The sequence below is a fragment of the Cryptomeria japonica genome, chromosome 1, assembly GCF_030272615.1.
Source record: "Cryptomeria japonica chromosome 1, Sugi_1.0, whole genome shotgun sequence".
NCBI lineage: Eukaryota > Viridiplantae > Streptophyta > Pinopsida > Cupressales > Cupressaceae > Cryptomeria > Cryptomeria japonica.
Window position 1 is genome coordinate 465,535,190 of NC_081405.1, and position 258,891 is coordinate 465,794,080.

General features: G+C 37.4%; 1 protein-coding gene across 2 annotated transcripts; it reads right to left on the bottom strand.

Annotated features, from left to right (window-relative positions):
* Positions 1-9,004: 9,004 nt before the first annotated feature.
* On the bottom strand, positions 9,005-209,710 carry LOC131071611 (proteasome activator subunit 4). Of its 2 annotated transcripts, XM_058007527.2 has the most exons (35): positions 209,278-209,708; positions 199,349-199,451; positions 199,118-199,230; positions 170,988-171,110; positions 170,303-170,404; positions 170,044-170,209; positions 168,352-168,474; positions 168,079-168,146; positions 167,855-167,956; positions 167,373-167,592; positions 166,925-167,146; positions 166,698-166,828; positions 129,330-129,447; positions 128,995-129,213; positions 128,747-128,896; positions 128,518-128,594; positions 128,226-128,434; positions 96,361-96,577; positions 95,984-96,063; positions 95,716-95,845; positions 95,448-95,618; positions 56,922-57,090; positions 56,797-56,840; positions 56,564-56,606; positions 56,293-56,438; positions 56,113-56,207; positions 53,547-54,439; positions 44,456-44,713; positions 44,250-44,345; positions 24,222-24,400; positions 23,218-23,299; positions 10,153-10,277; positions 9,934-10,026; positions 9,682-9,835; positions 9,005-9,565 (listed from the first exon to the last, which is right to left on the bottom strand). In XM_058007527.2, the coding sequence occupies exons 1-35, from the start codon at positions 209,436-209,438 to the stop codon at positions 9,524-9,526; spliced, it is 5,424 nt and encodes a 1,807-aa protein (XP_057863510.2). In that variant the 5' UTR covers positions 209,439-209,708; the 3' UTR covers positions 9,005-9,523. The 2 variants fall into 2 exon arrangements, with proteins under 2 accessions (XP_057863510.2, XP_057863518.2); XM_058007535.2 differs by lacking the exons at positions 23,218-23,299; positions 24,222-24,400 and having other exon boundaries at positions 209,278-209,710.
* Between the last annotated feature and the right edge of the window lie 49,181 nt (positions 209,711-258,891).

The following is a 258,891-nucleotide window of genomic DNA, read 5'->3' on the forward strand; positions in this document are numbered from 1 at the left end:
GAGAAAAAAGTGGGATAATTTCTACCAAGACTTGGTCCACAACTAACTATGACTTGTTCCAAATTACAATCCTATTGTCTTTCAACTTATAATTTGTGTAAAGAAACTTGCAACCAACTTTATGACAATTTCCACATAACCCAATTGAGATTTCAACAAAATAATCACATAGAATCCACATGCAAAGAATAGACAACATACTCAACAAAGTCGACACAAGATATATCTTGATAAAACACTCATGAGGGAAAAACCCAACCTCCAAAAGCATCCATCACCATGTATTATTCAACAATGCAACCATTACAATACAACTTTGAAAGCTTTTGAAACTCAGCCTTAAACAAGCACTCCATGTGAACAAGCATGTAACCACACATCCCATGCCATGCTTCCAACCTCCACAATTGCTAAACTTGGCTAACTAGCTCTAACCCAAACAACTACCCTTGTGGTTGTTTTTATAGACACAAGCTCTCACAAAACCACCAAGTGGTATGTGCTACACAACCATGTGCAAATACCATGGGCTAACTACCCCATTGACCACACATCTGGTATTGGGTACTTTAGTAAATTAATTTCCCCAATATTAATATATAATATACTATCCCAATGTTACAATACAACTCATCAAGTGGTCCCAAGAATATTCCCAAAGAATCTCTACATGTTGCACATCCATATGCAACATCAAATAAATAAATGTTACATTACATGTCCATAAGAAACACACATAATAAATATTACAATTATAAACATTATTATGCAAGGTGTACAACACCTATTTTTCCAACAATTTTACTACATGCAATTACAAGTTACAAGAATGCAAGTAAGGTGATTGTTTGCAATTAAAATTTTTGGCATTCATGTAATTTGTCAAAGGAAAATTATAAATGTGATTGAAACTAATCTAAGTGTCCAAGACATGACTCTATTTACATCATCCTTTGTCTCAAAGGTATTCATGCTTCTACAAGATGCTAGCACTTGAAGTATTCAAGATTGGTGAAGGTATTTGTCTCAGAACATCAACTTGCATTCTTGATAGTTCTTATGTCCTTTGCCAATGAACTCCAACCCCATCTTCTTGCTTGGGGTAATACAAATTCTTCAAGATAAGTTCCCTCTATGCATATGACATTGTACTCTTTTCAATTTACATCGCTATTGTCATCAACATATGACAACACTAGCTTTTGCTCACTACCTTTACATGCATAAAGACCCCGATTACAAGTGAAAGGAACTTGCAAGAAAGGAGACTAGTTTACATGTTTGCAATTGTATTTCTAAGACCCGATTGCAAGTAATAATGTAATGACAATAAAAAGGCTTGCAATCGGGTTTTAGAAACTCAATTGCAAGCATGTAACAACTTGCAAGAAAAGACAAAAACCTAAGTACTTGCAATCGGGGTTTTGAAACTCGATTGCAAGTGATCAAGGTGACTTTAGTTGATAGTCAAGATTTTGAAACCCGATTCCAAGTAATATAGGTTTGAACTTGCATTTCAGGTCTAGGACCCTATTTGCAAGTTATAGTGCAACACAACTTGTAATGGTGTTTCAGAGATCCGACTTTGCAAGTAACTTGTAATGGTGTTTCAAAGATCCGACTTTGCAAGTAACTTGTAATCGGGTTTCTAAGACCCGATTGCAAGTAAAGTTAACTTGCTAATTGAGTAAAAACTTCCTACTTGCAATGATAGCAAAAATATCCTACTTGTAATGACAACAAAAAATTACTACTTGCAATGATAGCTTGCAATGAGGAACTCAAAACCTGAAATTGCACAAAAAGCTAGGAAAATGAAAAAAAAAGCCAACCAAAAATTGGACAACGCTGACAAACACACCCACTGATGATTTGACATTAACAAATATGAGTTTTAAACCTCGAAAATGTGCCTCAAAGAAGAAAACTACAAATTTTTAGTAGGGGTTGTCAATTTTTTGAAAGTTCAAAAATTGAGACAACACACCCACCAATAGTGTGTTCCACAAATCAGACTTGAGTCATCCTTGTGCACGTTTCTTAGCTTGCATGTCAATTGCCTATCACTGATCTTTTAACCATCATTTCCATAGGGATTTATCATTCCCATGCTCCACATTTTTATCCAAATCCATGTCCTACCTCTTGGCAAGAGATGTGTTGGCCACAAGATTCATTTGCTTGTATGATCTTTCACTTTGATTTTATCTTGTCTCATTACCATACCTACTTGGGACTGCCCAAATCTTTCTACATCTTGGTGTATCTTGATTGGTGTATATTGGGCATGCTTTTTGTTGTATGACATGTTTGATGGTTTTCTTATGCATGATCCAACAAGTATAGATATAACATTGAGTATGATGGTATAATTATGCTAATTATTCTTTGCATATACCCATCAAGCCTTCGTCAAAGACTTGTGTGCACAAAGATAACCTCATATTCTCATACCTCATATGTCCCATCTTGGTTATATTTGAACTTGCATGTGTCAAGATAACCTATTGTTTGAGAGTCTAATCTAAGCAAAGGAAACAGTGTTGAAATGTGGCGACCAATTAGAAAAGTATTGTACACTCAGCACGTATCGTCCTCGAGAAAAGCGAGTATCGTGAGGCGGCAGCCCCTGAGAAAAAAAAAATTGGGGGTATTTTTTGTTGATGAAAACCGACATTGTAATAAAACCCTAAAAAGGCCGACTTTGATTGTTGCCCTAAAAATGCATGTTATAAGTGACTGGGATGCTTAAGGCATTGTAAGGTTGATGTACTATTTTTGCTGGATAATAAGAAAGATTGGCCGGCATGTGTATGGTGGACGCAACCCATTTGGGTGAACCACATTAAATCTCTGTGTTATCTGTGTCATGTTTTATTCCTTTATCTTTTGTATTTAAATCTGCATATAATTGTTAGTTCATATTTGCTTCGGATCTGCTTGAAACCCTAACAAACAGTATCATCTTGGCTTTTGTAACCATTCGTGCATAATCTCCTTTACAATACCAAAACGAGGATTGCTCTCCACATAAAAGCATAACACCCTATCCTATTGATTCTTAATCCTTCCATCCAGCCTATTCCATCATCTCCTTATCCACTTCCATGTTACCTAAGACTCAAATCTATTCACGTTCTCTTCCTATTTCTTCTACTCCTATGTATTATGGTTTACACACAAAAACATTCGATCGCTCACATATGCATCGTCATTCATATTGCATTCATTTTGAGTTAGATCATTTTAGATTGCATTGGAGCGTAATATGGGCTTCTTAATCTTAATATTTTCCCCAATTCATTAGGTTCATTATTAGGCAACCTTTATTTGTGTATCAAACTATCTCCAAATGGCCCACACCTTCCCTTGCATCCAATCTTGTAATCAAGTTTATCACATTAAGGAAGGTTGGTTTGAATTTAGGCCTTCCCCACACTGCATACATATTATGATCATGAAGTTCATTGTAGGGTCCCACTTCTTGTAGGTTGCCTCAGTCATTACATTTGCATTCTCGAGCCCTATCGTAGTGTATAATAAATGCAGTCAATTTGTTACAAGGTCCAAAATGCCTATCCATGCTATGCCATTTAGTTTAGATCTTACTTAACAATTTGATGACATCTGCACCTAAATGTCCATGCTTTCCTTTTCTCATTTTAATTATCACAGACCAAAGATTTGATAGTGATTGTGCCCTTAGTCCTACTAGTGCACTAATCCCCACCACCTAGGATCCCTCACCTAATGTCATCCATTCTTTTTAAGTACATTAATATCTCACGCGCTTTACTCACCCCCTTTAGTTTCATTTAGTCCATTTAAATTCATTATGTTCCATTTAAATTCATCAGTGTCATTTAGAATCATTTATCTTCATTTAGAATCTTTAGTTTCATTTAGTGCTTTATACATATCTTTAGGTTCATTTCTTTCTCTTTTGATTCATTATGCATGTTTTTAAGTTCATTTATATGCATTTATTTTATGTGCATTATTCATTCATTATAGTACATCCATCATATTATCACATGTCCTATGCATACATATACATCCATCTCATGTAAGCATTCATAACTATCCATATACTACATTCATACATAAATATCACACCATGCATACATACATACATAAAACCCATAGCCATATATAAGCATATCATCCATAAGCATCATATCATCTTGCATCACAATTTGTTAGCATCATATGCATCATTTCACATACATCATCACATATAGATACATATATGCATCCATCTTGCATTCACACACGTTAGGAATATCATAAACATAAACATCATAATGATAACCATCATAAATATCCACCATAAAGTCCATAACAAATATCCATGTACATAATACATAATCGTTGCCATAATCATGCCCATCTCATATATTTCAAAAAATGTGTCAAATCATTGTACAGTGGTATCCCTGTAGGGTCAAAAATGGCAGTTTCCATGATCCAACTTGCTACCCTGTGCTCCCATTGATAATTTCGAGCTTTCCCTTCCTAACCTTGGTGGTGGTCGTGGTGCTCTCATGCTAACTGAGCCCCCTGAGACCTCTAATCTGATCCTACCTAACTATGTACTCTGTACATAGCTATGAGCCCTTTGACTCACTAACACTACTTGATAATATAAGTCTCTTCAATACCGTGCCTTGCGGATAGTCTGGTTGGCATCTCTACGGCTTGCAAGTGTATTTGCTAAAATTTGTGTAAGACCTTGGGCTATCACCACCTGCCAAGCTAAATCCCTCTTCCCCCTCAGTTGTGTAGCCTCTGACTATGCCCTAGCCAACTGTGCTTGTACCCTATCTGACTGACCGCATGGCCTCTAACTCATGTACCATCTCCCCTCCCCCCATCTCCTACATCGCCTCCTATATTGCATCCCCCACTACCCTGTAGGCATCCCTGTTTGTTGTGGTCATGCCTACAGTTGTCCATAGACTATCCCTCTCTATCGAAAGGACATCTACCCATCCTCTCCCCATGTCCACCTTCACCTATAGACTCTTCACTTGGGCCCATCCTATATCTAGCTCTACTTGTAGACTCGCGACTCAAGCCCTCTCCTCATCCCTAACCTTGGATAGTGAACCTCTTGTCATTTGCAAGCAGTCATACAGCTCTAGTGTGATAACTGGTGCCCTCAACCTCTCCATAGGCCCCACCCTATCTCCTCCCTCCTCTTGAACCTACACCTGTACTGGAGAACCTACTTGCACTTATCTAGGTACCTGTGGTTGTGCATGTGCTTGTACCTATGGTGGTGCCTACCAGACCCTACCCCTATCTTTATGCCCTCACCTTCGCTACTCCAAATGCCTTTGCCATCGATATATCCCTTCCCACTCCCTCCCTCCATCTCCCCTTTCATGGCCTCCTCATCTCCATCTCCCCCTACAACTTGATCCACGCCATCTTCTCTCTCATCATCATCTAAAACCTCTAGAATTGTGAGCCATACTAGCCTATGTTGTGCCCACTATTCTGCATACGCCTATGTAACCCCGACATCTATAACATCTCCTCACAGATCTCAAGCTATTGGCTCCATCACTAAGGAGTTGGATCATTTTCGCACGGGGTCTATGTGTGTACCCAATTTACCTACCACCTAAGTGATTTATGCATAGATTATCTCCTTCCCCACTACATCATGTCATTCCCCGAACTGCCTCCTCACCTTGTGTGGAAGATACTGGTTGATGACATGGATGGCCTACCCAATCAACCAATAGGTCCTTCATGTATACGACATGCATCCCACAACTTGCATGCCTTATATGGCCTCCAAGTGAAGTCCAACATCTCATCTAGGCATCTCCTCTAGTACCCTACTGCTTCTAATTGTGTGTAGTGTAGAAATCCTTTGTACCAACATGCATAAGGATGCTCCACTATTCTCTATCCTACTCCCACTAGCTTGCATATTGCTATGTGCTCCCAAGCCCAGATGTGCAATTCTGTAACACCTATCTCGAGGCTCTCGTAACCCCAATATGCACACATATGGAGATCATGGTGTAACTGATCCAACTTGCAATAATCCCTTGTATATGTCACTGCATCCATCATAATCTGACATAGAACCCTTGCCCATCCAATAAAAAATCCATGCCTACTCAAATCAGGCGTCACCACTGATAAGCCCTATTACATATAATGTGATTCAACACATCCAGGTCCACATAGCACTCTCTAGTCTCATTGTGGTCTTGTCCATAAAAAATCTATTTGTCAACAATACGACTTGCATATTGTACTTCATCCCCTCTAGTCGACACTCTAAAATCACCCCTCGATTTGAAATCTGCAATATCCTTTAAAAATCCTCCAATGTGATACTAGCTTCCCTTCTTGGCAAGTGGAAGCTACTAATCTTGCTATGCAAATCACATTATGCGATCAAATATGTGGCCACCACTACACCCAATCTAGCTTGCTAGCAATCAACAACTCTTTGTTAGCATCATCGAGTTGGAGTTGCAATCACATTGTCAAAACCCAATGGTCCCTCAACTCAAGTGGTAGAAGCTACTCTTGCATCCATTCACACTCATGTCATTAATCATTCTTCACCTAATTCTCACTTTCCTTATCTTGTGGTAGTTAGGATTTCTCCCTCGCACCACCTTGTCCATTCCTACTCCCTTGTAATTCCCTTTCTTTATCCTTAGTGGAGATGCTAATTCCTAAGCTTAAGCACCAAACAACACAAATGATATTGTCGAGTCGCAAACACTGATTCAACAACACGTGCCAAACGACAGAATGTTCCATCTTACCCTACTACCCAATTCTCCTCGCCTCCCCACTCAACTTGGTGGACGTGCATTCCTACACGTAGACATTGGTCCCTAGTTCGACATATGTGCACCCGCCGCTATCCAGACACCTGTGTCGATCGTAGGGCACAGACGTCGAACCAACGATAAATGTCTCCACCCCCAAAAGTTGTTGTCCCCATAAACTAGCATTTATTGCACTATCTACTAAAAACACGAGGGCTAGGTGACTTACCAATGCTCCTCGCTCAAGTTGTAGTTGGAATTGGCTCTCGTTGTGCCTATGGTAGGGAATATTCACTATCTTTAAGCCTTTTCTCTTCTAGAGCTTCTCCAAATTCTAAATATGAGAGTGCACAAATGAGCCCTAATAGGCCCCCATAGCCTATATATATCCCTATTCTCCTCTCTATCAGTCATGATTCTCTTCACCTTCTTTCTTCCAATGTTCGTACATACTACCTCCTTTTTCCTCCATTTGTTCTTCAAACTAATCCTTCTTTCTCTCCTTCCCCTAATTTTCTTCAAATTTTTCAAAAACTTGCCCTTAAAGCCTTATTTTTTGGCTAAATTTTCAAGGGTACACAACCTTCCTATTTATTGCCACAATATCTGAGGAAGATACCTACATCCCCCTCTAATGTTGGGGCAAACTTTATCTTTGACCCAATGTCATTTCACAATACCGCATCAAAGAGAGGCAAAATGTACGCTTATAATTAATTACTTTTAGTTAATTAATTGTGCTCCCTTAACATGATTAATACCATTAATTATGATTCCCCCCTTATTCTTCTAAAATAATTAATAAAATTATATTTAATTTATTATTGACCCTTTTACATAATTTTTTAATTAATTATGTTCCTAATTTATTCTTCTAAGGTTTAATTTATTTTAATAAATCAAACTTCCACTTTAGACAATACTCAAATAATCCCCTAATCTAGATTAGTTAGTTAATTTTTTATTCGTTAACTAATCCCTTTGATTTCTAATCTCATTAACATTTCTTCCAATTTTTAATTCTTCACACCTACCCAAAGTTCACATGTGACTACCCCTCATAAATGACTTACACGTACAAGTCATTTTCCCACTTCCACATCACCTTTTGACCAAATATTTTATTTGGTGCTTACATATTTGTGAGAAGTGTTCTTCCCAACTTGCCTTTCCCTCCATTTGTCATCTCCCTCCTCTTACGCTTCCACCTTGTCATATTTGTGTCCACTTGTCATCTCCATGTCCTTCCCAAGATGTGCTCACACACCTTGCCCCCTTCTCCATGATAAGTGTTCCTCCCAATGCTTCCACCTTGTAACACATATCACAAGGTTATGAACTCAATCCAACTCACATGCTCTCCTTCAATCTCAACCCTCCATGACACTTTCAATCCTAACAGGCCATTTCTCTTCCAAATATCTATAAATTGGAGCCTCCTCTCTTCACAAATAATCCACTTCATATGCTATCCTCATGCTACTCATTTGATCACTAAACTATCCTTGTGTTATGCTATTTGAGAGATCAATCCACATATAATTCAATCAAGGAGCAAATCAAGTCAGCATGGGTGCATCTACTTCCGTTCAATCCAAGAAGTAATGAGGTAACATACTTACGTTTATATTTCATTTTCATTTTTGAACATTTAGTTAAGCATTTTATTTTCATCATCTTCAGAACTTCTATTTAAAACAACCCCCGTCACTAGTTATACTCTTCATCCTGAATAGTCATTTTGGATCTAGGTTAGGAGAATGATAGCACTAAGAATGTTGATAATCCTCTACTTCAAGGTGGTTGTAATACATGTCCCGCTATTCCAATATTGCACAAGATTAATTTTATGAGGATGGTGATTATATTATTGATGGGTTTTTTCAAATCCTAAGATTTCAATCCACACTTTTTAAGAATAGGTCAAGATTTATCGAACTAATGGAAACAATGTTGTTATATTACTTGAAATTTAAATAGTCACTCCAAAATGATTTATAGCATTGATGAGGTAACTACAAGTTTAATTGACTTTGACACTGTAAGCTGAATCAGAATTCTCAAGCTAAACCAGAATACATAAAAAACAAGTAAACACGCCATTCTCTAGTTATTTTTCATGATTGACATGATACTGGAAAGGTATATTATTTACAAACCAGAATTGCGTTCTATTCAACTAGATTGGTTCTTCCTCGTTACCAAAAAGTCCTGCATTCAAAACCATCAACGTAGTTGAGCCAAATATATCAAAATGATAAAATATGACTCTGAATCTGGTCCACTTGGCTCAATCAGGCAAAGCACCATCAGTCACAGGCAATTAGCTGAATGATGGTGTTGCTCATGTAAGCTTTATTAATCAACAATGTTTGGAATCAAACCAAAATCCATATCTAAAATCAGCATCACAAATTCGTACAGCCAAAAAATGCTGTAGGCTTAATAGCTGTGAGACAATCTTTTGTGCTGAAAATTTAATAAAAAATAATTGCAGATTATAAGAAATACTGCTTAAACATCCTACAGGCTTATTTGTGATCCAAAAACTAAAATCTTCAACAAGAAAATGGAAAACATAATTGTGTTAACTGTAGCTTCATTTCCACTGCTGGAATATGACTTGTATGCTACGCTTATTCTCATAATTATATATTTGTTGACAGTACTTTTGCTTGTTAATATAAATGGGAAGGTCAGTCTACATGCACTTTTCATTATGCAAAATATGACAATGATGATGACGAGTCAGCCAAAACCTGCAAGAAAAGTATAATAATCAATATGCTGTCATTGCTGATGTACAGAATTTGTATGACTGACATGAATGCTTAGACTCGGAAAACCTAATGTATTTTCAATAGACATTTGATACCTCAAGTTGCTCCTCAGTAAACGAATCCTTTTGGAGGGCCCAAGTATCTGCATGGGTTCGCCGGAACTCAGCAATCGTTTTCATAACAGTGGATCTTACTGGTGATGGCTCTCCATTGAAGTGCGCTAATATAGTTATAGTACCAGGAAGCCAACTGCATTTAGTGCAGGCAGGTCTTTCTTAGTCTTCAAATAACATAAAACATACTAATTTCAAGTCAAAGTATTCCATATCTTAAGTTTGAGGGGTCACCTTGGCATGTCATATGGCACTGATAATACCAAAGATGACAAAGCTAACACCATCCCATGCTTGCAAGCCAAAGATGAACCAGCTTTTGAAATCCTGAATAATATTAGCGACCTGATTAATTTTAGAAAACGAACAATGGAGAATATTTTGAACACCAATATGTTCAAAATCCTGATATCAGTGAAGCTTGATAAATTCAAGCATGTATAAAAATATAACCTTGTTTTGCTTCCCTTCTGCAGCAAAAGTGCTTCTTTGAGTGAATTCTCACGAAAAGCCTTGACCAATTTATCATTTCTTCCTCTCATTAACCCCGAAAGCACAGTGGCTGTCTGTTCTCTAACCTGACATTGCCACAAATTAAATTTTAGTTGGATTTACTTTGGGCAGATATTTTGGCATTATACTAGAAAATTCCAGCATTAATAATGCTACACCATCCCTATAGTAATTGACAGGAGTTTGGTCACTATGCTATTAAGATGCACAGGTGAACAACCAGGAAAATTCAGTTGGTAGAGCATAGGACAGGAAATCCTTGTATCATCAATTCAAATCTGGTTCATGGTGTATGCTTTTCATCACAGATAAGTACAAAAATGATTAGTAGACCTTATCTTTATATAAACTATATATAATAATCATCAGTGATTTTATGCATTTGAATCAATAGGGGGTTCATCCAGGTTATTTCAAAGGGTCCTGTAGAAAATCACTACTTTTTATAACTCCAACTAGAGACGAACTTTCTCTATTTTATTCTATTAATACTAACATCTCATAAAGAAAAGGATAAAACTATATCAGATCTGTTAACTTTGCAAGAATATTCGTTAGAAGTGAACCATGATATTTTATTCATATACCAAAACTTCTAACACGTTTTGTAAGATGTTCCATACCATACATATCTGGGGGTTCTGAGATTTTATGTATCTTCATTTCTGTACCTAAATTCACACATTTGAATAACTAAGGGGGCAATTAGTTTGACTATAAATAGCAGATTTGTTGAATATTTTTATCATCTAATATCAATCATTCATGATCATCGGAATCACACCTTATTAATTCCATATTTTGAAACCAGTCAACAAACTTCTTTCTACCATAGAAGCTTGCAACAAAATAAGATTCAAGTATGTGGTCTAGATCCAGTAAAAGTGAAATCTCGAAGGGCAACACATTAATTGTGGGATTGAAATGTACTTAATTAGAAATCAAAGCACATAGATAATATTATTGACTTCTAAATAACCAAGGGCAGAACAGATATTAAAAAAAGTGCACAAGAAAGAAGAAACATGACAAGTATTAAGATAAATATATCAACTATTATAGAATGTCAACTTTGTCCCATGAGTAGAGTATATGATGTTCAACTATTTATAAACAACAGTAGGCTATTTCAGCTGTGTAATGACAAAAAAATGTAAATGGAAAAAACAAATATAATGATATACTCTGAAACTGCCAATGGATGTATTAGAATTTGTGTACTCAAAAGCAGAGATTTTTCATCGTCCCTGGAAATGAGGACATTTTGTTGACTTAGAGATGGGGATGAAATGTCTCCACCCCATTGCCACCGAACATGAAAACCGCGGATGTCCTTAATTTTGGGGTTCTTCTGAGGACATCCTACCATTTAGGACTGCTGTGGGGATGCCCAGGCGTCCTTAGGGTCTATCCATTGTCCCAGTTACATCAGGACACCTTGCAGGCTGATGCCATTTTTAACAGCAAAACCAAAGGAAAAAACACAAAAAATACTGAAGAGGAACGAATGCATTTTGCAATGCTGCAGCATGTGTAATGCACTTTTGCTAGCTCTGCAAAACTGTACAGTTTTCTCTAATTGAGTGGCTTCATTGTGCTCGATTCCATGATGTATTTTTTAATGTATTCATTGTTATATAAATGTGAATCTTGATGGATCTGCATTAGGAGGCTTGTTGGAAATACAAACTCATTTGCAGTGGTTCCTGAATGGAATTGAAGACAGCACAGCACCATTGGGAAGATCAATGGGGTTCACACACCTCCTGAAATTTGCTGCCAGAAAAGGACTGGACAGTCTTTGACATAGCCCTTCCAGCCATTACAGTCAACATGGAAGTAGCAGTAATACCAGCTGCTGCTGCCTTCTCTTTCCAGAACAAAATCACATTGATACCAAATTCCTATAAGTGACTTTTTCTCACATTGTTTGGACAAAAAATTGACAGCAGGGATAAAATATAAAACTTCATTGCCTCTAATAGAACTAATGGCTTCTTGTATATGGACTTACTCTGAGAATATCGGAGATTTGTATCAGCTATATATTGTTAATTTCAGAAAGGATAGTTACATTGCCCCGCTCTTAGGATCGGCTACATAATCTGACACACAAGATCAATATGACAAATTTGTGAACATGAATGTCCAATATAGGAGAATTGACTTAAAACATTATGCATCATGATGAAGCTTGTGTTGGAGTAATTAGGACACTTCATCTAATTATTTATTAGTTAGGTCCTTTAATTACTTTTTCACTTAAGCTAAACTTCGATGCTTTTTCATCTAAAATTTGCTTTTCTATCTTTAGTTCAAGTTGTATTGAGCTTAATTTAGCTCCTCGTGTTTTTTCTTTAGTTCTCCTAGTTTTAGGATTAGGGCATCTCTTGCTTTCTATAAAAACTAGTAAGTTGTTCATTATAATTGTATATACAATAATTTGCCTGTGCAACAATATAGAATTCTCAGGTTGTTATAGAGCATATCATCTTTGCTTGGTCTCTTTTGTGTAACAGCCATTTTTCTTTTAAATGATTCTTGGCTCTTGTGGTTGTATCATCAACTTCTCCTTGGTATCAAATAAAAATTATAAAGTTCCTATCCACATGCTTGAGCGATGCAACCTTGGGTGATCTTTCTGTGCATATTGGGCTCAAATGGAGGTTGCCATCGCATTCGCAATGTCCCAAAACCCTAAGATCAAATGTCATTTCATAAAAATCCAAATACTTGGTCAATTTGGCGGATGGCACAAAAATGGAGCCAAAATCTAAGGGTAACTGAAAAATATGGGCACTTTGACACAAATTGGAGGTTACCATCACACTCAAAGGGCCCAAAAAGCCTAAAATCACTTGTCAATTCGCCAGAACACAAGTTGGGCAGATTTGAGGCAAAAAAAATTGGGTGCACGAAAATCTGTGTTGTATTGTACGGGTCCGTATGACCATACGAGTCCATACCCTAGCACAAATCTGCAAAAATTATTTCAAGCACTCAATTTTCTTTTCGTGTGTTGTCCTCATTTTTGTTTTCAAAAATGAAGGACCATTACATAAAAATTTTGTCAAAAAATGAAAATTTTACTCTATGGCATGCTTCCCGAGGCAAAATTTCGCCTAATCCTTGGACTGGCTTAATCCTCAGTCCATCCTCGAACCACGTTTCAAATTTCATCGCATTTTGGGTTCATTTGCTATGTCTTTCCTTGAATTGCACGTTTTAATGATTTTCTTTGTTTTAGTCTTTGTAGGGAAATTTTTGGCTAATTACAAGTGCACTTTATTGAAAAAAGAACTTGTAACTTACTTTTTATTTCCCCCTTGATGCTTTTTAGCTTTTTAAGTATAAATAGGGATTTTTTGGATAAGTTACAAGTTAATATAAAATTGCATATTTAAAAGTCACTTGTAATTCTTTTGTAAAACCCATATTTTAACATCTTTTGCTTGTAATGGGGATTTTATTCCCCTATTACATGTGTTGGGTTATTAAAACTTGTTGCAGGGATTTTATTTTCCCTTTACAAGTTATTTATAACTTGCATATCTCTCTCCAAAACCCGATTTTGCTTAGAAATGGAATAAAGTGACATTTTAAACTTGCAATTGGATTTGTAAAACCTGATTTTGCCTTGTTGAGAGAAAAGTAACATTTTAAACTTATAATATGGGAATTAAAACCCTATTTTCACCATTACATGTAAAATGAAACTTTTTGTTCTTTTTGAAAAACCTGACCAGCAATATTGGAGGATTTTGTTGAATATTTCCAACGATTTTTGTGGAGAAATTCAAGGAGGAGGAAGGCGTTTTGGATTCCTTTCTATTTTCATGCATTTTCCAACTCTCTTCACTCCATTTGGAAGACATTATCGCTGGTTTTATGGTGTTTTAACAACAAAAACGTTTTAATGCCACGATTTGCCTCATTCAAGTGCCACGAAACTTGTCTTTCCTAAATCGTTTTGGCTTGTCTTGCCTAGGTGTGGAGGTTGGGTGCTTTACTTGACCGATTATTTATGCTTTTAATGGGCATTTTGATACATATGGTGTTTTTTTCAAAAACGTGGCTAGGGTTTGAATCTTCTTCTTTCATCTATAAGAGATTCTTTCTCTTCATGATAGTTGTTAGTTTTGTTTTGCTCTTTCATAAAATCGGTTTTGTGAGAGATTATTTCACTTTCTTCCAAGTTTGTAAAGCAATTTGCAAATTGCATTGTCTTTCCCCATTTTCCCTCTTTACTTGCATTCGGGATTTAAAAACCCAATTGCATGTAAGATGAAAATAGTTGATCTACCCCTTTGGTTGAAAAATCTTAACCATCCTTTGGTGAAATTCCACTTTTCTTTCCAAAATCGGGTTTTTAAAACTTGATTACAAGTAAAAGTTCTTCCCATTTTTCATATGATCAACATGAAAAACTTCTTCAAAAATCCATTCATAACCATCCGCACTAGTTGTTTTTGGCATAAGCTTCATTTCCCTCGTATCAAGATCCCTATTCCCACCATTTCATCCACTCATTTCATACCTTCATTCATTTTTCCCATTTAAAGTCTTCACTTGCAGTCAACCATCCAAAACCCGAAATTGGTCCAAAATGCACTCAAAAAACACTTGTAAATGAGTTTTAAAGGTCCAATTACAAGTGCAAACTTGTAGTTACCCATTACACATATGAAGTTGCATGTTTATTCTCCACAATTGCAAGTTAATGCTCTTGTTTATCCCACACATGTAATGCAGCTTCCAAAACCCGAAATTCACTTGTGAGACCATTTTTAAATCAATTTATCTTTTCCCTTGTCAATCCGGTTTGCACACACGATCTACCAAATCAATGGATTAAGGCATGGGCCTTAGTTTGCAAGCAGATTTCAAGAATGAAGGATGATGCAAAGAAGAGATACAACAACAATTCATGGTTCAGAGCATAGAATGCTTTCAAGACAAAGATGGTCATGACATTAAAAGAGGAAGGCAGCCCTTTCCCTCTTGAAAAGCTAGTACTACCCCAAGCAAGAAGATAAGGATGCAAGTTCCCGTTCCGGTTCAAGATGTCTTTACCAATCCAAAATAATTCAAGTTCTAGCATCTTGGAGCGACATGAAGATCATCACAGACAAAGGATGATGTAGTTAGAGTCGCGTCTTTAGACACATGGAATAGTTTTAGTTATGCATTTGTAATTTTGTTTTGACAAGTTACATGTAAATAAATAACTTTGTAATTGCAAGTTAACTCATTATTTGCACTTTTGTAATTACATGTAAAGCAACTACAAGTTGTGTTCAATTAGGACTATAGTTGAAATAAGTCATAGTTAGTTATTGAATAAGTCTTGGTGGTTGAGAGAATTATGCATTTGTAATTTTGTTTTGACAAGTTACATGTAAAAAAATAACTTTGTAATTGCAAGTTAACTCATTACTTGCAGTTTTGTAATTACATGTAAAGCAACTACAAGTTGTATTCAATTAGTACTATAGTTGGAATAAGTCATAGTTAGTTATTGAATAAGTCTTGGTGGTTGAGAGAATTTCTCAAGTTAGTTGGGATCCTCCCACCTTTTTCTCATGACTCTGTTGACGTGTCTGAAATCGCATCGCTACAAACTCCATACGGCCAACGCAGAATAGAATAAACTCGCTGAATATCCTATCCTCTCTTGAGATAACGAAATCCCTAGTGCTATTTTCTACGTTTTGATCAAAGGGGATAACCTCAAGGTTTCTTTTGTCAGGTCTTGAATGCGGGACTACTCAGTGGTTTGATGTGTTTTGCTGGAAACACAAGGGGGACTTACGGTTTGCAACAAGCTGGTCTGCTGTGATTCTCGAATTACGAAATAAAATCAAAAGGGAAGGGTTCAGGAAGCCTAAGGACAAGGATGATAACAGCTGATGCAGTGGGTAGACAGATTTCGATAAACCAGTTCTTGTTTCGTCAGAGATACCGTCACAACTGGACAAAAATGGTGCAAGCTCCAAGGGATGAAGGATTTTCAGACCGGAGACACCCGTTTTAGGCACCCAATTCTGGCGCAGCCTAAGACGAACACTCGCAGTTGAACTAAGCACAGTTTGGGTTCAGACTAACCATGCACGGTCACCTACAATCAGCAGACCCCTAAAGGTATGAACCAGAAATGCATCAAATACCCCTCCACACTTCACCATTAAAATCCCTGCACTCTAAAATTAACCAGCTGAAAGAAACCATGCAAACAAACCAAAAAAAAGACAACAAACACCATATTTCAATGTTCATATATTTGCTTCAGCTGCCATTACAACAATTTCTACAGCATCTATATGCTATGCCTAAAATCTAACCTATTCTAACTCTAAAATCTAACTATCTAACTGAAATCTCTAACCCTCTAACAATCTCCAATTATCTAACCCTTTACAAAAGAAAAGCCTCTGCCTTTTATAGATATTACAATTTTGAATCGAAGGCTAGGATGGACTACATCCAAGAGTCCTGATCTGCCTTCCAGAAGCTAGCAGCCTTAACCCATGCCGAATTAATTCTCGGTTATCCAACCAGCAACTATCTCAACTACCTGCCACTATTTGGCTTTAATTCAGGTCTATCCAATCTTCTTGGTGGTTGGGAATAGTTATCCACAAAAATATCTTGTGCGGGACCCATAGGCAGTTTACAATAAAGTAGTTTCAGTTTTAAAACTGAATTTCTGGACTTAAATCCAGTTGTGCACTTTCTTGAGAATGCATAAACTTGCGGCATTCAGAGTGTTCTTTGGTCTTTGGTCCTGGTGGTAAACTTCATCTTTGTTCAGTGGCACGGTCCCCAATGTTTGGTTGCTCTCGCGCTCCTGCAGCGCATTCCCACATCTTTTTTCTTTTCCAGTCTTCAACGCCTGGCCTTGATTGAGATCCTTCTTCGATTTGTGTTTCAAGTGTTTCTCTTGGTTCTTTAATGACGTCCTGCGATCAATCAACCAATTTCACTTCATTAAATTAATTTGAAAAATTAATTAATTAATTTAACAAATATTAAATTTAATTACGATGTCTAGCTTGAGAAGCTCTTTGTGAGATGTATCTTGAAAATGCTTCTCCTTTCTATTCGAATGTGAAATCTGATCCTTGGTCGATTTACTTCTGCGTGGTTTTACCTTTGGAGTCTTGGGCGTTTTGAATGGGTTTACGATGTTTTGAAAACTTCTTATAGCGTGATTCTGGATATTTGAAGAGCTCTTGCAAATTTTAAAATCCTAACACTCATGCCTTTCTGGTGAATTTCGGAGAATGGGGGGGGGTGGTTTGCAGACTTTAAACTTCACATCTCCATTTTCTAAATTATGAACTCTACGTTTTAGCGTTTTGTCTAATAAACTTTATGTGTTGCGTTCTTCGGATGAATGGGGATCTATCAATTTCGCATTCCTTATATTTGGGCCTATGCGTCGCAATTCTAGGCACTATGGTAAATTTCAGACCTTGGAGGGGTTTTGGCGATTTTGCAAATTTTTAAACTCTTTAACTTAACTCCCCTGCAATACTCCCTTTTTTAGCGATTTTTGGCACTCACAAGGAAATTGCGAACTTCGGATGTTTCCTGTTTTTTGCCAATTTCAACAAGTTTTAATTTTGCCCTTAGGGTCCGGAATTTGGCCATCTGGGCAATTTCATGATTTTAAAGATAAATTCAGACCTTTCCACGCTTTTGGTAAATCAAGGCATTTTCGGACTTTTCAACGTTTTTGTGAACTTAAAGTGTTTTTGAAGTTTTAAACGCCTTTGGATTTTCAGAGCTTTTCACATTTTTGGCGAACTCTATCATTTTCAGAGCTAAACCACCTTTTTGCAAATTTCGGAGTGTTTGAATGAATTTTAACGCTTTTTGTGATTTCGGCTCCAAGGTCCGAAATTGAGGTTTTAAGTGAATTACGAATTTAAAAACTTCGGACCTCTTAACACCCTTTGCAAATTTGTCATATCTTGAAATTTCGGAGCTAGGGTCCGAAATTGGGGACTTAAGTGAATTTCGGACCTAAAGGCACTTTTTGCAACATTTTAAACTTTTCAACTTTTTGCCCCAGGGTCTGAAATTGGGGGTTTTAAGTGAAATTCGGACCTAAAGACACTTTTTGCAACATAAGTGATTTTCGGACCTTTTGCCAGTTTTTGCAATTTTTTCACTTTTGGCACTTTTTGCAACTTCGGAACTTTTGCAACTTTTTGCAACTTCGGAACTTTTGCAACTTCGGACCTTTTGCAACTTTTGGCAAGGATCATTTTATGGAATATAACATTTAAGTATAAGAATTATACTTTAAGTTATATTCCATATATACTTTCAGGATGTTTGAGAGTGGTTTCGGACCTCCAAAAGTTATATTGCAAATTCTAGTTTTTGGAGGATTCCTCAGTTTTCCAGACTTAGCCAAATTTCAGGATCAGGAAATTCCAGACTTAGCCAAATTTCAGGGTCAGGACATTCCAGACTTCATCCCTCACCAACTTGACCCTTCATATCCCCTTCCTCTTCCGCAAAGACAGAAAAGCACAAACTGGGGGGGTCCCTATCCAAGACGGAGATGGGTGTGCGATTCGCACAACAGACTCCTCTTCTATAAATACTTGGGGGGTCTATTGTAATCTTTATCTTTTGGAAAGCAAGCAAAAAACTCTGCCAAATTTGCAGCAAAAAAGTCTGAGCTTTTATGTGTAAATTGAAGAATTGAAAGGAATAGAAGAAAATTGCTCAAGCTTTGAGTCTTTGTGCAGCAAGTATTTGAGGTTGATATAAATTAGAATAAATATTCTTTTGAGAGGAGCTGTAAGTCTTTGTGCCTGCACTTATTCTTAAAAGAATTTAAGAGCAAATTTTGTGAGAAATAGCTGAGAGTCTTTGAGCTTATATTACTTCCCATTGTTTTATGTAGAAAAGAATATGATATTCCAGTCTTTGAGCTGTTATAATTTGTTCTTGATAGTGTTAGTATAGAAAAGGGTAGATAGAACTTCATATAATCAAGACTTTGAGCTTAATCTTGCTGTCCCGTCTCGAAGGAAGTGACGGAAGTCTTTGAGCTTTCAGGAAACTTCATTTCCTTTCTCTCATTTCATTTCAAAAAGTTGTTGTTTTATGATAAATTGCTATCACTTTTCTGTGAAGAGAAAAGGATATTGGCTTTCTTGAAAAAAGAAGAAAGATTGTTGTCCCATCCCATTTTATGTTTAAAGTTGTAGTTAAATAGGGGGAGCATTCCCTTAATTAGGAGAGTTTTACTCACACACTGTGGTTGAAACCACAATTTTGTATATTTCCCCAAGTGTACAAAATTTTCAACCAACATTGTGAACATTAATTTTTTGTGAAATTTTTCATAGAAAAGAGGCATTGATTTTGGTTTGAAAAAGGGTAAGAATTTTTAAATAAAAAATAGGTTAAATAAAAAAGGACAAAAGGTGTGTACCAAACTATCATGGTAACCTACATGAGCAAATTTGGTGGCTAGACCTAAATTTGGCGGCGTTCTAAAAATAGCAAAAACCATCTTAAGCCTAAAAGCTTGCTTGTGGTCTTTTTGTCATAACTTGAGCATATGAGGTCGAAATCACACAAACGAGATATCGCTAGAAAGCTGGTTCTGGTGCTAATTTGAATCTCTGGGTGTTTTTGCCAAATTCTGCACCAAATTTCTGTACCAAGCCTCCAAAGTCAGCCTTCAATTTTGTGCTTCCGAGGCCATATCTTGCACATCCAAACTTCGTTTTCTGAAAACCAAATATTGTTGGAAAGCTCTCAGTGTGCTCTTTCTTCTTCCAGATTTTGTCCTAGGTACATTTTATTCAGATTTTAATGTTTTCACTGTCTGCTCAACTACTTGGATGTTTTAGCACTTGGGATGGATCTTTTTGTTAGAGAGTGTTTTATTTGATGTACTTTTCATGTGCTGAGATTTTTGGGTCTGATTATTTCTGTTGAGGACATATCATAGGTTTTTTCGTTCATCCTTCAATTTTCTACCTAGTAAAGGGCAATTTTGAGTCTTGGCGATGTGGCATCCTAACACATCTCAGGTGGCTAGATATGTTGCCTTATTTGTATGGAATCAATACTTGAACCAATCACTTCAAGAGGTAAATCAACTTGGAGTAATATCATTGACTATGTTGTAGGTGTGATTTGTCTAGCGTTGATTCTAACACCATGTGTGCTCTATTGGACCTTGAGTGTCCTCGTTCACTTTGGACTCAACTTTGGGTGATGCGTGGAGACCCTCATATCTCTACATTCCTAGAAGATTCTGCATCAGATTGTCTTCTTCCTCTTGCACATGCAGATTTCATACTCTTTGATGATGATACTTTAGAGCTTGAGTATATCACATGTCTTGCATCTTGTAATGGATCAAAGGCCTATCTTCATATTCCTACTCACATTGAGATCCCATCTCAATCATCTTCATCTTCTATTGTTCCTAATGACCTTGGCATTGGCTTATGCATAGCCCCTATTGATTCAGTGCAGCAAGGCATTGTCCTTCCAGACACAACTACTCTGGATTCGTATCTTGCAAACATATCATCATTGTTTGTGGAGTCTCATACTATAGATTTGGAGGATTATCTTGAAGACAGTCATCTTCTCTTTGTAGATAGCCACATCAGTGTTGTCAACTTTTCTTCATCACCCATAAGGCTTGTTCTTCATCAGTTTTTGCAGAGCCCTGATTTGTCACCTCCTACATTGATTGGGCATGTACCTCATTGGTGTATGGCATCAACATCTTTCATGCACACAACAACATTTGAGCAGTTTCCAGAGGCACACAGTATTTGAATTTGGAATCCTAGATCTTCTTGTTTATGGGAGTGGCTTTTCATATCTTCGGTGGATTAGTTTCTTCCAAAGGGCAGAAATGTTGTTTGCATGCAATGGATCTTGTTTTTGTCTTCAAGCGTTCATAATTGTCACATGAGCTACTTCTTCATTAGGGAGATTCCTTTCCTCATTTTCTCTCTTATGGGGGGGATATTCATTGTAGTACTATGACAAAAGCAATCCTTGAGGGGTCACATTGAGTCCTCATTTCCTTCTTTCTCTAGTACATTTATTGTATTTTCTCTCTTTTGGAGAGGAGTTTTCAACCACTAGATTTTTCTCCTTTTCTCCATTTGTGAGAGTTGCATTGGTTTGTACATGAGTGCATGATCAAACCTAGTTGTCGAGGCTCATTCATGCATGCATTTTGCATTCATTATTAGCTCTTTAGCTTATCCCTAAGTTAATCTAAGGGAGCGTGTTGGAGTAATTAGGAGTTAGGACACTTTATCTAACTATTTATTAATTATGGGTAGATTGAAGAGGGTTTTGGTGTGTGGGAAACAAGGGTGAAACCCCAGTGCTGGGGTCGACAAGATTTGTGGAGGAGCACGTTCGGCCTCCTCCACCCAAGTAACCAACCTGCCTTTTTCTTAGTTTTCTCCGCATTTATTTCTCTTTCCTGTTTGGTGGGTTTTCTTTTGGTTCGCACAAGTGGGCGATTGGATAGTTAATGCGTTGTAGCTATTTGGTGGCCTCTGACCATTATGGATGGTGATCCGGCAAGTGAGGCCTTTAATTCGACAAGTGAAGCCAATAAGCATGATGGTGCCCTTGCAAAGGGTGCCAATTCTTTCAAATCCGCCCTCATAGAAAGGTTTCTATGAGTGACTCTGCTAAACTTGACTCCAATATTGTTGCCCTAACTAGAGTTAATGGAGAATCAAGAGGTAAGCAGCATGCCACTACTGTCTCTAGGCTTTGTATTGTTCCAAATCCTAAAATGGTTAACGTTTTGAATCATGAAAAATCTCATTTAAAAAATATTGTTGTTTTTCTTGCGGCCAAGGATGTTGCTAAGTGCTAGGCTCGCAAATTTTTTGATGAATAGCTTAAAATGTCTAGGCTAACAAACTAGGGTTTCAATTTTCTTTCTGTAGAAAGATACAAAAAGGTCTTTTATTATCTTTTTCAATGATGCTAAGACTCAGGCGACACTGGTTGAGAGACAATAGTAAACTATTGGGGGTTGCACGTTTAGGGCCCTCAAGTGGTCACTTGAAGTTGTTTGCGATGAGATTCTAGCACTATCCTATCCAAGATGGATTGTTGTTAAGAATCTATCTCCTCTGCTTTGGAATCTTATCCCTCATATGTTAGAATCTATCGGGAAGGATCTTAGGGTGGATAATACCCAATCCCTTGTTCCCCACATAGATACCAGGAATAATATCCCAATTTCCAACCCTTCCTGAGCATCACCTATTTTCTAGGGATTGGGCTATCAACAAGGTACCCTAGGCCAATAAGATGGATAAGGAACCCATCCAGGGGTTGCGAATTCACACAAGACATCTTCTAACTGCATTTCGGGAGTTTATCCGATGTTTCCAGGGGTCGGAGACAGTATCCTAAATTTTGGGAGGGGCTCCTGTTTTAAGGAGGGGACCTAATTTTGTGGAGGAGGATCTCCTGTTTTGAAGATGGTGAAGAACCCAACATAGCATGCCCACACCAAACCTATCAAGGTTCATTATCACTAAATTCAACAATTGGTTGATCATGAGAAAATCTTTCATTAGCATGCAACTAGGGAGAAAAAAATATAATTACACAACATAGTTTGTTTCAATTTCATTGTGTTATACTTGGGGAGAAACATTCTTTCTTCTAGTATTTAATTCTTTATTGTAAATCTAATGTATATTATCTTTTCTAGAAAAACATCAATGGTATGCTAGGAAATGAAGGCAGATACTTATATATCTGATATGATTCTGATAGTTCATTTTTATCCAGCATGACACTGCTTATTTCCCTTAAATTGTGTACACCGGAATTCATTTTGATAACACATAAAATATAGGCATGGAATCCTAGAACTCACAAAAGGTAAAGCCTGACAGTGGCTGCACTTCTGATTTGCAAAACCTCAATGAAAAAATATTAAATGAATTTTGTAAGATATGAACTCACCTCTACTTGCTCGTCTGTGAGAAGCTTTTGCAGCTGATCCCACACGTGCTCAGTTTCAGAGCTTGACAAAAGGAATATATGCCTGCTCAAAAATTCATTGCAGAACTCTTCTATTTAGATGAATGACATAAACTTATAAAAGGAAAAGTCTTCAAATTTAGTTTATAAGATTACTGTTTTCTCTCAGTTGCATATGAAACTCATAAAGGTGAATGTCAAGTGACACTTGTTTTTAGATCTTCAGAACCTGTTATTATTTTGAGGCCACCATAGTACATGTTTATTGGCATTAATATTGCAACTGAAGTATGATTGAAGATGTTTTTTGACCTTAAATATCTTCCTCCTTTTGCAACATGGTTTTCTTATGAATAAACCATCACTCCACATTCATAATAAAAATTGTCTTGCCATCCAAAATTAAATTTAGTATTCATTCACATCAATTATCATGCATCAAAGATATGTAGCATTGACATTTAAAACTTATTGTACATGACCAAAACTCCTACATTCTAGTAAGAAAGATCACAATAAACATGGATTCTTAAGGACGAAACAAAAATGGTCATGCTGTACAATGTAACTACAGGAGAACTAAACTACTAGTTTAGTTCTCCTGTAGTTACATTGTACAGCATGACCATTTTTGTTTCGTCCTTAAGAATCCATGTTTATTGTGATCTTTCTTACTAGAATGTAGGAGATTTGGTCATGTACAATAAGTTTTAAATGTCAAGACTCAATACTACATATCTTTGATGCATGATAATTGATGTGAATGAATACTAAATTTAATTTTGGATGGCAAGACAATTTTTATTCTGAATGGTGCAATATATACTCTGATGGTATTGGTCAATCTCTGCCAAAGATTCTTAGCTAACAGCTAACCCATCCTATCTATAGACACTTAACTGAGGAAATTCCCTAGTACTGCTTCTATGTAATAATTCAAACTTTTCTATATTTTGACATAGATAGGAAAGGAACAAGTTACAAACCTATACATGAAGGACTGCAGAAACGTTAATGCTGCAATTCTAGTATGCCAACTAGTGTCGTTAGTTGCAGATATAAGCACAGAGACAGCTGATGATACATATGGCTGGGGAACTATCTGCCATTTTAAAAGTTCCATAGCTACTTTTGCTAAATTGGATAGCTCCTTATGCAAAGTCTCCTGTTAATCATTGGAATGTAAAAACTCATAGAATTGTAGGAAATTAATGAAAATGATATTAAGAAGCTACATAATATAAAGAGTAATAAAATGTCAACAGAATGATCCAAATCCTGATAGTCACCACATAATCATCAGGACCAGCCGCTTAAAATATATGTAGCTCTATCATCCAACGATTCCAACCTATTAGTACTGATTATTGTATGCTTTCTTTAGACATTGAATAAAGCTACGGCGAATGGAAACAAATGAACACGCTTTGGGTTAAAGAGAAAACTTAAGGATATTATTTAAGTACAAAACTGAATAAGAAGATTCTATCCGATTGAACAATGCACTTTATAATCTAATCAATAACATTAAATTCTGTTCAGAAACATTTATTATGAACCACATCAAAGTGACATAATTTTTTCATTGAAAAACATCAGGAGACAACTAGGTTGTGTAAGTAACAACTTGGATTTCAAATCTTTGAGATCCAGCATCAAAATGAAAAGTATTACAAATAAAGAGCTTCTAAATATAAGAGACTCCATTAATATATACCAATGGCAAGCCCATACATATTTTAGATACATTAGTTTGCCACTGATTCTACATTGCCAGACTAGAGCAATGTAAATAATAACAGGAATAACACCGAACAAAATAAACACTGATAAATGGATCTTTTCTTAAAGGTGGGGTCTTATTTAATTTTTCAATACAGAGAGTGCCAAAATCAACATAATTTCCCTGACATAGAATTGTTTCCCAAAAGATGATACTTAAGGATATTGGTTACACAACCATAAACAACTGAGCACAGGAATCTACATCACTACCTAATGCTGATACAACCTAACCAGTTGGCTACAACAAAATATTATTAAACCTATCTTACTTCTGAGAAAAGTAGGACCATCTTCTAACAACACTAATAACAAAAGAATTAACTAGGCTAGAAGAAGTTGTACATGGGGGACTAGAAGATGTCCCTGGGGCTTCAAGAAGTGGTGAACCAGAAGACTCAACATAGTCAATCTTGAGCTTCTTTAGTTCTATAAGGAGGCATACACTTCAATTTCCCTCTTCAAAGTGCTTGGCTGCTACAAGTTCACATTGCTAGGAACACCTAACCATTTTGCTGGCTCGTAAACCTTGCCCTTGGCCTGCACCACTTCTCCATCAGCCATCCCCAATTTGTCTTGAACCTCAATAACCTACTTTGCCTATGCCAGGGGGAGTTGGGTCTGCAGGTGCAATTGCTCTTCAAAATGGGCCTGTTGATACTATAACACATGCTTCAAGGCCTCTAACCCCAAAAAGGCATTATCATTTTCCACCTCTACTTTGTGTTGCTTAACATCAATGACTACAGGAGATATTGGTATCAATAAAATGTGTTTGATAATTGCGAACATAATACCTTTTGCATTGGAGAAGTGACCTAAGGAACAGGGAGAGAAGGAAGCCAATGCTCACATGTTTATGAAAGATATTGTGCTGGCCATTTTCAACTGACAAAAGTTCTAGTGAATCCCACATGGCAGCCTTTCTTATACAAAACTCTCTGCACATGAAGCCTCAACAATAAATTGGTAGATATAAGATGGTCCACCCACAACATCTAAAGGACTTACAACCTCATAAATGCCTTATAAAGCTTGGACCATGGGCCCCATGATGTGCAAAAATTGAGTCAACATCCCATATGAATCATCCTAATCAAGGGGTAGAAAAGTCAAGGAGACCCCTTGTCCGGTGTGTAAACTCATAGGATGTACGATTCTTGGTTACAACCTCAATAGCAACCTCTTATATGGCCAATTGCTACTCTATTGGTATAGGTTCCATCTCTGTACTAATAAACACACCCAATTCCAAATCAACTAATTCACAGAGCTGGTTTACCTAGTTTTCAATGTGTTTCCCACCATCACCTATAATGTCATGTCCCCCTGATAAATGTACAAAATGTAAATATACATATTACAAATTTTTTGATCAGATTGCAGCTATTGTTTGAATCAGTTTCCTCTTCATTTTCTACCAATGAATATTATTTCAAATTACTACTGAACTAAATTGTTGGTAACAGAAACTACTATTATTAATTATTAATTTATTAGCAAACATTATTAATAATATTAATCATTAATTTAATGACAAATAATAATAATGTTAATATTAATAACAAGTAGTGATGGTTAATGGTGAAAGACGTGACTTTCAACAGTCTTGCTCCCTCCAAGAGTTGCGACTCACTAGTCATGACTCAGCCGGTAGTATTAATGGAACAATATTGGCATTCCGCACAAGAGAGAGGGATCACGAAAAGAAGTGTGTATACTGACGTGAAGACAAACCAAGATCATACTTCCTGGAACACACAAGCACTAATGCTTGGGCTCTACACAGGAGACCGATGACCCAGGTATGTACCATACACCTCAGTCCAATATGGAAATTAATCTAAAATGGCAGAATAAAGCACGAAATCTGAATCTTCAACACAATCAATAAAATACGATATGTATATGAACAGCCTCCTCTGTGCAGTAATCAACTAATATGAAATATTTTAAATACATTCCATGGTTATATACAGAAATAAGAAACAGAACGCTATATCGGTTGGGTCTGTAGTTTCCTAATATTATGCAATTTTTCGATCAGCTATAACCTCAGTTACCGGGTTCGCCTGTTTTGGGGCCCAAACGCGAACCGGGTCCACGTGGGTCCGTGTTCGCATTGGGTTCGCCCTGGGTCCGGCCAGGGTTCGCCATTTTGACTGTGGGTTCGTCTTGTGTTCGCCAAGGCAAACCCAGGACGAACCCACAATAAAAATGGGGAACCCTGGCCGAACCCAGGCGAACCCATAGGCTGGGCTAGTCAAGTCACCAAAAAGTGACATTTTTATATTAAAACTGTAAACACTATTTTTTTTTGCCTTTTTGGGGCCAAAAACCCTAATCCGCCCTTGCTAATTGGCATTTGGCATTGATCAATGATGAAGTAGCATACTGTTAAATGTATTTAGATTTATAATTTTGTATATTTCCCGATCCCAAACCCGAACCGGTAACTTAGGCTATAACTTTCACAATTCATAAGGAAAAGGGGCATTTATAAACTGAGAAATTAAGACAAGTTATTGTTAATATCGCTAGGTTACCATTACGGCTAGGTTTTCCTCCGTATCCGAGTACAGATTCGACTTGGAATCGGATTCAACCTGGAATCCCTGTGGAATCGAACAGGGTTCCTCTATTTTGTCCTGGAATCGTATCCATTATAGTTTTATGACAGATTCTCATTACAGTTTTATGACAGAGTTTCCGTGCATGTCGCCGTCACTAGGAGAATGATGGGCATTTATGATGGTGTCAGTTATATTCTAGGTATAATCAACATCATGGGGCACATTTAATGTGCTAGTGGGCACTATTTTAGGCTCTTTTAAATTAATTGTACATGGGCATAATGGGTTATTAATTGTCGATTCCCACCTTGTTGCACCTTGAGTGGGGAATCTTTAGGGCAAACCCTAATTAGGGTTTTGCATGTAATCATGGCTTGAGGCCTATATAAGGGGGTGACCCCTTCATTTGTAAATAGGAGAGACTATCGTTAGAGATTGTTGCTAAGAGTTTTTGACGCAAACACTTAATACATTGTTCCATTGTTGGTGTGTTCTTGTGTTGTTTTGCAGCTCGCATGGTCTCATTCTCTTCATAGATTAGATTTGCTTTCATGTTGTTAGATGAACTGGATCTGATAGGATCGCTTGTTGCAAAATTTGTGCTCATACTTTTGGTGTGCAGCTGATTGTTGCATACTCTGCAAAGTTAGCCTGAGCCCACATTATATGTGTATGTTTAACTTCGATTATCAGAAGAGATTGTTTGATTTGATGGTTTCTCTTGATGATTTGAAAATCTTTAACACACCCTCTAAAGATTGCACCGCCTTCATGTAGTTGTGCATTGTTGGCAAAGCGAAGCGTGGTTGGATTTTGCGCAAGTTATCCCGTCTCCTTGTTCATAGGATTAGATTACTTTTAGTCTAGTTTTTCTCTACCCTATTCCTATTTACTTTCTGCATATTTCAAATCCAAAGATCCAAAACTAGAGCTCTTATTGCAAATCATCCGTACAAAAAATCCTTGAGCTTGCATAAGTTTCTTCAACATACGTAAGGCCCCTTGGGTTATCAACAAACCCATCAAACAACTGAGTCACGTCCACGCACTGAAGGAACCTTGGAATTAGTCGTTTGAACTTTAAGCAATCCTAGCATACGGACTAATCTTGATCAAGAGAGGATAAGGTGACCGTTGGTGACTTTATTTTGTGTTAGACACGGTCATAAAAAACATGTCAACAATGCGTAGCACCTTACTAGCAAAGGAGGTAAAAAGCTTAGAAAATGTATTGGCTCCCATTAGAAATTCATGAAAACAAACAGGGGTGTCCATCATTTCTGATGGATGGAAGGATACCAAAAATCGACCATTAATTAATTTAATTGCAGTGTGCCCTAAAGGGGCAATGTTTCTGAAAGTTGTGGATTGTGAGGGACAAGTGAAGGATGCACAATTTATTGCTAACATCCTTATACAATGCATTCAAGATGTGGGACCTCAAAATGTTGTCCAAGTAATAACAGACAATGCAAAGAATTGTAGAGTTGCAGGTATGTTGATTGAGACACGGTTTGAACACATATATTGGACACTTTGTGCTGTCCACTCTCTCAACCTCATGCTACAAAAGATGGGCAGGAAAATAGATTGGATCAAACATATTTATGATGAGGCTGAAGAGATCCAAATCTTCATCACAAACCATAGCATGTCACGGGCCATTTTCAGATCATTTTCACAATTGGGGTTGCTAAAGGTAATTGAAACACTTCAATGTCTAAAATCTACATTTCACTTTAGTAATCCTTGATTTATTTTTTTAATTTGATCATGTCTTCTTTGTATTCTAGTTTTTATTTTTTATTTTTGAATAGGTTGTTGAGACTCGATTTGCATCCAACACAATCATTTTGAGGCGACTTGTGAAGGTGCGGGAGCCACTTGCTAGCATGGTAATTAGTCAAAGTTGGTCCCTACGGAGGCAATCCAATACTGAAAGGGCAAGAAATGTAAAACACATGATCCTAGATGACACTTGGTGGGATCGAATGGAATATCTTTTGAGTTTCACTGAGCCCATCATGAGTATGATCCGTTATACTGACACGGATCACCCATGTTTGGGAGAGGTATATGATGGCATTGACTCGATGATTGAGGAAATGAAAGTCATCATCAATGCAAAAGAGCAAGATCTCAAAGAAACTTTCTTCAAAGAGGTTCAATCTATTTGTGTTGAGTGGTGGAACAAAATGACCACCCCACTACATCTTCTTGCATTTGCATTGACTCCCAAATTTTATAGTGATGAAATGCTTGCTAAGCCATCAAGGGTACCACCATATAGAGATTCAGAAGTTAGTGAAGGGTGTAGGACAGCACTTACTAAACTCTTCCCCGATTCTGAAATGGAGGATTTGATGTCAACTGAGTTTGCTGATTTTGTAGCCTCCAATGGTCAAATTGTTTCCGCTCTCCCTGACAAGTATAAGAAGGATGCTCATGCTTGGTGGTACCTTAATGGCCATACATCACCAAACCTTCAAACTCTTGCAATCCAACTTTTATCACAAGTGAGTTTCTTAATTTTTATTGCTCTCTAAATTTGTATTTTTTACTATTGTCACCCTCTAACTTTGTGTCAATTGTTCAATAGGTTGCTAGTTCCTCTTCATTTGAGCGAAATTGGAGCACATACTCCTTTATCCACTCAGTGAAATGCAACCGATTGGCAGCAAGGAGGAAGAGCTAGTTTATGTGCATTCAAACTTGCGCCTTCTTACTCATAAACAAAAAGAGCACAAGGATGGGAGCACAAAGTTTTGGGATGTAGATCCAGAGCGAACTGATTTGGATTTTTCAGCTGCCACACAATCTTTACTTTCTGGGGAGTCCAATAGCCCATTTGCTGCTAGTGCAAGTGGCAGTGATGCTGCATGTGGTTCCACTACTCCACCTAGATCATCTAATGTCGATGATGTTGATCTTGATCTTCCTAGTGACCCATATGATGCTGATTATTAATTGTGTTATTTTATTGTTGAACCAATGAACAATGAATTCGATATATCTATCATAACTGATTCAAATTTTGACAAATGGAAATTAGATTAGACTTACTGTAAATTTGTTATATTTATAAAATTATATCATATATGATAGTTCCAAGTTTTGTTTAGCATATGGATGATATTTGGGATTCTAAATTTAATTTTGTTTCTACTTTTTAGGCTGCATATATGTATATATTTATGATTTTTAATTTTTTTTGTACAGACGTACCCAAACCCCCCAAACAAAAATTGCCATACCAGCGTATTGTACCCGTACCCGTACCGGCAACTTAGTAATATCGTGGAACACATAATAAGTAGTTCTCCATTAAATGAACTATAATAATTTTCAAAAGTCATAATGAACATTTTAGTAAACACTGATATCGATTGCCATTCCAGGGAGGCTATAGGATCTGCAGGGGGGAATACTGCCCACCCAAGTAAGTCACCTACTGAATTTTAATGAATTAGTACGCCAGGAGGGCAAGTGACTGCTCCTGGGCTTGGGTTTGGCAAAGTTAAACCACCTCTGCCATCCACTGGCTCTTTGGCTAAGATGGTGAATAACTAAGGAACAAGATTTAAACCAGAGGATAAGACCCATGCCATAGGGAGTAGGCCACCCTGGTATGTGAATGTTCTGCTGCCAGGGCCAGAAGGGCATTTTGACCGCTTTTGGGCTCTATATGGGTCAGTTGGGCAAACCTGGATATATTTTGAATTCTATCATCTTAAAATGAATCAACCTTACCATTTTAAACATATAAACATAAATATCCACATCATTTCTGCTGTGTATAAAGTAAATATGAACTTTCTGTTTTCCTGTTAAGTCTCTTTATGTTATACAAGTGTGTATATAAGTCATTCTGGTAAAGACATCTTTCTGTTTTCTGATTTATTTTTCTGTGGTTATCCCAGGCAAACATAACTGTATTTTTGTATTAAGGGACATTACATATAACCAAAGGGGTCCCTATAATAGACTAAGTGCCCATTGTAGAGGAAATAATAATCTAGACCTCCATGTGCTGTTCTTTATCTTCCTCATCCTCACTAGCAAGGTCTTCACCCTCTTCTTTATATATTGTTGCTAGCTTGACTGCAGGCTTCTAGTTTTTCCCTACTCCATGTTCTTCCTTGGTGTCTACCAATGGAACACCAAGATATAATCATTGTGACATGAATGGCCAACTAGAATCATAAGTGTTATCCAAACAAAATTCTCCTTCTATGGTTGCCCAAGAATATACAACATACAAGAACTCAATTACATGTCGCCTCATATAAAAGCTTTTATAAAACAATGAAAGAAACTCGTTGATTATTGTTGAGAGTTCACCCCAATGTAATGTCCCCTCTTTGCAAATGAGCAAATGTTTAGCAATTAGCTTATTTTCAAAAAAAAATCTCATAAACTAATTGGCATTGGAAAAGGGAGAATAATTTAAATAATTAAGTTGTCAAAAGTTATTTTTCAATATTTTAACTGATAGCTTACATTTAATTATTTAAAAGAGGTGTTTTAAGTGTGTACATAAAGTGTCACTAGGCTCAATGTGATGAAAAGTAGTTATTAGGAAAAATATTTTTTTGTTAAGCAAAAAAAGCTTTTTCAAAAAAAAAAAAAAAAAAACGTATTTTTTTCAAAATGAAAAAGAGGAAAGAGTTTTTTTCCAAAAAAGCTATAAAAGGAAGTTGGGTCTTGAGAAGAAGAATTACTGTGTTATTTAAATTTTCTAGTTTCTTTGATCAAGAACTTGTGTTCTTTATGTTTCTTGCAGAAGGAAACCCCCTTGGAATAGCAGTTTCAAGAACGAAAACCCTTCTTGCTGGATTTGATGATTTCACTTTAAAATCACATTTATGTTGCAAGTGAAGTTTGTCCCATTTGGTGCTGAAGATGGATATTTTTAACGTAATTTACCAAGGATTTGTTGCTCGTTTTTCTTGGTAATATTTACTTGAGTTTTCAGATGATTTTATAAATTCCATTGCATTAGTACCTATTGTACCTTCTGTAACAGTAACTAATTTGTTTTGTTTCAAAGCTTCAGTTATTAAGAATTCCTTTATAACCGATATCAATTAGTTTCATGTGTTTGAGATGCATTTTCAGTAATTGTTCAATGGTTAGGCTTGCTTGCTTTCACAATGGGTGGTTGTTCAGCATCTAAAAGTGATTACAAAGTATTTTAATATGCATCAGTTCTAATTTTAACTGTGTGAGAGCTGTACAAAGTTATATCAATACTATATCAGCCTCTTGCTTCAACTTTCAATGTATACTTCAGCTGGGTTGTGTTGGTGTCTATTTTATCATCCACCAAACATTAGGATAGGATACCCGAAGGTATTCTATCCTCTCCTGAAAAATCACTACTGATTCCAAGGTCTATATGTGCAAACAAGCGACTTTAGTGGAATAGCTTCTTGGGTAGTGTATGCTGAAATTTTCAAGGGGGACTTACGTTTGACAAGTATTCTTTTGAACTGCTGAACTTAGATGGATTTAGCAATTTAGGCTCTTCTTTTTGGGGGGGGGGATTTTCTGGGATTTAGACTTTCAAACGAAAAGAAAAAAGAGATAGGGTTTGAGAAGGCTAATCTAATCCTACGAATTCTGGAGACGGTATCAACTGGGTGCCCTCGAGAAACCAAACCTTGCTTCGCCACACTAGGGACAACTACACAAGGCCGGTGCAATCTTCAATGGGTTGTGCTTATGATCGAGATGTTGGGATGCACAGGGGATGGGCTCAGACTAACTTTGCACGGTGAGATGGAACTCATCCATACACAAAAAGTATGAGCGGAGATACACCATCAATCAACACTTATCAAATCCTTCAATCAAATTAACAACAATGAAAGCAAATCTAAATTATTTCTAACTAAGTGTTGAGGCAAATTGAAACCATGCAAATCATTCAAATAATAGAGATTACAAACCAGCGCACATGCAATATACTATCTGGAAATGACCTTAAGCAACAATACATCAAAAACCTCACACCCTTTTCAAATGAGAGGAGGCAACCTTGTATAGTTTCTCAAAAATAAACGAATGGTCGAGATCAAACAGTGATCAAGGGCCAAGATTGAAAGTCCTAAACCCTAATTAGGGTTTCCCGAAATACTATCTGTATATGGTGAAAATGGATAACAATAATAACGATATTGAAAGGCTAAATGAATTCAACCACAAAACCCTAGCCTAACAACAACAAAGATCCACCATAACATATGAAGATTACCTAAGACAATGCAAATCAAACGAAATCACAAAGATTATACCATCACATGTCCAATAGGGTTTGGATCTCCATTCTTCCTATCTCCATTGATCTTGTTTGATGTATTTGCTCTTAGATTTTATGAGCACAAGAGCTCAACAAAGAACCGAATGTGGTTGCAAGTAGGATCGCATATGCCAAGTAGTCAATTGATCAAGTAGTTAGGTCATTAGGATGATTGATTAGGGTCTCATAATGAAGGAAGCATCTCCTTATATAGAAGACACTATATGAAATGGAGGGATAAGATTGAGAGGTGTAAAAGGAGGCCGGCTATGATTAGAGGGTAGGCAAAAGAAATAATAAAATAATGAAAGGGGTGGGTAGTGTATGAATTAAGAGATGAATGACATGTGTCATAGGTAGAAAAGGTTAATGAATTAATTAAATAAATAAAGATTTATTTAATTAATAGAAGAAGTGGGATAATTAAATAAATAAGATATTTATTTAATTTAGGAAAAGGATAATTTAAATAAATAAATGAATTTATTTAAATGAGAAATAAGGCTAGAAGAGGATAAATGAATTAATTAAATAAATAAAGATTTATTTAATTAATAGAAGAATTAGCCTTAGCTAATTAAAAAAATAAATATTTATTTAATTAGACTGGACAATTTTGTTTGTCTACACTATCAGTTCAAGCAAACGAAAGAGTGACAAGTGGCGCAGCTGCTAATTTTACTGAGGTGAGTGGCCACTTTCCTCTTTCAAAGATTCAACGTATCTGGACACCACGAGCTTGACCTCCTCCATGGTGACACTTGGCAAACCGCCAATCTGGAAATCGATGAGATCCACATTGTCGGCACATGTAGCAAGGATGCCTTCCCAATCCACTGCCTGGGTGAGGAAGTTGTCATCGATGGAGAGGAAGTTTGCAATCCTAGAAAGATCGCCTTTGTCAATCATCCCTGAATCTCGGAAGAAGCTTGTCTGAATCCTGGCTCTCAAGTTCTCTACTTGTAAATGCTTCTCCCTTAGGCTTTCCTTCTGCCAGATCTCTGACACCACCCGGAATACCTTGCCCAGGATCTCTCTAACCCTTGCCTCTGTCTCAAAACACTTGGTCTCGGATTTCTTCAGGACCTCAATCCGAGTGACCAGAGCATAGTACTACGTGTCGAAGTCGTACCTGTCTTCTGTCTGTATGATGCCAGCATCCACTAAGCTCTTCTTTGACATGTCTCGGATAACCTTTAGGTGAGGGAGTATTTCATTCTGAATTTCATCCACTTCTTCCCAATTGGATGTTAGATCCTGGATACGATCAATCAACAAAGAAGTTGCCTCATGCGCTGATACTAAGTTTTCTACCAGGGTGTCAGCACGTATCACAACATCTGAAATCCACTCCTTTTCTTGAGTGTACGATCCCTTCATCTCATCATAGTCCTTCATTGATCCCTGCTGAAGAGGCTGTGGTGGAGTAGTTGGGACTTCATGGTTGAGCGGGCTGGTAAGATGGAGAACATACTTCCTCCACTACTGGTTCTTTTCTTCCACTTTCTTCCTCTTTTCTTTCTCATGAGCCAGCCTTGTCTTTAGAACATTACAGGAGTCGTCAAAATATTGGATCTCCTGGTCCTGGGTAGGCTTACCCATCTCTATGGTGGTGATCTTGTAGTCATCTGCGGTGACATTGTCCCTAGTCTTCCCTTCTTTGGGCACTGCTATCTGGACTGTCCTGAATCCAACACTGTCTCTCTGAATTAGGGAGAACTTCCTGGTTGGTTTGGGCGGTTTAGCTGCGGCGGGCTCATTCACCTTCTCCAAGAATGTTGCGGTAGCCTCCTCGGTTGAGTGGACCTCCTTGGGAACCTTGGCCTTTATCCTTGCTCTCAGCCAATCAGGAATGGTTGATTGTTCTAGAGTATTCCGATCAAACTCATCGTCTGCTTCTCTTGGGTTCGCTGGTATGCCATCCAAGAAAATTATAGGGGCTTCATCCTGCCCTCTGTCTAGAGTTCGGAAGACCTTCTCCACCACCTCCTCAACTAGCTGAGAAAGCACTCTTACTTCATCATCACTCACATAGATGTTCATCTCTTGTTCCCCAATTGTACTCTAATCAAGTGCAATGGAAGCAGCACTTAAGATGGAGTGACTTTCGTTGGATTCTCTTCTCTCAACCACAGCCCTTTTCCCTATGCACTATGTAGAGCTTCCACCCAACTCCTTTCTCTTTCGAGATCCAATGCTTTCTGGATTCCAAGCATCACCAACGGAGGTACAAGGGTGGACGGACAGAGTATCATCCACTCCCATTAATTCATAAGTTAGAACCATACCTTTGGCCTTCAACTGTTTTGTCTTTTCAGATGCCCACCACCCTGAGTATTCAACCACTGACCTCATGAGGTCTGCTAGATCTGATTTTTCTCCCTCTGTCCAATCTATCAAGACTAAAGGTTCATTCTTCATCTTCTCAAAACCTGGCTGCTGAAGTTCTAGGCTTTCTTCCACCTGATCGGCAACTTTGAACACTTCCGTTGCTCTCACCATACTTAGGAATTCTTGACCAGAACCTCTTCCGAATCTCGAAACTATCGGCTGCATTAGCCCAGTAGTCTTCCAGATCCAGTCTGAGCTCAAACGTTGTCCCTTCGATCTTCTTTATCCTATGGAATGGGTCGAAATCTTTTCTTGCCTTGTATTGGTAAAAGGGATACCAGGCCAGTTCTTTCTCAACGGTAGCTGCAGCTTGTGATGATGGACATGTTTCCAACCCATTACCAATTGTAAGTGAGGATGTCCTTGCTTTCTTCTGCTTATCCCTTTGAATCACTATATACTCCTCCAATTGTCTCACAACCTCGAGCAACACCACTAGGTTGGTAGGGTAAGCTGGAAGCTTGTATGGAGGACCAGAGAATCCCTGAATTCGGAGGTAAGTGAACTTTGGATATTGGATGTACCAACACCCGAACCGACCGATGAAGTCCATTGACTCTTGAGAGAGCCTCTGGTGCAGGCCACCTTGAAGGGTCCAGGCAATGTGCATCAGGAAGGCATCATTCACCCTTTTGAAATGGAACTTCTCCTCCATATGGAGCTGGGGATAGCAATCATATACCAGAAATTGGTTCTCCTTGTTCCCAACTTCTCCTCTACAAGTGAGACCTCTGTACCTGTAGGTCCTGGCTAAAGAATAGAACAAGTATGAACTCATGAAGAAAGTCCTATTTGCCTCCAAATTCCTTAGCTGGCTGTCTAAACTGTCGCTGATCATACGGGCCCAGTCTATCATTTTTACTCCATTGATTATTTCATTAATGAAATAATACATCCAGGGTTCAAATGGAGCTCCCTGAGGATTTCCTATTATTCTATTGAGCAAGACAATCATGTCCCCAATGTCCTCCTTGAAGTATGCTCACACTAGGCTCTTTCTCTGGAGTTTAGAGGCGCCCTTCCTTGGCTTGTCTAGCCAGGAATGATTAATTATGGCATCATATTCTTCCAGGTGATCATGGTACAAACTGTCAGCTTCATCCTTGGTCATATATACTGTGTTGTGGTACTCAGGGATCCTGAAGGCCTCTCTGATGGCCTCATCGCTGACATTCGCCAACACTCTTCCATCAGGTGCAACAATATCCTTACTGATGGGGTTGTAGTGTTTAGCACATTCAACTACTAGTTCATTGCACTGCATGGTGGGGAGGAAGCCGGCAGCGTGCACGATACCACTCTTCATCATTTCCGCGCAATGGTGGTAGGCACAAGGTTGTCCAGACCAACCATTCGCTTCTTATACTCCCTCAGATTGATGTGTCTGAGGTTGGTGTCGCTAATGTTCTTCCACTTGGAAGTCATCCTTGACTCTGGAGGAGCATCTTTATCTACCTGGAACTTCATGGTGCTTAAGACCTGCAAATGAATGATAAAAACTTTAAGTTAGAAAAAATTCTGCAGAATTTCGAAAAAAAATAGCAGGGCCGCGAAATGACTAAGTGTTGGAAAATTTTCCATTTTTTCACTTTCATTACTTAGCCACAAAAGTTGAATTTTCACCTCCAGACCCTCAGCCTTGAAGCTGGTTGAAGTCACCATCAAGTGTTAAAACTTTCGAAAATTTTCATACTTAGCCAAAAAAATTGAATTTTCACCTCCAGACCCTCAGCCTTGAAGTTGGTTGAAGTCACCATCAAGTGTTAAAACTTTCGAAAATTTTCATACTTAGCCAAAAAAAATTGAATTTTCACCTCCAGACCCTCAACCTTGAAGCTGGTTGAAGTCACCATCAAGTGTTAAAACTTTCAAAAATTTTCATACTTAGCCAAAAAAATTGAATTTTCTCAAGTTCTTGAAAATATTCAGAAAAATCCATTAAATCTGCATTTTGAATTGGATTTTACCTTTGAATGTGCAGAAACAGGGCTAGAAATCCTCTTGAAAATATTCAGAAAATTTTACGAAGGTTTTATAATCTTCTCGTGCTTGATTATTTTACAAAAATCCACAAAAAATCTGGTCTAAAGCAATTATCCAGCTTCCAAAAAATGTCAAAATCCTTGTCCAGATGCTCTTCGAACTGAACTTTCACCAAGCTTTCCTTAGTAATTTCGAACTCTTTGATGTAATAATGAAGTTAAAATGAAGTATTTGTAAGCAAGGTCAAATTCTCAAGTAGAAATCTTTAAGATAATACTTCTAATTTCATCTCTAGTTCTTTTAGAAAGTTTTTTCGCCATGTTTCCAATTTTGAAAATATCTTCCAAAAGTTTCTATTTTGGTTTATAAGTTCGAAATATTAATTAATCCTCCAATATTCTTCCCTGAAAACTTTCTATTTTGGTTGAGGTTGGAAAATATCTGACAATCCATGAATTTTCTTTTTTAGAAACTTTCTATTCTGGCTTTGGAGTTCGAAATCCTTATTAATCTTCCAATATTCCATTTTGAAAAACTTTCTATTTTGGTCTTCGAATTCGAAATTTTAGATAAGTTTTTTATGACATCATATTGATCATTTCTGACTTTTCAATGCCTTGGTGAAATTTTGAACTTTGAATTTCCAATTTACTTCAATTTTGGCGCACTTTTAGATATTTTCCTCCAAGGTATGGCAGACTTTGGCTAGAGCTCTTCCTTGGCCTCCATTATGGCGAAATTTTTGGCTAAGGCATTGGGGTGGACTTTGACCCTTGCTCCCATATGACCTCTTCACCTTGGCGGACTTTAGCCTTAGCACCTTCAAGGTCTCCTTCACCATGGCGGACTTTGGTGTTGAATCCTCCATGGTCTCTCTAGGTGGGGCGGACTTTGGTGGTGGCTTGTCTTGGGCGGACTTTGACCCCTGCTCCCACATGACCTCCATCAAGGTGGGGCGGACTTTAGGCAAGGCTCTCCACATTGACTCCTTCCTCCTTGGGCGGACTTCAACCTTACCCCCTTCATGGCTTCTTAGGCATTGGCGGACTTTGGCTTGGCCTCTTCATGGCCCCTTCAACCCATGGCGGATTTTAGCTTGGCCTCTCCTCAGGTATCTCCTAGCCTATGGCAAACTTTGGTGACCTCTCCTCATTGGGCGGACTTTGGAGAGTGCTCCATCATGACCTCCTTAACCCTTGGTGGACTTGGGCATCCTTCCCCTTGCTTGGGCGGACTTTGGTGTTAGCTGGCAATCATGGTCTCTTCAGCGCATGGCAGACTTCTGGCTGGGCACCCATGTGACCTCCATAGACTTGGGCGGACTTCAACCCTTGCTCCTCCATGGTCTCCTTAGGTGGGGCGGACTTTAGACAAGGCTACTCTTGCTTGACTTAGCATCTTGGGCGGACTTCTAGTGCTGCTCCTCCTTGGGCAAACTCTGATCACTCCTCCTCCTTAGCCTCCCAACCTTGGGCGGACTTTGGAGAGTGCTCCTTCATGGCCCCTTCAAACTTGGGCGGACTTTAGCATGGCCTCTTCATGGCCCCTTCATGGCATGGCGAACTTTAAGCCTTGCTCCCATGTGACCTCCTTTGATCTTGGGCGGACTTTGGAGTGGGCATCCATGGCCTCTTCAGCCTTCGTGATGGGGTTTGAACCTGCAGAAACACTTCAAAACCCTTGTTAGCCAGACTTAGAAGAATTTTCAAAGAAATTTCAAAATTTCACAGTTTAATCTAATTTAACCGGATTAACTTGAAATTTGAAATCCGTGCTTAGGTGGATCATCTGAAAAAGCAAAAAGCCTAAAATTTAGGGATTTAGCTTTTTTAGGTGAAAACTTGGAATTTTCGAGTTCCGGTCGAAGCTGGTCAGTGGTGCAAGTGTAAACCCTAGGTTTGCATCCCGGAAAAAGCAAAAAGCCTAAAATCTAGGGATTCAACTTTTTTAGGTCAAAACTTGGAATTTTCGAGATCTGGTCGGAGCTGGTCGATGGTGCAAGTGTAAACCCTAGGTTTGCATCCCGGAAAAAGCAAAAAGCCTAAAATCTAGGGATTCAACTTTTTTAGGTCAAAACTTGGAATTTTCGAGATCTGGTCGGAGCTGGTCGATGGTGCAAGTGTAAACCCTAGGTTTGCATCCCGGAAAAAGCAAAAAGCCTAAAATCTAGGGATTCAACTTTTTTAGGTCAAAACTTGGAATTTTCGAGTTCCGGTCGAGGCAAGTCAGTATTACAAGTGTAAACCCTAGGTTTGCATCCCGGAAAAAGCAAAAAGCCTAAAATCTAGGGATTCAGCTTTTTTAGGTCAAAACTTGGAATTTTTTAGATCTGGTCGGAGCTGGTCGATGGTGCAAGTGTAAACCCTAGGTTTGCATCCTGGAAAAAGCAAAAAGCCTAAAATCTAGGGATTCAACTTTTTTAGGTCAAAACTTGGAATTTTCGAGTTCCGGTCGAGGCAGGTCAGTATTACAAGTGTAAACCCTAGGTTCCCCTCTCGAAAAAGCAAAAAGCAAACATCCCTAAAAAATAGGACAAACTTTCTAAAAATAGCCATATCGGGGATCGGGTTGAAAATGCCAAAAAATGAAACTTCCTAAAAAATAGGAAAAAACAAACTTTCTAAAAATAGAAAGTTGTCCAAATTCGTCCAAATCAATTGCGATCTTCGTCCTTTGGCCTCTCTAAGCACTCTGGTGGCGTTCACACTTCGGAATCACATAACTTGCAAAAACTAACTTTCAATCGTCAGGGCCTGAAATGCTCTGAACTGGACAAGGCTTGGTGAAACTGCAGCAAAAGGTCACAGAATACTAACAAAATCTTAGAAAGCGGGAAAAGAGAGGGTCCCCATTTGCAATGGGGCAATGTGTGAAAAAGGTCACAACAAGTTGATTAACACGCATTTTGTGTATGATATTCCGTGCTCATTTTGAGTCTTTTAGACTAATTTTGTAATCAAAATATTATAGCAGACTTGTTCCAGCAGTATATCAATCATTTATGCTAATTTGTAGAGCATCCATGCATGTCATGTAGACCCCAGATGGTTGTACCGTTGGACGTATATATTAGTATGCATTTTATTTTGTAAACTAGATGGTTTACCACCAATTCATGATAGGTATTGGTTGGTTCACTGCTAGACCCAATGTATTTCATTAGCCCATTTTGGCATTGAATAAGCTGGTGTAGTCAACCATTTGGTTCAAACAAGCTTTGACATTTTGCTAGTGGCTTGCATTAATGCACATTGTCCACTGAAGTAGTGTTGATTGAGGTTGATTGTGCCATCTATGTGCTATGGTCAGCTTGCCCCCATTTCATTTTGTTTGCATACATTGTAATTAATAGTGTGGTCAAAGCACTATATGCTCTCACCTTACCCACTTCAGGATCTAGGTGATCAAAAAAGTGTGAGGCATTGCATGTGCATTTCATATCCCAAAATTTTGGAAAAAAAAAAGTAGGGTAGTTTGTTATACCCAATTATAAATCTCGTCCTTCCCTAGTCTTAGCTTATAGCCAATCATCCATACAACAATATTTGAGGCTCTAGTAGTAGCTACCAAGCGACATCTAATCGCATGCAAAATGCATGTCCACTCATTAGATGTTAAATACTCCTTGATGCCCCCAAGTCCCTTGGCCCACATCTATGTTAGTTCACACTAAGTCAAATCTGTCTAACATAGTCGTTTAGCTACCTAGTACCTTATATCTTGAGTACCATGAGCATTACCATTCAATTTGATCGCTAGAAATGCATGTTAAGGTCAACCAAATACTCTCACGAAGTCTTCAACCTTGTAAAAAATAATTATTTCTTTATCCATGTACCATATATGTGAACACTAACTTTTTGAATGGTAGCTAGATACCATACCAACTAGGTATGGTTCAAATTCACTAGCAATAAAGTATGGTATCTATAGGATTTTGTCAACTCTTGCTCTTCTAAATGTCAATTTGAGTCCATAATCTAGTTTGCCAGCCCACCATGTTTGAAATTTTGTTTCCAAAAGACTTTGGCAATTTAAAATCTTAAGTTTAGGCAACTCCACCTTCTTGGTTGCATGCTTGGCATAATTACATGGCATCCATGTTTGTGCCATCTTGGTTGGAGAAGTAAGACTTTCCTTTGGATCCATTCTACTTTCCCTATTAATGCCATATTTTTCAAAAGTTATCTCCAAGGCAATTTTCTCAATTTAAGGCTTAACATTTTTATTCTTCTCACATATTAGTGTTGCTTAAAACCTTGGATCCTCAAATATATAATATCTTTACTACTAAACCTTCCTAGTTTAAAAAGTTTCAACAAGGGTTTGGGCCCCTATATCTTGGAAGCTACACCAAAATGTTTTAGATATTCCTCATTGGTCAGCTCTGGAATAAAAGAATTCCACTCATCTAAAGGGGAATCTCCTCGTTTTAGTACTCTTCTGCATTCCATTCTCAGACTTCACTAGCTACCATTTGTTGAAATGGTCCTACAATGTCATCACATGGCAATGGTATTGCATGTAACTTTGCAGTATTATGTATGGTGTCTAGAAATTGATGTATGGCATCAACCCATATGACACCAATCAAGCATAAATTAGTACATGATCGAGAGTGTGAGAGAAGTACTAGAAAGTTTGAATCAAAACTCTCAACCAACCAGATTCCATGTACTAGGTTTGCATTAGAATAAAACCATGGCAAGCCTTGGTAAAGAAAAAAAAATTGCCCAAGTTTACAAGCAATGGATTAGAGGATCCCATTAGGCACTGTAAGGCTTGTGAAAGAATCTAGACAACAAATGGGCAAGATGATAAAGCAATTTGGCTACACAATCTTTCCTGGCCACCTTGTGAGGTGTAGCAATTGATTGGTATACAGAAATTAACCAAGCCTCCATAAATACATGGTAGAGATTACAGAAAGCCTTTAAAGAAGAGTTTAGATTGCTTCCTGATGATAATGAAATAGTTGGTTTGTGATGATAATTAAATAGTATTGGAAATGTACAATAAAAAACAAGTTAAGTACGAAAACGTGCAAGCTTATAATTGTAGACTTAAAGAATTGATGATAAAATTGGAAACAAAACCAGTGTTGACAGTCTTAAAAAAGCTTGGTAAGGTTGCCTTGCATCTTGCCATTTAAAAAATTCAATTGAAAACAGCATTATGGTATCTATATCACTTTGCAACTATTTCTTATCACCTAGATATCCACTAATAAATGATGTCCCCAGGAAAGATGGAGGATGTATGAAAACTTTAATTCAGCCTTGAATTGTCCCAAAAAAATCTGGCAGATGGATATTTCCATGTGTTCATTTTGCTGGTCTCTCAACGAAAATTAAGCCAAATGCATGATAATCAGATGTCATTATCTATACTAAAAAAAATGAATATAAAACGTGTACTGCTTATGAGAAAGAATTATATGCATTAGAAAAAAGAGCATTCTTACAACTGCTCGAATTAGGAACTTCCACAATATAGACTTACGCATTGGAGAAAAAGAGCATTCTTGCAACAGCTAAAATTAGGACCTTCAAAAATATAGACATCTAGTGAGCCTTCTATTCTTCACATGCTAGATTAGACTTTCGAGAACTATTTTGTCTTTAAAAACATGGAGACAAAACAAATGCCTTCTGATTCAAACAGGGTGATAAGAAAATACATAACTAACTATTATCTACAACTCAGTAAATTTCAACTCAGCCAATAATTTCTTAAGATGGAGATATTAATAAAAAAATCAAGAGAACATACAACTGATTCCACTTAGACAATTCCTTTCTAAATATATTATCAAGAATAAGAAAAAAAACAAAGTCATGAATACTTGAGCTTTCAGGAATAGGAAACCGTTTTCCTATCACTGTACAGAACAAAATATACATAAGGATGAACCAAATGAATGATTGGTATATGCCATATTCAAACAAGGGTCAGAAACATTATTAATACTTAATGGTCAATACCTGTAAGGAAATAACTGGATAGAGAAGACCAACAATTATGTCTGTCAAAACTGAAGCTCGTCCAGACTTTAAAGCTGATATAACAAAATAGAACACCTGCCAGCAACATAAAAAGAATTCAATTAATTTCAGCAATTCTAATGCAAATGCACTACAATCTAGTATTTCCCTTTTTTCTATGATATAAATTTTCCACTAATACTTACCGTTTCCATCCATTTTATATGCTCTTGTTCCTCAGTATCACCTTTATAATTCTTGTCATCAGAAGACGACAGCTGCTCATCAAGGACATTTGATTTACTGGCATTGTGAATCTTCGTTGCATATAAACCAGCTCTTTCCACAAGAAATGCACTCCAATTAAGTCTTTCCATCAGACTGGATGGCTGCTCTGCAAATGCTGAATCGAGACGAAGGTTTGAGCACAAAATGCTAAGAAGAGTGCCAATAGATTCTCGTACCTGATAAATCCAGAACAATATCAGAATTACTGTACAACCTATTTACTTTAGCAACAATAACAATCAGATACATATTGAACGGTCTGAAAAACAAATAAAAATATGACCCTTAAGTTGCATCCTCGAAAAATAAAAAACTGACTTAAATCTACTGTTCAAAAAATAAAATTGAGTCCATGCAGAAGTCATGCTATAACTCTCTCTGAATGAAGTCAGAGTTTTCCCTAAATTTTCAATAAGTTTTCCATAAAGCTTAAGGGTATATTAGAGCCATATACCATAATTCTAGTAGATTGGTTTGCTTGAGAAACCAAACACATCTACAGCAATATCAACTGCAATACCAACCACAAGATATGATTGTATACAGCATGTTAGAGCTAATGTAGAGAAGAAAACAGCTAGGGTTTATTTAAGACATCGAAGTAAATAGTGTACATTCATTCATATCAAATCACATTTGCACTATAACTACTTTTTAATGTACAACTATATCCCAAATTACGCACAGCATTTTCTTTTAAATGAACATTCACGTGTTGAGAAATATTTCTAAAACCATGGGCAGCTGCACTTTAATCCGTCATATATGGGTGCAAAATGCAAACAAAAATTAGAAAATATTAAAGCACCCACTATCCAATAGGACTCTTTTCCCCGGTCAATTCAGCCAACTCCAAGGCATACTTTTTCATCAAGATCGTGACAATCTACATTGCAGACTCTTATTGAGGTTTACCTTTCAGCATTGCACATTGTTGTGGTTCAAGGCGAATTGAAAAGGTCAGAAAAGACAACAAAATGAGCGTGCTCATCTAAACCAAAAAATTGATTCCTCCTCATTCGAATTGAGCATGAAGGCCAACTTCCTAAATACTGGAATAATACCACTTTGGTCCCCACTTTTGTGTTACCCAAAACACTCGTACTGAAGCAACCACCTCTTCAGTTGAATTCAACATAGAAACTCATCATTGATATATAGCATATACTAATGACACATAAGAAATATTTTTCAAAGGCTGATGCATCAGTGACTATGATAGAATACAAGAAATATAGCCTTCATGTTTGAAAGGTCATAACTAATTCTGACTGATCACTTATAACTCACTAATAAAAGTTGCAATTAAAGAAATATTCTATTTCCTTTACATCAAAATCCCGACTAACTATGACTTTGATAGTGAAAATATCAATGCATCTATATGCCTTAGATTGTTCATTACAGCCAACAAAAAAGTTTCTCAAGCTCTTATAATCTAATTTACTCATTTTTCTATCAAGAATCAAAACATGTACAGTTAAGCCAAAAACACAAAAACAAAATGTGTTACTTTTGAGCCCTAACTAGGATAATTAAGGTGCGACAACCTACAAAATCTTTCCTGAACTTATGTTCAAGAGATATAACACCATGTTTACTATTATACATTAGTATTTGTATGATAGGCCTCTATTGTGCATCATCCACCAAGCTATATCCATTATAGTTTTGTTTCCCCTCTCAACTTACCCCATTTTGCTAAGGGTTGTAGGGGGTTGTAAACTACCTCCAAAGATCTTCCTTCTCACTATAGTCCTAGAACTACCTAGATATAAACTCGCCCTTGTTACCTAACTTAAATGTCACAATCTGCCTTCCTTTCTAATTTTCAACCAATCCTTTAAACTTGACAAACACTCCAAAGAAATCAGATTTCTTCTTCAAAAACTATGTCCATATTTCTTGGAAAAATTATCAAGTAGTGATAGAAAGTAACTTGCACCAATGAATTTTGAGGAGTTCTAAGATGGCTCACATAGATCTATATAAATGATATCTAAAGCCCCCTCTTATGTGTAATGTTCTACCCTACTAGAATTGTAGTCAGCCCTTTTATTGTCAACAAGTCATCCCTAGAAGCATCCTAAAAAATATATATTTTAACAACCATGATACAAAGTTTACGACAGTTCTCCCTTCATTGAAAAAACCTCTCTTGTTTAGAGAAATCTGATAGTGAGCTAACAATCCTTTGACAACGATTCTCCTTCCTCCTTTCCCCTTCAATTTTCTCCTGTATCAAATTAGTTTAGTGTACTCTATCTTGGGGCTTCCTCACTCTAGATCAGCATACCCTTTCTAAGGGTTTCTTAGTACTCTATCTTGGGGCTTCCTCACTCTAGATCAGCATACCCTTTCTAAGGGTTTCTTACTCTGATACCAAATGGTGGAAGAAGAATTCATAGAATTTGAGAGGAGATGATGGTACACACTTCAATGTGTGATGGCTTGTATTTACATTGGTTGTTCTTACACTATTAGTTACATTTTAGACATGATTAATGAAGTGTAGTTGCATCATTAACATAAGCAGCAAATGCCTATATGTACAAAGGTTAGTCTAACATTATATTGTATCTAATTAATCATTACCCGAACAAAGACCTCTTCTCCCTTTACCATCTATCCCTCTCTTTAAATAGTGAACCCCTACAAGTTGTCAAATCACTATAAATTACACTCTTGTATATCCTCATTGCAAATCTATATGTAGAAGCCTTTAAATAGTGCACTTGGTACATGTTTTGTGTGATGGACAGGTTGATTGACTAAATTAGATGTTGTAGAATCCACTTTTCAGTGCTCACAGCCATTGGTGTGGGGTGGATCCCACCACTTAGTGTTCACGTACAATGATGAGGGGCTATTTTCAACCAAGCTTCTTGGACATTGACAACAAGGGATACTAGGATATGTTTTCTAGGATGGACCTTTGGGAGGCCATTTTTTAGGTGACAGCTATCAAAAAAATAGGAAAAATCTAAAAATATAGGAAATCTCAAATACTCATATGATAACATTGATAGGGTATTTATCATATGCAATATAGAACCTTAGTACATAACATTAGGATTGAGTTGATAAGGTATTTATCCTATACAATATAGAACCTTACTACATAACATTAGAGTTGAGTTGATAAGGTATTCATCAAATACAATATAGAACCTAAATACATAACATTAGAGTTGAGTTGATAAAGTATTGATCGTATACAATGTAGAACCTTAATACATAACATTAGAGTTGAATTGAGATTTCACATAAGAGTCCACAAAAAAATAACAAAATTTAATGGCTTTCATAGTCAATGTGTGTATATATTATATAAAAATTACAACAAAATACTCAAAGGCTGCAAGTTTCAACTACGAAATACCAAACCCATAGACAATTTGTTGCTACCCCTAATAAACATATAATAACACTACATTAAAATACAAGCCTAAGTCATTGCCACTGTGAAGGGTTGCCTCATCCAATTGAACCCCAACTAATCGCCTCATGCCTCCTCCTAATCAATCTATTTGGCATCTTCAAGGTCAACATCCCAATGTACAACAAGAGTCAATCAATCCTAAAGCCACAAGGCATTATGTATAGCCACCAACTTCTCCACGCATTGTGAAGTAAGCCTATTCCTCTTCAATGACTAATTGAAAATACATATGGACTAATTCCTCCTTGCAACAAAAGAATTTAACAACCTATGAAAGGAAGTGAGTGGAAAGCATAAACAACTTTGGTGCATTGCTGTCACGACATGTCCACCATGCACTTGGGTCAGTTTGAGCTAAAGTAGCTCTATGTCCTTGTTTGTATTTGTTGAATGTTTAACCATGACATTCACAAAGGCTACCCAATATGCTAAAAGTAAAATAGACTCCTTGTCGGCATACATCTTTCAAAAAGCCTTCATGAGCCCTTCTTTCACATCATTGTATAGAGGCATTATCCCAAGCCATGCTGCAACAAATCTAAATAGCCAAATGTTTAAAATAATGATAAAAATAATTTCCATTGTCCCTTTGCAACAGATCTAACTGCTATTCAATAATTGTCAGATGTTTGAAATAACAATAGCAATAATTGCTATTAAATAATGGCAACTAGAAATCTTAACAGCTACTTACACCATTCAAGGCATATAACCTGTTTATAAAAGTTCTATAATAGAGTTAAAAAAAATAAAAAATGCAGGTCTGATGCTTATATAGAACGAAAAAAATAATTTATTGTACTATTGGCAATGACATATCACCAATAAATATATCAAAACCCCTACCAAGAAAAGATATATCAGAATATATTGTGAAATTTTAAAGATATATGCTTCTATGGTAAGTAGAATCAAATATACGAGGGAAGGTCTACAAGGGTTATCAATGTTTACAAGCACTAATGTAATTGAGATAGAAAATGTGTTAGCCACAATACAACATGCATCAATTCTCATCATTGAAGCTATCTTGTAAACTCATTTCTCTTGTGGGGCTCTTGCCCTCTTCCATGGCTTGGATCTCATATTAATCCTCATAATCCAATGAATAAATGACAACTAACTTCTTGGGTAATCAATCAAACTTGATCAATGGAAGAGATTTGACCATCATCCTCATAGTCAATGAAGAATTTTCTAAAATGGAGGGTCAACCAATTGGGAGCTAAACAACAATTATTTGGCCAACTAATATCAAACTCTGATGCTTCAACATGGACAAAGGTGGCTTCATCTTGTAACAATTAGGTTCTATGACATATTCACCAATAAAATTGACCATGGTCATATAGGCCACCATACCAACTACATCGTTACCCATATCTTAATCCTTATGCATGTGGTACATGAATTCATGCAATTTTCCCACCACCACATCAACCAATGCAAACAAAATACCTTGGTCCAAGCCACCCATGTACCTAGCCAATCAAACAAGTGTGTCGGATTGTCTATTGGCCTCAACTACCAATGAATATATGATATCTAGCAATATCTTCTATTCATCTTTGAATTGATATCCATCGATTCACCTATTTCCATCCCCCATTAGGTTTCTTTTTCATTTGGGGGCAAGGGAGGAATGTAGTGCTTTCCTATCACCTATTCCATGGCTGTCCAATCAGCCATCTACTTCCCACAACACGTGACTCGGGCATTTACTTCCCATGGAATGCCAAAGAGGCTAATAAAATCCTTGGCCGAAGTACTGGCCTATATGATCATCACACCTAAATAGAATCATAACTTCCTACCATCTTTTGCACATTTGTCATAGAAGCCTTGCAAGGAAAATCAAGCATGGCCAATGCCTAGTCAACTTTGTCCTGCACCAAAGCTAACTCAATGGATCATTTGGACCATTGGCACACCACCAATGTTGGATAACTTTGCCAAGTATAGCATGCCCATTCAATTCTTCATGTGCAGAAATTTTAGTTGGCTTGTCCTCCTTGATTATTGCTTTGTTCATGGCCAATTTTATTTTTGAACTCAAGGGTTGAAATCTCAACCTACATGAAAATAAGTGACCATTGACTACACCAACTTCACTATGGCACCATTGCATTACTAAAGCCTGCAAGATTTTTGTGGGCTCTTCACCACAAACTTGTCAAAGAGCCCTATCTAAACCTTTGGCTTGTAATTCTCATGGTCTATTACATCCTTTAGCTCTACCATCAATATGAAAAATTTATGTTGAAGCTTCAGCCATTCCTTAGCTACTTCATTCTAAGTCTAGTACTACTTGTTACTAGTAGAGTTTCTCAATGTTTCTAGCCTAGGGGGCATGAGGATGCGGGAACACGTTTTCTAGGACAGCCAAAACTTTCTGGAACTTCCAGGATGGCTAGATTTTCCAAAATTTCAAGGATATCTACAAAACTAACTTAAGAAAACTGAAAGCAGCTGAAAATTTAACAGGTGAATAAAGTGTGCTGAATTTATAATGATAATCCTCCCCGTTTTAGCTTTTTGGAGGTTTTAAGCATTATTTTCTTTAAAAAGTTATATTTTATTTTGATGTACCAACTGCAGCAGGTTGTTCAATTTAAGGAAAAATAGGATGTCCCCTCTAAGTCCCCAAATTTCTTGAACATCTAGGTTGTCACCCAAACCCCTGAAGACGCGAAACTAGTGACAGCCTCCTACCTTGTCCAATGCCTAGCAACAATTGCCTAATATTTTTATCAAAGGAACTTTCTTTTCCTCTACCAATACTTGGTTGTTGATACAAGTTGGACCAATATGATAATTTGTGATACAAAATGTGCTCCAAATGTCCATGTCCTTTATATTCTTCTACTTTGAATCCTTAAAAAATATTATCATGTCCCTCTATGCAGTTGTTACAAAAAAAAGGTCATATCTCCTCCTGAGGTTCACTTTACACCTTTATTTGGCATTCAATTTGTTTTTTCTCTAACTAAAATAAAAAATGGCATTCTAGCTAATAGGTGGCAGTATTTTCATCCTAACATTGTATTCAATCAGAAAGCTTCAATAAACTCTCTTGTATAACCCAGTGTCAGTAAAGTTCTTTAATTTTATAGATACAAGGACTACTGACAACACTAATTTTATAGATAAGCATCTTGCTTTTCTACAGGAAGAATGTGAGGCTACAGTGGCCTTCACCCAGTTGTAATTACTTGGGTTCTTGTTTAGTATTGGCTGTTTTCTACAGCCTTTGTGTGGCTTTTTTGCTTGTCCTTAGGCCTGTTTCTCTGATGACAGTTTTGCAGTAATTTTGCTGCTGTCTTGTTGATGTTTCATTGTTACTCTTCTATTATTTTGTAAAATGGTTGGGGCCCTTTCAAAAACTCCTTTTACACCTAATCAAAAACAGAGTTCTTTAATTTAGAAATTAGTTCTTTTAATCACTTATTGTAAGTTATTATAGTCATTAGCAAGTTTGTATTCTTTATCAAAGACTTTTCTCAGATTCACTATGCATTACACAATTTTAATCTTATTCAATATACCAAACATTCACCAACCCTAGAAAGGTTGCTGGAAAATATTTTATCCAAGAGCTCATTGATTTCACCAATTGTAATTGAGAATGTTCCACATGTATTACAACGTCTAACATGACTGTCCTTGCCATTACTTCTAAACTGTGGCACTTTTAATATGTCACCTACTGCCGTTGATGATCCCCTCCAGTCAATTAGGCTCTTCCTATCTTTGATTCATTTTTCAATAAACAATCATCATATCCATTGGTAGAACAAGATGACTTGTGCTACATCTTACTAAGCACTCTCAATATTGGTCTTAATGCTTTGATATCTCAAGATTTGAACAATAATCATTGCTGCCACTAAATTGGTGCCTGGTGTCATACCTATATTGTCCTCAACCTTACATTGTGCCTCCTTGTTCAATTCCATTGTAGGACTAAACATTTTTCTCATCTTGACATGGATCAAGATCGTTTCAAAATGATCCTCCTTTTTTACGACCTCAGCCACAAACTGCATCTCATTTAGTACAATTTGGGTTGCTGCTATTGTTGTCTTCTATTATTTATTTTTTCATTGTCAGCAATATCTCCTACATCTTCAAAAAAAAACTCAATTTGATAATCAACTTCTGATATTATCATAATGCAACAAAAATTCAATTTGATAATCAACTTCTGATATTATCATAATGCAACAATATATATGCGCACTAATCAATATATTGAGCTCAAAAACAAAATCAACCATTTTCACTTTGGTGGCTTTCTTTAACTCTTGTTCTTTTTCAAATGACCTTCAAAGGGTTCATAATTTGTTGATTAGCTCTAAGGTCATTATAGCACAGTGGTTAATTACTATAGTTTTAAACAATAGAATATAGATAATCATTGCACACCAATAATCCATTCCACATCTATCAAATCAAATTCAACTTGAGAGTTAAATAGGGTTTAAGAGGAATAAAAACAGAAAAATGTCTAGAGATCTCAATTTAAAAAACACTTATATGCAATAACAATTTGCTTGGTTCTATAATTGAAATTTAGAAGTAATCCTTAATCAAACAATATGTAGAACAAAGTACAAACAGGCCTCCATTGGTTCATGCTAGAATTTATCATAAGTAAACTAAAACTGGTTAAAACTTATACATGTGCAATTGACTTTTATATGTCAGCAACATAATAATTTGCTAGAAATAGAAGACTCAAAACTTGATAATTACTTACTACTGTTCCAGAAACCAAGCAAATCTCTACAATATCCTCAATGCCTTCCCATTCAAGATTGAGGTATACAGTGACCAATTTTGATTGTCCAAACTCCAAAGCATTCACTTGGGTAAAGAGTACCTCAACTCATTAACAAACAAAATGTCACACTGACTAACAAATTCTCAACCTTAATAGAGCGAAAACCAATGTAAATTTTCTTTCTATTGGCACACACCCTTTGTGATTTTGGCAACCTCTGATATATTTTACATCTTAATTTTCTAAATTCTTAAAGATATTAATTACACAATCCAGTTAAAAACAAATTTTCTCATAGATTTTCCATTCTTGGCATGCAGCAATTACAAGTGATTATCTTGTCAAATGAAATGATGGAAAATGTCTTGTCAAGAGAAATTATTGGTTGGAGATGATTTATAGTAAATTGCTCAGTTACGCCATTTAAATCTTCCATGCAAATCAAAAAATATAAACCTATCAAGGCATTTTATCCATATTGTTGACCAAATATTTTAATCTTATGAGTTGCATGCCCATGTTAAAAGAAAGCTTTGAATTTATATGATATTGACCATTGGTACACTTTAAACCCTTGGTGCTAATATAAATTCAAAATCAATGTGATAAAAAGAAACAGTACAGGAAAAAAGTGAAAAATGGATCTCATGAAACAATGTAAAGCTGTCTGGAACAGAGAAATTTAAGACAATCAAAAAGTCAGAAACAATAATGGCATACCCAAATCATTTGCAAATACCATGATAAACAAAAACATTCTAACAAAATTCTAAGGTGATCTTACCTGGGCAGCAGAATGGCCCATGCAATTCAAAACTTCCTCTAATAAGTTTTCTTGCAAAGTTATCTCTGTAGGTGGCATGCAGGAAGGATAAGTCTCTATTAATGCAGCAGATAGGAGAGTAAACCGTTTGGCCACCATGTGAGTTGCAACTGTCGTAGATAAAGGTTCAGCAAGGCATTCTAAAATTTTCTGACGCATTAATGGTATAGCTTTTCCATCCCTTCCTTTCCCAGTTACTGCAAACCGTATGCAGGTAGCCCACTCTGTATTTGTTTCAACAGTTGGCTGGCGTACTACCTTGTGAACTGCAGTACACAGCCAACTTTCCCATGCTTCTAAAACTAAGCTTACATCAGAATGCAAAAGACCTGCCAAAACCTCAGAAGCTAGACACTGCTTATCGCGTTCTTCTGTAGCAATCAATAACTCTTCTAAAGGATTCTGCAAAGCCTGCAGTACAGTTTCACCACACTCTTGAACAAGGCGTTTAAATAGTTTAGCAAAGCTGGGTAGAAATGCACCTCCCCACAAGAGTGAGTTCCAGTTCCTTGAACGTGGCCATGGGTCATAAAATGCTTGAAACCATCCATTAATTGATTTATCTCTAATACTCTGTGTGATACGGTTTCCTCCACCAGATGTGTTATTTGAATCAGCGAAAAAGTGATCAAAGGACAAACCATTAAGCATGTCCTTGAAAAAACCTTCCCCTGTGAGAATAGGATTTAGAGCATCCTCAAGGGAAGATTCAATAGCTACATTTAAACAACTGGATTGCAAATTATCATTAATTGATTTCTTGTAGGGAGATGCTTGCAGAAGAAGAACAAGTGAAGCAGCTGCAAGAAACCTTACAGGAGGAAGATGGCTCTTGAGATGCACTGCGAAATGACCTACGAGAAAAACGAAAAATTTAATAATCTTGTATTGACATGCCTGACATATTAATGATAAAGATTATGTCCAGCTCAAAACAGTAAATTCCCAGAACACTGGATCTGAAATCACACATAAACAAAAATGGTGCATCTGAAATCAAACAAAAACAAATAATAAGTTGGAGAGTAATAAATTTTTAAAAACTCAAAAAGGAGCTGAATGAAGAGTATCTTTTCATAATCATTGTTGATAAGCCTAACCTTTATTATTTTGTCTAAACAACCAGTTATACAAGCAAGTGTTTTCTGAGCTCCAAGTGAGATAGTTACAAGTACAACATACAACCTTGTCACCATTCATAAGAGTTCTCTGATTTAACATAGCCAACAAAATTTCATTATGTACCTGTTACGCTGAAAGGGGAGATATATAACGTAATATGAGACAACCACATACTGATCCTATTGGAAGTCTCTCAAGAGTTGACTCCAAATAGATCTACAACATACTACTGAAAATAATTTTGGAGAAAGCCTTAAGTGGTATAAAACTTTAAAAAGGGTAACTGATTGATCCCAGAACAAGAAATGTATAGGTGATCACATACTCACACATGAGAACAAATGAGCAGATATTCTAGAAACCCTAAATCAAAGTTGCAATAAATTGCAGTCATTTTAATACTCCAATATTTAATCCCCATAGCAGTAAAAAGCTCAATAAGGAATGCTTAATAAAGAGAATGTACTTCCACACAAACGTGAAACATGCAAAACAAAAACACTGGATTATGACAGGTGAGACTTTAACCTAGCGATAATGTAGCACGATGGTGATTAAAAAACAAGCATTACCACAAGAAAACAGCATGAAACTCTAAATATATTTTCTCTAAAAAACTTGTCCAACCATCCTTACTATCATGCAAAACATGAATAGTTGCTGCATGGCATATCAACTCACAACCTATCAACTAAGGAGCACATTCAAATGACAGTTATATTGACAAAATATGTTCAGAACTTTCCTCACATTTGATTACAAGTTCAGCTTTGCAATACAGGTAGGTTTCTGACTATATCAAACCCCAAGGCTTGGCTTTAGGAACAAAAGTCAAAAAGGATTGAATTCCACAGTGAAGTATGATTCTTGAGTCTCAATGAAGTCCTGGTATACAGTCTTTAAATAAAAATATTTCAACTTTGTCATAAAAATTTCTCTGGATAGTCACAAAATAAGTGTTTCTGCAGCATGAAGATGATGTGAAAATCTTCTGTTGTGTGAAGGGTATAAGCTTTGTCAGTAACTTATAAGCCAAACTGATGTATAAAAATCAATATTTTATTTTCAGTACTCAATAAGTTCAAGCTAATCAAGAAATTCAGAAGACATTCATCCAGATATAAAAATATGCTCAACCGCCAGTATCAAACTTGGCTTCCAATGACTGCTTGAAGAAGCACTAAGTTAGTAATGACAATGAGATACTCTACTAAAGTTCCTTTACAATCAAATTGTACCTTTTCTCTGTTCTGATTAAATCCCTCCTTCTGTTTCTATAGCATAAGTTGTTTCCCTTGAAAATTAATTTAACTAAATCTTCAAAATGCAAGATATAATTGTGTACCAGAAAGAAATGACATCTATAACTTGCCAATATTACGATAGAACAAGTAAAGAAACTTACAAGCAACTTCTTCCCTTGCTTTTGATGAGAAATCAAAATTGTCATATGAAGGAAGTACCATTAGCAGAAGTATTCTATGTGCCATCAAGTTATATCTGATAAAAACAAAACAAGAAAGATTCATATAGAATTTTTGCATTTATGAAGCCTTGTACCAATTAATAAAAGAAAGAGACTTACCGCCAATGCACAATTTGAATATCAGAACTGAGAGATCTTATTTGAGTGATAACGCTCATATAGGCAGACTTTTCAGATGACTCTGCAGAAGATTGGGATTTGATCCGTGGCAACCCAGTATACTGGAGGTTAAACCCAATAAAAAGCTATAACATGCCAAGGACATTGGATTTAGCATCTTTCTGTTTAGAAAATGCAATTATATTTCTAAATACACAATTATCTAATGTCAAACATAAATTCTGAAACTTATTGCCAGGTTAGTATATACCTCACTAATGGCTTTTTGAGCTTTCAATGATTCATGATGAGAACTGCATTTGATGCAAATAATATCAGAGGGTTAAGAATTCTAATGGAATCTCATTTAAAAACGAACAAAAAAATTACATTAGGGCAAGATCCTCCAATCTGGTAAAAAAGTAACCAAACGAAAAGTTTTGGCAATGATGTATCTTGTTCCAATAAATATTTATCAATGCACTGCTCATTTAAGAATTATACCTCCCAAGTAAAGCTAAGACAAATGATGAGAAAGCACTCCAATCCTGAAATATTGACAATCAAACTCAGAAACATGTAGGAAGAGTGAGACAAACGAAATTTTCAGCTTCAGCACTTTTATAAACCTTCATTATGTGCCGCATGACAGTTCTGGATTGAAGTATTGCACATGCACCCAATGCAGCATGTTCAGGTGTTCCTGAGTTTTCTAAGCTCGCTGTGAGTTTTGGCATACAATATTTGATGAGAGACGGGAAACGCTTCAGCAATTTTATGAGAGACTTTCCAGCCATCCTGTAAATATCCGCTCCATTAGAGCAAAATAAGATGTATTAATCATTAGTAGTCTCTGGTGTCAACCCAACTGTTATGATTCATGAAGCTTTTAAATTGATTTGAAACTAACACTCTATTTAGGATGGATCTAGATCAACATAAAAAGTAATGCATTGAAGCTAAATTTTTGCAGGAGCAAAATGCAAATTATTCATCACACAAACAGTGACTGAAGAGATCATCAAAAAAATCAATTTAAGCAGAGACAACTAGTTTTCAATTTATCAAATCTAGTGAAACAAGTAAAATTCATCTTAGAACAACATAGCTGGTAGTGGTAAGATTGAGAAATATTGCTGCAAATATAGTGCGAGACAATAAATTGAACACAAATTCTACTGGAGTCATATGTGCTATTGTTTACACATGGAAGCTACACAACACATTTTCAACACAACCATCAAGATACAAATTTTGACCTCATATGTTCTACAGATATGAATACCAAAAGAGTGGACTGGGAATCTGTTCCTTTGGAAACATTACAGATACTTCAAACTTTAGTGATAACGAAAAGCAATCTTATAGGAAAAAGCAAAACTGGTGGTGTGTCAAGAAAAAGTTGCTGTACTCAATGGGATAGGTTATTCTTTACTTGGGTTGCAACCAATGGGATTTTGGGGTGCACTCAATTTTCTTTTCTAGGGCATTTGTGAAAAAGGATCAACTTTATGTCCAATTAGACCCACTACACCCTAATGTAGAACTAGAAGATGGCTAACAGACAACAAAATAACTAACCCACCTGGTGTGACCTAATCACACATCACCCATTTCAAATGGGGACCCCCTACATTTTTTGTCCACTTGGTCTTTTGGTTGCGAGTTTTTTGGGTAGTTTGGTAGAAATTTCCTCAATATCCTCAACTTCCCAAGTGTTTTGATGAATTTTGGCCAAGTCTGGAAGCGTTTTGATGAATTTTGACGAAGTCTGGAAATCCTCCTCGAAAGGACAAAGCATGAAGAAATCTATTCTTGGGCGCAATTCCCAAGAACGGGAGGAATTTTCCTCTTTTCCAAAAATCCTTCCCTGCCTCCAAAATGCACCCAGGATAGCTCGGTAAGCGCAATTCCCTAGGCAGGGAGGAATTGTCCAAAACTCACAAATTCCTTCCCCAAACTCCAAATATGCCCAGACAACCTCCTGGGGCACAAATCCCAAGGAGGGAAGGATTTTTCCATTTTTTTGTGAAAACCCTTCACCTCACTCAAAATGTGCTCAGTTTCCCTCTTTGGCCACATTTCCCAAGGCAAGGAGGAATTCTCCCTTCAATGCAAAATCCTTCTTTGGGCCTCAAGTACACCTAGACAACCTCCTTGGGTGTAGATTCCTAGACAAGGAGGATTATTCCTCGCATAAAAAATTCCTCCTTTAGGCACAAAATGCACCCTTGCATACAGACAGACTTGGAAACTTCGAAAAATGGCTAAGTATAAAAAATTCTTCCTTCACCTCTGGAATGTGCCCAAGTACTCTCATGGCATGGAAATGACAAAATTTCACCAAGTGAGGAAAATTCCTTCCCCATACTCCAAATGTGCCCATCTCCAAGAAGGGAAGAAATGATAAAAAATTTCTAGGTATTGACAAATCCTCCTCTAGGATTGATATGCACTCAAGGATTCCTCAAAAATGGAAACTCGAGATTTTTACTAAGGAATGGAAAAATCCTTCACAATATCTAATATGCACCCAAGAAAGAAAGAAACATGTGGAAAAAGAGATTAAAGCATGCAAAATGTAATATTTGTCATTAATGTGGCATAACTCAAGACATAATGGAAGTTCCTATTTTTGAAGTAAAGTATGATGAGCGAGGTCCACCAAAACGACAAGTCATCTCCCCCTCATTATGGAAACATGAAGTGTTATTGGAATGGAATTAATGTAGTTGCCAAATTTGTCTCAATGCCGACTTAGCAACTTGGAGGGAGAATTTATATGAGATTGTTGCTATAAACTATCAAGATAATAAGAGTAATACATTGGATTTTGAAGTTTACTTCTGTTAGTTTGAAGTTTGTATGGTATCTCTTCCTCAAGTAGTTGATTTGTTTTCAACCAATTAGATCAATGAGATAGATAGCTTTGTTTCATGGTGGGAGCATTCGCTCATACCTTTTGCAAATAGATGGTTTCTATTTGTAGTGCAAGGTTGGACTAAGCCTCTTAAATGTGTATGCTTAACTTCAATTATCAAATGAACATTGTTCTTTGATGGTGTTCATTGATGATATGAAAATCTTCTTCACAACCCTTGAAGATTGCACCTCTCTTTGCGTAGTTGTCTAGAGTTGGAAAAACAAAGTGTGGTCAAATTAACCTGAGCTTTTGTTGTCTCTTGAGTTCTTTAGATTTACATTAAGCCCTCTCAATCCCTTCCCTCTTTTACTTTCATATTTCATTGAGAAAACGTTCCAAAAACACTTCATTGCTAAATCATTCACTATACTTCCTTGAAGTCTAAATTTGTTAAGTCTCCTTAAGTATTGTTCCATTTTACGAAAGGTCCCCCTTGGATTACCAGCAAACATCAAGCCAAAGGAGCTCACATCCATCACAAAGTTGCAATTCGCAGTCGGAACCTTGGAATAGCTAGTATGATCTTCTACAATCTTAGCATACACAAAATTTTGCTCAAGAGAGGATACAGTGACCATTAAAAACTTTATTTTGTGTTGGTGTGGTCATAAAACATCCGTCAACACCACTCTCTCCTAATCTAAGTGAACAATTGTCACAAAAATTTGTCATTATAATGATCAGAAAGTATTATGGAGTTACATGCTATAAATGGATCCATCAACATAATATTCCATTACAAGGTAGTGTTGTGCATTGCACACGCTCCCTGTCGCCGATAGGGTCCCCCTTCCTGTTTTTGAGCCTTTCGTCCTCGCCCTGTTGAGTTTCGTGCAGAGTGTCTCGCGTCCTTTCGAGCGAGTTCGCGACTGGTCCGTAAAGTGATGATGTTAAAGAAAAGAGCTGATGAATCCACCCGGCTAGTCTAGCCCTCGAGCGCGAATGTCGAGAGCTTGTCCGAAATTTTGAAAATCGCCTTGGATAGGCGTAAGGTGATGGAAATTGGCGAAGCCCGCCAAGCAAGAGGAGTCTATCTAAAGGTCGCACGAGGACCAAAGTCGTCATTTTTTTTTGGCACGAAGAGCTATGAAGTAGATTGCATAAGGTTTGTCTCCGTGATGATTGTGGGATTTGAGTAAAAGATGATTTTCGCCTGCTGGTGAAGGAACGAATTTCCTGGCCAAAATGTCGAGGCTGCAAAACTTGCCCATATGCCTTGGAATTTTGAAGCCTCCGAAATCCAAATTTGTAGAATCTGGCAAGAACTGGTCTGGAGTCCGAAATTTTACTTAAATTCCCAAAATTGCCTTCTGGGACGAATTCCAAACCCAGAGGCCAAAAGATTAAAATTTCACAAGGTTGGGAATTTGCTAAAATCGCCCAGGGGGCCGAATTTCGGACCCTGGGGCGAAAATTTCGAATTTCAAAATATGTTATTTGGTCTGAAATTCACTTGAAATGCTCAAATTTGGACCCTAGGGCGAAAACAGGAGAATGTGAAATAGCGTGAAAAGTTGCAAAAAGCTCCTCCAGGTCCGAAATTCACTTTAAACCCCAAATTCGGACCTTAGCTCCGAAAATTAGAAAATATGAAGTGTGTTAAAATTTGCAAAAAGGATGGTCTAGGTCCGAAATCCACCTTAAATGTCCATTTTCGGACCTTGGGGGCGAAATGTGATGAAACGTGAAAAGTTGCCAAGAGACCCTTTAGGTCCGAAAAACACTTAAACGTCCATTTGCGGACCCTGCGGGGTAAATTGAAAATGTATCGAAGTGGGAAAAGTGGCGTTCAGGTCCAAAGTTTCTTTTAAAGTTCGCAAAATGTGTTATAAGCTCCGAAAAACACTTAAGCGTCCATTTTTAGACCCTGGGGTGAAAATGTGAAAAGTGTTAAAAGTTGCGAAAAGCTCCTCCAAGTCCAAAATTCACTTTAGGCCCCTAAATTCGGACCCTAGCTCCGAAATTTCAAAACATATCAAATTTGCCAAAAGCGCGTTGAGGTCCGAAGTTGGTGCGAATTTGCCAAAGTGCGTTTTAGTCCGAAGTTTTTTACGAATGGCGTAGGGTCCGAAGTTTTTTTTAAGTTGCAAACATCTAAATAGTCCGAAATTCTTTCAATTCACCAGAAGCCTGAAAATCGCGAAATGCTAAAGGCGATGCATGGTCCAAAGATCCCTCCAGTTTGCCAAAACGTAGAGAGGTGAAATTTGCAAAACATGCTAAATACTCCGAAGTTTCTTCAACTTGCAAGATTGGGCTTAGGGTCTGAAGTTTCCTATTGCAAAACATGTTAAATGCTCCGAAGTTCGCCAAAGTTAAAATCGCGAAATCGCAAGAGGCGATGAATGCTCCAAGGTATGCATAGCTCGCAAGAGGCATTATTGGGTCCGAAGTTTGCCCTTAGGATTGAATAAAAGCCAAGTTTAAATTTCAAAGGGCCTCCAAAACTCTCCAAGGTCCAAAAATAAGAAGATAAACGCCATTCAAGTCTGATAAACCCCCTCCACGCTGCTGCATTTCATATAAAGGAGACCACATCCGATTTTGAAAGGGAAAGAAAGCTAATTTCGCACAATCCAAGGTAATTCAAGGTAAAACGCTGCATAAGCTATTCCAAATCATTCAAATTCAGATTGTCGATTACCCGGGGTAAAAAACCATTTAAAATGATAAATTCTCTTTCATCCAACAACCACGAAAAATTTAAATCAAGGAGATAACCGTTGGAATTCGAAACTTTGCAGAAACATCCATTCGCCTTCGCGCAACAAGGCCAAGCAATTCTTTGCCATCCGTTTTCGTCAGGTAAGTACGCTTTGTCTTCCTTGATCATCTGAAATGCTTATAAATCAAACAGACGTATGTGCGAAATCTGATTAAAATGCTTCAATTTTTGAAATCTGCATCTCTTTCGCTTGTAAAACGCTGTTCAAAGCGGTCAAAATTTAGAATTCACTCCTAAGGTTTAGCCAAAAATTGCATTTTCAAACTTAGGAGAATTTTTCATGCTTTGTCTCTGTTGAAAATTAATCCAAAATCCAGAAAGCGTTAAGTATAAATTCGCAATCAAAAATCTTCATAAATACTTTGGTTTAAAGTCGATCAAGCCCTTTTAGCTAGAAATGTCGCTCCATGACCAATCTGAATTTTGAATTAATCCTAGCATGCTGGAATATTTTCTATCTAACCCGCCCTACTTCTTTTGTATCGCCTCGTAATTTGCATCCGGCTATGCAGGATAAATGCCTAAATTGGCGATAGAATCATGAAAAACATCCGCTGCAGCCGAGACATCGCGAGCATCCAAATCAGATATCCCACGCAAGGTTGAAAGGATGAAGTATCAATATCAGAGAGGAGGATTGAGGGAGTCCAAAGTGCAGAGCGCCTAGGACAATGTCGGTGATACCGACCTTGGCCATATTGACATTCAAGACTTTAGGAATCGGGTCTTCTCACCTAACGCATATGGCAAGCCTAGACAGATGGTGGAAAGTGGCATCGCCCAAGCGGCAGGATTTCCTCCAGCAGTACAGAACTATGAGCTAGTGGTAGAGGCTGCCTGACATTATCAGTTGAATTCCAGACTGGTGCTCCTTGAGAACATGACCATCGCCAACTTCACTCCAGAGGCCATTGGCGATGCATTTGACATCCCCTTTCCAAACAATCCCACAGCTACAACTATGGATGAAGCACAAGGGGCATATGATATGAATCCGGCCCGATGTAAAGCACTGATCAACGAAGAGTGGTACAAAGAGAAAAGGCCTCCAAGCGCCAGAATTGTGAAAAAGACCCCCAGAAGTGATTTTCATAATGAACATGGGGATATGGTCACATTGCTCAGCCGAGTTATGGGACTCCCTAAATCCAACTACTTTGAGGAGTGGATGTTCTATTTCACAGAGCAGGTCTTCATCGGGAAGTCTAAGTTTGACTGGGCTCAGATCATAAGCGACAACATCCACACTCAGCTGATTGAGCTTGAAATGAAGAAGTACTTCACCATGACCTCTTATTTGGTCTATATGTTCGCTAAGAACCAGCCACTGCCAGGGTTGATAATGAAAGGTGAAATCGGGAATGGGCCTGATCAGGTGAAGGTCTATGATTGTTACCCGCAACTGCACTACCAAGGTATAGCTCAGAGGGAAAAGAGCAGCCCAGCTTATGCAGTTGGCCAGTATGACCGCGTCAATGACGCCTTCACAATGCCCCTAATCAGGCTAATGCAGGGAGGATTACACATAAGGCTCTCAAAGCAAGCTACTATTCTAGTACAAAGGTATGGAGCCTGGTTCATTCAGTTCCCAAGATTCTCCTATATCCGAATAGCAAGCTTTGATGGTGCTCCTCTCCGACTTCTATGGTACCCAACCGACAAAGTAGTTCTTATGGAGGTCGCAAGGCAGTCACGCCCGGCCGACATCTTACTCTGAGAAAGCAAGCAGGCTGGATTCGCATTCCCCATGATCATAGGCAACCATGATGTCCACTTGAAGACCCCTACCCTAGCAGAGGAATCCCTTGCAGAGCTGGCCTCTTATGGCCTACAGGACCATTTTCCAAGAAAATATTTCGATCATGATAATTTGGCGAAGAGAGCCTATGGTAGGCGATACAGAGCAAAGCAATCAGTTGAAGACTATTATAAGAATTGCTCTGATGACTACGAGGTCAGGAGGCGGGAATATTCTAGACTAAGTGTGCAGCAAATGCGACTCTTTGAATACCGTCGGGTCCCAGATCAGCTCACAGATTCAGGGAATTGCCTCCAGGTCCGAGAATTTGAAGCAGTAAGGCATCTCTTGCCAGGCGTCGATTGGTCACAGGACCCAATCACTAATTTTGAGGCAGTCATGGCAGCCCCAGCAAGGTACACAGATCAATGGTTACATCAGCAGATTGAAAGGCTAATCCATGAGGGAGTCCAATTCACTTACCACTTAATGGGCAGCCTCGATTCTCAGTCTTCAGATGATGAAGGAACGTCTAGTGCACCCCGGGAAGAAACTGAGAAACCAGAGAAAAGAAAGAAGGCTAAGGCTTGCAGAGGGACTCGAACGTCCAAAAGAACAAGAAGAGATAAGATTCCTATAAAGAGACTAGAGGTCACTTCATCTTCAAAGGACCCCAGTTCGTCCGACGATGTAGTAGAATTGGATTGTATACCTGCTCCGCATTCCCAGAGAGACATGAATGCATTTGAAGCCAATGATCCTCCCGCGCCTGATGTGCTAGAAACTGAACTAAGAGCCCTCGAATCGACCGAACTGGGCAACCAAATAGAGGAAGGAGAGATTCCATCCACCCAGGGGGTCAAAGTGCATGAACCTACTCAACAGAGCCGCCACGAGTTGCTGCTCCACAATACAGCCAAAGATGACTCCACCGTCCAAGGAGAGCAAAGGATAGATGAGACTCATAAGCTCGAAAGAACTGAAGAACAACCATCACATCAAGATGTCAGGTAGTTGTTCAGCGAAATAGGGGAGAATTCAACTGCAAGCAAAGAGCTTCACACCTCTTTCACTCCTCTGGTAGCAGAGCAGCTACGAATCTGTGGTGAGTCGGCTGAGAACGTCAGAGAACAGAATGCAAACTTAACCTTATTATCAGCCCAAACAGTGCCTCAAGAATGGTTGATTGCCAGAGCCCAGTGTAAGGCCGCCACCAAACCACCTATTGATCTAGAGGATATCTTCTCGTGCATGGACCAAGCAAAAGCTAAGGGGAAGAAAAAGCCCAAGGCATATTCCAGAGTGACCAAAGACGAGCAAAGGAACCGCACTCTCCACATTGCCACCCCGCCCATAGACAAGCCAGCAGATCAGATTACACTGGCGAATTATAGCATCACAACTATCCCCATCGGACGAGCCACTAAAGAGCAAGAAAAAGAAGAATTTAAGGATTCAGTGCAGAATATACTCAGGCAGCTCGAAGAGATGGCAGCTGAAAAGGACATGTATCGGGCTCGTGTTGAGCAAGCCGAGGGATACATCGATCAACTCCTAAGGCCACTATGCAATGCCTCTAAATCCCATATTCCCCCGACAGCATTGGTGCAAAGGACCACAACAGAATTTGGAGGAGTACGGGACACCGCAAAGGCCGTCAGGGAATGGATACAAGACATCAAGAAAAGGGGAGAGCAAATCCTTAAGGAAGTAAAAGAAATGGCCCTCCATCGAGAGCTCACTCTAGTCAAGTTATTAGAGGTAAAGAGGGAATCCCTTCACATGCACGAAGTGGCTGCCACTACCCTTCCCCTCATGAGAGCTCTTTTCTGGACACACACACAGATTCCTACATTGTCCGCCATCCTAGATCCTCATAGCATCAGTGTTCTTAAGGAATGGTACTAGACTATCACCATGAAGAACGACACCAAAGAAATTATTGACAAAGAGAGTGACGCATGTGAAGTGATTCTGGGAAACATGCAAGAACTAGGTAAGACCATCCTCCGATCAATGGTTTCGGGATGGATAAACGACTTGTCCGATAATGCAATCTAGCCAGACTGGGAAGAAAGATTGGGAACGGATAGGATTACCTATTCCACTAAGGACTTGAGTTTTGCTGGTCAGTTCCATTCAGACATATTATGCTTTGAGCATAATCGCTCCAACTGGAAGGATGATTTAAAGCACGTGGACCAGTATCTCGAAGGCATGCAATACAAAATTCGCCATCCTCCCATGCCTCCATTCAGTCTGCTCTTCCAGTTATGCATCAGGTTCCAGGAATACGTTCGTGAGGAACAAGCGGCAGGTCATGATTTATGGCGAGAATATTTGCATGGCGAAGATCAATTTCTAGAAAAGGAGTGTGAGACTGAAATAGAGAAAGTAATTTCTCAAAAGTGCTTTTTTCCCTCTAAATCTTAAAAGTGCACTTTTGCACCAAAAGGTGACATTTGACTTCTAGTCAACAAAATGTAAAACTTTATTGATACACCTTTTTGTATTATTTCAAATTGATTTAATTATCCCTTTTTGGGTAGTTATTGCCCATTTTGGGGTGGTTGTTGATATTTGCCTCCCATTTATGGGTATGGGCATCCATGCTTTATGGATGAATCTGGGCCACTTGTTTAGATTAAATCTAGGCCATTCATCTTTTTTGAAGTCTATTTAAGGGACTGGTTTTCCTTCATTTTAGAAGTTCTTGGATTGTTGCAAAAGCTCTAGCAAAATTTTATAGGAATTAATGCAAAAGATTAAGACTGTTTTCAAGTTTCCTTGTGAGTGCATGGTCTCCTTCTTCACTTAATTTAGAAATCTTTCAGTTATGTTTATTTCTTTTAAATAGCATTTACAAGCAAGAATCTGATAGAATCCTCGCAGTCCACACCATTATGGAACGGCTGATTGCCTTTCTTTTTGCATGGTTAATCTAGACCTTTCATGCTTAGTTCGGTTATCAAACACATACTATGAATTGTAAAAGTTCTAACACTGTACTTGATAACATGAAAATCTTATTTCTCCTTTGAAGATTGCACTGGATTTATGCAAACATTGTGCTTAAGTAGCTGGTGATGTTTAATCTAGTTTCTTGGAGGTGTCTGTCTGCTTGACTGAATTTGCTATCTTAGTTAGAATTTTCATTTCATCTCTCTCTCTCTCTCTCTCTCTCTCTCTCTCTCTCTCTCTCTCTCCTTTTTCCCCTTCTTTTATCCAAGAAAAAAAATTTGCAGTCCCATTAAAACAGTATCAACTTAACCGAAATCATTTGATAGAAAGATTATGAAAGTTCCAAGGAACTTATCTATTAATTACCCATTCAACGTAAGTCCCCCTTGTGTTTCCAGCATAAACACATCAGACCACTGAGAGATCCCGCAGTCAAGACCTGACAAAAGAAACCTTGAGGTCGTCCCCTTTGATCCAATATAAAAAAGCAGCATTAGGGACTTCCTTATCTCAAGAGAGGATAGGATACTCAGTCGGTTATTCTATTCTGCGTTGGCCGTATGGAGTTTGCAGCAATGCGATTTCAGACACGTCAACAGGTAGCAATAATATTCTTCAATTTTGAGGGACCTCAATAAAATCATTCAGGGATAAAAAGTATCATCAAGAAAGGACATCAGTACTTGGAATCCTTTATTGAGCCTTATGAATGATGACAGACAATATGGAAATTAAAATAATTAATTAAAGGATCTATTTCAAAACTTTTGTATTGTATTATCTTTATGGTTGCGCTCTGGGAGATGATACGTCATCCCTTGGAGTTGGCATCTACATCATCGTACTTGATCTCTGGTTCTTTTGGACACGTTGGTTGTCTTGGTGTTATTGCCTTCTACGTTGTTCTTCCTTGTTTTTGTTGTCTTTGCTTTGGACTTTATTTTTCGCTTATGTGTTTATTTATTTCCCTTGTGTGTTTTTTCTCGTTCCTTGTTGTTTAGCTTGGTCGTGGTGCCTCGGGCCACATTTAATCCATGCGTGTGAGCTTTAATGGGTGAGAGTATTAACCCCACCAACGATGGGGTTTCAAATACTTTGCAAGATAATAATTTGCATGTAGAGAAAACTGCAGAGAATAAGCAACTGAAACCCTCTTACAAATCTATCCTTTTAGCGGAAGAAGATAAGTTTGTTTGCCCTTCATCTAGTGAATTCAATGGAGGAATCATGGCACTCGATAGAATGGGACCAAAAAGATTAATGGGGTCCAGCGAAGATGGAGATAGAAATGGAAGCATTGTCGACCATGGAAACGCCAAAGGGGGAGAGAATGGTAAGCATCCTTCTTCCAAGTCGAAAGTTCTTTCACTCACTCCCTGTTGGTTGAAAATTTTGTACACTTGGGGAAATATACAAAATTGGGGTTTCAACCACAGCATGTGAGTAAAACTCTCCTAATTAAGGGAAGGCTCCCCCTATCTAACTACAACTTTGAAAATAAAATAGGATGAGACAGCAATCTTTCTTCTTCTTTCAAGAAAGACAATATCTTTTTCTCTTTATAGAAAAGGATAGCGATTTGATATAAACAGCAGTAACCACTTTCAAAATGAAATGAGAGAAAAGAAATTAAGTTTCTTGAAAGCGCATAGACTTCTGTCACTTCCTTGAGGACAAGACAGCAATATCAAGCTCAAAGACTTGATTATGTCAAGTCCTATCTACCCTTTTCTATACTAATGCTATAAAGAACAAATTATAACAACTCAAAGACTGAAATATCTTATTCTTTTCTACTTAAAAGAATGGAAAGTAGTATAAGCTCAAAGACTTACAACTATTTCTCACAAAATCTACTCCTAAATTCTCCTAAGAACAAGTGAAAGCACAAAGACTTGCAGCTTCTTTGAACAAAATATTTATTTTAATCTATATTAACCTCAACTACTTGCAGCACAAAGACTGCAAATCAGGTGTGATTAAGCTCTTTAAGAAACACTCGCAAGAAAGATAGTATAGAACACAAACTCAAGTATGTAGCACAAAGACTCAAAGCTTGAGCAATTTCCTTCTATTCCTTTCAATTCTTGAATTCACACATGAAAGCTCAAAGACTTCTTTGCTGTAAATTTGGCAGAGTTTTTGCTTGCTTTCCAAAAGATAAAAATTACAATAGACCCCTCAAGTATTTATAGAAAAGGAGCCTTGAGAAAAAGGTGGGAGGATCCTAACTAACTTGAGAGATTCTCTCAACCACGAAAACTTATTCAATAACTAAATAAGACTTATTCCAACTACAGTCCTAATTGAACACAACTTGTAGTTGCCTTACATGTAATTACAAAAGTGCAAGTAATGAGTTAACTTGCGTTTTACAAAAAGACTTTTACATGTAACTTGTCAAAAGAAAAACTACAACTAAAGATTACAAATATGGAAAAATAGAAAAACACTTAAGCTGTAGCACGTGAAGACACAAATCCTTCAAACTTCTGGATGATCATTTGTAGTTCATCGGGATCCGGTTCATGGGTGTTCTTGGCAACAACCATGGTCTTCACAATAGTATCATGACATCGAAGGAGAGCAGAGTTGTTTTTAATCCAGGATGGACTGGAATTCATGCAAAAACATTTGGTGCTTCATCAACATTTGAATTGAAGCGGCCGAGAATTGTTCGCTCCTCCATTCATTATGTATCCTCATCTGTAAATCAGCAAGAACTTCTTCTAAAATCAGCTCTCCATCCTAACTTAGTATGTTGCAAAAGGCCTTTTCACAATGAGAGACAATATCTCGGAAAACTTCACCCCATAATCTCATCGTATCACCAATCTCCTCAATGAGGGATTTAAGAACAAGGGCCTTATTTTCCAGAATCTCTTCAAATTCCAAGTACATGACCCTGGAAGAGATGATGGCATGCTCCTGTAGAACGCTCAACTGTTGTTGGGGCATGGTACACCAGATTGTCAAACTATTTTCAACACTTTACAGATTCTTTTTGAAAGTATCGAAAGTCTGATCCAATTTCTCTTCAACGGTTTCCAACTTAGACATTGTTGACGTGTCTGAAATCGCATTGCTGCAAACTCCATACGGCCAATGCAGAATAGAATAACCAGTTGAGTATCCTATCCTCTCTTGAGATAAGGAAGTCCCTAATGTTGTTTTTGGTTTTATCAAAGGGGACGACCTCAAGGTTTTGATTGTCAGGTCTTGACTGCAGGACTACTCAGTGGTTTGATGTGTTTTTGCTAGAAACACAAGGGGACTTATGATTTACAACAAACTGGTCTGTTGTGATTCTCGAATTACGTAATAAAGAGCAAAAGGAAAGGGTTAGGAGATCTAAAACTAACAACACGGGTATGCGGGCAGACGGATTCAACATAACCAATTCCTGCTTGGCCAGAATAGCTCACAACCTTACAGGAACGATGCAATCTTCAGAGGGACTTGGAATATTTTCAGACTAGAGACGCACGGCTAAGCACCCAATTCTGGCGCAGCTTTGACAGACACTTGCAATTGAACTAAGAACAATTAAAGGCTCAGTTTAACCATACCAAAGGATACACAATCAGTATATCCTCAATGGTATGAGCCTGAAACTATCAAATACCTGCACACCCAAAATAGAAAGATCTATCTAAAATGCTGAGAGAAACCATGCAAACAAGATGAAAAAAAGACAATAAACAACAAATCAATGTTTATATATTGATTTCAACTGCCTATTACAACAATTTCTGCAGCATCTCTATGCTACTGCTTAAAATCTAACCTATTCTAACTCTAAAATCTAACTCTCACCAGAGTCTAACTATTTAACAAAAATCTCTAACCATCTAACCATCTAACCCTTTACAAAAGAAAGGCCTCTACCTTTTATAGATATTACAATTTTGAATCGAAGGCTAGGATGGACTGCATCCAAGGGTCCTGATCTGCCTTCCAGAAGCTGGCAGCTTTAACCCATGCCGAATTAATTCTCAGTTATCCAACCAGCAACTATCTCAACTACCTGCCACTATTTGGCTTTAATTCAGGTCTATCCAATCTTCTTGGTGGTTGGGAATAGTTATCCACAAAAATATCTTGTGCGGAACCCATAGGCAGTTTACAATAAAGCAGTTTCAGTTTTTTAGAAATTGAATTCCTGGAATTAAATCCAGTTATGTGCTTTCTTGAGAATGCATAGACTTGGAGCATTTAGTGTGTTCTTTGGTCTTTGGTCCCGGTGGTGGACTTCATCTTTGTTCAGTGGCACGGTTCCCAATGTTTGGTTTCTCTTGCACTCCTGCAGCGCGTTCCCACATCTTTTTTTCTTTTCCAGTCTTCAACGCCTGGCCTTGATTGCGATCCTTCTTCGATTTGCGTTTCAAGTTTTTCTACCGGTTCTCCAATGACGTCCTGCGATCAATCAACCAATTTCACTTCATTAAATCAATTTGAAAAATTAATTAATTAATTTAACAAATATTAAAATTTAATTATGACGCCTGGAGGGTTATTTGAAAATTTCCCAAGTTTTAACGCTTTTACACCTTTCGCGAATTTAGTTGTTCCTGGCAATTTCAGGCAAGAGGGGCGTTCGAAGAGTTTTAAAAACTTTGACATTTCACCCCTTAATGGTGAATTTCTGGATTTTGGGCACTTTTGCAAACTTCGGGATTTTGGAGTGTTTTGCCAACTTTCACTTTTTAACATTTTGGCTAAAAGGTCCGAATTTGGCCCTTTGGACACTTTTTGCAAACTTTTCACTTTTCAAATTTTCACTTAAAGGCCCAAATTCGGCCCTTTGGGCACTTTTTGCAAACTTTTCACTTTTTAGATTTTGGCCTAGAGGCCCAAATTCGGCCCTTTGGGCACTTTTTGCAACTTTTCACACTTCAAATTTTCACTTAAACGCCCAAATTCAGCTCTTTGGGCACTTTTTGCAACTTTTCACTTTTTAAATTTTCACTTAAAGGCCCAAATTCGGCCCTTTGGGCACTTTTTGCAACTTAAGTGAATTTCAGACCTTATGGCACTTTTTGCAACTTTAGTGAATTTCAGAACTTACGGGCATTTTTGCAACTTTTGTGAATTTCGGACCTTATGGCACTTTTTGCAACTTAAGTGAATTTCGGACCTTTTGGCACTTTTTGCAACTTTTTGCAATTTTCGGACCTTTTGGGCATTTTTGCAACTTAAGTGAATTTCGGACCTTTAGGCTCTTTTTGCAACTTAAGTGAATTTCGGACCTTATGGCACTTTTTGCAACTTTTTGCGATTTTTGGACCTTTTGGCACTTTTTGCAACTTTTTGCAATTTTCGGACCTTTTGGGCATTTTTGCAACTTAAGTGAATTTTGGACCTTATGGCACTTTTTGCAACTTTTTGCAATTTTCGCAGCTTTTAGCACTTTTTGCAACTTTTGGCAATTTCTCTCATTTTGGCCTGAAAGTCTAAAATTCACCCTTCTTGGATATTTTGGCGATTTTAAACTTTCTCCTCGAGAAGTGCAAGCTTGGGCACTTGGGCGAGTTTGTCAAGATCTCGCCGAAGGATCATTTTATGGAATATAACATTTAAGTATAAGTGTATTTTAAGTTATATTCCATATATACTTTCAGGATGTTTAAGAGTGGTTTCGGACCTCCAGGAGTTATATTGCAAATTCTAGTTTTTGGAGGATTCCTCAGTTTTCCAGACAGTCAAATTTCAGGATCAGGACTTTCCAGACAGCCAAATTTCAAGGCATTCGGAGATCAAGATGACATTCCAGACTCCATCACTCACCAACATGACCTAACTCAGACCTTCAAGGATGATATTCACTCACCAAGCAAGACACAATGAGCAACAAGAGCAAAACCAAGCCCTAAGGAAGACTCTCAAAGAAACCCTAATTCTGGGGCCCTATTGACTCACCCTGGCTCAAGCAGAGCCTGCCATCCCAGTGGCTCCCCTAACAGCGCTCATCATGCAAAGGCTAACAGACAAAACCTTAAAAAAAACTAGAAAAACAAACCCCAGAAAGCAAAAAGCAGGGGTCCCATTTACGGGGCGATGTGTGAATACGTCACAACAGCCCCCAGAGGCCGAATTTGGTTTTAACGACACTTGACCCTTCATATCCCCTTCCTCTTCCACAAAGACAGAAAGGCACAAACCGGGCGGTCCTTGTCCAAGATGGGGATGGGTGTGCGATTCGCACAACAGACATCATCTGAAAAATGTCCTTCATCACTTGTGCACATAGATCATGAAGTTGATCAACCCAGGAAACCAATGCTTGTACCTTCTGAGCAGCCCTTTCCACTCCACGAATTGATTCTTGGGAACCGGAAGAACCTATGGAGTTACTCCCTTCAGCAACAGGTTTTGTGATTTTATGAGCAGCTGCCATAAGTTGTCAGTTTTCCTCTTCTAGCTTATCTTTCTTTGCTAGAAATTCATCACACCGATGTACCAATGAGGCTACAGAAAACTGAGCATCATGTTTAATCACCTCATGCGTTTGCTTACCCAATTCTATCCTTGTAGCTTTGTAATCAGCAACTGACATTTCTTCAAGTGGCTTATCTGCAATGGGTTCAACAATTTCAGCCACCTTCATCTTGTTGTTGTCAACAGTTACTCTGGAGATAGTCTTGGCCTTTTTAGCAACCTTGGATCTGGACTGTTTTAGTTGCTGATAATCAAAGGCATCAAGTGAGATTTCTTGCTTCTTCCTCTTTGGAGTAAAAGAACTAAGCCATCAACTCTCCTTTTGTAGCAGTTGTAGGCAAAGGAGAAGCAGTTTTTGTTTGAATAACCATGGTCATCCTGGGAGGAATATTTGTTTGGACGGCGACCACGGTATGCTCAGTAGCCAATGGGCATGAAGATCGCCTCATGAATTCTTCAAAACCAGAAGTGGAGGTATCAATTTCTGACAGTTGGACACAAGCAGGAGTATCTTCAGGAACTTCCTGCGCATTCTCTTGTTGATGATCAGGAGGTGGCTTGTATGCCGAAATAGGAATGGCATTCTGAGGAGATTCATCAGCTAGCAAGTCAGGAGGAGAAAGGGGTGTCTCAATGGAAACTGGAGGAATCATCTCACGAGGCGAGTCGGATGCTGGAGACTTGGGAGCATCATCAAATTGCTGCCCTTCTTCTGGATTATCCAAATCGATCACCTGAACATGAAATCGTGACTTTTCCTTTCCACGAACTGTCGCCTCCTCAGAAGGAAGCACTACTGCCTAACTAACTCGCAATTTGATCCTTGCACCCCAAGATGATGCGCCTTCCTTGTTGTCAATCTAAATCTCTGACTTACGTCCAAGAGGCCCCGTAGAATCATCTTCTTTCCCAATCTTGATTTTTATGAGTCTAACAGCATCACTTTTCAGCCAAGCATTGGTGTTATCCAAGATAGGCTAAAATCTCTCAAGAATGGATATGCACTCCTTGTGTGACCATTGGATTAAAGGAAGTGGAGCTTCCTCAACCCTTCGTGAAATATATTCAGGATCAAGTACATGCCCATCATCAATCATCCCTTGTGGAATGTCCACCAAGTTCAAATCAACAACCTGCTTAACAGTGAGCCTGCAGTAATCCATCTTCAGAACCTCGACCTATGTGGAGATCTACCCAGATATCCTCAATGCGATGCACGTGCACAAAGGTTTTTTGATCTTCTCCTTCATACCTCGGTAATCAAAATCAGCTCTAGACTTAAACCTTTTGAGCTTAATTTCCTGCATTTCGGTCTCCATGGCCTTGGCTTTAACAGATGTGACAAGAGAATACCAGCCAATTTTCAGTGGGTTTGTTGTAGAGATCCCCATTCCACCTTGTGTCTGGCAAACTAATGAGTGTGGACAGCCATGATTGTCTTCCCAACTCCATAAGAATGATCTTATCAATTGGGTATCTAGGAAGCATGTATGGCTGCCCACTATAGCATTCGATTCTCATATAGGTGAAGGTTGGGAATTGTAGAAACAAGCATCCATACTCACTCACCCTTTCCCATGCCTCATCTGATACCCTTTTGTTCTTCAGAGTTTTGTCAAACTGACACATGAAGTAACCGAAGAATGCAATCTGTTGGGTCTCAAAGGCAACTGATCATAATATTCCCATACCGGTATGAGCAAGCGATCACCCTTGGTAGAAATACCTAGAAAATGTCTAAGTGATGCTGCCAAGTACACCAAATATGAATTCATATAGAAAGTCATGGTGGAAGGGACTGCTGCAAGTTGTTCGCACAAGGCATCGCTAATGACTTCCCCCCATGATATATGATGGGACTGCCTTATGAACATGATGAACTGGTACATCCAGGGCTCAAAAACATTAGAATGTTCAAGGCCTATTATCCTGCTAAGGAGGGTTATGATGTCTCCTATTTCCCATTTGAAGTCACATCAGTACAACTTAACCCACCTTGAGAAAGCGGCTCGTGGCTCTTGGATCCACCTGTTGATATGTCGTTTACAATCTTTTTCCCTTTTCACATAATACTCAGTTGCACTCTCTTTGGAGATTTCTATGTAAACAAGTGCGGGAGGTATTCTGAAGACCTTCTCAATTGTGTCCGCATCAAGGCGGATTATTGCTTCGCCATCATCATTTTTAATAATTCTTGTCTCGTTGTCAAAGTGATGGGTGCAAGCGAGAACAAATTCAGGTTCTAGGGCAGCCACCGGGAAAGAAGATGCGTGATGGATATGGCTGTCCAACAGCCGCTGCATATAGCTATCTTGTGGATCCTCAACCCTTTTGACAACTTCTGACATGTCTACATGCCCTATCTCTGTATCTCTGATACGATCCAAAGGAGAGGAAACTTGGGAAGGTGCAACTTCGTTTTGGTACTTGTCATATTTGTACATCTTTTTTGGAATTGGAGATGACAGCAAATCTGACATTGACGGACAACCTGGAATACTGTGATGAAGACTTAAAAAGCGTTAAGGCAGCATCATATTCAGCTGTAAATAGCATTTTTTCTTCTTCAAATGGGAAAAACTTCGACTCTTGAACTTCATGATTTTGTGAGAGAAAGAGGGGAAATAAATGGAAATGGGGGGAATCTTGACTTTGACCAATTTCGGACCTTGGGGAAATTTTTGCAAGTATACACGTTGGAAAGGGCATACATGCAATCGGATTTTTAAAACCCAAAAGCAAGTACACTTGTAAATTTGCAAATGGAGAAATGGATGGAAAATGAGAATTAGACTTGCGGAAAATGATGAAAATGGAAAGTACGGATATGGGTGACATGAATGGATAAAAATGGGAAAATCCGGGAATGTCATTTTCATGAAAATGGGAAGAACTTTTCAACATGTAATCGGGTTCTTAAAACCCGATTTTGAAAGTAAGGGTATTTCACACTTTTTCAACTTGGAATTTTAACCAAAAATGGTTAAATTCTTTAACTGTAAGGGAAGAACAAAGATTTCCAGCCAACTTGTAATCGGGATTTAAAATCCCGAATACAAGTAAAGAGGGAAAATGGTGAAGAACAATGCAATCCAAAAATTGCATATCAAGGGGAAAATCTTTCTCACAAAACCAATTTTTGGGGGAAGAACAACATATTTACAAAATTACAACTAGAAAGGAAAAACTAAGAAAACAAGAAAAAGAAAGAAGGAAAGAAAAGAAAACAACCTTGCATAAAACTGAAAATGCCTCTCCAAAAGATGCAACAATCTTAGAATGAAGAAGAAAATCCAATAAATAGAGAGATTCCACAATGCAAACCCTTTCCACGTTTTTGCAAAAACGCCTTTTGTAAAAAAAGTGGCAGCAAATGCAAAAGAAATGGCGTGAAAGGTGAATGAATCTTCTTCTAACCTCAATGCCTTAGCATAAGATGCAAAAACGACTTGGGAGATTGCTGATTCGTGGCACCCTTGGAGGAGAAAAACGTGTTTGCATTTTGACACCAAGAAACCAGCAATAAATCAAACTCCCAAACCCTAGAATGGCATGAAAGATGTTTGAAAATGCACAAGAATAGGGAAGAATCCCAAACGCCTTCTTCCTCCAAAAATTCCTCCACAAAATCTTGCTTGAAATCCTCAAAACCGTTTTTTCCTTGCAATCGGGTTTTTTGAAAAGAAGTGCAAGTTCAATTTTGCATGCACTATAAGGCGAAAATCGGGATTTTTAGACCAAATAGCAAGTTTAAAATGTCAAAAATGCACTTTATAGGCAAAATCGGGTTTTTTAGAACAAATAACAAGTTTAAAATGTCACTTTATTCATTCCAAGGCAATATCGGATTTTGGAGAGAGATGTGCAAGTTTAAAATCACTTGTAAAGGGAAAATAAAATCCCTACAACAAGTTATAATTCACTTGCACACATGTAATAGGGGTTTAAAATCCCTATTACATGTAAAAACCATTAAAGTAGGGGTTTTAGAAAAGAACTACAAGTTTACTTGTAACTTAACCAAAAAATCCCTATTTTAATTGAAAAAGCCAAAAAACAACAAAAACAACAAAGGGGAAATAAAAAGCAAATTACAAGTTTTTATTTTCCAATAAAGTGCACAGGTAATAAGCTAAAAATTTCCCTACAAAGACCAAAACAATGGAAATCATTAAAACTTGCAGTTCAAGGAAAATTCTCCACCTACGGTCAGGGAGAAAAAACCCGAAATTGAAGGAAAGACATAGCAAATGAATCCAGAATGCGACCAAATTCAAAATGTAGTTCGAAGATGGATTGAGGATTAAGCCAGTCCAAGGATTAGTCGAAATTATGCCTCGGGAAGCATGCCATGGATTAAATTTTCAGTTTTTTCACAAAAATTTTATGTAATGGTCCTTCATTTTTTAAAACAAAAATGAGAACAACACTCCCAATGATGTGTTGAAGGCTAGTTAGAGTGAACAAAATAGATTAAAGAATGTTGCAGTTTTTTTTGTTTGCATGGACTCGAATGTTTTACCTTCCAGAAAGTTTTTCGATGACTAGATAGCAAATGTGTGGGGTAAGAAACTTGGAATTTACATCAATTTCTGCAGAATGATGCATAAGGGTCTATTTGTTGTTGTTTTTAAAACCCGTGGTATGCAAGAAAGAGTGCTCAAAGAGGGTTTTTGGAACGTAGGGCAATCCTTATTTCGGTCTTTCCCATGGTTTCCTAAAGGAGATATGGACCAAGTTATTGCCAAGTCGACTCCTAATTGGTTGGAGGTTAAGAGTCTCCCAACAGAATTTTGGTCTTTCCTTCCACAAATTCTGAAACCCTTAGGCAATGTCTTGCAGATTGAAGAGTCTAGGGTCACTCTCCCGCATTTAAATGCTAGAGTATTGATTGCTCTTAACCCAAAAATTGATATTCCTGAAAATATTTCTCTGAAGTTTGAAGAAGATACACTATCCTGGGACATTGAGGTGTTGGGAAATTTAAATGCTTGCTTCCACTACAAGCGTAATGGTTATAATATAAGGGAATGCCTTATTTTAAAAAAACCAAATAATGAATCTTTCAATCTTGTCTCTGAAAAAGATGCTCAGACTAATAGGGATTTTGGTAACCCTAATTTTGTCATTAACACTGTTGAACATAAACCCTTGAAAGAAGTTGGTAGCCATGCTAATCCCTCAGAAGGAAAGATAGATTCTTGTCAGAATGTGGATATCCCTATTAATTATTCAATGTCTTTATATAATCCTCTCTTTGAAGATGAATTGGAAGTTATCCTAGCCGAACCCTCAGATAAGACTCAAAAGGTGGTTCATCATGATGACCCCCATGGAGATGATGAGCCAAAGTGGCGCAATGCTCAGCCGTTAGCACTGGCCACAATTAATGAACGGGCAGAGAAGTATAGGAAACCCAACGCATCACCTATGGTCGATAATGCAGGAAATGAAAATGGTGATGTTGTTGGTAAAGAAGTTACCATTGTTAATACAGAAATTGACATGTGATGCCCCTCCAAAAGATGACTCCCCCCCATTTACAGAAGTTAGTAAAAAGAAGAAGAGGAAAACATCTAATAGACCATCCATCTCTGGTGGTGGTGGTAAAACTACTCCCAAAAAAGATGGGGAAATCCCAGAATGCTTCAATAGGTTTTACAGAAACCAGAAAAACTCTTCCCAAAATAATAAATGACTTTACACCTAGCAAGCTGGAATGTGTGAGGCCTTGAAATGAGGGATAGAAAATTTACAGTGAGAGATTGGTGCAATAAGCTGATGCAGAAAGATGTTATCTGTTTACAAGAAGTTAAAGCCACTGGCTATCAAGCTATCACCACCCTAAAGTTTATATGGAATCAGCCAAGGACCTTTATATCCAATCATGAGAGAGGTAAAGGTGGGGTTGCTATCCTTGTTGGACCTTCTTGGTCTGACTTGGTGATTAGTTCTTATACATCCCCCTGCAACAGAGCATGCTGGATCACATTGAATTACCATTGGAAAACCAGTGGAATCTGCAATATATATGCCCCAAATGATTATAGAGAAAGAGCTATGTTGTGGGGATGGTTGGCCTCCTCTCTCCCTAAGGCTCAATGGATTCTAACTAGTGATTTTAACATGATTGAGCATCGTAAAGACAAGAAGGGAGGTGTTAGACATGATTGGAAGGGAAATGAACAGTTTTTCTAGGCAAAATATAAGAGATGCTTCAACCTACTTGATCCATTAGAGAACAAGAAGAATCTCTCCAAGGGAATATGGTTTACCTGGTGTAATAATCAGAGTAATAACCAAAGGATTTACTGTGGACTTGAGAGAGTTTATGTGGATTTGTCATTGTTTTCCTTTGATATGGCTAATGATATAAATCTTGTATTGGTGTCCCTTGCTACTATCTTTGACCATTCCCCGACATCTGCAAAAATCATCATTGATGGTCCCCCCCAAGCTGCAAAATGGAATAGGGGCAATAAGACGTTTAAGCTTAATACCTCTCTCTTGAAGAATGTTGACAACATTGCTGCTATTAAAATGGCTACATGTGTTGCCAAATTTTGTAATAAGGGTATGAAGTTTGTGGAAAATTGGGAGTCTCTCACTCCAGTATGGAGGAAAATGTTTCAATTTATTGGGGAGAAGGAGGCTAAGGACACAAATAAGCCGGAAGATGCTCTCCAGTCTAGACTTAATAATGCTGAAGGACTCCTCCAAGAAGAAAATCATAATGTTTGGCTAGAAGGGGAATTGATTAAAACTAAGGCCAAACTGAGGAAGATCTAGGACTATAAGTTTAAGGGGCAAAGTGTCAAAGCCAGGATGAACTAGGTTAAAGAGGGTGATAAAGCTACAAAATACTAGGTTAAAGAGGGTGATAAAGCTACAAAATACTTCTTCAATCTTATTAGACATAAGCAGAAAAGAGATAGGATTGATGATATCAATTTAAACAATGGTATTTCTACTAACCCTAAGGATATATGTAAAACCTTCTTTGACTTCTACTCTAATCTCTTCACTTCAGAGTTTTCAGCAGAAAATAGTAATGCATTGCAATAGTGCTTAAAGTTGTTCCCCAAGAAATTAGATAAGACAAACGCTAAGCAGTTATCTCAAGAGATCTCAGCCTCAAAAATTGAGACTACTATTGGGTCCCTAGCAAATGACAAATCTCCAGGACTAGACGGTCTACTTGCTGAATTTTACAAATCTAACATAAATTGGATTGCCATGGAACTTCTTGATCTTTATAATGAGGCATTTGCTGATGGCTCCTTGCGAGAACATATCAACAGAGGGGTGATCAAACTGATACCTAAAGATGGGGATAAGAAACAAGTCAAAAATTGGAGACCTATAACATTGCTAAACCTCTCTTACAAGATCATTGCTAAGATGTTGGCTAATAGGATCTCGGGTCTCCTTGGGAAGATTGTCTCAGTGACCCAAACAGGTTTCATTCAGGGGAGGTACATTCTTGAGAATCTTATTACAAGTTGGGAAGCTATGCATTGGGCTAAGGAAGATGGGCAGCACACGGCTATGATCCTTTTGGACTTTGAGAAGGCTTATGTTAGGGTAGAATGGCCATTTGTAATTGGTATGCTTAAAGCTTTTGGTTTTCCTCCATACTTTTGTAAATGGGTTAAGATTCTATTTAAGGATTCATCCACTGTCATTGATGTAAATGGCAAATTGTATGATCCTATTCTGCTACAGAGGTCAATCTGTCAGGGATGCACTATTGCCCCCTCATTGTTTGTCTTAGCAGCAGATGCTTTGTTTTATATATTGAGGGCTAGTAACCTTGGGCCACCTGTCAAAGGTATTAAACTTCCCAACAAAGAGGAGCTAGTGAATGCTCAGTTTGCTGATGATATTGCTTTATTTATTGAACTTGATGAGGAAAACTTTGATCATGCAGTTAGCAGACTTCAATTCTTTTGCAAAGCATTTGGTGCTAAGGTTGCTCCTTAGAAATCAATTATGATTGGACGGTTTGATTCACCCCCGACTTGGCTAGCCTCCAAACGTTGGGGCTGGGTTGGTCCCTATAAAATCAATAGATATTTGGGGATTCCTTTTTCTCTCAGCCCCTCTACTAAAGATATGTGGGATTGGATCTATGCCAAGATTGAAAATAAGCACCAGAAATGGCAAACCCACTTACTCTCTTTGGCTGGTAGGATTCAGGTTGTCCAGAAGGTTCTCTCTTCACATGCCATTTATTTTACATCTACCTGGCTCTTTTCCAATTACCAAGTCAATAAGCTGGAAAGGATGCTTAGAGATTCCCTATGGTTGGATGGTCAAGGACTGGTGCTGTGTTCCTAAACATATGGGTGGTCTTGGTTTGAGGGATTTAATAGCTCATGGAGTTGCATTGGCTCCTAAATGGATATATAAAGCATTGCATGGTGAAGAATCGTAGAAAGTGTTAATTAAAAACAATATTTGTCTATCGAGACCCAAGAAAGGTAATTTTTGGAAAGGCATCGGTATATGTGACAAGTTGATGGGCAATTTTGAGATTAAAATTTTTGGCTCCCCAATATTTGCTTCACTTTGGAAAGCCTGGACTAAGGTAAGACATCTCTTGGTACACAGGGAGGCCATTGGTCACTCTCCTACTTATTCAATTCTAGACAGATCAATCTGGTGGGGGGTGGTGCTGAATGATAAACCCCTTGCTCTTACTCAATGTTGTTCTGCTAAAGCATGGTACTCTTTGGGCATTGTCTCCATTGGGGATGTTATGATGAACAACCAGTTATGCTCTTGGGAGGAGTTATGCCTAAATTTTGACATTCCACTTTCTCACAAGAAGACCTATTCCTTGATTACCAAACCTACTGGTTCCTTCTTTCCTGGGAAAATCCTTAATACTATGCATTTTTTGGAGCAGTTGAAGTGGAAAGACGGGACATCTTTTCAAGAGGTTAAAGTGAAGCAGATTTATCAGATGCTTAGAGATGAGACTCAGATTCTTGCATGGATTAATGTGTCTTGGGGTTGTGTTGATGTGTCTTTTGTACACGACCAAACACAGAATAAAATACCAAGGTATCTTATCCTCTCTTGAACAAAGTTTCCCAACTACTGAAGATCTCGCTGAAGGATCAATCGGAGTAGCTCCAAGGTTCTTGTATGTAGGGTCTTGTTGACGTGTATTTTGTACACTATCAAACACAGAATAAAATACCTAAAGGTACCTTATCCTCTCTTGAGTAAAGCCTCTGAATGCTGAAGATGTCGCGAAAGGATCAATCGGGATGACTTCAAGGTTCTTGTATGTAGGGTCTCTACGTGTGGATAAGCTCTCTGTGGTATGATGTGATTTGCTGGAATCACAAGGGGACTTACATTTGATGATTGAACGTCTGATCTGCTTTGAATATTGCTGGAACACAGGCTCTTACTAGCTTTAACTTGAAAAAAAAGGAAAAAAGATGAGGGCGAGGAAAGAATCTAATCCTAATACTAAGGAATGTAGGAGCCATGATTGATCTTTGATGAAATTCTAACTAGGTCTTGTTTTGACATCACAGGACCATCTCCACAAGGCTAGTGCGATCTTCGAAGGAAAGCTTTATGATGTTCAAATCATCACTGCAGGCATAGACACCATCAGGTTGATGCATATCAATGAAGAAGCGACAATTGAAGTTAAGCTTAAGCTGAACGATTCCAGTTGACTACGCAAGGCAAGTCTGCAATCAACAAACTGCTAGTAGTATGGATGTACGAATTCCACCATCAATCAAGCACATTTCTTCCACTCATCTAATAACATGAAATCAAACATGAGAAGTATAAAGACCATGCAAATTGTCGAATCGACCCATAAATTTCACCATTTCTTCAATGAAGTTACAAGTCTTTTACAACAACATCTTGGCAACAATCTTTGCCTTCTCTCTACTGTACTCTAATTGCGATTCTATCAACTAGCTAATCACCTTCTAACTACTCTCTATCTATCTTCTAACTGCTTCCAACTATATCTCTTATCTATTACCCTTACAAAATGAAATGCCAGGGCTTATATAGTGCCCTCAATACAATTCGATGGCTTAGATCAATTTGAGATCAATGGCCAAGATTCAACAATGAAAACCCTAATTAGGGTTTGTTACAACCATTACATAACATTTAATACTTGACCAATGATAAAATTGTATTGCTTGGACACATGTCCTCTCTAGAAAATTCCACCAATGGATAGCTGGGGTAGGTACATCGGAGTTTGTGCCGCCTTCCATGAGTTAGGTACATTGAATCTGGAAATGCTGAGGTGGACCACACTGATTGGAGAAGTGATGACTGGGATGCCACCTCGTCTGACACTTGTAACTTGGTAGATATTCAACTTGATGTTGTTGAGAAGCTAGCTTTAATTAATTCATCTGGAACTATCTGCTTCTTCAACGAACCCTTGTTCTAACTTCTTGTGTCCTTGATGTGCAGGATTATTGATGTACCTCGCCTTGGAATACTGGATTGGAGAAGTCGCCCTTGATGACGTTAGTCCAAAGAAGGCCGTCCTTGTCGATGCTAGACTGGATCGAAGAAGGTCGTCCTTGTCCTTGCTTGATCGTCCTTGATCTGGCTTGATTTTCCTTGAGGAGAGTCTTCCGACTTGTAGATCTTTCGAGCTTGGAGTCGCCATCTTGATACCTACACAACATTTCAAAATTAGTAATATATCTTGAAATCTAAAAATTAAACTTTAAAAGGAAGATTCAAGATTTTAATTAGGAAACTTCATGATAAATCTTGAGTTTATCATTTCCTAATTTAGGATTTTCAAAGCAAAATTTAAATCTTCAAAAATGGTGCCAAGGTGATTACGCCATACCTCCACTTGGGAATTAACTCTAAGAAATGATGCAAAAATAGATGAATTTTGCTAGGCAAAGTGTAGATCAAAGCTCTCCCTTGCATAAAATGCACCTCCTTTAGCTTGGAAAAGAACTCCACCTTCCTCTTCAAAAATCTAGAAATTCGTCTTCAAATGTCTTCACAACATCTGGAATTTATCCTCCAATCTAGCAAGAAATACGCCTCTCCAATAGCCTTCAAGATGAATTTCGCCTTCCTTAGCCTCCACACTTGGTAGAAATTCGCTCCACACAAGCTAGATTTCGCACCTCCTTCCTTGCTTCTCCAAATCGCACTTGAAACAATGAGTGAATGATTTGAATAATGAAAAAAAAACACACCCCAAATATATAGAGCGCTCACCATTTCATTTCCCATGGGCCGACTTGGTGAAATAGGCCTCAAAATAGATAAAATTAATAAAAAGAAAGAGGCCGACTTTGCAAAAAATAATAGATAATACCCCAAGCGCCCTCTTTTTTGATTTTAAATTAATAATAATTAATTTCAAATGCCTTTATAATTAAAAATTTCGATTTTAAGGCTCAAAATTAATTATTAAATGCCATGTGCCATCATTAAATGTCAATTTAATTTCAAAATATTTCAAGGTTTTATTGAATTTGGCATTTAATGAAATTTGAAGGATATTGGCGCCCAAGCATGGGAAAATAATAGATATCAACAAGATCGCTCTGGTCCCTTGGAGAGGGACAGGAGCGCCTATACCTTTTGGACGTCACACTTCTTGTTTTTACGTCCAAGACCTCATTTTTGACGTCCAAGATGGCATTTTTACTGGGAACCTTGAGTTTAATTCCTGTGATCTTTGGAAGGAGCTTGCCTTAAAGTACTTTCACCCTAGTCCCTTGGTGAGGGACAGGAGCGATTTTTGCATTTGAGCTTAAGATTGTTGATTCTTGGGGTCAATTCTTCGTCCATCATCTTTCAAAAGACATTTCTTATCTTGTATCACCTTGTTTTGCGTTGGCTTTGGAGGAAAATGGTTGATTCCATGAAAATCGCCTTGGTCCTTGAGTGAAGGACAAGAGCGCCTTAGCCATTTTTATCAAGTCTTTGTGGTTTTTTGCAACCTCGTTCTTCTTAGAGGCATTCCAAATATCATTTTGACCTTGCGTCTTGACTTGGATTCGTCCAAATTTGAAGAGGAAGGTTAGCTAATGTGTTTTTCGCCCTGGTCCCTGGGAGAGGGACAGGAGCGATTTTGCATTTATAAGCTCACTTGTGTTTTGCTAGCTTCGAAAATTATCTTCAACGGATCGATTGCGTCTTCCTTCACCCACCTCAAACGCGAAACTTGCCTTCCTTTTGCCAAAAACTTGTCTCGAGGGAAAATCGCTCTGGTCCCTTGGAGAGGGACAGGAGCGCCCTGGCCTTTATGAGCTCATTTATGCCTTGTTAACTTTCAAAACTATCTTCAATGGGTTGATTACGCCCTCCTTCATGCCTTTGATGTCTCAATTTGTCCAAACAAGGTCAGGAATGACTCCACTAAGCTTTTTCGCTCTGGACCCTTGGTGAGGGACATGAGTGATTCACCTTGGACCCTTGGAGAGGGACAGGAGCGCTTTTCGCTCTGGATCCTCAGTGAAGGACAGGAGCGAAATTTGACTTTTTGAAGTCTCCATCAGGATAATTTTTATGGAATATAACATTTAAGTATAAGAACATTCTTATACTTTAAGTTATATTCCATATATACTTTCAGGATGTTTGAGAGTGGTTTCAGACCTCCAGGAGTTATATTGCAAAATCTAGTTTTTTGAGGTTTTTCAGTTTCCAGACTTAGTCAAATTTTAGGATCGGGACTTTCAGACTTAGCCAAATTTTCAGGATCAAAACATCACTCAAGCAGGACCTGCTATCCTATTGATCTCCCCGACAGCACTCAAAATGCAAAGGCTAACTAACAAAACCCTAAAAGACCTAGAAAACAAACCCTAAAAAGCAAAAAAACATGGGTCTCCATTTGCAATGGGGCGATGTGTGAAAACGTCACAACAGGTCTCTACGTGTGGATAAGCTTCTCGTGGTATGATGTGATTTTGCTAGAATCACAAGGGGACTTACATTCAATGACCTGAACGTCTGATTTGCTGGAATCACAAGTCCTATTTACTAACTGGAAGATAAAGAAATGGCAAAAGATACAAGGTTCAGGAAGTCTACTCTAAGACCTAGAATGCGAGAAGATGGTTGAATGACTAGGTAGAATCCTACTGGGCTGGGTCTCATCATCAGGTTGAACAATTCAACACCAACTCAGTGCAATCTTCTAAGGGATATTTCAAATATGTCCAAATCGTACACCATCAGATACTGATCACCATTCAAGATAATGCGTGAACAACAGAGGTGCTATGACTCGAAATTAAGCTCGTTCTATGCCAGTTGACCACGCAAGGCGCTCTTACAGGTAGCAAAAGGCTAGTGGTTTGGACTAGGTGGATTCCATGCGAGCGCATTCAATAACTTCTTTCATTCAATTTGATTATCTATCATCTAAAATGAAGATTCAACAAGAGACCATGCATATTGCAAAGAAACAACATACTTCACCATAACTTCAATGAAAATGGAGTTTATTTACAATCAATGGCAACAATTTCTTGCCTTGTCCTCCTAATCTACTCTAATTGCTATTCTATCAGCTGACTATTCACTATTTCTAACTATTGACTCCACTACTGACTATCGACTAACTATTAGCCTTTACAAATGGGGAGCCAGGGCTTATATAGTGCTCTCAATACAATTCAATGGCTCAGATCAATATGAGATCAATGGCCGAGATTTTACAATGAAAACCCTAATTAGGGTTTGTTACAACAAACTCAATTCTAGCCAATGAAATAATTGCATTATTTGGACACATGTCTTCTCTGGCATATTCGATCAATGGATAACCGGGGTAGGTACATCGAAGTTTGTGTCATCTTTGATGAGTCGGGTACATTGAATCTGGACATGCTAAGGTGGACCAATCCAACTGGAGGAATCATGACTGAGACGCCACCCTGTCTGACACTTGTAACTTGGTTGATGTTTCAATTTGATGATGTTGAGAAGATAACTTTAATTAACTCTTCTGAAACTATTGGCTCCTTCAACAGACCCTTGCTTTAACCTCTTTTGTCTTTGATGTGCAGGATGGATGGTGTACCTTTCCTTGAAATGCTGGACTGGAAGAGGTCGTCCTTGATGATGCTGGACTGGAAGAGGTCATCCCTGATGATGCTGGACTGGAGGAGGTCATCCTTGATCTGTCCTGGTCTTCTTTCATCTGCAAGACAAACCAAAAGATGATTAAGGTCATATAACGAATTCATTTCAACATAGCATATTCTACCTTAAATCATCAACAAGAAGATATCAAAATGAAGCTTGCTCAAGATTCTTTCCAGGGACAGGCTCTATAAGAATTTCGCCCTGGACCCTTTGGAAGGGTCAAGAGCGAATTTTGCATTCCTGGCTCATTTAGACCTCACTTTCTGACCGTACTTGCTTAGATGCATGCCTAAGGATCCCTATATTCTCAACCAATACCAAGTTTGATGTAAATTTGGGGCAAAAGAGAGGTTTTAAGAATTTCGCTCTGGACCCTTTGGAAGGGTCAGGAGCGAAATTCAAGTTTTAGGCTTGATTTGACACTTTATTTACCTCAATTCACCCTACAGGGCAAGAATACCTCACTCCATCTTCAACCATGACATAGGTATCAAATTTTAAGCTTCACTCAAGGGGAAAATGGTTGATTTGGAGAATTTCGCCCTGGACCCTTTGGAAGGGTCAGGAGCGAATTTCTCTCTTTGCTTGTTTTCCTTCACCAAGGTCCATCTTTTTCACTTTCTACACTTGGACTCTTATCCTTGGATCCTTCTCCCATGCTTGCAACATTTTGTTTGACCTCAAAATGACTAGAAAAGAGAATTTCGCTAGAAATCATGGCCAGGGACAGGACCTATAATGAATTTCGCCCTAGACCCTTTGGAAGGGTCAGGAGCGAATTTCATCCTCTAGCCCAAAATCATCATTTTTGGAGACAACAATCAATTCAAGGGCAATCTCAAGGGCTTCTACCATCTTGGCCTAGGCCTAGCTCGGCACAAATATGAAAGGAATAGGTGGATTTTTCAATTTCGCTCTGGACCCTTTGGAAGGGTCAGGAGCGAAAATCTTGTTTTAGGCTTATTCCTCCATCTTTCAACCTCAACCAACTTCAAAAGGGCAAGAACACCAATCCTCACACTCATGCAAGCTATAAAAAACCCAAGTTTGACTTGACTTTGTAAGGAAAATAAGTGATTTTAGGAATTTCGCTATGGACACTTTAGGAGGGTCAGGAGCGAAATTCATGATTTGGCTCAATTCCTTTAAATTTGATCATCTCTGGCAAGTCAAAGTCACACCTAAGGACACTCCCAATCCTAATTCACCTTGGACCACCCTAGAATTGGCATAAAATTGAGGGAAAAGATAGGTTTTGCACAATTTCGCCCTGGACCCTATGGAAGGGTCAGGAGCAAATTTCCATTTCTAGACTTGATTCTTCATCCTTTCAATCCCAATCTTCATTGCAAGGTAAAATTTCATCTCTTTTTGCCCAAGGAACGGGGTTTTAAGCCCAAGCAAGGTTCAAAATATAGGTTTGCAAGGAATTTCGCTCTGGACCCTCTGGAAGGGTCAGGAGCGAAATTCACCTCCCTGGACAAAATCCTCACTCTTCAATGCTTCAAACATTCTCAAAGGCAAAAAACATGTCCAATCTTCCTTTCATCATGCCTTGGGTGTCAAAATTTGGTCAAACAAGGAAGGGAATAAGGTCTAGAAGGATTTTCGCTCTGGACCCTTTTGAAGGGTCAGGAGCGAAAATCATGATTTGGGCTAGATTGTTCGTTTTTCAAACTTCAATCTTGTTTTGGGAGCAAACATAGATCATTTTCCACTTAAGGAACAAGGTTTTAAGCCCATTCAAGGTAGCAAATGAGGTTTATAGTGAATTTCACTCTGGACCCTTTGGAAGGGTCAGGAGCGAAATTCATCTCTTAGGCAAAATCTTGATCATCCAAAGCATCCAACTCCCTCTCAAAGCAAGAACGTACCCATTCATCCTCCATCATGCAACACCTAGCCAAAAAAAGGAAGAAAACAAGAGCTATAAGAATTTTCGCTCTGGACCCTTTGGAAGGGTCAGGAGCGAAAATCATGTTTTTGACCTTGATTCTTGATTTTTCCAACTTTAATCTTCTTTGGGAGGCAAACATAGGTCGCTCTTCTTGCAGCTCCATCTTGGTCCTGACTTTGGCTAAAGGGAAAATGAGTGTTTTCAAGAATTTCACTCTGGACCCTTTGGAAGGGTCAAGAGCGAAAATCTTGTTTTAGGCTAAAATCCTCCATTTCCTCCACCTCTAGTCATTTCCTTAGGCAAAAATATGTCTAACACTTCCACACATGCCTTAGAAACTAGGAAATTAGTCTTGACAAGTGAGAATTTGAGGTTTATAAGGATTTTCGCTCTAGACCCTTTGGAAGGGTCAGGAGCGAAAATCTTGATTTAGGCTAATTTCCATCATTTTGTAGTCTTAAACCTTCTCTCCAAGGCAAACATGTATCCAAGTCTCCTCAACTATGCCTCAAAAATCCAAAACTTTGGCCATATGAAAGAGCAAAATAGAGGAAAAGGTGAATTTTGATCTAGACCCTTTGGAAGGGTCAAGAGCAAAATTCATGTTTTGATCAAAATCCTCCATTCTTCCACATTCTATCACCTCAAAAGGTAAAGACATATCATTCTCCTTCCAACTACGCCCAAGGAACCAGGTTGGTAGTCTAAGCAAGGATGCAAATGAGGCTTATGAAGAATTTCGCTTTGGACCCTTTGGAAGGGTCTGGAGCGAAATTCCTATTTTAGGCCAAAATCCTTAACTTCACCTCTTTTAGTCACTCCCTAAGGCAAGAACATATCCGTCTACCCCCACTATGATCAAGGAACAAGACTTTCAGTGCAAACAAGGAAGAAAAAGGGGTCTTCTAAGAATTTCGCTTTGGACCCTCTAGAAGGGTCAGGAGCGAAATTCCTCTTTGAGCTCAAGTCCTGGCTTCATTTTCACATTTCTTCATTCAAACAAGTGCCTTTTCCTTCATTCAAACCTAGGAATGGGTTAGCTTATAGTTTGGGTCAAGGTGGAGTGTCTTGTAGAGGAATTCGCTCTAGACCCCTTTGGAAGGGTCAGGAGCGATTAGGCTCTAAGGAAGACTCTTAAAGAAACCCTAATTTTGGGGACCCGTGGACTCACCCTGGCTCAAGCAAACCCTGCTATCCAATGATCCCATTGACAGCACTCATCATGCAAAGGCTAACAGACAAAACCCTAAAAGACCCAGAAAACAAACCCTAGAAAGCAAAAAGCAAGGGTCCCCATTTGCAATGGGGCGATGTGTGAATACATCACAACAAGACCCGAGTCTAAATGGCATCTTGTCAACTAAACTATGTGGAAAGCACATCTAATAATTGCTAAAAATAGCTTCAATTAACTCTTTCAATCTTTACCTCAAGAAATAGTGTTGTCTATGAAGAAGAATGATGTAACCATGCCTTAGTGGATGGACCACAATGCCTAGAATACACCCATGAAAAACAATGCATATCCACTTCCTAAAACTGGTTATATTTGTCATAGCTTAAAGGGAGCATTTTATTTTCTAAAATTGATTTAAGGACTGTATAGTTTTAGGATTACATTATGTAGGAAAATGTGTACAACCACCTTTACCACCAGTCAAGTTCTTGTTCTACTTACAAAAACTCCGACCATTTTAATAGAAAAGGCAAATAATCTTTTCAATCCTTACTTTGTGGTGGTTCTCTAGATGACATTTTGACTTTTACAAAGAAAAGCATTATTATTAGCAGCATGTTCATCTAATATGATGCATCCATTATAACCAAATGCCTATCTGCATCCTCTATCACAAAATGCCTCCTAGAATACAGTCATGATAGAAGATGCATATCCACTTTCCCCAAATGATTATTTTTTCCATAGCTTAAAGGGGCATTGTATTTCCTGAAATCGATTAAGGACAAGATACTCTTAAAAGAATAGTATGAAGGAAGACATATATAACACAATCTTATATTTTGTCAAAGGGATTATGGTTAGGTTGTAAGGCCACTTGGTTCTCATGTTGGAGACTAGGGTTTGATTCTCCAAAAGGGCATCTTAGCACTAATGGGTGTGTTGGAGTGATGTTATTGCTTTGGTGGTGGTGTGCGGTAGGCTCACAGGCGATGAAGGGGTAGTGCAAGTAGGTAAAAGGAGTAGTTACCTTATAGAAGAAGATAGAAAGAGAAAGAATTCAAGCTCTGGGAGGAAAGGATGAAGAAGAAAAATGTGGATACCTTGCAGGAGGAGAAAGAAAGCAAAAAGTAAAAGAGGTTTTCAACTACAGGATCACATGAAGGAGAAATGTAAATCCAGCAGCAACTTTACCCGAGACCCACTACTTGTAAGGGGTTAAGACCCCATTAACAACCCTCACTAAATAATCTAAAAATATCCTGCACTTTTAAGCTATGCTACCCAAAGTTTCCATGGCAAGGACAGCGGTGGGCAGCAGGACGTATTTCCAAAAAGGCGATTTTTTTTAACAATTTTTAGGGGATGACAGTACAGCTATAAAAAAAATAGGGAATTTTTAAAAATATAAAGAGATTTCCAATATTCATATCATAACATTGATAAAGCATTAATCATAGACATTATAAAAGCATAATGCATAACATTGGACTTGAACTTAGATTTCACATGAGAATTAACAAACAAATTAACAAAATTTAAATTCTTTCATTGTCAATGAACATACATATTATCTATGAATTACAACAAAATACCCAAAGTCTGCAACTTTCAACTACAAAATGACAAAAACATAGAAAGTACATCACTGCCCCCAATCAGCAGATGCATCTGGTAGGTCTATATCAAAATTGGAGTTCGAGTCTAACTCACTGTCAGTATAAGGGGCTGCCTCAAGCAACAGAACCCCAACCAATCCCTCATCAATCTGTATAGCATCTTTGGGATCTACATTCCAACGTAAGACTGGAGTCTAGCAATATTGAGGAGTTTGTCAATCATGTAGCCGCAAGGCACTATGTATGGCCACCAACTTCTCCAATCGTCAAGAGATAAGGTTGCTCCTTTTGACTGACTAGATGAAGCTATATGTAGACCAATTCCTCTCTAAAATTGAGAAACTGGCAACCTATGAAAGAAGGCAAATCACAAGTATCCTCGACTTTGGTGCATCCTTGCCATGCCATGTCCACCATTCAACAGGGTCAGTTTGAGAAAATGTACCTATATCCATCCTCGCCTCTGGTTTGCTTCAGGTTGGACCATGGAGATTGATAAATGCAAGCCACTGTGTGAAGAAAAGCAGATTCCTCTTCAATATACATTTTTCAAAGGGGCCTTCATGAGCCCTTATTTCACCTCTTCATCATGAGACGGAAGCACTCTTCCAAGCTTAGCTACATAACATTTGCAATTTAGACCATAGGCTGATATAGGCTCTCGTCTTCACCACTAGTTATTCAAGAGTAAACCACCCAAGCACCAATTGACAAAAAAAATGATTCTTAACTTACAATCATTTTTTATGAGATATAATTATTGCTTACAAAATTTTGAAGGTGTTCTTTGCAGCTGCTTGGTGGTAAGATTAGGATAGGAATACCCCAAATCTTCGAAAGCTAACCCACCACATTTTGTCTCAACTTTGTAGCACTTCTAGATGTGAATGAAACTAGAGTTGGTTTGAGGCCATTCACATATAGCATCACATCAACCTAAAACATCTCAATGACCTCATCTTGTGCAATACAACCTTTGCCTTCATGCAAAAGGAGTGGACACAACTACTCAGAAGCCAATTGACACAGATGAGATTGATTCATATAGCATTTGGACTACAACAGATGAGGATGCCCCATGTTTATAGAAGACCAGATTGTTGATTTTAAGCAGCAAGCAAAGGATGATGTAGCAGAAGCAACAAACAATGGATCAGATGACATTATAGTGAATGGCAGTTTTACCTTCTAGTTATAGGGTGTCGCTGCAACCTTCTAGTATGAAAGGTGAGCTGCAACTAACTACAAAAAATAGGCCCCAAACCATCACTAAAATGCATACAAGGAAGAGAAAATTGTAGATTGTTGTGATTTGCATGGATTTCAATCATCATAATACATTGCATATTTATCAACCATTGTATTTGCACGATGATGCAATATTGTTCTCCTTTTGCATTTAAATCTAATAGAAAAAATTTCCCCAATATTTTATAAACTCATTTGCTACATCCTATGACTATACTTCACATTAAATTTATGTTTTGTGAAGGAATTTGACTGTTTTTTAAGTTGTCAAGTTTATGCTGAGACAGCAAGTCCAAATCAAAGTTGGGTCTATTGAGTTTGGAAAGTTGCACTTATTTGAACTCTAGGTGAATTCGTTGAGGGAGGTTGTATAAAGTCACCTTTCCATTTTATATACCATGTCAAGTTTAAGAGAAGCCAAAATCAAGTGGTAACATTGACTTCATGTCCCTTGAGTTATCACCTTGAGACATCCTCGGACAATACCATATTATGATTTATGTATTGGATGACCTTGTATTGGCATGTAAGTACAACCAAAATCCTGCCATGATATTTATTTAGATGCAGATCAACACCTAAAAATGATTCTTCTTTATTAAGAAGAATTACTATGATACATGAATACCTGATCTAAATCATGATTTTCTCTAATAATATGTGATTCTTTTCCTTTTCCAAGATTGAATAATAGTGTTTGCTTATTTATTTGGTGCAAAAATACAAGAAATATCTTTAGACATCCCCTAAACTTACTTCGTTATGGCGACAATTTCCATGTTAAAAATGCACAGATTCTATGTTTAAAATCAATGTTCACACTGAGGAAATATGAAATAAACCCAAAAGCATGCATTACTACATAATGATATCCTATCTCATAGAGTTCGCCAAACTTCATTGTAAAAAATTGAAATTTAGCCAATTCCATGAAGAAAAACAAAGAGATCATTCAAATTTGTCATTAGATTTGTTGGCAGCAAATTTTGGTGAATTTATTTTTAAAAGCCCAAAATCATTTATGCTATTGAATAAAATCATTATCAATTCCTTCCCTGTTTTTCTGTATCTTTCCTGTTCAATATGAGTAATTTGGAATTTGTCATGAGTGGTTTGATGATTTTTTGTGTAATTTAAAACTATCACATAACCCTCATTGAGACCTCTATATGGTTGCACAGATTCAAAGGTGCTAAGTTGGTTTAAAATGCCACAGATTTAATAGAAGGTTTGCAATCCCCCTCTCCATCAACTTAAAACTGCACACATGACATCTACTCAGACATATACCGCATCATCAATTTCTTCCCTTTATGCCCGTAGTGTAAGCTATCAATAAGATGACCACTCAAAACCTGTCTCTTAAGTCTCCGACATAAACCATAAACACATCCATCATCTTCGTCAGCAGCTTCCTCACCTAATTGTTAATCACAATTGAACCAATCTGCATCATCTACAGGTACAAAGAAAATTAAATTTCACAAAGAGAAACCTTGATACAATATGCTTAGAGACTCATTCAGCCACGATTGCCTTCTCCCAACTGTCAGGGGGTTTAACAAGATTGTATTCCATTATTGACATTCAGAGATAAAATGAAAGCCACTAAAAGGCAAAATCAAGACTATTTAAGGAATGTTAGGAATATTATTATAATGGTTGCCATTTACATTTTAGATTTTTTCGGATTTTGATCCTTTTAAACTTAGCTGTACATGACAAATAGTTATACAGATATTTATGTACAAATGTGAATATACCGAAAAATCTGTATGCATGTTAATTAATATGAAATAATAGCTCAAAGATAATAATAATTAAATTTAATTATTAAATTTTTTTCAATTTCCCAATTTTCATCAGCTAGCAAATTTAATTTGAACTTTATCCTTGCCAAACATAAACACAAACATTGTAACTTAGATGATGTCCATATAACTAAAGCTTCCAATCTCTATTAGCATGACAACTGGTAAATTCTATAGATATCGTTCTTAGATTTTTTCTTCAATAATAACGAATTTATCAAAATGATTAGCTCATTCATTCCAGCAAATGAGTAACATATTGGTTTACTGTTTTATTTTTTAATATAATATATGGATAGCCAGACAAGGACAAAAAATGCCAAAAGAATTTACTGACACTACTAGTGGATTGTTAAATCCAGATGTAAACAAAAACTAAACAAAATATGCATAACCAAAAAAGGCTAAATCCCAACCCCAAAGAAATTACTGAACTACAATATCTTGTGTAAAATATAGACTGTAAGAAGTACTAAACTTACTGACGGACTCCATCATATTCTTTCATTGTAAGATCTAGGAGATCATTTGTCAGAAGAATGACATGTTCTGGCAGAGAGATGCTGTCATCAAGGCGATACTTATGGTATCCTGATTGAGATGCCCGCCATGTATTATGCATGTCTGCTTTATCTATCAGTGCCCACCTGGGTCTAAATAAAACAAACAATGTATCAGTATAATCCAAACAACACATTCCTCTTAATGGAAGTCCATAAAATGTTACAATGAAATATGGAGATATGTTACCTCCGTTTTCCTTGAGTATGAAAACCAGTAATATAGTTTATGGAAGGTTCGTTTATCGCTGCAGGGTCCAATCTTCCAGCATGTATGTGAGCACGATAGTTGTTTGACCACTCTGCATATTCCAGGCTCCCTAAAAGAGTAGATTACATTGTATGTTAGAATATAAGGAAAAGTACAGGTTGACATATGAAGAAGCCAGTGAACTTAAAGTTATTAAATTATATAAATCAGCCCTACTACATGAAATAAATATGTAAAAATAGCATACCATAGTTTGCCAATGCATCCAGAATATCAACAAGAAGTTCCAGCAACATGCTATTGTCTGCACTATGCGTTAATATATATCTGTGGGATACAAGGAGCTCGAATAATTACCACTGATTCATAATATGTATACTTCAAAACCTGAAAATTTATGTTCCTAAAGTACACATAGTTTTGATTAGATAAGGCAGCAAGGGCCTGAACAAATTACATCACAGCTATAGAAGCAGAACAAAAAACCACTAAAAGTGAAACAGCCGAAAAAGGCAGACAAAACAAATCTCACAAGAAGTGAGACGGAGACCGGTGAACAGCAGCAAAACAATTTAAGTACACATAGTTAAAATGACCAATAGTTCGCAGTTTAAGTCCACTAACTTGCAGGTGATATCAATTGTCTCTGCAGTTTCTTGTCTCAATTCTACAGTACCGATGCTTACACCGGCTGCTCCCCAAATAAATGCAGTATTATGTTTCTCATTTTCATGTTTCCCATCTCTTGGCATTGGATTAAAATCAGGTAAGCAAGACCGAACACCTTGGAGGGATGCATCAATTTGCAGAAGAATTACCCTCAAATGTTGTTTATCATATCCTACACATAAAACTTGCTTTCAGTTTCAGAATTCCAATGGCATGCAATGGACCATTACATAAATATCCTCTACAAACAAGAGAAAATAACATTACTGTCAATAAGTTAACAATTGCAATTATAAAAACATCACCAAGAATGTGAAAGAAAAATAGCATTTAAGTTATCTCTTCAAAAAGAAAACAAACAATACAACTCTTCATTTCTAATCTGTACTACACTTTCATTAACTTAAGTTAAATCCTAAGTTGTAGGGTTCGCCGGGTTCAGGGCCTGGTACTGGACCGGTTCAATTTGGTTTCGTGTCCTAGTCCGGTTCGCCTTTGGGTTCGACCAGGGTTTGTACTTGGGCCAGCTGGTTCGTCCAGGGCTAACCACCTGGGTGCCCAAATTTACATTTTTTTTTTGCAAAATTTTATAAAATTTATAGCAACGAGTTGAAACTTGCAAATTTGTGTGATTGTTTTGCAAGTTATCATGCAGGTTTAAGACTTAAAATTATTAAGAACAAAAACAGACAATTGATAGATTTATTCATATTATTAATGTTTGAAGCAAGATAAAACAGAGCAGCAAACAATTGAGTTCTGACCTCTTACTTGTTAACCTTATACAATGTACTAGAGCAATGCTCAATCACAACAGCAAAACACCCATGCATTAGCTAATTCTGATTTACAATCCTCGGCTTATGAAAAGCAACATAAATATTCAGTTTCCTGAGCTCACTTTCTTGAAACCTCATTCTTCTTCTTCATCATCATCTTCAATGGCATTAGATGTTTCCGTGAAAGACTTTTGTTGTTATTCTTGACTGCTATTGCATTTATTCTTGACTTGCAATTAGTCTTTCATCTTCTTAGTGCTATTCTTGACTGCAATTGCATTTATTCTTGACTGCTATTGCAAGAAGAAGAAGAATCGATTAGATAATTTAAACTTAGTGTAAAGTTCCAATTGTTACAAGTTGAGTTTTGAAACAATGATACTTGAACTTGATATTATCATTTTAATATTTTGATGTTGAACTTGAAGTATATGATTGTATGAACTATGATCATGATGCTATGATTACAAGTTTATGGTGTTTTTGTTGTTTATATGATATTATGTTGCATTCTAATCTTAATTCATGCTTATATATATGTTTTTGTACAAACGAACCCAAACCCCATTTCAAAGTTTTGTCATACCGGCAAACCGGTTCTTCAAACCATAACCGGCAACTTAGGTTAAATCTTTGTATTGCTAAAGAGATAGCAGTCCTAAGTTACCAATTCAGATATGGATACAGATACGGAATCGACCAAAAAAAAAAAAAATTCCTAAGGGTACGGGTACAAGTACATCTGTACACACACACACACACACACACACACACACACACACACACATATTATATATATGTTCAAACATCAAAATTATAAAATATAATTATATAAACTATTACTACCATTATTGATTATTACAATGAAACAATCCATATAAATATGAAATATACAATGTAACTTTCCATACATAAATCATAAATCCATAATTGCCAATGCCAATAAATATTCATATATCGTAAATGTAATATCATATTCATAATTTGCAAAAAAGATATTCAAGTTTCAAAATGTGAAAATGTCATGACACAATAAAAATTCAAATTACAAGCCATCAATGGGATTTAAGCTTCATATTCATCTTCATCTGAAGCATTGAACCCAAGTCCAAGTTCATCAATTGGTTCTAATACAGCATCAATTGAACTACTATTGATTGGAATGCCACTCCCACTAGGCAGGACCCACAAAGGACCCAGCTGCCTGGGAGGAACCCAGGTGGAATCTATTAACATGGCTAAAGTCGAATTATCAACTCTCTCTGGTCAACACAGAATAGAATGCTGAGTATCCTATCCTCTCTTGAATAAGGAAATCCCTAATGTTGTTTTGGATGATCAAAGGGGACAACCTCAAGGTTCCAAATGTCAGGTCTTGACTGTGGGATAACTCAATGGTTTGATGTGTTTTGTTGCTAACACAAGGGGGCTTACGTATGCAACAAGTTGGCCTGCATTCGACAATGTTGCGATTCTCAAGCTGGGGGAATAAAAAGCAAAAGCATAGGGTTTAGGAGACCTAAGTACAGTGGTAGTAATGGTTGGTGCTACAGGTAGACAGATATCCATAAACTAAATACTTGTTTCGCCAGAGACACACTCACAACTCAACAAGAACAGTGCAAGCTCCAAAGGACAAATGGATTTTCAGACTATGGGGATTCATCCAGGCACCCAATTCTGGCGCAACCTAAAACAAATACCCACGGTAGAACTAAGCACAGTAGTAAGGTTCAGACTAACCATACACAGTGACCTACAATCAGCAGGGCCCCAACGGTATGAACCATAAATACATCAAATACCCTCACACTTCACTATTAAAATCACTAAACTCTAATTCTAACCAGCTGAAGGGAAACCATGCAAACAAAAGAAAACCAAAATAACCAACACCATACTTCAATTTTCATATATTGGTACCAACTACCATTACAACAATTTCTTACGGCACTCCTATTCTACTCCTAATCTATAAACAGCATCTAACTATTCTAACCTCTTAACTCCTAAAAATGTAACTAATTCTAACAAATTATAACCCTTTACAAAGAGAGGCACTGGCCTTCTATAGATTTTACATTTCAGATTAATGGCCAGGATTGACTACATCCAATGGCTGCAATCTACCTTCTAGAAGCATGGCAGCTTTAACCCATGCCTAGTAACTTGCAGTTGTCCTCCCAACCACCTTCTCAGCTACCTCCAACTATTTGGCATCAATCTGGTCAATTAGATGGCTGAGGAATGACTCACTTGTGTCCCCTTGTTTTAAATGCATTAAATGAGGCCCACAGGCAATCGTTTTACAATGAGGCAAAAATTCAGTTTTTATAAATAAACAGATTTTCTAGAATCCTCTATTGTGCGATTTTTGAGTGTATACTTCTGCAGCATTCTGAGTGTAATCACTAACCTTTAATCTCAAAAGAAGATTGCTTTTATATTTTTGCATTGCGGTTGTATTCTTTGTCTGGTTGAATTGATGATCACTATGCTTGTGCTTCACCTTAACTTTCCAGCTTGATCACGATCATATCTTCAATTTGCACTTTAGGTTTCCTCCTGATTCCTTTCAATGACATCGATCTCTAAAAGCGAATTCAAATTGAATCAATCACCTTGAAAAATTAAATTAATTTTGACAAATATTAAACGCTTTCAAGGCGACGTTGGGCTTCGCTCTGACAAGATGATCACGCCACTTAGCCTTTCGAGGGAAAAACTCGTCTTTGCAATCAAAATTGCGAGTTTGAACACCCTTTTATTTTACTTGATTTCGCCCCCTCAAATTTTTTTAAGAATACAACTTGTTGAGTTGGTGAGGGGAGAATTTCAGCTTTTTAAGGGAAATTGTGAAAAGTCGACTCCCTCTTTTCTTCTTTTTTAATTAGCCGAAATTCGGTCATTTGAGGCAAAATGGGAATGTGATTCCTTTTTTTTAAAACACCCTTTCCTTTATTTGCAAAATCACAATTTAGCCGATAAGGGAAGAAATTCGGCTTTTTGAGGAAAAGTGTCAAAAGGCACTTTAGCATTTTTGAAATGCCACCTTTAAATGCTTCGATTTTTTATTCATGTTGAGGCTCTATTTTTTCAGCATATTATCAGCTTTTAGAGGCAAAAAGAAAGGCGAAATGATTTTTGTTTGAAGAAATAAAGTTTGAACTTTATTTATTCTTTCCTTCAAAATTTACGTTTTGGGATATTTTCGGCCTTTAAGGGAAAAATACAAACTTTCCCTTTTCCTTTATTCTTTCAACTTTCATTTTGCATATAAGGGGAAATTTCGGCAATTTAAAGTGAATTGCAAGAGGGCAATAATAAAGGCTTCAAAAAAAAACGTAATTATACATATCTTTTTCCTCAACTCGGCAATATAAGTCATATTGGGTCCCTGTCGACCTTTGTAACTAAAATATCATTCAAATCTTTATCTCCCTTTCATCGACATTTAAAAAAAAAACACAAATTGCCGATATTTTGCCAACATTTTTGATGGGTTATGTAGGCTTAGGTTTTTTCTCAGCAATTTTAGAAGCTTTGAAAGAGCGAATTTAGGCGTATTTACCAAGTTCGAACTTACCCTATTTCAAATGTCCAACCATTCAGTATTTTGCCGGCAATTTAAAAGTCAAGGAAGACAAAGAACATGATTGATGCCACCAGGAAGAATGCACGAACTCTCTGTTTTGCATATGAAGGATTTAGTTCGGCGAATGCAAAGGGAAAGGCGAAAACGACTTTCATTTTTTTATTTTTTTTCGTCCATTGTTTACATCACTTGGTCTACGATTTGGGAGCCTTCAGCATATTTTTGGGCTTGGAAGGGTGGTTTTGACTGACGTGATGAAGGATCGATAGCAAAGAAAAAGAATCGATTTGTCTAAGAAAATCCAAACCCACTTCGTTGTCCTGGATCTACGCTCGAATCCTCATTTTGCTTGGACCGACACGATTTTATCAACACTAGAGGGCGAAAAGACAAAAGGCGATTTCACACATTAGTTTGCATTCACCAAACATTGGCACCAAAGAGACCTTTTGCATTCCTATCAGGATTTCTAACTGTCATGATATTCACCACAAAATTCTCTTTCTCTCTTTTCCACAAGAAGACTACAGGCATGGGCGTCCCCGTCAAGGTCGGGGTGTGCCATGCAGAGCACAACAAAATCAACGGGGACCAAGCTCAGACCAAGACTCGTAAGGAATTAGGACCCAATTCCAAGGCTGCCAAGGCGATCCCGGTAGCTTAGAGAGATACTCTTATTATAAATAAAAAGTAAATTGCCCCTTACAACGTTAATTTAGTACAAACTGGTTGTAAGTATAGATTAATGTTATCAAATTTCCATGATCCATGCTATAATTCTTTTGATGCTTTTGGATTCGATTGTGTGAAATTTTTTATCATCAATGTTTCGAATCACTCCACGATTCATCATCAGGATGAGAGTTACAAGGAGGTGAAAGATGGTAAGTTGCAGATCTAGGCTGAATATAAATTGAGAGAGAGGAGAGAGAGAGAGCACGCGGATTGAGGAAGGGAATAAAAATAGAAAGACTCACAACTAGAGACAACTAAGAAAAAAGCACACACAGAAAAAGAAAGAACACGGGAAAAAAACAACATGACGAAAAGAACATCCATATATATGTGTGTGCGTGTGCGCGCGCGTGTAATTAAATATTTTATAAAAAAATAATAACTATATATATATAAAATAAGGAAATATATGCATATATAATATTATAATATTTCATTACAAATATATGTAATGATATATATTGATATATATTTGTAATGAAATATTATAATATTATATATGCATATATATAAAAGAAAGAAATATATGCATATATAATATTATAATATTTCATTACAAATATATATCAATATATATGTGATGAAATATATTTATATATATATATATATATATATATATATATATATATATATATAACAGGCTATAAAAAATAACTAATAAAAGCAAGTTAAGTATAAAAAGCTAAAATAAAAAGACAATAACAAACAATGCAAGAGAACTAGAGGAAAAAGCAGACAAAGCACAAAAAAGGGGCCACAACAAAAAGGCAAAGGGAGCCAAGAAGGATTGAGGCACCAACCATTGTCACGATTGAGATTGGTCAGGTGATTATTGATGACAATGGCCTCCTTAAGTTTCCTTTTGAAGAAGTTTTCTTCCTTAAAAAGGATTTGAGTGTCCTCTAAACAAATAAAATGCTTGGTGGCTAAGGAGTGCTCTGCTAAGGCCGATTTGAGAACACGCTCGTGCTTAATGTCTGCTTCTCCGTTGTACAGCATGAATGTTCCAGAACCTACGTGGTGTGTACTTCTCCGCTACAACATGAATGTTCCAGAACCAACACGGTGCATGCAGACCAGCAACGGCTCTTCCCCTACTCAGCTAGGTACGTCTTCCTCTAACTGTGATTACCAATCGCTATCTTTTCCTTGCATTTATTAATCTGAGGTTCCTTGCATTTGTGACCGCGTATCTTTTAAGTTTAGCAGACCTTGAGCCCCTCTATTGACTTCCCTCTGCCCCTCTCCTTCCCTTTTGGCTTGTTCTGCTTCCTGCTTTTCTCTTCCCCTCCACATGTCCTCCTTGAAAGAGTCTACATCTTCCACCGATGCTAGTATTTCTAGCTCTATTTGTTAAGCCAATTCCCTCATTGGGATCTCAAGGTCCCCTACTCCCTCGCGTTCTCCTTCCATCTCGAGCCATACCTTGGCGCCCCCTTCCCCTCCTCTTGTCTTGGGCAGTGTGTTGCGTCCTAAGTCCTCTTTCAATCCCCTCTTGTCTAGCAATTGGGAGTCTAAGCTTGCCATCAACTTATCCCATGCCAACTTAGACCCCTTGCTTTTAATTTTCTTAAGCGAGGATTGGGCTTTGCCGTGACTCCGCATGCCATCCCTCTGGTGGACTTCCTCATTGCTATTGAGAATGCAGTCCACGCTCTTCCTACTGACGTTGCTCAGGAGGTGAGGCAACATTGCTTCGTAGCTCTACGGTGTGCCAAACCACCTAAATGTAGCATCCCCAAAGCGGAGATATGGGCCTTTAAGAGACTTATGAGCAATAATGACCTCATTATCTCCAAAGCGGACAAAGGCAATGGCACAATCATCATGGACAAGTCTGACTACCTCTCCAAAATGCATAACCTTCTTTCAGACTCCAACAGCTATAAAATTGTCTCCCGCAATCCTTGTTCCAAAATTATGAAGGTCGTCAAATCAGCTATTTCTAGCTCTTCTTTTGATAATGCTACCAAGCAGCATCTTCTTCCTTCAAAGGAAGTGACCCCGCGAATCTATGGGGTCCCTAAGATTCATAAAGAAGATGTTCCCTTGAGGACCATTGTTGACACAATTGGCTCTCCAACTTATAAATTGGCCTCCTTGCCAAAGTCATCTATCCTCTTGTGGGTAACTCTGATTCATTCGTCAAAGATTCTTCGCATTTTGTCCAAATTATCAAGGAGTCCAGTTTAGATAGTCACGATCTCCTTATTAGCTTTGATGTGATCTCTCTCTTTATCAAGGTCCCTGTCCCTGACTCCATTGAGATCATCAAATGCAAGGCTAATGCAGAGATCGCCTCCTTGGTTGAGTTATGCTTGAGGTAGACTTTCTTTGCTTTACAAAATGTCATCTATGAACAAGTGGACAGAGTGGCCATGGGTTCCCCCCTCTCTCCTGTCATAGCCAACTTATATATCGAGCAATTTGAGACCGTGGCCTTACATTCCTTTCCCTTGAAGCCGAAGTGGTGGAAACGTAACATGGATGACACCAATGTTTGTTGGCCTCATTGTCTTGACAAGTTGGAGGAATTTCATACTCACCTCAATAACATCGCTCCATCCATCTCCTTCATCAAGGAACTCGAATCTAATAGCCAGTTGCATTTCCTTGATGTCTTAATCTTCAAGAAATCGGACGGCTCTATTGGTCGTCCAATACCGACCTTTATCTCCATTCCTCTTCTCATCACCACCCTAGCCAAAAATTTGGGATCCTCAAAAACCTTGACTTAAGAGCCTACCGAATTTGGGAAACCGATAACTTGAACCAAGAGTTGTCCCACCTTCGGCAAGTCTTCAAGTGGAATGGGTACACGAATAGGCAAATCTCTAGAGCATTCCACCAAGCCGAATCTTTTCTCCATTCCTCCTGCAATCACTTGTCCTCTCAATCTTCTTTTTTCATGAGTGTGCCCTTCCTTTTGTGGAAGAAATTTCCCACAAGATTTCTAAAATTCTCACCAAGAAAGGTCTTCGTTGTGCATTCAAGCCATGTTTGACCTTGAAAAGGTGTATTCCCCCTCTCAAAGACCCTAGGGATATCTATTCAGAATCGGGGGTTTATAAGGTCAATTGCTCTTGTGTCACCCCATATATAGGGGAGACAGGTTGTTCTTTTAACACTAGAATCAAGGAGCACAGTGTAGACATTAAGCACGAGCGTGTTCTCAAATCGGCGTTAGCAGAGCACTCCTCAGCCACCAAGCATCATATTTGTTTAGAGGACACTCAAATCCTTTTTAAGGAGGAAAACTTATTCAAAAGGAAACTTAAGGAGGCCATTGTCATCGATAATCACTCGACCAATCTCAATCGTGACGATGGTTGGTGCCTCAATCCTTCTTGGCTCCCTTTGCTTGATGCTCTAAGAGGCCCCCAACATTAGCTTGTTTTTCCTCTCTGCTTTGTGTCCTCTCCCTTTGTTCCTTTTCTTCTTTCTCCCTTCTTTCTATGTGTTCCCTTAGCTCTACCAGCTTTTTGTTGTGGCCCCTTTTCTATGTTTTGTCCGTTTTTTTCTCTAGTTCTCTTGCATTGTTTGTTATTGTCTTTTTATTTTAGCTTTTTTATTCTTAACTTGCTTTTATTAGTTATTTTTTATAGCTTGTTATATATATATATATATATATATATATATATATATATATATATATATATATGTACATATATATATATATGTACTTATATATATGTACATATGTGTGTGCGTATACATATTTCATTACATATAATATATATTTGTAATGAAATATTATAATATATATCAATATATATGAAATATGTATAGATATACATATACATATATTTATGCATATATATATATATAGAGATTTATGCATATATATATATGTATATATATGTGTATATATATATACATATTTCATTACATATATATTGATATATATTTGTAATGAAATATTATTATATTATATATGCATATATTTCTTTCTTTTATAAAAGAAATATATGCATATATAACATTATAATATTTCTTATATGCATATATAATATTATAATATTTCTTATATGCATATATAATATTATAATATATATATATATATATGTAAATGTATAGATATACATATACATATATATATGCATATATATATATATATATAGATTTATGCATATATATATGTAGGTATGTATGTATGTATGTATGTATGAATATATGAATATATATATATACATATTTCATTACATATATATTGATATATATATGCATATATAATATAATAATATTTCATTACAAATATATATCAATATATATCATTACATATATTTGTAATGAAATATTATTATATTATATATGCATATATTTCCTTCTTTTATATATAGATATATTTGTCCCCTATTTATTCTTTGTTTGTTTTTATTACGTACTTTTTGTGTCCCCTATTTTATTCATTGTTTGTTTTTATTAGTTACTTTCTGTGTCCCATTTTTATAAATTTTGTTTCCCATATATATATATAGTTATTTATTTTTTTATAAAATACACGCGCACATATATATATATGGATGTTGTTCTTTTCGTTATGTTTTTTTTTCATGTGTTCTTTCTTTTTCTCTCTTTTTTTTTTGTGCTTTTTTCTTAGTTGTCTCTAGTTATGAGTCTTTCTTTTTTTATTCCATTCCTCAATCCGTGTGCTCTCTCTCTCTCATCTTTATATTCAGCCTAGATCTACAACTTACCATCTTTCACCTCCTTTGAACTCTCTGTAATGTCCCCTTTTCCACTCTAGTTTGTTTTGGGGTATGTTGGCCAATTCTGAGACCCGTTGGTCAGTCAGAGGCAGAATTAGGGTTTCCTATTTTCTAGGAGGATGTTTCGGCATTTTTGATGTCTTGCATGTTGGAGTTTTTCAGTTTGGGTTTTGGATTCCTTCTGTAGTACCTTTGTTGCAGACATGAAAATTATTGTAATGCTCAATAGTAATACTATCAACAAGTTATATTTGAAATTGCTCTTCGTTTCCCACTGAACAAGTGGAAGAGGCTAGCTTGCCACCTATATCTTATTTTGTATCACTGTCCTCCCGCTACATAAGCGGTAGAGTTGATTCTTAATTTCATTCCCAGTCCTCCCGCTGGATAAACGGTTGAGTGATTGTTATTTCAGTTACTTGGCTTGTCCTTGGTTGGTTTACCGTCAGGTGATTTCTTCAGTATTTTTGTCACTCGTTGTATAAGCGGCAGGGGTTGGCTTGTCACCCAAGCATTGTAATATTTCCAATTATTTAAAACTAATGATCCCCTCAACACTGTATGCTCTCACCTTCCCATATTGGGCACTTTGTGATCAGAAAGTGGATAGGTTACAATTTCAATATTATTGTATTTTCGATTTCCTAACCTTAACAAGTTCTTGTTGTGTTGTAACTAATCAAAAAACATTGTGGGGATAGTACAGTGGTATCAGAGCCGGTTTTCCTAGCAGCCTGTGTGTTCAATTGATCAGAGCACAAGTTCTTCTTGCCATCCTATTGGGTCGTGTTTTTTTGGTTGGTTGCATATCAGAGTTTGGAAGAATGTCTACCACAGATAAGTCTATGTGTGAGTTAATGCAAGGATTGATTAATTTGATGAAGGATCCAGATATTAAAAGGGGGTTTGTAAAGGCTCTTGCAAAATCCAAACACAAGGAAGAGTCTGAAAATAATATCTTTAACACAAAGACAAATGATGGAGTTGGTGCTTTGACACATAACTTTGAGACAGTACTTCATGAAGATTCTTTGGTGATGCATGCAACTACTGTTGATGAGGTTATCATTCATGAACAAGAAAAATCAGTAGCTGAGGTTGTGTATGATGTGTTCCTTAATGTTTCTTATGGAGCTAGTGACAGTGTTGAATGCACTCAAAATCAGTAGCTGAGGTTGTGCATGATGAGTTCCTTAATGTTTCTTATGGAGCTAGTGACAATGTTGAATGCACTCATGTGATTCAAGAGGAAGAGAAGATGAAGATTAAAGAAGGTACTATAGAACCAGCTACGATAGATCAGCCACAAGGAGGTGTGAATTCTTTTGGTTCCCCTCTAATTGAGTCTAGCGTTGTTTCAACACCTTCACCTCATCTTGGCAAGGAGTCAAACCATAGTTTGAGATTTGTTGATTATGATGATGTTCACCAATTAGCTAAAAATGATGATGAGACCAGCTTTGAAGAGGAGGAACATAAGACTTGGGGCACCCATGGAGTCACTCTTGAAAGGTATGACAAAGATTCTAATTTTGGTATTCATCATAGCAGCTTGGAAAATCAGTTTGTGGTTTCCAACGATAACCCATTGTTTGAGATGGGTATAGAGAAGACATATGACAATCTAGTTTTTGAGTGGGAAGATGGAACATCACTCGGTTCTAGCATTGCTCTTGGTGAGAATACCAATGTGTGGAAACCAAGAGAAGATTCAAGATCTAAGTTGGATGATGCTTGGAACTATGGTGAGCACTTTTTAACTAAACAAAGTAATCAGCCTTTTAGCATTTCGGATCCAGGTGTAAAAGAAACTAAGTTTGAAAAGGATCCAACATGGAATGAATTTACTTTTGATCCTAATATTGTATTGGTTTTAAAGAACAATGTTTACATAAAAAGATGGCATTGATGGTGTTGCTGACATAACTGATTTATCAATGCATGTTGCTGATCTTGAGCATAGACATAGTGGCCTTGTTGATCTAGATTCACAGTTCATTGTTGAGGTTGATAAAGAAGAGGCATAGGTGAATTGTGACAGCCTAGAAGACTTTGATGCCCAGTGTCATAGTTGTGATTTTGGCATTCATTATAACAGCAATACAATTGCCTTGCATGATTATGATTGGAAGAATGAAATGTTGGTCTCTTCTGAAAATGAAATACACACTTTATCTAGACAGGATGACATTAGAAGCCTAGTTGAAAAATTCATCTTCATGACACCAAGAAACCAATGTGAACAAATTGTTCCCCTTGCTGATTTGCACATGAACAAGAACACAATGGAAGGAATAAAATTGGTTTTCTTACACATGATGCATGATAGAGATGTTGCCACCAAGTTTGCAGATGAGACTTCGTCTTTGAATAAGCAATTGAGGGGAGAGGTTAGTCAGCTCACCATTAAACTTGATTCCACTAGACTTACTTTCAAAAGTGTCCAAGAGACACTTCTTGAAGCAAATGATCAGCTCTATGAGGCCAAACATTTAAGAGAGCAAGAGAATAGAGAAATGGCCAACGAGGTCAATCAGGTAATGGAGGAGCTTGATTGCATTCCGGAAGAGTATGATCTTTCTCTTTGTCCCCTAAGATCAGAAAAAGTGATTTTGGAGCAGCAGAATGTTTGGGTGGAGCATGCCTATAATAATAATCAGCAGGTTGATAATCCGTTGTTTGATACAGATACTGATTGGACATTTGTTAATCCACTTTTCAAGTTTGATGTGGAAATTCCTGTTGACTTCAGTGATGAGGGTGGGTCACATTGCAGAGTTTGGGACCTAGGTGCAATTTGCAACCATGAGATATTGTTTCAAAATTGGAGCATTGATCAAATGCATACTCTTGGGCATCTTCTTTGGAAAAGAATGGATGAAATTTTCAAATTTGGGCTTGTTGATTGGTTGCAGATTAGTTACTTCACTTTATGGTTTTCTCTCATTCAAGGGAGTTGGTTCAATTTCTTTGGTCATGCAAGTAATGGCTTTCAATTGCAGATTGCTTGGAGGTGTTTTCCTGTCACCTTTGATTTATTTTTGAGCATTGGAATGCTCAGCTTTCTTGCTTATACATGGAAAATTCATTGGTACTACTGTTGTCCTCTATGTAGAGCACTTCAATCAGATTGCACTTCATTGATTTCAATCATTTACAGCAATAGTTATTGTTTATTTCAGACCTTCCAAACTCAAGGAGTTCTCTTTAAAAAAGGTTTATGTTGTAAACTTTCCTGCAAAGTTGGTCCAAGAAAGTGAACTTTTTATGCTATGGCTCATATTTCAAAGAGCCTTGGAGTTGTGACAATGAGTGTTAGCACTACTGTCCACAATCTGATCATCTTACACATGAGTTCAGATTCTGATCAGCAGATGTAATTGATGGTTCCTTTTGCTCATCAACTAGTGGATTGGGAAGATATTCTGAGCAAAGGATGGTTCTATATGGAGTTGGAGTCACTAGAGAGGATATTTCCAGCCTTGGACGTAAGTAGATGTGTTGTTTTGGATGACGATTTCTTGTGTTGCAATAGTTGTTCATCTTCTTCGAAGCTGATTTTCCTAAGATCGGGTCTCAAGTCAATTCATTTCAGACTTGGTGGGCTGCTGGTGTACTCTTTTTCAAACTTCACAGTCTCCTAACAAGACGGGTTTATGGTCTCAGATGAGAGGTATGGCGAGTTGGGGCAATCAGTATCCGTGTATGGGAAGTGTTCAAGTTCTAACTAGTGGTTATCCTTATGCCCTCTCTTCTTATGTTTGGGAAAGTGAACCTTTGCTTTCTTTGGTTCACCATTCTGAGGTGTTTGGAGTGGGAACTGTAAGAGTTTTCAGAAGTCTCCATGGTTCTATCAAAATAATTCAATTGAGGCCTAGTAGATTCATGTGGAGTTATGGGAATGAGTTTGTTGAGCTCTTGCAAATGATTGTTTTCCTCCTTGTAGGGAGATTTGGAGAAGTCACATTTACAGTCATGGCTCTGCTTGACACCTTGGGGAGATATGTTGTGGAGTTTGATTGTGGGTTCAGTAGACTTAATTGTTGGACACAATGCACCACTGAGAGGGGGGTGAATCAGTGGTTCTCAAACTTTTCTCTTTAACTATACTTATGAGAGTATACCGATTAACAGATCTCAAGGAATGCAGACTTACCGATTAGTGAGGAGACTAAACACAAATGCATTCACACAAAGGGACATCACATAACACCAGTATGTACGAGGAAAACCCAAGATGGGAAAAACCTCGGTGAGCAATGTTGTTGGAGACTACTGCTCCAATCCAGCCTCACAATGAAACTCTGTTACAATGTTTAGGGCACCAACCCCTAATTTAGGGCACCAACCCAAGGAGCATCAACCCCTAACTGATTTATGGGCTACAACCCAAAGGAGCTACAACCCCTGCTAGTTTATGGGCACCAACCCAAAGGAGCTACAACTCAGTGATTACAATGATAACTTCAAATACAAGATTAGTCATACTGTTACAAGTGAATCTTGTAACCATTTCATATACCTCACTCTATCAAAGAGAGACCTCTGCTGCACCGGTTCACTCTTCTTCTACTCTCATTTGTTGTTGTATTGTCGGTAAACTCTACCGGTTCACCTCTACTCTTCTTTTGCTCTGTTGGATCTCCTCCTCACTGCTCTACTCTTCAGTCCTCTCAACTGTCTTCCCGCTGGTACAAGTTTCGGCCGGTTATCTCCTCAAATGCACTCTAGCTGCTAGACCGGTTGCTCGAACCATACCGGTTAACCCTTTGTTAAACCCTATTACCAGTTTAACCTTCACTCCCTCAGTCACTGCTATCCTTATCTATTTTCCCTCTTACTGATCTATCTCTCTCATGCAGCACTCAATCGCTTTGCAGCAGCTCTATCTTCTTTCCTTCAACAACAACCCTCAATGATTTTGGCTTCCTTATTTATAACCTAGTTTTCCCGCCAAAAGCCAATTCAAAAACATGGGCAATTAGGGTTTCCTCATCAACCTCGAGGCAAACCAAATCCAATCAAATCTTATCCGATCTGATCGCCCAGACAGTTGTTTGCTCATCACCGCCATTGTCGTGCCTTCTTGATAACACCTTCTATCTTTGGCAATCTGCTTTTTAACCCGTCAGCTGATTTCTTGGTCAATCACCAAGATTGGTCTTGTAGTTTCCTTCATCTACCTCGATCTCCTCAATCACTCTGAGCTGGCTCTCTGTTGTCCTCCAGACCTCGAGCCACAAACCTCTACAGCGGTTCTGCAACACATCCCATAATTTACGGGATCTACCATTAATGTCGACCAACTCTGTAACTACCTCGTCGGTGCACATTCCATCTACATTGCATGCAATTCCACCACCTTGACACCACGTGGCATCCATGTCGACAAACTGCCAGCTTGGATCGGTGTCGGTTCAGACAGGATCATCGACCAAACACTCAACCGGTTCTTCTTTTCTGTCGGTTTACTAACCCTGTCGGTATCTTACACTTTACTAGTTAACCTTCATGTCTGCACTTTGTTGAACTGTCGATGGAATACCTTAACCGGTCACCAGACATGCCTATCCATAGCATGCTCATTCTCATCAAGTGGGAAGTCTTTTGCATCTGCACCTTGTCCATATTACCGGTGGACTTACATACCGGTAAACACTCTTGATGACACCATGTCATCAACCTTCAACAAACTCCATCTTCAATCCGGCCATTTTCCTCTGTCTGAATCTGCTTAGCCTTGCCTTCTCCCTGATCAGCTCGGATCATATCTCAACCGATTTGTTAGAGTGACAAACCCATCACTCTTCATCTGCACCGGCATCCCAATCATGCCTTCTCTGTTGGTCCAGTGCATAACCCTAATTTCATGCACTCAGGGCATTCCTTTGTTTCACCGGGAGATCCGGTGTGAGCCTTAAGACACTTGCCTTTATCTCTTCTTCCTTATCTCACAGAACTATAATGCACATTATGCATAATAGGAGATAAGCTTCACTTACCAGTGGAGTGACACCTTGTTATCTACATCCTGCACTGCACTCATGTGACTTCCCTGCAGCACTTCTTCAAACAGGCACACGTGATCCAATGTGGGCACATTCATTGTCAGTCATCTCTTCACATGGTGACTGCATCTTCATCCGGTGGGAGTCTTGTTGTTCTGCAAACTCACAGCATATCGGTGACCTGTTCATTCTTCTCCTTTGGTGTTTCATGTGATTTAGGTAACATTCTGCATCTTCATCACAAACAACAGCTCAAGCACCTTGCCCATCCTGCTTGTACAATGGTCATGAGCTTGCCAGTTGGCAACTACACACTGTCAACACAACACTTATCAGTTGACATATTCTCCTTACTGGTGATACACTATACTGGTAACCTTACCCTTTCATCCATACAAGTCAGGCACTAACTTGTGTATTGGTGACTCCAGTGATCATTCTTCTGAATGACATTCTCTTCCTTACCTTACCGGTGTTCTGCAACACAAGGTGATATCAAAGATATCTCATTTTGTACTCCTTCATGACAGTGTTGCACATACATCTCTCATACCGGTAGTCATCCCATACCGGTTGACATCAATGACAACACAATGCCAACATTAATTTCCTATTGCCAAGGCTTGTGATAGACAGTGGCATTGTTGATAATGATTACTCAAAGCTTTATGGGCATGAGATTTTGCATGATATGGATTTCAATCATTCAAGATTTTTCAGTTTGAATATCATGTATGGTAACATTTTGGAGTTACAAGGGAGGTTAGTGTAGTTTTGGCGTGATGTTTCCACTTATGTGATTAGAGTGGCGTAGCATTGGCATGGTGGGTTCTTCCTAAGATGGACATGGGACCCTGGGATCCTACTTGCTTTGGTGAGGATCAATAAAAAAAAAAAATTGGAGTTGTGGTGGCATTGCTTGAGGACAAGCAATTTTGGGAAGGGCGGACTGTAATATCCTCTTTTCTACTCCAGTTTATTTTGGGGTCTGTTGGCCAATTCTAAGACTCGTTGGTTAGTCAGAGGCAGAATTAGGGTTTCCTATTTTCTAAGAGGATGTTTCGACATTTTTGATGGCTTGCGTGTTGGAGTTTTTCAGTTTGGGTTCTGGATTCCTTCTGAGTTTTCAGAAAGCTTCGCAATGGTGGTACATGAATAACAAGCAATGGAGTTTGGCGAACTTACTATTTTTAGTAAGTGAAGGCAAGGACCACTCAATTCTTTGGGTTTTTCTGGGTTTTCTAAGAGCTTCGTGATGGTATGACATACAAATCAATCTAAAAACATTTCCGGACTTACTATTTTTAATAAGTTGTGACGACAGCTCAAAATGTGGTTAAAATCACTTTGGAAACACTTACTATTTTTAGCAGTATGCTATTTATAGTAAGTACTATTTTTGGCAAGTTGTTGTGGTCTAGTTCCGAAACAAAGTCAAGCAGTGCGGTTTTCAGGATTTCAGCCTTCAGATTATATTGACCAGTATTCAATATATGACAAAGTATTTTTTAATACTTTGTTATTTTCCCCTTGGCCTAGGCGTAACTTGTGTATGACATAAAGGGGGCCGATTTGATATTTAAATTATCAACTTATAACCTAAGTCTGGACGCCCATGGAGGTATTTTTCATTAAAAAGGATTATGACTTTACATTATATATTTGATGATTGATTATTTGGGCGGCCACTTCAGGGAGAAGTACATTTGTTGCTAAATGAAATATTTTATTACTTGGGCGATTTGGTGAAGGAAGGAAATGAAATGTAAATTAAAGGAAATTTAAATGCCATTGTTTAATCCCATATTGGAGGAAGGAGAAGTTCGACTTGGGGAGAAAGTTATAAATAAGTGCCTTGGCCTTCATTTGAATCATCCATTATTGCTATGATAACAAAGTGCTGCCAAAATGTTGTCAGACTCTTACTTCGAGGAATGCATACCTCCTAGTGCCTCAGTTTCGTGCTTGAGAGATAGTGCCTAGCTGAATGTATGACTGTTTCTCATCCAAAGGAGCAGATTGGACTCAATGTGGTGAAGATTTGTGTGGATTTCTGAGTGTTCTTGTTGCTGGTCGCGGAGTGTGCTGAAGTAGATTCTTGGTTGCAGGTCTCAGTGTGTCATTCTTCTCGTTCTGGGTATTTCCTCTATCTCTCTATTTGGTTTAGGCGATACATTTTGTGAGTTTATAGAGCTTAATTTGGTGCTTGGATTTTATCTTTGCAAATCGCCCCCTTCTCTGGCCTTACCATGTGGCTGAGTGCTTTGGGATGCGTTTGTAATGTATTTGGGTCAGTTTGTTGTAGTTTTTTGTTCTAGGCTTGATCGCCTACCTCCTAGGAGCCATATGCTTTCAGTCTCATGTCATTCAGTTAAGATTTGAGGGAGTTGTGAGTGTTTTAGTGGGATTTGGTGTTGCTGGTATGTGTGTTTTAAGTGTGCTGGAAGTTTATCAGCTTTAGAATTTTCTGAATTTGGAGTAATTTTCTTGGGTGGAGAGTCCCTTGTACCTTGTGGAGCTGATTGAGCAATATGTGCAGCTGTGTTCAGTGATTTACCTTTGTTGCAAACATGAAAATTATTGTAATGTTGAATAGTAGTACTATCAGCAAGTTATATTTAAAATTGCTCTTCATTTCCCATTGAACAAGTGGAAGAGGTTGGCTTGCCACCTATATCTTATTTTGTATTACTGTCCTCCCGCTGCATAAGCAATAGAGTTGATTGTTAATTTCATTCCTAGTCCTCCCGCTGGATAAGCGGTTGAGTGATTGTTATTTCAGTTACTTGGCTTGTCCTTGGCTGGTTTACCGCCAGGTGATTTCTTCAGTATTTCTATCAACCGTTGTATAAGCGGAAGGGGCTGGCTTGCTGCGCAAGCATTGTAATATTTCCAGTTATTTAAAGCTAATGATCCCCTCAACACTGTATGCTCTCACCTTCCCATATTGGGCACTTGGTGATCACAAAGTGGAAGGGTTACAATTTCAGCATTATTGTATTTTCGATTTCCTAACCTTAACAGGTTCTTCTTGTGTTGTAAATGGAAATTAATCAAAAACATTCTAGGGATAGTACATTCTCATCCTGATGATGAATCACGGAGTGTGATTCGAAACGTTGATGATAAAAAATTTCACACAATCGAATCCAAAAGCATCAAAAGAATTGTAAGTATATAGTTCAGTGAGAGTAACAACTGGTTAACTATAGAAACTAGGAATCATAGTCATGACTCACAAAGAAGTTACCACTCTTTGTTAGCAATACTGATTATACTTTTGAATATTTGTTCTTAGCATCATGTAACAGATATTGAAAATGGCATATTATGCTTTTTAATCTACAATATAAAATGAGATACACATACAAAATCATCTTACCTGAGGCATTGTTGACTACAACATGAAATGAGACATACAAAATCATCTTACTTGAGGCACTGTTGACTACAACATGAAATGAGATACACATACAAAAGCTAATCTAAAACCATTTGTAAAGGCTATGAACGACATAGCTACATTAGAAAGAAAACATACTAACGTAAGATATCTTGTATTTTCATACTCATCATTTAATAAAGCCTCATTAACTGGGGCTACAATCATTTACATAATCTATGCATTGTAGGCTTCTTGAACTTCCAATTTCTTCTTCACAAGGTAGTGATATCAATTGAGGTTAATGTACAAATAAGTTACTATTCATATCTCAGAATAAAGCAAGCCAAGAAAACTTAACGCACATCTGGCCATTTCAGATTTCATAGATGTGCCTTACTGGTAAGATTAAGACTGAAATTTACTTGATACTGGAAACAACACAGCCCTTAGGCTGCATGGATCTTTTTTATTATAGATTGTTTAGTATAATGAATAGGCATACAAATGAAATAAGAAATTAGATATTTTCAATAAATATAATCCAGAAAATTAAGTAACAAAGCTGTAAATAGGATGGATATCAATGAAAGTTGATTTACCAATAAGTTCCTATTCATAGCTCAGTATAAAGCAAGACGAGTATTTAATGCAAATCTGGCCATTTCAAATTTTATAGATGTGCCCTTACTAATAAGATTAAAATTGTGAAATTCATTTGATGCTGGAAAGAATATGGTCCTTAGGCTGCGTGGATTTTTTTTACTATAGAGATTTTACTATAATGAATAGGTATGCAAATGAAATAAGGAATTAGATATTTTGAATATATATAGTCCAGAAAATAAAGTAGAAAAAGTCGTAAATAGGATGGATATGGGCTATGGTATTTTTGTTCTGCTCTGAAAATACTTTCGGTATATGAAAATCAATGGAAGGGTTCAAGTTTACAAAAAATAAGATACCAACTATAACCGAAGGAATGAATTTTGATAAAGTGTATCCTAGATAATAATGATAGTCTACATGATTGGGACCATTCTATGTTCTCAATAGTGACATATTTGTTGACAACATTTTTTGGATATTGAGGGACCATCTTTGAAATCATCTTGAGATAAACATGTGAGAATACTTTTCTGTCAAAATACCTAAGACTTGTAGAGGCCATAGCTTTTCATGCGGGTATAAAATACACTGTTGTTTTTTGGCATTTGTACAAAATTTCAAGAGGAATCTGATTGTAACATCAAAGGTGGCATTGAAGAGGTATCAAACAATGTGGTATCCCGACACTAATACCTTGTGGAGAGCAAAATTTTCTCTTATGGGCTCCAAGTCAAGTGCCATTGTTTTTTAAATTTTCAAGTCATAAATTTTTGAAAAAGAATTCAATGGTCTCATCTAAATCATCATTGGGTGATGTATCACCTAGGCAATCCCTTGATTGAACTAGACAGTGTGCTATCACATAAAAAATACCTTGCAAAGACCATAACTTCTTCATACAATCTTCAAATCGTGTTCATTTGGCTTTTTATATCATGTATTTTTTTGAGAATGATATAATGATGGATTCAAATTCCGCATATAAGGCAGTATGTAGGGAATAACTAAGCATCCACATAGCCCAGCAAGGCTAGATCCAAGTCATAATGTGCAAGGGTATGCCATCAACTCACAGAATCAGATAATCCCCTCCCAATTCTCATCAATTCTAAATTTATTTTATCAAGAGAGAGAAACATGCACCAAAAGGTCACTAATATGCTAAAACAGCCATACGAACCATAGTTACCTAAATTAGAAGCAAACTCAACACAAAAACCTAGAAGAGACTCAACAATTAGAAGAAAACACAATATAAAGAGCCTGTTAAAGGAGCAGTATTTTTTCTAAGCACTCTTCTCTAAATAACCTTTAAAGAACGAAAATTAATAACAATTACAAGCTACTTTGCTCACATGCACAAGTATACATCAAAAAGAAGAGCAAAAGCAGATTTGAGGTGAAGGAAACAAGATATTTAAATTTAGAAATATTTATAAGCATTTTCGGTGTACCAAGCTCATGGATTAGGATACTCATGGCATTAAAAACAAAAAGCGCCACATAGAATCATGACTAATAGACTAATGGATATGCAATGTGGTTGACTACCTATAATCAGTTCTCAACTCTATATAGCTCCTCCCCCAACAACCTACTATTACTATATAGATAGTTGGGATCAACAGCATGGCTCATTTATATATTATCAGATGGAGAGGCAAGTGTATATAATTGAGGATGGGCAGAGGGACTTATGCCAAAATCAAGGTTCCCATGTTATGTATAATGGATCAAGAAAGTGCTCAATAAATAGTAATGGGCCTTCTCCATTTCTATAGATAGGCTAAGTGGTATGAGGATCTTTTGTCAGCTGATCCAATGTCACTAGCTCTGTTATGGGTCTTGCAGTCACATCTCCAATAGATCATCGATACTACTACAACCATTACACTTGTGCATGTCTCAGCAACATACAAGCAATCTACTAGTGCTCTCTCCTCCACCACTACCATTGCCTCCACCTCAAACGCAATTGGCCAACCCACATATCGTCATCTACAATGAACACAAGGTCATTTGCATTGGGAATCCAATCTAATATTGTATCAACCTCCTCTAATGCAATGAGAAATAGATACAAGTCCAAGATTTGCTTCTGACTAAGAAAAATGTTGTAATAAGCATAGAGACAATGTCAATCAACATTTGAATAATCAGATTATTGCAAGCGTCCTCAAACATACTCCAATTGTGCTTGCATCCCAACATGCTACATTATTGGCTCAAGACATGTACAACAATCCTCAAAAGCTTTCACATCTTAGCACCCAACCTCTCCCAGCATGCATCTAAAATAAGAAAAAGAAAGTGAAAAAGAACTCAATCCCATTGTTCAGCATTAAAGCAAGACATGTTAAAGTACAACCAAAGTTCAAAATTCAGACTCAACAGAAATTTGATTGTAACAACCCTACCCAGAAATTTTGTTCCAAACTTGCAATATTTCTAATTTTAGCCCAAACTATTATGAAGAACTTCTGATTATGAACACTTAGAATAGTTGTATCTATAATTCTAAATCATTTAGTCATCATAAACTCATTCCAACATTCATAAAATATTTAAGGCATTTTGTCAAACAGTTGATAATCACTCTATCGAGCTGGAAATAATAGAAATAGAACAATACAATCTGCTGTTCCAGAAATCAGAATTACAAATATGCAAATGTTTATTTCTCTAAACTCCAAATGATGCCAAATAAAATTGCAATAATGAGTGGGATGCTAGACTGACTCCCAATTGAACAACACTCAAACTAGGCAGCCAAGACCTCCAAAACTTGTGTTATATCTGATGAAAAGCAGTAAATCCTTCTTATTGCAGATCTGAAGATGCTCACATATGTTGGCATCTCCCCTAAGATGATGAGCCAACCCTCTACAACAATTTATAGGCTCCTCTTTGACCCACAATTCTCCTAGATATGTCCGCAACCTCAAACAAATTCCCACGCCCTTTCACAAATGCCTGTTATCACCAATGAAGCATCACAAATCTTCCTTGCAGGTGGTGGCAGTATAAGCAAGGATTGGGACCTACAAGCAAAACGATGAGCAAGGGTGGCGTCTAATTTTATCAACCAGAGAGAGACCCTTTCACAGGTTAGGCAACTTCTATAGTGCTGGATGTCCCTACCAGCTGATGATACGCTTTCTTCCAGTACCAGTAATTCAGTACCAGACTTCAATATTCTTCTATAGATTGCAATTCCTCCAAGATGTCCTAAAATTTGCTGCAGCAATCTATATATATTCTATAATGGATTTCCTATGACCTGGATAATAGAATCTCCCAAACACCCTTTTTAACCAAATCGACCCTAACAATATGGATGCCATCCATGGTAGCTATTGCCAATTCTTGACTACTTAATTCTCTTCCAATATAAAATTTAAAATCGCCCCTTTACAATGGATGCCACTTTGCATGCACGCTTGAATAAGGGATTACATCCTCTCAAAACCCCTCATAATGTTGCACCTTGATTTCTTATAGATAACATTCAACATTTCATTAAATCTTTATTTTCTTACAAATCCCAAAGATTTCCTCATTCCTTGTGCCTACAACATTGATATCACTAAGGAAATATATCAATGTTTACACAAACTTCTCTCATGAGCTCACCTGTGAATCTTGTCTGAATCTATTGCTGTGATTGGCCAAGGAAGACCTCTCATTTTTTAAACCAATCTTCACCTTAGGGTTTTTGTTCTAAGGCAGTAGAAATCCGTTTACTCCACAATTGCCAGTTCAATAAAATATCAAATGCCAAGAACAAATGAAATGAGTCTCCTCAACCTTCTTTTATAAACCCCTATGGAACTTCCTAGAAATTATATTTAAAAATCACTCTTTAAATAATAACCCTTTTAGCTCCTTATAAGTGACTTTATGCTCCAATCAAATAATTAACAAAAGTTGTCTTTTAACTTTTGCTTTTTCAACAATTGAACATTTAATCATTTAATTATTACATTATTTTCTGCACATCAAGCCAAAGTTACAGAAAATATGAGAATGGGCCGAAAATGAATTCCGACAATGACAAAATACTCTTAAGTGCTCAAGATATTAAATCTTATGAAAATAAGTGCTTTATAAAAATAGCAACCCTCTACAAGAGGTGTGGAATTCTCCTAGAGTGTCCACACTACATTCAAAAAGTACTATGAAACTTGTTTTCTGCTCTCTCTGATCAAATAAATACATGAATTATGATAGAGATGACAATGCATACCAGATACGGGAGTAAAATATATCTTTATTTGCACATGAAATTATTACAAAAGAAGACCAGAGATGGTCAACCAAGGATCAGAGTTAATCCAACTAGATCATACTACTTTCCTTGACAATCTAGTACAGTATATTTAAAGAACCCGATGGTTTCGAAGAGGACCACAACCATCCACCAACCAATGCTTATAACTACCCAAATCTGAAAAATAATTAATACATAGTTGGATAACCAATATTATCAAAACATAATAATAGACATTGTATGCTAACTACAAAACTCACTTTGATTTCCAGAACTCACTACCATGGACGAAATTTCATCCTAAGAAGTTTGGCACTCTCTACAACATCTCTCTACAACCAATCACAGCACTTGTGGAAATTGTTTGAAGGTTTTGAATAATCGTTTGGGAATCAGCGATTTGTGCAGATGCACTTTAAAGGAAATTGCAGTAGGTAATAGTGGATTGTGGGCAAGTAGTGGAGGACACAACCTTTAAGGGAGGCATCGCTACAATCTAAGGAGACATTGCAGCCATTTACTATTAATTCGCAGCCTCTAGGAGTTAAAGCATGCACATTGGGAGCTATATTTGGAGTTACAACTGGGTCAGATTTGCAAGTAATTGCTTTACATTTTGGTATGTAGAAAGGCCTTGTTTATTATTGTATTTGTCTGATCATGAACAGCAAACATTTGAGTTAGATTTGGGCATGGTAGAGCATTGTCAATGTGAAGTTATTTCAGTTCAAACTTCAGACTTTCTGATTTTGTAAAAGCAGTCATTCTGACTTGTAACAACAATAATAATATCATGAAATCTGAGTTGTCAAACTATCTATTTGGTTGTTATATTGTATTACAAGTGTTTGATAAATTACCCTATCATTTCCTTTATGAGTTCATGCATTATTTGTACTAGTTCGGAACTAATAATTTTCTGTTCTGAAAACAAACACACTCAAAAACGAACAAGACAGCTTGCATACAAAGTGTTTGACGAAATGTCAATACACTAAAATCAGAAAATTCAGGGATATTAAGGATATACAAGATAGAGGTTCTTACAGCATGCACACAACATGGAATCCACCAAACATGTCTATAAGCTTCCTCAACAAATTTCCTAGCAAGCTTTGCACACATGTTGCATCTGTCACTACTTGAACCACATTTTGTCGCCCAATCTCCTCAATAGCATCCTTGAGGACCTGAAACTGAAAATCAGCATCTTTGTGACACCCTTAACAATCAACTGCCTTAAGAAAATATGGGCCCTTTGTACATGTAATTATGATGTTGATGAGTGGAGGACAGCTAATGTCCGTCCACCCATTCATGACTATTTTGCAATAACCCTTCACTCAACATTCCCTTATTTTATCCATCAACATAGTGATCTCGGAATATCTATTATCCAAGATCGTGGTCCTCAATTTTGTCACTTGGTGGCACATATGATGGTTCTCCCCTTGCTACTATTGACATCATCTCCTCATAATAAAAAGATCGAGCTATATGAAATGGGATGCCACTGGCAAAAAAGAACTTGCCAATGGCATCAACTATATCATCCTTCACTTCCACATTGAACAAATCAGGTATGGAGTTGCAATTTACATTTCCCCTTACCCTCTCTTGTATGGGCACTGGAAGAAGAACTTGGCATCACTCCTACTCTCGTCCATAAAGTATGACTAGAACTTTGTGGCTGTCTTTGTTGAACATGTGTCCTATGAGACAAAGTAGTAGGCATAGGTGTAGAAGCACTGTCATCGAGAACACCCCATAACTTGTTTATCTTAGCTCTATATTTGAGGTTTGCCGCTTTTGCCAAAAAAGAACATGTATCCACACCTTTTCCTCAAATAAAAAGGAGGTGTGCATTGACTCTAGGAATGTTGCCATACCATTCTAGATCACAAAAGTGGCACTTCCACTTCCTTGTGCCACTAGATGTCCCTGGCATGCTTGGTAATTTTGTTGCAAACTGCCTAAGAGGAAACTTACGATCAAAAGGACCCCTAGCATACTCCGCCAATTATGTAGAGGGGCACTCTATACTAGCTGCTACACTTGCCACGGAACTAATTTGGGCTTCCAATGCAGGCTCAATCTCATGATCACCCACCTTAGCCTGAGGTGCATACACCTTTCATGATGAACCTCTACCTCATCCTCACTCATGTCATAAGATCTCATTGTGACACTGTAATAAACAATATAAATTCCACAAGTGCCTAGTTTCAACCTAGTTTGACAATGTTGAAAACAAAAAATTTAAATTTTGATGGTGAAACTTGATGACAATATCAAAAATTAAAATTAAAAATGAACAATGAACGATAACATTGAATTTAATTATAATTCTATAAGTGCCCAGTTTCAGCCTCGTTTGACAATTTAAAAAAAAAAAGATTCGTGTTTAATCTTGATGACAACATGAAAATTTAAAAATGAACGACGAACATTGAAATGAATCAATGAACATTGAATATGAATTTGCAGACATAGAAACTTAGAAAATGAAATTTTAAAAATGAGACTAACAAAAAAAAATGAAAAAGTAGTCATAGAACCTTGTGCTTGAAATATCCCTCCAAGTTGATGTAGAATCCTCCTCTTCTTCTTCTTCTTGCTCGTTCTCACCCCTCTTGCACTTGCAGCACCTCAACCTCACTCCTTCACTCACTAGTGCTCTTGCTCCTCTTCAACCTAGCTGTTGGAAAACTTAAAAATGCAAATGTGAATAAGAATGAGGATTGTGAGTGTTCTATAGAGTTTGGAGAGCATGGAGGGAGCCCCACTTGCCTTTCGGGTTTGGCTCTAGGCGCAAAATTCAAAAAAAATATAGATTGTTTTTAAAATGCTTTTTGGAATGTCGAAGACAAGAAACGCCTAGACGTCCCGGCATCCCCAAGATGTCCCAGCATCCCCGGCACGTCCCGGCATCCTCAGTGTACCTATGTCATCCCCACATCTTGGAGACATCCCCATCCCGGAAATGAGGAATTTGGGGAGCGGGGGGAGAGAATGTCTCCCCATGGTACACTATGAATTCATTTTACTATTCACAAAAATATATTCTATTTACATTTTAATTACACTTTTCATGATCCATACAAACCAATCAAAGACACAAACCACAATATCAAAATTCTAGCATTGGTGCTCAAGTAACAATTACTGTATTTTTTCAGAGTTTTAAGTCTCAACACCATGTTGTATGGCATTGTGGAAAATACCATGTGAAAATTGTTTAGGTACCATTGAAGATGCCTAGGAAGATAATTTCAAGTTATCACAGCCATGACACCTCAATGCAGAAAATTATGTGGTATCTCACAGCAACAGCATGGACGCCACTTTATGGTCTAATAACAGAAATAATTTATAAGGCTCAAATTACGGCTCAACCTAGTAGACGTCACATGGTCAGCATATCCCAACAGTGCTAAAAATGTTAAATATCTGTTCGTGAGAGTCCACACATGTCAATATGATAATCACACCATGCATTTTTTCCTCAATGGACCCTTCATCGAAGTCATGTAATGAATATTTCAGAAAGTTAATTTCTGACAATAAAGGTATTTCATGTGTCACATGTTGATGCCCAGAAACAAGTTAGGATTGCCAAATTAGAAACATGGCTCTTTTCAATGTTTCATCTTGCATTGGTGTATTTTACAACATTTCCTTTTACCATATGTGATCTTGTAAGGGTTGGAAGTGGGATAATTTCATCTTACCCACCAGTTAATCTCTTTTGTAGCCAACAAGAAGTATAAAGATATATAAATCTAAATTAGAGATAGAAAATTATAGAATTTGGAAGAGTCAAAATAGAAAAGTGAGAAAAGCTTGCAAGGAAGTGTGATTGAGTGCAGCTTGTAAGAGGGATTCCTAAAAATTCTTAGGAATCAAGAAGTTCCCAAAAAATTTAAGAGTCAAGAAACGTGTAAAGCATGTATTTATGATTTGGGTTTGAAAATCAACTGTAGAAGGGTGAAATGCTTATGTATTTCTTCCACGCATATTATGTATCAAGTTCATTGAAAAGTTAAATGAAAACTTTTGTTTTCCCATTTAGAATATGTTCATGTTTAAGTGTTTGTCCACATATCTGATTGGCTGAGAAGTTGATGGTAATTCAATTGACCCTCAACCATGGAATCATGCGACTCTATCTACAAGCCAATAACGAGCCTAAGAACCACAACTTGGCAAAAAGGAATGCTAGGTTTAGAAAGTTAATATAACTACATGTGGAAACATATATGGTATAAAATAAAATAGCAAAGTTGTGAATAAGATAAAGAGCGGACAGGTTATATATAAATGTCCAAGTATGCATGATAGCCTATGTCCCTCTAAAGGTGATAGATTATGCCTCTCCCTAGGGAAACTTGGCCATTAAGGACTTAACTAGGCATATTAAAAAAGAACAGCATAAAAAGATTTTAATCAAAGCCCTGACTGTTTCTCCAAGCTTAATCTGCTTGTGTAACGTCCCCACAATTTTTTTTCAATTTATTTCCAGTTACAACACAACAAGAACCCATTGAGGTTAGGAAATCAAATACAATAATGCTGAAATTGTAACCCTTCCACTTTCTGATCACCAAGTGCTCAATATGGGAAGGTAAGAGCATATGGTGTTGAGGGGATCGTTAGCTTCAAATAACAGGAAATATTACAATGTTTGGGCAGCAAACCAGCCCCTTCCGCTTATACAGCAGGTGAGAGTAAAACTAAAGAAATCACCAAGCGGTAAACCAGCCAAGGACAAGCCAAGAAACTGAAATAACAATCACTCAACCACTTATCCAGTGGGAGGACTGGGAATGAAATTAACAATCAACTCTACCAATTATGCAACGGGAGGACAGTATTACAAATTTCAGATGTAGGTGGCAAGCTAGCCTCTTCCACTTATTCAGTAGGTGTCTCTTTTCCTTTTTACAATCCAGAAGTTGTTGTTAGCACTACCAAACAGCTTACAAATAAGAGCATGAGATTTTTTTAGATTAAAAAAAACACTGTCCAACTCTACAAACTGAAATTATGCATTCCCAAAGTCCACGAACAACCCTCACCAAAAAAACACACACCACACTAATGATTTTCAGATTTTAATATGCAACCCAATTGCTGGAAAACACAGACCAGCAACCATAAATCTCACCAAAATGCTCATATCTCTATGCACACTCAACGAAAAGACCCAAGAACAGATGCAAATGATTACTAGAAGCTAGGCGATGAAGCCAAAACTGAGAAAACACACCAAACAAACTCCAAACAATAATGCACGCTAGCCAAAGCACTTACAGCAGGGTATGGCCAGGCAGAAAGTTTGACTTGCATTTAAAAATTCAATACTCAGAGTTAGGCATTGAAAACTTACAAATATATTCGCCCATGGCCTAAAGGAAGAATAAGCCAATACCCAAAATGAACAAATGCACAGGCAGAGAGATATGAATGAAAACGTGCTACAGCCATACCCAAACCAGCAGCTTAAAAAACACACCTACAGCACTCACAAATCACAAACTAATACAAAAATCTGCAACATTGTCTTCAATCCACTTTCCTAAATGAAAAGCAATCTATGACTCAGCTAGTTGTTGTATTGCAAGCAAGAAATCGAGCTATGGCTAGGAGGTAAGCGTTCCCCAAAGCGTCATTCAAAATTTTGGCAGCACTACATTATATTTTTTCTCATAGATGTCTAACAAGAAGCCCAACACTCTTATTTATAGATTTTGAAGGCTCAAATTCAAATCCAAATGGCGCCCAAATTCCCCTTATTTCACTTCATTTCATTTCATGACACCACCTAGACTTGGCGTTGCATTTCATATTTTTTCCCTTAGCATATGGCATCCAACATGAACCGCCCCCCCCCCCCCCCCAAATCGAACTTTTGGAGATAACTTAAGGTGTATAAAATAATAATAATGCATTTGAACTTTGGCATCCAACAAGAGGGTGAAATAATCTGCCCAAATAGACTTAGGATAAAATTATTATTTCCTCCTTTCCTAAGTTGTCCATCCATAAAATAATCAAATATTAAAACCTTATGCCTAAGATATTAATATATTAAAAATACCTTCTCCTCAAATACTGATTATTGTCAAATTGAGCCAGAGACTGAAGTGCTGGAAATCACCAAAACTAACTGAGTTGGAGCTCTGAATTGAAATGCTAAAAATGGTACGGCCAAATATAGTACTTACTAAAAGTAGTAAGTCCTGAAAACATCACCAAAAAGATTGCTCTTCGAACCCCATGAGTGAACTCAGAAAATCTAGAAAAACCCTAAAATCTTGACAGCTACCTCCAACTTACAAAAAATTGTAAGTTCAGAAAACTTCTCTAAACTGAATGCATGTCACACCCTACGAAGCTCTCGGAAAACCCAGAAGGAATCCACAATCTAAATTATAGAATTTCAACTAGTCAATCATCAAACAGCTCCTGCAAACGTCCACAAAAGTTGGAAACCCTAATTTTTGCTTCCGGTTAGCCTACGGGTCTCCAGAATAGGCTAATGGCCAACTAAACTTCTCATCATTGAGAAGGGGACATTATAGCCTGCAACCCAAGACTTAGAAACTTTACATAATGTTCACTAACCCTATCTATATGTCGTTTCATGAAAGCTTATCAGTTTCAACTTTCAGCTACCTTTTACTAACTACATAATTTAGACCATCTTGACATTGCAAAGCAAAGGCAAATGATGAATTGGTATAACTCTCTCCAATGTTTTAAAATCTATTCCATTTAATATTACTGGAACTTAGAGCTGAATTAAAGCGTCAAAAAAAAGAGATCAGGTCATTCTAAGAATATAATCATCACATTCTAAGATCAACAACAATCATGTAAATGATCATGGACCTCAGTAGAAATGTTCCTTTAAGCCCTAGTTTTTTATATCTTCTACTTATCTATAGACTGAAAATATCTCAGTTAAACCTCAGATGCAGTATGCAAGCTGAGTTGACAGACTTTGAAAGTGTTGGTATGTGGTGATTGATCATGCTCTTGGGCTTAAATTTTGGTTACTTTTTTAGTCGCGTTTTCCTGCTAGATCAGTTAGCATTGATACATTAGGTGGGGGTTTGCAAGGGGTGGGTACCCCCCTTGCGGGCTCCAGTCCCCTGACTAGCTGGCTGTTCAAGGGGCAGCACACACCAGCGGGGATTTTGGGGGGCAGCACCCTTAAAACAAAATTTCATTTATAATTTATCATTGTGAATCATGATCGTTTATCATTAGGTCATAGATCTAACGGTGGATAATTTGTACGCTTTGTTTTCCCTAGAAGGTAACCCTATTTTATGAGGGCATTGTATTATGGCTATATATCATATTGTAATTTTCTCTTCACTGGATAATAGAAAAGAAGTGGACAGCTGTTTCTCTAGTGGATGTAGCCCACATTGGGTGAACCACGTTTAATCTTTGTGTTATTGTGATATGTTATTTTTGCCTCTATTTTCTGCATTATATTTAATATTATTTATTGCTCCAATCTTTCTTAAAACCCTAACAAAAAGGAAGTGAACTCTTTGCTCATTTGGGCATAGTCCTAGGTGCTCTCATTCCTTACCTAAAGAACAAGAGATTTTCCTTGATACTTAACCAGTGCAGATCATTTGTTCTCCGAAATAGTAAAAGATCCATTTCTTCAAAAGAATGCAAAATACATATGGAATTGAAATAACTACATTTACCTGACTCTTGTTGATTCTCAATTTGACAGATTTGCTTAAGCTTGACCAAAGCTGATATAAGATGCAAGTTCAAGAGCTCATTTGTGTATGCGATCTCATCATTATTAGGAATATGCCATTTAGGGCCAGCTAAAACCTCTTCGGTATTATTTTCCTTCTTGCTTATCCATTCTTCCAGTCCTTTGATGTGAGGATGACTCAAAATACACCTGATCAAAAAATAATTAACGACTAATAAATAGCCAAAATTCTTGCTAGAAAAATCAAGCACAAATATCCATAGCAGACATACTTGTACTGATCTAGTGGGTAGTAAAGAACCAGACTTCCAATAAGGGACCTCAAAAGATGGTTTCCTGCTTCATTCACCTAACCAACAGCCAATAAATCTAATGTTACGAACTTATATCAACCCTTAACAAAGAGTTTCCCCATATAAGAAAATAGAGTCACAAAGATACTGTTACAATTCTTATAGCTCTGCTAACGTTTTTATTTATATAGTTAAATCTTGAAATAACCTTCCAAGATGGAGCATCAAAAGCTGCTGAAATGGCATCTTTTAACTCTTCTCTGATCTGAAGAAGATGGGGGCCCCCAAAGTTGATGGCAACAGAAAGAACATTCAAACAGTATGCAACTGAGGCTTCCAAACCCGGAGATAATGATACCTACAAAACAGGATGTACAAGTAAATTCAATAGAAAAAACTTATTAATATATGCATATAATGAAGATAAAATTCAAACATTTTTACAGCTAGTTCAACCTTTTCTGCAGATGATGCAGACAATGTTTGATTGCTACTAATTCCAGTTGATGGAGAATCTTTTAGAGAAGATAAAACAGAATGTATCATCGGCTTAATCAACTGCACCACTGCCTCTGCAGGATTAGGGTACAATGTGGCAGAACAAAGCAGTCCCACTTCTGCAGCTGCCCCAGGTAGAATATGATCATGGACAAATTTGGAGATTCTTTTAAGTGCCTGCAGACAGTTACTCATATATTATGAACTTCAAAAACAGTAAAATTTAAAAAAACCACAATTAGAGTGATTTTTTATCACAAAAGCCAGTCAATTTATAGTATATAGTTTTATACCTGATTATAAAGAGGACTAGTCAGTTTACCCAGTAGAATCTCCAGCAAACAGAAATAGAAGGATCCATCTTCAACAAGGAACGTCCCTGAAGCCGGTGCTAAAAATAGTCCTTCATTTCTGTACAATTCATGTGAAAATCAAACAACAAAGGAAAACAAATCATCTTGCCTAATCATTTGTCAAGTAATGGACAATTTGATGAAAATGTAATGTAGAGACAATCATTTTATCAACTATGCTTGATCCTTCTTTTCTACTTCACAGAACCGTTCTCTGAATTTCAATATTGCATTAAACCATTGGGTTAAAAAAAAATCATACACAATGACCATTCCAGACAGGAAACCTAACCACCTTTGCTTCATGATGAAGTATTCGAAGCTTCAACCTAACTTTAGGAGATGCATAAATGGCTGCCAAGTGGCTAAAAGATATATAGGATGCTTTCTGATGCCCAAGAAGTAGAGTGTATAATTGGCATCCAATTTTGATTTGTTGATAGGGATTTAAATTTAAATGTTCTACAATCTTACCATGTTCTTGGTGAACAAAAGAACAGACCAGGTTCGTGCCCAGCACGGATACCCTTCGAGGTGAAGTCTGGGTTCACCCATAGTATTGCCAAGAATCTGCGGGTCTTCCCCAGATACATCTTGGACATACCTGGAGTACACCCACAGGCCCCAGACAAATACCCTGGGCAAATGTGGACTGAAACCAACCAAACCCAGCAGAACAAAAAGAAAAAACCAAAATAAAATCACATTTTTTAGTGAAAACACAAAAAAAAAAAAAAAAACCCAACTTTAATCTAACCTAGACTGAACATAATCTTTATCAAGCCTTTGAGCAGCAAATGTTTGTCTCTAATAACAATACTTCTTCTAGGAAGCTGATAGAGAGACTTGAGGTTACTCCTACTGATCATTTAAATTTTAAACAACATGAATATAATAAGAAGCTCTTGGATGCAAGTATTTAAATGCATTAGTAATAATAATACCTCTCAAATGCTACATGCCACTATGGAACATGAGACTACAAAAACCCGTCCAGTGGGTTATATAAAATGCTTCAAGAATCTTGCAAAATTAGAAAGGCTAGCAGTATTCGGTACACTGTTGCCACTCAATAAGATTGCACTCATGTCTTCTGCATCCAATATGAATTGTGGATCTCTAAAGGGAGCTACCAAAATTGGGAGCGGAAACGCGTAGCAACAGCAAGCTGCAATGTTTGAGGGAGAGAAAACAAGGAAGATACAGCAGAGCTTGAAGGAGCGTTTGGAGCATTGAGACCAATCTAGGTAATTCATTTGTTTCATTTTTGGTGGTTGTTTTTTTTCAAATTTTTTCAAAGTTTAAAGAAGAAATGTCCATCAAATGTCTGATTTTTTTTCCCTCATATTTCATTAATTTAAACTTGCATTACACTCATAAAAAATGAGCAGCAGTGGCAATGATAGTAGCGACAAAGAAGGCGAAGAAGTTGTAATGAAATAAATATAATTGAGGGTAGGAGTGAGGGTGTTGGGGGTAAAGCACAACATCCACAAAACCGATTTGAGTGCCCTTCCCATACCTTAAAAACCTATGCACAAGGCACTTTTAACCAAAAAAACCTCTTCTTTGCCTTGTTCATCCCATAGATATCAAAAAAAAAAAAAAAATCAGGAGAGAGTAGGGTGTGGTTATGTCACAGGCAAAACTGATTTTAGAGGAAGCTACACAAGGATGTGGTCTCATTTCTTGGGTGTTCTTGGCAAAGGAGTTAAATTTTGTAAAGATATAATGGAGGATGAGAAGATAGAGTGTTAAAGATTACATATGGAGGCAGAAAACAAGTCTAAAGGTGTGCCCATGCCAATGCAATTTCCTTCACAACCATCTATGCCTCATCCTATGTCATCCAATGTTGGTAGAGGTAGTGCTATTCATAGGGTGGATGCCAAAAAAGGAAAGAGGAAGGCTAGTGATACTGCGCAGCCAAGGTCAATTTCAAATATGTTCAATGTGTAGACTTGGGATATGATAGATTCTTCCATTGCTGATATATTTTATGCCCTTGCCATCCCACTTCATGTGGCCCATTCTTCTTACTTTAAAAAAATGGTTAGATATATGGATATTGTTGGTCCCTCTTTTGTACCCCCTAGAGATCATAAACTACGCACTACCCTCATTAACAAAGCATATTCTACGATGACTTTGGTGATGGAGGACATGAGGCGAACTTGGATGAGGATAGGTTGGTCTATTGTGATGGATAGGTGGACCAATATTAGACATCGGCCACTCATCAACATTATAGTCACAGGGACAGTTGGCTCTTCTTTTCTTAGAGCCATTGATTGTTCAAGGAAATGCAAGGATGCAGACTTTTAGTTTAACATTTTGAAAGAGGCCATAGAGGAGGTTGGGGCCTCAAATGTTGTTCAGGTGATCACTGATTCAACACGTGTGCAAATTGGTTGGCTTGATGGTGAAAGGTGCTTACAAGCACATATTTTGGACTCCATGTTCCGTTCATGCATTGAACAATGCATTGAAAGACATAGGTAAATTAGATTGGGAAAAGGAAGTGATGGCACAAGCTAGAAATATTCAAATGCTCATTTGCAACTACCACACCTCACTTGCTCTCTTCAAGATTTTTTCAAAAAAAGAATTTCTCAAACCTATGGAGACAAGATATGTCAGTTACTTCATTTTGTTAGAGAGGATGATTGAGGTGCATGATACTTTAGAGTTGCTGGTGGTGAATTCAGAGTGGAATAGATGGCCTAATGCAAGCACTACCAAAGGAAAATCCATCAAACAAAGGACCCTTGATGATAATTGGCGGTCCACTGTGAGTTAAGACATTGCCGATTGTCAGATTCTACTAAAAAAATTCTGATTTATTGTTGAATCTTCCAAAGTTTCTAAATTTCCAAGTTGTCAATTAAATTTGAGATTGATAATCTTTAATCTTATTCTTATTTGAAATTCTTTTTTGCACTTTGCAGATATGTTTGCTCCTTCATCTTGCCTATTATAGATATCAATAGATATGCTAATACGGACTCTCCTAATCTTGGAGAGAGATATGAAACCTTTAATAGCATGATTCAAAAGATCAAGGAAGTAAATTTGGCTGACAGTAATAATTTGGACTTATATGAGCAGCATATTAAGTCCATTGTCATGTGTAGGTGGAACACTATGAACACCCCACTTCATATGGCAACCTTTGCACAAAATCCAAAATGGTATGAGCCCAATCCTAGAAGGCCACCTCCTTGTGATGATGACTAAGTGAGATGTGGGTTAATGAAAGCCAAAGATGTATTCACTTGAGCAATCTGGTATACTTGGCAAACAATGGGTTGCCTTCTCAAATCTTGATGGTCCAAACTTCAACACACCAAAGGCGAGGATGGATAGAGCACTAATGGCACCCTAATGGATAATGGAAATGGCATGGATCGGATGCACCAGAGTTGAGGAAACTTGCCATTCATCTCCTTTCACAGGTTTCTAGTTCTTTTGCTACAAAGAGGAATTGGTCTACATATGTCTTTATCCACTCTATCAAGAAGAATAGGCTTACCTCTAGACAAACAGAGAAGTTAGAGGATGTGCATAGTGCTCTACAACTTAAGGATCATGAGACTCCAAAGTATCGACAAAGTCTAGCTTTACGGTGGGATATTGATCCTAAAGATGCCACCCAAATTGATGAGGACAAGGAACAGGAGGGATTGGTTGGGATTTCGTTGGATGATGCAACCTTCAAGGCTGAGGTTCAAAGACTGATTTTGATGAAGACTAGGGGCAGCAGCATACTTTCTTTGTTTTACTTTTGACTCTTTAAAGACTTTTGACATATATGATATTTTTGTTGAAACTTGCAGCCTTTGTGCATTTTGATATTCATTTACATGCATATTGGTAGTGATTCAATGAGTTAAATTTATGAATGTACGAAAGCAATTTGAAGAATTAACTATAGTTTTAAAGTCTCCTTTCTAGGCGTAGGTCAATCATATGGTTTGGGAACTCTTTCTGAGGGGCATAGAGCTTTGCAGGGACTATGTGAGCCATTTTGAGCGTTTACACGGTAATTCCTACTTTTTAGGGAAGTCTCCTATTTTTTAGGGAGAACTGGCAATTGACTAGATGACCACCCAGGGGACCACGAAGAAGAGCAGGAGCCTTTTGAACAGTTTCTGGAGTTTGGAGTGAAGTTCCTATTTTTAGGGCGAGTTCCTATTTTTTAGGAGGAACTACCAGTTAGCCTGCAGGATTTAGGTAGCATCGGTGACCGCAGTGCTTCAAACGAAATTCAGATCTGAGTCCCGGATTGCATTTTATGAATAAATAAGGAAATATTTAATATTTCCTAAGTTATGGATTTAAATAAATTATATTAATAGTAATCACTTTATAATAAAATAACTTATAATAAGTTGGCCCCCCTTTTCCTAGGCATTTGAGGCATAAAATGTTGTAATAAAAAGGGGAAAACATTATAATAAAAAAATATAATGCCTAAAAGGTCAATTTTTAAAGGAAGACTTGTATTTTATTAAAAATAATAAGTTGAAAATTTGTAAACCCTAAAAGTGACGACTTAGGGTTTGGAGCCTTTTAAAAAGGCATTTGGAGGTCATTCTTCATCATTTTATTGTTCATTTTTCATCTCTCTTTTAGGAAATTGCAGCTCTAAGATCAGATCAGCAGCATACAGGTGTTGGAGAACGAAAACTCTTCAATTCCATGCAAGCTTGGACGAAACCCTAGGCCATATAACAGAGGAATTCACTCAAAATTCCTAATTGAGCTTCAAAATTCAGTCTTAATCAGCATTTACAGTCCTGCTACAGAAAGGAGATCAGTTATTTGAGGTAGTAGAATGCAGCATTCATCATATTTCAGCCCCACGTGGTTCTCCTATGCTGGCCGTACCATCTTGAGGACATCAGCAGGGTTGAATAAATAGAATAGCAGCAATAAGGGTTTGAAAATTAAAGGAAAATCATTATTAGTGATAGTAACCAGCAAATAAATTGTTCTTTCAGACTTTCTCAGGCTTATAAGAGCAGTGTGAGCATTTCTTTGAGGATTACAGGGCAAATTCAGTGATCTTGCCTGGGAGACTAGAGGAATTGGTAGCAGAACTACTTGATTGTTCAATAATTGTTTTTATAATTCTAGTGGAAGCAAATAAACCTCATTGGAGGTATTGTCTCAACTTGATAGCTCCATATTGTCATTCCTAGTGAGATCCTTCAATAAAAAATGCACTTCCAGGCTAGGCGTTTGGAGTCCTGGTATGAAATTTGGCTCTTGTGGTGAAATAAGCACATATATTGAAATTATAGTTTGCTGTTGTAAATTTCAGAATTCTGGAATTAATTTTCAGTCAATTTATTTCCTTGTATTTTGCATTCATTATTCATTCCAAGCCAGAAAACACAAAAAAAATAAAAAAAACATTAAAAACAAAACAAAACAAAATCAACAAAATCCTTTCGCTGGCCAAAGACAAAAATTGGAAACAAAATCAGCAGATTGGAAAAGATTTCAGTTCGGGATCTTACAAAAGTATTAAGTTACATCATGTATATGAATTTCAACTGTCATTTCAATTCTCATTTCAATTCAATTGCTATGTTTATTGTATATGATGAATGACTTTAGAGTTATCAATGTTATGATATGAATACATTTGAAATTTCCTTATATACTTTAAATTTTCCCTATTTTTTATATGTCATCCTCTTCATCCCCAAAAATTGGAAAAGAAAAAAAAAATCTGCTCCGGAAACACGTCCCCTTGTCCCGGAAACTTAGGGTAACATAGGTATTACATAAGACACCAAATATAAAAAGTGATTGGAAAGAAGTTAGAAGAGAAATATAACAGAAAGAATAGTTGAATTACAATTTAACCCAATGTTATAATTAAGTGTGGTGACAAAAACAAAAAACAAAGTGAAAAGGAAAAGCAAATATTAATGCATGCAAGAACACCCCACTTTGTGATAATTGCAACAGCTTTTGATGGATCTACCATAGTTGGCTTCTCGGTTATTTAGACATTATTAGCGATAGGTTTGCCAATAGTTGATGTAACTATGAAAATCTCCTTGTTGGCTACCATGTCATCTGCAACAAGCTTTTCTTCCAGCATAGGGGCCTCTGCAGGCTACAAAAAGAATGTGGGTGCTAATAGGCCTTGAAATCTTTAGTGGGCTCAGTTAAATAATGCTCCACAATTGTTTGCTATGTTTGAGCTTCTAGGTTCATCCCAGGCATGGCCATTAGGAGCCCAGATTTGGCTGGGTATGCTAGCGTAGAATCCCTTGGCATACCCAGCCACACCTAAGGCCTAACGACTATAGTCAACGTACAATGTCTATTGTTATGTTCAATAATATTGGTTATACGACAATGTACTAATTGTTTGTGTTAATTTGTTTGTCACTCTCAACTAGTTATATGTATCGGTTGGCTGACAATTGTATTCCTCTTGGCAACTGTCGAGTCCTTTAAATATGTTGTGTACCATCAAAGAAGATAGAATGATAGAGTCAGATCACTTGTAATCCTTGGCTGACCATCTTTGGTCTTCTTCTCTATAATAATTTCATGCATGAATAAACATATTTTACTCTTGTATTTGGTATGCATTGTCATCTTTATTGTTATTTCCTCTATTTATTTTATCAGATATAGTAGTAAACATTTGGCACCGTTGCCTTAAATGAAATTGGGTCAAATTTGAGTGATTCATGCCCTTAGATCCCAATAAAGGTGAGAAGAGGCCATAGGGTGGTCAAGACCAAGAGATTAGATGATCTATAAGGATCATAGAACAAAGAGAACAAAGAAGAAGTTTACGAGAAACATTTAAGGAAAATCCAATCAGACGATCAAACAATCCGTTCATACAATCAACATCAGACAAGAAGTACGAAGAGGGAAATCCTAAACTCGTAGACATTTTTCATCATCTATCAATCTCAAGGGAAATAAGAATTGGAGGATCCAAACCACAAACTCCCAGACAAAGGGAGCACAAGAACGAATTAGAGCCTAGAAGTACCCAAAGTGTTGGGAATGTTGGAGATGGGCGTGTGGCTAAGAGTGTAGAGAAACCACCGGAACACAGCAGTCAAAAAAGTCCACCCAAGTTTGACACACAAGGTAGTAAGTAGGTGAGAAAGATAGTGACTCCTCCAGCAAGTCCAAATACGAATCGGCAGAAACTGCCAAAGTTCATGGGGAATGGATCAAAGGATCCTACGTGGCACTGCAAGATGTGCAAAACCATCTGGTTGGCAAGCAATCAATTAGATAAAGACTATTGGTTGAGGGTTTTTCCTGCATTGTTATGGGGAATCGCCATTGACTAGTTCTCAAAACTAGAAGATGAACAAAAAATCTTGGGAAAACTTAAACGTGCTCCAGGCAGAGTTTAATATCCTACAAGATGATGATGAAATTGTTGTTGAAAACTACAATACCAAACAAGGGAAGCATGTGAACGTGCGGGCATACAATCATAGGCTCAAGGAGTTGTTGAGTAAGATGGAGAACCAACCAGTTGATGGGTTGAAGAGGTGGTTCATCGAGGGATTGATCCTTTCGGCTGGGATAGAAAATGAGAGTGAATCCAAAATATCCTCTCAAGGAAAAAGGAAGACGGATGACGACAAGAGCATCGAAGGTAGCAGTGACGAAGAATCCAAAATGGTTCAAGCCCTATGACGCAATATGATGAGAATGATGAAAGAATTGAAGGCAGAGAAAGAAACCAGTAAAGAAACTAATGAACTATGGTGTACTAAGTGCAAAATTGAGGGGCACACGAAAGGTAATTGTCCTAGAAAGGTGTTTTGTGAGATTTGCCAAGTGATGGGTCATTCAATAAAGGAGTGTCCATACAATTTAAAGACTAGAAGTATGCAAGTACTCTTCACAGAGGGCGAGTCCACTCCATCAAAACCACAAAATGCATAGCCAGGCAGTTATGGAAATCAACAAGGAGGGCGAAATCAAATATAGTGCAACTCTAGAGGACGTCCTATTATAAAATGCCGACAATGTAGTGAATGGGGACACTTTGCGAGAGACTGTAAAAATAAGGAAAACAATGTGCAATTATTGTGTGTGCAAATGGTGTGGACCAAGTGACCATGAAGACACTGACTGCCCGAAGCAAAAGGGTATTAATATGCTAGATGTGGAGGAACAAGACGAGGCAAATCTAGGAATCACGAGAGCACAAACAAGAAAGGTGGTGTACTGGGACTCTTGTATGGAGAAGGAACGACTCCAAGAAGCCAGAGTAGAATTAGAACAAGTGTTGGCAAAGGAATGAATAACCTCCAACAAAACTGTAGGTACATCTTTGCAATCAAGTTCAAAGAAGAACATAGTTTGGCAAGTGCTACAAATAACCATAACCATCAAAGTGACAGGCCTTCTTAAAACTATACCGCAATTGAGAGTGGCAATTACCAATACCGTCAGTGACGACACAGTTAGCCAGAAACAATGTAAGCCACAAGAGGAACCGACGGGGAAACTACCACGTAAAGGGAATCGGGCCACTGATCCAATGTTGCTAACGGTGAGCATTAGCAAGAAGCCAGCCATCATCAAAATGGAAATTATGGGGAGGAAATTGATAACACCATCATCGATGGAGGCTCAAGAGTAAGCGTAGAGCCAAAAGATACTTGGAAATGCTCAGAAGACTAACACTCTGGCCGCTGACCTCCCACTTGGTAGGTGCCGACCAACATGACATCTAGTCATTGGGAACATTGATGGCACTAAAAGTAACGATCAGGACACAACAATTTATTTTGGACTTTGTAGTCATCCTATTGCAGAAGAAGGCATATAATGCACTCATTGGGAGAAGTCGGTTGATCATCGCTACGGCAAGTCACAATCGGAAGAAAAACACACTCTCAATCAAGAGTGATGGGAGGGAGTACGTCATCGATCTGAGGAATCAAGCAGTAAGGAAAGAACTGGCATCCTCTGAATCAAAATCTAAAGATGGAGAGTGGGGTATGGATGAAGGAAGGAAAACAATGGAACCAAACGATGAAGGGATGCTTGAGCTAGAAGATTATTCTAAACACGAGACGAGTTCCTTGAATAAACTATTTCACTGGCAAATAGAGGACTACGAGGTATTTCCATCAACATGTAATTTCTTTGAAGCTACAACTCTCGATGAAGAGCAACCAGTAAAAGTATGTAAAAAATATGAACAATACATTTAACAATACGAAGAGCAAAATATGTAATATGGAGCATATGAATAATCGTCAAGGGAAATCAACTTCACCAAAAATTTACACTAAAAGAAAGAGGGTACTGGAAGAGATGGAAAATGGAAAGAAAACGCAAAAAATAATAGAGTTGGAAGAAATTAAAAAAATTAAAGAGCCTACCAACAAGAATGAATCTAAAAAAGGAGGTATTAAAATACTACAACTGACAAATATTAAATTCAAAAGGAAAAATTTTGGGAAAAGGAGAAAAAAGAAAAAAATTATTGAAATAAATGAGTGAACAAGAAATATAAGGAAGTTCAAGGGTATTAAAAAATTAAAGGCAGAATAAGTAAAGAAGATTAAGAAAATATTAAAAGTTGCAACTATCAAAAAAGTGGCTTTTGAAAAGCATATAGTATGGCAAAATATGATGCCACATTATAAAGTAAACTTTATAAAGGAAATATTGACAAGATGTTATGAAGTCAGCAAATATAAAGGAAAATTGAGGAGACTTATCATGGTATGGCCAGTGAGGCGACAATCATATCTTTCTAAAACAACCTTGGCCATATAGCCACTAATGGCACAACCTCCATCGAACATACAAGTATAACTTCCAAGAGTACAACATCGGTTGGCAAGAGTATAGACTCTCAATAGAAGTGCATGGCACAACTTTCCACTCCTTGGCCTACAACTTCAATCCTTACAACATCAAATCACCATACAACATTTCTCAACTACAATTGTATGGCCTCTTGTGTGCTCATCTATCACCATACGATTCCCAGATTACAAAACCATACAAGCTCCTCAACACATCGTACAAACCTCCCCCTTGCACAGCGTACAAACTTCCTTATGCATCATACAGACCTCTAAGTGCTTGGTCGTATAGCTTCCCTTTTGTCTTGTGTGGCAAAAAGATTTCATCATACAACATATGGTATGGGATTCCCATACAACACAAAGTAATGTTTTTTTATTCTATTGTACAACAATATACTCTCATCATACGTCTTGAGAGATATATTAAAAGGCGACAACAAAACTATCCCATAAAACCATCACAGTGGTCACTAAGTAGCAACATATGGCAAGGTCAGCATTACTTCAAACAGCAACAACAGTTATTGAAGGCACCAGATCCTACCATCGTACGGCCTTCCTCTTCCATATGACCTTCCTCAATCATTGTATCGCTTCTAGCCCATAGCTATGTACGACTTACTACATTCATCATCCAAACACCTTCCCTCTTGAGAGTATTAATTCATTGCGTACAACATAGTGCATTCAGTGTGCAGCCCGTGAAGTCCCAAGTCATCATACGACCATTCCATCATTGCATAGTACAATGAAGTGGATTCTTCACGACATGTTGATGTGTTGATTAAACACTCCAAAATTGCTATTTTCTAGCTTTGCACCATGGATTTTTGTGTGGTTATGAAGTTCTTAAAGGAAGCGCACACTAGGCCCTGCCCCAGGACCCCCTGAGGGGTGCTACCCCGCAAAAGGCGCTGGACCTTGACTCTGTTGGGGGTGTTGCCCCCAAACCCCCATTTGTTTTCTCAAGTACACTACAAGTTGGGGTTGCCCAAAACAAGTCGTTGTCTACACTCTTCTCATTAGTCTTCCCGAATATTACTTCACGTTTACTTGTCATCTAGAAGACAACTTTTTCTTTTGAGGGGGATGATGGAGTCAGTGTACAATGCCTATTGTTATCTTCAATAATATTGGTTATCCAACAATGTACTAATTGTTTGTAGTAAGTTGTTTGTCACTCTTGAGTAGTTATATGTGTCAGTTGGTTGACGGTTGTGTTCCTCTTGCCAATCGTTAAGTCCTTTAAATATGTTATGTACCATCAAGGAAGGTAGGATGATAGTTGGATCAATTGTAATCCTTGGCTAACCATCTCTAGTCTTCTTCTTTGTAATACTTTCATGTGCAAATAACGATATATTTTACTCCTGTATCTGGTATGCATTGTCATCTTTATTGTTACTTCCTATATTTAATTATCAGATATGTTAGTAAACAATGACCACACCTTGTCTACTCCCACAACAGATTAGATCATAGATCACATACTTGGACTTAGAGAGTGCTTGGCAAGCCCAAATTTTTTGACTCTGCGAAAACTCAGCAACTTGAAAAGTACTCAAATTTCTTATAAAAACACTTTTTTTTGACAAAATTCAATTACAAAATGTATCAAATTAGTCTAAAAACCATGAGGAAGTGTTTTCTATTAAATTTGATTGTTCAATGCATATGGATTGCAAAAAAGCATCATCATACGAAGACGGATAATGGAATTGGATACAATAGCTAGCTACTAACTAATAACTATTCTGAATTTATGATGATTGTATTTGAAAATCATCATCATTACAATATAGGCAACTTGGACATTACTATTTTTTCTTGATCCTCTTCCCCACCCTAGAGAAATAATGGGAAGTAGAGGGTATGGTCCTCGCACTCGAATCTGGCTCCCTCCTTGGTGTAGAAATTGTGCTTGTGGCTCCACCATGCTGGTAGGTAGTAGTGGCTCCACCATGCTGGTAGGTGGCAATGGCTCATCCACCATATCATTGTCATCCAATTCAATCTCCCCTACTTCTACTGTAGCCACATCCTCCATAGTTTGCCTTTCAAAATCAGCAATCTCGTCCTCTATAAAAAAGGGGTCCTCATCATCCTGCATAATCCAATCACTGTAGGGATCAATGTCATCCAAATCAATGAGTTCGTCAAGCTGGTCCTGCAGCTTTCTTGTGTGAAACAGAAGGTTATATTGCACAAAAACAAGACCATTGAGGTGTTTTTGTGTCAACTTATTATGCTTCTTCGTGTAGATGGCATCAAACAAACTCCAGTTACACTCACAGCCAGGAGAACTACAAGGTTGAGACAGAATTCAGAGAGCTAGCTTTTGCAAATTTGAAGTATTTCCACCAAAATCTTTCCACCAAGAACCCTTGCAAATAAGATATTCATTATTTTGTAAATAAACAATATTGAGTATTCTATTAATAATTGTAATTCATGACTTGCAAAATATAAGGCTTCACTTTTTCTTACTTGGTGTTATAATTTTGTAACTCTAAAAGGATGAGGTCTCTTGTTCACTTCCAGGTGTCATCCTCTTAATACATGTGAATAGACCCTCCATAACCTCCCCATTAGCATCCATGAAGCTACTAGAGAAGTAGAACTTGGGGTTGAGGAAGTACCCCGCTGCATGAATGGGTTGGTGGAGTTGATTGTTCCACCTCCGATCAATGATGTCCCAAATAGGAGCTAATCTATTTGCATCCCTTGTAATAGTGTTGGATGGCCTCTTTGGCCCTATCCATTGCCTCATAAATATATCCCATCACATTTTTCTCACCATCCACCAAGCGCAAGACCCTCACCAACAACTCAGTCACCTACAAAGTACACAATAGAAACAAATTTAAATTACAACTTACAATGAAACAAAATGCTTCTAAAGTTTAAAATTAAAAATAAAGGATACAATTGGAAATTAAATTAAGTTGAAGTTACCTTGACAATCTCTAATGCTCTAGTTGCCAATTCACCATCAAAAATTATTTTGACAATCTTTTCTCCATCAGCCTTCTTCAAGTTGAGTCTACCCATGGTTGACTCACAAACATCTACTTCAAAGGAGTCATTAAACTAGTAATGCTTTACAACGTTAGGAAATTTGTTGAAAACCTTGTATCTCCTAATCGCACAAGTTCTTTGCCCTTGGTGTGCTCTCTCATCAATTGAAGAACCCGTCAGTGATTATATATATATATATATATATATATCTTGCGCCTTCTACAATTGGTTTCACCCATTCAATTTTGCCTATGTCCTCCAAAACAAGGTCAAGGCAATGAGCTGCACAAAGGATCCAAAAAAGTGTTGGATGCCTCTCTTAAAGTAACCTTCCAACTGCCACACATGCCGATGCATTGTCAGTAACAACTTGGACAGCATTGTCTATGCCCACCTCTAAAACAACCTCCTGCAACATCATGTTCAAATTTTCTGCATTCTTTATTCTATTGGAGTTATCAATTGAACTCAAAAAAACCATCACACCATTTGAAACCACTATAAAATTGATAAGAGTGCGGTTTCTTCAATTTGTCCAACCATCTGAAAGAATTGAGCAGCCATACTTTTGTCATTCCTTCTTTTCAACTTCCGCCATTTCTATTACATCTACAATTTCATCTTGAAGCAACTTGCCACTTAAACCTTTTGGACTAGTGGCCTTGAACCCTTTCCTTGCAACTATCACTATTGTTATCAAGCTCTCCCAATATGTACTCCTTGCCACATTGAAGGGAAGGTTGTTATAATACCAAAATATTGCACAAGCCTTCTCTGCTTGCTTGTGCACCTCTCTATTTCACCCAATAGCTTCCAATGAAGGTTGTGATCCTAGTTCATTTCTAGACACAAAACTGAATTCGCTTGTAGTGGAGGAGGAAGATTGGCCACATATACGTGGACCACGAGTAGAACCAACAATGTGTTGCACATCCATCTCAGTTGACAAATTAGGAGCAATGGCTTCTTGTATGGCTGCTTGTTGCCTTGCCCTCTCCAATTTATTTTCATCTAGTGCTGCAAGGAAGGCTATAATCTCTTGTTTGACATCTTCAAGACATGCTTTACATGGCTTGGCATCACGACAAGTAATACCTGCAAGATGGTGTTTGAGGCGATTGATGCCTCCACTATGCTTCTTTGTGTACCAAGTACAAATAACACTCCCTGGTACTGGTCCCACTATACCATATTTCCAAGTGGGGTCACGGCTACTAGGGGGTTTTCTTCCAACAAGTTGACTTGCACTTGCAGAGTTGGAAGTGGAGCCGGATGCCATTGTGATTATAAATAAACCTACTACATAGCAAAAAAATAACATAAGCATTAAACAACGAGCTAAAGCTGTAAAATTATAAATAATTTTCAATTTTTCGCTACATTTATTATGCTTATGAATAATTTATACCTGATAATGACTAAAATATAAATTTTAATCATATTATAAATTTTTTTATATACATTCAAAATTATAAATAATATTAAATATATATACATTTAAATATTTATATAATAATAAAAATCAAAACAAAATATAATTGATTTATATTGAAATTTAAAAAAAAAAATATCAATGCTGCTTAATAAATTGTGTAGATGATGACTAAAATTTAAAATACTATGTTCAAAACTAAAAGATTAAAAAATTTTAAAATGTGAAATCATTTCAGAATATTAAAAAAATGTGCAACCATTCCACTGATTTCAGACTTAGTAGTAAAGACAAAACATAGAGAATCATTATTGTAGGTGAATAAATTTTTCTTGCCCGAAAGTCTGAAGCCATCCCACCACATTGAAGGTGATTTATGTGTCGTCACGCTCACTGCTTCTCACTGTATCGTCCATGCTAAGTTGTCTTTGGCACGCTGCTACTGTGTGTCAATCGTTTGCTCCAACAGTAGGGTTTTATAGGGAACAAAATGGCAAAAACATGCAATTACCGAATTTTTTTTTTTTTTTGTATTTTACCTATGTGTTACCTGCGTTTTCCTGTGATGAGTTCTCTGCAAGTGAATTTTGCATGAGTTTTTAGGCGATCAAGGTGGCGATTTTACCCACAAGTTGCTCGCTGCCCTAATTTTTTGGTGAGTACTCGCCGAGTATGCAAACTATGGATTAGATCATGGGCCTAGACAAGGAACAAACCAGACCTTGATTTGGGGGATTTTCTGGTAGAACTAAAAATAGTGTATATGTATACCATCATATATATGTTGCTAGTATCGGTACGAGAATTGGGTACACCGGTGTGGGGATTCTTATTTTTCCCTTGGGTATGGTATATTTGGGTACATGTGTGTGTGTGTGTGTGTCTATAATTTAAAGAAATATACAAAATTGTAAAACTAAATACATTTGCAAGTATGATAATTCATCATTGATCAATGCCAAATTTCAAAATGGTAAGTGATAAAGATAAATATAAAATGCCAATTGTTAGTTAAATATTTAATATTTATCTTTATCAATTGGCATGTACTAGCAAAAATTTAAGTTATCTAAGTTCTTGATTCTAGTCTCCACACCAAGACCCTCACATTGTAATCAAATTTCATATATGACATGAGATCCCAATAACTAGGGGGGGGTTTGGGAGTGGAAACCCTCATGGGTTTGAGGGGCAGCAATGATAATCTGCACAAGGTGTTAGATGTGAAAAAAACCCAATGATAGAGAGGGTGCAAAACGTTCTTTGTGTTGGCCAAAATGATACTTTTAGGGGCATTTTAGGGTTTTTCGATGCAAAAAAGAAAACAAGACTGCCTTTTTATGTTACTTTTTGGCACTCAGAGCATTTGGGTACACTCAGTACATACCCTAGCCATACCTAGACACCTAGGTACGTACCCTAGGCGAACCCGTATTCAGTACGAGTGCGAGGGGGCTTAAGGGTGAAACATAAATATTATATATCTATATATATTTGTCATACTGCCATCCCCAAAAAATGGCCTCCCAGACCGACATAGCCAAAATGCATTCCCTCCTATCTGTTGTGACCATATCACACATCGCCCCATCAAAATGGGGACCCCTCTTTTTTGGTTTTTCTTTTTTGTCTAGTCTTGCCTCTCTCTGGTTTCAGGATGAAATGCATGAGTTTATGGAGTTAGCATAGAGTTAGCTCATGCTAAGTTAGAAGTCATCATTGCTCAGAAGTTTATCTTTTAGGTCCTATCCCTCCAAAGGTCCAAGAGCGAATTTCATGCCTTGTCCTTCCAAGGGTCTTGGAGCGCACTTTCTAGCCTTATCTTTGAAATTGTCTTAGAGCGAAATTCTACTCTAGGTCTCGTCCTTCCGAAGGTCTCAGAGCGACTTTCTTATAGAGGTGTTCTTAGAAGGCGAAATTGATGTTGCTTTCAAGTTGATGAAGTAGTAAGTTTCAAGTCATGTCTTGGTAAAGGTCATAAGGTAATTTGTCAAATCTTGTCATTTAGGTCCTGTCCCTAGAGAGGTCAGAGAGCGAATTTTGCCTATCTTGATTCTGTCCTCATCAAGGACATTGAGTGAACTATGTTTTGAAACTTGTCCTTGGGCTGGTTATGGAGCGATTTGAGCTCGTCTTTGGGGAGGTCGGTGAGAGAAGTTAATCTTTTGGTCTTGTCCTCACAAAGGACATAAAGCGAAATAGGATTTAGGTCCTGTCCGTCAAGAGGACGATGAGCGAGCTTGATTCATGTTCTTACCCTGATCTTTGAGCGAAAATGGTATATAGGTCATGTCCTTGGAAGGGACATTGAGCGAAATTATTCTCATTGAGGATAGTCGATCAAACCTAGGTGGTTTTGTGGGGCGAATTTGTCATGCCAAGTCTTACTTTTAGAGCGATTGAACTTGTTCTTGCAAGGATCTTAGAGCGAAGTTTGTTTTAGGCCATATCCCTAGGGGGGTCATAGAGCGAATTTCTCCTTGAGAATGATGAACAAGCTTCTTCATTAATCTTGCATCAGCATGAACTCGATTTATAAGAGCTTTGTCCGTAGAAGGGGCATAGAGCGAACCATCTTTAGAAGGTTGTCCTTCCAAAGGACATTGGGCGAGAAAGTTTATAGTCTTAACCTTGCCCTTGGGCTGGCTATTGAGCGAACTTGGAAAATAACATAGACCGAGTCTACATTTTGAATATTTTGAACCTATCCTTAGACCAATCACCAAGCAAATTTGATTATAGGTCTTGTCCTCATGAAGGACATACAGCGAAATACATCTTTTAGGTCTTGTCCTTCAGAAGGACACAGAGCGAAATGTGTTATTTGTCCTGTCCTTAAGGCGGTCATGGAGCGGATTCATTTGTTATAGGGCTTGTCCTTAGAAAGGACACAGAGCGAAATGTGTTATTTGTCCTGTCCTTAAGGTGGTCATGGAGCGGATTCATTTGTTATAGGGCTTGTCCTTAGAAAGGACACAGAGCGAATTATACCTTGTAGGGCCTGTCCTTAAGGTGGTCTACGAGCGAAAACCTCACATTGAACCTTGACCAAATTCCCGAGCGCAATCACATGAAACAAATGTTTGGCGCCCAAAAATCTATTCAAAATTTCGAATTACAATGAAGAAAGTTCAAGATGAGAAGTTGCCCATCATAGAAGTTGTTTGTTATTTATCATTTTATTTTTACAAAGTCGTCCTATTACTCCAAAGACATATCACATACATAAAGGCATTCACAAGATCATTTCAAAAACAAATCAAAACATTTGTCTTCTATCATCAGCGAATTTGATCAGCAGATTGAGCGAATTTCTCTAGCAGTCAGCAAACTTCAAATTCAAGAAAGTGAAATAAGTCATTAGCAAAGCGAAATTGTCAAGGAAGACACAGCAACAAAGTCGAAGATTAGCAAATTGAAGGAAGGAGTTCATCATTTATCCAGCATGGAGGACTGTCATATAGCGGATTCATACTTAATCAGTCCAGATTTGTCTTTAGCTATCAAGATTGCATTCATTAGTTAGTGTTAGTCCTTGGTTCAAATTCATCAAATCACAGGTAAGAACTGCATTTTAAAATCGGAATTAAGGTCTGATTAAGAGCAAGAATTCGGAATTCATTCAAAGATAGGGTGCATATCAGCAATTGATTCTATATTTTAGATGCAAGTTTCAATTCGTATTCAAGTAAGATAGGGTGCATATCAGCAACTACATTCTGTGTCCCCTTAAAATATGTAATGTCAAAGTCATAGGACTGTAACTTGCTCACCCACTTCTGCTGCCTATCATTGAGATCTCGCTGCCCCAAAAAGTATTTTAGGCTATTATGGTCGGTTTTGATACAAAATTTGCTACCTACCAAATATTGCCTAAATTTAGCCAAAGCATGCATAATAGCTAACATCTCCTTATCATATATGCTGAAGCTCCGCTCTGGCCCTCTCAATTTCCTGCTCTCATAAGCAATAGGGTGCTTCTCCTGCATAAGCACCGCTCCAATGCCCTCCCCAGAAGCATCACAGTGTAGCTCAAAAGGTTTGCTGAAATTTGGTAATGCTAACACTAGACAAGAAGTCATCAACTCCTTAAATTTCTCAAAACACTCCTGTGCCTCAGGAGTCCACAAGAAAGCTCCCTTTCTCATCAAATCTGTCAAGGGTGCTGCATGCCTAGAATATCCATCCACAAACCTCCTGTAGAAACCACATAATCCCCAAAAGCCCCTCAACTGTGTAAGGTTCACCGGTGAAGGCCACTCCACAATGGCACGAATCTTTTCAGGATCCATGCGTACGCCCTCTGCACTGATGATGTGACCCAAGTACAACAACTCTGTCATGCCCAAATCACACTTTGACTCCTTTGCATACAAGGACTCTCTGCCCAATATATCCAACACCGTGTCAAGGTGAACCAAGTGCTCCTCCCAAGATCTATTGTACACCAAGATATCATCGAAGAAGACAAGTACAAATTTCCTCAACTGAGGATGGAAAACCCGATTCATTGTTGCCTGAAAAGTAGCAGGTGCGTTAGTTAGCCCAAATGGCATAACTACAAACTCAAAATGGCCACAATGACATCTAAAGGCTGTCTTCTCAATGTCCTGCTCTCTAACTCTGATCTGGTGATAACCTGATCTCAAATCTATCTTTGAGAAGAAGCAAGCTCCATGAAGCTCATCTATCAACTCATCGATCCTAGGAATGGGGTACCTGTTTTTAATTGTCTTCCTATTAAGCACCCTGTAATCAATGCACATCCTCAATGTCCCATCCTTCTTCTTCACTAAGACCACTGAAGAAGCGAAAGGAGACTTACTTGGTCTAATGTGGCCCATAGCAAGTAACTCCTTTACGGTTTTCTCAATTTCATCCTTCAACCTCTTCGGATGCCTGTAAGGTGTAATCATGATGGGTTTAGCCCCCTCCTCTAACTCAATGATGTGCTCAATACCCCTGTCTGGTGGTCTACCTGGTGGAATGTCACTGAACACCTTAGAGTGTTTAACTCTAAGCTCCTGAATATCAGGAGGATATTCAATCTTTTGCTGTCCCTCCTGTGATGGCATCAACATGCACTCTGCTGCCCACTCTACCTGATCATGTCGAATCAATCTAGCCATCCTCCGGAAAGAAACCATCCTGAGATCACTGTCCCTGATTGCCTTAAGAATATGTGTCTTCCCATTCACTTTAAACCTCATCTCCATCTCCTTGAGGTTAAGAGTGAACTCCCCAATATCATGCAACCAACTCATCCCAAGGACTATATCTGTATCTCCCATAGGCACAACATAGAAATCTGCCTTAAAGTCATAATTATTAACTTTCATTGGGAGTCCAATGATCTTACGATCACATTTGAGGACATAGCCATCAGCTACCCTCACTCTAATTCCCCCAAACTCCTCTGTTTGTATGCCACGCTTCTCCACCATCCTAGCATCAATGAAATTATAAGTGGCACCTGTATCAACCAACGTTATAACTCGCTGTCCAGCAAGCACTCCTCTCATCCGGAATGACCCTTCCTGCCTAATACTTGTGAGACGAGCTTCCCTAAGTTGCCCATCTCCTTCCCCATCTTTGGACTCCATTTTAGACAAGTTTTCAGCCTTGTCTTCCTCTTTTTCACCATCTATTTCCTCTATATCAGACTGCTGGTCTGAATTATCTGATTCTGATTCCTCATAGTATGCCCACATAACTCTGTTAGCTTTGCCCTTTGGTCTAAGAGGACAATCATGGTTTGCATCATAGGGTCCTTTACAGTAGAAACATAATTTTTTCTTCCTCAAATCATTTAATGTTTCCCTGTCAAAAGGCGCTGGAGTTTTATCTTTAGAATCATTTTTAAAATCAGTCCTCTCTGGTTTTTTATAAAATGGTTTGTTATCCTTACTAGAAGATGCTCCTTTGGACTGAAATTTGTTTGTTGGGACTGCATGTTCCATACTTCTTGCCTTTTTCATAGCTTCCTATAAAGAAATAGGATCAAATGCCTTTATCCAACCTCTCAGTGGTTCGGATAGGCCCTCAATGAAAAGAACTATCAATCTACGCTCTGAAATGTTTGGCACCATGACTGCCAACCGCTGAAATTCACCAATGAAATACTCCAAGTTGCCTGTTTGTTTTAGCTGTGCTAAGTCCCGGAAGTAAACCTCTGGATCTTTCTTGTCAAATCTTTCAACCAACCTATCCACGAAGTCCTGGTACTCTGTCACCTGATTATGCTGAAGTGTTACCATACCATGGTACCACCAATCATGTGCTACTCCCTCCAAATGCAAAGTGGCGTATTTGATAGCTTCAATCTCTGTCATTGGCCTCAGTGCCAAAAATGTGTCAAGCTTATGAATCCAAGCTTGAGCTGTCATCTTACCACTCCCATCAAATGTAGGCATAGTAAGCTTGCCTGTAACCCTATTTAGCTCACTATTTTGACCTCTAGGCCTCCTATCCTGTCTGAGTGACCTGTAATGCTCTCTCCTCTGATTAACAAACCTCTCGAATGTCATCCTCTCTCGCACCTGTGGAGTTAATAAATCCCATTCGTCATTCGCAGCCATGAGGATATCTGCGAACATCTCCTCTCCTGGTTCTCCTGTAGGTGCTACCTCAGGCTCATCTCTAATGAAGGTAGGACGTGTAGGCCTGTCTGCTGTCCTGGAATGAGTCCTATGAGCTCTAGGTGACCCCACTGCACTCCTGTTATCCCCTTGCTCCTGATTCTGTCTGTCTTGTGGGTTCATGCGCTCAATCATGGTGGTGAGTGCCTGCAAGGCCTGAGCCATCTGCTGCTGTCCTGTAGCCATTGCTCTGAAAAATTCCCTTGTTTCTTGCTCCTCATTCCTATCGCCTCTGGGTGGGCTACCCCCTTGCCTGTCACCCATGGTGCCCGGCTGCCTGTCAAATTCTTGTTCCCTGTCAAACAAAGCTCGCCTACGAGTGTAATATCTGTGAGAGCCAACCTCAGGCGGCTGCATGTGATTGCTAAACCCTCAGGATGGCAAGATTTAGCTCTGATACCAATGTAAGAACCCAACTTGGCTCTCCTCTGCTGACTGTTTTATTTGAATGCAGTAGATTTGAATTTGTTTTGGTTTTTGAATGTTTATGGATTTTTTGTGTTTTTTTGGTAATAATGAGCAATGATACTATACTGAAATAAACTCCTATGCTTAAAATAATACTGAAACAATAATATTACTGCTGGAATTAATTTACGAGACTATCAAGGGAATGTTGTTCTGTTTTATGGCCAATATGCCTGGAAAACAAATTCATTACAATGTAAGATAAAAAACCTGATTTTTGCTGTCCCAGTAGTTGAAAAATCTGCAAACTGCAAATTTTAATTTTTAAAAAAAAAAAAAACTGTTCACACGGTACTGTAGCAGTCCGTACAGCAGCACTGTTCACTCGGTACTGTTCATGCGGCACTGTAGCAGTCCGTACGGTGGTACTGTAGCAATCCGTACCGTACTAGTTAATCACCAAAATTTCTTCAATAAATCTGCAATAATTTCTCGTGAATTTATTCTTCAATTCTGCGCAATTAGATGCAAATAAGACCTCTGAATGAAGTCTTCCTGAAACCAAATATCACTGAATATTTCATCAGCTCAGATGGTGAACATTGAAGCAACTACGTCCTCCAATGGTGGCTGAAAACCCTAGTCTCCAGAGCAAAACCCTTTCAATTTCACAATGTCAAAATAAAATAGCCATCCTCTTCTTTCCAAACTCAATGCTATATATCCTTTTTTGCAAGTCGTACCCTAATCCTCTTAATTACAATTTTGCTTGTAATTTCATTTAATTTCACTTTGGGTGTCAAAACGATTTTAATCATTAAATGGGCATTTAATTTTAATATTTCAATAGTCTGGCTCAGATAATTTAATTAAAAACATGGCCCCGTCTAATGATGAGTTGACCCTCAAGTTAAGTGATTATAATATAAAGTCACTTTATAACTTTATTATTAAATCACTTAATAATAAATGCTAAGTCATTCAAACTTGTCTAACTCCACGAATATTTTGAATTTAGCTATGCCGTCTGAAACTGGAGCTCACTAGTTGACCACCCATATGACCATGATGTCTGCTAAAAATAGCTGGGATCCATCTCCAACTGCTAAAAATAGCCTGGCCAAGCCAAACTCAAAGCAAAACTCATCATAAACAAACTCTGGCAACCCAGAAGTGTACTCTGCTCTGTCACCGGGAGATCTCCACGCCAAGGTGACCCTCTATCTAATCCTACTAGCCTACGAGGGTCTTTGATAGGCTAATCACAAGCTAGAGTGATGTCTCTAGCTAGAAGGGGACATCACACATTGGAGACACAAACCTTGGCAATTTCGACGTGAAGGAGTTTCGTGATGCACCATACATCAGCAAACCGTCACCTATAGCCAAGAGGATAATAGAGAGCAGCATCATCAAGGCAGCCAGTTTCCCTCTTGCAGTTCGATGTCATGAATTGATGATCGAGTGTGCCAAGCATTATGATTCACACTCAAGGACAATCGTGGCAGAGGATGGAAATGTTCTTGCCTACCTAGCAGAGAGAGCCACAAGTAAAGCCTTCCATCTACCAGAGCATAGAGACATGATCTATAGGAGTCTAGACGGAGCCAAGTCAATTTATGAAGATGATCCTAACACATGCCTATCAATCATCAATAGGGATTGGTTGCAAAAGAGTAGACCTCGCCTTGACAAGATTCCCAATGGGCCATATCGCATGGATTTTCAAGAAGAATTCAAAGATTTGATCACTTTGCTTGGTCGAGTTGTAGGAGCTCCTCAAGCCTTTTGCTTTGACAAGTGGATGTTCTTTTTCATTCAAATCATCATTCAAGGGAAGGGAATGATTAATTGGGCAAGGATCATTAGTAATTGCCTACATGTGCATTTGAGAAGGTTGATTCCAAGTTCCAACTAAGTCATTTCACATCAGCTCATATATCATATATTCTTTAGCAAGGAGCTATGAATATGCGGGGTTACCACATAGAGGTTGAGTTGGAAGAGGGCCCGAAGAGATAAGGGTTAGTGATTCTTATGAGATATTGCATCATCCACCTAAACAACATTATAGATTGGTCAATGATATTTTCATGATGCATATCACCAGGACCTTACAAGGAGGAATTCATCAAAGGTTGTCTCAAGATGCACAAGACCTAATCAAGCAATATGGGGCGTGGTTTATTCAATTTTCCAAGTTCACATATATAAGGATCCAAGGATGTCCTTCTCCTCCCCTTATGTTGCCACAATATCCTATGGATAGAATAGTTTTCTTGAGGTGACAAGCCAATTGTTAGCATGTACTAAATCCTTCAGGTACAAACATGGAGCTGTCATCACTAATTCCATCACACTTGGGAATTCAATAGAAATTTGTCCTTCACTTCAAGCAACTGAAGGTGCCAAGCCAGAACTATCTCTCTATTTATCTACACCATTTGCTTCTAGAGAAAATTTTGATCCTCATGGTAATGTAGAAGAGATGGCTGGAAGGAAGTACAAGCATGTGTCTCAAGTTGAAGACTTTTGGATGAATGCACAAGATGATTCTGAGATAAGAAAGAAGATGCACTCTCGGATGCCTCTTGACCTAATCAGAAGATGCAAGATATATAGAGTGGCCGACCAAGCACAAGATAGTGGTCAATACATCCAATCTACCTATGAGAAAGCCGACAAAGGAATAAAGATCAAGTGGGATGAAAAGGAAGTCACGGATTTGAGGGAATTGATGGATCCTGTTTTAGCTTGCACATGAAGATGGGTAGATATTCAACATCAAAAGCTGAAGGAGCAAGATGTGACCATGACTTTCAACTTAGAGACAAGGATGGAAGAAAAGCAAAGGGTAAGTGTGAGTGAAAATACTTCACACTCAAAAGGATCAAAGAGAAAGAATGAACAAGGAAAGAAGGAAACTTCCAAGAAGAAGCAAAAGACAAATCTTGATCAAACTCCCTGCGTTTCTTCTAGACATGAGAAAGAAGATCAAGGTGAAGATCAAAGAAGAAATGAAGATGTAGTCCACGAAGTAGATGAATCAATAGTCGACAATACAGAATGACAAGAATGACAAGCGAGAACAAGGAAGAATGTCTTAAGATTCATCACATCCAGCCTTTCATATTCAGATTTGTGATGATGAAGAACAAGAGGATAATAATGAAGTAACCTCTCCTCCTAGAAATGAACCTCCGCCTGAAGAAGTACAAGTAAGAGAAGGAAGATCCTCCATTCCTGAATGGCTTAAGGAAAGGCTTACCAAAGAAGTGATAGAAGAAGAAGAACAACAAGCATTTGATTTAGATAGTCTTTTAAATGGATCTCAAGAGGTCATTGAGAAAAGGAAAGCTCCAAAGATGTCTAAGATAATAAGGGATGATGCAGGTTCTAGAAGGATAGAGATTGCCACTCCCGCCGTAGATAAGTATGAAGATGAGATCTTGGCAGAGGAATATGATTTGGAGACATTCGACTTGGGTCGACTCACTTCCGAGCAAGCCATGGAGGAAGCCACTGAATCCGTAAAAGCAGTAAATGAGAAGCTAAAAGCCAAAATAGAAGAGAACAAAAGATTGGAGAAAGAGATACGTGTATGGAGGAGCTATATTCAGCAGTTTCAGCAGCCTTTGAGACATCAAAGTCTGGCAACCACACCACCTTCTTTGTTTTCTATCAAATCAGTTGATCACATGGAGAAAATGAGAAATTCAGCACAACTTCTAGAGGCTTGGATCAACAAATCTTTCACAAAGGCTAATGAGTTTGTAAGAAATATGATGAAAATACTTGGAAGAGCCATTCGAGTTCTTGAGATAGTTCATAACCTCATAATGACAGTTGATGCCTTCGTCCATACTATGGACGTCACCATTCCTGTTTTGCAAACAATAAGGAAGGCACCTAGACAGATGCTAGCACAAGAAGGGATAATTAAGAAGGAATCAACTCCTAATCTTTTGCAGTGGTCAACCTTGCTTCAAATAAAGAAACTCCTTTTTGAAGATGTGAGTGATAGATGTAACCAAGTGGAAGATATCGTCCATCCTATTCATGATAAGATTATTGAGGTAATGTGTATCATTCTTGACAAAAGAATGGAAATTGAAGCAGATGTGGACATTCAAGAATTAGAAAAAAGGATAAACGTTATCTTTCAAGGAGCAGATGGACCGATCACAGAAAAAGAGTTGGATCTTATGCATACCACTATGTTTCATATTGATAAAACAAAAGAACTTGAGCATGGATGGGAGGTCCCACTTCTTACAGCCTTTGATGAGGTGATTCACCTAGAGGAGCGTATGAAGAATCTACCTGAGATTCCTATTTCTGAAATTGAGAGCATGACGTCCAGATTCATCGAATATGCTAGGAAGGAGAAAGAGAAAGGAAATAAAATTCTTGAAGAAAGTTTGTTATGATCTCATTTGGCATGTCACGTTCCTATTGGAGGATGCTTCCTCGATTTCCGTGTCAGCATGTGTTATTCTCTCATTGGTTGATTCATGGTGATGATTATCCAAATAGGGTTTTCATTTATGTTTAACCCTAATTAGGGTTTAGGTGGCAAAATCTTGGCCCTTGATCTCCATTCGATCTCGGCCTTTCATTGTATTTGGAAGCTCTATATAAGCTCCACTCATTTCATTTGTAAAGGTTAATAAGGAGAATAGGAATAAGAGCAGTTAATAGTTAACAATTCATAAGTAATAGTGAATAGTGAGAGAGCAATAATAGCAAGAGTTGGACTTGAAGAATTGTTGTTATTTGGCCAATGGATTATGAAAAATTGAAGTTATGGTGTTTTTACTCAATCCTTGAAGCTCATTACATGGTTCTTCTATCTTCTTGAGCTAAACTTTTGATGATAGTTTTAGTATTAGGATTCACGATGGAATGTTGTATTTGATATTTTGTGAAGCTCGTTATCCATACCACTAGCTTCCTTGCTGATTGTAAGCAAGCCTTGTGTGGTCAACTGGAGCATTTTAAAGTGTTTAAGTTCGATTATTGTTTAACCCTTGATATGCATTCAATTGATGGTGTCTATGGTTGACAGTGATTTGAAAACCTTAAAACATCCCTAGAAGATTGCATTAGTTCTAGCAAAGTTGTTCATGTATGGCGATGCTATAACTAGTTGAGTTTCACTTATATCGTTTCTTCATCCATTCATGCTAGAGTAGTTTAGAATTCCCTCTAAACCCTCACCTTTTGCCTTTTTTTGAAAATCATTTAGTAATATTAGGGAAAATCCTTACTGCATACCATCTGCTAATCAATTGTTTAGTCTTTACGAATCATAAATGCCCTTTGATGAAACGGTAATTACAATGACCAACTAGGCTTATCCACACGTAGAGATCCTACATTTGGAACCTTGGAGTCTTTCTTGGATAAACCTATTGTGACCATTTCACACATCGCCCCATTATCACACATCGCCCCATTAGAATGGGGACCCCCTCTTTTTCTTAGGTTTTGCTTTCCCTTAGTTAGGTTTTCTCTGCTCGCTAGAGGTTTTGAGTGAGTGAGTGGTCGCCTGGGCTGGGTAGATTAGGGTTTCTCTCCAAGAGCTCGTCCTGGGGTTTCTTTCAAAGCTGAGTAAAGTCTGGATTTGGGAAGTCAGATATTGTCTACCTTGAACCCTAGGGTTGTCGCAGAGGAGTTTTACCTTTCAGGGGAATGAAGATGGATAGATTGGGTGAAAGAAATGGTAGGTCTCAGGTCAAGGTAGGTCTGGAATGTTGGTTTTCTTTTCAGAGTCTTGTTTTCCTCCAGGTCAGAGCCTATTAAGCAGAGTCAGTGGCCAAGGGGAGATTCAGAAGGCGATTTCAAGAATTGATGAGCAAATTCACTTGATGATGATTGAAGAAGTCTTGGAAAGTTATATCCAAGGCAAGGAAAAGAGTTTTAAGGTATAAAATAAGTCAAAACCATGGATTTCGCTCCTGACCCTTCCAAAGGGTCCAAGGCGAAATTCATATTTCTCTGCTCTATCCCTTTGTCTTGACCAAATTTGAGATTTCTACTACATGGTGTCAGAGACTGGAATGCATTTTTACCTTAGGAAGAATGTTTGAAGCATGGAAGTTAGCCTGGAAGAGGAAATTCGCTCCTGAACCTTCCAAAGGGTCCAGAGCGAAAATTCTCATTTGACCCTCAATTTTGGCATAAGACATGGAAAGTGAGGATTTTTGAGTCAAGTGGATGGCAAGTAGACATGATGGTACTAGGGAGAGATGAAGTTGATCAAGTCTGGAATGAAAAGGAATGGAATAGAGGTGTGAATTTAACCTAAAAAGATGAATTTCGCTCCTGAACCTTCCAAAGGGTCCAGAGCGAGATTCCAAGTCGACACCTTCTTTTCTCCTGGTTCGCTCAAGAAGTCTTGTGGTCAAGGTTTTTTCTTACCTAAGAAGTGATTGAAAGCATTAAATGATGAAGATTTTGACCTAAGGCATGGATTTTGCTCCTGACCCTTCCAAAGAGTCCAGAGCGAAATCTACCTTTTTCTCCACTTTGCTCAAGGATATGACCAAAATTGTAGACTTTTGAGGCATAATTGAGAAGGTTTGATGCACATTTGCCTTAGAGAGGAGGTTTAAGACATTGAGATGATCAAAACCAACCAGGGAAGTGATTTTCGCTCCCGACACTTCCAAAGGGTCCAGAGCGAAAATCCTTGAAGACATCAATTTCTTCCTTGTCTAGGCCAAATTCTTAGTTTCTAAGGCATGTTTGGAGGTGTTTTTGAATGTTTTAGCCTTAGAAAGTGAGTAAAGGTGGAAAAGATGAAGGATTCTACCCAAAAGGTGAATTTCGCTCCTGACCCTTCCAAAGGGTCCAGAGCGAAATTCTTAAAAACACTCATTTCTCCCTTAGCCAAAGTCAGGATCTTGGTGGAGATGCAAGAAGAACGATCTATGCTTGCCTCCCAAAGAGGATTGGAGTTGGAAAAATCAAGAATCAAGCTCAAAACATGATTTTCACTCCTGACCCTTCCAAAGGGTCCAGAGTGAAAATCCTTATAGCTCTTATTTTCGTCCTTGTTTTGGCTAGGCGTTGGCATATTGGAGAGTGAATTGGTATGTTCTTACCTTGAGAGGGAGTTCGACGCTTTGAAAGATGAAGATTTTTCCCAAAGTATGAATTTCGCTCCTGACCCTTCCAAAGGGTCCAGAGCGAAATTCATTATAAACCTTATTTGCTCCCTTGTTTAGGCTTCAAACCTTGTTCCTTAGGTGGAGAATGATCGATGTTTGCCTCCTAGAGAATATTGAAGTTGGAAAAATGAACAATCAAACCTAGAACATGATTTTCGCTCCAGACCCTTCCAAAGGGTCTAGAGCGAAAATCTACCTAGAACTCATTTCCTTCTTTGTTTGACCAAATTTTGATATCCAAGGCATGTTGAAAGGAAGAATGGACATGTTGTTGCCTATGGGAATGTTTGAAAGCGATGAAAGGTAGAGATTTTGTCCTAGAAATGGAAATTCGCTCCTGACCCTTTCAAAGGGTCCAGAGCGAAATTTCACTAAAACCACCTTTTTTCCCAATTTTATGCCAAGGCAATTGAAGACTAAAGTGAATTGAGATGGGAGGGATCCTTAGGAGTGACTTCAAGTTGCTAGTGATCCATGAATTTGAAGGAATTGAGCAAAACCAAGATTTTCGCTCCTGAGCCTTCCAAAGGGTCCAGAGCGAAAATTCTACAATCACCTATTTTCCTTGCAAAATCAAGTCAAACTTGGGTTTTTATAGCTTGGATGAGTGAGTAGGAGTGTTTTCTTGCCTTTTGAGGTTGATTCAAGTTGAAAAAGATGGAGGAAGAAGCCTAAAACAAGATTTTCGCTCCTGACCCTTCTAAAGGGTCCAGAGCGAAAACCCTAAAAAACCATCTTTTTCTCCAAAATTTGAGTGAAGTCAGGCCTAGACCTAGGTGAGAAAAGCTCTTTAGATTGCCTTGGAAAGATTTTGGCTATAAAAAATGCAAATTTTGAGTTTAAACATGAATTTCGCTCCTGACCCTTCCAAAGGGTCCAGAGCGAAATTCTGGATAGGTCCTCTCCGTGGCTAGGTTTTTGAGCAAATTTTCCTTTTTAGGCCTTGTGAGGATCAAGCAAATGTTGTCAAGTTGAGAAGTGGATTCAAGATTAGGGAGTCTAGATAAGTTGAAGTGAAAGAGATTGAAAATTAAGCCTAAAAGGTGAATTTCACTCCTGACCCTTCCAAAGGGTCCAGAGCAAAATTCTTATAATCACCTAATTTGCCCTTGGTGGAAGCTAGAGAATTGAATCCCTAGGCTTCGTTGAGTTAAAGCTAGCATGTTCTCACCTTTAAGAGGATTTTGGAGTGAAAAAATGAGGCAATTGAGACAAAATCAAGAAAATCGCTCCTGACCCTTCCAAAGGGTCTAGGGCGAAATCCTTGGAGATACCTATTTTTCACCTTGTTTGCGCTAGGCAAAGACAAGATGACAAGAGCATGAAGGGGTGAAAAGTCAAGGTCATGAAGATGTTGATTAATGGAGTAAATATAACTAAGTGAGATAGTCAAACGAGCCTCCTTGGGGTGATCTAAACCTCTCATACCATGGACATTCTAGTGTCTAAGAAAAACATCTTCTAGATTTACCTTGTCTCTTCAAATAATTCACATGCGAATCTCTTCAAGGCACATTTTTCCTATTTCAAATCATTCGCTAAGCCTTATCTTTGAATATACCTTGATTAAGCAATTCCTAAGATTGGCAAAATCAAAAAAATCAGCCTTTAGGCTTTGAAATTATCTTAAAAAATCAAAAAAATCAACCTTTAGGCTTTGAAATTATCTTAAAAAATCAAAAAAAAACACACTTTGGCGCTCAAAACATTTTATTTTTGCTTTATAACCCAGTCGGCCAGCTTGTGCAAGGTTTTATTTTTATTTTATTCACTCACTAATCAAGTCGGCCTATTGGCAAAATGAGGTGAGCGCCCTATAAACGAGAGGTGTGTTTTGAAATCATTAATCAATTATTCATTTTCTCCTATGCGAATTTGGAAGAGTAGAGCTAAAGGTGTGAATTCCAGCAGACTTGGCCGAATTTTTTTGATTGAAGAAAACTGGTTAAGGCGAATTTCTTGCTTGAAGGCTGATTGGAGGCTGGCTGGAAGCTGATTGGATGTTAAGTCATCAAAGGGAAGGACCTGAAATTCAGATCAAAGACCTCTTATCCAGCAAATTTCCATTTTCCTTTATCCATTTATTCAAGGTTGATAGCTAAAAATCAAGGAAAAGGGTATGTATAATCAGATTTTTGAAAGCTTATATTGAAGATTTAATTTAATTTTCCATATCAATCCTTTGTAAGATTAAGTCTTTCACAATCTGATTTAATTTATAAGTAATATCAATTTGGAAATTCATAATTCTAAGGATTTCTCACATTATTTTTAAATTATAATCTTTTTATTTCCTTGAAAGGTCTCAAATCTCCTATCTTAAGATATCCTGCTCAAACCTAACTTAAGTGTTACTTGTAGGTATCAAATGACGACCCCCAAGGCCAGTGGATCCACTACCCGGCAAGCTCTCATCAAGGAGGATCAGAAGAACGATGAATTGGAGACCAGGATCGTGTCCAAGTGGAGCAATATCGGAGATACCAATCTAGGGAACTTCAATGTGAAGAAGTTTCGGGAAGCGCCCTATATCGGCAAGCCGCCGCCTGTTGCCAAGAGGATAATTGAGAGTGGTATCATCAAGGCCGCAAGTTTCCCTCCTGCAGTCAAGTGTCACGAGTTGATGATTGAATGTGCCCGGCACTATGATTCACATTCAAGGACGATCGTACCTGAGGATGGAACTGTCTTAGCCTACCTTTCAGAGGAAGCTATAAGTGAAGCTTTTCATCTCCCGGAGCAGAGAGACGTGATCTACAAAAGTTTAGAAGGAGCTAGGTCTATCTACGAGGATGATCCTGATTCCTGTCTGAACTTCATCAACAAGAATTGGTTACTCAAGAGTAGACCTCGCTTGAACAAGATTCCCAATACGCCGCACAAAATTGATTTCCAAGAGGAATTCAAGGACTTGATAACCTTGCTCAATTGGGTTACCGGTGCCTCTCAAGCCTTCTTCTTCGACAAATGGATGTTCTTCTTCATACAAGTGATTGTCCAAGGAAAAGGAAAGCTCAATTGGGCTAGAATCATTAGTAATAACCTAGACGTGCAGTTGAGGAGGCTAGCCCCTACCAAATCATTTCACATGAGTTCATATGTTATATATTCCTTAGTCAGAAGTTTTGAGTATGCAGGGCTACCACATAGAGGAGTTGTTGGGAGAGGACCCAAAGAAATAAGAGTTTGTGATTCTTATGTTCAACTACATCATCCGCCAAGGAATGACTACGCGCTAATCAATGACACCTTCACAATGTATATCACTAGAACATTGCAAGGAGGGATTCATCACCGATTGTCTCCGGAGGCACAAGAACTCGTGAAGAAGCATGGTGCATGGTTCATTCAGTTTCCAAAATTCACCTATATCAGGGTCCATGGATGCCCTTCACCTCCCTATATGTTGCCAAGGTATCCTACAGATAGGATAATATTACTTGAGGTGACCAGACAGTTGGCAACCTATGCTAGAGCATTAAGACATAAGCATGGAAATGGAATCCTTGTACCCATTCTACTAGGGAATTCAATTGAAGTATGTCCTAATTCTCAAGCCGCGGAAGATGCAGAGAAGGATTTATCTCTATATTCGTTCACATCCTTTGCCTCAAGGGAGAATTTTGACCCTCATGGTCACATGGAAGAGACATTTGGGAAGAAATACAAGCATGAGTTTCAAGTAGAGGACTTCTGGATGAATATTCAGGATGATATAGAAGTGAAAAGAAAGATGCATTCTAGATTATCCTTGGATCTCATCAGGAAATGTAAGGTTTATAGAGTAGCCGATGAAGCCCAGGACAATGGTAGATATCTCCAATCTTCCTATAAGGAGGATAAAGAGGTGAAGATAGATTCGAACGAGCCCGAAGTTGCAGACTTAAGAGCATTGATGGATCCCGTTTTAACTTGCATTTGCAGATGGGTGGACGTACATCATCAAAAGTTGAAAGAGCAGAATGTATCTATGACATTCACCCTGGAAACAAGAACAGAGGAAGGAGAAGCAAGTGTGATTGAGAATGATTCTCATTCTAAGGGATCAAAGAGAAAGGAAGGACCTGAGAAGAGAGAACCTTCCAAGAAGAAGCAAAAAGTAAATCCTGATCGTCCACCGAGTACATCTTCTAGGCATGAAAAAGAAACAAGTCAAAGAGTGGATCAAAGACAGATAGTGTATGAGATTGATGAGTCTATGGAATCCATGGTGCAGAATGATAAACAAGGTAAAAAACAAACACCTCAGCATTCATCAAGTCAATCTCTCCAGGTTGGGGCTAATGAACAACAAGAAGGAAGGAATGATGATGAAGCAACATCTCCCTTCAGAGAAGATAGACATCTGCCTAAGGAAATACAAGTGAGGGAAAGGAAGTCTTCTATTCCAGATTGGCTAAAAGAAAGACTGACAAGGGTAGTTGTGGTCGAAGAGGAAGAACAAGTGTTCGACTTGGAAAGTCTCATAGGAAGTTCTCATGAAGAGATCGAAAAGAGGAAGGCCACAAAGATGTCAAAGCTAATTAGAGATGAAGCAGGATTCAGAAAGGTACATATAGCTACACCAGTGGTGGACAAGTATGAGGATGAGATTCTAGTAGAGGAATATAATCTAGAGACATTTGATCTTGGTCCACTTACCTCCGAGCAAGCCATGGAAGAAGCAATTGATTCAGTGAGAGCACTTAATGACAAACTCAAGGAAGAAATGGAAAAGAATAAGAAGCTAGAAAGAGAGGTTAATGCTTGGAGAAATTACTTAAGTCATCTTAGTCAACCATTAAGACGACAAGATCCAGCACTATCACCTTTGCATGCACTTCCTCCCGAATCAGTAAATGAGGCAGAAAGGATGAAGAACTTAACCCAAATCATGAGTTCTTGGATTGATGAATCTTACAAGGTAGCCATTGAATTTGCAACAAGGATGATGAAGACAATCCATCGAGCTATCCAGGTTCTTGAGATCATTCATAATCTATTGGTAACTGTGGATGCATTCGCTCACACTAGAGATGTTGTCATCCTGGTCTTGCAAGTGATAAGGACACCGAGACAGATTCTAGCACAAGAGAAGATAATAGATGGAGAAGCCCATAACCTTCTGCAGTGGTCAACTTTGCTCCAGATGAAAGAAGTTCTTTTCGAAGATATCAATACCAAATGCAGCCGAGTTGAAAACACCATCCACCCTATTCAAGACAAGATGTTTGATGTATTGCGTACAATCCTTGACAGAAGGATTGAGATTGAGACAAATGTGGATGTCCAAGAGTTGGAAGATAGGATCAAGATCATTTTTTGCAAGGAAGAGAACTTGGTCACAGAGGAGCGGCGAGGTCGGATGCATGCTACTATGTTCCTGATTGAGAAAACAAAAGAGCTAGAGCCTGGATGGGAGACGACTCTTCTCGCTGCTTTTGATCAAGTCCTCCACTTGGAAGAATGAATGAAGAATCTTCATGAGATTCCCATTGCTGAGATAGAGGGGATTACGTCCAGATTCATTGAATATGCTAGAAAAGAGCATAGGAAAGGGAACAAAGTTCTAGATGAAAAGTTGTTATAAAATGATGTGGCAACTTTATTCCCATTGGGCTATGTTTCCTCGTTATTTGTGCCAATTCCTATTGGCTATGGATTGATAATGTTTATCTAAATGGGGACTTTTTTTGTAGCAAACCCTAATTAGGGTTTAGGTGTCAAAATCTCAGCCTTTGATCTTCTTTTGATCTAGGTCGTTCATTGTATTTGAGAGTGCTATATAAGCCCTCACTCATTTCATTTCAAGGAGAGAGAGAGAGAGAGTTAGAATTTAAATAGAGAAATAAGTTTAATATTGTCAGCAGCAGAGAAATAAGTAGTGAAGAGAGAAAGTTGAACAATTATTGTTTTATTTGGCTATGAGATCAATGAAATATTGAAGTTATAGTGTTTTATTGCAATCGTTGTGGCTATTTTCATGGTTGTTTATCTTCTTGAATCACTCTTAGTAGAGATAGCATTTAAGTTTTAAGATTGAAGGACGAATGTTGTGCTTGATCTTTGGTAAAACTCAGAATCCAAACCACTAACTCCTTACTGATTGTAAGTAAGCCCTGTGTGGTCAACTGGAGGCATTAAGATTGTTTGAAAGTTCAATCATTGTTGTGGTATTCATATGTATATTACTGATAGTATCTATCCCATTGATGATTTGAAAACCATTGAATTCCCTTAGAAGATCCAACCAATTCCAGTGGAGTTTTAATCCTTTGGCAATACTGAAATTGGTAGAGTTTTATCGAGACCAGTCCTCATTGAGTCGTTCTTTAGGATTAGTTTAAGTATCACCTCCTTAAAACCTTTATCTTTTTTATATTTTTTGAAACATCAGTTAGCATTAAGAGAATCTTGTTTCCTCATTAGAAAAGTAATTGCACAAACAAGCTTTCCTTGAAAGTACGTAAGGCCCCTTGTAAAACAGCAAACACAACGACCACTGGTGCTTATCCACGAGTAGAGATCCTACATAACAGAACCTTGAAGTTTCTCCGATTGATCCTTCTGCGATATCTTCAGCATTCAGGAACTTTATTCAAGAGAGGATAAGATACCTCTGGGTATTTTATTCTGGGTTTGGTCGCGTACAAAAGACACATCAACAGAACCTTAAGCAAATCTTCAGCATCCAAAAGATTTTGTTCAAGAGAGGGTAAGATACTTTGGTATATTATTCTGAGTTTGCATGTGCCTAGTGAACACATCAACACTATCCCCATCCCTTTCCCCAAAATGCTGTGGAACATAGTTTCCTTGTTCTCCCTTGCTGTTTCTACATCTTTCTTCTGACATGCATGTTACATGCCACAGACGTAAAGAGATCTATTTACTTTTCTTACTTGTGGGTGCACTACTGTTTTACATTCAAACTGGTCTAGCTGCACATTTTTTTGAGTACGCTGATTTGTTTTTATTTCTTGCATACTAGTAATGTTTCCCATTCCTGTAAAAGTTTCTAGGTTAAAGGATTCAAAAGAATTGGGGGACGCTGATCAGTAAAGCCTGAAGATATTTTACATTTCCTTTTCATGTATTTGTTCCTTAAAATTTATCTTCTCAATGGCCTGCATTATTATACAAACAGATTCTGTTTTAAGTACTGCTAGATTTATTCTATGTTTCTGGCCCCTTTCAATGTTTTCTTACAGGTTTTCTTCTTCAGCCTAACTTCAGATATTTACTACTCTAGAGGTGTAAAATAGATAATAGCCGGATGGCCATACTCATATTATATCCATCATCAGGACAGGATTTTTTCATAGTCAATGCCTTGTTACCATTCTATTCCTCCCATTTATAGGAGGATTCTATAGGGCCACAATTTTTCTGGATCTTTATTCAAAGAAATTCTTGCATAGCTAAGAACTCCAGGTTCCTGAATGAACTCAAAAGCAGTAACATATTCTATTAATTTCCAAACTTTTGCAAAGAAAATTATTGCCAGTATTTGCCAACAAAAAAAGGTAGTATTACCCATACTGGCAGAGTGCTCAAAAGGCCTTATACTGGGTTGAAAGCTAGCAACCATGGTTTCATGAAAAGTTATGACTGCTTCATTACTCAAGGTCCTTCCTGAAAGACTTGGTTCTTTTCTCGTATGGAAGTGAAAACTGACATGAAACAGTTTTTCAGCATTACCATGAGATCCGATCCAAATGGTTTCATTTCTCATGGACCTAGGCTTTCAAGGTTCTAGACCCAGATAGATCCCATCAACTAACAGATGAGGTCCTTTTCCTTTGAAACCCAAAGCCCTTGTCCCATTTCATCTATTGAGAGCTGTAGCAACCCAACAATTGTAGCTTTCATGGTGCCTACATCCACTGGTAGCAACCATTCTCATTTTTATGTGAAAGATGGCCTAATAATTGTATTTTGAATTTGCTGATGCACAAATATGTGCAGCTGATCCCTCCAGATTTGAGTATTTTCTTTGTGGACAGTGGATTTGAATGTGGAAAAATTCTGATGATGGATAGAGACCATGGCCTTCTAAGGAGGGAAGTAATCCATGCACAGCAGATATGATTTTGGCTGATCTATCTTTAAATAATGGGACTTATATCCAAAGGTTTTGAAAGGGTTGACAGGTTCAATCATGGGCTCAAAGGAGGTCTAAAGCAGTTTTATAAAAAAATCAGTACTGATATGCTGCTGTATTTATAGCTCGAACTCTTGAGTAAACATGCTTTTGGGGATAAAACATCCAGTATGTATCTATACAAAGTAGCACTCCAGAATTTGTATGGATACCACGTCTTTCACCTGCTGTGAATGTCAGTTAATCTGAATCTCCAACTTAATCTGACCCTACTAGCAAAAAATTTTATAGGTCAATTTTGTGAAGTTATCAACTCTATTATGAACTGTCTGATTAGAAGGTCCCACACAGCATCCAAAGTAGACTATTATTAACTAAGAAGGTATTGAAGCCAAACCTTCTAGCCACAAATGTTTGATTTATGGTAGGAAGTTCCAAATTGAGACGACTTTCAAAGCATATTTTTTCTAATAAATGTTATCCAGATCCATCATAGGTTGCATGAGCTATGGATTATAAGAAAGGATCTATCCACCTTTTCTCTTTTAATAAAGCAAGTCGTTCTTCCTATATGATGATGCAATACACTCTTCAGTGCACAAAATTTGTATATTCAGCTAATTGGCCTATTTGTCACAAACCAAAATTCAATTTGAAAAATATAAAAAATCATGACAATTATAATAAAAACATATCCTTTGGGTAGACAGTTACTTACGATTGACTGTTTGGTTCCAAATGTAAAAGAAGTGAGAAAAGACGGCTAAGGAATTCATCCAGCCATTCAGAAAAATTGATATCAAGCATCATCATCATGCTGCCATCTTCTTTATCATCAATCTTGGCTATCTGCCATAAGAATCATAAGAAAAATGAAAAATTCAAAAACATGAGTCACAATCACATAAATATTGTTTATGGCTCGGCTACAAAACAGATACCTACACTAGAGAATATGGATCCATAGAGTTGCATGGTTGCCAAGGTTTTAGGAGGATCATTCACATCCATACCAAGCAAAGTATTGTACATGGAAACCATTAAAGCATGTTTGTAATCTGTGGGCAAAGAAACATTTTCAGAAGCTTCCGAAGAAGATAAAAGTAAAGCACGGCCAGCAAGTGCCACTGCAGCAATTGCAGACTTAAATTGATGTGGAGCTGTCATCTGCAAAAGTGAGAAAGTACAGAAAACTCTCTTTAGGTGCAAAGTAATAGGAAAAATGGACTAAATTATCAACTCATTTAAAATCAAAACATTCTTCCTAGCTTACTAACAAACTGTCACTCCATTCAGCTAAAGGTGCCAAAAAGAGAAAAAAAGAATTAGTATGGAATAATAAAAATTCAAAAAGGTAAATTTTTCAACTTCAGCTAACAAAGGAAATATTTACAGTATCAAGTGCAATATGGAAACGCGACACAACAAAAGGAAGCACAAGAGAAGGCTCCACATAAGATAATACTGAAGCTGCATAGACAGCTGTTTCTGCAAGTGTATCACTCTTGCTATATTGTCCACGTTCAATCAACTTCAAAACTACTCTCACAAATGCTGCCCTTTCTAGTTTTCCAAGGATGTTGTGATCCACTCTTGATTCAACCTCTGCATTTCTGCAAAGAATATAAATAATAAGATTAAATTCTCTGTTTTTTGGAAAGCAAATATTCTAAGATTTTGAAAATAAAATTTAAGTAGTACTGATCTAAATTTACATTGCTATGCACATTTCTGTTTTAATTCTACTACAATCAATCTTGTTAAAGATGTTAATATTTTCAACATAAAATAGCAAGAATGGTAATAAGTTAAGGTAATAACATATAATTAAAAACATTCAAATCCACATTCACATCGGTGTCATAATGGTTTTACCGTTCCTCTTGTGAGAGGCGTTTTTGGAAGTAGTAGACTAGATATCGCAGAAAGCGTTCTAAAGAGTAAGTCCACCAACCTCCATTGGATGGATGATAATATCTGACAATGAGAAGAAAAGTTACATTGGAGGGAGTTTTCTCATTCAAATGCTTTTAACAAAACCAAACAAAACTATCTTCAATCAGACCTAGAGAATCCAGTGAGGTTTCAAGAGGCTTAACTGTTCTAAAAGGCTAACCATATTTTCAAAGTAAACTTGAGCTGAACCACCAGGTTTCAGCAGAAATACCTGCAAGAGTAGATTATATGGCTAAGATACACATCAAGTGTAAAATATTTCGGGGGAAATTCAAACAAGAAAAATGAGCAAAAGCAAATTCCACTCACATGGAAGATAATTACTAAACCTCATTTAAACCAGAAAATCAAAATGTACAATAATTGAGCATATAATTTATTCAAGCATAGGTACAAAAGGAAATAAGATTTGTTACAATTGATTTTGCAATTTCTCTCGTGATTGTGCCTAGCTTTCTTGAACAAAACACAGATATGGTGCTTCCTGGAACATCAGCTCTTGAAAAAGGATATGATCCATTGTTATTTGCCACTGGTACCTGTTTTATAAATAGGATGTCACCAATTATAAAAAATTATTGACTATATTTACATAAACATAATTTTACAATAGCAATAATGCCTATCAAAACTCATATAGCAAAACAGAACCACAAAAGAGTTTCATAAAAATCAATTATTTCCTTCTAAATAGCAGTTAACAGTGTTGCAATTGTTTTAGAAATAATTTCTAACTCTTCTATGGTTGTATGAAAATAAGACAATATCCTGGCTTTTAAGTTGCAAAGTTTGCCGAATTTTTACCATGGCATAAATTTCAGTCTGCTGAGTCCAAGTATGTGAAATATGTTTTAGTGTTCTCCCTCCATGGCAATAAAGTTAATCTTAGAAGATCATGCCAAAGCAAGAGAGTTTGCTCTTCATTAAAACGTTAAACCTCAAGGTCAACCAAGAGGAATAATAATATGCATAAATATTTGTTTTGATGTGAATTTACATGATTGAATCAAATAAAGCATAATGATAAAAGAAAAATGGATGTATGAATAAATGATGAAAGCTGTTAGCTTTTATTTTGGCTAACTTTCTAGCAATGGAATATCATTGCTGCCAAAGAATGGACATCACCTTTTGTGCAGAAAAAGAAGATAGTTAAATTTGGGTTTTAGAAATTCATGTCATATTTTTATTTTTCCAATTTGGTGATGACACCAATTGGGAGATTGATTTGTTGAATAAATAAGGAGACAAATTGCAAAATCCATGGGGCTCACAAAACCATGGTAAGTTAAAAGAAAAAAAATTCAAACCTTTGATTTTTCTGTTAGATTTCTTATTTTGTTTTAGTTTGTATCCATTTCAATTCAAAGCTAGTTCACCTTTATTTATGAACAAAATATTATAGTTGCCAAAAAAGAAACTCGTGTCAAAATAAGCTGCAAAGTCCATCAAATTAATTTGAACCCTGAAATTTATTGGAATTGTTTAAAAACAATTTGATAGAAAACATTACTAGCAATACACTACATACGATTTACAATCAATTCAAGTGTTTCCTCCACTTTCCCCACGATTCCGACACAAGGGGATACCAATGGGTTTTGAACTTGAGACCTCATCGTCAATCTGGAAGCATGTTACCACTGAATCACAGGCTCGAAAAAGGGTCCATAACATTACAGTAAATGATTAGACTTTTGTTTTACTATTATATGTTGCACACATAAACCTTCTCCTTATTCAGATTGTTTGGTGCATAACTTATAGCAGCTCCCTACCACATATGTTCCAATTTCTCTTATGGTTCAGATTTTCATCAGTTACTATATGAAATAAGTTAATAACATCATATTCTCCTGTACACATCCTCAGTGAAAAATTCTAAACATTAATTGAGATTATGCAAGAAAATGACAGCACTTTCACTGATGCTAAAAGTTGGTAAATAAATCAGATTTCATTAAGGAATAACAATTAAAATTTGTTTCTGAAATCCTTTCATCTCAAGAACAAGCTCAATCCATGGTTGTATCCATTAAATATGAAAATGAAGATTTCTTTAACCTACATACTGATTAGAGCAGAAAAGATCTACACTGATAGCATACCTCAAAAATATTCAAGTACTGTGTGAAAAGAACTGGAAGGAAACATTCCCAGTCGATTGTAGGGCAGTTTTTTATGACACGACACATGATGGAACCCCACTGAAAATCCCAGAATTGACATTTGGGCATTCCAGCCCATAGATCCAAGACATCCTTTATCCAGTTGCTAGCAGATAAAAGAATATAAAATTACAATTAGGAATGATATCAAATGGTAGAAAAGCTGAGGAAGATAAAAGCAAAATTAGTATTTACTTGCCTATTATAAAAACCACAGTTGACTGGATTTGTTGGCAAAAACAACTGGAGAAAACCAACACCTTCCAACGATGAGTTATGCCATAAATTGTCCATAAGGGATCTGCACAGAAGAATCCCAAATTATACAAACCTGGAAGCCTGTCACTATATTCCAGCAAAAAGTTAGGCCAGAACTAGTAGCAGCACGAATACCATTATAGTAGAAGAATTGACAGAGTTTAGAAAATAGAGGTATGAAAGATAGGGAGAAAATGAATTGTTTCTCTTGTCTATACAAAAAAAATATATAAAATAAGTACTTCAATGAATGAGAATCTCTAAAACCTTTCTATGATGATTCACAAAGCTACTTTATCAGCTTCCTTGGACAGTAAAGCAAAAAAAAAAAATTCAAGACTAGTATATTATTATTTCATTTGGTCCAAATATTGACAATATAGCACATATAGCCCTTTCCTAGTCTTCACCTTCCCCACCCCCAAGCACTAACCTGAATAAACAGATGTTTAATAAACATACCAAAAAAAATCCTTTCCTCAGCTAGTAACAAAACAGGAGTTGAAATCAGTGTCTTTATATATTTATCATTTATGTAAAAGTTTTGATTCGAGGATCCAAACCTTGCTCAAAAAGTTACTGGATGTAATTTTTAAAAGCGTAAATGTCTGGTATAAGTAATCTACCTGAACTCGAGCCATATTTCTTCTGCAGACCCTGATGGAAAAAATTTCCGACTGTAATGAATTAGAGATTTCAATGCATCCAAATGATTGCGTTTTAAGCTCAAACCCTCTGCACTTTGACACCTGTACACATGAAGAAAAAAGAATATTACAATTTCTCTCAAAAGAATGTGTAGATAATTTCAGTTCTATCAAATTAAAATAGGCATTAAATAAATTTTAAACTACATTTTATTGCAATTATACAATCTCAATTAAACAACCATTTAGTGCCAGTCATGCACAAAAAATTAAAAAAGAAAATTAAAATTTAAGTGAGCCAATTTTCTGCAAGAAAACTAGGGCCATAATCACAACAAGAGGCCAGAATGAAACCACTGCATGACTAAAATTGGAAAATTATCTGTAGGGGCCATTCTAATCATAATCCTGTTCATGTGTATTTATGTCTATACCTGAGGATTAAAATTACTGTGTAAATTCTAAGCTTTTATGATGGTACAGCCCCACTCCCATGTATATCAACTCTATCATATTAAAAATGTTGTATCAGTCAACACACCACATGGATTGACTAACAAGACGATGAATGGAAATCGAAGAGAGAAAACATTAAACATGATCAAGAAAACTAGGACCTTCCTATGATCGTCTAACAGATGTTTCGGAGAAGAGCAAAATAACAACAGCCTGATGAAGAAGTCCTAAAGTAGAAGGTTCAGAATTATTGGTATCCTGGACTGCCAGTATATCAATTGGCTCTATTGAATGAAACAATGTGGTGTTAGTCAACAGACTACATGGATTGGCTTACAAAAGTATGATTGGAAATCAAAGTGATAAAGACAACTTGATAAGGAAAGAATTGTGTTGGACTAATTAGGTAATCACCTTAGTAATTAATTAATCAATCATCAATTACTTAGATCCCCTATTACTTTATTACGCTTAGCTAAACTTAATGTTAGAGTCACCAATGGACTCGATCCTCTTGGATCACTTGCAAAACCAAAAAGATGCCTTACACAAGAGAGTAGCAAGAGAAATATACTGCTTGATTAGGGACACAATGGATTGGATTGATATTGGACACACTACATCAAATATGTACATATGATGCCTTGCTTATAAAGGCAAGATCGATAGATAAGATTAGACAAGATTGCGACATGTGCCTTAATTCTATACAATGAGATAGCTAACATGATAAATATTAAATGACCTAGGACAAGAAGTAAATTCCAAGATAAGATCATATGACAACTAGGACTTCTAGAAAGATTCCTAGAACCTAAGTTAGCTTAAACGTGTGAATAGGACCTACTAGCAATATAGTTAGGTAAAATACCTTATTCACACCAACATGCCCCCTTAAGTGCAACTTAGGGAATAGTAGACATATGCAAATGATGCAAAAGATAAAGATTATGATTGTGGTCTCGGCTACTAGGGGCCATGTCAAGTACCCAATTACAAATGCAATCTCTCACAAATGGAGACAAAGGAGAAAATCCAATGAGACAAAAGTCCTGTACAAAAGAGAGAACAGATACAAACACAAACAAGTGATGAAAGAGTGATGAATGGAAGACTCAATGATAACCCTCAAGGACTACATACATCACAAATATATAATCAATTACCCCTCCATAGGAAGGAAAGAGAAACTATGTAGCCCTCCCACAATGTATAATCTCTTGCAAAAGTGGAAAATGGTTGAAGACAAAACATTATCCAGTGCCTACAAACAACATTTTCCCCTTTTGGAAGAAGATAGGCCAAGTACAAATGCAAGCATGCTTCCCATTCCAAACAGGAATTGGTAGGAAGAATAGCCCAAATGTATGAAGATTGTGTCTCTAGAATCTACTCGTCTTTCCAAGTCCATGGTAAATGATGATGTCACAATCCAATCAGGTACATGCCTAATCAAAATAGAAGATGACAAACCAAGATCAAGTGCTAACCAATATTGAACCAGATCCACACAAAAACATAATGTGACAATAATTGTGCTATGATTGTAAAAATCAAAGAAGAGAGATAACCCCTCAAATTGCTCCTCTGGATTTGAAATGTGAGACTCCACAAACAAGTTTGAAATGCATATCAAGTAATCATCCCTCAAAGGTATATTTGAAAGGCTATGCTTTACATACTACAAAGAATCATTGGAAGCTTTCGATGAAGCATCTATGGAATTCGATGGAGCAACAAAAGATGCATGTGTGATCTCAATTGGAGAAGTGGGAGTTGCAAGAGAGGTTCTCTTGATCATCAAGATGCTCAAGTGTTGCACATATTCAAGCTCCTTTGAGGTATCATCATCAAAGGGTAGATTATCAACATCGTCAAGTGGAATGAAGCAATCTCATGTAGAATCATTTGGGAATGGAGGATTATGTGGATCTCTATGGATCTCCCAAATCTTGGTCCAAACTGTATGTGGACACTATATGTCTCCCTGAATATGCCTTCACTAATAGTTGTACCAATCAATCCTATGATGTGGTCATTTTAATTACCCCACACAAATTTCTTCCATTTTTTCTTTGGCTCAAGGATGAACCCATAAAGATGAGGCAAAATATTGAGCCATCTACAATGTGTTAGGATACCTTTTTGCCCAGACTCATAAATGTCCTTAGAAAGATTATGGAAGGATGAGTTGCATAACGCATGATTACTACAATGATGCACTGCTCAAATGAATAAATGACAGATCAATACAAGAAATATGGCTCAAATGAAGTGATTTGTTCAAAACAACACCTTCCCAAGTGCCAACATGTCCACATATCCTCCAGAATGCAAATATAGCAAAAACTGAATAAAATGTACTTGGGACTGAAACTAGAAAAAGTGAATCAATGGCTTGAAAAATCCCTTGAATGCCTTTCCAATGCCGCAAGAATAGCAAAAATCAAAGATTGTAGCAAGAATTTATGAGCTCAGGGGCAAAAAATGAAGATTGACTTAAAAGAGCAATAACCTTCATCTACAATCAAATCTGATAATGAAACCTACACCATTGGAAAGTAAATAGAATCAGCTTTCCAACATCTTGTTTGCAGGAATCTAAAAACGGGATCAAAAGTTACGAATTTTTTAACAAAAGGCTCAATTTGACCTGTAGTGACAACCCTCTTGGCAAAATTAAAAAGTCAAAACACAAATTCATCCAATATGGACAAAATTTATATTAAAATAGAGATTTGTGGACCTTTAGAATGCAATGGCAACATCCATTTTGGCTAAAACTGCTTCAGTAATAAGGTTATTCACCAGATTTGAGCTTCAAACCCCTAGTTTCCAACCATATCATGAAATGGCCAAATTGAGTGAAATAAAAGTCAAATATGACTTATTTGGACACTCTAAACTCAAACGTGAGCTTATATTTGCACCAACGTGCTCCAAAATAAACTTGCAATACATAACCACAAAAATAGTTTCCCCAAGATCTTAAATGGTGAGGTCCAATTTGCATCAAAGTGGACTAAGCAAAAGCTCAAGCTTGATTATATCCTAGATTGGAGAAGGTGCTTGTAGACCTCAAGCTTTGATACCATGTTAAAGTCACCAATAGACTCGAGCCTCCAGGATCACCTGCAAAACTAAAAAGATGCCTTCCACAAGGGAGCAGCAAAAGAAAAATATTACCTAATTATGGGCACAATGGATTATATTGAAATTGGAAATACTACATCACAATATGTACATTTGATGCCTTACATATAAAGGCAAGGTTGATAAATAGGATTAGACAAGATTGTGACATGTCTTAATCCCCTATGCAATGAGACAGCTGATGAGCACACAACTATACTATGAGGGGTGGTGAATCAATATAATACAATCTTTTACTTTTTCAAATTAACAATCACAATAACATCAATTGCACAATATCAATAACACAAGAAGAACACATGAGGTATCTCTTACTGAGTTGTTGCTTATATGAATGCTTCCCTAACAAACTTCAAGCACCAATCCATTGCAAACACCAATCCCCACAACTGAGCACCAACTCAGTAAGAGACACCTATCACTTTATAAGGCACATACCTCTCCCATATGAGGCATCGAGCTCTAACAAGACAAAATATCACCTTTAAAATGTTGCTTCTTCAAAAAATGATGAACATAGTTTACTCACAAATCTGCAATTCCTTCACAAATCTGAATATATTTCCTTTACAAATCTGCATACATTCCTTTCACGATTCTGCATAAATTCCTTTTCAAATCTGTGTATAATCCTTTCAAAATTGTATATACTTCCCTTTCAAAATTGTATATACTTCCCCTTCAAATCTGCATAAACTATCCTTTCAAATTTCATTATAGCATATTCATATATCTGCTGTTATACTCAGAAATCTGCTCTTAATTGGACTGATCTATCATGTATCCACTTTCACTATTCAGTTCATATAGACTTCTTCACAAAATCTGCCTTCTATTTTTCTCCTCTTGTGTTTGAATAATAAAGCTTTAATTCCTCACATCTTCATCTACAAGTCTGCTTATTTTGGACAGATGTCACATTTTTCTTGCATACTGTTGGTTGAAAATTTTGTACACCTGGGAAGGCGTGCAAAATTATGATTTCAGCCACGGGGTGTGGGATAAAAACTCTCCTAATTCTAACGGAAGGCTCCCCCTTTCCTACTTCTAACTATTACAAATTAACTATAACTTATTGTTGTGATGTTTTCACACATCGCCCCATTGCAAATGGGGACCCCCACTTTTTTCTGCCTTCTAGGTTAGTTGTTAAGTCTTTTAGCTATTAGCCTTGCATTTGGAAGAAGTGTAGCATCCCAGGTGGCTAAGATGTAATCTGGATAGGGCTTTCTCTTTAGGATAAAGTCAAGCACAACACTTCCTTTGCTCTCGTAAGCTTCTGACCTGCATCTCCCAACACTGCCAGTGGTTGCCCAAGCCCGATCACTCCTTTTCATCTTCTCTTTTATCCATCCTCACTAACCCCATTCTCCCTCGCCTGTTTCCTTCCATCCTTACTTCCTTCCATTTCCACTCCCCACACCTTTCTACCTTACATCCTTACTTCCTACGTTTACCCTTCACCTTTCACCACATTCTCCTATCCTCCACCCTCTATCTCCCATCCCCTTATCCCTCCATCTTCTTTCACTTCCTACCACCTCATATACTTTCCATTTCCTACATTTTCTAACCTTCATCTCATACCCTTTATTCCCCTTTATCTCCCTTAACATACCCTTTCATTACATCTCCATCTTTCATTTTCTCACTCTCTAAATTCCCTTCCCACCTTTCACCTCATAAACTTTGGTTCCTCCTCCCACTACCATGCCACACATGCTTGCGCCCACCACAAACTTTAAAACATGGAGATTTTAAAAGTTTTTTTTTTAAAAAAGCATTGTAATTTCCTTTGACTCCCTTTTTACCATGGCATTGCTTGGGCCCCACCATTTTTAATAGAAATCAGAAATTTGTCTTTGATGTTTCTAAGGCACAAATTAAAGCCTTTCGATTTTCTCTTGACTGTTCAAAGCACTGACATATCTTTTGCCTAGTCAGATCAGCAACAAAAACAAACACACCTGTCCTATGGCATTTAATATGAGTTGCTCGGCCTCACAAACTGATTACAAGGCATTCAATACAGGTTACTGCACTTATGGAAGACATTTAATTTGGATAGGTGCAGGAGATGCATTTGAGACACTATTGCTTGAACCCATTCCACAATGCAAATTAAGTATAAGACATCCAATGCAATGAAGTAAATCACGCCCTCCTTTAAAATCGGACCCCGCCATTACACAAGGTGGATGTTTCATCTTGGAGTTAGTCGCATGATGTTTAATGCAAAGTCGCTTATGAGTTATCATAAAGCATTCGATTAGGAGCAAATTCGATTGGATCAAGACAAAAGATATTTCAAATTGTATCTTCCAACAACGCAGTAAACTTTCATTTCAATCCTCTTGCTTTGAATGCTGATCATTAAATGAAATTGGTTTCTTCTTAAGAAGAAATTGTACCTCATCACGCTGGAGTTTAAAGATATGTTTGATCCTTTCAGTTGATCAAACACATGTAATCAATTTTAAGGGCTAAGTGAGAATAGCGATTCCATGGCAAAACAATCAAGTTCGAATCATTATCATAGGCCACGATTTTCATGTTTCATGACGACGGATTCACAACCAGCAAAGCGTTGATAATGCCCAGCAAGTTAGTTTACAGCGAATTTCCCCTTTCGATTATGAGGACTTGAATTAGAATCAAGGCGAAGTTGTCGGGTATTGAATTCAATCAACATCTACAGCTGGCGATTCTGATTTGAGGGCAAGCGATTTGGGATCATCATCCAACAGCAGATTCATTTTCAGGTGCAGCGAATTTGCAATCCAAGGTGGTGACTTCAACAAACCTTCATTTACAAGGCAGCGATCCTCTTTATATACTGTGAAACGACTTTCTGATAGTTTGATGTCAGTAAACCAGTAGTACCAGTCTCAGTTTGAAATCCTTTCAACGAATCTACTTTGGGGTGGGATTTTGATCTCACAACGCCAATCACAGCAAACCTGATTTATTCCAAGCAATTGCAACTCGATTACAGCCCACGATTAGATTTGATCAGTATTGATTTCATTCCCCACCATTCAATTACAGCGAATTGCTATCAAGAGGCCATGTGGACATAAGATTATCAAATTTACATCAGAATTGGACAAGACTCAGCAGTCAAGAAAGGGGTGATTGCACTTAAGAGACATACAATTTCATTGAAAGAATTGTCAAATTAACATATCCTGTCATCTTGAAAGAGATCGCCTGTTTGAGATGGGCTCATTTAATCATTTTTGACAGACAAACAGACTATGTTTCATGCTGATACAGCTTCTTGTCTATCATTCCTATGCGATTTTTATTATTGAATATCCCCTCTACTACATTTTGATCATCTTAGAACTTATTTTTGGACTTGATGTTAGCCTAGATGATCATATTTCATGTTAATGGTTAGAAAGGTCACCCTAGGGTTATGAACTCTAGGCTTAGATCATTAAGTTTTGTTCGCAAATCAAATATCATTTACAAAACTAACTTAAACAACTCTCACAGGTAGAGCATGGTAGGAGCACGGTTGACCCTCATCAGGAATTCAAGGGATGAAGATCAGCTCCAAGATGAAGGAACATCAAGTCACATACAATATCAAGATTTCATTTCCTAAGCAAAGACAAGGACCAAGGAAGACATCGTTGAATATCCGGGCAACTAAGAGGGGGGATGAATCAGTTGACAATAAAATTTTCTTTTAGACTTAATTAACAAATCCGGAACGATTAACAGAATTAATCAAAACAAATAAAGCATGCACATAACAGATCAAACACAAGAAACACCAGAATTTACGTGGAAAACCCAAGAAGGGAAAAACCACGGAGAATGCTAATTCTCAATATGAAAACACCGGTTAAGGTGATTTTTACAGAGGATGGCTCAGTGCCAAGGTGCTCATTGCAAATGGGCTCACTGCCCAGAAAGGCTCACAGTTGGAGGGCTCACTGCCTAGTAAGGCTCACTGCTGAAGAAGAAAGAAAGATAAAGAGAATCCACCACTGAAACATAGTTTGCACAGCTGAAACTGTTTCCGGTAACAATCCACAACACAACTCTAACACTTCAACTGGATTCTTTCAATCTCGCATGTCTTCAACACAAAAAGCCATACATCAACTCATCAAATCATACACCTACATATGTTGTCTCCAGAAAAACATAATCCTTAATGTCGGCTGAGACAGAGATCTAAGATAGGTCTCCACTAATCATTCTAATGGTGGAAAGGAATAAGTAGACCTCATCACAACATTCCTCTTCGAACATATCAACACACTACACACTTCGCCGAAGGCGGACCCAAAATATCATCCACACGCTACACAATTGCCATAGCACAGGCTCCATTTCCAAACCAAGATCTTGACTTCCGAGTTAAACCGGACCCAAGAATAGCACTGAATAAGATTAGCAATACATCTTCCGAAAAGCCAAGTCATCCGGGAATTCCGGGAAACCTCCAAATGCACAACACCATCTCATACATACGTTGTTGCTTAACATACCACATCCGGACCTGATCCGAACCGCAGGATTTGACATCAATGACAACACATAACATAATGCTAACAGACATTCCATCACATCAAGTCGCAAGCTCATACAAGGCAACTGATAGGATCATCATCAAGGCATTATAAGGCAAGAATAGGAGTCATATATATCAAGAAGAGCACAAGAAGACTCCAAGGGCACAAGTAAGATCAAATGCATTCAAGGCAAAAAGGAAGGATTAAAGGCAGGACAAGGTCTACATCAAATGCAACACTAGGGCGAAATTCACAAACAAGGGAAGTCACGAATCCTTGGTCAAAGGACATCAAAATTGGAAATTAAAAATTTAGCTAAGGCATGAAAATGATCTAGGCTATTATTGCTTTCGACACCCCCTATCATTGCTTCGAACACACTGTCTTTGACCAAGACACCTTGTCTTTGACTTTAATGATCTACAAACAAGAATGTGTCTTTTATGATCAACCCTAGTTCAATTTTGAAAAAAGGGAGAGCAATGCCTTGAACTCTAAAGAATGCAAGTCATTCAATGAATACAAGGCAATGACAAGGTCTAATGCAAGCAATCAGCATGAGAAATAATGGAAAAGCAATTAGTGTAAGGAGCAACTCTCAGCATCAAGCACTCGAGGTGGAAATTTTCAAAATCTTAAATTTACTTTGGAAATCCAAGAATCATTGTCAGATTAGCTAGACGGAAGCTCCAAAATGCAAATGATCAAGACGAGATAGTTTTAGAAGAATTAATCAAAGTTAGAAATTCAACTTAAGCAAAGTCATCATCACATCAGGAGCCTGGAAATGTTGTGTATCAAGAGATATGTCTCATTCATCTACAACTTGTGATGAGTTACAAAGATCGAGCAGGCTGAGATGGCGCCCAATCATCACTTATCCAATCATATCATTTCAAGATAAGCCATCCAAATTCAATGAACCTGACTCATCCTACAAAGATGATCACCACTACATGGGCACAAAGTTCGATGCACCTACCATAATCATCTATTGGTTGAATTTTCTAAGAAGGAAATGTGTCCCATCAATTATAATTGTATCATTGGTCAAGCATTAAATGCTTTGCAATGGGTGCAACAAACCCTAATTAGGGTTTCTATCTTTCGATCTTGGCCATTGATTGTGAATCAATCTTAGTCACTGAATTGTAATGAGAGCACTATATAAGGCTCCACTTCTTCATTTGTAAAGGTTAATAGTAGTAGTTCAAGAATAGTGAATAGCAAGCAGATAGTAAATAGTTAGAGTAGAAAAAGAAGGCAAAGATTGTTGCCAAGACATTGTTGCAAGAAGCATGTAAACTTCATTGAAGATATGGTGAAATTGATATGTTGATTCAACAATTTGCATGGTCTCTACTTCTCATTGGATTTTCATGTTATTTAGTTGAATGGAAGAACTTTGTGTATGATCAATGGTGAAATTCATATATCCATACTACTAACACCTTACTGATGGTAAACTTCCCTACGTAGTCAACTGGAATCATTCAACCAAGCTTAACTTCAATTATCACTACTTCATTGATGTGCATCAACTTGATGATGTCTATGCTTGTGGTGGTGATATGAAAATCACAAATCTATCCTTAGGAGATTGCACTAGCCTTGTGGAGATGTTCATAGCATGTCGAAGCAAGACTTAGTTGAATTCCACCAAAGATTGTCCATTGCTCTTACATTCCTAGAGATAGGTTCAAAGAAATGGGACTCAGACTTGACAAGGCCGACTCGGACTCGAACTCAGACTCGGCTGGACTCGAGAAAGTGAAAAACTCAAGAAATTTAGAGATTTTTAAAGATTTTGGACCCTAGTCTATGTCTATCCGAGTTCGGTCGAGTCTAGCCGAGTTTGGCCGAGTCTGCCGAGTTTGGCCGAGTTTGGTCCCTAAACTCGATCAAGTCCGAGTCCGAGTCCGAGCCCACTGGACTTGGCTAGCATGACTCGACTCGGAAATCGCCCAAACTCGGCGATTTTGGGCAATTCCCGTTTCTCTAGTTAGATTAGCTTCCTAAACCCTTATCTTTTTTCCCTTTTTTTAAAAAAAATCAAGTGAAATCCTACGTTCCAACAACATTCAAAGCATTCAAGCAATTCAAACACATTCAGCCATTCAACGTAAGTCCACCTTGTGAAACCAACAATATCACATCATAAACGACTGAGTCTATCCAAGAGCACATCAAGACCTGACATTCGAGAACCTTGGAGTCATCCCTGTTAATGCATTAGTAGCTTCTGCAAGATAAGACTCTCCTAACTCTCTACTCTGTTATTAGTTTACTTATTCATGCTTTATGTTTATCAGACTATAACATTGATCATAATTATGCTATTGATATTGGATAATGACGGATTAGATTGACGATCTACTTAACTATGTTAAGCGTCAATCTAAAAGGCTATCGGGCTACTAACCCGATAGCATATTAATGTTGATTCATATATGAATCGGCATTAATATGCTATCTGGGTATTAACCCGATAGCATATAATGCTAACCGTAATTGTTACTGTTTACTTTATATTATATTATATGCTTTGATACCGATTCATTATCGGGCATGTTTTATCTGAAACAATTAGCAAATACCGATTCATGATCGGATGTGTTTATAAGTGTTGTTATCATTAACAGAGATACCGATTCACCATCGGGTATGTTCATAAGCATTAAACGATTCATTTTCGGGTATAAGCACTGTATCATTATACCGATACATTAATGTTTGAAGCACCGATTAGTTATGGATCAGTTAATGTTAAGTAAGGGTCACGACCAAGTGACATCTTGGTCGGACATGTCTAAAAGACATGTCCGATCAAGGTGCCACTTGATCGTGGCATTCCTACTACTTATACATCATTCAAACCAAAGGAGATGACATTGAAATCGATACATGTTCATCCTCCTAACCTGCAGTAAAAGAAAGATAGCAATATTAGTGTCATAGCCATAAGATCAAAATTAAATACACCATCCTACATATAACCTGTTCATTAAATTGGAATTTACAATACTTTTACATGGTATCAGAGCCAAGTTGACCGAACTTGAGGCTATTTAATTTCGTGAAACAAATTTAAGAACAAGTTTATATACTACATCACATTTCTTCAAATGGCCAGTGCTATCAGATTCGAAGACAAACTCAGAGGTGGCGATGATTTTTCAGCCTGGAATTCAGAATTCAAATGATCTTAAAGGAGAACAAAGTGGATTCGTTTGTTCAAACCAAAAATGATCAACCCGAAAATGAACCTGACAAATCAGCATGGATTGAGGGAAATGAAAAGGCAATAAAAATAATAGTTGATGGGGTGAGAAACAACATAATGCCCATCATAAGAAAACATCAGATAGCCTATAAAATGTTCAAAGCTCTTGAAAGCACATTTGAGATATCGAATGCAAGTCGAACTCTAGCATTAAAACGAGAAATAAATCACATCACCATGAACAAAGGGGAGACAATCAACGCCTACTTTATGCGGATATCAATTCTAAAAGATGAACTTGCAACTCTGGACTATGAGATCCAAAGCAAAGAGTTAACACTCATTGCTTTAGATGGGTTGCCTAGTGGATGGAGCACATTCATCCAAGGCATCAATGCAAGGTCCAAATATCCCAAGTTTGAAAGATTAAGGGATGACTGTCTCCAAGAAAAATCAAGATTGAACAAGATGGGAATGAAACACAAGAATATAGATGAAGATCTACAAGTTCTAAACACCAACTCCACCAAGCATAACAAGAAAAGGCAGTTTAGAAAGAGAAAAGGTCATCAAGGCAAGAATACTTCAAAGAAGGACTTATCTCACATTCAATGTTACAGATGTGATCAGTTCGGACACTTCGTTGCAAAATGCTCAGAAAGAACAAAGAAACATGCTACATTTGTTAAAGCAGGAAAGACTAAAGGGGAAGATGACTCCGGGAAATATGTATTCTACTCAGCACTCACAAATCAAATTTCTAACAAAATCAACTCATGGGTGATTGACAGTGGTTCATCCAAGCACATCACTGGGTTTAGAGAAGTACTTGATTCCATGACAGAGGAGAGTGATGAGGACATAACCATCGGAGATGACTCCACACATCCAGTCAAAGGAGTAGGAACCTGCACCATCAAATTGAAGACAAGCATAACCCTGCGGCTTGAAGGAGTACTATATGTCCCTGGCATCAAAAGAAATCTAGTCTCTATATCGGCACTAGAAGATAACGGATATAGAGTGACATTCATGGACAACAAAATATTGGCTTGGCCAAAGAACTCCTCCATCAAGAAGGCAAAGACCATTAGACAGAGACGGGGCTATTTGTATGAATTGTGCACGGAACCTGATCTAGCCCTAATCCATGAAGCCACTAATGCAAATGAAGTTTGGCATAGAAGATTAGGTCATCTAAATTTTAGGGCTTTATCTTCGATGGGAAACCTTGTCATAGGTCTACCCAAGTTAAAGCAAGATCATTCAGGGGCATGCAAAGGATGTGCCCTAGGTAAGAATACCAAAGGTGCATTCCAAAATAGTACTAGGAAAACTAGCAAAATTCTAGAATTAGTTCATTCTGATGTATGCGGACCTATGTCCGTATCCTCTCTAGGGGGATTCTTGTATTATGTAATATTTGTTGATGACTACTCTAGGAAAACTTGGATCTACTTTCTGAAAAGTAAAGAATCAGAAGAGATCCTCTCTAGATTTAAAGAATTCAAATCACTAACTGAAAACCACTCAGGAAACAAAGTTAAAACCCTAAGAACCGACAATGGGGGAGAATACACATCAGATTCATTTAAAGAATTTTGTAGAGATAATGGGATTAAGAGGGAGCTTACTATACCTTATAACCCTCAACAAAATGGGGTAGCGAAAAGGAAAAATAGGACCATAGTTGAAGCTGCCAAAGCCATGATCCTAGATCAAAACCTTAACACAAATCTCTGGGCTGAAGCATCCAGCACCACTGTATATATACAGAACAAGTGCCCTCACTCCCATCTTGAGGACAAAACTCCTGAAGAAGTAATCACTAAGATTAAGCCTGATATTAGCCACCTTAGGATATTTGGATGCCCTGTCTATATCCATATACCTAAAGAAAAGAGACTAAAACTAGAGCCTTCTGGAAAAAGAGAATTACTTGTAGGATATAGTGAAACCTCCAAAGCCTACAGAATCTATGTACCTGGTCAAAGAAATATTGAACTAAGTAGGGATGTAATATTTGAAGAAGATCTAACTTTCAAAAGAGCTCAGAACTTCATAGAACTTGAAATCTATGTACCCACCTCTAACTTAGATGAAAATCCTGCTCCTGAGTTTCAGAGGGAGAATCTAGATGAAACTGAAAATGAAAATGAAAACTCACCTAGAAATCTCAAGAAAAGACCACTATGGGCCACCAAAACAGTAGAAGAAGCTCAGAGGTTTGCTGCTCCTTCTGGAACCTTCAGAGAAAGCAAAAGACCTAATAAATTTACTAGCTATGTTGCTCTTATGAATGATCTATCTGAAAACGAACCTGACAATGTGACAGATGCCCTTAAACATAAAGTATGGAAGGATGCTATGTCTGAAGAGTATCAATCCATAATGAAAAATGATGTATGGGAAATTGTTCCTAGGCCAACTAAGAAGTCTATTGTTTCTTCTAAATGGCTTTTCAAGATCAAACATGCAGCAGATGGCAGCATTGAAAAATATATGGCAAGATTTGTAGCCAGAGGATTCTCTCAAAAGGAAGGAATAGACTATGAAAAAGCATTTGCTCCTGTAGCCAGATATACCTCAGTCAGGGCTGTACTAGCCATTGCAGCAGCTAAGGGATGGAAGGTACATCAGATGGATGTAAAGACAACTTTTCTTAATGGAGAGATATCTGAAGAAGTATACCTAGAGCAACCTGAGGGGTTTGAGATCCATCATGCAGAATCTCATGTGTGCAGACTCAAGAAAGCTCTATATGGGCTCAAACAGGCTCCCAGGGTCTAGTATGAAAGAATTGACACATATCTATCAAAACTAGGCTTCTCTAAAAATGATGCAAATCCTAATCTCTACTACAAACAGAATAAAGGTGATATGCTAATAATAATTTTATATGTTGATGACTTATTAATCTCTGGAGAAGATCACCTTATAGATCAATGCAAGAAAGAGCTATCCAAAGAATTTGATATTAAGGACTTGAGATTCCTTCATTATTTCCTAGGGTTGGAAGTATGGCAGAATCCTGATAACATTGTTCTAAACCAAGGCAAGTATACATTAGACATTCTGAAGAGATTTGGAATGCTCAACTGCAGACCTATGACCTCTCCAATGGAGACCAATCTTCATAAACTCAAAGAAGCAACAGCAGAATCACCTTCTACTGACCCCACTCTATACAGGCAAATGATTGGGTCTCTTATGTATCTGGTAAATACAAGACCAGATATATGCTATGCAGTAAATGCCTTGAGTCAGTTTATGTGTGAGCCAAAGGAGATACACCTGGTAGTAGTAAAACACATTATGAGATATCTACAAGGCACCTTAAACCTTGGTCTCAAGTATAAGAAAATTGATCTTAATCTACACGGATTCTCAGATTCAGATTGGGCTGGACGTGTGACTGATCGGAAAAGCACCTCTGGGTGCTGCTTCAATTTGGGATCAGCCATGATATCCTGGATCAGCAAAAAGCAGTCTTCTGTAGTGCAAAGTTCCACCGAGGCCGAATACATTGCGGCCTCCATGGCCGCCCGAGAAGCAGTGTGGCTTAGAAAGTTGCTTGTGGGATTGTTTGGTAATCCGATGAAACCTACAATCATCCATTGCGACAATCAGAGTTGCATCAAACTTTCAATGAATCCAGTATTCCATGATAGATCCAAACATATTGAGATCCCATACCATTATGTACGAGACATGGTAGACAAAAATGTGATCAAATTAGAATATGTTAGTATGGGAGATCAAACTGCAGATATTCTGACGAAACCACTTTCCAAAGTGAAGGTTGATCACTTCAGAAAAGGTTTAGGTATGATAGAAAGGTAATCTGCTTTCTAAATAAGATGTTGAAAATGTAAACTTCTTTTGTCATGTTGAGACATTATGGGTTTTACCCCCTGTGTTCATATCTAAGAGGTGACGATTTCTCAGATTATGAACACTTGTATGCAGACATCATAAGGTGACGATCTTATGATTCTCAAACCAGTTATCATGTTGGATCTTTGGTATGTCATGGATGTGCCATGATGGTGTTGTGATAAAACATTTGAATAAAATGTTTGTGCACATATCACAATATGGATAAGATGAGAATTTAACCATCCTCATATGTTTATCCTCAGTGTTGCGTGTTTTGGCAATACTAATATCACGTGTCTAGGTGATATTTTGTTATAATAAAATGATGAATCCTTTATATCACATGATTGGGTGATACATACTTAGAGTAAAATCTTATATTTGTATCCTATGTCCTGATGATACTTCATATCATATGTATAGATGATATATATTCTTAGAGACTGACATTATGAAAAAGAAATGTGATGCAGGTTACTTTATCTATCTTCCAAAAGCTAAGAGGGAGTGTTAATGCATTAGTAGCTTCTACAAATAAGACTCTCCTAACTCTCTACTATGTTATTAGTTTACTTATTCATGCTTTATGTTTATCAGACTATAACATTGATCATAATTATGCTATTGATATTGGATAATGACGGATTAGATTGACGATCTACTTAACTATGTTAAGCATCAATCTAAAGGGCTATCGGGCTACTAACCCGATAGCATATTAATGTCGATTCATATATGAATCGGCATTAATATGCTATCGGGGTGAATCGGCATTAATATGCTATCGGGGTATTAACCTGATAGCATATAATGCTAACCATAATTGTTACTGTTTACTTTATATTATATTATATGCTTTGATACCGATTCATTATCGGGCATGTTTTACCTGAAACAATTAGCAAATACTGATTCATGATCGGATGGCATATAATGCTAACCGTAATTGTTACTGTTTACTTTATATTATATTATATGCTTTGATACCGATTCATTATCGGGCATGTTTTATCTGAAACAATTAGCAAATACCGATTCATGATCGAATGTGTTTATAAGTGCTGTTATCATTAACAGAGATACTGATTCACCATCGGGTATGTTCATAAGCATTAAACGATTCATTATCGGGTATAAGCACTGTTATCATTATACCGATACATTAATGTTTGAAGCACCAATTAGTTATGGATCGGTTAATGTTAAGTAAGGGTCACGACCAAGTGACATCTTGGTCGGACATGTCTAAAAGACATGTCCGATCACGGTGCCACTTGATCGTGGCATTCCTACTACTTATACATCATTCAAACCAAAGGAGATGACATTGAAATCGATACATGTTCATCCTCCTAACCTGCAGTAAAAGAAAGATAGCAATATTAGTGCCATAGCCATAATATCAAAATTAAATACACCATCCTACATATAACCTGATCATTAAATTGGAAATTACAATACTTTTACAATCCCACTTGATCACGCAGCTTAGCATTTGGGAGTCTTTGTTCAAGAGAGGATAGAATACTTAGTATTTTATTTTGTGTTGCATCGTGCATAAAAACACCATCAACACTTATAAACACTATTTTAACTTGGCTGAGACAGGATGTTACTGCCTGTAACTTAATAACAGTTCTGATCTGAACTGATCGATGGTATGTCACTGAAGGCTTTTGATTCCTTTCCTTTCTATCTCTCAATGTGAGGGAGAGGTCACACCTCTTCATCGTGTATGTCCTTTGGCAAGAGACACACCCTTTCACCATTAACACCCTTTGAAAGAGTGCAATTCTTCACTATTACAGCCCTTTGAAAGGGACACAACCATTCACAATCAGATCTGCACTTCTGATTCCCAAATTATCCCCCTTCAAATGAATTCTCTTCTTCCTTTTACAACTCATATTTGGGGGAGTCACAACTTATCATTTCATGCCTTTTGACCATTCATTAACTTTGATCAAATTTTAATTATATTCCTTTATATTTTAATCTAATTTTTATTTTTTATTCTTTTGTATTTTAAATTTTATTATTAAATTATATTTCAAAGTGGGGACATTACACAAATACAATATAAATTGCAACAAGATTAGCATCCAAAAATGTCTTCATATCTTAAAAAAACTATTTACTTGAACATCAAGCATAAGAAAAGTACAAGATTGTTTCAAAAGAAACCACTCCAACTTGACCTCTTTGTTAGCAATCATTATCATTGATGTCAAACATTGATATAGGTTTATACTGCATCTCAAAACAGGGTCTCAGAACCGACACAAGTTTTATCAGCATCAAATTGTTCTCTACTCAATGGTGTATTTGGTTGCACATGATGGACCATGACAGCACTGCATTGTTTGATCAGAAGTCGGTATAACATGAATTAATGTGACAGCACTGCATTGTTTGATTAGGCATTGGTATTCTAAATTAATGTTCAAAGTTCCCTCAAGAAAATGTACAAGTTTTCAAGATAAACTTCAGCATATGCGATAAATTTGTTTTGTAGTTATATTTGATGGTTCAACTATTGATGTAACTATCTATTATTAACCTGTTGTAACTGCTTCATGAACTAACCAATATTCCTTCACTATTGGCGAACTATATGACTAGATATTGAGTTGGCTAAGTCTAGTCATCGTAGTTTTTGTATGATTACAAACTTTATTATTTGTTTAAACTTTAAACTGGTTAAGGTTAGTTGAAGGCGGTTCTAACTGAGAGACAGTTATGCGAAGTTCTAACTTCTTCTTGAAAAATTGATTGAACAAAATAATCAGATAAATTAATTGAACGATATACAAACGTATACATAGAGGTTACCAGACGATGTTCTATAAAAAGAACAGATCGTTAAAATATAAGACTAAAAAGCTAAACGCTAAATAAAACTTAAAAGTAAATTAAATAAAAGCTAACTATTCGTCTTTAATAAAGAAGAAATAGTTTACACTTAACGAGCTAAAAACTAAAAAGCTAAATAAGTCGACTAAAAAGCTAAATAGCTAAATAAGTCCACAACTAAGATGACCGCTAAAAATAGAAGATGACCATTATAGAATAGATACTAATATTATTTTAACACCCTCCTTAATGGTCATCGTATTCAATACCCTACAGAAGACACTGCAGATGTTATTATCACAGATGCAAAGAACACTCTGCTGCTACGAAGACCCTCCTAGGATCTGCAGAATGTAAATGACCAAGAGTACCAAAAGCCATCCAAGCTAATGTAGCCCTCACACATGAATTAGAGATCTGAAAGACACGAATTACTGAAGCCTAAACCATGATTTTGAGGAAAAAATCAATAAACCCTTTTGCAGAAGACTACTGAGCACTATTTGATCCAGCAACTCCTAAACAGACTGCAAGATACCACGGTTGCAAATGTTCGCCCTGACAGTGCGACCCAAAACTGACTGCAGCAGTAGAGGAAATCGTGGGTAGGAATAACATTGTCACGCAAAGGAAAAATCGCGAAAAAGAAACAAACTTTCGCGCGGAGTAAAGACACGAACTCGGCCCACGATTTGCAGAAAGCTAATGAAAATCCCCGCGATTTTCAGAGGTTGCAAGAAAAAAAACGTGAATCTGTAGACACAAACCTGAGCACGCGTGAGCAAAAAAACAACCCACAACTTTTCACTCAAACCCTCAAACATGCAGGAATAGAAGCCCTCGAAACACCAATGATTTTATTTTTTTTAAATCGATTAAAAAAAATCTGGAAAAAAGTTCTAGAAAGAGTTCTACGAATTTTTAAAAAATTTGCCAAACTCTAAAATATCCCATCGACCCCCTCTGATACCATGAAAAATTGATTGAACAAATTAATCAGATAAATTAATTAAACAATATACAAACGTATATGTAGAGGTTACATGATGATGTTCTATAAAAAGAACAGATCATTAAAGTAAAAGACTAAAAAGCTACACGCTAAATAAAGCTTTAAAGTAAATTAAATAAAAGCTAACTATGCGTCTTTAATAAAGAAGCAATAGTTTACACTCAACAAGCTAAAAACTAAAAAGCTAAATAGCTAAATAAGTCGACAACTAAGATGACCACTAAAAATAGAAGATGACCATTATAGAATAGATACTAATATTATTTTAACATTCTTCAGCATTCTACTTTATATAAGGCAGAGACATGAGTATGAAATTATGAATAATGTGATGAAACTGAGGATATTGAATTGAGTGGTGAAGAAAAGTCTGTGATATGTAAAAAGCAGAATTATTTTCAATTAATATGAACTGTTTCTGTGCATTAATGGTCATGATGTGCATTTGTGATAAAGAAGATTGAGTAGTAATGTTGGGAGAATCTCGAAGACAAGTCTGAGTACATTGACATTGAAGACAAATCAGAAAGTGCTGTAAGTGTTTGTTGATTAATCCATTCAGAGTGCAGAAAAATCTATTTATCTGTTTTGATAAAGTTTCTTCAAACCATTGATAACCGAATTATTCGAGTTTACGGGTTGATGGTACACAGTTCATGAGGCATCTTTGCAGGTTACTGTTTTGAAGTATTTAAAGCAGAACAATACACCTGAAAGGTGGTGATAATTGTTTTGTAATTGGCTTTTATCATTCTGTTCAGACATGAAAGGCTTTGAATTGTATATCTGTTAGGTTAAAATTATAGAAGTATAAGGTCAATTATAACAAACATTTGAAATATGCATTTGGTTGGTGCCAAAAGAATTCTGAGTTGGTGCTCAGATTGGTAAAATTTTGCTTGTAAGGGTTGGTGCTCTTAGCAGGTTTGATGGGTTGGTGCCCTTGAAAATATTGTAATTAAGATTCATTGTGAGGCTGGATTAGGACAGTAGATCCGAGCAGCATTTCTCACCATGGTTTTCCCGTCCTGGGTTTCCACGTAAAATCTTGTGCTTTGTTTCTTTTGTGGTTGCATTGCTTTCTTGTTTCAGTTACACTTTCTTTCAGATTTCAGTTTGAAGATTTAAAAGTTTTAATTGTACTCAAGTTAAGCACTAAAGTTAAAAGCATTGTATCTACTACTGATTCACCCCCCACCCTCACCCCAACCCTCTCAGTAGGACTGAGTTCTACACTCTTCATATTTGAAGCATGTGAACATAAGACCAACTCTCGGCTAGGATTATATCAGATTAAAACTTTACAAGAATCTATCAAGCATTGCATAATCGTAAGTCACTACTTGTTGTCCAGTCACTTGTATTGCTTGGGACATGTGTGTGTACCACATAGAGCAAAACATCAAAAGTTAAAATAGGAGACTTGCATCAACATGTTTGAAAAAGTGTTTCTTTTTACCACATCTCAGGTCGGTCATCTGTTGCCAAATGCATCAGATCATGTACCTCATTTGATATAGTGAACAAGAAGTAAGGAACATATAATCCTTTGCAATGTTGGATAGACTGGGAGTCATATTCCGTTAATTTTCTTCTAGATTTACCAACTACCAAACAGGGCAATGGTTGAGTATATGTAGGAGCTGATATATTCTCAATAATAGCAATTCCTGCACCATGTAAAAAGACTAGCTCACCTTTGGAAATCACCCAACTGTTATGTCAAAATGTATTGATTCATTTGGAATATCTTCCACCATCATATTTAATTGAGATACTAAATTGAGCAATTTCTAGAAAGTAATTTTTTATCAATGATAGACACAAAACTGGCTAAGTCTAGTACATTCAACCTCAAACTAATGAACATAAAAAGTGATTAACAAGATGATCATGCATCTCCTTGAAATAATTCCAAGGGGCATCACACTTGGGATGAAAGTCTACACTTCCTTCAATATAGCTACAACAGAGCTCTGTAGTGTCTATACAGCTCTATTGAATACAACTTCAAGTTTTTTTGTAATTTCAACCAATGTTGCCCATTGATTAAGATTATCCCATGCCACAGCAATTACAGAAACTTCTTCAGCTAGTAATGATGTTGACAACACAACCGAGGGCATTGAGTACATATAATACATCCATCACCAAGTGCAAACCATTCTGCAAGGGACTAATGCTAGATACCAGCAATGTTGTAATCAGCATTGAGTACCACACTGCTTCAAAGTTTGTGACCAGGTATGGCTTCATTTGTAAAAGGGAAGAGTCATAGGATCTTACTACAAGATCCATCCTCTTCAGCTAAGAAAGTTGGAGCTAACACTTTTGAGTTCAATCTTCCAACTTATTTTGATCTTCATCCACTCTTCAATGTGAACTCTTGCACAGTTGCACCATTATTTCCCACCTTTGTTGGACACAACAAATGTCACAGAAAAACTTCATCCAGCAGACATCAATCTTAATTCCAACATACCAAAAGAAGTGAATCAAACCATTTATGCCAGGGTTAAATGCATATAGGATCGGAAATCTTCAAACTAATGGATCATAATAGAAGGTATATACTAAAGTTCCTTACCTTGTGAAGAGGTACACTAGATCTCAATTTGTAGAACACCTCTCACATTTGAACGACTGCTTCTCAAAGAGGGATGACTGACCAAACAGAATTTGGCATTTTGATCAGCTCACTGTAAAACTGAAAAAAGCTTCTTGTCACATGACACCTTCACCACCAACTTCAAAACCATCCCAAGCTCACTAGGCATACCATGAACTCCTAACTCTCAATAATACATGCCATAGTTTGAGGACTCAGACTCAGGAATTGGCCAAAAAATCGGCTAGGACTAGCAGAAACAAAAATCATAGTTTTACAACAAAAACAAAAAAAAATTAATGCATTTAGAGAACATAAAAGCCTAATTTGACTATCAATTTGTCATAATTCAAACATCACACATGTCATATGATCTATAAACACTTAATTCATACTCAATAACTAGTGGGGGTTTAGGAGTGGAGACCCTAATGGGTTTGAGGGGTAGCAATGATAAGCTGCACAAGGTGTTAGATATGAGAAAAAACCAACGACAGAAGGGGTGCAGTGACAAAAAAAATTTGGATGATCAAAAATGTACGAATTTGAACCAAAATATGAAGAAATGGACACCTGCAGACCTGTTTTGGGCAGCAGAATGAAAAGAAAAAAAAAAATCTTTTTTAGCCAGCTGGGTGTTTCCAGGCAAGTGCGAGAGTCCTAGGTCAGGACACGCAAGTTCGGTCAGGACACGCAAGTTCGATCCTAGGACTCCCACAAGTCCTCTGCAAAAAAAACTCAGGTGTTTCTTGGGGCAACACGGCAGGATAAGGCTCGCAAGTCCGTGGCGAGTCGACTCGGCGAGCCAACAGACACACGAGTCTTGTGAATCCTGGCGAGTCCTAGCTGAGCCTTCAAACACTGATACATGCCACAGAAATCCAGTAGCAACAGTGCCGCTCAGTGAACCTATTATGCACTACATGAAAAAATTGACAAAACATAGAATATAAACTCAAAAGCTATTGCATTTCTTGTAACTTTCATTTCTATCTCTTTCATTTATGCACCACATGCAAAAAAAAAAAAAACAGAGAATATAAAATCACAAGCTATTGTATTTCTTGTAAATTTCATGTCCCCCTCTTTCATGTTAATATAGCATAGATATTCTTTGAATGGACACAAATAAGACCTTATGCAAGAATCCTTTGGCTAACACATTCAATCTCTCAAATGATTGCACAAATTTTTGCATGACAAAATCTTGCAATTACATTCCTAGCGTGTTGTGTTATTTTCTTTGTATTCTCTTTATTGCATCACTGTGATCATAATTGTTATTGCACTCTTATCACTCCTAATTCCTTTCTGCAAATTTTGGATTCGTTTTAGTATGTGGTTCCCCAAACACTTGGGCCTCAGATCACTTTGATTATCTATTCAGTTAATAAATCAATGCCCACATAAATATTGCCAAAGGCATGGTTCTAATGCCACTCTTATGTGGCCAACTATATATGTAATAAAAGTTGTAAAAACCGAAGGCAGAAACACTGGATCAAGAAGAATAAACGTCTAGCATTTTAATTTTTAGCCTATATGATAGAAAAACTAAAGTTCAGAAGCAAAGCTCTACCATACACAAACTGAGATATGAACTGAAATAATCCCTAGAACTGAAAACATAATAGGCTCTAAAAAAACAACTGAAAATAAAAATTCTGATACTGAGGTAAACATTAAAATCTGGAAACTTCTAAACACTAAAAAAATGATAAAATCTGAATTGCCAAAAGTAAAAATCTAAAATTGCATAACCCTGGAATCTAAATTCTATCTTTTATGTATTCAAAAACACATGGAGGAAACTGATGCATTGAATTGCTCGAAAAATAGTAAAATACTAAAAAGAAAAATTTTCCTAAGAATGTGTAGATGCAGACTCATACTGAATCAAGGACAGGAATAATGATGTCTTGACAAATGCAGTCAACAGACTTTTGCTTAAGGGCTTCTGTCCATTAAAGAGATGCTTCTCTAACACCTAAGTGAAAGTATTTTACTCATAGAAGCAATAGTCTGCAAAAAATTGCGATTATACCTGATTAATCCTGAATCCTAGAGCTAGCCGCGATTTATTCCCCGAAAAAAATAAAAATCCCGATTCATGAAAAAAATCATTGACCCAATTTTCAATTATTTTTTGCATTTAAATCATGTTAAAAACCCCCAAAAAATGGTGAAAAAAGTGAAAAAAATCATTGTAAAAACCCACATAATCCTAGAAAATCTCATGAAATTACTGAATTGCTCATAAATAGGGTTATTTTTTGCTTAAACAAAGACATACAATTCATTATGTGAGCAATATATCCAAAGTGCTCCACGAAATAAATCTGAATGACAAAAATCAAGCTTACATACTTACTTGTAAGAAAACAGCCTCCAACACATAATCATTAAAATTTGTCTCTACCTAAAATAGTAGTTGCAAGCTGTTGATGTTATAGCAGCAGGAGATATCTTTCCCCTGACTGCTGTATTAGTTGTTATAATTACTTTATATTACAACTTGTGTTTATTCTAGTTAAACTTTCGGATTAATAGCGCACCCCTTGGTTTTGACTTTGACCTTCCCGATAAGAGTCATGTCTATTCGTTGCCTTGTGTGGTGGTGTCGTAAAAGGATATGTTGTGGTTGCATATGCGATACCTGTTGATAAATAACATGGTATCAGAGCAAAAATCGATTGTGCAAGAAAAAATATTAATGATTACGTGAAAGGTCATAGATCGTGCCACTAGATCAGAAAAGGATTTTTCTTGCCCATAATTTCTTTTGTAAAATTTAACGTGATGAGTTCCGTAAAACTCTTCTACGAAGTAATAATTTCTGATAGAGGCGTTGGCATTGAACATTGACTGTTGTTATTTTGTTTGTCGTATTTTTAAGTCTTTGTAGATCAGGCATTTCGTTGAGCCCGAAGTGCTACGACCAGTGCATCATAGGCATGGTTTGGTGATTTGTGTACAAGCTCTAGAGCATCGAAGTTGGCTATAGGCCGTATTCATGGGATCGGCTCCACTTCCTTATCATTGTTGGCAGTGAGCTTCAACTCTGCAATCTTCTTGAGTCGACTTGTTGAGGCTCGTATGCACTATAATTGGCATGTGATATCTTGCAATTATATGGTTTGATGATCGTCCTTCAATGCCATCTATTGGAGATCTGTGCAAGAGGCGATAGTGCTTCATGGCGAATTCTCTATTGGCTTTCCTGTTTAGCCTAAACCTGCCGAAGTTATTGGAGGCTCGCATACACATAGATCTATTGATGGTGGTCGTGTTCTTTGTCGTTTCAAGTCGTTATTGATTTTACACTCTATGATATTGCCCAATTTGTCTATTATTTCCGACATCATGTTGGCTTCTTCGTCGTTGGTGAACATTGGTGATTTCACTGGTGAACGTGGCTATCTTTGTTCCGTTATGTTCAGGCTCATTAATTCATGAGTGATCTTTGGACCCCTTCCTTTTGGGGCGATAATTGGTAGTCCACCGGTGTCGTGTCGTATAGATGTCGTTGTCACATCTAGTGCCCTTGTAGACAATGACAAGCATAACAGAAAAAGTGCAGAAGTCACAGTTGCAAAGGATGGAAATTGAAATCGACAGAATATTATCCTATCAGGAATGGATTTGAAGACTATTTCCAATTCAAATAAAGGAGAAACTGTGAATGTAGCCGATTCAAATGCAACTGACAGTAATGATGCATTAGCTTTTGTTGCTGGTTCTGAGCACAAGGCCAATGAAAAGGAATCAAGTTCTGTGAATGTCCTTGCATCAGCTGCAACTATCGTGGACTACAAGGCCACTGTAAATATGATACCAACAAAGGCAACCTTGGATGAGGAGGTCAAAAGGTTGATGCAAGTTCTTGGAGATTCAGAGAGAGTCTGACAAACCAATAGAGGCAACCTTGGATAAGGAGGTCAGGAGGTTGATGCAAGTACTTGGAGCTTTAGAGGGAGTCACATCATCATGAAGATTTCTTATAGCGTATGTTTCTCTGAGACGGAGAAACATGAGGTGAAAGTCCTTGTTAATGCATTTTTCTCCGAGGCGGAGAAATTTGAGGTGACAGCCCTTGTTAATGCATTTTTTCTCTGAGACGGTGAAATTCGAGGTGAAAGCCCTTGTCCATCTTTGAGACAGAGATGTGGTTCTTTCCACCCTCTGGAAGTAGCCATGGTGGACGTCATGTTGAGTGACTCCATGACAATGTGTTTCTTTCCACTAATGGGAGTAGCCATTGTGGACATCACGTTGAGAGACTCCGTGATGATACTCTTGTACTTGTGTTTATCCACCCTCTGGGAGTAGCCATGGTGGACGTCATGTTGAGAGACTCCATGACGACATCACATTGAGTGACTCCGTGATGGGCACTTGTTCACTTGTTCCTTTCCACATATGGGAGTAGCCATGGTGGACGTCATGTTGAGAGACTCCATGACATGGATATTTGGAAAGATACCTCCCTAGCTAACTCTTTCCCCTGACTGCTGTATTAGTTGTTATAATTACTTTATATTACAACTTGTGTTTATTCTAATTAAACTTTCAGATTAATATCGCACCCCTTGGATTTGACTTTGACCCTCCCGAGAAGAGTCATGTATGTTTGTTGCCTTGCCTTAGCCAAGTATATAGTTCCTTTGATCGGGAGTCTTGTGTGGTGGTGTCGTAAAAGGATATGTTGTGGTTGCATATGCGATACCTGTGGATAAACAACACAAGCTAGGTATTGCCAAAACCAGTGGCTTGCTAATCTTTTACTTCAGCTAAACAAATGCCTTTTGTTGAATTCTACCCCATATAAAAGACTTACCAATTGCCATCACGTAATATAAAGCATTGCAACTGTGGAATCTGATTTGATAAGCTTTCTCAAATATTTAACTACCCCTAGAAAACTCCTTGCCACAATCACATGAAAGTCTTGGATCACTTCAAAATGGCTTCCACTTTTACTAAATTCTTAACAATAGCTGGATTGTTGTCTAATAAATTTTGATCTCAGCTACTTTATAGACTGAGCTAATCTTTGATCTCAGACTTAGACAACTATTTGGTGTGTTTGGTGACTGCCTTTTTAAAAAGTTAACTGAATATTAGCCTATGTAATCAGCAATATGAATACAAACAACAAAAATCTATTTTCTACAATTCATGGGCTAAACTCTATTTTATTTACTCTCTATATCTCTATGCAATGGAAATGCCCTTAAGTTTTTTTTTTTAAAAGTAGTTTCTGTCTATTTTTCTACAATTTTTTACAATTTTTGCTGCTATGATATAAAGCATTGCAATTGTGTTGTATGATTTAATAAGATTTCTAAAACATTGAATTAACCCTACAAAACTCCTTGCCTCAATCACAATGAAATTCTTGGATCACTTCAAAATGACTTCCACTTTTACTAAATTTCTAACAGTAGCTGGATTGTTGTCTGTTAAGTTTTGATCTCAGTTACTTCATAGACTTAGTTAATATTTGATCCGAGACTTAGACAACTATTTTGTGTATTTGGTGACTGCCCTCTTAAAAAGTTAACTAAATATTTCCCCATGTAATCAGCAATATGAATATAAACATCAAAAAATTATTTTCTACAATTCATGGGTTAAACTCTATTTAAATTGCTCTCTATATCTCTATGCTACGGAAATGCCCTTGAGTTTTTTTTAAAAATAGTTTTTGTTCTTTTTCTAAAACATTTTATATTTTTTCTCCATATCAGATTTTTGCCGATTTTTTCCCGATTTTTCCAAAAAATCTTATACTTTTTTGGTTTGCCAATTTTTTCCCCAAACAATTTTTGCTGCTATGGCCATCACTATTACTAGCTCTTCTTTTTATTGCATGTGAGCCAATTAGTTTTATAAAAGAAGTACATATAATGAACTAAAACACAAATGAACCCACATTATTAGGCCCCACACGCCAACAAAAGCATTTTTTTCTAGTGAACCCATACAATGGTAGCATTGAACCCATACAAGGTTATAGTCATTGGGCATTGTAACAATCTTTTTTTGTTTCTTTCACCTTGCAGGCTCTATTCTCATTATGCAATGAACTTGCCTACAGTTCACATATGCTCTTAATTAGTTTTGTCATCAATTATCTATGGCATTTCTTTATCCCTTCAGCCTTGTGGGCTCTTTCCCAACATATACAGAGTACATGCTTCCAGTCTCAGTCCATAGAATGGACCTCTATCCTTCAGATGGTTTTTCCTTGTTATGTTTCCAGGAATATAATAGACTTCACTTTAATAAAAAATCTAAGCATAGCCATCCCTAGAAAATTATAACCTAATTTCTTTAAGACAATCACAATATTTCAACTTCATATCTTATTCAAAGAGAATACTAGGTCACCTTGTGAAGTGTCTTTGTACCAAAAGATTATAAAATGGTCGCCAGAGAATTTTTAAATCAAGTTTCTTTCCATGTTTCTTCAACAGCCTCGCCAAGAGATTGCCCCACCTCACCTAGTTGCATACAAATAAATTTCAATAAAGTCGCAAGTATACCTTTCACAATAAAGCAAACAAAATACAACAGACAGTAGAATAAAATAATAAGAAATACAAGAATATTTTTAAGTACCTGGACAATAAGGTTATGTTGTGACTGGAAAAATAACTCCAGCCCTGTCTCAATGAGCACTTTCACATCTTCTAGAGCAATTTCGCTTTTTGCTTTCAGAAAACTGTACATTCACAAACAAGCCCAATGTTTTAATTATCTCATGAATAATGGTTTACTACTGCTGCAAGGTGTTCATATAATTATTACAAATTATTGAATAAAATTTTTTTGTTTGCAACCTTCTGAGATGAACACAAATATAAATGGCTTCCTTTGGAATAAAAAAATTCATGTACTGCATGTAATACGAACCAGGAATATCTTCTTTTCGGGGAGAAATACATCTTATTACATCATTCTAACACAAGTTAGATATCTCCCTTAGAGAGCTAGGGAACCTACCATATCTTAACAAATAAATAAATATGTGTGCATTCCATATGAAGATCATGATGCATCATGTAAGAGGATAAAATGCCATTTAACTATGAGAATCCCTTCAACTTTCATTCCTACCACCAAGGTTAACCATTTCCAACGATATTAGTAAATGCTTCCTCAGTAGATAGATGTAAAATGACGTAATGGAAGCCAAGCTTTTGAATAGAAACCATAGCATTTTTTGTTTTTCAGAAATGCATTAAGAGTTAGTTCACATGGAAATAAATCGGTTGATAATGACAGGTTGAGTGCATGTCAAAACCATCCAAATGTGAATTTGATGATGGCCTGGCTTTAATTGTCCAAACAGAAATTATAGGAGTTGGGTGCAAGCCCCAGGCAATTTTGATGGCATAATTTATCTTCCATTCACAACAGCAGCAAATGTCAAATGGGCATCCAAGCTTGGCTGGCACTCTAATGACTCTTGATATGAAAAAAAAGCTCTAAGAAGTCATCAACAAAAATGCTTTAGAGTGTTTCCACAGGAAAGTAACTGGAGTTTCCCCATCTTACTAAGAAGAGTCAGCATTTCCACTCTGGCAAATTTCCAACACAGTACTTTTAAGTAGTGCAATCAAAGATTCAAATTCAGATATTAATCAGTGTAAAAATTTGTATTGCTGACTTGTCCACTGATATACCCAAGGCAATTACAAATCATATTGGTATGAAATCTACTATTCCTGGTATTTGTATGAAGCTAATCAGTTAATTGTTACAAAGAAATCTGTTTGCCAATAACTAAGTCTCTTATCTTTTACTTGCACATTCTCTTTGTTGTTTGCAAACTTTTGCACTGCTACACTTTTGGTCTTAGCAATAAAATCAAGAGAAAGGTAGAGATGAAGGAGAACCTATGCAAAAAGATACATGCACAAGGAGGTGAAATAAGGAAGAGCGAGCAAGCATGGAGCACCAAGGGGTGTAGGATTGGCAGGAAGAAATATATCTCAAGCTTGAGCCTAAAGTGGCAAATCACTTTGAATCTACAAATCCGATAGGATAGAAACCCTAAGTCGCAAATTAGAAGTTCCACTAAATTTCCATAAGCTGTGTCAGAAGAAAAAAGAAGAGCACCCTTAAAATACAGTTGAAGGCCAACCAACACCCCACAACATTCAAGGAAGAGGCCAAGGTGGAGATTAAATTCTAAAAATGCCAACTGGATGTGGAAAGGCTCAACAATTGAATCCAGCAGATCGAAGTAATACTTCAGCATTCAACACAATAAGTGAGAAGAAAAAGCTAGCATTTTTTGATCTTAAGTTGACTAGAAATGTTCCCCTTGGTGAGAAAGTTATGTCAATGAATTAGCCGCTAAGAATTTACATCGATAGCTGAATGGGAGGAATTCTTTCAATCGATTAGGTATTGATTTTATCCAATAGGTTACAAAGATTAAAGACTAAACAACTAACAATACAAACCCTAATTAGGGTTTCTATCTTTTGATCTTGAATCAATATAAGCCATTTATTGTAATGAGACTTCTGTAAAAGGGCTCAGCGCTCTCTTTTGAAAAGGTAAATAGAAGAATGTTAGAAGAGTAGAAGAATAGTTGCTAAGGCATTTAGGAATTAGAAGTTAGAGTAGAGTAGGTAGGAGAAGAAGAAATTGTTGCTAAGACTTGTGATGAATATACTCTTTTCATTGAAGATATGGAGAAAAGTGTTGTTTCAACAAGTTGCATGGTTTCTACTTCTCATTTGTTTTAATGTTGGTTAATTGGATGAAAGATCTTGTGGATGATTAATGGTGAAATTTGCATATTCATACTACTAGCAATTTGCTGATTGTAAACTTTCCTTGCATAGTCAATCAGAATTGTTATTCAAGCTTAACTTCAATTGCTATTCACGCATTGATATGCATTGCCTTGATGGTGTCTATGTTGTTGGTGGTAATTTGAACATCATATATTTACCTTAGAGAATTGCACTAGCTTTGTGGAGTTGTTCGTTGATGTCAAAGCAAAGTCTAGTAGAGTCTCACCAAGTCATTCACAACATCCTACATTCTAGGAGTAGATTGGTCTTCCTAAACCCTTCCCCTTTTGTCCTTTTTTTCAATTCATCACAAGATAGCAATATCAGATGATCAAGTTCCAGCAATATTCAAGCATTCATGTGCAACGTAAGTCCCCTTATGATTCCAACAATATCACATCAAATCATTACGCTTATCCACACGTCAAGACTTGACATTTCGGAACCTTGGAGTTGTCTCATTTGATCGCGAAGCATAGCATTTGAGAGACTTTGCTCAAGAGAGGATAAGATACCTTGGTATTTTATTCTATGTTTGAGGTGCATAAAAAACACATCAACACGACTTTTGGAGGTTTTCCCCCTCAAAGTGGCTTGTCAAGTATTATCAAGTATTCGCAACATTGTGCAAGTTATTTGATTATAAGTGGTATGAAAGCATCATATTGGCATCCAAAGGCAAGAAACAAGGCAATTTTTTTCAATTTTGGAGCTCAAATTGTAAAGCAAATTATCTTTTTCAGTTTCACAAAATAAAAATTATGATTTAGATGGGTTGATCAAGAACATGTTGAAGCTACTACAATCCATACTGGAAAGAATTATCGCAAAATTAGGGTTTCCATCAAATTCACTCCCAAGGCTGAGAAACAGCAAAAAAATCTAAATTAAGGTGGGTTGATCAAGGACATATTGAAACTACTACTACAAAATTGAAGAAGTTATTGCAAAATTAGAGTTTCCACCAAATTCACTCGCAATGTTGCAAATCCATGAATTTCTTAGAGATTTTTCTTAACAAGTGAGAACTAAGCCCTAGAAAGTTATAATAAAAATTTCATAATTTGGATTTGTTTTGTATAATTTATTGCAAAATTATTTTGTAGCACCATTGTAGGGCTTCAACAAAAGGAAGCAAAAGGAAACCTATCACACCTAGAAAATCTTCACACAAAGATGATCTAATAATTGAGTAGAAGGGTTCCATAGATGTGGAATCTCTTAAAGATGATGAATGGGTTCACTAAGAGTGAAGATATCCAAGCAAAAGTGAAAAGATTTGACTGTCTTCTAAGGGCCATAAAGCTTTTGGGGTTGACTCAAATCTAAAGATGGATAATCACCCAAAACATTTTATGGTTGAGCACTTCAAATCAAGATGGATATTCAAGAATTTGATGGCAAGGATCCAACCAATTAGCTCTACCAAATGGAGTAGTTCTTTGATTTTCACCATGTTCCCTATCAACAAAAGGTTGCAAATTGCAACGGCATCCTTATACTTGGAACCAAACCAATTCATTTGGTATCATTGGCTATGTGAAGAGAAGAAAAAGAAGGGATGTAATGTCCCCTTTGGGGAGGACACTAAATCTTGCCTAATATACTTGTAGAGTTAATGCAAGTTATGTATATTCAGTCTGCTGTAGTAATTTGGACAGATTCAATTTGATGTTGTTTCCCTCTTTATATGCACAGGTTTGCTGTTTATATCAATTGATCTGCTACCTATACTTAGATATATATGTGTGTGTATGAGAATCCTTTCTATTCCATTAGATCTGATTCTCTGATTATTGATTTAATGTTTCCTCTTCTTTATCTTCAATGTCTGCTTTATTATTGTTTGCAGATTTGTATTTGTGTTCTGATCTCTTTGATAAATGTTCATACCATTCTTCCAGATTTTCTTATAATTCTGGTTTAGGTCTGCTCCTAAATCTGCTTTTAATGCTTCAGATATTTTGTTCGACTCCATGGATCCTACCTTCTCAAATGAAAACTTCTCCACTTTATATCCTCAAATGTAAGGGAGGGTCACACCTCTTCTTAATGGTCACAACCTTTCACAATTACTACCCTTTGAAAGGGTCACAACCTTTCATCATTGCTGCCCCTTTGAAAGAGTCACTTCCTTATCTTCTTCCCATTAATGCTTCTTTAATTCCTTTGCTCCCTTCTTTCTTCCTTTTTCTCCTTTTTTTCCCAAATGAAGTTCTCTTCTCTCCCTTTTACATCTCATGTTTGAGAGAGTCACAACTTTTCATTTCATGCCTTTTGACCATTCATTAAACTTAACTAAATTTTAATTATATTAATTTTTATTTTTATTCTTTTATATTTTAATTTATTGTTATTTATTAATAAATCCTATTCCAACAAGGGGACATTACAGTCCGCCCTTCCCAAAATTCCTTGTCCTCAAGCAATGTAGGTTTCTAATAACTAAATAAATCAACCCTTGGAGGTTGGTATTTCTTCTTTTAATTTGGTTGACCCAATGCTTGCACCATACTATGGATATCTTTGTGTTAAAGCATGGGTGATCTTAACATATATTAAGATGAGGATTAGAAACATGACACACATCTATGACCTCAAATGCAACTTATATCTTTCTAGTTATTCACATATCTAATACATATCAAGTATGGATCAAACATGGAGCATACACATAAAAACATGAAGTATACACATGTATATAAAAAAACACGAAGCATTCAAATGAATATATGCAATCACGGAGCATACAAGCAAATACATGTGTTGTTAGATCCTTCCTTTTTTTCTTGAGCCAGAAAGTGGGCCTAACCTCATCTTTCCTCTTGAGCTAGAAAGTGGGCCTAACCCCAATCTTTCCTCTTGAGCCAGAAAGTGAGCCTAACCACAATCTTTCTTGAGCCAGAAAGTCGGCCTAACCCCAATCTTTCTTCTTGAGCCTGAAAGTGGGCCTAACCCCGATCTTTCTGCTCCTATTCCAATTTGAGCCAAAAAGTGGGCCTAACCCCAATCCTTCTACTCCCAATCCATTTCGAGTCAGAAAGTGGGCCTAACCCCAATCCTTCTACTCCTAATCCATTTCGAGTCTGAAAGTGGGCCTAACCCCAATCCTTCTGCTCCTAATCCATTTTGAGTCAAAAAGTGGGCCTAACCCCAATCTTTTTGCTCTTGTATGCTCATTGATGTGTCGTAAACTTTCTCCAATACGCTTCAAAGTTTCAAACATTTGCTTAATATGTCCCATAAATCTTGAGGATGTAAGGGTGCCATAATTACTACATTGACTTCTCCACAAAGCTCCATTTATTTATCATCCCTTCTTCTCTTGCTTGGATGCTTTTAAGATCTTCCTTGTCATACCTTATTTTCTTACCTGGATTTCCTTTTGTTTCACTGTCAAACATTGCCTCTATATTATGTAATTGGCTTTCTTCCTTCCTTTTTCGATAGCTCCTAAAGCTCATTGACTTAATTGCATTAACTAATTTCCCTCAGGCTGGCAGGAACATGCTCTGATACCACTTGTAATGTCCCCTTTTGGGAGGACACTAAATCTTGCCTAATATACTTGCAGAGTTATTGCAAGTTATGTATATTCAGTCTGCTGTAGTAATTTGGACAGATTCAATTCAATGTTGTTTCCCTCTTTATATGCACAGGTCTGCTGTAGTAATTTGGACAGATTCAATTCAATGTTGTTTCCCTCTTTATATGCACAGGTCTGCTGTTTATATCAATCTGATCTGCCACCTATACTTAAATATATATATGTGTGTATGAGAATCCTTTCTATTCCATCAGGTTTGATTCTTTGATTATTGATTTAATGTTCCTCTTCTTTTCCTTCAATGCCTGCTTTATTATTGTTTGCAGATTTGTATTTGTGTTCTGATCTCTTTGATAAATGTTCATACCATTCTTCCAGATTTTCTTATAATTCTGGTTTAGGTCTGCTCCTAAATCTGCTTTTAATGCTTCAGATATTTTGTTCTACTCCATGGATCCTACCTTCTCAAATGAAAATTTCTCCACTTTATATCCTCCAATGTGTCACGCCTCTTCTTAATGGTCACAACCTTTCACAATTACCACCCTTCGAAAGGCTCAAAACCTTTCATCATTGCTACCTCTTTGAAAGAGTCACTTCCTTGTCTTCTTCCCATTAATGCTTCCTTAATTCCTTTGCTCCCTTATTTCTTCCTTTTTCCCCTTTTTTTTTTCCAAATGAAGTTCTCTTCTCTCCCTTTTATATCTCATGTTTGAGGGAGTCACAACTTTTCATTTCATGCCTTTTGATCATTCATTAAACTTAACTAAATTTTAATTATATAAATTTTTATTTCTATTCTTTTATATTTTAATTTATTATTATTATTATTATTTATTAATAAATCCTATTTCAACAAGGGGACATTACAAGGGATGTGCTGTCACATGATCTATTTTCCAAGAAACTCACTACACATTATAGCAACAATCTTATAGATAGCTAATTCAACCAAATTACCAAACAAATGCAAACAAGTGAAATGAAGGACTATACTCAACAATTCTAAACTTCATCTTTGGGGCATTTTACAAAGGAAAATTTGAAAGAATTACTTCTAGGGGGTTTCAAGAACCACATCAAGTATGAGGTATGCATGTTCAATCTAAATTTTGTGTCCCAAGCAACGATTGTGGCCAGACAAATAGAGGAAGAGTTTTTAGCTAACAAAAATGAGGAAATTCCTAGAAACAAAGATTGGAGGACCCTGCATCATCCTTCCTTCAACGTGCAAGATTGAAACCTCAACAAATTGAAGTAAAGAGGGCCAAAAGGTTATGTTTTTAACCATTATAGAAAATACAGTAAAAGACATAAATTTACTAAGAAAAGATTGTTCTCCATTGAGGGCATGTATGATAAAGAAAAGGATGAAGAAGAGACAATCGTGGTTCTAGAACACTTGAAAGATGTCCAACCAATTATCTCTTGCCATGCATTGTCAAGTATTAGCACCCCACAAACCCTTAAGCTACTACATTTCCTTTAAAAATAGAAGGTAATAGCATCGGTTGACTCAAGAAGTGCTTGTAACTTCATCAACAATAAGTTGGTAATCCCATTTATCCAACCCCACAATTTCAAATGATGATTGCAAATGGAGGTACAATTAGTTGTCGGGGGAAATTCCATAGTATTAAACTTGTCATGGGAGACTACATGCTTGATTGTCCTATGTCGTCTAGCCATGAAACCATTGTTTTAGGAGTCTAATGGCTCATTACCTTAGGGACAATTGTGATGAACTTCCAAGTGTTGTTTATATGTTTTCACTCAAAGAGTAAAACAATTGAACTAAGGGAGTTGCATGTAAAGTATCCACAGAAAATAAGCTCGCACCAAATACAAAAGATGCTTAACAAAGGGTACATAGGGGTGTGGCCCAATTATTGTCATTGGAAGAAAAATAGTCAAAGATTTCTACATCACCAAATCCACAACTTATTTTGAGGGAGAGGCTAAAAGGATTACCCCCCAAAAGAGATCCTAATCAATTGTCCTATGTCTTCTAGCCATGAAACCATTGTTTTAGGAGTCTAATGGCTCATTACCTTAGGGACAATTGTGATGAACTTCCAAGTGTTGTTTATACGTTTTCACTCAAAAAGTAAAACAATTGAACTAAGGGAGTTGCATGTAAAGTATCCACAAAAAGTAAGCTCGCACCAAATACAAAAGATGCTTAACAAAGGGTACATAGGGGTGTGGCCCAATTATTGTCATTAGAAGAAAAATAGTCAAAGATTTCTACATCACCAAATCCACAACTTATTTTGAGGGAGAGGCTAAAAGGATTACCCCCCAAAAGAGATCCTAATCAAGACATTTAATCAATGCTAAGGTACCATCTACCACCCTTCACCTCTTCTTCAAAGGCACACCAAAAGGAGTGAAAGAACACATTCAACATCAGCCAGATGTACTCTCTAACCTCATGGAGAACAAGGCAAAGGCACTGAACAAAATTAAGTGGCAAACTGATTAGTAAAAAACTTTAACACAGACAGTGCTACCTAGGCTAGATGCCCATCATGGAGCCTAAATTAACTTTCCAAGCACACACAAAGAAATTGAAGACTAGGACAGTAATATAGTATCTCATTAAATGACAAATTTGTCGATCAAAGATGGTATGTTCAGTGTAGAAGCATCCACCATTGACCAATTTTAAGGACAATGCTTCTCTAAAAAGAAGGGGCATGCTAAGCCCTAAACTTATTGGCCAATTTGTGGTTAAAATAGCCCTTGATTAAGTTATAAAATCATTTATATAAAGTCTAATATAGGTAGTTAAGTTGCCTAGTTGGCATTCAAGGTATAAGTACGCTATATATAGGAGCTAGTAATTAGTTTATGATCATTGTATTGCAAACTGTGATCTTATTGGAGATTTTCAGAAGTTTGCCCCCTTGAAGTAGATTGCCATTCTCAAGTATTATCAAAATATTTGCAGCATAATACATTCTTCTCTTGTGCAAATAATTCTTCCATTACAAAATAGTGACCACAGTTCATAACCCAACAAGACTAGGCCTATTATAATGCAGACTACGTATCATTGCCTCTTGATGGTTGTGGCAAAGGAGTTGGCCTTACCTATTCGGGTTGTTTACCTACTGAAAACATAAAGAACCCATATTGTAATTTTATGCAGTCAGTATCTCGTTTGCAATCAAGCAAACTTTAATTCAATTTATTCAAGTTAAAAATTATATAATTTAACAGAATTTCTTAATGGATTGCAACGTGAATATGCCGACAATTTGAGCCTGACTAAGTGCACGGCAACCAACATAACTCAAATTGCATCCAATGATATGTCAAATACGATCCACTCACTTCATCGCTTGCATTAAAACATATATATGATGACAAGATTCTCTCGCACTAACACGGATTCACAAAAAGCTTATTCAAAACTTTTTACGGGTACAACACTTTCAAAAATTTAACCGCAAAAACACTAATTAAAGTTCCGACTTCTTTGGAGCTTGTTTTTCTTCACTGTTCGTATCCCTTTTACTGAAGATGCTGTAGATACTCCCGGTGTATTGCTTTCTCCACTATATACTCTTTTTCACTCCTAAGGGCCAATATTTGCCACTTGTGGATATCAACTAAGGTGGTGCATAAATATAAACTTCGTTGAATTCAGCATCTAACATTAATAAACTGATAGTGCTAATATATTCTAACAGAAAGCGTCTTCACAATAGTAGCAATTGGGTTTCGAAGATGAAATGCATGGCATTTGCAAAGTACCTCATAAATATCAATGCTCGTTGTCTATCTAAACATAATGGCCCACTCAAATTGGACAGAGAGCACAATTTTGTTAAATTCCTGAACTTAATGCAAGTGCAAATGAAATGAATTCAATTCATTGTATTCACTAGTCGGAACACTGACAGTTTATGGGACCACGGATGTTACAGTTGTCTAAACCCGCTAAGCTTCAGGGAAATGTTTCCACCACATGACGGTTAGTTATTCTGTTATTAATTTGGATCAGATATTGTATGCTTTTTCTCAAAGCGGGTGTCAAAATTTATATAATTCACAATTCAAAACCTTACGGGAATTATATTTGAATATACTGTCCCACTGAAAACCCTAACAAAATTAAAATTTAACATAATTTACTATTACAAAGCTCACAAAATTGAAATGTGATATAAATAGATTCTTACTTTTGCACGATGGGAATCCACTTGAGCGTGGCAAAGGCAGAGGCGGGATCTTCCGGGTGCCACGTAGACTTGATCGTATTTACCACCTCTGTAAACGCCTGTTTTTCTTTAACGGCCAATTCCGCCACCGGAGGAGGTAACCAAGCATTGTACAGATGCATCTTTGCACAGGGAAAAAAAAAAAGGCCAAAAAAGTTATATATAGTTTAGCCTTTACAGAGAGCTTTGCTTACAGTGAAGAGCCGGTAACATTAACAGGATTTTCTAAGTATAATTGCAACAATTTATAGCGAAGGATGGCTTCAATTCCAAGGCATTGAAGTTTATTTAGAATCCCCTTCACTGAAGGAGACCTTTTCCAGTTCCGCGTGGACTTTGAGAGAATGGAATGTACTTTAAGCCTTGTTCTCCAAGGCTTCGTTGTTTGGCCTCAATAAGGTAGTCGAAATGCGAGGCCCCTTGATGACGTGGGTAAAATTGCTCCAAAAAAAAAAACCCTAAACTTTTATGTCACTTTTCACACACCCCATGAACAGAAAGTTTATGATTTTTATCTTCTAGCAGACAGAAAGGCAAATTGACTTTGTGTTTGAAGGAAGTATTGGTGAGGAATATAAGTATTTTGATTTTTTATAAAATTTAAAGAATAAAGGGAGCTAGGAAGCTTAAAATTTGTATAAAATTGATGTAAGAGTATTGAAGTATGGGTTTGGAAATCAAGATTATTTTATTTGGATTATTTGTCACATTAGTATTGTTTTATCAGTATGAAGTTTGGGGTAGCAACGTATCAAAAATGAAATGGAAACAAATAAAGAGGTTACAAAAGTATTTAATCAGAAGCAATGGCATATGAGATCTTATTGTTGAGGCAGGTACTTTTCATTGGAGTCATTGATTTAAATATATTTGCTAGATTATCTAAAAAGAATAACGAGCACGGAGTCACATTATTGGCACAAAATAGTAGTGGAAAAAAAGTTAAGTAGAAGAAAACATGTGTGGATGAAACTAAACACCAAGTGGATGAGTAAATAGAATGTTGGGATGAAAGAATGTTCAAATGTCAATGGGGGAATCAAAAGATATGTAAGAGAAAAAGTCAAGGTAACCATGAGGAAAAAGTAGCGAAGGTGAAAGAGAGAACACTACATTAGAGAATTCAATTCACCATGTGACCACAAGCAAAAAGCATGCATAGGAGAAAAAATAAAATGGAAACCAAAAATTTTAATGGCTAAGCCAAGGAAATCCTCTTGGGTGCAAGATTGGAAGATGGACAACACCAAAAGAATATTGGATAGATAGAATATATCATTTTTGCATGTGAAATGGCACTACATAATGAGTGATGAGCCTAAATAATAGCTATGTTTTGATAAATTTTTGTCATAGTATTCCTGCCTAGGTCTTGTGTTTAGATGATGTTTGGATCAGGATACTCCCCTGGCTAATGCCTTTTTAAGTGATTCTAGAACTGATTTGTCTGATACTTAAGGTTGTCATATAATGGTTTCTAGATGGTTTATCTATGCAAAATATCTAAATCAATCTTAAGTATGGTTTAATTCATGTCATGTTAACATTAGTATATACACATGTTTTTTGTGCACGTTAACATCATTATGCAGGGTCGGCTAAGAAGAAGGAAAGACTAAGCTGGCAGTTTGAAGGAACATCAAGCATACCGCCATAATGCAGACCCAATCAAAGAAAAGTAGCATTGAAGAAGATCGAAGTCACTTGATCATTTCTTCAGCAATGTGGTTTATGAGACATTTATAGATGTTCTTAGTGGAGCTTAGATCTAGAAAGCAAGTCATGCTATATCTTCTCAGTTGCAGGACAGATGTTGCTCTGTTTTCATGCGCCGACTTCTTCTTTTAGTATAATAAACATGTTCACCTATTCTATTGGAATATGTGTTGATCGGTTAGGAATCTGTTATAAGCTTCCATATAAATAAAAGGTCTCTATCTCCTCTTGAGGACAGAACGACCATAGAATTTGTAAAACCAGCTTTCAAACTCATGTATTTTTGCAGTCAATCTAGAATAAAGAAATTAATGTTATCTTGAGCTTATCAGTTGTTATTTAAGAATTTTGGATATACTCACTCAAGGGGGGCCACTTGGTGAGTAGTCCCTTTGTGCTTTTCAGTTAGTTTCCATTTTGTAATAGTTGTTCTTTCGGCATTTGACTGTTCCTGCAACCACTGGAAATAGTTCTTGTGTCTGTTCCTGCAGCCACAGCGGGCAAAGTAGTTCCTATCCGCTTGCTAGAGCATTATCATTTGGTAGCAGTTCCTTAAGTTACTTTCAGTTGTGAGTTCTGATTAAGTATTAGTTCATTATGTTTCTACATTTATTTCAGAGAATTTCCTTTCCTGCAGTAGGATAGAATGGTTGCAGTATGAACTTAGTGCACATACCGTGCTGGCCCATTTCAAGTTTACGTCCCTGGTTGATAAAGTAAATGAGTCTTTTCTATAGGAAAGCTAATTGTTCAGTAAGGATGTCCAATCCCTAAATTGAGCTTTTGTCACCTAGTTGCCATTCTGGTTGTAAGGACCAATAATGAGTGTCTAACTTACAAGGAGATATTGATCAAATAAAATAATACCTTAAAAGTTAGCTCCTCGATGGACTTATTTTGAGAGGAGAAATTAGTTCAAAAAATGGACTTTTTGATGAAGATTCATAGTATAAGATTCAATATTACAAAGAAAATGGCTATCAATTAGGCATAACTAGGACAACACTTATTGACAGTGTTTAGGTGTAAGGAAAATTTGTTTCTATTCTTGAGTCCTGCAAATTGCTTGACCTCATGGACGTCATTGAATATTTTATTTTCATTTCAATGTAAAGACAACAAATGAGCAAACTAGAATAAGTGGTAGAAGAACTTGCCAACAATAACATGTGGCTAGTAGAAAAGAAAAAATGATAATAACATTTTCAAAGGATAAAAGGGTCATTGACTTTATGTGGTGCATATGGTTTGCTTATTTGCAGTGTTGTGAGTGTGTGGAAGAAATCTAGAAAATATACATGTAAAAATTATAATGGAGTAAGTGTTATTCATTATGTCATTTACTCACAAACTTTCATAAATAAAATAACAAAAGTAGCAATTTCAAATTCTCCAATAGAATTAAAATCAAACCATACTCTAGTGTATACAAACTTATTATGGTGTAAAAAAAAAACAATAAAAGTAAAACCCAATCAACAATCCCTATCAAAGGGAAACATTCTTATAACCAAATAGAAATTGTTCAACCTTTAAGGAACTAGTAAAGAAAATAATTCAAAAAGAGGAAAAGGAATGTCAAATATAGGGTTTCAAAACTTGTAAGTTAACCAATATAATTCAAGAAGTTGTACTAAAAATATGCAAAAGAGCAAAAAACTAAGAAGAGGAAACTAGGTAGCTTTGTTATAAGGAAATCTCTAAAAGAATTGGATAAAAAAGAGGTAAAATATATATATATACATAGACAATGAAAAAAAAAGAGGAGTTTGTGAGTACAAAGAGAGTTGAGCTAATAATTTAAGAAAGAATAATCTAGAATTATTTTGGAGTGAATTTTGATATAGATAAAAAATAAAGAAAAAATAAAATCACAACTATCTAATGGCTAGAATATGTAAAACAACTATATGAACACAAGTCAAAGAAAGAGGCCCCTCTCATAATTAACATGTCAACAAAATTATTCACTTTATAAGAGGTTAGGGGAGATATTAAGAAGTTAAGTATAAGCAAGGCTTGCAACATGGATGGGATACAAACAAAATACTTTAAATGGGAATTAATAAACCATTTTTCCCTACATTAATAGGATAGTCACAACATCCTTCAACATGGCTTTCCAAGAGATTTGACAACTAATCTAGATTACCTCTCCTAAGAATTATAACTAAGATGCTATTTTCTAATATCATTTTTTGGATGAATAATTTGTTTAATCTTTTATAGGATTCTCTCACAACCAAATAACAATTGACTTAACAAAAGAGGTAGGTTAAGAAGCACATCTCAATGCTCAACAAATGAAATAGGTGCATAAATACATCTCCAAATAAGATTAAAAAAGTGTCATATATTGATACGATTTTTTTGAGTACCTCATCCATGAAAACCATTAATAAAATCAAAGACAATACCCTACATTTTATTCAAACCATGTATTAAACTATGCAAAACTAATATCTTAACTAAAGATTGTTTGTCTTGTAACAACAATTTTAAAGAAAAAATTTGATGTAATAATTTAATTGCATTTAGCATTCTCATATCATATGTATATTTTCTCTTAACTTTGATCTTTATTTATATTTATCTTAATGATAAATTACAAAGTGCAATCCTACCTATTAATATTTAAATTTTAGAATTATTTTAAAATATAATTAATATAAATTGTAAACTATTATGCTCACAATTCTATACTTTAAAGAAGAGGGACTAGTGGACATGCAAACTAACTTTACAAGTAAAAACAAATTGAGTTTGACATAGTACCTAAAGATGGGGTGCCTCAACCCGTAAAAGCAAATTTTAAAAAGTTGTTGACACAATGCCTAAAGACAAATTGTAGAACAAAATGGAGGAATTATGTATTCCTTGAATGAGCATAGAATTGTAGTATATAGAATTGTGAGCAAATCATAGATAAAATCAAAACAAGCAAGGGAATGTATAAATATTTTGGCATTAACATTGGCATTAAACATGGGTGCTCTTTATCCCCCACTTTGTTTAATATATATATATATATATATAAACAAATTGGAAGAATGGTTAAGACTGGTTTGGCAAGACATGAAAGTTGAAGAAGGATAGCAAACCTAGTAAAGTATCAATGTCTATATTGAAGCGTCATGTGCATGGAATAATAGGTTTTTTAGGAACGACAGGTGTTCGCATTTGTTTTGAAATGTTGCATATTATAGTGACTGATGCTCATAATAGTTGGCTCAATGATTCTCATGCAATATCTATGCTTGTAGAGAATTTGCAATTAAATATGATAAAAATCCAAATCATCTTTCCAAACATCTTTTCAAACTGCAGAATTTTGATGGTATTACGACGTTCTAACATAAGGGATATTGTGGAACATCTTGATGCATGAAGACAAACACTATTTTAAGCGTTTTAATACATTGTAAAAAATGAACCGATTAATGAATTTGTGAAAAATTATCATTATAATAGGACAAAATCTTGACATGGTCGAAATGCTACAATAAAAAAAAATTGTCGAAGTTTAAGCATGTGATATAGATAATTGTACAAATTTTGAAGATGACTGGATGGACCTAAAAAAATTTACACTATGGATGGATAAATAACAAAGATATTGGGACATAGGGAATTTTTTATTGGAAAAAATGCAAAAATTGTTTACAATAAAAAGATAATCAATACTGTCAAGGGAAGTACAGAGCTAATAGTCCATAGTTGGGACAATAGGGAATTGTGAAAAAAATGTGGTGGTAATGCATGTTGCGAGAAACTTAGAGGTATGTAGATAAATCCAGATGACATATGAAACTACGTGATACACTTATTTTCCAAAATATATGAAATTGTTAGGTGAAGTGGAAATATATGATGCAAAAATTAAAATGAAAGGTGGATAGGTGTCGATGACCATCGAATTTCAACAATGAAAATGCTAGTGCATGATTTATGACTTTGCAAGGACTAAAGACCCCTTTGCGCAAATTTAAGGACTAGAAAAATTCATAGTAGACAAGGATAATCCAGTTTGTGTGCACAAGTCCACATTACTTTTATCAAATCTTCATCTTGAACCCGTTGATTTTAAAATAATTTAATATAATATTAAATAGTATTATAATATATTATATATTCTTTGATTATATATCAATATTATATTTAATAATTTTACAATGTATTATACATTGTTAGATTATATATTAATATTATATTATATTAAAATTACTACAAATTATTATTTATTATCAGTTATGTTAAAACCTTAATCTTTAACCACTTGATAAATATCAACCACCTTGAGCTCTCTTCATTCTGATGATGGATCACAGAGTGTGATTCGAAACGTCGATGGTTAAAAAAGTTTACACAATCAAATCCAGAAACCGTATGCATTATCTCAATGGATTGTGGAAATCTAATAGCTTTTAAATATCAACCAAATCAATCTTTGATTGGACTCCCTCACAAGTTTAACTACTATAAAGATAATAAATTTTGTGATATTGTTCAAACATTATCAACAACTAAATCAATTTTTATAAATTATATTATGCAATATATATTATATTTAATTGTGGCAGAGACCAATAGTTGATGTTCTTTCTTTATTTCTTCTTCTATCATTTTTTTTTTTTTTTTGATCGATAATTGGCCGAAACCTGAATAGCTTTTGACTAGAGCTATGAACCAGTGGGGACACAGTAGAGGGCCCCATCCTCATTACATATCTTTGAATTATTATTATTATTATGTTTGATTAGATTGACCCAAGACCTTCCCCATCCTATGGAAGGCCAAGAGTCACAACTTAGAATTCCACTTTAGATGTCCCTATTGGGAATTGAACTTGGGTCTCCAGAGTGAGAACCCAATGTTTTAACCAGTTAAGCTCAACCCCTTAGACATTTCTTCTTCTTCTATCATTACTATTCACTGCTCTTATGTCATTAATAGTGATACAACTATCTATTATAACACTATTATAAATGGAGAGAAAATTAATAACAACAAAGAAAGAATTTAGAGATTTTAGTTTAAGTATTTATTGCCCATAAAAAGTCTTCTTCTTGTGGTAGTTGACTCTTTAAATATCTGTGTTCGTAGCTTTAACAAATTTTCCTTTGGGTACTTCATCTCGTGCAATAACATGCCATACTAGGAAATTCGGTTCAAAAATGAATGGTACAGGTAGTGAGCACTTGGCCTTTTTTTTATTATTATAAAGACAAATTCCTTGTGGAAGATTATTTATGGTCTGTTATTGCGATGAACCTGAATTTTATAAATAAATTGTCAAGCACGTGGAAAGCTCCGCAGAAAATCAAGCCCGGCTTAGAATTAAAGCTATAAAGTCACGTCGGGGTAGGGACGGATGTGAAGACAAACCATAGAGATTCCAAACGCCCTGCAAAATTTAAAATTAAATCCATAGATTAAAAAATAAAAAATAAGGGATTACAAACTGTTACAAAAAGAATTTTTTTAATGACATTCTTGAAATCAAGCAGTTTAAGAGATCAGAAATTACATCTTTAAGTTGTCTTTCAACTCCTTTCAATGTTGAGTTTTCTATTATCTTGATCAAGAAGATACCAATCTTGTTATTACATCCTTAAGTTGTCTTTTAATTCCTTTAGATGTTGGGTCTTCTATTATGGGCCTTGACTAAGAAGATACTAGTCTTGTTGATCTTTATATCCTTAAATAACTTGCAAAGGTTGTTAACACTTAAGTTGTTTTTGTACTAGGTACGGTTATCATCATAAGTTGTGCACTCTATAATAAAGTGTCATTTCACCTCCACAACCCCTTTACTACAAAGTACGCAAGTTCTCTCTTTTATAGGATCCCACCTAAATAGCCTAGTTGATTCCATTCAATTCACCAAAGAACTTAAGTCTGACAAAGAACTCCCCTTCCTTAATATCCTCACCCTTAGAAAAAAAGATCGCTCTTTAGGTCACCAAGTCTATAGGAAATACATAAACAAAGAGTTATACCTAGATGTCTCTTCTCACCACCATCTGAGCCAAAAAGTTGGTGTCCTCAAGAACTAGCCACTAGGGCCTATCGGATTTATGATGATGACCATATTGACTAAGAATTATCCTACCTTTTCCAAGTCTTCAAGATGGATGGTTATAGTAATAGGAGCATTCATAGAGTTCTATCCCTTGCTAAAACTTTTGTTCATCTTAAACCTAAGCTAATAGCTCTTGATGTTTCTAACTTGGCTATCCTCCCCTTTGTCGAATGCCTCTATAAAAGGATTTCAAAAATCCTTCACAATAAGGGTCTCATTTGCTCTTACAAACCAGTCTCCACTACTAGAAATATCAACTCCTTTATCAAATATATTATGCGATTGGGCTCCATTTTGATATTTATAAGGGTGCTTGTTCTTGCAGTTCTCCTTACATTAAAGAAACGGGCAGATCTATCAGCACTAGGATTAAACAACATAGTGTTGATATTAGGCATAGTTGCATCACAAAATTTGACTTTGTTAAGCACTCCCTTACCTCTAACCATCACATCTCCTTGGAGAATGCCCACATCCTAAATAAGGAAGATATTTTTTTCAAAAGGAAATTTCTTGAGGCCATCCATGTTAGAGATCGCCCTGCTAATCTCAATTGGGATAAGGGTTGGCACATTATTCCTTGTTGGCACCATTTGTTAAACTCTATCTCTGACCACCGTAATCCTTCTTGATTTTAATTGACCTTCATCTCTTTTGCATCATCTTCTTCACTTTTCCTTCACCCCCCTTCATGCTCCCCCTATCTTATAACCTTACTATGTTTTCACCAAATTTACTGGTTGTGGTCTCTACACTTTTGCTTTCACGCTAACCTTTTCTTCTTTCATCTATATCTATCAAACATCTCCTCATTTTATCTCTTTTGTATTTCCTTTCTTTGTCTTCTAACAATCATCATCTACAGGTGAATTTCTCTTAAATCAAGATGTTTAGTTCCTTGCTTTAAGTTATTTTTCTTTTTTAGATATCTAGAGTTGCATTGCCTTTTATTTTTCCTTCCTTCTAGTTCTTCTTTTCTTCATCATTAGGCTTAGTATCTGTGTTTCCTTTTTAACTTAAGTTCTTTTTTAACCTTGTGATTAATCAAATTAAACATTGAATGAATTTCTTGTCTTTTATCCTTTCTCTCAAGTCCTCTCCACACCTTGTCTTTCTTCTTTCTAAGCATAAGTTTGCATCCCATTTCTTCATTCTCCTCTTCTTGATGATGGATCATTGAGTGTGATTGAAAATGTGGATAAGAAAACATACATAGCTAATCCAAAAGCAACTCTTACATTTATTTTTAGTCGAGATGGACTAAGATAGTTACCTAAAGGGAAAACAAATTGTTAGGGCTTCACTTCGAGATTCTTGAAAAGGAGAAAATATATTGGGGATAGAGAACTAGGGAGGTTTCACTTAGAGAACAAGACAAAATTTCAAAAAAAATAATTATCAATCTACAAAAGTAAGGAGAATGAAGAAGAGAATTAGTAAGATCAATTCAAAAGAGAAAGAGCTCATCAGTAAAGTAGTAGATCACTTTTTTCAAGGACTATTAAATAACATGGAAGGGTCCTTAGATGTTCTCATGACCTACTTTATTAAGAATATCCCTAAGCTGGTTTTTGAAAGCCAATATAATTATTTGAAACAACCTCTCACAAAGGAAGAAGTTAAAAAAAAAATCGAGGTATAATCGCACTTGGACAAGAATCATGGTCCAAATGACTTTTTCACAATTGTTGGCATATTGTGGGGCACGATGTCTAGGTGGTAGTTGAGAAGTCACACAAGAAAGACAAGATACTAAAAGACTTGAATAACACATTAATGGCTCTCATTCCAAAAATGGAATAGGCTTGCTCATTTAAAGACTTCAGACCAATCTCCTTGTGCAACACAATGTACAATATCCTAACCAAAGCAAAAGCAAATCGTTTCAAGATAATTCTTCATTAAATTATTGTTGAAGAGAAAAGTGGATTTGTTTCGGGGTGATTTATTGATGGTGGAGTAATCATAGCACATGAAGTTGTTCATTCCTCATTATCTAACAACTTGAGCACAATGTTAGTGAAATTGGGAATAAAGATGGCATATGACAAAGTGGATTGGAGATTCTTGTTCAAGTACTTGGAAGTTTTTGGATTTCAAAGGAATGGTTATCTTGTTTATTCAATATAGTGGTGATCCCAAGGTTATCAGTGATTGCTAATGGAAACCCAAAAGAATTTTTTGAGGTACCAAGAGGATTGAAGAAAGGGGATCCACTAACCCCATTTCTATCATAATCATGGGAAATTATTTTAAGAAGAACCTTTAAATTAGCTATGTAAATGGGGCTACTACAAGGAATTTTAGTAACCTCAAATCTTCCTCAATGCCACATCAACAATTTGTAGATGATACAATTCTTTTTGCACTGACCAAAACACGGGAACCTAGGGTAATGAAGGAAATTTTGAACAAATACTTTGCTCAATGATATCAAATTTTCCACAATCCATAATTTTAATAAGTGCTAAGTTTTTTGCCAAGTTGTGGGATCCATTTCTCACAAAATGCTCTGCCAAGACGACCTCATGGAAAATGAAATGGTTGTTCTAGGCTATAAGGATTATTATGTTGATAGCGATATTATCTAGTCACCTAATATACCTACTGTCTTGTCTTTCTATGTTGTTGAGGTTTCTCAAGAGTGAGGCTGAAAAATCATATATATCTTAGAACAAATCATTAGGGGCTAAATTGAATTAAAGAATGTATACTCAACCCTAAACAAAGTGGGAAAAAAATCTAACAAGTAAATATAGATAGTTCAGACAGAACAAGGATTTTCACCATCTACTCGAGGCCCCTCCCAAGTCTCAAATTTGGAACTTTATGGTATATTGTGAAAGCCTTGCCACAAATTACTTGACATGGCATGTTAGGAATTGTAGATCTAGTCTTTTTGGGGATGATTCCTGGGGTGAAAATTGATTATATCATCATTGCCTACTTCCCATAGTTAAAAAAAAACTTCCAAATTTATGTGGAACTAAAGTGGTGAACTATGTGATTGAAGATGGAACATGTTGCTTTCCAAAATGGACATGGAATGACTTTAGGGATACAGGTCTTCCAAGAGAGGAAATGCAAAGCTTATAACATATTTTAAACATAGATAAGATTAGGTTTTGATTGGGGAAGTTTTAATTCGCCAAATTTTGTCAAAGGATGCACAATTTTGTGCTAGAGAAGGGTATAGATCATTACAACAAGAGGTAGAAATGATCAATTTTGCAACACACCTCCGTTGGAATAAAAACTACCAACTAAAGGTGAGGGTCTTTTTTTTCAGTAAAATCACAAAAGATCTTAACTATAAATAGATTTATGAAAATGGCCTTCCGAGGCCCTTATAGATGTGTTATGTGTTTAGAGAATACAAAAAGAACTGGTCATCTTTTATTGGGATGCAAATTTGCACAAGAATGTTAGAGATGGTTGTGTGTGAAGCTCAAATGGAAAGTGACCCTTCCCAATGATATCCTCAACATGTTCAAGTCTTGGTCAGTCCTATATGTAAATGTTATATTTTAATATATATGTATAATGAGCCTATCAATTTTGATTTGGGAACTATGCAAGGAGAGGAATAGAATATTTTACAAAGATAAAGTTATGGCTTTGCCTTCATTTTTTTAACAATGTTGAATTACAATTGTAGAGGTGGTCAATACTAGAGCATTTCATTATTCAAATAAGAAAAATAAATTTATTGAATGGGATAATACAATGAATATGGTATGGTGGGGCTTACACCCCCCCCTCCCCTACCCCCCTTGAGGGGGATGGATATGTTGAGACAATCAAAGCTAGGCAAAAAGCTAGATGGTCACCTCCTTAGATGGGATGGACAAGATGAATTTTGATGGTGTAGATCAAGACAAACCTAGAGTTTTGGGGGTAAGGTGTGTTATTAGAGATTCAAAAGGTTTAATAAGAGATAAAAATTCTTGAGATATAAAAAGTGAACAAACAACAAAGCATAATTTCAAGCATTAGTCATTGGTCTGCAACTCAAATTGAATCTTGGCATTTCCAAACTGGAAATCGAAGGGAACTCAACATTGGTAATAAATGTTGTATATGGTGAAAATGGATAACAATAATAACAATATTGAAAAGGCTAAATGAATTCAACCACCAAACCCTAGCCTAACAATCAACAAAGATCCACCATAACATATGAAGATTACCTAAGACAATGCAAATCACATGAAATCACAAAGATTATACCATCACATGTCCAATACGGTTTTGATCTCCATTCTTCTTATCTCCATTGATTTTGCTTGATATATTTGCTCTTCAGATTTTATGTGCACAAGAGCTCAACAAAGAACGGAATGTGGTTGCAAGTAGGATCGTAGTGTAGTCAATTGATCAAGTAGTTAGGTCATTAGGTCATTAGGATGCATTATTAGGGTTTGATAATGAAGGAAGCATCTCCCTATATAGAAGACACAATATGAAATGGAGGGATAAGATTGAGAGGTGTAAAAGGAAGTCGGCTATGATTAGAGGGTAGGTAAAAGAAATAATAAAATAATGAGAGGGGTAGGTAGTGTATGAATTAAGAGATGAATGACATGTGTCATGGGTAGAAAAGGCTAATGAATTAATTAAATAAATAAAGATTTATTTAATTAATAGAAGAAGTGGGATCAATTAAATAAATAAAATATTTATTTAATTTAGGAAAATGATAATTTAAATAAATAAATGTATTTATTTAAATGAGAAATAAGGCTAGAAGAGGATAGATGAATTAATTAAATAAATAAATATTTATTTAATTAATAGAAGAATTAGGCTTAGATAATTAAAGAAATAAAATAAAATATTTATTTAATTAGACATGACAATTTTAGGTGTCTACATTTTGCCCCTCTTTGAGACAATGCGGCTTGTCGCGTTGTTTCAAAGAAGATAATATGAACTGATACAGAGTTGCCCCAGAATGGGAATGATATGCCCCCTCGAGAGATTGGATGAAAATGTCTGAAAAGATTGCAGACAATCTCTCGATAAGAAAGAAAGGCTAGAATGGATTGACCGGATAAAGTGACAAAGTCACGGGATAATGAAGACTGACTCGGGAAATGAAGGCGAGGGCTAGGGTAGGCTACAAGATAGGCCACGGGGGAAAATATATCCTCATTGTCATCCACGCATCCACAAGAGCATATTGCAGAGCGAAAATAGAGCAGGAGCAGTCAGCAGCGATGGCTTTCGTGCATAGATTCGACCGCGTTCGTCAATTTCAGAGGCCAGCAGAGGCAGGAGAGCCAGTAAGTACCACCAAACCTCCTCGTACTTTGACGCATTTAATTTTGTCATTAATGCATGTCAAATAGGGCAATAAATGCGCTTAGACTAGGGTCCAAAAAGTGTCAAAAAACGTCCAGGCGCGTTTGTGTTGGTGTCAGGCGCGTCTATGTTCGTTAGGCGCGTCTATGTTTGTGCCAGGCGCGTTTGTGTCTAGACCCGCGTCTGTGCCAAATGCGGCCGCGTCTGTGCCTTTCAATCGCGTTTGTGCCAAGAAGGCACGTCTGTGTCAAATAGCCGTGTCTATGCAGAGCATAGGCACGTCTGTGTCCGGCAGGCGCGACTGTGTCAGACAAGCGCGTCTGTGCAGTCTTTAAAAGCGTTTGCGTCATGTAAGGGCGTTTGCGTTTAAAAAGATGTCAGTTTGGTCTTCTAGGTCAAATCGACAGTTCTGTGATGAACATACGCTGTCGATTGGATAGGCTGCTGAGAGGATACCCTCAAGCAGGTCCTCTAGGAAGACTAGGATAGATCAAGGCACTTTGTGATGAACAGTGAGTACCAAGATAGAGTACTTTGTGATGAACAGGGAGTACTGAAATACGAGCAGCACTTTGTGATGAACAGGGAGTGCAAATGTGAGTAACACTTTGTGATGAACAGTGAGTGTCACACACGTAGTACTTTATGATGAACAGGGAGTACCACTAGGATAAATAGCAACACTTTGTGATGAACAGTGAGTGTCACTAGAATAGATAGCAATATGCATTTGGATAAAAAGTAGCATTTTGTGATAAACAGTGAAGGCCACTGTGACTGACATGATTGATTTGCTTGACTGCAGGAGTATTTGCCGATGTTAGAGTCACGGGAGAGATTCTCGTCGACGCAGAGGTTGCGACCTGAGTTGTCATTTCAGGATAGAGTTGTCATCGAGGAGATGGGTTTGAGACATATATTGTATGTGCCTGAGTTTCGGGCAAACATGGGTTTGCTGACTGCGCTGGCTGAGAGATGGCACTCGGAGACATGCACATTCCATTTACAGATGGGTGAGATGACAGTCACCCTGGAGGATGTTTACAGGATTCTGCGGGTGCCGATTGATAGGGAGCTGATTCTGTACGATCGAGATGGTGACAGAGAGGCATTGAGACAGGTGTTTCAGGACCCTGGATTGGAGATGGGGCAGGACACGTGGCCTGGGATACCATGACAGCCACAGGTTTAGCATTGCCAGCGGTGATTGGAGGAGCGATCAGTGGTTTCCTGTGTCCAGACAGGGCGACACGAGGATTGGCTGTGGGCTGGGGGGAGCGCTGGAGACGCTGATGACACAGCATACTAGATATGCCTGGGGACCGTGTGTGCTGGCACACTTATATTATGAGCTGCATCAGTTTGTGTATCATGGGTCAGTTGGATTGGGTTGCGGGGTGACACTATTGCAGGTTTAGGCTTACGAGCATCTGCCAGTGACGAGGTCGATACACTTCAGAGGCAGGGGACATGGACGCAGTTTTGTGCACCTGTATGATATGATCACCTCGCAACCACGGATTGGCAGGTTGGAGCATTGGCGGTGGGTGCTAGATGACATCGATGTGGTCATATGGAGACCATATCTAGGCTGCGAGGAGTGGGAGGATGACGCAGTGGAGCTGCCCTACACCTTCCGGAGCAGGTACTTGATTGGGTGGACGCCCTATGTGTTGGAGAGGCAGCTGGTGGACAGGGTTGGCCGACAGTTTGGCCGGATTCAGAGGATGTCGCGGGGATCAGGCATGTATGCCCGTACCGTGAGAGATCAGGCACAATTTGGGCCGTTGTTGTCGTATGATCAGGCAGTGACACAGCTGGTGGAGATGCTACCTCTACCCTGGGACATGTGGCCAGAGATCGAGGATGCCGGGATGGATGCAGAGTATACAACGTATTGGGCAGAGCATCCATTCCCACGGTTGACAAATCCAGGAGAGGCACTGGAGGGAGATGGTGGTGGTGAGGAGGATGATGATGGAGGAGGCGATGGGGGCAGAGGCCGACGGAGGAGGAGAGGAGTAGTGGGAGAGAGGCGAGTTGCACCTCGGAGGGAGGGTGGGGAGGAGAGACAGGCTCAGATGGTGAGGGGTCGCGGTGGATTACCCCTACAGGTACCAGCAACACAGGGTCCCAGGCAGGTACAGAGACAGGGACAGGTGCCAGTACAGGCACAGGAGCAGGGACGGAGACAGGTTCAGGGGCAGGCACCCGCAGAGGGGGAGCCACAGGCAAAGGCGGAGGCAGAGGGGGCTGACCCAGAGGAGGATGAGCTGATTGAGCTCAGGGAGATCTGCCAGGGACAGGCAGATGAGATACAGGAGCTAGAGAGGGAGAGGGATCGGCTCAGGGCGAGGCTCAGAGATACTGAGCGGGATAGAGATCAGGCGATCCAGCACTATGCAGAGGCTGAGACAGTGTTGAGGGCAGGGAGGCAGGCAGCGGAGGACATAGGGGCAGGATATGCATATGTCCTGCGGGCCGGAGAGGAGATAAGGTACTGGAGGGACCTCTACTACGGTGCAGTGCCAGCAGATCAGCGGGCGAGGAGCTTCCATAGACCGTCGCATACAGCGACAGCTACGGGAGGGAGTCGGAGGAGGCAGGCATCTAGTGGTGGGGTCATGGGTCCACCACCACCACCAGATAGAGGAGATAGGCAGGGTGATCCTGGGGCGGGTCCCTCAGGGGCTCAGATTCCACCGAGGCGAGGCGGCTCCGAGGGAGGGAGTTCATCATAGCCTTAGAGGGCTCCCCTTTGTATCAGTTTTGTACCATTTTTGTATTGTAGACACCTGCGGGTGATTGTAGCCATATGTATTTTTGACATCATTGTATCATGACACTTATGATTATATATATGAGATGATTCATTTTTGCGATAGCTATATGCATGTGTACCTATGTGATGAGATGTTCTTATGTGATGCTTATGATATGGATGCAAATATGTATATGATGCAATGCAATATATTTTGTTCTTTTATGTTTTATATGCGTATGCATGATGCAAATGTGAATGTATGTAATGCAGATGAATATGATAATGCAAATGTAAATTGTGCTAACAGGTGTTGTGTGCAGGATGAGATGCAGTTGTGTTATCTATATGTATGTATGAAATGCTTATATGTGGTAATGCAGGTGCAACTATATGAAATGCAAATGTTTTTGGTGTGTCATTATACTCAGTCATGTGATAGCAGGCTACACGGACTCGAGAAGGACGATGGAAGTCAATCAAGAAAGGGGGATGAAAGATAGAAGATATGAAAGTGAAAGAGCTTCTTGTGCGTTATCATCATTGAGCTTTATTATGGCAAGTAGGTTATGACAATCGAGGCATATGTTTACCCAGAAAGTCATTGTACCTGTTTGCATGGAGATAAGACAGTCACAAACAAGGAATGCCCCAGTTCACACTAGACTCACAGTGTCCTCATATCCTTGGACAAGTCATAGCATTACTAAGAGACAATCCACAGACAGCAAATACAAATAGGTGACGATACCCTATCCTCGCCTTTCTAGTCAAAGACATCCTGGAGATAGAATCTCTAGTCAGAGACATCCCGAAAAAGCTAAAAGACATGTCACCAAAAGATAAAATCAAAAGAAAACTAAGACTCGACACCAACATCCACTGTAGTCCTCAAGTTTAGTGTCTCTTGTCACTTGTATAAGTCTTATTCGATTGTGGTCACAATGTTTACTTTCACAAAAAGGATAGATAGCACTGAACCATATGTTGTCTGAGTCTGTTGAAAGATTTGATTTGTTGAAGCTCATTGTTGCTGTTGTCTCATCTGAAACTGACTGAATCCATGAAGCTGATACTTTATTGTGGAGAAGATGAAACTTTATTGCGGACTGGCAATGCAGATGTTGCTTTATTGTGGATTGTGCGCGAATAGACTGAAGAAAGCTGGAAGAAACTGTACTCCTCAAAACATGTGATGTTCTCAGTTCCACACCCATTACTAGACGTAGGATTTGCCTTAGCCACAGATAGGATCTGATTTATTATGGATGGAAATGGAGGTTTATTATGAATGGCTAACCAATCTTGGGTAGATCAATAACAAGCCATGATGGGAATGGGTAAGTTTATTATGAATGACTAGGTTGTGAGTGTGTGCAAAGTGAAGTGATGAAAGAGAATCCTAAAGGAGGGAGGAGCAATGTCTCTACGCATGGCGTTGGTACCTAGTTTTCACCATGGTACTTGCCCAGGGCGCCACAGAAGTGGTTTTCACTGTTCGACGAAATTATTTCTCTTTACTTTTTTCGATTTTTCAATTTTTTTGTGTCACAAGGCACCTGTTTGCCAGGTTTTCACCAAGTAACGATTTTTTTTTTTTTATAATTTTTTTGTATTTTTTAAATTTTTTGATTTTTTTGTATTTTTGAATTTTGGATATTCCAAAGAGCTATGCGTAGAACCTGCGAAGGTGCATGCTGTTGATAGGATCCTCCAAAGGTTCACCTTTTGTAGTTGAGAGCTGATATGCACCAGATCCATATGTTGTTGTAATAATGTAAGGACCAAGCCAGTTTGGTTCAAACTTGCCCTTCTTCTCTCTGTCTTGCTGATTCTTGGGGTTTTCTCTGAGAACCAAGTCACCTACCTCAAATGTGCGAGGCTTGACCTTGTGATCGTAGCTGCGACTCATTCGTTGTTGGTAAGCCTTGAGATGATTAAAAGCAGTTTGTCTCCGTTCATCCAGCAGTTCTAGTTCTTGTAAGCGAGAGACCCTGTAGTCTTCATCAGTGATGATGTTTTGCAAAGAGACCCGTAAAGAAGGTAACTTGACCTCAATAGGCAAGATGGCTTCAACACCATAAACAAGTGAATAGGGTGTAGCTCCTGTAGGTGTGCGGACACTTGTGCGATAGGCCCAAAGTGCAGGATTGAGTTGGATATGCCAATTACGGCCAGCACCATCGACGGTCTTCTTGAGGATTTTAAGGATTGTTTTATTAGACGCCTCAGCTTAGCCATTACCTTGGGGGTAATATGGTGTGGAGAAACGATGAGAAATATGGAAGCGGTCACAGAGTTCACGAACATCCTGATTTTTGAAGGGACGCCCGTTATCAGTAATAATGGAAACAGGAATACCATATCGGCATATGATATAGTTAAGGATGAAGGTAGCAATTTGTTTTCCAGTGACTTGTGTGAGAGGCACGGCTTCAATCCATTTTGTGAAATACTTTGTGGCTGTGATAATGAATTTATGACCATTAGAGGAAGGAGGGTGAATCTTGCCTATGAGATCGAGTCCCCACTGACAAAAGGGCCAAGGAGACACAAGTGGTTGTAGTTCTTGTGCTAGCGCATGTATGAGGTCTCCATGAATTTGACATTGCTTACATTTCTTGACAAACTGATATGAGTCTTTTTCCATATTGGGCCAGTAATATCCAGTCCTGATAAGTTTCTTGGCCAAGGTAGGACCACTAGCATGTGGACCACATATCCCTTCATGCACTTCACGTAACGCCATCTAAGCTTCGTCGCTTTCTAGACATCTAAGAAGAGTGCCATCTAGACCTCGCCGATATAGGATATCAGCTAAAATGACATATCGAGAGGATTGGCGAATGAAGGTGCGACATTGGTTATTTGATAGATCAGGAGGTAGGGTATTGTCGCGAAGGTATGTGAAGATAGAACCATACAACTGGGATTCAGGACCAACAACGCATATCATTTCAGTGTGAGTGATCTCGTATGATGGAATCAACAGGTTGTCCACCAAGAACTCATAGCAGGTCTCATTTGGAGGTAGATCAATCAGTGAAGCAATTGTAGCCATGGCATCTGCAGCACGATTCTGCTCTCTTAGTATTTGCTCAAAATCTATCTTTGTGAAGTGTTGTTTCAAATCATCCACCATTTGCTTGTAAGGCATTAATTTTTCATCTTTTGTTTGGTAATCATCAGTTGCTTGACGGATGACAAGTTGAGAATCCCCCAAAACACGAAGTTCCTAGATCTTCCACTGAACTGCAATTCGTAATCCAGTTGTTAATGCCTCATATTCTGCTATATTGTTAGTGCAAGGAAATGATAAGCGGTATGATTTTGGTATAGAATCTCCTTGAGGAGTTATAAAGAGAATACCAGCTCCTACCCCATGCTGTGTGTATGAGCCGTCAAAGTATAGTTGCCATGGCTTTGCGTGTGATATTGTTAAAATGGATTCGTCCGGAAATTCTGAATTTAGAGGAACATCATCAATCATGGGGGCATCTGCTAATTGATCTGCGATGGCTTGTCCTTTTATTGCTTTTCTGTCCACATACTCGATGTCAAATTCACTAAAGATCATTACCCATTTGGCCAGTCGCCCAGTAAGTGTTGCTTTATTGAGGAGGTATTTCAATGGGTCTATCCTTGCAACTAACTTTGTCTTATGAGTAAGCATGTAATGTCATAATTTCTGTGAAGCAAAGACCACAGCGAGGCATGCGCGCTCAATTGGTGTGTAGTTTAGCTCATATCCCACCAATGTTCGACTGATATAATATACTGCTTTTTCCTTGCCTTCAGCAAATTGTTGTGCTAAGAGTGCTCCCAATGCTGTTGGAGTAGCTGAAATGTATAATAACAGTGGTTGATCTAGAACTGGTGGCATCAGAACTGGCGGATTTAGAAGATAATCTTTGAGCGTCTGGAAAGCCTGTTGACAGTTATCATCCCATTTGAATTTGATATTTTTATGTAGCAGGTGTTGAAAAGGATTGCACTTATCTACCAGTTGTGCTATGAATCTTCGTATAGACTGGAGTCTCCCTTGTAAGGATCGAAGTTGACTGATATTTCTGGGTGGCGACATGTCCAAGATAGCCTTGACTTTTGCTGGATCGGCTTCGATTCCTCTTTTGGACACAATGAATCCTAGGAGCTTCCCGGAGGTTACTTCAAAGACACATTTCTTGGGGTTTAATCTGACTTTGTATTTTTCCAACCAATCAAAGATGACTGAAAGTATGTCCAAATGTGTATTTCTGTCTACTGATTTACCCAAGAGATCATCAACATAATCTTCCACAGTTATGTGCATGAGATCATGAAAGATAGTGGTCATTGCTCTTTGATATGTAGCACCTGCATTTTTTAGCCCAAAGGGCATGACATTCCAACAAAAAGTTCCCCAAGGATAAGTGAATGATGTTTTGTGTTGATCTTCGAGTGCGATCCTTATTTGATTATAACCAGAAAATCCATCCATTAATAATAACATTTCGTGACCTGTTGTGAGATCAACAATCAAGTCAATATTTGGTAATGGGAAGTCATCTTTTGGACAAGCTTTGTTGATGTCTCTGAAATCTATACATATTCTGATACTGCGATCTGGTTTACTGACAGGTACTAAATTGGAGATCCATTCAGGATAATCAATTGGGCGTATGAATCCGACATCCAATAACTTCTCCAGCTCTGCTTTGACTAGTAATACCACTTGTGGATGCATTTTTCTTAATTTCTGTTTCACTGGCTTTGCCCCCAGTTTGACTGTCAAATGATGCATTACCAAATCCGGATCTGGTCTAGGCATATCAGCGTATGACCATGCAAAGTTGATTTGTCGTTCCTTGAAGAAACTTATGAACTGTGACCTTTCAGACTCTGTCAATGATTTAGCCAGGAATATGTTGTGTGGAACCTCTTCCGTACCAATGTTTGTTTTGATAGTCTCCTCTACCAGCATGGATGACTTTTCCTCATACGAGGCTGGGAGAATGTCGAGCCTTCCATCTTCGGGTGCCTCAAAGAGGTTTTTGCCCTCAGATACGTCCTTTCTTTTTACTTTTTTGGGATCAGATAGCACCACAGTGTGGTTTTCGCCATAAGACCCTTGATTTGTTCTTATTTTCACATTTTTACGACTGGAAGGTCCGACACCCTCACCAAAATATGCCATGTTGTTGAGTTCTATAGTGTATCCTGATTTATGGTCCCCAAGGGGAAGATCATCTCGTATGCCAAGATAGTCAATAACAGCTTCATCATTTTGGAATGTGTCAAACTGTGCTGGTCCTTCATAATCCCAGTCAATGAGTTGGTGGTGAACAAGGGGAAGGCCTTTAATGTTTTTGGAGTTTGCGGGGTTAAGAGTGAAGATGTGGTTATATTCGGGTATGTCAAGGTAATTATCGAAGTCATCGATGGCACTCTCCTCATCAGTCTCGATCGCGAACAAATCCAAATTGTCATCACTAGTAGCGCATTCCAGAACAGGTGTTCTCATCCTATGTGATTTCAACCTAGAACCTTGAGACAAGGACTGTGTAGACTCCTCATGGGTTGTTTCTTGACCAACTCTGAATTTGTTATAAAATTCCTCTTCTTCTGTGGGTTCATCTGGCTCTCTGAATGTCTCGGTGAGCTCATAGTCACTGGAGGATTTGTCTGAACCCCATTCCCATTCGTTGGAGTCTGTGGAATAGCGATCCTCTTGTTGAATTTTGGCAGCTTTGATTTGTAAGGCTTCTTCTATCCTTTAGGTGTGGACCTTGGAAGTCAGAAAACCAAGTCCCTTCGAGCGTTCCCTTTTTATAGTCAATTCAGGTTGTAAGGGCTCCATAATGCCTTCTTTTTGTAACCCAAGAGGGCTTTTTCCATCATACCCAAATTTTTGTAGAATCTTGAAGCCTTTGCCATATTTCTCACAGGGTATATTGATCTGATCTTGTGTGTCATCTTCAATGTCTTTGTAGAGCATTTTGTATAAACCTTCCTCTTCTAGTTCGCCCCATCTTTGAAAGGTAGTAGGATCCCATTTGAATACTATGATGGATATTTGCTTGTTAGGATGTGGCCTTCCATATTCTTTTGGAGAGCTCATGACTTGTCGTAAATACATGTTCTGATTTAAAGTGTATTCTCCCATGCCTTTGTCCTGAAATTTGCCTTTAAGTTCACCTTGTTTTGATGTCGAAGGTTTCAATGACTCAGGGTCAATATATGCCGAAGAAGGGACAGCTTCACGATTACTGGGAATGATGGTTTTCGTATGTGATCTCAGGTTATTGCAATATATGAATGGATTAGGATCGTCGTTAACTGTTACTTCGACTCCATTGTGAGGAAACTTAATGCATTGGTGATATGTCGATGGGACTGCCCTCATTTCATGAATCCAAGGATGTCCTAGCAATATATTATAAGTGAGGTCTAGATCCAGGACTTGACAAACCACATCCTTTGTAACTGGCCTAATTCTTAGAGGTAAGGTGACTGTGCCCTTGGATGAGCGCTCTTCATCATCATATGCCTTGATGGTGATTTGAATTGTTGAATTCACAGCTTTATCGGAATATCCCAATTGTTTGATAGTGCTTAATGTACAAATATTTAGACCAGCTCCTCCATCTATCAGGACTCATTTTATTCAATGTTTGTGTATGAAGGCTTCAATATGTAATGGTGCATTATGTGGCTGACTTACGGAGGCGTCATCGGCTTCTGTGAATGTAAGGGAATGTGGAATGGAAAGGTATCCCACCATGGCTTGAAACTGGTCCACGTTTAGATCAGTAGGAATGGTGGTGTCTCTCAATATTTTGTCCAGAATAGCTTTATGAGCGGGGGATATGCGTAAGAGTTCAAGTATGGAGATGAGCGCGGGTGTCTTCCCTAATTGTTCTACAAGGTCATACTCAGGTTTGGTTGATGAAGAAGCGGTGTTTTTAGTTGAAGCACCTGGCAAAGTAATTTTACCTCGACGGGTTGTAACATGACACTCAGAGGTAGGTTCGGAAGAAGATCCAACACCTCTTAGGACAATCTTGGTTCGCTGAGGAGGATTCTCAGGGTTTTTGTTCTTGATGGTAATAGTAGAGATATGATTGTCCATCGAGATATGATTGATAGTTGAATCATAGTTGTAAAGTTCTCTAGTATAGTTGGCTTGATCATCTGTGACTTTAGCTTTTCCATTGTCGTGCTTTGGGAATGGTTCCTTAAACATCTCATGTTCTTGATTGGATGAGTATCCCTCAATCTCAATGTCACCTCTATCAATGAGATCTTGCACAATATTCTTCAGTCGATGACAATTACCTATTTTGTGACCCTTGCTTTTATGAAATTCACAATACTCATCATCATTCCACCAATTTGGTTTAACCTTTGGTTCATATGGAGGAAAATCTGGAACTGTGATTACCTTGTTTGCCACCAACTTCTTGAAAACTGACTCAAGTGGTTCTCCCAATGGAGTGTACATCCTTCGTGATCTAGAAGTTGTTTGAGTATTCACTTGATTGTTTGTAGAACTTGATCCTGAAAAGATGAATTTGGGTCGCATTGTGTTGGCATCAACAACACCATCATTGACTGTGTTCTTGTTTTTATTCCAAAATATTGGCTTGTCTTTTCCTTTAAAGTCATCTTTGTTTTCCTTGAATATCTTAATGACTCCTTGTTTAATTAAGACCTTTTCTGTTGCTAAGCCTTTTTCAATGACATCCTTGAAGGTAGACAAACAAGCTTTCCTTAAGTCATAGCCAATGTCTTTGTTAACATTCTGGGTGAACATTTCTACCATTTGTTTTTGTGGAATTTCACAAGAGCATCTATTGGCTAGATTTCTCCATCTTTGTAAAAATGATACAAAAGATTCTCCCTCTTTTTGCTTGGTGTTGCACAAAGTAGTGACTGATATGTCTGTCTCTATGTTGTAGGAGAAATGTTGAATAAATGCCTCTGCTAAGTCACCCCATGACTTAATACCAGGTGGGAGTTGGGAGAACCATTCCATAGCTTGATCGCCTAAGCTTTGTGGGAATAATCTCATCAAATATGTCTCTTCTGCTGCTACTTCAATGCAAGCTGTGAAAAACTGTCTTATGTGTGCCTTAGGATCCCCTTTTCCTCTATACTTGTCAAATTTAGGCGTCACAAAATGTGTAGGAAATGGAGGCATTGGAATGCTCTTGTCAAATGGATAAGGACATATGTCTCTCATTGTGTATGTTGGCTTTGGTGTATTTATGTCCTCCATTTTCTTTTGTAAGTCCCTTATTTGTTGCTCCAAATTGCTCTTAGGTGGAGATCAACTTCTTGGACCATACCCCATGTTTGAGACACCAATTTGAGGAGGAGCTTGTTGCATATATGGATGATATTGATCATACACATGTTCATATGGAGGAGGTCTATAGTGATGCTGCATATATGGAGCACTTGGTATAGATTCATGTTGAGGAACACCATATCTATTTTGCGCATGTATACCATATTCTACAGGCATGTCATGTTCCATTGTGTTGCCCCCAAATTTGACATGAGGTTTCCTTGTGTCCAAATTTTGAGCATGCCTTGGAATATCCCATTGTTTTGGTGGTTGATCCTTAGCTTGAGTATGTGATTGAGCATATCTGTCTGCGTAAGACCTCCATAATGGTCTACGAAGGTGAGTATCATATACTTGACCATGTGTATGTGGGACCTCTGGTTTTTGAAGCAAAACTGGTGGTGATTCAGGTACCATATGTGGTCCTCTATTTCCTCCACTATTAGGTCTCCTTTGATCCATATTGGAGTGAGGTTGTTGCAAAGGTCTATGTTCCATTATTTGAGACATGTCAAAATCATGAGGTATCTTGGCTCCACTTTGTGCCATCATGTGTAAGAAGTATTGTCTATCCCTTCTCATTATTTCCTCAACCAATCGATTGAAATGAGGATTCATAATGGATTCTTCCACATCTGCTGAGTGTATTGATAAGTTGTCCAAATTGTCATTGTGTGTAACATTGTTGTTTGTAGTGCCTGTGTTTTCAACATTTGGAACGTTTCTATAGACATCCATGTCCGGCAATGTAGTGTGATCAGTATTGAAAAATAAATCATTGTCATACTCATAAGAACTCATGTTTGCGGACTCTTGAGCCTCTTTAGTTTCTCTCCTAGATTTTTGAAGACGGGTTTCAACCATGAACTAGGAATTGACCAAGATGTGTAAGACTAGATGAAAATGGAAAAAGTATGGAAGACCAAGAGTTGTATGGAGTGTAAATGAATCTGAGGTGTACTTGCAAATGTCCAAAGTGTAAGACCAAGTATGTATGTAGTAGAGTAGGTGTGACTTCCAAAGAGAGGATAGTATCTCTTGATGAGGTAAGCTGACCTTGACCCTAAGTAAGACCAAATGAGACCCAAAGGTAAGAAACCTTGATGAGGGACCACCTAGCAAAGTGTTGTTGTATGTAGTGTGTTGACAAAGTATGATGAGGACAAGCAAGTGACCTTTTGACCCAAGTTTAGACAAGTATGAATGTAAAATGAGATGTGAAGCAATGATGGACTTTGTGAGACCCAAGGATAGGTTGAATGCTAGATGAAACCTGAAGAAACAACCTAGGAAGCTCAAGTATTCCGAAACTAATTTCTTCTTGTTGCTGGACTGTGAAATTTTCTTGCAATTTTGAACACAAACGCGCCTGTATATTGCACAGACACAGTTATCTGACGCAGACACTACTCTGTTTAACACAGACACGCTTCTAAGATTTTCTTGTTTATGTTTGCTGGACTGTAAAATTTTTTGCAATTCTGGACACAGATGCGACTGTATACTGCACAGACGCGGTTATCCGACACAGACGGGTTTCTATTCAACACGGACGCTGTTATAAACACAGACTCTATTCTGCCCTTCACAGACGCGCCTATACAATACAGACGCGGTTAAAACAGACACATACGCGTTTCTGTAAAATTTGTGCAATTTTTTCCAATCTGTGAAGTCGTTTTGTTGTGACCAAATCTGACTGTTTGACTGTTTTTCGTGACAAGAGGACACAATGTTGATGAGGGCTTAATGTTTGCAAATGTTTAGACTCCAAAATGACTCCAAGAAAAGTGTGTTGTTTGATGTAAAATTGTTTTGCATACACTTGAAGACACAAAAGACACACTGTTTTGCTGTTTGGTCTTGAATGTTTGAATGTTTAAAATAAGTCAAGCACAATTCTTATGGCTGGCCAAGACAATAGTTGTTGATCCCACATGGGGTTTTACCCCCGAGGCTACGTTATTCAGAGCGGATACTTAGATGCTTGACCTCACTAGCTCCACCCTCGGCACTCACTTCTCGGGTCAGCCAAGCATCAGTCCCCATGAAAACTCCCCATGGCGAACTTTGTATCTCTACTAAGAACCGTATGTGTGTGGGCCGCTACCAGAGGTCCGACCTCCTGCCCCAACAACTAGAAGGATTTGGGCCTCTAAAACAAAATGGTGCTAGTAAGGGCATCCGCTCGTGTGGCCATACATGCGGCACTTTCAGCTCTGTAAATACAGAAGGCTCCCATCCGGTAGGGGTTACGCCCTACAAATGATCAAATAAATTTGATCAAACGGGTTTATGGGGAGACATAGTGTAGGTATGAACTAATCAGCACATGTTATTCATAGTTTTCACAATGAATACATTTATTTATAGTGGTTTTGAAGAAGATGTCTTTTCTTTTGCTACCACTTGGGTCGTTCTCTTCTCACTAGTAGTCCTAATGACCACACGGGAAGACAGACCCTCTAAAGATTAAACAAAAAGAGCCTATTGCTCAAGACACAAAAGACAATGATTCAAATTTTAGTGCACCAATGGAAGTGTTTGCTAGTCTATGAAAACAAGGCACACAATAAAAATCCAAAAACCCTTGCCAAGGACCTGCAACAAAGATTTAATAGTAGTTTGGGTTGTTTGAAATAATCACCCCTTCCTGCAAACACACAAGTTAGGTAAATTTTAAAACCCAAAAGACTTTGTGAAAATAGGGGCCTTCAACCAAATGATTTAACTTCCAAGGCAAGCTGCACCAATTTTGTTAGCTAGATCTGCAAATGTTAGCTCAAAATAAACCAGATCTGAAACCCTAAATGCAAAATCCGAAAACTGAATCACTAAAATTTTAAAATTTTGGAACAGGCAATACATAGACGCGATTACCCCCTACGCAGACGCGACTCTGAGACACAAACGCGGTTTTGTGAGACACAGACGCGAGTAAAAATCACAGACGCTCTTTCCCAACACAGACGCGCCTCCCTGGAACCTGCAAAATAAAATATTGACACAACACAGACGTGGATCCAGTTGTCGCAGACGCGCCTGAAAATAAAAAACGTGATCCGAAAGTGCGCAGATGCGAAAATACCAAAAAATGCTGCCGAAAATGTCCGATCTGCAACTTCAAAAACACAAGATCTGCAACAAGGGGTCAAATGCAAAGGGACAAGAGTCCCACCGGGCATGCCAAAATGTATATGGTGAAAATGGATAACAATAATAACAATATTGAAAGGCTAAATGAATTCAACCACCAAACCCTAGCCTAACAATCAACAAAGATCCACCATAACATATGAAGATTACCTAAGACAATGCAAATCACATGAAATCACAAAGATTATACCATCACATGTCCAATAGGGTTTTGATCTCCATTCTTCCTATCTCCATTGATCTTGCTTGATATATTTGTTCTTCAGATTTTATGTGCACAAGAGCTCAACAAAAAATGGAATGTGGTTGCAAGTAGGATCGTAGTGTAGTCAATTGATCAAGTAGTTAGGTCATTAGGTCATTAGGATGCATTATTAGGGTTTGATAATGAAGGAAGCATCTCCTTATATAGAAGACACAATATGAAATGGAGGGATAAGATTGAGAGGTGTAAAAGGAGGTCGGCTATGATTAGAGGGTAGGTAAAAGAAATAATAAAATAATGAGAGGGGTAGGTAGTGTATGAATTAAGAGATGAATGACATGTGTCACGGGTAGAAAAGGCTAATGAATTAATTAAATAAATAAAGATTTATTTAATTAATAGAAGAAGTGGGATCAATTAAATAAATAAAATATTTATTTAATTTAGGAAAATGATAATTTAAATAAATAAATGTATTTATTTAAATGAGAAATAAAGCTAGAAGAGGATAGATGAATTAATTAAATAAATAAATATTTATTTAATTAATAGAAGAATTAGGCTTAGATAATTAAATAAATAAAATAAAATATTTATTTAATTAGACATGACAATTTTAGGTGTCTACAAATGCAATTCAAATTATCTCAATCCAAGGGGTTGAGCTTAACTGGTTAAAACATTGGGTTCTCACAGTGGAGACCCAAGTTCAATTCCCAATAGGGACATCTAATAATAACAATAATTCAAAATAATGCAGCTTCGGCCTATTACCTACCAAAAAAAAAAAGACACAATTCAAACCAATTGAAACAATGCATGTGGTGTCTTAGACACATGTTTAATACATGCACTTGAAGATATAAATATTCAAAATTATTGACATCAAAATAGGATGGAACTGTGAGGATGACTTATCCACCAACAAGACAATTGTTGAGCTTAGTACAATCACATGACTTAGAGTGGTTTCTTTGGTTGATGTGAATACTCATGACATTTAACACTAATTATGAGGTGCCTAGATTTGGATTAGGGATATACACTCAAAGGATGGGAACTTTCTTTCTCACCATCATATCTTGCATTGCACAATCCCTACTCCCTAGATCCCTTGCATCATAATTTGAGTTAGCTTGGCAACAAGGTTGGCTCTCACGAAGGTTGTAGGCTAACATTTTCCTTCCTATGTGAGATATTAATAACAATATGAGGTAAATAATTGTAAAATCATATCATGGTGCAATTGAAGCAGTGGGGGATGGGATATATAGATATTCCTATGAGAGTAATAAATGGTAGGTGTCCTAAATTATGTTCCTCCTTTATTAATTTGAACTTAAATACTTGGCACGGTACTATTTGTAAGTGCATGCAGAATTGTTAAAATGGACACACCCATCCAAATGACACGCACTCACAAACAAATGGCTTTTTTAGGTGAGATTGGGTAGAAAAGGTTGAAGAGTGTCTTCAAAATCCAAGATAGGCTAATTCTCCAAACAATTAAAGGGGTGTTAGGAGACCCTTTCATGAAGTTTGACCATAAGCATAGGGTTAACATAAACATTTCATCCATGTTCTTGGCCTCATTTGTGGTTGTGGGGGAAATATTGAACTCAATGAAGAAGTTATGCAAAAGGCTCATTTGAAAGCAATTTTTGGGCAAGGTGAAGAATGTTATTGAGATGATCATGAAGGGAGGAGGAATTCAACTACCATAAGAATTCTACGTTCTATGTATTCTTGAACAAATGATCGAGTGCTATCCCCTCATCTTCACCAACATGCACTCTTCCCTGTCATGACATAATCTAAATGTTAGGATGTGCATTCTATTTCTCAAAAGAATTTTGAGTTTTGCTTTGGATGAGGGGCTTGACTAGTTGTAGGATTTTATTAGGGATGAAAATATTTCTTGATTGACTAATCTATGGAATGATTGTTAGGATAGCGATATATGTAAATACACAGTCACAAAAATAATCACATTATATGTTTTGTATGAATAGGAGCTAGTTGGTTTTGCTATTAGCACATGATACAATTTGTCCCCTTTTTGCAAGCATTCTTAGGGGAAGTGATGGAAAAACTATGTAAAAATTATTTGAATCCATATAAATGGGACCAAACCCCTTGTCTACAATTTATTTTAAAGAAAGCAATATTAGTATAATCCAATTATATAAGATATATATATAATATAATACATTTATATTTATGTATATTTATAAATATAGTGAAATATTATATTTATTATAATATGTATATTAATATATAAATTATAAATATTATTATTATATATATATATATATATAAATATATATATATATATATATATATATATATATATATATATAAATATATATATATATATATATATATATATAAATATATATATATATATATATATATATATATATATATATATATATATATATATATTTATATATATTTTTGATCAGTAATTGGCCGAAGCCTGAATAGCTTTTGATTGGAGCTATGAACCAGTGGGGACATAGTAGGGGGCCCCATCCCCATTACATATCTTTGAATTATTATTATTATTATGTTTGATTAGATTGACCCCACGACCTTCCCCATCCTATGGAAGGCCAAGAGTCACAGTTTAGAATTCCACTTCAAATGTCCCTATTGGGAATTGAACTCGGGTCTCCACAGTGAGAACCCAATGTTTTAGCTAGTTAAGCTCAACCCCTTGGACAATATTATAATATATATTATATATTATGCAGTGTCATAAATTATAATCCCTTGCAATTTCACACTCCTTTTTGCAGCCTTCCCCCAGTGTGTATCCTCCTAATTCTTTTCCAAGCCTATTTGCAGCTCTACACTATAAAATTGATGTCATATGATGATATGGTAATCTAGGCCTCTATCCTAAATTTGTGTACATTGAGCCTACCTTTGATTCACCCCTTTTTGGGTGGACTAGGGTGTTAGGCACCATAGTCCCCCCAGTTTGGGTCCATTTTTAAATATGTCAGTGTACTAGTTCTCACCAATTGGTTCCCTGTCTTCATATTTTAATAAGATCGTTGGAAGCTGGCCTAATTTATGTAACACCTTCGGAACCCTATATAAGAGAATCCTTCCTATTTCATATCCATCCCATCATATTCTTTCATACCTATATAATCACTTAAGCATTCAAGCACTCCCCAAAGAAAATATCCTTCATATCTAAGCATTATGGACAACAAGTTGCAACAAATCTTCATGCGAGTGTATTTTCATGATTGAATCTTTTATGCCTTGTCATGTCATGTTATTGCTTCAACATTTGTGGGTATTATCAAAGAGCATAACATTTCATCATCATCGTCGTCAACAATAACAACAACAACAACAACAATAACATCAAGTTTGAGATATAATATTGTGGATCCAACATTTTACTTCAGAGTTTTCTTTTCATCTATTTTCATTGAAGGGTTAATTCAAAACCTGAGGTTTGATTGAGGCAAACCCCTATCAACCCAACACCATTTTTCCTCTCTTGTGTGTGTAGGCGATAGGTTAAGAAGAGAAGAAATACAGATCTACAAAGTACAAACTAGGACAAATTGAACAAGATTTTGAAGAACCAGGAAACCCTAGACAGTGGCAATCAGTGAATAGCGTCTGACACTTCCTTGATGAAATTTTATGAGGATATACTAAGAATAATTGTGATCTCAAATTTGTTTTCCATATGCAAATTTGATACCTTTATGACGAAATCACCTATTCCCATAGTTGAACACTTTCAAGCTCAAATTTCAGGTGCATGTTCGTCTTTGTTTTCCATTTGGAGACCTATACTCAGAGTCTACATATCTAATTTGAAGTTCACTATTTATGTTGAGTATTGTCAAATTTCCATTATTAGCTCTAGTTCACATCATTTTCAAATCAATTCAAATCAATTTAACTAAAAGGAGATTTTAATAAAGCTCAATGCCTTTTCAATAGGTTTAAAATTGGGCCTACTGAATTTAAATCTCCTTAATGTATTGAGGTGGTAAATCTGTTTGATTTTGAGTTTATATAATTACACTAGTGGATCCCAGTTACACAACCCTCTATATATTAGTATATAGATTTTAATATATATTTTAATATAATATATTACAAATAAAATTTATATAGTTAAAATACTTTATTATTTACTCTATAATATAATATTTCATAATTTGGAAATGAAGGAAAAAAAAATCATAAAATCAATTACCAACCCTCTCTAACTTCAAATGATTTAATAAACGATGTGAAAAGATGAATTAATAGCTAATATAAAATATATATAATTTTTTTGATATGTAAGAGGATTATATTAATTAAAAAATGAATTTACATTAGCCTACTAGTATCTAGGACACACCATCTTGTGGGAGTTAAAGCTCAAACCACCCAATTCATTCTAAAAAGAGAGAAAAATCAAGATAGAGGATAGAATTGTTGCATCCAATTCTACAAACTATGAAAGGAAAGTTACAAGTGCTTAGAACTACCTAGTAGTCAAACTAAGGAGCAAAGGAACATACAACATTGGTACGCCCACAAGGGTCATAGCTGATTCAAGACAAACAACTAACATGGCACCCACAAATTTATCCTATATGCTAGCACGTAAATCTAGCTATTGAGCCTGGGGCTCTTCAAACCCATTTAATCAATCAAACCACCAAGAAGAGACTTTGTTTGAGCCCAACAGGAGGGAAAGTCAAATAGTAAGTCTTAACACTTTGCCATCACCACCAATAAGAAAGAGAAATTTTTAACAACATAGATCTAAAAGCACTGCAAAAGACATAATCACACAATACCATTCTCCATCTCCACCTACTTCTTGAACACACAATCCACAATTACGTTGGCAAGTCTATTAACATCCAAATTAGCTTCTCTATAGACATGATTAATAGTATAAAAAGTAAATAACTTGAAAATGTTTGAATTCATTTCTCAAAGAGCCTGGAGTTTCATGTTCTACACCTTCCTGGATGTAATCGCTTTCACAACTAGTAAACAGTCTCCTTCAATCTCTATTGTTTCTATCTTTAGTTCTTTACAAAGACATATTCCAATGACGAGAGATTGAAACTCGACCTCATTGTTCATGCCTTTAGAAAGAGGTATCAACAATTTACCTATTTTTTAACCTTCCATGTTTCTCAGAATACACCCAACCCCAAATGGACCCAAGTTCCCTCTTGTTGCCCCATCAAAATTCAACTTTCCCTAGCCCTAATTTGGAGGGGACCCTAAAACATTTGCCCTTCATGAAAGAGCTTCCCGACCACCAACCACAACAAATGGAGGAATCCTCAATTCAAACCACTACTTGCATATTATTTCATCCCAATTAGCAAAGATGAAATATTTACCAAATTGAATTTCCATTATATTGTTTACAAACTCAAAATTTGTTGCTTCTATTTTGTTCAACAAGGATGACATTCATACCTCTTTCTCGAAAAATTCTCTAATTTATTTCATTCCATAATTCCTAGAGGAGGAGAGGAGTAAATATCAATAGGCTTGAAAATAGTGTAGATTTATAGAGAGTAGGCCATCCCTTAAAAAGAATTAGAATATCATTGGGTAAAGATCCTGTTCAACCAAGTTTGGCGCACAACCATCACCAACATTATTGAGCAAACAGACAACCAAAAAATACATGATTGGCTTTTTCTTCACTAAAATAGCATAGGATGTATCTAGAAGGGGTTGTGCTATCCCATTTGCATAACTTTATTAAGAATCAAAATATTACCCTACAATGATACCTAGAAAAATGTACCAACTTTTGGGAGGCACATCTTGTGCCAATAGAAGTGAATAGATAGGGTGGTATCTTCATTGTCCTTCTCCAATAGTCTGTATCCATCCTTGATATTGTACTACACAAGCTTCGAGCCATGTCATATAATTTGATTGCTATAATCTCTTATTGTTACAATTGTTTCCTTGATAATGCCAATCAATTTATCTACCTCTGTAGAGGACAAACCTAACATACTAAAATCCTTCAATTCTCAACCCAAGAGGCCATCTCTCATATTATATTCCTAATAATCCATGACAAAGGGCCCCCAATTCTACACTAAAAATCTCTCCGTCTGATCCACAATTGTGATCTTGTCTAGACATGCAAAACCACTCCAAGATTCTCCCCAAAATATTGCAGATCTCCCATCTCAAATATCCCAAGTCCAATGTTATATAATCAAATATCTACAATTGCTAATAAAAATCTAGATCCTCAAACCACATGGTAGACTTCTAGATATGAGGATATTGGAAGCTTCACTACTCCCAAAATACTTATTGTATAGAATTTTAACGCATTCAAAATTAGGTTCCTTGAACACCATCCATATCAACTTTACACCTAGAGGTTTGTTTTGTTTTAGAAGGTTTCTAAGACCCACACCCTCAACTATTTTTTCTTTACAAATTTTGTCCCACACTATTGTTGACGACTGTTTTGACACACTCGCCAATAGTCAGGTAGACAATGTGAACACTCACCACCTCTCCTAAAAAGTAATAAGATATGGGGAACTAATCACTCCAAGGTCTCTATAGTTGGGTTTCGATGGTGATGGGCAGCCCAATGGTTGATGTGGTTGTACTTGATAAGGGGCCTGCTGGTTAAAACTAGATCCCACTGATCGTTAATAACTTAACTTCCTCTCTTTTTTGTATTTTTATGGTATTAAGATTCTTCTGGAAAACATAAAATTGCAAAAGATAAGGGAACAAGAAAACAACTCAATAACAACTTAACAAACTACTCAATTAATTCCTTGCAATCCAAAAATTATCACATACTATCCAAATTAGCATTCAACAACGGACCTCTAGTAAACCTGCAAAGTCAGCAACTTCACAGACTCATGGAAAGAATATCACCAAAATATTGTCTACCTCAATAATTCTCATACACCACTTACGTGCGCAATATGATTCATAAAGCAATAAACGGAAGATCAGAACACATTGCTAATTCCAAATAATAGACATTACTAGATCACAAATAACAACTTCATAGAATATATGGGTAGATCGGGTAGTCTACAAGTTGCTTCTTATATTAATTTCAAAGAATGTGTAACAAAAATAACTCAAATTCATAACAATCTGCAAAATAATCTAAAATTTCGAAGTGGCCCTGAAATCATCAATTTGTGGACCCTTGCAAATGAATCAAACTTCTCAATTTATAGAGTTTTCTACCCTACTTTCTAAGAAATAAACCTAATCTAAATTAAGAACTCAAAACTAGGAGTTGCAGTTAACTTGCAAGGTTCTGCCTCTAGATTCCAGTTAACTACTACAAAACAGAGGTTCAGTGAGCACTACGAAGAGCATGCTGTGTGAGCCAGGATTTCATAATCATGAGAATTTTATTCAAAACTGGAATAGGAGTTGGAGCTGCCAGTGGAGAAGTCATGCAAAATCTCTTCTCATAAATCCTTCTATCTTTAGTAACTGTAGGTTCATCTTCTACTTCTTTTAATAAGATTTATAATTATTAATAATACGTGCAACTTCTTCAGCGGGAGGATCAACAACATGCTTGATTCTAAATTTATACTTTTTCAAAATTTCCTCTGCCTTCTCTCTTTTCTTCTCCAATTCCCCTATTATGTTTGCTACCTCTTGACATTGCGTAATTAAGTAAGTATATATGTCCATCACTGTGACATCAAACTGAGCTGGAGGCCCCAAATGTTGGGCCTCATATGCATCCCACTGACTCAATACTTGTTCTTCCTCCATAACCCCTGTACTAGTTAGTCCCAATCCAAAAGCTCCGAGTAAATGTTTTACAAAACTCTCATATTTCAAAATTTCCTTAAGGAGAGGGACTCAGATGTCTGTCGCATCCTTCACATACTGCTGAAGCATCTCTATCTTCAGTTCCAAAGTGTATGTGTAAGACCGCAGGTTCTTGCACCTATCTCCCCCCAATAGGTCCTCCTCCATTATTACTTCCTCTCCTAAATAAAAAACTTTATTCAAAATCCGGAATTGTTTACTAAAGGCATTAAGTTTTCGTTCCCATTGCTGAGAGCAAGAAGCTAGTGTTCGACCTGCCTGTACCGCCTCCTTATATACCTTCATAGTATCTTGCAAAAATAATATGATCTTGGTAGAATTTATTTGGGCCCATGACTTCTTTGTAGTGGCCACCTGTCTTACCTCCTTTAATGCTTCTACCTCTTCTTCTGGAAGTGATGAGGTTAAAGGTAGATTGCCATTTCTACAGGAATCTAGAGGTTTGCCCATCTCTACTAGCAACTGCTTGTACTGCTCTAGCTGTGTTTTAAGCTCTATGTGGGAGGTATGCTCTTTCTCTATTTGTCCCCTGACAACACTAGTGGCAAGTTCCAAAGTATCCAACTCTCCCCACTTTGTTTGCTTGCCCAATTTTACTTGAGATGCTTGGTATTTCAGGGAAGCTTGGCCCTTTGTGTGAAGTGGGACTGCCACATTCGCAACCACTTCACCGGAACCTGTTCTCGACAAATGATGTACAACCTTAGGTTTCTTGACCTTTCTTGGTTCCTCCATGATTGCTTGTTGTAGTGTAACTTTAGGTAGCTTTACTTTCCTTTTCTTCTTCTTGGAAGTGAATTCGAGCCACTATGGTACATCTTTATGCTTGTCACCTTGATGTGACACTATGTCACCAGTTATAATATGGACATTTGCATGTTCTTCTACTTCATCCTTCTCTTCTGCTTCTGTCTGTTTAGGATCTTGAGGTGAAGCAACTTGGCAGGCCAGATTAGTTTGGAAAGCAATGTTAACATTCAGTTGTTGTTGCTTATGCAACTCTCCCAACTTATCACTGACCTCTTCTCCAAATGTCTTCCCCTTCTTATGTGCTTCTGTCATATCTTGCCCGACAACTATATCCTTAAGGAGGTCTTCTTGGTCTTGAGGAGTTAAGACTAATCTTTCATTCAACAAATCTTTTGCCTCACTTCGTTCTTTCTCCCCTCCAAGTGACTATTGTTCCCTAGGCTATTCCTCTTCCTGGTCAGAGTCTGATTCAATATTTCTGATAATTACATTATTGGTGGTAGGCCTAAATGCCTGTGTCCTGGGCGGCACTATGGTTGTATTAATCAGTGGTGGTATAGGGGCGTTGGTAACTAGGACCTATGTTGCAGCTATTGGAGGAGGATGAGTCAATGCATCTTCATCTATTTCTATTTCTTCTTGCTCCTTAGCACCTTCTCCTGTAGTCTATCCTATAACTGTCCTTGGTGGAAGAACTTCAACGAGTGGCACAACTCCTAATCCATCTGTTACTCCTAGGTCTGCAGCCTTCTTCAATAATTCAGATTTTGTCATCTACACATGAAGCTTTTCCATTAAGTCATCAGTGCTACCTTCAGGCCCAACTGCTTCATCCGGGTCAGTGGATGTATTTTTCCTTGAGCTTGATCTTGTCTTGCGATCATATTCCTTATAACCCCTTGATTGGGGCACCCCTGAGGTGGACTCTCTCTACTTCCCCTTTGCAGCACTCGGCCTAACCCTTAAACTGAGCCACTATTTGTTTCTATTAATGACCGCTTGGGAGACTTTGTGTATACTAAAATCTTCATGTGCGGACCACCTTATAGGGGAGAGAGGCTTTTTATCAATTTCCTGCTCTTTGTATGCAACATCAAGCAAGTCTCTATCATCCCTCAGGTCTTTAGGGACATTAGTTTCAATTTCAAAATCCCTTATTTGGGGGACAAATAATCTATTGTAATTCTTCTCCCTCACTTCAGAACTATCCTGGAGGTTTGCCCAAAAATCCTCTAGTCTGGGCTTATGCCCCTCATATGCTTTAGGCATAGTTTGCTTGAGTTTCCCATAGGGATCATAAAATTCCCTAGCATAATCAAACTCCTTTAAGTTTAAATCTTGTAGCTCTTGCTCCGTCATCTTTGCTACCTATATCTTTGAGCAAGAGAAATACCCAATGGAAACTGAAAAATCAATCCCTATTTTATGCTTGGATGATAGGAGGGATTGAAGGCCAAGCAGTTGCTTGACATATTCTAATAGGATGATTTGATCATTTCAGTACCTAGGTAGCAATATTGGGTTCCCTATAAACCCACTGACCCTTATGTAGGTGGAGCGTTGGTTTTGAAAACCAACACACCCATTCTTGGATGATGGCCATGGCTTTTGGGCTTATCCTGTATCTTGTGTCTTCTGTTAGCTTAATGGTTACCAAGAAGAGGAAGGCATCATTAATTATTTTGAAGTGTGCCTTTGCATTAGTGAAGGGGAGTTGGGAATGATATTCCCAGACCTTCTTTTGGCCTTCTTTGTCTCCAAGTTGACCTTCCACCTGTAGGCCTGGAAATTTACCTACTCTTGCAGCCACCCAGATGACATAGGAGGTAAAAAAGAATTTCTTAGTCTAGTGGGCCTCCTTCATCTATTTGCATATATTGTCAGAAAGGATTTGGGCCCAATCGAAGTATTGTTTTCCTATGAGGATGGTGGTCACGAATTGAAACATCCAAGGATGAAAGTGTCTGCAGTCAGGCTTGCCAAAGGCCCTGCTCAACATGATGATTAGGTCTCTCTAAGGCTCTTTGAAGTCTGCCCTCAGTATTTATGTGGCCTTTAAGCCTATCTTCCTCTCCTCTTCTAACCAATTTTAATTCATGTGCCTCTTGTTTGAGGTCACATTGTTGTTCCATACACTCAGGGCTTCCTCTTTAGTTGAGAGGAATATCTCATCTCTTACGGGGATCCCGAACATGAATCCTAGTATATCAGGGGACAAATCTATCACTGTTTTGCCCTGTGCATTTCCAGGTATCAGGGTTGTAGAATTGGGCAATTGTCATGATGAACTCTGGAGCCTGTATAGAATGCGGCAAGATACTAGGCTCCACTAGGACTGATCTTTTTACCCTTCTCAGTGGGGCTTCCAACCTTGGCTTATCCAACTAAGTCCTGATGTCCTCGATCTCAATGTGTCTGACCTCAGTATCTGTAACCCATTTGATTTGGTCATCCAATTTTCAAACATAAACTTGCCCCTGGTATTGATACTTCATGGTTGCAAGAAGTCAGCCAATGTCTGCCTCTCTTGTTGGAAGTTGGGTCCATCTAATTGCTTGAATATGCAACAAGGAAACAAGTGTTAATCCCTTTTACAAAACATAAAAAACCTCATTCACCTGAGGACTCCGGGGTTCCGGGGTGGCTAAGCTTTAAAACAAAAGATCTGGAACTCTGAGGTTCCGGGTTGGGTGTAGTGAACGAAGTCTAGAACTTTGGGATTCCATGGTTCCAAACTTGATGGATTGCAAATGGTTCCAGAACTTCGGGGTGCCGGTTTTGAGATATGAGGCTCACTTGTGGACTTTGGGGTTCCAGAGTCCCGAGTTAGACACAAAGAATACCCAAAAAGACTTAAAACATAATGAGCTCTAAAGGGACAGACCTTGGAACTCTAGGGCTCCAGGGTCTGTGGTATTACTTCTTTAAAAGGGCAATTTGAAACTCCGGGATTCCGGGGTCTAGGAAAATTAACTTAACCTGAGGATCTGGGGTTCCGGGGTAAGACTAGGGTACACGGGGAACTAAAAAAAAAAGACAAAAATGAAAAAAACAAGAAGAAAAAAAGAAGAAAAAAAAATGCAAGACAAGAAGATCTGAACTAGAAAACAACAAGGGGGCAAACAGAATCACCAATCTGGAGAGAAAAATCACCCAAGAACACGAAAGGAGCTCGGAAGGACGGAGGTACGAAGTCTGGAGGTCAAAGACAAGAGCTCTGGAAAGTTGAATGCACAAATGAGCCTTGAAAAGTTAATTCTTCCTATTTATACCCCCTCCAACCTCATCCGTACGAACGCCTTAAACAGGACCTTGGGACTCTAGGGATCGAGGGTTACGAGGTCGACGTAAAACAAAAGAATGAAAACCTCACCTCGAAACTTCGGGGTTCCGGGATGAGAAAGAACAAGCAAGCAAACAATCAACCTCAAGAATTCGGGGTTCTATAGTTACGAGGTTGATGGACAAAACAAAACGTACCATGGGACTCCAGGATGTCAGACTCCTGAGGTGGGCAAAACAAAACATACCTCAGGACTCCAGACTCCCGAGGTAAACAAAACAAAACAACATGGGAAGAACTCGGGATTTCGAAGTCTTGAGGCTTCCACAAAAAGGAAAAAGACAAGGTACAACTTTGGAACTCGGGGGATCCGAGGTTCCGGGGTTGTGCACCAACAAACAAAATAGACCAACTTCGAGACTCCGGGGTTTCAGGGTTCCGAGGTGGAAAGAAAAAAAACAAAAAGAAAGAGACCTCGGGACTCTGGGGTTGCGAGGTAAAAGGAAAAAAAGATAAAACCAAGCAACAGAAAGCAAAAGAGGGACCCATATTTTCAACTCAAGGAAACTAATGGGGATTAGGTATCCTGGGCATAACAACTATGAGAGTTATCTATCTTTTCTTAGAATTATCATGCCAAAAAACCCTTGTCATACTCTAGTTGAGATCTTGGTTCTTCCAAGCCAAAAGGGAGAGACATGACATAAGTTGTATTGGTATAGCAAAGATAACCACCTTAAGCATTGTAATTCTATAAACCTATGATAACCATTGACCTTTCCTTATAGCCAGTCTATTTACAACTTTGTCCCCAAGAGGATCCCGCAACTTGGTAGATTTTAGACCTAGAGCGGGAGGAATACCAAGGTACAAGCAAGGAAGTTGCCATTTTTTGAAATAAAGATTTGTATTATTTTTTTGTTCTCTTTTACATTAGCAAAAGAAAAAGAAAAAGAAAAAGAAAATTCGACTTTACTTCTTTTCTTGTGGCGGTTTCATACCTATCCAAGATCTCCTTGAAATGTAAAGCCTCTATCATTTCTTCAGCCCCAAACGACATAATATCATCAACAAACAATTGATGTGTAATTGCTAGAATATTACTTGTTACCTAGATTCCCTCCAACCTACCATTAGAGGCAGCCTACATTATAGTCCTTCATAGAGCCTCTTCCTTGATGATAAATAGGAAGGAAGAGAAGGGATCTCCCTAATGAAGACCTCTTGATGGCTCAAAGTAACCTTGGACTTATAATACAATTATATATCCACTCCACCTAGTCCTTATTGAGACCAAAGGCCTCAAGCAATTTGAGTAAGAAACGCCAATCTACTCTATCATATGCTTTGTTTATGTCCAACTTAGTTAACATACTTTATCTCTCAGTGCTTTGGATGGAACGTATAGCTTCTTGAGCTATAAAAACTCTATATAAGATTGATCCGCTTGGCACAAACTCTGTCTGCTCTTTTGAAATAATGTCAAGAAGAATACTCTTAATCATGTTTACCACTACTTTTTCCATGATTTTATAAATGGTGTTACACAAAGATATATATTTGAATATGTCGAGAGATGTATCTTTTTATTTATTAGGAATGAGGATAATAATTTGCTATTGACTTCTCTTAACAACATTCTTGTAGTCCTTAAATCTCCTATAATTGTCACCACATCTTTCCCCACAATACTCCAACATTTTTTCGAAGAAACTTGTTGGAAACCCATTTGAGCCTAGAAATTTATCCAAGTGTAGTTGGTTCAAATCTTTCTTCATCTTCTCTTCAATGAAGCATTATGTCAACATAGTATTCTACTGTATTGTTACTAATTGTGGAATGTTGTTTAATATAAATCTTTGAGCCACCAAATTATAGACTTACCAATTAGTGAGCAATTTCCTAAAGTAATCTAGCATTATAAATTGTCACGGTCCAATTTACACCTCATGTTTGTGCCCCTACTTTATCATGTCCTATCCTCATCCCCTATCTAGGTCTATTTATGCCTATTCTCCAACTTTGAGGCCATGAAAATACTTTTGTGGGTCCTACCATGGGATACCCACCTCTTTCAACATTGTCTTGGTCCTAATTGTGGTGGGACTAGGACACGAAATGCCTTGGTCTAGACCATGGCTCCCCAAAACGCTATGGTCCCGCTCAATCCGGCCCCAATTTGAAATGGGGTAGGGGCTATATCTCATTGGTAAGATTTAGTCCTTGTGGCTCTACATGACCATTGGAAGTCAGCCTAATCATAATTTACCTATAAACCCCTATATAAAGATATCATATCAATTCATTTTAACTTAGGGAAGTAAACCATTATATATCCCTATTATTTGTGCATCCGTGAAGCATTCATTATCAAGCATTTTTAGAGATCTTCATGGATGCATATTCACACTTCAACCATTATGGAGAAAAATTACATCAATATTATGCAAGCATGTGTTTGTGATCAGGGTTTTGTCATGTTCATGCCTTTACATACAACATTTGTGATTTCATTCAAAGAGCAAAGCATCATCATCAACAATTGTAGATATGAGGTATATCTATTCAATAGTTATTTTAGTATTTGCATTAATTCATTCAAAGTTAATTCCTAAACGAAGGTTTGACATAGGCAAACCCCTTATTCCCAATAATTTCCCCTTTCTTTCTACATGTAGGAAATAGGTACAGAGCTACGTTTGGGAGGATTGGTAAAATTCACGGAGACAAATAGATTCAACTTTCGACTAAGAGAAATTCGAAGGACCATGGTGAATTGATACTACCTAGTCTCAAAAAATTAGGCCAAACTTCAGGAAATAGCTCTGAAACATATTATTTTGCCCAAATTAGGTTGGTGGCTGCGTACAACATCTGTAGCTCACTATTTCTGCCCAATCACTTCATTTATCACCTATTTTTCCCTAATCTTCAACAATCCAATTCAATTCAATTTAGGGAGGAGAAATTCCTGTCAAAAGAAAACAGGAATCTAATCAAAATCTCAGTCTTTCAAGCATATATCTATTAGATTCCCTTTCCTCCTCAATGTAATGGTTAATTAGGTAATTAAGTGGTTCTCTCATCTTGATTTAACACTAACCCTAATTTTCCACCATTAAATTTTGGTAAACTTGACTCCTTACACCATTATTTCTTATTTGTATTCTCAAATCTGATCTGTAGGAATTTTTAGTTTTCAATTTTGCACTCATAGCTTATATTTTCAATTACAAACATAAATTTAGTGGTTAAATTCATAAAAACCCTAATTTATTTTATTAATTTTCGCTTGTGGGTTGCATAAATTTCACTTATATTTTTGGATCTGATTTTAGGCACTCATAATGGAAATAAATAAGGATGATTTAGTTGCTAATTCACATATGATCACATTTCCTTTTAGTTACATTTATCATAATCACATGTTGGATAATGACTTATTTCACTTTGCATTGCTTCTTTTCATTCATAGTACCTTTGCATATTGCATTTTTTAAGTTTATAAGATATTTACTACTTGCAAACATATCTCAAATATTTTATCCATGTTGTATGTTGCTTTGTGATGCTATTTTTGACAAAATGAATTACATATGTAGATCACATCAAAGCTTTTCTAGATAATGATAATCCTAGAGATGTCATTGAACAACCTAACACTTGTACCTCTCCTAGGGTATCTAATGGGATTGAAGAAAGAGCTTTAGAATTCTCCTATCAATGATCTCTCTAATTGAGAGAAAGCAATGAAGAGCATGTGGCACCATCTTTTTCTCGTACACATACCCTAGCTCAAGGGGGGCAAGGTCAAAACATTGGTGTTTCAATCTCTCTAGATCCCCCTTATTCTCCTAGAGATTATCTTAACAATCAAAACACTTGTAGAGAAAATAATGTTATGCATTTCATTCATGATCTATCTCCCCGTGTAACATTAAGTAAAGATGAGGCCTTAGATGATAAGGATCTTCGTTCCCGACCTATCAAAGAGGACATGGATGATGATAGAAAGGAGAATCTCCCTACAAGTGATATTCCTTACTTATCTAAATCTCTCTTCGTTCCTTATAGATGTACTTACACTATAAATTTTAAATAAATTCGATATAATACTCCTTTTTCTCAATTAAAACATTCTTATAGGAGTGGCTATAACATAATATCAAAACAAGGTTATAGAGGACAAGGACTTGGAAAATATGAACAAGGAATTAAATTCCATATAAACCATCCTTCACAAGCTAGTATGGAAGGTAAATTACATTCTCATCATTCATCTATGGATGATCTCTTTAGGTTACAAAAGCTTAAGGATTACTTTGCAAGACATAAACTCTATCGTCCATTTGAGGTTGATTCTTCCTCAAACACTCCTTTTTGTTCACATCATCAAACTAATGGCCTTGATACTAACAATTTTTTATATTTTCAAAATGGAATGCAAGGACTCATTGATAATGGCATAGTTAAAATAATAGAAAACAATTTGTCTTCTTCTAGCAACAGTTGTCCTACATCTTAAGAGACAAGACCTACTCCCAATCATGACCAAGAGAAATTAGCTACTAGAATCTTTTGGAGATTGAATTATGATAAGAATGTTGTTTTTCCTGTCATTAAAATTAATTACAATTACAAGCATAAGGAAGGTGATGAACATTGTCTTTTTCATCACAGTTATTCTCATTCTCTTGGAAAATGTAAAGCATTTAAAACATTTGTTCAAGACCAGTATGATAGAGCTCGCATAGCTCTTACAATTGATCTTGCACTCTTTCTTGGTGAAGAGATAGTGCCTTAGCACTCCATTCACTCTTCATGGTACTCCTCACCCTGCGACACTAGTAGTTAACTTAATATGGAGCTCTTTTTCATAAGAGGTAATGCTTTTACAATTTCAATCATCTTGGGGTGGCAACATTGTTCATTCTTGCCTCTATGCTTGGGTGGCAAGAATATTATCTTATAACTACTCTCTATCCAAGGTTTCACTATTTCCTTTATGGGTCGCATTACTTGGTGTCCTTTCTTGCATGGATTTATCCTTCAAGTGAGTACATGTGTGTTCCTTGGTTAGGATCTATTCCTTTCTTGAAACAGTGTGTCTCTTATGGATAATCTCTCCTTAGGGAGGTGTGTGATCCTCATCTATAATTCTCTCTTTCTCTTTAAAGATTACCATTTCTTTAGAGTTGCATTTCACATATGTTACATAATTTCTTACATTGAATATTCTTTCATGCGAGTACATGTGTGTTCCTTGTTTGGACCTTTCCTTGCTTGGAGTGGTACATCTTTCTTATGTATAATCTCTCTTTAGAGGTTGTGTAATTCTTCTCATTGTCCCTACGCTTGGGGGGTATTGATATTTATTATCCTTTCCAATGATCTACTTTTCCTTTGTTAAGTTGTGTTTGCTTACGATGCGATGTCATTCCTTGTGTGAAGTTGTTGTTTGCTTGAGGATTCTCTCTTATGAAATAGGCGTGCATCCTTCACCACAACCTCCTTTACACTTGGAAATGTAAATCCATCATAAACAAACCTCTTAGTTAGGGTCAAAAGTTTTCCATCCTTCATCAAGAATCCCTTTCACTTAGCAATAAGGGGAAGGTACACATTCTTGTTCCCCTTCTTTTATTTTGGTATAAGATGTTATTTTTGTTCAAAAAAATAAACTTCTCTTAGGGGTAGATGTCTTTTGAGAAAATATCTCTTCTCCTCCAAGGATTCCATTTACACTTGTTGCAAAATATCTCTTTTTCAACCATCTTATCCCTGCTTTTAATATTCATGCCTCTTTAGCTTGGATTTATGAACATTGTTGCCTAAGAGGATATCTCCTTGGTGTTGAAGGTGCATACCCTTTTTTCTAGCTTCCTTAAGACATCAACATAGGACTATGTTGACATCTTGGGGGGGGGGGGGGGGGGGGGGGAGCAGAGCATATCGTCCTCTTTGTACTATATTTTTGCATGTCTTAAACATGTGTTCATGATCGAAACCAAACAAAACAAACTCTTATACAAGATGATTCATGCCTAAAACTAGACACAACATTTATATATGTCTTATACGAGGTGCGCATTCTTGAAACTAGAGAAAAAAAACTCTTGCACTAGATATCATTGAAACCAAGCATATATTTTCCTTACACGGGTTACACATTCTTGAAACCAGAGCAAACAAACTCTTACACGAGATGTTCCTGAAACTAGACACATTTGCATTTGTATTTCATGTCTTACATAGGTTGTTGCATGCTCTAAACTAGAGAAAACAAACTCTTAAATGTGATGCTTAATACTTGAAACTAGATAGTTGCATACATAGCAAGATGAGTGGAACTAGCAAAACACAACTAGACTATTCTAACACTCCTCCCCAACATGGATCACCTAGCAAAACACAGTTAGCCTATGGCATCCATGTCCTCTCTCACTCTTCTTCTCATGGATCATCTAGTAAAGCACAACTAGAATGTGATATCCATGTCTTCATTTTATTCTCACCATGAGCTCATAGATTTGTTGCTTGTGCTTCATGGTTTGATTCATGATTTTTCTCTTTTTATGTGATCACTTGTGTCCTACTGATAACATTTCAAAATTGAATATTAGTGATTGAGACATTTTAATTATCGAGGTCTCTTCGACTAGTTGACTTGAGGTCTTGTTTTGGTTTTAAGCTTTTGCGTCGTGTGTATTTTGCCTTTTGCCTTTAATTTTTTTGTTTGCCCTTGCATGCGATTGTGAGTTAAGATCCTAAGATTGGGGGCTTTGACCCTCAAAATTAGTGATGTCTTATACTCTTTGGGATATCGCTCCTAATTGCTCCTCTCTTTCATATTTCATCTACTTTAGTGCGAGTATTTGCATAGGTTGATATTCATGTTAAAGTGGGGGCTAAATGTAGCCAATTTACACCTCATGTTCATGCCCCTACTTTAGTGTGTCATATCCTCATCCCCTTTATAGGTCCATTTGTGCCTATGATCCATCTTTGAGGCCATGAACAGTATTTTGTGGGTCCTACCTGTTAGAGTTATCTTGTATTAGCTAATAATTATTTATTTAATTAGTAGTCTATTATACTCTACGCTTAAGCTAAACTTAGGCATTTAATAATATTGTAGGTATTTAATAATTATTCTAATTATTAAATACGCTTTATCCCTTTAGGGTTTATTTAGGGTTGCTATTATCCTTTTACAAGGATTGTATTGTACTTGTTCATTCAATTGATTCCCTTTCTGAATGATAAATTTCTTCTTCAGAGCATTTATGCTTTTTTGCTTTATGTGCCTCCATTCTTCTCTTTTGACAAGTATTTGCATGCAGGTGTTCTTGGGATCTCTGAAGTTGTATTTCCTCAACTTCTTAATGGTACCAGAGTCTACATCTGCTACTGCTTGTTCCTGATTTTTCAGAAGATTTTTTGGAGGAGGGTTTCAAGTTTTTTCAAAATTTTATTGGATCTGGGGTAACTGTTTTGTTTCTGATTATTTTGGGCTCAAACGAAACTCACTATTAAGCTCAGAACGCCCCAAAACCCCCATTTCCATATAAAATTTGTCAAATTTTGACAAATTTGGGTTCTGAAATTTTTTCTTTGGTTTTGCCTTTTTTTTTAACGAATTTCAAGAAATTTGTCAAAAAAAATCATTAAAAAAATTCAGAGTAGTTTGGGCCAAAACAGACCTCACCATTGGCTTCCGAAGGGTGTTTCCATTCATTTTGATATATAATTCCACCTATTTCGGTGACAAGTGCATCTGGGTCATGATTTTTTCATTAGCACGCTTTACGAGGCACAAAAATCCGTACGGTTGTACCTGCAAATGCGTAAAAAAAATTATTATTGTTATTTTTTTTCACCTTTTTTATGCCCTAAAAGAGGGGTTTTTTCTTTTGGCCATATCTTGGGCATACGAAGTCGTTTTTTCGAAAACAAATAGGCATCGGAAAGCTGGTCCCAAGCCGGACCTCGTGATGTTGGATTTTATTTCCAATTTTTCTGTTTGACTATGTTTTTCTCCAGTCAAAGTGGGGTCTCTTTTTTGTACTCCGAGAGCCATAGAATGAGCATCCGAACTCCGTTTTTCAAAAACTTTATATCATTGGAAAGCTTGTTTTGTGCAATTTCCAGCCATATGAGTTTTCTTTCCAGATTGTGCTCCAGGAATATTTTATTCAGTTTTTTTTCTTTTCAGCACTCTGGTGGATATCTTGGTTGTTTCAGGTTCTGGGATCTCTTCTTTGAGTAGGATGTCTCGGTTTTGGTTCTTCTTTCTATTTCTTGTCTTCTTATCATTGTAGCTTCATTTATGCAAACGCATTGAGATAAAGTGTCATCATGCATTGTTTACTTGGGATCTTGCACCTCTTGTGCCTTATTGTACATGCACTACTTATAAAGTGCCATGAGGGGGTTGATATTTGCCTTGTTTGCCATCTACCGTTGTCTAGTGAGTGTTCCTTCCATGACATTCGCCTCATGATGTGTATCAAGCAAGTGTTCCTTCCACGACACCATGTACTTTCTTTGCACCTTCGATGTTCTTGGTTCTTCATCATGCAGTTCTTGTTGGCCGTTCTTTTCAGTGTACCTATCCCTCTCCCTTTTTAGCATTATGGGGAGGTTTGTCCTGTTGGTTCTAATGCTTCCTTGGTTCGATTGATTAGCTCTTTAGGCTTTGGTGTCTCATGCCATCTGTATCTTCGAGTTCAGTTGTTTGCCTTTGTTTGCCATCTGATTCATGTAGTGTCATTTGACGGCACTCATGCAGATTACAATCTTCTCTACCTGGTCATGTTCTATTTCAGTGGAGGCTCTTCAAATCAGCAGTTACTCTTTGACAATGTTTGCAGCTATTTCCTGCTTCAGTGGTGTTCTTCTTGCTTTTCCATCTCTTTTTGGAGTAGAGTTTTTTCCCATGTGGTTTTCTCTATTTCTCTGGTTCATAGAGATTTGGTTGTGATTGGGTACCTCATCAGGCCTTGCTGCCGGGACCCAAATTTGCCTTCATCATGTAGTTGCATTTTTTGCTTCATGCATTTAGTTTTTTAGCTACTCCCTAAGTTCATCTTAGGGGGGGTGTTAGAGTTATCTTGTATTAGCTAATAATTATTTATTTAATTATTAGTCTGTTATACTCTACGCTTAAGCTAAACTTAGGCATTTAATAATATTGTAGGTATTTAATAATTATTCTAATTATTAAATACTCTTTATCCCTTTAGGGTTTTTTTAGGGTTGCTATTATCCTTTTATAAGGATTGTATTGTACTTGTTCATTCAATTGATTCCCTTTCTAAATGATAATTTTCTTCTTCAGAGCATTTATGCTTTTTTGCTTTATGTGCCTCCATTCTTCTCTTGTGACAAGTATTTGCATGCAGGTGTTCTTGGGATCTCTGAAGTTGTATTTCCTCAACTTCTTCACTACCATGGGATACCCACCCTCTTTTAGCATTGTTTTAGTTCTAATTGTAGTAGGACTAGGGCATGGAACACCCTGGTGCCATGGTCTCGCTTAATCTGGCCCCAATTTGAAATGGGGTAGGGGCTATATCTTATCAATAAGATTTGATCCTCGTGGCCCCTCATGAGTGTTGGTGGCTAGCCTAATCGATAATTTACCCAGAAACACCTATATAAAGACATCATATCAATTCATTTTAACCTAGAGAAGTAATTAATTATCTATGCCTATTATTCATGCATCCGTGACACATTCATTATCTATTATTTTTAGAAATCTTCAAGAGCCCTGAATATTCATACTTCAACCATTGTGGTGCAAAATTACATCAATCTTATGCAAGCATGTGTGTGTGATTAGGGTTTTATCATGTTCATGGCTCTACATAGAATATTTGTGATTTCATTCAAAGAGCAAAGTATCATCATCAAAAATTACAGATCTGAGGTATATCTATTCAATATTTATCTTAGTATTTTTATTATTTATTGAAGGTTAATTCATAAACCGAGATTTGACTTAGGCAAACCCCTATTCCTAACAATTTCCCCTTTCTTTCTATGTGTAGGAAACATGTACAAAGCTATGTTCGAGAGGATCAACAAAATTCACAAAGATGAGTAGGTTCAACTTTTGATGATGAGA

Bases quoted from the DNA above. Each gene is read 5' to 3' on its own strand.
- LOC131071611 (XM_058007527.2), bottom strand. From the start codon at position 209,438: ATGCATCTGTACAATGCTTGGTTACCTCCTCCGGTGGCGGAATTGGCC. The intron at 168,475-170,043 runs GTATGCTATCAG...TTTATAAAACAG, and splicing joins AGTACTTGAATATTTTTGAG to GTACCAGTGGCAAATAACAA. The intron at 10,027-10,152 runs GTTATATTTTTA...AATATTATTCAG, and splicing joins CAGAAGGGAAGCAAAACAAG to GATTTCAAAAGCTGGTTCAT.